Here is a 244569-nt window from a genome sequence, read left to right on the forward strand (position 1 = left end):
TTATTAGTACTGCTTAGGTCTAATTTCACATATTGCATTTTTTTTTTTTTAAATGATTAGCCCAACAGTGGATGATCCACCGCTGGGCTAATAATATTAAAAAAAAATTGATTTAGTTGATTTTTGGGATGTTGGGGTGGAGAGCAAAATTGCATGGGGTGGGGGTGGGGGGGCCCAAGAAAATTTTTGCCCAGGGTCCAATCAATATTAAAGACGGCCCTGACGGTGAGTAGGGAATAGGGTGGATTGTGAGAGGCCGAAGGAGTTAGTGAGTGAGAGAAGTTTAGAGGCAGCAGGGGTAGATGGGTTATCAATGGGGATGTTTAAGTCCCCTAAGATTAGAGCAGGTGTATTTGTAGAGAGAAAGTGAGAAAGCCAGGCAGCAAAGTTGTCGAGGTGTGTGTATATATGTGTTTATTATATATATATAGAGGTGTGCGTGTATATATGTGTTTATTACATATATATATATAGGTGTGTGTATATATATGTGTTTATTATATATATATATATATATATATATATATATATATATATATATATATATATATATATATATATATATAGCATACCCCCCAACTGTCCCGATTTTCGCGGGACAGTCCCGATTTTAGGGGTCTGTCCCTCTGTCCCGAGTTGCTAGCCATCTGTCCCGATTTTCCCCAGGCATTTTAAAAAAAAAAATTTTTTTTTTTTTTTTTTTAAATTCTATTGGGCCCATACTCAGAAGCAGCTGGCTTTGCTCTCACATGGTTAGATACCTGTTATATTCCCTGTGGAAAAGGAATGGTGTGTGGGTTAAGCTGGAGTAAGAAGGCTGTATACACTGTGACCACGGGTAATGGTGACCTCTCTAACCTACCTCTGGTAATGATGATATCTAACCCCTGGTGATAATACTAGCATGCCTTCAGTTTTATACAATGAGCAGTGCTAATACCAGGGTAACGAACAGTGTAACGAACAGTGGCAGCCGCAGACTGACAGCTAATGTGCTTGCCAACCCCAGGACCCCATACAATGAATTACAGATACCCATATATGATGTAGTGTGTGTGTCTATCTGTATCCATAACTGTGTGTGTGTATCTGTATGTATAAGTTTATGCTATGTAGTGTGTGTGTCTGCATGTATAAATGTAAGCTATGTAGTGTGTGTATGTGTATCTGCATGTATAAGTGTGTATCTGCATGTATAAGTGTATGCTATGTAGTGTGTGTGTGTGTGTGTCTGCATGTATAAGTGTATACTATGTAGTGTCTGTGTATCTGCATGTATAAGTGTATGCTGCATGTATAAGTGTATGCTATGTAGTGTGTGTGTATCTGCATGTGTAAGTGTATGCTATGTAGTGTGTATGTATCTGCATGTATAAGTGTATGCTATGTAGTGTATGTGTATCTGCATGTATAAGTGTGTATCTGCATGTATAAGTGTATACTATGTAGTGTGTGTGTGTGTGTGTGTCTGCATGTATAAGTGTATACTATGTAGTGTCTGTGTATCTGCATGTATAAGTGTATGCTATGTAGTGTGTGTGTATCTGCATGTGTGAGTGTATGCTATGTAGTGTGTGTATCTGCATGTATAAGTGTATGCTATGTAGTGTGTGTGTATCTGCATGTATAAGTGTATGCTATGTAGTGTGTGTGTGTGTGTATCTGCATGTGTAAGTGTATGCTATGTAGTGTGTGTATCTGCATGTATAAGTGTATGCTATGTAGTGTGTGTGTATCTGCATGTATAAGTGTATGCTATGTAGTGTGTGTGTGTGTATCTGCATGTGTAAGTGTATGCTATGTAGTGTGTGTATCTGCATGTATAAGTGTATGCTATGTAGTGTGTGTATCTGCATGTATAAGTGTAAGCTATGTAGTGTGTGTATCTGCATGTATAAGTGTATGCTATGTAGTGTGTGTATCTGCATGTATAAGTGTATGCTATGTAGTGTGTGTGTATCTGCATGTATAAGTGTATGCTATGTAGTGTGTGTGTATCTGCATGTGTAAGTGTATGCTATGTAGTGTGTGTATCTGCATGTATAAGTGTATGCTATGTAGTGTGTGCGTATCTGCATGCATAAGTGTATGCTATGTAGTGTGTGTGTATCTGCATGTATAAGTGTATACTATGTAGTGTGCTACTGTGCATTTTTGCTGACTTTAAAGGCCAGAATCTAGAATATTAATGGGGAATGCAGAGAGTAGTTTTAAAGAATTTATTAATAAATGTGCAATTAAGATAAAAACATTTAGCAATGTCTTTGCAAAGGCTAATTAAATACAGCGCTCACATAGCCATACCAGTGGTTTGAGCTTGTGTTTGATTTGCTGCCTAAGTGTATTAAAATATATGACTTTATTTAGAATTTTATTTTTATTACTTTGGTCTTATGATTTTTTAAGCCCCGCCCACCACATTTCAATTTTTTTGCGGGGGGGGGGGGTGTGTCCCTCTTTTGAATTTTGAAATGTTGGGAGGTATGATATAGGTGTGTGTGTATATATGTGTTTATTATATATATAGGTGTGTGTGTTTATATGTGTTTATTATATATACTGTATAGGTGTGTGTGTTTATATGTGTTTATTATATATATATATATATATATATATGTGTGTGTAGGTGCGTGTTTTTGTATTTATAAAATAGGAACTAATCAGGTTATGTGTATCTGCATTTATAATAAAAAACAATACATATATACTCTCTCATATATAAACTCTCATTATACCTTAGCTGTAAAAAAACATTTCAAAGGCTCAGGCAAACAACTCTTCCTTTGTTATAAAATGCCAATGCATCTGGGTCCTATCTTTATCTATATGCAGTGTATTATTAATAACACAGATATATATGTGTGTTTTTATTTATGTCAAGACTGTACTGTAACCTACTGTACTTTGGCAGCTCTTTGTGGAATATTTTTTAAGCACATGTATTTATTTAATGACAAAAATAACAAAACCAAACGACCACGTGTGTTCCCCCCCAGCCCGGGTCTGTGCGGGGCAGAAAAGTCACGGAACGTCATGTAGACGGGGGCGTTACAACAGTGTGTGGGCGTGACCAGTGATAGAACGTAAAGCTTCCCACGTGGGAGTGATTGTGGGCGTGGCTACTAGCGATAGGGGTGATTGACACTGAAGGTTCTGTATGTTGGTGGGCGTGGTTAGTGGATGGGCGGGGCTATCAGACAGCAGGATTTCTGTATCTTCCTCAGGCAGGGTGTTGTGGTGCGTGAGTCTAAGCACAGAGCACACTGCTGGTCTCCATGCTCTCTGTCTCTGAGCACACAGTACAGCTGCTTTTGTAGGGAGTCTTCATCTGTGTAAGGTAAGTCAGATCCATCCCTGAGCTGATCTCCTTATTCAGTGCAAAACCTCCCTTTATCTGTATCCTGTGCAGTACAAGTATTCATATGCACTGCAAGCTTTATGTGTGTGTATAAATAAATATATATATATACACACAGCAGCTACCCATTAGCTATCTGTCTTTATGTATCTTTATTTATAGGAAGTTCAGTACAGTGTTGTGCAGGCCAGAGTCAGCAGTGGTGCCACCATATGTGTATGTCAATAATAATGCCTTTTATGGAATTATGATCATTACACTATTGTGGAGATCCTTTTTTTTATTATGTTATTTAAGAGCAAGTAGCTAATCACTGTATCCTTATTAAATAAATAATGTAGATTTAGATTTAGAGTATGGGTTATTTCTATTTCATACAATTTGTATTAGAGCAAGGTCTGAAATCTAATAATGTGGTCATGTAAATGACAAGCTAACAAGTACACTGCAGGATGAGGTATGTGTGATGTTTTTTTGTTTTGCATTTTGCAAGGTCTGATAGTGTTTTCTCTCCCTCTAGGATTGGTCATGATTTTTAAATGCACAATAACAAAGCAGAAGGCAGCAGACTGCATATTCTTTAACTCATTCACAGCCAGAAAACACTTCAAGGGACATTAGGTGTTTTAAAATGCCATCTTAGACATTGTGCAAATAAATACATGAGAAGAATACTGTGACATAATGCACAGAACCACTAAAATAATGTGGTTTTAGTAACATTTGCACCAGAATAAATATTACTGATCTGTGGAACATTGTATCAATATATCTGACATACAGTTGTCAACATTCCATAACATTAAACCTCTGATTGGCTGGACACAAATATTATTTAGCTGTTTTACATAATATTCCAACCCTCTTTCATTTGTAGTTTTAAACATCGTGAATTGTTTTAATAGATTTGTAGATTATATAAAAAAAAAATTTCTTTCCTAATTATTTTAACTGTATCTTCTTTTGTGTTAATTGTGGAAACAGCCACAAAAGGGAAAAATAAATAAATACATAAATAAAATATGATACATAACACAGTGACTTAATATACAATACAGGATGAAACAATATGCATCTTAATATTTTTGTGCTATATTATTGAAAGTATTTAAAGGTACACAAGAAAACAATTTTTTCGAAAAGTGTGTAAATATATATATATATATATATATATATATATATATATATATATATATATATATATAGTAGTTTCTCATAGATTCTAGAATGTCTGGTACTGGCTGGGGCTGACACAGCTAAATATGAGGTTTGTTTTTTGTGAAATTGCAGTCTGAGAATCCTCTTCTGTGCATCTCTACAAGTGGGACAGTGTACAGCAGTGATTTTTAACCTTTTTTTTTGCCGTGGCACACTTTTTTACATTAAAAAATCCTGTGGCACACCACCATCCCAAAATTTTAAAAAAATCACACATTGTAGCCTAATACAGCATATATATATATATATATACACAAACAAACACACAAACACACAAACACACACATACTGTATGTATTGTGCTGTTATGCCATGCCTCCTACAAACTACCCCTGCACTGGGAGTAAAAAACAAGCAAAGTTTAAAAAATATGTCACACTGTTGTCAGTCTGCCGTGGCACACCTGAGGATCTCTCACGGCACACTAGTGTGCCACGGCACACTGGTTGAAAAACACTGGTGTACAGTATAACACCAAGTATAATCTCTGGGGGATTAGGGGTAATGAAACCTATTACCACAAAAGCATCCTGATTGGCTGATTAGGACAGTTACCACAGTTCTATTGGTAGAAAGAATTACCCCTTCCCAAGCTTGGCAATAAAATATTCCCTTTAGCTGAGTATCATCCGGTTATTAAAAAAAGGTGTTAATGCATTTCAAAATATTATATATATATGTATAATATAAAATATAGACTTCAGTGTCCCTTTAAGGAAAACCTTTTTGATCAGCAAACTAGGAAGTAAGCGAATGATTAATACTGAAACTACACACCCACATATTTGATCACAGTGTAAACTTGTAATGTCCCTGTTTTTTGAAGAATAATTTACAAAATATTTTGGGAGGTATTTTAAAGGGGCTAATCACTGTTAATGTTCTGATTTAAAAAAAAAAAAAAAAATCTCCAAAGATTCTAAACGTCTTTTTAGTACTGCGGAATCTGTTGGCGCTCTACAAATAACCGATAATAATAATAAATATAGCACATCAGGCAAATTAAAGTCAATAATAATGTTTAACTCTTGCAAAGGTGTTACAGACACTAAACACTTGAGATTGTAATGGAAAATAATTAATTATAGATACTAAACCAACTTTTCAATATAGTTTCATTATGTATTCACCCCCTTTGGCAAGTCCTATCTTATCTAGACACAAGTATGGATTGGATCCTCTAAATAAGGCAAATGGTGGAGTTTGACGATTGAAAAACAAATGCAGCAAACAAGGTGTTAATCTGTTCTAGTATAGTTCAGATTCTGTTGATATGTTAATTTAGTGAAAGAGTGCAAAACAATGTTGTATTTACAAGGTGTTTACTGTCCATGCATTTTTAAAGTCAGTTCTGGATTCAGCCAATTCAGAGCTGAATATGACCAACCAGCCAATCAGGGACAGCATATGTGCTGTGTTCAGTTTAGGATTGGTTATGTGCTGCTGGTCTGGACTTTAACAATGTATTTAACCACTACAAAGTTGTGCAAAGCCATGGGCATGCAATAGTGCAATTAGAGCAACTTTCTGTCCCTTTAAATGACAAGTAGCGCATGTTTTGTAGCAGAAGTGACCATATAATAAGCTTTCTTGACCTGTGTTATTTGTTCTTTAGCTTCAGGTTATTTGGCCATAGGTTTTAGCTCAGCAGCTCCAGCTAAAATAAACTCAAATAGTGCTCCATAAAGGGACATTAACCTCAATTTAAAGGGACATGAAACCCAAAATGAATGATCTCATTTACAGCTATTATCACGTTTTCTCCATTCTCTTGGTTATCTTTGTTGAAAAGCAAGGACATAAGCTCAGGGGCGTGCACATGTCTAGAGCACTATATGGCAGCAGTTTTGTTTATTCAGTTCAAGAGCACTAGAGGGCAGCGCTATTTCCTGCAATGTAGTGCTCCAGATGCCTACCTAGGTATCTATCTAATTTATTGGTCAGTCAGTCCGGCTTTCTAATCATATTTAAAGGGACACACTAATGCAAAAATAAAGTGCATTTATATTTGCACAAATACTCCCCCCTTAACTATGTGTTTAACTGTGGAAAAACAGTGCCAGTCCTGAGTAGAAGTTTGTTGGTAATTGGTCACTGTATGTATATGTTGATTCAAATTGCTTCAAGAGCTGTGTCCTGCTCAATAGCAATATGTTGCAGGAGTTAAACACATAAATAAGGTAAATAACTTGTTCCAACGTATTAAATCATTTTATTTTTGCACTAGTTATGTCCCTTTAATGGAAAATATGAAAATTGCTCTTTCTTTCTATGATTCAACCTACAGCCCAGCCCTAGCTGAATTTGGCACATTATCTAAACTTTTTCAGCCAAGTTAGGTCATATCTAGTGACACTTGTCATGAGCACTATATGGCAGTAGTGTCTACAACAATGTTTGTAACAATGTTATACATTTAGTGCTTAAAGGAACACTAAAGTCAAAATTAACCACTTTAAGGACCGGGCATTTCAGACTAAATCTTCCCCAAAGACCAGAGCATTTTTTACATCACTACATTTAAACAGAAATAGGGCATTGCTTTTTAATATTTACCTATCCAAACTATATATATATTTATTTAGTAGACAACCCAAAGTATTAATCTAGGCCCATTTTGGTATATTTCATGCCACCATTTCACCTCCAAATGCAATCAATTCAAAAAAGGTTCACTTTTTCACAAACTTTAGGTTTCTCACCGAAATTATTAACAAACAGCTTGTGCAGTCAGGACACAAATGGTTGTAAAAGCTTATCTGGGATCCCCTTTTTTCAAAAACAGCAGACATATATGGCTTTGCCATTGCTTTTTGGTAATTAGAAGGCCGCTAATTGCAGCTGCGCACCACACTTTTATTATTCCTAGAAGTGAAGGGGTTAATCAGGTAGCTTGTAAGGTTAATTTTAGCTTTAATGTAGAGATTACCCTCCAACCTGACACTTCCCACCCCCTGATCCCTACCTGATTCCTCTCAAACAGCTCTCTTCCCTCCCCCACCCCCCAATGGTCACCCCAATCTTAAGTACTGTCAGAAAGTCTGCTAGTATGAAAATATAAGGCTTTTTTTTACATAAAATATATATATATATATATATATATATATATATATATATATATATATATTCTGTTGTCTATACTGTAGGATCCCCCCTTACCCCCCCTAACCTCCCTGATCGCCCCCAAAACAGTTCTCTAAACCTTCCCCATCTAACTGATTTCTGCCATCTTAGGTATTGGCAGCTGTCTGCCAGTACCCAGTTTGCTATAATTTTTTTTTTTTTTTATAAATAAAAACAAAAACATGTTTTTTCTGTAGTGTAGCTGCCCCCTCCCTCATTTACCCCTCCCCCTCCAAGATCATACCTCTACCCTCTAATCCCCCCTCCACCATAGAATTACCCTCTACCTACTTTCCCCTTCTCCCCCCCCTGCTGCTGTTAGTTTACCGCCCCCCTCCCGCTATGGGCTGCCCACCCGCCTCCGTCCTAACCCTCCCACACCACCAACAATCTGCACTACCACTGTCCGATGCAGAGAGTGGCCCTCTATGCATCAGTAACTCTGCCTGTCTATTTCTGCACTGCCCCACTTGCTACGAGATTGCATCAGAGAGAGGCCCAGGACAGCAGCGTCGTACAGGGTACGGCGCTTGTCCTTATTGGGTTAAAGGGACACTAAACCCAGTTTTTTCCTTTAATGATTCAGGTAGTGCAGCAGTTTTAAGCAACTTTCTAATTGACTCCTATTATCAATTTTTCTTTGTTCTCTTGCTATGTTTTTTTTTAAAAGCAGGAATGTAAAGTTTAGGAGCCACCCATTTTGGTTCAGCACCTGGGTAGTGCTTGCTGATTAGTGGCTAAATATAGTGCTTTACATACCGGCTTTTCAAATAAAGATAAATCAAATAAAGAGAATGAAGACAAAGCATACCATTTTAAACAACTTTTCTATTTGTTCTAGTATCAATATATTCTCAGTCTTTTTATATACAAACTTTCTGAGGCAGCAGCTCCTACAGAGCATGTGCAAGAGTTCAGCGTATATGAGTCTGTAATTGGCTGATGGCTGTCACATGATACAGTGGACAGGAAAATTAAGCAATCAAGCAATCTTTGAAATTTATCAGAAGAAAATCTACTGATCATTTGAAATTGCTAATGCATTGTCTTTTTATTGTGCATTTCTGGATTATACAATTGTACAGTACAGGTGGCCCTCGTTTTACAACGGTTCAATTTACACCGTTTCAGAATAACAACCTGTTTTTCCAGTCATGTGACTGCTATTGAAAAGCAGTGCATTTATTAAAATAGCCAGTAGGGGGAGCTGTCCGCTTGTGTTGCAGCAAAGCTAAGCAAGCTGAAATTAATCAGTTTAACCAGACCTGAGCTATCGAGCAGATTTCAAAGGAACAAGATCTTACTGTCTTTAAATCAGTCTAGATTGGAATGCATAGAAAGAACTGTTTGCAGAAACATGCAAGAGAAGTCTGTATTGTGTGATTAGTTTATTAGGTTTATAACGCTGTTTAGCAAATGTTTTTGTTCATTTAACTTAGTTTAATTATATATTCTGTGTTGCGTGATTATTTTATTAGGTTTATAATGCTGTTTAGCATTTAAAGTCTTCATTTCAAAGCTGTAAAAATAATGTATTAGGTGTTACTTATGACAATTTTGAGAGGCGTCTGGAACCTATCTCCCTCACTTCCCATTGACTTACATTATAAACTGGGTTTCAATTTACAACGGTTTCGATTTACAACCATTCCTTCTGGAACCTAACCCCGGCGTAAACTGAGGGCTACCTGTATTTTATTAAAGGGACACTATAGACTAGATTTTTCTTTGCATAAATGTTTTGTAGATGATCCATTGATATAGCCCACCTGGCAGTGTTTTTGTAACAATGTATAGTTTTGCTGATTTTTTTATAATATTGTGCTGATTTTCAGACTCCTAACCAAGCCCCAAAAGGGCTCGATTTATCAAAGCTGAGGTGGACAGGGGCGCATATAAGCACCCCTGTCCACCTCAGCTCGCCTCTGGTGGGGCGAATTTCCCCGGAGAAAATTACCATTGCACACGAGCGCTATTTTGTGATCGCGTGCAATTCCCCCCCTGCCCGCGCACAGCCAATCACGCGCGGGCAGGAGCTGTCAATCTCCTCGGTCGGACTAGACCACAGAGATTGAATTTTGCCATCTTAGAGGTGGCGAAGAGGTTAGGAAATCAGCGGTCTGATGACCGCTGCTTGTTAAATACGGCAAGCAGGTTCTTGTGACAACTTGCAGCTGTAGGGGCTTTGATAAATCGAGCCCAAAGTGTCAGATGTAGACTGAAGTCTACAGATTCCTGTTGCTCCTGTATGTGTAATCTGTCTTTTCATATGTGGGGGAGGGGGGGGGGGAAGTATCTGCTCTTTCTGTTTTTTCGGCCCCTTTCACAGGTTGTCCCAGCCTAACCCTCATTAGTGCTAAACTGGGAGCTTCAAAGTAAGTTTTTTTAAAAGGTTTTATACTGGATTTTTATATCAGTATCTGTGCATATTCTTCTTTATAGTAGTGTCTATTACATGCATTTATATGAACATTGGTGTATACTGTCCACATGCATTCTCCTTAGCCTACCCATGTATGCTCTAATGAAAAGGAGTTGAAAGCGACATGAAAACCAAAATGGTTTTGTTCGCTATCTACATAGAGCATACAATTAAAAAAAATCTTTCCAATTTACTTTTAGTATCAAATTGACCTTGTTTTTTGGTATCCTTTTTTGAAAAGCAGGAAAGTAGGCTTAGGGGAATGCACGTATCTGGAGCTCTATAGGGCAGCCGTTTTGCAAGAATACTTTTAACAGTGTAATACCTTTGCAAGATTACTTAATGAGACACATTCACTCTGTCTACCTAGGTATGTTCTTCAACAAAGGATACAATGCGAATGAAGCAAATTTGATAATAGAACTAAATTATTTTTTAAATTGCACTCTCTGCCTAAATCATTAAAGAAAAGTTTTCTATTTAGTTTCCTTTTGATTACCTTTTGATTACCATGTGCCAGTAAAGAAGGCTATAATGAGCTGCATATTTTCAGTCATTGCACATATGTTTGAACTCAGACACCCTTGTGTGGCTTCTAGAAAAGTGTTAGCTTTGCTGTTTAATATCTCTGCGGACTCCTAAATATGAAATAAACTTGTCAGACCCTGGTTTAATCTTTTAAACTCAGTTGTTATTCTTTAAAGCGTTGGATTTCCTCTCTGTAAAACTGGCTCTCTCAATTCTATTGTTCATATCAGGCTTTCTATCATATGTTCCTCGTCTACTTATTTTTGCAGTCTTTTTTTTTTTTTTAAATCAGCCTTCATGTAGGGTGTGAGCTTTATATTTTATGCTGTTAATCTTTTTTTTTTTTTTTTTTTTTTTTAGTAGAAACTTAAAAAAAGAAGCCAAGATAATTAAACAGAATGGTTTAACAGAATGTTTAACTAAAAACTAAATAAATGTTACAAACTGTATTTGTTTTAAGGATTTAAGTATTGACTTTTGTGTTTGTGTAATATGACCACACTCAGTAATATCACATCTATTCTCTTAAACTTCTGCTGGGTGTCTTTTGTGGTCACATGAGGTCAAAACTCATAAATTTGCCAAGGGGGACGGCACTGATATCTGATACTTGCTGTAGGAGTTTATTGACTTGTTTCTTAACATAGAAACTCTGTCTAGGTTTACATTGTTGGTGTTTACAACTGGCTGACGACCGTTAAAGAGATATGAAACCCAAAAAACGTATTTTCTGACTCAGACAAAGCATACAATTTAAAAGAAAGTTTCCAATTTACTTCTATTATCCAATTTATCCCATGAAATTCTGTGTTAAAGAGATACCTAGGTAGGTGTTTTTAGCACTATATGGCAGGAAATAGTGCTGCCATCTAGTGCTCTTGCTAATGAATAACATTCTTGCAAAATTGTTGCCATCTAGTGCTTCAGAATTGGGCCAGCTCCTTTAATTCACTCTCTTGGTATCTTTTGTTGAAAAGCAGGGAGGTAAGCTCAGGAGCGTGCACGTGTCTAGAGTACCATATGACAGCAGTTTTGACATTGTTGCAAACCTTCTGCCATATAATGTGATTTGAGGGGAAAAGGTTGAGTCAGGCAGTCAGTGGGCAGTTATAGGCAGTACCTGTTTATTAAACTAGAAACTGGGTGATTTATCCTGAGGGACAGTGGGTCAGCGCTCCCAAACTGTTACAAACCCAGTATACACAACTGTATTTATCTCTGTACTCAGGCAGTCACACAGGTCTTCAAGCTGTCTAGAAGTGCAGTTCCTGTGTTTAGGAACTATAAGTCTCAGCATTCCACAACTAGAAGAGACTGCAGTTCTGTTTAATGGCAGTACTTGATTGTTGTGTTTTCTTCACTGTGGAGTAAACTTTAGAAAGAAAGATCACAAAAAATAAATAGTCACTACTTGTAGATCTTGATAATATACATGTACTTAGGTCAATACAGATTTAAAGGGACAGTCAGCACTAAAATTGCTATACAGAAAAAGAAAATTATTAACCTGTTAAAACACGAAAAAATATAAATCAAACAAAAAACAATGTGTTAGTGCAAAAAGGATATGTCCAAAAAAGTCAATTGGAGACTAAGTCCCAACTCCAAATGTTCATAAGTGATCCCACGGATTACTTCTCAGTGGAAATTAATACTGCAGTCGAACTCCAAGGGTTAACCACAAATAAAACAGATCAATGCTGCCAATGGTAAAGTCCTGTGAGACTACAGGGTTAATTCACATGTAAGTTGTATACTCACATACTGCAGAGCTTCACATCAAGCACTAGATATAAAAGCAATGGGAGACTCCAGCAGGAGCAGATAGAAGTGAAGTCAAATGAATGTAAAAACAATTTATTAAAACATGTGTTAAAATCACAGGGGTTTAAAGAGAACCACAGCTAGAACATCTGTATATTACACGGACTGTATATTGTTAACAATGTCTATGATTACGGTTTGCAGTTTGGAAGATTGGACTCCGCCCACAACGTGACATCACACCCTCAAATCCCGATCAATTGTTGCAGCTCTAAAATTGTTATTGTTTAACCCCTTAATGACCGAGGACGTGCAGGGTACGTCCTCAGAAAAAAGGCAGTTAACGCCTGAGAACGTACCCTGCACGTCCTCGGTGTGGAAAGCAGCTGGAAGCGATCCTGCTCGCTTCCAGCTGCTTTCTGGTTATTGCAGTGATGCCTCGATATGGAGGCATCCTGCAATAACCTTCTACGGCCATCCGATGCAGAGAGAGCCACTCTGTGGCCCTCTCTGCACCGGACATCGATGGCCGGTATCGTTGGTGGGTGGGAGCCGGTGTGGGAGGTGGGTGGCGGCCATCAATGGTCCTGGTCATGTGGAGGGGGGCGGGATCGTGGGCGGGGGAGTCCGAGGGGGCGGGCGCGTGCACGGGGAGGGAGCGGGTGGGAACCGCTACACTACAGAAAAATGTGTCCCAAAACAAAATAAAAGTGGGACCTAGAATGTAAAAAAAAACCTTTAGGTGTCATTTATGTGGGGGGTGGGGGGGGGAAGCTACACTACAGAAAAAGATAAAAAAAAATAAAAAATAAACACTTGTTTGTGTGCAAACTGGGTACTGGCAGACAGCTGCCAGTACCCAAGATGGCCCCCAATAAGGCAGAGGGGGAGGCTTAGAGAGCTGTTTTGGGGGGATCAGGGAGGTTGGGGGCTAAGGGGGGATCCTAAACACAGCATATGTAAATATGCTTCTTTTTTTTTTCTTGTACTGGCAGACTTTCTGCCAGTACTTAAGATGGCAGGGACAATTGTGTGGTGGGGGAGGGAAGGGAGCTGTTTGGGAGGGATCAGGGGGTGGGATGTGTCAGGTGGGAGGCTGATATCTACACTAAAGCTAAAATTAACCCTGCAAGCTCCCTACAAACTACCTAATTAACCCCTTCGCTGCTAGCCATAATACACGTGTGATGCGCAGCAGCATTTAGCGACTTTCTAATTACCAAAAAGCAACGCCAAAGTCATATATGTCTGCTATTTCTGAACAAAGGACATCACAGAGAAGCATTTACAACCATTTGTGCCATAATTGCACAAGCTGTTTGTAAATAATTTCAGTGAGAAACCTAAAATTGTGAAAAAATTAACGTTTTTTTTTTAATTTGATCGCATTTGGCGATGAAATAGTGGCATGAAATATACCAAAATGGGCCTAGATCAATACTTGGGGTTGTCTACTACACTACACTAAAGCTAAAATTAACCCTAGAAGCTCCCTACATGCTCCCTAATTAACCCCTTCACTGCTGGGCATAATACACGTATGGTGCGCAGTGGCATTTAGTGGCATTCTAATTACCAAAAAGCAACGCCAAAGCCATATATGTCTGCTATTTCTGAACAAAGGGGATCCCAGAGAAGCATTTACAACCATTTATGCTATAATTGCATAAGTTGTTTGTAAATAATTTCAGTGAGAAACCTAAAGTTTGTGAAAAAGTGAAATGGTGGCATGAAATATACCAAAATGGGCCTAGATCAATACTTTGGGATGTCTTCTAAAAAAAAATATATACATGTCAATGGATATTCAGGGATTCCTGAAAGATATTAGTGTTCCAATGTAACTAGCGCTAATTTTGAAAAAAAGTGGTTTTGAAATAGCAAAGTGCTACTTGTATTTATGGCCCTATAACTTGCAAAAAAAGCAAAGAACATGTAAACATTGGGTATTTCTAAACTCAGGACAAAATTTAGAAACTATTTAGCATGGGTGTTTTTTGGTGGTTGTAGATGTGTAACAGATTTTGGGGGTCAAAGTTAGAAAAAGTGTGTTTTTTTCCATTTTTTCCTCATATTTTATAATGTTTTTTATAGTAAATTATAAGATATGATGAAAATAATGGTAGCTTTAGAAAGTCCATTTAATGGTGAGAAAAACGGTATATAATATGTGTGGGTACAGTAAATGAGTAAGAGGAAAATTACAGCTAAACACAAACACCGCAAAAATGTAAAAATAGCCTTGGTCCCAAACGGACAGAAAATGGAAAAGTGCTGCGGTCATTAAGGGGTTAAAATGAAAGACAATGCCTTTCTGCCCATTCCTCAGCTTTGCACAGACGACATTGTTATATTTATATACCTTATAACATTTAAACCTCTAAATTTCTGCCTGTTTCTAGGCCACTACAGACAGCCTCTTACCTGAATGCTTTTTTTTATTAGCTTTTCACAACAGGAGACTGCTAGTTCATGTGGGCCATATAGATATCATTGTGCTCATGCCTGTGGAGTTATTTAAGAGTCAGTGCAACACCGCAATAATAAATAAAAAGTCATGTGATCAGGGGGCTGTCAAACGATGCTTAGATACAAGGTAATCACAGAGGTAAAAAGTGTATTAATATAACTGTGCTGGTTATACAAAACTGGGGAATGGGTAATAAAGGGATTATCTATATTTTTAAACAATAACAATTCTGGTGTAGACTGTCCCTTTAAGCATTATTAATATATTAACTCACATAGTTAACTCAATGAATAGTTATACTAAAAAAATGGTTTTTGGCACAAATAGAGGGACATAGTAATCCCATATGTGTATGCTCTCTAATTAGTATAAAATATTTATTTTATTCTGTATGTCAATAAAAGACCTCAAAACAAGGTTACATTTTTGCTGCCCAACTAAACAATTTAAAGTGAATGTAAATTTTGATGCTAAAGAGCGAATTTTTAAATTTTTTATTAAAAACAGGGGCACTTTAATTCATCAAAATTTACATTTCACTCCTGTTGTGAAAAAAAAACTTACCTTTTAATCTTGACAGCCGCTCCAGCTTCCTCTGGTCGTTGCAAGCCATTTCTGATGTCAGAATAGATGGATAGGTCATCCTCCAATCACGGCTTCCCCCGGGGGAATCAGTGTCTGATTCACTGCTGTGATTGGAGGAAGCCGGATTCCTCATTTTAGACCCAGGAAGAGGCTTTGTGACGGGTGGAGGAAACTGGAGCGGCTGTCAAGATTAAAAGGTAAGTTTTCTTTTCACAACAGGAGTGAAATGTAAATTTTGATGAATTAAAGTGCCCCTGTTTTTAATCAAATTCTTAAGCTTACATTTCTGCTTTTCAAATAAAGATAGCATGAGAATGAAGAAAAAATGATAATAGGAGTAAATTAGAAAGTTACGTAAAATTGTTGCTCTATCTGAATCATGAAAGAAAAAAAATGGTTTTAGTATTCCTTTAAAGGGACAGTCTACACCAGAATTTTTATTGTTTAAAAAGACAGATTATCCCTTTATTACCCAGTCCCCAGTTTTGCACAGCTAACACGGTTATATTAATATACTTTTTACTTCTGTGATTACCTTGTATCTAAGCCTCTGCAAATTGACCCTTATCTCGGTTCTTTTGACAGACTTGCATTTTAGCCAATCAGTGCTGATTCCAAGGTAACTTCACGGGCCTAAACGCAATGTTATCGATATGGCACACATGAACTAACGCCCTCTAGTTGTGAAACACTTTTAAAATGCATACAGAGAAGAGGCAGCCTTCAAGGGCTAAGAAATTAGCATATGAGCCTACCTAGGGTTAGTTTTCAACTAAAAATATCAAGAAAACAAAGCAAAATTGATGATAAAAGTAAATTGGAAAGTTGTTGACAATTGTGGAGATATTTGTTGAGTTTAAGATATTATTTCAAAAGTATTTTTATTAGTTAAGCAAACGGCGAGCAAGTTAAATTAACACGTGGCCCCTGATGCAGTTGCGTGATGCAGTTGCGTTTCACAGCACGCTTCCTCAGAGGGGTGCGCAGGGCTGCAAAATGGATATTTTTATAGTGATTCATAACACTGTGGCGACCCAGAGATCTGTGCTGCCGCTTCTGCTTTGTTTATACTTCCCGGCCTTGCTTGTGTCTCGGTTATATTCCGCGCATCTGTATTGTTCCTGCAGTATCCGTTTGTTTTCAACATAACTAAAGTTATCTGTTGTATGCCATATAGGGTTGCCACCTTTTTTATTAAAATAAACTGACAGCCATGTTAATTAGCTTAAAGGGACAGGAAACCCCAACATTTTCTTTCATGATTTGGACAAACCATAGAATTTTAAACAACTTTGCAATTTACTTCTATTATTAAATTTGCTTCATTATCTTGTTATCCTTTGCTGAAAGAACAGCATTTCACTAGTGACAGCTAGCTGAGCACATCTAGTTAGCCAATCACAGGAGACAAATGATTCACAGGAGACAAATGTGTGCAGGCACCAATCAGCAGCAGCTCCCACTAGTGTAGGATATGCGTGTATTCATTTTCAACAAGGGATACCAAAAGAACAAAGTACATTTGAAAATAGAAGTGAATTTAAAAGTGTCTTAAAAGGGCATGCTCTATCTGAATCATGCGAGTTTAATTTTGACTTGCCTATCTCTTTAAAGAATTGTACAGCATAACTCTGAAACTTGATGGGATATAATACTCTTTTTTTTTCTATTATGAATCTGAACAGTAAGTACCTGAATGTAAAAACAGCTTGGTTATGGGACTATAAATTTATTAGCTGATAGTTGGTTTATCACAGGATAATGTTTTTTTTTTTTTTTTTTTTTTAAAAAACACATTTTAAAACATTCTATTTTAGACTTGTTTTGAAATACTTATCTATTTAAAATTAGATTCTAACACACTTAGAACCCTTATTTCTATATTTATTTTTCATTATGTATATTGACCAAAACCTTTTAAAGGACCTTTTGGGTGGCAACCTTAATGCAAGATGAGATTAAAGGGACAGTCTAGGCCAAAATAAACTTTCATGATTCAGATAGAGCATGTAATTTTAAACAATTTTCCAATTTTCTTTTATCACCAATTTTGCTTTGTTCTCTTGGTATTCTTAGTTGAAAGCTTAACCTAGGAGGTTCATATTCTAATTTTTTAGACCTTGAAGCCCACCTCTTTCAGATTGCATTTTAACAGTTTTTCACCACTAGAGGGTGTTAGTTCACGTATTTCATATAGATAACACTGTGCTCGTGCACGAGAAGTTATCTGGGAGCAGGCACTGATTGGCTAAACTGCAAGTCTGTCAAAAGAACTGAAAAAAGGGGGAGTTTGCAGAGGCTTAGATACAAAATAATCACAGAGGTTAAAAGTATATTATTATAACTGTGTTGGTTATGCAAAACTGGGAAATGGGTAATAAAGGGATTATCTATCTTTTAAAACAATAAAAATTCTGGTGTAGATTGTCCCTTTAAAGATCTGCTTGGGCTATCCAGGGATTAAGGAAACATGATACGGTCAGTAATGTGAATGAAAGACTTCCTGATCTGCAGTATTTTTTTTTATGGTAAACTAATGTGTGACTCAGTCACAGAGCTGGTTTACATGTGTCACCTATTAATGACTGTTATTAAAGTTTATGGAACGAAGGTGATCTGGTATTATTAACAGATTAAGGAATGTTTATTTGATGGTAGGATCATTTCAGAACCATGCTGTTTTAGATGACCCTTATTGGAGTTACTTATAGAGGTTTTATATATATTATGCTGAATAAACCCATATTTAGTTGTGGAAATTGATCTAATGATCCCACTGCACCAGTTTTTATGTCCGCTGGGAAAAAGCTGAATTAAAAATGTGCGCCATATTTTTCATGGTCCCTTTAAAAAGTGAAGTAAAAATGTGTACTTTGGAGACTCCTGGTGGGTGGGCTAACATGGTGTCCATAACACAAAAGGAGAGGGTAACAGCAGGCATTGGGTATTCTGCAACCTTACCCTAAGGGCTAGATTTATCAAAGGCTAGGCGAACACCGTATGTGCTTCGCCTGTAACTGCGCCCCAGCTCGCCTCCGGAGAAGCGCACATGTGCGCCTGAATTATCACACAAACAAATTAGGCGAGCTATGGCGTAATAATGATACATTTTGCCTGTCGGAAAAAGCATATACTCCCTATTTATCACAGTACATCCCTATAAATATCTACGCCGCCATGTCTTGATAATTAAAAAGTGGTTTTAGGTATATATTTTGCGCATATTTATGTTATATAATGTTTTCGTGCTGTTTTTGCCATATGTTGGTAATTTAAGATTGCAAAAATCAATATATAAATATATCGATATATATATATAAAACTCCTGGTACCCGTATGCGCCTGTGGAAGCTCAAATTTCTGGCTATAACAGTCTCTTCTTGGCGCGGAGCCTTTGAAAAATGAGTTAAAAAAAGAAAGTACTGCATCACAAGACGTAAAACCATGTATGATAATGGTGTTCGCCTCAGTCTGTATGGCGAAATATAGAACACACAATTTAAGGAGAAATTTCAATTAGCTATCGGCGCAGAGCAATGATAAATAAGACACTGGGCATATTTGTAGGTCGGGCTGTGAAATTACGCTTATTACCAATGTATATTGGTGCACTCGGGAGCGCGTCCATGCGCCTAGGCGGATGCAAGTGGAGTGCGAAGACGTTTCTTTCAGATTTGTGCAATTATAGGTGCAGATTGCTTTCATACATATGGTGATTGTTGGGTATGCGTTATTTTGCCCGCAAGGCAAATTACTTTGATAAATCTGGCCCCATGCCACTGAACAGTTGTAGAAAATATATAATTATTTGTGTGTTTAATAGCAATATATTGATTTGTGACTATTAAAGGGACAGTCTAGTCAAAATTAAACTTTCATGATACAGTTAGGGCAGCAATTTTAAACAACTTTCCAATTTACTTGTATCATCAAATTTGCTTTGTTCTCTTGGTATTCTTTGTCATAAGCTAAATCTAGGTAGGCTCATATGCAAATTTCTAAGCCCTTGAAGGACGTCTCTTATCTCAGAGTATTTTGACAGTGTTTCACAGTTAGACAGTGCTAGTTCACGTGTGCCATATAGAGAACATTTCGCTCACGCCCGTGGAGTTATTTATGAGTCAACACTGATTGGCTAAAATGCTAGTCTGTCAAAATAATAAGATAAGATGCAGTCTCCAGGGCCTTAGATACAAGGTAATCACACAGGTAAATAGTGTATTAATATAACTGTGTTGATTATGCAAAACTGGGGAATGGGTAATAAAGGGATTATCTATCTTTTTAAACCATAACAATTCTGGAGTAGACTGTCCCTTTAAAGGGACAGTCAACACTAGTAAACATAGAATCAATTATAAATTAATGTATAATTTCAATCTCAATGCAGCCTGCCATCCTTATGTGTTATCGATCAAACTTTTCACAGTTAGTCGTCTTTTTTCAAATACAAATGGCCTCCAAACGTATCCCCCCTCTTCCTTCATTCAAATATATATTTTCTTTGTTCATCTTGAGTCCGTGCACGATATTGAGATAGATGTCATTATGCCGGTCGCTTTTAAATGCGCATGCGCATTATCGCTATACTCACAGCTTGAAAGCGGAAGTGCAGGGGAAAGTTTTAGGAAGCGCAATGCTATTATATTGTAGTACTTTCCGATCTGCACAGTGCTGTATAAAACTAGAATTATTATATAAAAAAAAAGGTTCCGGGTAAAGAAATTGGCTATGGAGAAAAAGCGCATGCACAATCTTCGGACGCGCATGCACAATCTGCGACCGCGTTTACATCAATTTTACCGTGGAGGCGGATTTGATCAAATCCTAAGATTGGAGAAGAATTGATGGGGAGGAGATTCGCGGCCATTTTAAATGGTCAGAATACACTTTGGATTGCAGGATAAGTCACACAAGACGGAGTCTAAATTGCGAAGCAGTGATACGCTTCGTTTCGTATGGGGCAATTAAATTGTTTAGGTAAATATTATATTCAGTGTTGACTGTCCCTTTAAGTTTAAGGCTTCTAACATTTGGATCTGTGTTCCCCGTAGGACATTGGACATCACTTTTATGCACCAATCATAAACTCCTGTTAGTTTCACTTAAAATGTATACAACTTTTACTTAAAGTGAATGTAAATTTTTCCGGTTTGGATGATATAGTTATGTAGACAATCATCCTATTAAGCATACCGCCACAATAATTTTTTACTAAAAGTAATCATTTATTTCTAATTTCATATCGTAAATATGCTTCATTTACTGTACCCGCTCCTCCCACTCACTGTTTCCTGATTTTCCTCCATATTACGTAAACAGCGGTCCCACCCGCTGTTTACGTATCAGCAATGCGCGCTCCCATTTACTATTGCCATTGCGCATGCGTTACTCCGGTTTCTGCTGTCAAAAAACATAGTATTCATTGAATGAGTCCATTCAATGAAAACTATCCTTGCGAAGCGGACAGTATCTCCTAACACCCCAGCCTGTTATACCGCCAATTAGCAGAGAAATACATATCGAGTGTAACTGTGTAAGTCACTTTCTATAATATAAAATAAATTACTTTTCTCAAGCCATCTAACTGTATTTCAAAGTACTTATTTACAATGTACAATGTACTTATATACGGAGCCCTTTCACATCAACTTACCGAGTGCTGAAATAGTGAGGAAATGACAGGATTCCGTATACTGTTCTATTGCGCATGCGCGAAATGTGCACGAGCTGACTATAAATTAGCTTTCAACCAGAATCGAACGCATGCGCAAAAAGGACTTCTTACGTCATTCTAAGGGGGTGGGTCCCCCTGTGGTTAGAGACGTTATTGGCTAGTAAGACGTCTGTTATAAACAACAGGAACGGAGCGCGAATGCCGGGTGGAGGATGATAACAACGAGAAACAGGATAAATTAGTGAAAATAAAGGTAATGATTGAAAAAATTAGCAATTGATGAATGAAAGTCCACTTTTTTATTAACATTTGTTACACATATGTTTAGACAGGAAGCTGACTTTACATTCATTTTAAGGGTCATAAATGTGCCGAAAGGAAGTGTTCCTTTATGTTAGAGCATGTTATTATCACACTATTGCTCTCATATATTATGTGATTAACCAATGACAATAGGCATATATGTATAGCCACCAATGAGCAGCTAGCTCCCAGTAATGCATTGCTGCTGAGGATATGAAGATATACTTTTCAACAAGGGATACCAAGGGAACGGTTTTATAATAGAAGCAAGTTTAAATTAAAAGTATCTGAAAATGGCGGGCTCTATCTAAATTGTTATCGTTTACTTGAGTTTTGTGATTCTTTATACTTTTTAAATCAAAAGTATGTAATATGTTTAGCTGCTGCTGCGTCTTAAAGTACATTATAGAAACATTTTGCTAACAAGGCCTTTTTAAGAGTAGGTGTGTTGGTTATGGCGGAAGCTCCCGTTTATTACACACACAGAAAATTGTCAGGAACTGTGGCTCATAAATTAGAAATGTCTGAGCTGGTAAGAATTTAAAATACTTCTTAATAAAATTATTAGGATTTGCTTTAATGACATAAAGATGTAGATAGAATCACTTAATAGTGTTAACCTCTGGTCTGCCACATACATACAGTACATAGATATATAGTTATATACATACATACACACATACACACATACACACATACATACACACACACACACACACATACATACACATACATAAACACACACACATAAACATATACAAACACATACACATACAAACACACACACATACATATACATATACATACATACATACATATACACACACATACATACACACACATATACATACATATACATACACACACACACACACACACACACACATACATACATACACATACATAGATATATATACATACAAAGATATATGTGTATATATATATATATATATATATATATATACACATACACACACATACATTCTAGATACATACTATGTACATATATGCACACATACATACTACATACATATATATACACATACATATATACATTCTACATACATACTACATACATATATATACACACATACATACTACATACATACTACACACACATACTACATACATACATACTATATACACACACACACACACACACACAAATACATACATACTATATACACACACACACACACAAATGCATATACATACATTCTACATACATACATACATACAAAATTCTCACTAGTCCCAGAAATTGCAGTGGACATTTTTTCCCTATCTTTAACATGAATGAACTAGTAACTGTTTGTTTTGTTTTTTTGCTACTTTTAATTGCTGACTAGTAAACTATAGTGATATTTCCCAGATATTTACTTATAATTGTAGATTGGTAATTTGAAATGTGTTTCATGCTGAGAATAATAGAAAGCTAATAAATAATATATATTATACACAATTGCCTACAATACAAGTGGAGTCCAAACGTTTTAGTGCTGTTGTGTGTTAACATCGCTTGAGCGCAGTCAGTAGCGATTCTATTTTCATAGAAAAAGGCGTCCATGTTGGATAGCGCAGGTGCACTAAATCCCTCACATAATAGACTGCTATAGGGGCGCGTAGTAAAATTCTTGTCTGATATTGCTCGAGCACATAGCCAATGTCGCTAAACTGAGGGTGCAATGTAACTAACTGTAACTAGCATCTGTTCACACAGTACTTACTATTATGAGCTGAGGAAATTTTGAGGTAGGGGTCGATTTGGGTTGATTCAGTCATGTTTATTGGCTGTTTTTCAGTTCCTGATATGTATTTTTGACATTAGAACGATCACAATGCAAACAATAATACCATTCTTGTATTTGAAAAATATCAGATCGGATATCTGAAAAAGACACCCATAGATGTATGTACAAGACACCCATAGATGTATGTACAAGACACCCATAGATGTATGTACAAGACACCCATAGATGTATGAACAAGACACCCATAGATGTATGAACAAGACACCCATAGATGTATGAACAAGACACCCATAGATGTATGAACAAGACACCCATAGATGTATGAACAAGACACCCATAGATGTATGTACAAGACACCCATAGATGTATGTACAAGACACCCATAGATGTATGTACAAGACACCCATAGATGTATGTACAGGACACCCATAGATGTATGTACAGGACACCCATAGATGTATGTACAAGACACCCATAGATGTATGTACAAGACACCCATAGATGTATGAAAAAGACACCCATAGATGTATGAACAAGACACCCATAGATGTATGTACAAGGCACCCATAGATGTATGTACAAGACACCCATAGATGTATGAACAAGACACCCATAGATGTATGTACAAGACACCCATAGATGTATGTACAAGACACCCATAGATGTATGTACAAGACACCCATAGATGTATGTACAAGACACCCATAGATGTATGTACAAGACACCCATAGATGTATGTACAAGACACCCATAGATGTATGTACAAGACACCCATAGATGTATGTACAAGACACCCATAGATGTATGTACAAGACACCCATAGATGTATGTACAAGACACCCATAGATGTATGAACAAGACACCCATAGATGTATGTACAAGACACCCATAGATGTATGAACAAGACACCCATAGATGTATGTACAAGGCACCCATAGATGTATGTACAAGACACCCATAGATGTATGAACAAGACACCCATAGATGTATGAACAAGACACCCATAGATGTATGTACAAGACACCCATAGATGTATGAACAAGACACCCATAGATGTATGTACAAGACACCCATAGATGTATGAACAAGACACCCATAGATGTATGAACAAGACACCCATAGATGTATGTACAAGACACCCATAGATGTATGTACAAGACACCCATAGATGTATGTACAAGACACCCATAGATGTATGTACAGGACACCCATAGATGTATGTACAGGACACCCATAGATGTATGTACAAGGCACCCATAGATGTATGAACAAGACACCCATAGATGTATGAACAAGACACCCATAGATGTATGAACAAGACACCCATAGATGTATGAACAAGACACCCATAGATGTATGTACAAGACACCCATAGATGTATGTACAAGACACCCATAGATGTATGTACAAGACACCCATAGATGTATGTACAGGACACCCATAGATGTATGTACAGGACACCCATAGATGTATGTACAGGACACCCATAGATGTATGTACAAGACACCCATAGATGTATGTACAAGACACCCATAGATGTATGTACAAGACACCCATAGATGTATGTACAAGACACCCATAGATGTATGTACAAGACACCCATAGATGTATGAAAAAGACACCCATAGATGTATGAACAAGACACCCATAGATGTATGTACAAGGCACCCATAGATGTATGTACAAGACACCCATAGATGTATGAACAAGACACCCATAGATGTATGTACAAGACACCCATAGATGTATGTACAAGACACCCATAGATGTATGTACAAGACACCCATAGATGTATGTACAAGACACCCATAGATGTATGTACAGGACACCCATAGATGTATGTACAGGACACCCATAGATGTATGAAAAAGACACCCATAGATGTATGAACAAGACACCCATAGATGTATGAACAAGACACCCATAGATGTATGTACAAGACACCCATAGATGTATGTACAAGGCACCCATAGATGTATGTACAAGACACCCATAGATGTATGTACAAGGCACCCATAGATGTATGTACAAGACACCCATAGATGTATGAACAAGACACCCATAGATGTATGTACAAGACACCCATAGATGTATGTACAAGACACCCATAGATGTATGTACAAGACACCCATAGATGTATGTACAAGACACCCATAGATGTATGTACAAGACACCCATAGATGTATGTACAAGACACCCATAGATGTATGTACAAGACACCCATAGATGTATGTACAAGACACCCATAGATGTATGTACAAGGCACCCATAGATGTATGAACAAGACACCCATAGATGTATGTACAAGACACCCATAGATGTATGTACAAGACACCCATAGATGTATGTACAAGACACCCATAGATGTATGTACAAGACACCCATAGATGTATGTACAAGACACCCATAGATGTATGTATAGCACTGACTTCAGCCATCACAGTCTACACGACCACAAGTTGTCAACTAAATATCGACAACAAAATAGTTGCAACTAATTCAACAGCTAACGGCACTTGATAAGTGTGTTATCCGTTAAACATATGACCGTGTCATCACCATCAATTAAATGTAAAAGCACAAAAAGAGAACATATCTAAACACAAGCTTTATCCAATGTGAGACCTTACTAATTCCTGGCAAATTAAAAAGCCTCAATTTAGTGAATAGGCTTCTTATTCTAACTTACAAAAATACATGCGTTTACATTGCAGTGCTCTTTGCCTTTATCTTGTTAAATTTAGGTTTAAATAATTGTAACCACCATGCAGTCTGTCTGCTTAGAACATTCTCAGTCAGAAGCAGTTTTTGTCTATGTTGCATCTAGTATCACTTTAGACAAGGCACAGGAACTGCTGTTGATAGCATGATAAACTGATAAGTGTTCAGGGTAGGCTGTCATTTAATATGCCTGAGAATAAGGGTTTAGTTATTTGTTGCACAAAATAATCTTACAAGCTTTAGTGTGGCGATCAAGTAGGGGGTTAAAGAATTCCTTAAAGGGACAGTAAACACCTCGTAATTACAAAACATTTCTGTTGTGTGGCTATAGAATAACATAACATAAACAATAATGTTTTTAATACATATTAACATCCTTTTTATTGCAATTATTTGCAATTGCTAAACTCCACCTAGCATTTGCCTTATTTGGATGAGCTAATCTGGGCTTTGGTCAGCAGACTGCCAGGCTAGACTTAGTCATAAAGTTGATATAAAGTACTCTATTTTGCAGTTGTTATCAGTAAAAGCCAATTAGGTGAATATTAATAACAGCATTAGCCTTGAGAAGCCAGCAAGGCAACGTTTTCATGTTCTGAGAATTAGAAATGGCTCAATTTTCAGAACTAAATTACATGAAAAGGGGGCACAATAAAGGGGGCACAATAAATAACAAACATATATTGCAAAGTTGTTTCATTACTAATAACTAAACATTTTATATAAAAATCTCAGGGGCTCACATATTCAGATATCTACTGGATCCATTTTACTTATAGCTGTTGGGTTTATTCTCTTTCTCTCTCTCTCTCTTTCTTTTCCTCTATTTCTTTCTTCCTATCTTTTTTTTTCTCTCTCTCTCTCTGCCACTCTCTCTTTCTCTCCCTCTCTTCCTCTCTCTTTCTCTCTCTCTCTCTCTCACTCGCTCCCTATCTCTCTCTCTCTCTCTCTCTCTCTCTTTCTCTCTCTCTCACTCGCTCCCTCTCTCTCTCTTTATCGCTCTCTCTGTCTTTCTCTCTCTCACTCGCTCCCTTTCTCTTTTTCTCTCCCCCCCCTCCCGGCTAATAAATGTGTTGCTATTTCGTCACAAATATCAGTTTGCTAGCCCTTGTCTTATCACTCAAGTCATGCCTGTCTCATCTTGATACATCCTGTCTCCTTTCCCATCTCTAGTGCCTACCGAGCCGTGCACACACAAATCTCACCGATTGCGCAACAGTATATACGTATCTCACTCTACCTGAAATTCTTCCCTGTTTACCTTGTGTGTGTGACTATTTACTGTTACAGAATAACATTCACATGGTAGGTTCCAAAACTGCTTATTTTTGTTTTTATTTTCTTTCGTTTGTAAGTCAGATAGAAGATACAATTTCATACAACTTTGACATGTTTTATCTGAATCATAATAGTGTCATTTTCACTTCACTGTCCCTTAAAGTGACGGTAAACTTTCACGAAGGAGTGCCCGGTTTTTAAAAATAATATTAAATCCGACTTCCTCCAATCACGGTGTGGCCTCAGGCAATGTTTGTTCTGAGGGGGAAGCCAGATTTGTCATTGCTGACGTAAGAATAGACGACCTGCAGGCGAGGGAATCGCTGTTCCGGCTTGAAAGAAGAAAACCGCTGAAATGCAAACTTTCGTGAATAAAAATGCCCCTGTTTTTAATATTATTTTTAAAAACCGGGCACTCATTCATGAAAGTTTACCGTCACTTTAATGACCAACAACATGTAAAGATTAGGGATGGGTGAATGTTTTGCAACATTCGAAAAATGAAACTAATTTTAACACATTTGTTTGTTCGTTTGCACAACATTCTAACATTTGGTTTAATATTCGTTTTTCTAATGTTACACTTGTTTATTCGGGCAGAATTTTTTAGCCTTGCCAATGTAAGGACCCACTTCACTATACCCCAGACACACACATAATTTGCTAGCTACATCTTACTATGGACAAAGCTTTCCCAACCTGTATTTGCTATTGCTAGTTGTGGCTCAGATTGTTCTTGGCTTGAGGGTGTTTTGCTGTAAAATGTTCTTACATCAGTGGTGCCGATCTTATAGCAATCTTATGCCTCAGGGTATACTGACAGTACATGTGACGCCATTCTTTCTTTCCCTGCTTTCTTACAGAAAACGTATTGATTAAAGAAGCGTTAGGTTGTTTTTTATTTGTGCCCAATATATATCAGCAACGGATTACTGTTTTTATATATGCCAAGTATATATCAGCAACTGGTTTTATATATGTCCAATATAAATTAGCAACTGTTTTTGTATATGTCCAATATATATCAGCAATTAATTACTGTTTTTATTTACTGTACTGCAGCAGATTTGACACAAAATAAAAGTTTAGAAGCATTTACACTTTTATTGTATGATAAAAATGAGTATTAGCATTATTTGTTAAGTGCTGCACGTTCTGTATAATTGGGTTCAAGAGCAGAAGCGCACAATGACACTGATTCATGATAAAAATGTAACAGATAGAAGAGGACTTCTCTCTGTAGGGCTTACAATCCACTGGTTGGAGAATTAGCAAATACATTGTTGTGAAGTCCAGAGACACACCCCTTAACCCTGTCGCTGCTAAGCCTTTTTTACACCGAAGTGCTGAGCCCCAATTTTTTTTTTTGCTACCTGGATTCTGCAAGGGCAGTGAAAAAAAACAAAACTATTTTCGGAAGAAATTAACGTGGAAAGTAGGTAAAATAAATAATGAAAGTATGTTAGAAAAAAAAAAAATTCTATGCAAAATTAACATGACGCTGTAATGTATTCCCAATGACTTGTGGTACCAGCTGCATTGTTTTAAATGCTTGAAAGAAATAACTATTAAGTTTATTCTTGCAATAGAAATAGCTGGTTTTGCTCACTGAAACCACCACCAGTAATGAAAATCAGCAGCTAGCTCCCAGTAGTGCATTGCAGCGCCTGAGCTTACCTATTTATGATTTTTGACAAAGGATAGCAAGAGAACATAGCAAATTAGATAATAGAAGAAAAAACTGCATGCTCTATCTGAATCATGAATGATTAATTTTGGCTTTACTGATAGGTTAGAGAAATAGTAATATTTGTTTACTGTGTTAGAAGGGGTTAAATACATACTTAAATGTCTGTTTTGTTGACACTTCAGTTGTAAAGGCAATCAGCAACAGGCATACACGTGTATGCTCCAATCATATCCTCGTCTGGAGCAGATTAGAGGTTTTACCCGTTCTCAAGGAGTTAAAGGGACACTAAACCCAAATTATTTATTTCATGATTCAGATAGAGCAACAATTTTAAGCAACTTTCTAATTTACTCCTATTATCAATTTTCTTTGTTCTTAGGAGCTTTTATACTAAAAGGAAAGATTATTTAAATAAAAATGAAACAAAATGTTCCAACAAAGCACTGCATTTTGTTTTTGTAACAAGAATGTTCCTTTTATCATTGTGCTATATCCCTCTCTGGCAGACGAGGGGTTAAGTGTCCGTACTCGTTCTACAAAAGGTCGGTTTATGAGAGATCTTTTTATAATCCATTTTAGTGAGGATTAGTTTGATATTTACAGCTGCACTTTCACCGAGCAAGTTTCTGCGCCTCTGACTGTAATTTCAGACATTGGTTGGCGAATAATCACCTCTCTCTGGGAATTAATATTTTTTTGTTCAGGGCTGAGCTCTGGAATGAAAACGGAAATAAAAGAGAGAAAAGCTTTGTCTGATCCCGATGCTTTCGTTGCTAGGATGTGTCAGCTGACACGTTGGATGAGTGCCAAGATTAAAGCTGCAGATATTGCTTAATCATTTGTGACCTGCTGAGCAACCAGCTCTCCTTGTGTTCAGCAGTTTACATGATTACATCAAAGTCATTATTTAACATATGCACAGCACATAGCTGCAATTAAAGGGACGTGAAAGTCAAAACTTTAGAATTTCATGGTTTAGATAGAGCGTGCAAATTAAAAAAATAACAAAAGTCCCAATTTTCTTCTGTTATCACATTTTCTTTGTTCTCTTGGTATCTGTTGTTGAAAAGCAGGGATGTAAGCTTAGGAGTCGGCCTATTTCTGGATCACTATATGGCAGCAGTTTTGCAAGATGTTATCCATTTGCAAGAGCACTAGATGGCAGCAGTTTTACAAGAATGTTATACATTTGCAAGAGCACTAGATGGCAGCAGTTTTACAAGAATGTTATCCATATGCAAGAGCACTAGATGGCAGCAGTTTTACAAGAATGCTATCCATTTGCAAGAGCGCTAGATGGCAGCAGTTTTACAAGAATGTTATCCATTTGCAAGAGCGCTAGATGGCAGCAGTTTTACAAGAATGTTATCCATTTGCAAGAACACTAGATGGCAGCAGTTTTACAAGAATGTTATTCATTAGCAAGAACACTAGATGGCAGCAGTTTTACAAGAATGTTATCCATGTGCAAGAACACTAGAGGGCAGCAGTTTTACAAGAATGTTATTCATTTGCAAGAACACTAGATGGCAGCAGTTTTACAAGAATGCTATCCATTTGCAAGAGCGCTAGATGGCAGCAGTTTTACAAGAATGTTATCCATTTGCAAGAGCACTAGATGGCAGCAGTTCTGCAAGATGTTATCAATTTGCAAGAGCACTAGATGGCAGCAGTTTTACAAGAATGTAATCCATTTGCAAGAGCACTAGATGGCAGCAGTTATACAAGAATGTTATCCATTTGCAAGAGCACTAGATGGCAGCAGTTTTACAAGAATGTTATCCATTTGCAAGAGCACTAGATGGCAGAAGTTTTACAAGAATGTTATCCATTTGCAAGAGCACTAGATGGCAGCAGTTTTACAAGAATGTTATCCATTTGCAAGAACACTAGATGGCAGCAGTTATACAAGAATGTTATCCATTTGCAAGAGCACTAGATGGCAGCAGTTTTACAAGAATGTTACCCATTTGCAAGAACACTAGAGGGCAGCAGTTTTACAAGAATGTAATCCATTTGCAAGAGCACTAGATGGCAGCAGTTTTACAAGAATGTTATCCATTTGCAAGAGCACTAGATGGCAGCAGTTTTACAAGAATGTTATCCATTTGCAAGAGCACTAGAGGGCAGCAGTTCTGCAAGATGTTATCAATTTGCAAGAGCACTAGATGGCAGCAGTTTTACTAGAATGTTATCCATTTGCAAGAGCACTAGAGGGCAGCAGTTTTGCAAGATGTTATCCATTTGCAAGAGCACTAGATGGCAGCAGTTTTACAAGAATGTTATCCATTTGCAAGAGCACTAGAGGGCAGCAGTTTTACAAGAATGTTATCCATTTGCAAGAGCACTAGAGGGCAGCAGTTTTACAAGAATGTTATCCATTTGAAAGAGCACTAGAGGGCAGCAGTTTTACAAGAATGTTATCCATTTGCAAGAGCACTAGAGGGCAGCAGTTTTACAAGAATGTTATCCATTTGCAAGAGCACTAGATGGCAGCAGTTTTACAAGAATGTTATCCATTTGAAAGAGCACTAGATGGCAGCAGTTTTACAAGAATGTTATCCATTTGCAAGAGCACTAGATGGCAGCAGTTTTACAAGAATGTTATCCATTTGCAAGAGCACTAGATGGCAGCAGTTTTACAAGAATGTTATCCATTTGAAAGAGCACTAGATGGCAGCAGTTTTACAAGAATGTTATCCATTTGCAAGAGCACTAGATGGCAGCAGTCAAGAATGTTATCCATTTGCAAGAGCACTAGATGGCAGCAGTTTTACAAGAATGTTATCCATTTGCAAGAGCACTAGATGGCAGCAGTTTTACAAGAATGTTACCCATTTGCAAGAACACTAGATGGCAGCACTATTTCCTGCCGTGTAGTGCTTTAAACGTTGTATATGCTCCTGAGCTTACCTCCCTGCTTTTCAACAAAAGATACCAGGAGAACAAAGCAAATTTGATAATAGAACTAAATTGAAAAAAACATTTTTTTAATTTTTATGTTCTGTCTGCATCACAAAAGAACATTTTGGGGTTTCATATCCCTTGAAGACAGGGGTTCTCAACCTTGGCACTCCAGAGATTTTTTTAAATACATTTCCCATGATGCTCAGGCAACTTAAAGTATCTGAACATAATGGGAAATGCTGTCGGAGTATCACGAGAAATGTAGTTCAAAAACCCCTGGAGAACTAAGGTTAAGCACACCTGCTTTAAGATATATGTACAAAAATCCCCCAATGTTTGTAAAAGTGGTTAAGCACATAGATAAATTCCCCCTCAGAAGTTGAACGCTTTGCAGTGATTGCCATTTTTGGTTCAGAACCCTGAATAGGGCTTTCTGATTGGTGGTTACATTTAGGCACCAAATTGGCAAGCTCAACCCAGGTGCTCAACCAAAAATGGGCCGGCTCCTTAGCTTAGATTCCTGCTTTTTCAAATACAGATAGCAAGTGAACAAAGAAAAATTTATAATAGGAGTAAATTAGAAAGTTGCATAAAATTACATGCTCTATCTGAATGATGATAGAAAAAATTGGGTTTAGTATCCCTTTTACAGAAAATGATTTTGTTTTGGAAAACCCAGTGCTTGTCAAATCCATGACCAACAGTTCTCTTCAGATCTTAAGTGGTACTTTTATCTATGTGTTTAACCCCTTTGCACCGGTTATTCACATAGAGTTGCAGAGTCGCTCTAACCAATTATACAATGTAATTATTTTCCCTATAATGGTTGTTATATTTCTATTTGGCTATGAAAACAACAATTTCTGTACTGTTACTTGTTTCTGCGTGGCACAATAGATTGCACAGATACTTGTCTGTTTTGATACCATTTCTGTGCTGTTACTTGTTTCTGCGCTGCACAATAGATTGCACAGATACTTATCTGTTTTGATACCATTTCTGTTCTGTTACTTGTTTCTGCGCGGCACAATAGATTGCACAGATACTTGTCTGTTTTGAGACCATTTCTGTTCTGTTACTTGTTTCAACGCGGCACAATAGATTGCACAGATACTTGTCTGTTTTGAGACCATTTCTGTGCTGTTACTTGTTTCTGCGCTGCACAATAGATTGCACAGATACTTGTCTGTTTTGAGACCATTTCTGTGCTGTTACTTGTTTCTGCGCTGCACAATAGATTGCACAGATACTTGTCTGTTTTGATACCATTTCTGTGCTGTTACTTATTTCTGCTCGGCACAATAGATTGCACAGATACTTGTCTGCTTTGAGACCATTTCTGTTCTGTTACTTGTTTCTGCGCGGCACAATAGATTGCACAGATACTTGTCTGTTTTGAGACCATTTCTGTGCTGTTACTTGTTTCTGCGCGGCACAATAGATTGCACAGATACTTGTCTGTTTTTGATACCATTAACTGGTAATTACAAAAGGGCAAATGTGTGTCTGTGTATGCTTCAAGCAATGAACGCTAGAGGCTTTTGTCTGTTCTAATTCAATCTCAGATTTTTTTTCTGAACATTCAGACGTTCATTGTTTCACGACTGTTAATTTTCCAAATGTTGTTTGATTTGTTGCAAAACACTTCAATGCAAAATTAAAATATTGACTTATGAAGATCAATAGTTAGATGTTCATTTTGCTTTTTTTATTTTTTTTCCCTAAAATAGACATGACTTTCAATTGAATTCTCTTATCTAATTTGCTTCCTTCTTTTGGTATCCTTTGTTAAAAAACATAAAAAGATAAGCTCATAAGCATCAATGCAATACTGGGAGCTAGTTGCTGTTTGGTGTCTGCAAATATATGCCTCTCGTCATTTTCTCACCCAGTGTGTTCAGCTAGCTCCCAGTAGTGCAAAGCTGCACCTTTAACAAAGGGTTCCAAGAGAGTGAAGCAAACTTGGTAAAATTAGTAAATTGAAAAGTTGTTTAAAATGTTATGTTCTGTTTGAATCATGAATGAACAATTGTGGGTGTCCTGTCCCTTTAATATAAATTAAATAACATTCCAAATAACAAGATTAAAGGGACAGTCTTAAGCAAAAACTGACTCTGCTCTAAATTGTTTGAGCAAGTAATGTTACTGATCTAAACTTACTGTGTGTTTAAGGCTGGGGAGGCGCAAGCCGAAAAGTCAATAGCCACCAGCCAGTGGTAGTTTCCTGCTTGGGCACTGCTACGTTTGTGGCTCCCGGGTGGGATTTTACCTATGTGCTTAACCCTTTTGCTGGGGATCTTGATTTTAAGTCAAGCGCAAATGTTATTTTGCCCTTGGCCTTACGCAAACAATAATGAATGCATTGTAACCTCATTAACATGTTTAACAAAAGCATTTTAAACGCACCTGATACATAGAGAGCTGTATCCTTTTAATGGAAATCTTATTGTGTTCGTATTATAAATCAATGGTTTAGTGTTGCACTCATACACAATTCAAAACACCTTAGTGCTTTTAAAAAAACATATATTAACTTTTAGTGCTTTTTGTTGTGCATTCAGAACATGGAACATTTATAATTAAGACAGTAACCAAAAACGTCACTATTATAATAAATATATAGGGCGAGATTATGAGTGGAGCGCAAAATTGTGCTTTCGCGAACGCAATTTTTGCGCTTCACTCATAATACCAGCACACGCAATTGTGCGTTGGTATTTTGAGGGACCCGCAATGCGAATGCGTCCTTACGTTCGCATTGCATGGAAACTTTGCGCTCAAAAGAACGTGCTTTCATAGACATGGCATAAGAACTAGCGCAGCAAAGGGGGTAAGTCAAACAGCAATGGACAGCAGATTGTAAATATATATGTATATGAATATGTACATATATATTTATGTGTTTTTATGTGTGTATAAATATATATATATATATATATATGTATATATTTATGTGTTTATATGTGTATATATATGTATATATTTATGTGTTTATATGTGTGTATATATTTATGTGTTTATATGTGTATATATATGTATATATTTATGTGTTTATATGTGTGTATATATATGTATATATTTATGTGTTTATATGTGTGTATATATGTATATATTTATGTGTTTATATGTGTGTATATATATATGTATATATTTATGTGTTTTATATGTGTATATACATATATTAACACATAAATATTTACAGTATATAAGCATATATTTACAGGGAACACGCAGTTCCATAGACTGCTCCGTAAAGGCACTTTTCAGTGACGTTTTTTTTTCTAACACCCCACACCCGCCTCTTTTAACATCTTATAACTGCTTAGTGCAGTTTAAAAAAAAACAAAAAAAAAACACTACTACTTGTTATTTTTAAAACATCACTACACACTCTATTTTTAAAAAATGTATCAAAGGTTGAATGCTAATTGGTACCGCAAGCTCACGGTACTAATAACTAGCCACCTATAATGGCTGGTTTATTTATCCCGCACCCGTAAATTTGCCTATTTGCTGGTGTGCGATATATTAGCGCTTCACTTAATCTAGCCCATAATAAACAATATATATATATATATACTAATTAATGTTTGTGTTATAATGTCCCTTTCACACTGGTTTTATAGAAACATTCAGTAGTAGCGACAAATGTATTGTGCCCTTTGAATGTAATTTTATAGCCAATCGTCCATCTCTATTGGTTGTTCCTTTTTTGACCAAACATAAACTTCTAAAACTAAAGAAGAAAAAAAGAACCAGTTAATACAGTAGATTTGCATAAACAACAAATACATGATACAAAGACAATACAATAGCACTTAGCCTGAATGTCAAATGAGTAGATTTTTTTCCTGACTTATTTCAAAGTTATGTCTATTTCCACTCCCCCCTGTATCATGTGACAGCCATCAGCCAATCACAAATGCATATACATATATTCTGTGAATTCTTGCTCATGCTCAGTAGGAGCTAGTGACTCAAAAAGTGTAAATATAAAAAGACTGTGCACAGTTAGTTAATGGAAGTAAATTGGAATGTTGTTTAAAATGTTGTGCTCTATCTGAATCATGAAAGTTTAATTTTGACTTGAGTGTCCCGTTAAAAAGCTCATTATTTTTATCACAAAATTTTGAGATTTTAAACAAATTTGTAGGTTGGTTATGTGAAAACCTTCATACTTGGCTGTCAAAGTTCCACCAACTTTATTTTCTCTAGCACTTAATATTTTAATTAATGATTTATTTCATTGTGTTGGTTTGCAGGTCCTATTCTGAATGCAAATTACCATCAGCAATCTGGATATTAAAACCATCCAACGGGTTCTACCTAACTCCAAATCAACATGGCAGACGAAGACCTTATGTTTAGGATGGAAGAGCTTGATAATGCTCGACCACTGAAGGTACAGTGCTCGGCTTACCACAAGGCTGAAAGTGATGATGAAGATAATTTCTTTATTTGCCCCATAACTGAGGACCCAGACTTGCACCATGAAAAGAACAAGAAAAATGCTCGCTTTCACAGCAAACTGGTGAAACAAGTGGATTATGGGTCCAGCTCATCTCCAAGAAATTCTTTCAAGGTTTGTTACCTAATTCAAAGATCTCCCAATCATGACCTAACTTGACCAACAGGTTTAATAAATAAAATGTGCTATTGAGTCTGATATGATCATGTCAGGTTTTAAGAATATCTATTTCTGGTTGTAGATTAAATCATTTGTTTTACCACCTCACTGGTTCACCTAGTCTCAACTCCATAAATTATATACAAAAATACGACTGATTTCAGTTCAAAAGGGGCTAAAACAGGGTCAGATGGAAAATTAGGAAGACAAAAACATTATTTATGAGGCAAGCAAATTTGTTCTATAGATATATTTAGAATAATCAAAGAAATTAGGATTTGGGGATAAAATTTTTGGAGCCCTGGAATTGGTCAAGCACCGGCTACAGTTATGTAGTGCTACTTAATACAATGGTTGCCACATTATAATCCTCTACAACTGAGAGCAGTTGTTTGTTCTTGCATGTGAAAAGCCCTCTTGTGATATATTGCAATTACTGATATATATGAATGTCACAGCTTCATTGTGAGGTTTTTTTTTTATGGTCCCTGCGCATGTTTAATATTATTTTTATACTTATATCTTTTACTTATGGAAATCCTTGTGCTGTATTGTTTACGGCAACGATACATGCACTTTGCTCCCAAGTTCTTCCGAAAATTAAACTCTTTGTTTTACTGCAAGAGCTAAGCCCAGTTTTGTTTTTTATTCTCAGATGGGGAAAAGAGCTCTCATGTCTCACGAGACCAGGGTTACAATTAGAAGCCTGAGGCAACAAATAAATTAACCCCTGTGCTGTCTGAGAGCTGCAATGCATTGTGGCACTGTATTCTGGCAGCCAATGCGTTAAATATCAAGTTCATCAAAGGGGACATTACATTTTGTGCACAATTCAAATGTTAAAAAAAAAAAAATTGCATGAAAAATGGGTGAAGGTTAAAGTGTTTTATTTTGAAAGTGTATGATTGTTCATGACTGGTTTTTGGTATAGAAGCTTACTGGCTGAAAAACAAAATTCCCACTGCCCTATTGGTGGGCTCAGCCCGCTAGCATAACACAAAAAAGTGTTTGTTTTTGTTATCAATACAACAACATCTATTTTATAAAATAAAAAAACACTAAAACTTTATTACATTTTAAAATGTCATTTTTTAAAACCAAAGCAAAACCTGGAGTTGTTGGTCCTTTAATATTTCAGTTTTTTCTTACAACAATTCTTTTGAACTTGAACACGCCTCTTTAATTACAGCGTCTCCTCTAACGAGCAGTGGTTTCTAAGCTTAGTAGTCAATATTAGTAATGAATCATCTGTCATTTGTAAAGTAAAACAGTCTCACAACCAGACAATGATGTTAACTGATTAAATCCTCAGACATTCTTCAAGTTAAAAGGGGCCAGAACAGTGGTGGGATTTAGCTGGTTCTTACCAGTTCTTGCAAACCTCTTCCTAAAATTTCCCAGGTACTCAATAACCGGTGGTTGGGTGATGCCATCTTCCTTAAAGGGACAGTATACTATAACATTGTTTTTCCCTTAACGTGTTTCCAGTTTCTTGTTTTACCAGCAGAAGAGTATACAATATATGATAATTTATAAGGAGTTAAACCAGTGAGGCTGAAAGTGTTATGGTTCTAACATCACAGCACAAATTTCCTAACGTGGTATTATAGAGAAGATAGAGAACATGCTGCTAAAATTTCTGAATCCCACCACTGGGCCAGAATTATATTAATATGTCATATTGAGTCTACAGAATCTATTAGTAAAGTTCAGTCTGAGTAGTGGGAAGAGCAGTGGATTTCCTAATACAGAATAACCAGGTGCACAGTATAAGATTTACCATGAAGAAAATCTCCCACAGTTCCTTTATTTAAAATAAAATCCAAGGGTACTGTATGAAGTAGAAACAATGAGTATTGCTGCAGGGGCGTGACAATAGCTAAGGACAGGGCCTCCAGCTGATCTCTTAACAACTACTGGACAATCAGCAGATGACCTGATAGACAGAGGTAGATGGAACCATGATCACTTACCAGAACATATCATGTGGCACTGTCCCTGTCCGTGATATGTTCACATCAGATCTTAAATCACACCTCATGCTTTTCTGATCAATCTCATGACACCTAAGCCTGTCAGCCATATGCCCACATCAAACCTCAAATCATACACTTGGCCCTGCAGCCCCTGTCAGCCATATTCCCACATCAGACCTTAAAGTATACACTTGACCCTGCAGGCCCTGTCAGCCATATGCCCACATCAGACCTTAAAGCATACACTTGACCCTGCAGGCCCTGTCAGCCATATGCCCACATCAGACCTTAAAGCATACACTTGACCCTGCAGGCCCTGTCAGCCATATGCCCACATACAACCTCAATTCAGGTACATGGTTCTGCAACTCCTGTCAATCATAAGCCCAAATCAGATCCATGGCCCTGCAGCTCCTTTCAGTCATAAGCCCAAATCAGACCACAAACAAGGCCCCTGGCCTTGCAGCTCCTTTCAGTCATAAGCCCAAATCAGACCACAAATCAGATCCATGGCCCTGCAGCTCCTTTCAGTCATAAGCCCAAATCAGACCACAAATCAGATCCATGGCCCTGCAGCTCCTTTCAGTCATAAGCCCAATTCAGACCACAAATCAGATCCATGGCCCTGCAGCTCCTTTCAGTCATAAGCCCAAATCAGACCACAAAACAGGCCCCTGGCCCTGCAGCTCCTTTCAGTCATAAGCCCAAATCAGACCACAAACCAGGTTCATGGCCCTGCAGCTCCTTTCAGTCATAAGCCCAATTCAGACCACAAATCAGATCTATGGCCCTGCAGCTCCTTTCAGTCATAAGCCCAAATCAGACCACAAACCAGACCCCTGGCCCTGCAGCTCCTTTCAGTCATAAGCCCAAATCAGACCACAAATCAGATCCATGGCCCTGCAGCTCCTTTCAGTCATAAGCCCAAATCAGATCCATGGCCCTGCAGCTCCTTTCAGTCATAAGCCCAAATCAGACCACAAACAAGGCCCCTGGCCTTGCAGCTCCTTTCAGTCATAAGCCCAAATCAGACCACAAACCAGGTCCATGGCCCTGCAGCTCTTTTCAGTCATAAGCCCAAATCAGACCACAAACCAGGTCCATGGCCCTGCAGCTCTTTTCAGTCATAAGCCTAAATCAGACCACAAACCAGGTTCATGGCCCTGCAGCTCCTGTCAATCATAAGCCCAAATCAGACCTAAGATCAGACCCTGAGCCCTGAAGCCCCTGTTATATGCCCATATTAGACATCAGATCAGACCATGGCACTGAAGTTCCTGTTCCGCACCAGACCTCAGATCAATCTCATGACACCAAAGCCCCTCTCAGCTATATGTCTATATATATAACATGCTTGCATGATCTCGTCCTGCAACATTACATTTATTATATTTAATACCCCTTAGGGCTTGACAAACCCAGGGGGCCACTGGCTCCTAAAATTTTACCCCTAGCTCCTACCTTTTTGGGTTATTCACCAAATATCTATATATAAATACTACAGTCTGGCTCCTAAATTATAAACATATTTGTCGACCCCTGCGCCCTTGTTTTGTAATGTAAAAAACATTAAAATGTTACTGAAATAGTTAAATAGCCTTACAAGTTCTCGAATTTATGAAAAGTAATCATATACTGAAATACTGTATTTTGGAAAATCAGATGATTTGAAAATGAGACATACATTATTAAAACTACATTAAATTAATATTATCTTTGTAATATTTAATGACATATCAGTTACAATAGATTTCAGTTTTCACTCAGAGACTTTGCAAAAAACTTTCTAAAACAAAAATTGTTGCTACAAATGTTTATTTATTAGGAAAAGTATTTTAGATGTGAAATGCTTCCTTTATGACTTAAATGCACATGAAAAGTGTCCAATCTTATACCTTCCAACAGTCCCGGATTTTACAGGATTGGCACAGGTGAAGAGATATGCCTCTCGTCTCTTCCGCAGATTCCATGGTCAGGGCAAATGTCACAGTTTTCATTGACTTCCTTAGCTCCGCCCATAACATGCTGCGACCCAGTTTAGGTACACAAATAATAAAAAGGATCATTACATTATTACAGCTCTTTTTAGTAAATCATCCTAAAGATACTTATTTGCACAAAAATAATTATTTATATTTGCGCATTTGGTGCCTTTTCTACTGTATATGAGATTTGAAAAGCAGACAGAGTCTGTTTCTCTTAAAGGGACTTGAAACTCAAAACATATTCTCACAGCTTTATTGATCAGTAGGGCCTAGTTTTTTATATTTATCTGTTTATTTTTTATATTTTTTAAATATATTCAGGCACAGGTGACAAAAGAATGTTCAATGTTCAGACGTCAAAACAAATCAAATGACATCTCCAAGCTGCACAAATTCAAGCTCAGTTTTTTTATGACAGTTGTTTTGAATGAAGGGTAACAAAGTGTGATCAATCTGAAATCCTATATCATTCCAATTTGTAGCTAATTATTTATGACTTGCAATAACCTTCCCGGTAACACAAGTGTTAAGTGAGGGGGCAGATTATTTGTGATCATAACTGGTTAAAACCAGTATTGCTCAGACATCCCCATCACTTCTTAAGGAGGTCAGAGATCACAAACAACATCTGACTGCATGCAGTGCTCACAAACACACACATATACAGTTGTGCTCATAAGTTTACATACCCTGGCAGAATTTATGATTTCTTGGCCATTTTTCAGAGAATATGAATGATAACACAAAAACTGTTCTTTCACTCATGGTTAGTGTTTGGCTGAAGCCATTTATTATCAATCAACTGTGTTTACTCTTTTTAAATCATAATGACAACAGAAACTACCCAAATGACCCTGATCAAAAGTTTACATACCCTGGTGATTTTGGCCTTATAACATGCACACAAGTTGATAAAAAAGGGGTTTTAATGGCTTTTAAAGGTAACCATCCTCACCTGTGATCTGTTTTCTTGTAATTAGTGTGTGTGTATAAAAGGTCAATGAGTTTCTGGACTCCTGACAGACCCTTGCATCTTTAATCCAGTACACTGACGATTCTGGATTCTGAGTCATGGGGAAAGCAAAAGAATTGTCAAAGGATCTGCGGGAAAAGGTAATTGAACTGTATAAAACAGGAAAGGGATATAAAAAGATATCCAAGGAAATGAGAATGCAAATCAGCGGTGTTCAAACTCTAATAAATGGCCAAGAAATCATAATTTCTGCCAGGGTATGTAAACTTATGAGCACAACTGTACATGAATTATACTCATAGACATAAGTACGCACATATATATATATATATATATATATATATATATATATATATATATATATACATATACACAGTATATATAACATATTCACAAACAACATCTGATTGCATGCAGTGCTCACAAACATACACATACATGAATTATACTCAAACATAAGTACACACACACACACACACATATATATATATATATATATATATATATATATATATATATAGAGAGAGAGAGAGAGACAGTATCCATTCGGAGCTTGATAAATAGACCCCCATGTATTCACAAACATACACACACACATATATATATATATATATATATATATATATATATATATATACACACACAAGATACATACATACACACAGACACATATATGTAACCTATTCACAAACATACACACGCACATATATATACAACATACATACACACAGACACATATATGTAACATATATACAACATATTCACAAACATACACACGTACATATATATATATATATATATATATATATAATATACACACGCACATACATATATATATATATATATAAAAATATACACACACACACATATATACAATATACACAGGCACACATATATACATTATATTCACAAACATACACACGCACACATACAGTATATACAATATGCACACATACACACATATATACAACATATTCACAAACATACACACGCACACATATATACAATATACAGACATATATACAACATACACACATATATACAAACATTCACTCATATGCACATACATACAGACAAACTAACACAAATAAACACAAACACACTTACAGACATACTAATACATACATACACACATCTACAACATACTCACACACAAATATATATATATATATACATACACACACATTCATAGATAGCAGTGAGAATTCTTCCTATCAACCAAAAAAAAACATTTACTGAGGTGTATGATGTGCACACATGTATTTACTAAATATTACAAATTATAAACCTTTTTGTGATTATTTATTTTTCCACGTACAAAAATGGGGGGGTTAGTATTAAAGGAAAACTCTCTATTTCCCTATTTTTAAATGAATGTACTTTTCTACACGTGCATTTAACCCTTGAGGAGGCAGTTCTCTTAGGGTGTTTGTTTTAAAAAAAGAAACAAAGGAGAATAAAAACGAGCATTATCCCTAATATTCGGATGTCCCTGAAAATAAACTAAGTAATTAAAGTGGCGTGTACATTTGTTCCTGTGCGTATGATACTGTATATTTCACTTTGCTGTTGGCAACTGTCGCAATTAATGTTTCTTGTGCATTTGACAGACTGAAAAACTGCAATATACTAAGCATGGCTGCTTGACTGAACGAGGTCGGGTATGTGTTATCACAAATCTAGATCTTTTAACACTTTTCATTAACATATTCTAAGAATATATTTAAGGTTCCAGTTTTTCTGCAATCTCCTAAGAATCTTGTTTTAGAATAAAATATACTAATACTATATACAGTACTACTAAAGGAAGAAGTATATGGTATTAGTATACTCCATATAGTGTAGTAATTAAAGGGACAGTATACACCAATTTTCATTTAACTGCATGTAATAGACACAACTATAAAGAATAATATGCACAGATACTGATATAAAAATCCAATATAAAACCGTTTAAAAACTTACTTAGAAGCTCCCAGTTTAGCTCTGTTTAAAAGGTTACTGGAACACCCACTGTAAGTGGGTAACAGCAGACACTCCCTCCTCCCCCTTCATCTGCATATGAAAAGACCCTTTACACAAACGGGAGCAAGCTGGAGTAGGTATACATCAGTATTCTCCTAAAACTTTGGGGCTTGGTTAGGAGTCTAAAAATCAGCGCAATGTTATTTAAAAAATAAGCAAAACTATTTTAAAAAAATGAAAAAAAGCTGTATAGGCTTTATAAATGGATCATCTACAAAACATTTATGCAAAGAAAAATCTAGTGTACAATGTCCCTTTACGCTTTTAAATCAGCATGTGATATAAATGCCATTTTATTTGCTTGTTTTATCAAATATCTTAAAATCACTATATTATATTCCATAATAGAGATCAAGAAAGCATTTTAAAAAGGAAATGTTATTTTATCAGAAATAAATAATTTTCCATGTTTTATTTTACCATAATTTTTTTTTAAAAAAACCTTTCTGCAGTGGCTGTTCATAATCTGGTCTCCTCACTCATGTTCCCTTCGGCCAATCAGTGGCTGAATCAACTGATAAGTGCAGCCCTATTCCCAGTTTGATTGGCTCTAAAAAGGGTGCGTGTGAGGGTGCAAGAATAAGGAGAAATAAAAGTGCAAAAAAAATAAAAATGTGTTTGAGCATTTAATTATGGCACTTTTGCTTGCATACCAATGACAAGAGAGGTGTGTATCAACCAGTGACCAGCTAGCTCCCAGGATACAGGATGTACTGTTGAAGGTTTATCTATGAAATAGCACATCCCATGAATTAGGTGATTAACCTCTGTTGGAGTTAAATACATAGTAAAAATGTAATTTGCTTAAAAAGCAAAATGTTCTAATCAAAACCAGCATGTTATTTTGACACTAGAAAGTCATTTTAAATAGTAATTTCCATGTATACACCCTTGCCTGCTTCCTACAGATGTCCGTTATAGTCTCACTATCAGTACAAACAAACACGTTTGTATTTTTTTTTTACAAATGGTACAAAAATAAACTAATACTTTTAATGATCAAAGTAGGTAAAAAGTGAAGTTTTTTTTAAAGCCACTTTTTTTCTAGAATGTGATATAGGTGATTTATCAGAGGAAGCCTAATAATGTCATTGTAAAATGCTGTTGAAAATATAGTTTTAGCACAAAAAAATATTTTATATATATATATATATATATATATATATATATATATATATATATATATATATATATATATACTGTATATATACACACACAGCTCTGGAAAAAATAAGAGACCACTGCAAAATGAGTTTCTCTGGTTTTATTACTATACTACTCGAATAATGCAAAGAAAACTACCGGTAGTTCTTATTCATTTTTAAACAACACAATACTATTTAGCAAGAGTTCAGAAATCAATATTTTTTGGAATAACCCTGATAATCAATCACAGCTTTTATTCGTCTTGGCTGCTCTTCCCCAGTCTATCACATTGCTGTTGGGCGACTTTATGCCACTCTTGGTGCAAAAATTCAAGCAGCTCTGCTTTGTTTGTTAGTTTGTCACCATCCATCTTCATCTTGATCACAGTCCAGAGGTTTTTAACGTGGTTCAGGTCTGAAGATTGGGCTGGCCATGACAGAGTCTTGATCGTGTGGTCCTCCATCCACACCTGTTTGACCTGGCTGTGTGGTATGGAGCATTGTCCTGCTGGAATAAACAATCTTCAGAGTTGGGGAACATTGTCAGAGCAGAAGGAAGCAAATTGTCTTCCAGGATAACCTTGTACGTGGCTTGATTCATACGTACTTCACAAAGATAAAGCTGCATGATTCCAGTCTGGCTGAAAAACCCTCAGATCATCACCAATCCTTCCAAATTTCACAGTGGGTGTGGCTTGTAGGCCTCTCCAGGTCTCTATCTACCCATTAGATGACTAGGTGTTGGGCAAAGCTGAAAATTGCCCTGGCTTCAGCCAGGCTGCAATTGTGCAGCTTTATCTTTGTGAAGGACGCATGAATCAAGCCACGTTCAAGGTTATCCTGGAAGAAAACATGCTTCCTTCTGCACTGAAAATGTTTCCCAACTCTGAGGATTGTTTTTTTCCAGTAGAACAATGCTCCATGCCACACAGCCCGGTCAATAAAGGTGTAGATGGAGGACCACCAAATCAAGACCCTGTCATGGCCAGCACAATCTTCAGACCTGAACCCCACTGAAAAACTCTGGAATGCGATCAAGAAAAAGATGGATGGTGACAAACCATCAAACAAAGCAGAGTATTGTGTTGTTTAAAAATGAATATGAACTTGTTTTCTCTGCATTATTCAAGGTCTGAAAACACTGCATCTTGTTTGTTATTTTGACATTTCCAAATAAATGCTCTAAATGACAATATTTTTATTTGGAATTCGGGAGAAATGTTGCTAGTTTATTTTATTTTACTCAAACACATACCTATAAATAGTAAAACCAGACAAACTGATAATATAGATTTATATGTGTATGTCTGATACCCTCCTGATTTGCTTGAAAATATAACATTGAATAGACTTTTGTGACTAAGCTGTGATAATACATTATAGAGAACTGGAACCTTACCTATATTTCTCTCATGTTTTCTCTGCGTTGGCGATTTTCGGATGCATTGCTCCTTCATACAATGCATTTTACATACAATCCTGTGATAAAGGTTTCCCATGCTGTATCATATGATTATTGTTTTTTTTTAAATCTTCGCATTGTACATTTTGTGAATGAAAACGACATAATACTGTGTTGTTGTTGTTTTAATAAATCAGCAGTTTTTCCTACTTGGTTCGCATCCATAGAAACGTAAAGAACAAAAAAGAAAATAAGTAGGTGCATGGAATGCGCCTTTCCAAGGGAGGTGTTCATTTTAGTACGGAAAACACTTTAAAGGGACATTAAACACAAATTACAATTTATAAGCACAGTAGTGAGGTTTTTTTGCCCAGCCTCCCTCTAGTGTTGGGTGCTGCCATCTTGAAATCTAGTTTTTACTGCATTTTAGAGCCAACTTGTTTTGCATTCTCTTTCACATACCTGAAGCATAACCTAGGTTACAAAATGGCGGCACACATAATTAGATTAAATGTATTTTGTGTTTAATGTCCACTTTAGTGTAAGAAATACTGCATTCTGGGGTATGATATAAAATAAACATACTTTGTTCTTGCTTATTTTTTAAATTAAACTCACCCTATTTCTTTAGTTTGCATCGTGCCCTCCGCACTGCAGCTTTTTTATTTTATTTTAAATTAGGCATCTAATTAATACAGTCAATCAGAACTGCAACTTCTGAGCTATTATCAGAATGAATGGATATATAAGAGAATGAATAAAAGAATGAATGAGATCACACTGCTGGGTACTTACTTTGGGGGAAGGGGGAAGAGACTTAAGGACTGTGTATATGTGCAGTAATGTTTTAACTCCGTTCCCAGAGACAAGTAGCATGCTCCATTTGAAGATAATGGCTCAGAAAATACAGTCTCTGATTGGCTGTGTCACCAACAGCCTAATTTAAAAAAAAAGAAAAAGACCCAAAGTGTATTATCAAGTGAATGTAGGTATTACTGCTGGTTTTCACATCCTTTGTGCTAACATTCTTCATGATATAAAACGATTTCTCAATATTGTGTTCATCTATTCTTTAAAGGGACAGTCAACTCTAGAAATGTTATTGTTTAAAAAGATAGATAATCCCTTTATTGCCCATTCCCCAGTTTTGCATAACCAACACAGTTATATTAATATACTTTTTACCTCTGTGATTACTTTGTATCTAAGCCTCTTTTGACAGCCCCTGATCACATGACTTTTTATTTATTATATATTGACTTGCATTTAGTACTGTGTTATGCTAACTCTTAAATAATTTCTTGGGCGTCAACACAATGTTATCTATATGGTCCACATGAACTAGCAGTCTCTTGTTGTGAAAAGTTAATAAAAAAGCATGTGATTATGAGGCTGTCTGTAGTGTCTTAGAAACAGGCAGAAATATAGAGGTTTAAATATAAAGTATATTAATACAGTATCTCACAAAAGTAAGTACACCCCTCACATTATTGTAAATATTTTATTATATCTTTTCATGTGACAACAGTGAAGAAATGACACTTTGCTACAATGTAAAGTAGTGAGTGTACAGCCTATATAACAGTGTAAATTTGCTCTCCCCTCAAAATAACTCAACACACAGCCATTAATGTCTAAACTGTTGGCAACAAATGTGAGTACACCCCTAAGTGGAAATGTCCAAATTGGGCCCAATTAGGCATTTTCTCTCCCCGGTGTCATGTGACTTGTTAGTGTTACAAGGTCTCAGGTGTGAATGGTGAGCAGGTGTGTTAAATTTGGTGTTTATCGCTCTCACACTCTCTCATACCGGTCACTGGAAGTTCAACATGGCACTTCATGGCAAAGAACTCTCTGAGGATCTGAAAAAAATAATTGTTGCTCTACATAAAGATGGCCTAGGCTATAAGAAGATTGGCAAGACCCTGAAACTGAGTTGCAGCATGGTGGCAAGACCATACAGCGGTTTCACAGGACAGGTTCTACTCAGAACAGGTCTCGCCATGGTCGACCAAAGAAGTTGAGTGCACGTGCTCAGCGTCATATTCAGAGTTGTCTTTGGGAAATAGACGTATGAGTGCTGCCAACATTGCTGCAGAGGTTTTAAGGGGTGGGGGGTCAGCCTGTCAGTGCTCAAACCATACGCAGCACACTGCATCAAATTGGTCGGCATGGCTGTCGTCCCAGAAGGAAGCCTCTTCTAAAGATGATGCACAAGAAAGCCTGCAAAAAGTTTGCTGAAGACAAGCAGACTAAGGACATGGATTACTGGAACCATGTCCTGTGGTCCGATGAGACCAAGATGAACTTATTTGGTTCAGATGGTGTCAAGCGTGTGTGACGGCAACCAGGTGAGGAGTACAAAGACAAGTGTGTCTTGCCTACAGTCAAGCATGGTGGTGGGAGTGTCATGGTCTGGGCCTGCATGAGTGCTGCCGGCACTAGGGAGCTATAGTTCATTGAGGGAACCATGAATGCCAACATGTACTGTGACATACTTAAGCAGAGCATGATCCCCTCCCTCCGGAGACTGGGCCGCAAGGCAGTATTCCAACATGATAACGACCCCAAACACACCTCCACTGCCTTGCTAAAGAAGCTGAGGGTAAAGGTGATGGACTGGCCAAGCATGTCTCCAGACCTAAACCCTATTGAGCATCTGTGGGGCATCCTCAAAGCGCAAGGTCTCTAGCATCCACCAGCTCTGTGTTGTCGTCATGGAGGAGTGGAAGAGGACTCCAGTGGCAACCTGTGAAGCTCTGGTAAACTCTATGCCCAAGAGGGTTAAGGCAGTGCTGGAAAATAATGGTGGCCACATGAAATATTGACGCTTTGGGCCCAATTTGTACATTTCCACTTAGGGGTGTACTCACTTTTGTTGCCAACGGTTTAGACATTAATGGCTGTGTGTTGAGTTATTTTGAGGGGACAGCAAATTTGCACTGTTATACAAGCTGTACACTCACTACTTTACATTGTAGCAAAGCGTCATTTCTTCAGTGTTGTCACATGAATAGATATAATAAAATAATTACAAAAATGTGAGTTTTGTGAGATACTGTATAACAATGTTGGTTGTGCAAACCTGGGGAATGGGTAATAAAGGCATTATCTATCTTTTTAAACAATAACAATTTTGGTGTTGACTGTCCCTTTATGGTTTATTGAATAATTTACTGATGTTTTCCACAGTTTGTTGTTTGCTAAATGTTCTATATCAACCTTCTATAATTTTGTACCATCCACTTATGGGAACGTAACCCTTTAATGTTTTATTCAGTGTTTTTAAACTCACCATTTAAACCAGGGCTTGACGAGATTAAATCAAAATTAGGAGCCAGATAGAAAATCGGGAGCCTGTTACACATTTTTAGTAGCCAAGCACTTTCTTGTTTAAATTTAGGTTAAAGAATCTAAAAAAAAAATGCTCCCAATTAATTTCTAGGAGCCTTGGCTTCTTGCTCACCATGAATATTCAAGCCCTGATTTAAACATTACAAATGAATTATGTTACATAATAAATAAGTCAAAAATGTTTACTTCCTTAGCAAAAATAACTTTTGAAAATCTCAAGACTTTTTTCTGACAAACTAAGTTGTGAGTGTGTAAGTCCATCCAAAAAGTGCCACCTGCCCATTGTTTTTATGTAGTGCGTTTTTTACTAGCAGACCAACAAGAGAGATAAAGGAGGGACATAGCTGAAAATGTATCTCACCAGTACCTCCTGCCCCCTTGATAGTTAGCTTTGTGGTCCAGCACCAGATTTTACGGTCTAGAACCACCGTTGTTGACAACCACAGACTGACCAGTCAACATTTGCATTCTGAACTAAAACAAATTCTTCTGTAATTCATCCACAAGGATAATATAGGCAGACACATATTCTGTAAAGAGTTGAGGATTTGAGGCTATTATTGAATAAGCAGTTAGGTTGAAGTTTGTAGTAAATAAGGTTAGGTTAGAGCTAATCCCCATAGTAATGCATTGCAGATATCTCTATAATCCAATGGGTTTTCTACCCCCCAGTAGCAGTTATGTCGTCTGCATAGGGAACATTTCTGTCACTTATTTTGTCCATGGTGACATTGACACTGTCATAAAATCCTGATCCTAGTCTTTTAGTCGAGTTGCCTTCATCTTCAAGACTAGGGCAGGGTTCCCCCTCCATAACAATTCACTGACTGGCACATACTTTGTTTGGCTGGAATTAAACACTCAAACTTCACTTTAACTAATTGCAATGATTCAAAGTTCATTTTGATTGGCTGAAATGACAAACACAAAGTTGACTTTCTTAGAAGTTCTTCAAATTATTCTGCTTTGATTATGGATTAAATAATGTTGTTTTTCTTTTTTCTTTTTTTTAAAGAATTTGGGGTCGATCACAAACTTTAAGGAAAACGTGTGCAAATATATCTCAATGCAGCACTTAAAGGGACAGTCTACTTGCAAATTGTTATTTAAAAAGATACTGTAGATAATCCCTTTATTACCCATTCCCCAGTTTTGCACAGCCAACACTGTTTTATTAATATACTTTCTCCAACATAGGTGTGTCCGGTCCACGGCGTCATCCTTACTTGTGGGATATTCTCTTCCCCAACAGGAAATGGCAAAGAGCCCAGCAAAGCTGGTCACATGATCCCTCCTAGGCTCCGCCTACCCCAGTCATTCTCTTTGCCGTTGTACAGGCAACATCTCCACGGAGATGGCTTAGAGTTTTTTAGTGTTTAACTGTAGTTTTTATTATTCAATCAAGAGTTTGTTATTTTGAAATAGTGCTGGTATGTACTATTTACTCAGAAACAGAAAAGAGATGAAGATTTCTGTTTGTATGAGGAAAATGATTTTAGCAACCGTAACTAAAATCCATGGCTGTTCCACACAGGACTGTTGAGAGCAATTAACTTCAGTTGGGGGAACAGTGTGCAGTCTCTTGCTGCTTGAGGTATGACACATTCTAACAAGACGATGTAATGCTGGAAGCTGTCATTTTCCCTATGGGATCCGGTAAGCCATGTTTATTACGATCGTAAATAAGGGCTTCACAAGGGCTTATTAAGACTTTAGACTTTTCTGGGCTAAATCGATTCATTATTAACACATATTTAGCCTTGAGGAATCATTTTATCTGGGTATTTTGATATAATAATATCGGCAGGCACTGTATTAGACACCTTATTTCTTAGGGGCTTTCCCAAAGCATAAGCAGAGCCTCATTTTCGCGCCGGTGTGGCGCACTTGTTTTTGAGAGGCATGGCATGCAGTCGCATGTGAGAGGAGCTCTGATACTTAGAAAAGACTTTCTGAAGGCGTCATTTGGTATCGTATTCCCCTTTGGGTTTGGTTGGGTCTCAGCAAAGCAGATACCAGGGACTGTAAAGGGGTTAAAGTTTTAAAACGGCTCCGGTTCCGTTATTTTAAGGGTTAAAGCTTCCAAATTTGGTGTGCAATACTTTTAAGGCTTTAAGACACTGTGGTGAAAATTTGGTGAATTTTGAACAATTCCTTCATGTTTTTTCGCAATTGCAGTAATAAAGTGTGTTCAGTTTAAAATTTAAAGTGACAGTAACGGTTTTATTTTAAAACGTTTTTTGTACTTTCTTATCAAGTTTATGCCTGTTTAACATGTCTGAACTACCAGATAGACTGTGTTCTGAATGTGGGGAAGCCAGAATTCCTATTCATTTAAATAAATGTGATTTATGTGATAATGACAATGATGCCCAAGATGATTCCTCAAGTGAGGGGAGTAAGCATGGTACTGCATCATTCCCTCCTTCGTCTACACGAGTCTTGCCCACTCAGGAGGCCCCTAGTACATCTAGCGCGCCAATACTCCTTACTATGCAACAATTAACGGCTGTAATGGATAATTCTGTCAAAAACATTTTAGCCAAAATGAACCCTTGTCAGCGTAAGCGTGGCTGCTCTGTTTTAGTTACTGAAGAGCATGACGACGCTGATATTAATATCTCTGAAGGGCCCCTAACCCAATCTGAGGGGGCCAGGGAGGTTTTGTCTGAGGGAGAAATTACTGATTCAGGGAACATTTCTCAACAGGCTGAACCTGAGGTGATTGCATTTAAATTTAAGTTGGAACATCTCCGCATTTTGCTTAAGGAGGTATTATCCACTCTGGATGATTGTGAAAAGTTGGTCATCCCAGAGAAACTATGTAAAATGGACAAGTTCCTAGAGGTGCCGGGGCTCCCAGAAGCTTTTCCTATACCCAAGCGGGTGGCGGACATTGTTAATAAAGAATGGGAAAGGCCCGGTATTCCTTTCGTCCCTCCCCCCATATTTAAAAAATTGTTTCCTATGATCGACCCCAGAAAGGACTTATGGCAGACAGTCCCCAAGGTCGAGGGAGCGGTTTCTACTTTAAACAAACGCACCACTATACCCATAGAGGATAGTTGTGCTTTCAAAGATCCTATGGATAAAAAATTAGAAGGTTTGCTTAAAAAGATGTTTGTTCAGCAGGGTTACCTTCTACAACCAATTTCATGCATTGTCCCTGTCACTACAGCCGCATGTTTCTGGTTTGATGAACTGATAAAGGCGCTCGATAGTGATTCTCCTCCTTATGAGGAGATTATGGACAGAATCAATGCTCTCAAATTGGCTAATTCTTTCACCCTAGACGCCACTTTGCAATTGGCTAGGTTAGCGGCTAAGAATTCTGGGTTTGCTATTGTGGCGCGCAGAGCGCTTTGGTTGAAATCTTGGTCGGCTGATGCGTCTTCCAAGAACAAGCTACTAAACATTCCTTTCAAGGGGAAAACGCTGTTTGGCCCTGACTTGAAAGAGATTATCTCTGATATCACTGGGGGTAAGGGCCACGCCCTTCCTCAGGATCGGCCTTTCAAGGCAAAAAATAGACCTAATTTTCGTCCCTTTCGTAAAAACGGACCAGCCCAAAGTGCTACGTCCTCTAAGCAAGAGGGTAATACTTCTCAAGCCAAGCCAGCTTGGAGACCAATGCAAGGCTGGAACAAGGGAAAGCAGGCCAAGAAACCTGCCACTGCTACCAAGACAGCATGAAATATTGGCCCCCGATCCGGGACCGGATCTGGTGGGGGGCAGACTCTCTCTCTTCGCTCAGGCTTGGGCAAGAGATGTTCTGGATCCTTGGGCGCTAGAAATAGTCTCCCAGGGTTATCTTCTGGAATTCAAGGGACTTCCCCCAAGGGGGAGGTTCCACAGGTCTCAGTTGTCTTCAGACCACATAAAAAGACAGGCGTTCTTACATTGTGTAGAAGACCTGTTAAAAATGGGAGTGATTCATCCTGTTCCATTAAGAGAACAAGGGATGGGGTTCTACTCCAATCTGTTCATAGTTCCCAAAAAAGAGGGAACGTTCAGACCAATCTTAGATCTCAAGATCTTAAACAAGTTTCTCAAGGTTCCATCGTTCAAGATGGAAACCATTCGAACTATTCTTCCTTCCATCCAGGAAGGTCAATTCATGACCACGGTGGATTTAAAGGATGCGTATCTACATATTCCTATCCACAAGGAACATCATCGGTTCCTAAGGTTCGCATTCCTGGACAAACATTACCAGTTCGTGGCGCTTCCTTTCGGATTAGCCACTGCTCCAAGGATTTTCACAAAGGTACTAGGGTCCCTTCTAGCGGTGCTAAGACCAAGGGGCATTGCAGTAGTACCTTACCTGGACGACATTCTGATTCAAGCGTCGTCCCTTCCTCAAGCAAAGGCTCACACGGACATCGTCCTGGCCTTTCTCAGATCTCACGGCTGGAAAGTGAACGTGGAAAAGAGTTCTCTATCCCCGTCAACAAGGGTTCCCTTCTTGGGAACAATTATAGACTCCTTAGAAATGAGGATTTTTCTAACAGAGGACCAGAGACTCACTCCGTTGGTGGCTGTCCCTGGACAACCTGTCACAAGGGATGACATTCCGCAGACCAGAGTGGGTCATTGTCACGACCGACGCCAGTCTGATGGGCTGGGGCGCGGTCTGGGGATCCCTGAAAGCTCAGGGTCTTTGGTCTCGGGAAGAATCTCTTCTACCGATAAATATTCTGGAACTGAGAGCGATATTCAATGCTCTCAAGGCTTGGCCTCAGCTAGCGAGGACCAAGTTCATACGGTTTCAATCAGACAACATGACGACTGTTGCGTACATCAACCATCAGGGGGGAACAAGGAGTTCCCTAGCGATGGAAGAAGTGACCAAAATCATTCTATGGGCGGAGTCTCACTCCTGCCACCTGTCTGCTATCCACATCCCAGGAGTGGAAAATTGGGAAGCGGATTTTCTGAGTCGTCAGACATTGCATCCGGGGGAGTGGGAACTCCATCCGGAAATCTTTGCCCAAGTCACTCAGCTGTGGGGCATTCCAGACATGGATCTAATGGCCTCTCGTCAGAACTTCAAAGTTCCTTGCTACGGGTCCAGATCCAGGGATCCCAAGGCGGCTCTAGTGGATGCACTAGTAGCACCTTGGACCTTCAAACTAGCTTATGTGTTCCCGCCGTTTCCTCTCATCCCCAGGCTGGTAGCCAGGATCAATCAGGAGAGGGCGTCGGTGATCTTGATAGCTCCTGCGTGGCCACGCAGGACTTGGTATGCAGATCTGGTGAATATGTCATCGGCTCCACCTTGGAAGCTACCTTTGAGACGAGACCTTCTTGTTCAGGGTCCGTTCGAACATCCGAATCTGGTTTCACTCCAGCTGACTGCTTGGAGATTGAACGCTTGATTTTATCGAAGCGAGGATTCTCAGATTCTGTTATCGATACTCTTGTTCAGGCCAGAAAGCCTGTAACTAGAAAGATTTACCACAAGATTTGGAAAAAATATATCTGTTGGTGTGAATCTAAAGGATTCCCTTGGGACAAGGTTAAGATTCCTAGGATTCTATCCTTCCTTCAAGAAGGATTGGAAAAAGGATTATCTGCAAGTTCCCTGAAGGGACAGATTTCCGCCTTGTCGGTGTTACTTCACAAAAAGCTGGCAGCTGTGCCAGATATTCAAGCCTTTGTTCAGGCTCTGGTTAGAATCAAGCCTGTTTACAAACCTTTGACTCCTCCTTGGAGTCTCAATTTAGTTCTTTCAGTTCTTCAGGGGGTTCCGTTTGAACCCTTGCATTCCGTTGATATTAAATTATTATCTTGGAAAGTTTTGTTTTTGGTTGCAATTTCTTCTGCTAGAAGAGTTTCAGAATTATCTGCTCTGCAGTGTTCTCCTCCTTATCTGGTGTTCCATGCAGATAAGGTGGTTTTGCGTACTAAACCTGGTTTTCTTCCGAAAGTTGTTTCTAACAAAAACATTAACCAGGAGATTATCGTACCTTCTCTGTGTCCGAAACCAGTTTCAAAGAAGGAACGTTTGTTGCACAATTTGGATGTTGTTCGCGCTCTAAAATTCTATTTAGATGCTACAAAGGATTTTAGACAAACATCTTCCTTGTTTGTTGTTTATTCCGGTAAAAGGAGAGGTCAAAAAGCAACTTCTACCTCTCTCTCTTTTTGGATTAAAAGCATCATCAGATTGGCTTACGAGACTGCCGGACGGCAGCCTCCCGAAAGAATCACAGCTCATTCCACTAGGGCTGTGGCTTCCACATGGACCTTCAAGAACGAGGCTTCTGTTGATCAGTTATGTAGGGCAGCGACTTGGTCTTCACTGCACACTTTTACCAAATTTTACAAGTTTGATACTTTTGCTTCTTCTGAGGCTATTTTTGGGAGAAAGGTTTTGCAAGCCGTGGTGCCTTCCATTTAGGTGACCTGATTTGCTCCCTCCCTTCATCCGTGTCCTAAAGCTTTGGTATTGGTTCCCACAAGTAAGGATGACGCCGTGGACCGGACACACCTATGTTGGAGAAAACAGAATTTATGTTTACCTGATAAATTACTTTCTCCAACGGTGTGTCCGGTCCACGGCCCGCCCTGGTTTTTTTAATCAGGTCTGATATTTTATTTTCTTTAACTACAGTCACCACGGTACCATATGGTTTCTCCTATGCAAATATTCCTCCTTAACGTCGGTCGAATGACTGGGGTAGGCGGAGCCTAGGAGGGATCATGTGACCAGCTTTGCTGGGCTCTTTGCCATTTCCTGTTGGGGAAGAGAATATCCCACAAGTAAGGATGACGCCGTGGACCGGACACACCGTTGGAGAAAGTAATTTATCAGGTAAACATAAATTCTGTTTTTCACCTCTGTGATTACCTTGTATCTAAACCTCTGCAGACTGACCCTTATCTCAGTGCTTTTTACAATCTTGCATATTAGCCACTCAGTGCTGGTTTTTGCATAGCCATTATCATTGTCCACGGGAGTGAGCACAATGTTGCCTATATGGCACTCATGAACTAGCACTGTCTGGCTGTTGTGCAAGATTTTAAAAGCTAATAAAAAGCACTGGGATAAGAGGCGGCCTGCTTTAGAAACAGGCAAACAGAGGTTATGAAGTATATTAATATAACAATGTTGGCTACGAAAAGCTGAAGAGTGGGTAGCGAAGGTGTTATCTATCTTTTTAAACAATAAACAAAATCAAGAAGACTGTCCCTTTAAAGATGAAATTGTGATTATACAGAAACTAGATTTATAAAGCATACAGCTCACTTGATATTCGGTTGAAACATATTTTCTGTGCTTTAAAAAAAAATTCTATATGACAAACTTCCAAATGTTATTTCTTGTAATGTAGTAACCAGGTAATATGTTCATTCTTTTTATTTATGCAAATGATTTAGAACCGCAAACAGGAACACCCTTATGGTCTGACAATAAAAATGGTGCTATATATTAATTGGCTTTAATTTTATTAAGCGAACAGGTGACAATATTTTAAACCCTGTTTTAATAATGTTGTATTCTGTGTAGCAAAAACTTGGCTACCAATCAGAATCTGTACTAGCATATATGTGTAGGCCAAGTAAAGGGCAACTAACTGTAAAGCGCTGTATTATACTATACCCATAGTTTGTTTAAATTATCTATGCAGGGAGAGTGTGAATTATTGGAGTCATTTTGTGGGCAAAATAGAGATCTGTGTTTTTTGGGGTTAAACTCAGGATTTTTATACTTCTTTGTGCCATCAACCCATTTGGCTACCTGGTGAAGCCTATGGACCCCTTACTGGCATACACTCATAGCCTGCTAAGCAGTGTAGATGTCTGGGTCACTAGTGGGCTTCATCATTTGCTGGCTGAATGACTACTAGTTGCACAGTTGTTAAATGCTTGGTCATATACGTCACACAAGCTTCTGTAGACAGGAAAAATGTAATAGTGTAAAGTCTGGTGGCGGGTCTAATAAATACTATAGTTTTGAAGTAGTGATGAGCTTTTGCAGTATTGACTTTAGTGAAATATGTGTTTAACCCACACAAAAGGTTAAACCCATAGGTAAAGCCTCACATGGGAGCTGCAAGCATTGCAACTTCCTAGTAGAAAATGGAGAGTGAGCCAATTGTGGGTGGCAGTCCCACATATCTACTAATCATTGGCTGTGTTCTGCATGGGAAATACAATCCTTTTAGCTCCCTAGCAGGACTTTACCTATGTGTTTATCACCTTTGCAGAATTAGGGCATGCAATTTTTTCATCAAAGTGTCCCTTTCCCTTTAAAAAAATTATGTTAATGTATTGTTCTTGATTACCCCGGAGATATAACTCCTGCTCTTAACATAAGAAAAACAACTATTGCAGAGTGATTGTCAGATGATTATTTATAAAGCGCAGGAACTAATGTTTAATTAAATACAAATTAATTGTATTATTTATAACTTGTATTTTGACTGATGTTACCTGTGAGTGTTTATTTGCAGGGGACTTAGTATTTTTTAAGGTAAAAGAGCTGTTTAACTTAGGGCAATGCCCTACAAAAGACCCTACAAAAGGGCTATTGGTAGTTTAGTATTAGATTATTATGATTTTATTTTGGGGGGGCTTTTTTATTTTCATAGGGATTAGGTTTAATTTTTTTATTTTTGATCATTTGGTTTATTATTTTATGTACTGTTAGACTTTTTTTATTTGTTGTAATCTTAGATTAATTTAATTTTATTTATTTTTTATTTTTAAAGGGACACTGAACCCAAGTTTTTTCTTTTGTGATTCAGATAGAGCATGGAATTTTAAGCAACTTTCTATTTTACTCCTATTATCAATTTTTCTTCGTTCTCTTGGTATCTTTATTTGAAAAAGAAGGCATCTAAGCTTTTTTTTCATTCAGAACTCTGGACAGCACTTTTTTATTGGTGGATTAATTTATCCACCAATCAGCAAGAACAACCCAGGTTGTTCACCAAAAATGGGCCGGCATCTAAACTTACATTCTTGCATTTCAAATAAAGATACCAAGAGAATGAAGAAAATTTGATAATAGGAGTAAATTAGAAAGTTGCTTAAAATTTCATGCTCTATCTGATTCACAAAAGAAAACATTTAAGTAATGTTAGCTTTTTTATTTTAATTGTAACTTAGTATTTTTTAATTTAGGTAATTGGGGTTAATTTAGGGGGTGTTAGGTTCCGGGGCTTAGTAATTTAATTAGTTATTTGGGTTGTGGGGGTTTGGCGGATTAGGGGTTAATAGATTTATTAGGGTTATTGCGATGTGGGTTTGGCGGATTAGGGGTTAATAGATTTATGAGGTTTGTTGCGATGTGGGTTATTGGCGGATTGGGGGTAATTAATTTTAATAGGTACTTTGCGTTGTGGGGGGTTGGCAGATTAGGGGTTAATACTTTTATTAGGTAGATTGCGATGTGGGTGAATGGCAGATTAGGGGTTAATACATTTATTAGGTAGATCCCAAAGTGGGAGAATGGCGGATTAGGGGTCAATACATGTATTAGGTAGATCACGATGTGGGTGAATGGCAGATTAGGGGTTAATACATTTATTAGGTAGATTGCGATGTGGGTGAATGGCGAATTAGGGGTTAACTTAATACATGTTTGCGATGTTGGGGTTGGCGGATTTAGGGGTTAATACATTTATTATTAGTTCTGATATGGGGGTGATGACAGATATAGGGGTTTTGACGTGTCGGGTTTATTTTTAGGAGGCGTGTTAGACTTTTACGGGAGATTTAAAAAAAAAAAATTCTTAGGCGCCGGCAGTTTCTAACATGCTTTATTTACGCACATTTCTGGACATCACTAGTTTATCCGACTTACGGCACTTTATGAACTGCCGGCGCCGTATATGTGATTCCCCGATGTGCAAGGTGAAATTATGGGCGACGTGGGTTTCAGCAGTTACGCTGAAGACTGCGCTGCATATGTAATCTCGCCCTTTGAGTTTAACCCCTTTAGACTGGTTAAAATGGACACTAAGCACATTTCATGCACCTCTCTCTAATTATGAGTGCTGCCATTATGGAACCTAGGTTCAACTGCATGTATCTGAAGGAGAGTTACTGCATATGTGCAAACAGGTCAGCATTGGAATATAATGACAGCTAGATTTCAAAATGGCGGTATCTATGACTAGTGGGAGGCGGGGAGTAACCTCAATACTATACTTATAGAATGTATTTAGTGTTCAATGCCCTTTTTAAGTCCTGCTCGGAGGTGTAAAATATTAACGTTCCTGGGCATGATGCTGCTGGTTATATGCCATTCTTTATTGGCTTATCTGCTATGTCCTGCTCACATGCTACAATGTGTCGTAGCTAAATTTATCTATGTGTTTAATCCCTTTGCAGGGGGTTAAACACATGGTTTGCCAGGGACACTAGTGTTTAAAATAAAATGCTTTAACAAATTTGAGAATTACTTTTTCCTTTAGAATATCTCTTTAAACCCTCACTTTCCCTGTAATCTCTATTAGCGTTTTGTGATGATCTGAGCTCTGCTGCTAACACACACGTCCCTGCCATTCACAGGAAGCTTGGAAACATGCAATACTAAAGGCCAAACAGATGCCGGACCCCTGGGCCGAGTTTCACTTGGAAGACATTGAGACGGAGCATGCTATCCGACACAGGTCAGTACTGGCTCTCAGACATATTAAGTTGCAGTAGGTCAGATTCATCTTTTTATGACACATCTCCAGTTTACAAGTTTTACTATGTTTTATACTAGTGAAATGAGTCTCATTAAAAGTAGGAATCATTATTGTAGATAATATTCTATATCGTATTTATGCCCTATTGACTGCATATAACTATGTTTTTAAAGGGACGCTCAAGTCAATATTAAACGTTCATGATTGAGATAGAGCACACTATTTTAAACAACTTTTCAATTTACTTCCATTAACAAAATGTGCACAGTATTTTTAAATTTACACTTTTTGTGTGACCAGCTCCTACTGAGCATGTGCAAGAATTCACAGAATATACTTTTTTATATGCATTTGTGATTGGCTGATGCCTGACACATGACAGAGGAGGAGTAGAAATAGAAATAGACTCATTTCAAGTTCAGACTAACTGCTATTGCATTGTCTTTTTATCATGTATTTGTTGATTATGCAAATTTCCTGTATTTACTGGTCCTTTAACCCCTGCCAAGGGGTTAACACATAGTTAAAGTCCGCTCCAGAGCAGTATTGCCCTACTGGTAGCTAGCTGAGCACATCTGGTGAGCCAGTAACAAGAGGCATATATGTGTGAACGCTTTGCTGCTCCTGAGCCTACCTAGGCATGCTTTTCAACAAAGGACACATAAGGAACAAAGTTAGTTTGATCATAGACGTAAATTAAAAAAATCTCTTTAAACTGCACTCTCTATCTGAACCATGAAAGTTTAGTTTTGACTTTCATGTTTATCACTCTCTGACTTTGTATAACATTCAAATGTATCTTCTAAAACTGTTATTTAAAATGATTCATATAATAATAGTAGACACTTACATTATTTCCAGTCCCATGTACTTTGGATCACAATAAAGCGTTAGAGATTTACTTGCATACCTAGGTATGGCCCTCTTCCTGCCCGAAGCCCCTCAGTGTCCTAGTTTTAAAGATTTTTATTTATATATCACAGATGTTATGGTTAATATTTTGTTTATTTGTACACACAGTAAGCTCTTATTAATGAAGCCGTAAATGCAGCTTCTTAACCATTGCGGTGCATGCTCCCTGCTTTTTGTGCCGCCTAACCCCTCAGAGGTGGTGGATTTAAATAATCCTGCATGACTGACAAGTTCTGCTCTCTTACAGTTACATAACAGCTGGGGGAGGGGCTACACAAGTTTTTGCTTGAGCAATGATACATTCGGGCAACAGATGCTAGACCAGAATGTGGGCAAACAGGTTGCCTTGCTGGGGACATTGTCTGCTTGAACATTAATAATTTGGGAACATTGAGTGCATGCTTAGAGTGACTGGATGATGTCACTGGTCCTTCTGGTCACATGCCCACCATGTATTTTGAGGTGGATGTCATTTTAAATGCAGATATTTTTCAATACAAGAGGCAGATTAATAGTGGTCTGAATTGGAATATTTAACAAATCTATAGATAGACATCAGTTTATAATCAGTCAGAGTATATTCCTAGCCCGTGTCCATTATGCAGACTCTGTATTCAGTGGGGCAACAGCTGGCAGGGTTCGTTGCTACTTAGTATTCTGCTAATAAACCTTTTGTCTGTCATATCATATTGAGTTGAATATATCAAATAAAAATCATTGTGAAGTTAATAAGTAGACACCTAGCATTCTCTATATTAAGGTGAAAACAATTAGCTGTGAAAATCGTTAACTTGAGTTCCCTGTAAACATCTAACATCTATTCTGCGCTGCGTGGAGTCTTGGTGTTTTGTTCCGCTAATAGACAATGCTACCTATTCTAATACTAGTGAAATCCTGCACACTGCCTTTACATGCCAGCATTTTAAGTAGCTGCTTGGCTTACCCGACTGGTAGTGTGCCAGGAATGTTCCCAAATAAAATTGGAAAGGTTCTCAGTGACACGTAGACATACAGTTTGCAGAAACAAGTTCAGTTAAATGTAGGCTTGTGATTTATCAGCATGTGACCAACAATTATTATAAAGTCACAATCAAGTCAAAATTAAACTTTATTGATTGGAAGAAAAAAAAACTTATTTTACCTGATCTCTCTTTTGTGACAGCATACTTGTCTCAGAGGTTGGGCTCTCTGATTTAGAGTAAAATGAGTACTTAAAAACATTACCAGGAATCATCTACAAAACATTTATGCAAAGAAAAATCTAGTGTACAATGTCCCTTTAAATTGGAAGATTTGTTGCTCCTGCGCCTACCTAGATTTGCTCTTTAACAAAGGATACCAAGAAAAAAAAGCAACTTTGATAATAGAAATGTAATAGAAAGTTCCCTTTGAATCATGAAAGTTTCATTTTGGCTTTACTGTTCCCTTAATATTCTGCAGCTGTTACAACAAGTAATTAGACGCAAATTAACTGCTTAACAACGTTCACACACCCTCTTATGAGGCCTCTGAAATAGCACAGGTCTTGCCCATGACGGCAAGATCGTGTTATATCTACAGGTAATTTTATCTCTATCGACCCTGCAGCTCTATGGGTTAAACACATAGTTAAAGCACTGTTTGGGAGTCGCAGAGAACTGCAAGGTGCTGAGAGGAAACTGCTGCTGACCCAATCAAATTATTGGCTCAGCAGCAGTTTCAGGAGTTAAGCACAAAGAACTGTAATGATAAAATGACATGCTGTAAGATATTAGAGCATGTAATTTGCTTCAAATATAATGACCCTTTAAGGGGGAAAGAAATTACAGTACAATGTCCCTTTAACATCTGAAAAACAAGGGTTTATTTTACATTCACGTGCTATGTATACAGTTGTACAACCAGAGTGTAAGATACAGTAACTCTTCTGCTTTGTGACAGTGTGACTTACTTTTGCTTCATCGCATAAATCATGTGCTAAATATAGCTCTGCGCTTACTGTGCTTATGTGAAACTGAGCATTAACATCTGATTCCTTAAAAGGGTCAGAACAAAAAGAGACAGTGGTTTAACCAGCTGTGACATAAGAATTATTCTGCTGTTTACAGGGAGAGAGCAAAAAAAAAATAATTTTGTAAACTGAGAAACTGCAATTGCTAAATTATGTTTTTCTGAGAGATTGATACCAGGGACAGGCTGAGCATGGGAGTTAGGGGTCATTTGTCCCCCTTGCTAGTTTCTATATCCACAAAAATAAAAAATAAACTTGTATCAGAGGTATGTGCAATATGATAACCTCCTCACACGTTGTCTCTAGAAAGACATGCTGAGTTTGTTAAATGTAGCCACCAATCAGCAAGCGCTACCCAGGTGCTGAACCGAAAATGGGCCGGCTCCTAACCTTACATTCCTGTCTTTTCAAATAAAGATAGCAAGAGAATGAAGAAAAAATTATAGTAGGAGTAAATTAAAAAGTTGCTTAAATTTGCTTGCTCTATCTGAATCATGGAGGAAAAAATGTGGGTTTAGTGTCCCTTTAAAAAACAAATTTAGGTTTAGTGTCCCTTTAAAAAACAAATTTAGGTTTAGTATCCCTTTAAAAAAAAAAAATGTTTACAATTTACTTATTTTATTAAACGTGCTTTGTTGCCATGGTATTCTGTGTTAAAGATACCCAGGTAGGTGTCTGGAGCACTACAAGGCGAGAAATAGTGCTTCCATCTATTGCAAAACTGCTGCCATATAGTGCTCCCAGACACATGCACGCTCCTGAGCTTTACCTCCCTGTATTTCAACAAAAGATACCAAGAGAAAGAAAAAAAATTTGATAATAGAAGTAGATTAGAAAGTTGTTTAAAATGGCATGCTGTGTCTGAATCATGAAAGAGACAATTTGGGTTTCCTGTCCCTTTAATTTTATGATAAAAAGCAACCCTAGATAACATTGGTATTTGTATACATACAGTATATGAGTTTATCTTTGTGTGCAAAGTCCTGGCCAGAAGCTTTGAGAATGACACAAATATTATTAATTTTCACAAAGTCTGCGGCTTTAGTGTTTTTAGATCTTTTTGTCAGATGTTACTATGGTATACTGAAGTATAATTACACGCATCTCATAAGTGTCAGATGTTACAATGGTATACTGAAGTATAATTACACGCATCTCATAAGTGTCAGATGTTACTATGGTATACTGAAGTATAATTACACGCATCTCATAAGTGTCAGATGTTACTATGGTATACTGAAGTATAATTACACGCATCTCATAAGTGTCAGATGTTACTATGGTGTACTGAAGTATAATTACACGCATCTCATAAGTGTCAGATGTTACTATGGTATACTGAAGTATAATTACACGCATCTCATAAGTGTCAGACGTTACTATGGTATACTGAAGTATAATTACACGCATCTCATAAGTGTCAGAGGTTACTATGGTATACTGAAGTATAATTGCACGCATCTCATAAGTGTCAGATGTTACTATGGTATACTGAAGTATAATTACACGCATCTCATAAGTGTCAGATGTTACTATGGTATACTGAAGTATAATTACACGCATCTCATAAGTGTCAGATGTTACTAAGGTATACTGAAGTATAATTACACGCATCTCATAAGTGTCATATGTCACCATGGTATAGTATACTGAAGTATAATTACACGCATCTCATAAGTGTCAGATGTTACTAAGGTATACTGAAGTATAATTACACGCATCTCATAAGTGTCATATGTCACCATGGTATAGTATACTGAAGTATAATTACACACATCTCATAAGTGTCATATGTCACCATGGTATAGTATACTGAAGTATAATTACACGCATCTCATAAGTGTCATATGTCACCATGGTATAGTATACTGAAGTATAATTACACGCATCTCATAAGTGTCAGATGTTACTATGGTATACTGAAGTATAATTACACGCATCTCATAAGTGTCAGATGTTACTATGGTATACTGAAGTATAATTACACGCATCTCATAAGTGTCAGATGTTACTATGGTATACTGAAGTATAATTACACGCATCTCATAAGTGTCAGATGTTACTATGGTATACTGAAGTATAATTACACGCATCTCATAAGTGTCAGATGTTACTATGGTATACTGAAGTATAATTACACGCATCTCATAAGTGTCAGATGTTACTATGGTATACTGAAGTATAATTACACGCATCTCATAAGTGTCAGATGTTACTATGGTATACTGAAGTATAATTACACGCATCTCATAAGTGTCAGATGTTACTATGGTATACTGAAGTATAATTACACGCATCTCATAAGTGTCAGATGTTACTATGGTATACTGAAGTATAATTACACGCATCTCATAAGTGTCAGATGTTACTATAGTATACTGAAGTATAATTACACGCATCTCATAAGTGTCAGATGTTACTATGGTATACTGAAGTATAATTACACGCATCTCATAAGTGTCAGATGTTACTAAGGTATACTGAAGTATAATTACATGCATCTCATAAGTGTCAGATGTTACTAAGGTATACTGAAGTATAATTACACGCATCTCATAAGTGTCAGATGTCACCATGGTATACTGAAGTATAATTACACGCATCTCATAAGTGTCAGATGTCACCATGGTATACTGAAGTATAATTACACGCATCTCATAAGTGTCAGATGTTACTATGGTATACTGAAGTATAATTACACGCATCTCATAAGTGTCAGATGTTATTAAGGTATACTGAAGTATAATTACACGCATCTCATAAGTGTCAGATGTTATTAAGGTATACTGAAGTATAATTACACACATCTCATAAGTGTCAGATGTTACTATGGTATACTGAAGTATAATTACACGCATCTCATAAGTGTCAGATGTTACTATGGTATACTGAAGTATAATTACACGCATCTCATAAGTGTCAGATGTTACTATGGTATACTGAAGTATAATTACACACATCTCATAAGTGTCAGATGTTACTATGGTATACTGAAGTATAATTACACGCATCTCATAAGTGTCAGATGTTTCTATGGTATACTGAAGTATAATTACACGCATCTCATAAGTGTCAGATGTTACTATGGTATACTGAAGTATAATTACACGCATCTCATAAGTGTCAGATGTTACTATGGTATACTGAAGTATAATTACACGCATCTCATAAGTGTCAGACGTTACTATGGTATACTGAAGTATAATTACACGCATCTCATAAGTGTCAGATGTTACTATGGTATACTGAAGTATAATTACACGCATCTCATAAGTGTCAGATGTTACTATGGTATACTGAAGTATAATTACACGCATCTCATAAGTGTCAGATGTTACTAAGGTATACTGAAGTATAATTACACGCATCTCATAAGTGTCAGATGTTACTAAGGTATACTGAAGTATAATTACACGCATCTCATAAGTGTCAGATGTTACTAAGGTATACTGAAGTATAATTACACGCATCTCATAAGTGTCAGATGTTACTATGGTATACTGAAGTATAATTACACGCATCTCATAAGTGTCAGATGTTACTATGGTATACTGAAGTATAATTACACGCATCTCATAAGTGTCAGATGTTACTATGGTATACTGAAGTATAATTACACGTATCTCATAAGTGTCAGATGTTACTATGGTATACTGAAGTATAATTACACGCATCTCATAAGTGTCAGATGTTACTAAGGTATACTGAAGTATAATTACACGCATCTCATAAGTGTCATATGTCACCATGGTATAGTATACTGAAGTATAATTACACGCATCTCATAAGTGTCAGATGTTACTATGGTATACTGAAGTATAATTACACGTATCTCATAAGTGTCAGATGTTACTATGGTATACTGAAGTATAATTACACGCATCTCATAAGTGTCAGATGTTACTATGGTATACTGAAGTATAATTACACGCATCTCATAAGTGTCAGATGTTACTATAGTATACTGAAGTATAATTACACGCATCTCATAAGTGTCAGATGTTACTATAGTATACTGAAGTATAATTACACGCATCTCATAAGTGTCAGATGTTACTATGGTATACTGAAGTATAATTACACGTATCTCATAAGTGTCAGATGTTACTATAGTATACTGAAGTATAATTACACGCATCTCATAAGTGTCAGATGTTACTATGGTATACTGAAGTATAATTACACGCATCTCATAAGTGTCAGATGTTACTATGGTATAGTATACTGAAGTATAATTACACGCATCTCATAAGTGTCAGATGTTACTATAGTATACTGAAGTATAATTACACGCATCTCATAAGTGTCAGATGTTACTAAGGTATACTGAAGTATAATTACACGCATCTCATAAGTGTCAGATGTTACTATGGTATACTGAAGTATAATTACACGCATCTCATAAGTGTCAGATGTTACTAAGGTATACTGAAGTATAATTACACGCATCTCATAAGTGTCAGATGTTACTATGGTATACTGAAGTATAATTACACGCATCTCATAAGTGTCAGATGTTACTAAGGTATACTGAAGTATAATTAGACGCATCTCATAAGTGTCAGATGTTACTATGGTATACTGAAGTATAATTACACGCATTTCATAAGTGTCAGATGTTACTATGGTGTACTGAAGTATAATTACACGCATCTCATAAGTGTCAGATGTTACTATGGTATACTGAAGTATAATTACACGCATCTCATAAGTGTCAGATGTTACTATGGTATACTGAAGTATAATTACACGCATCTCATAAGTGTCAGATGTTACTATGGTATACTGAAATATAATTACACGCATCTCATAAGTGTCAGATGTTACTATGGTATACTGAAGTATAATTACACGCATCTCATAAGTGTCAGATGTTACTAAGGTATACTGAAGTATAATTACACGCATCTCATAAGTGTCAGAGGCTTTTATTGGCAATTACATTAAGTTTATGCAAAGAGTCAGTAGTTGCAGTGTTGACCCTTCTTTTTAAAGACCTCTACAATTCGCCCTGGCAAGCTGTCAATCAACTTCTGGGCCACATCCTGACTGATGGCAGCCCATTCTAGCATAATCAATGCTTGGAGTTTGTCAAAATATGTGGGGGGGGGGCGGGGTTTGTTCACAAGTTCTCAATGGGATCAAGGTCTGGGGAGTTTCCTGGCCATGGACCCAAAATGTTGATGTTTTGTTCCCCAAGCAACTTAGTTATCACTTTTGCCTTATGGCAAGGTTCTCCATCATGCTGGAAAAGGCACTGTTCCTCACCAAACTGTTCTTGGATGGTTGGGAGAAGTTTCTCTTGGAGGATGTTTTTGTACCATTCTTTATTCATGGCTGTGTTCTTAAGGAAAATTGTGAGTGAGCCCACTCCTTTGGCTGAGAAGCAACCTGACACATGAATGGTCTCAGGATGCTTTACTGTTGGCATGACACAGGACTGGTGGTAGCGCTCACCTTTTTCTTCTCCGGACAAGATTTATTACGAATGCCCCAAACAATCGGAAAGGGAATTTATCTGAGAAAATTACTTTACCCCAGTCCTCAGCAGTCCAATCCCTGTACCTTTTGCAGAATATCAGTCTGTCCCTGATGTTGTTCCTGGAGAGAAGTTTTTTTTTTGCTGCCCTTCTTGACACCAGGACATCCTCCAAAAGTCTTTGCCTCACTGTGCGTGCAGATGCACTCACACCTGCCTGCTGCCATTCCTGAGCAAGCTCTGCACTGGTGGTGCCTGATCCTGGCGCTTGCTGGACTTTCTTAGGCACCCTGAAGCCTTCTTCACAACAATTTAACCTCTCTCCTTGAAGTTCTTGATGATCCAATAAATGATTGATTTAGGTGCAATCTTAGTAGCGGCAATATCCTTGCCTGTGAATCCCTTTTTGTGCAAAGCAATGATGACTGCACGTGTTTCCTTGCAGGTAACCATGGTTAACAGAGGAAGAACAATGATTTAAAGCAACACCCTCCTTTTAAAGCTTCCAGTCTGTTATTCTAACTCAATCAGCATAACAGAGTGGTCTCCAGCCTTGTCCTTGTTAACACTGACACGTGTGTTAACGAGAGTATCACTGACATGATATCAGCTTATCCTTTAATGACAGAGCTGAAATGCAGTGGAAATGTTTTTTGGGGGGATTAAGTTCATTTTCATGGCAAAGAGGGGCTTTGCAATTAATTGCAATTGATCTGATCACTCTTCATAACATTCTGGAGTCTACGCAAATTGCCATCATAAAAACTGGGGCAGCAGACTTTAGGAAAATTAATATTTGTGTCATTCTCAGAAATTTTCGACAGGACTGTAGATAGACATCAATATAAATATATAGGTAGGGAGATAGAGAGAGAAATAGATATCGATAGATAGAAAAAATATTACACGCTTATTTATTTATTTTTATTTATTTTTTTCAGGTACAGTGCTGTGTCTGGCCGGTGGGTACAAGATGAAGTACATATTAAAATGGCTTCTCAGGTATCTTTTTTATTATTATTGTTTAAAAGTCTTTAATTTATTTTATATTTTTTGTAACACACTCTGTAGCAAGCAAAACAAATATTGTCCTAAAGGGACAGCCAAATATAGATAATCCCTTTATTGCCCATTCCCCAGTTTTGCATAAACAACACAGTTATATTAATATACTTTTTACCTCTATGATTACCTTGTATTTAAGCCTCTGCAGACTGCCCACTTATCTCAGTGCTTTTTACAAACTTGCATTTTAGCCAATTAGTGCTGTCTTATGCGCAACTCTACCGGAGTGAACGTATGTCATGTATATGGCACACATGAACTAGCGCTGTCTAGCTGTGAAAAGCTGATATAATGCACTGAGATAACAAGCGGCCTGCAGGGGCTTAGAAACAGGCAGAGATTTAGAAGTTATAAAGTATATTAATATAACAATGTTGGTTAAAAAAAAATTAAAGTAGACTGTCCCTTTAACTGCCATTAGAGTAATATATTTAGAAAACAATATGTGTATTTATTTATTGCAAGTGTATATAGCGTGATTATTCACCAGTTTTATTATGTATTATGTTTTTAATTAGGCATTCGGTCGTGGTGCCATGCGAGAGTGTTACAGAACGTAAGTACATACAATATGAATACTAAAGTAAATCTTTGCACGTTCTATATAATAATGTGCTGTAATTATCTAGTTACTGCATTAACAGCAAGGATTATTTTTTTTTATGAAAACATCACAAGATAGCACTTGCACAGTTTCATTTACTGAATCTAAAATGTCACATTAATAGAATGTTCTTTGGAGTCATTAATTATTTAGGATTTGTGGAAAAGGAGTGAGGTGCTTGGAAATGTAGATCCAAGAAAGTGCTGGCGTTTCCCAGTAACACTGGGCTATTTTCACCCATGTAGTAATGTTATCTTCTTTATATCCTGAGACTGGTGATGTGAAGAGCAGTGTATATACAGTATGTATAAATCTGCTGAGATGGTCTGTAAGTGTGCACAAGGCTGAGAGCGAGTGAGGTGATCGCAGGACATAGTTTCCCCTAGGCCAGAATGGAATGTTGGAGCATTTGGTTTTATTATTTTGTGCAGTAGTCTGAGAAGTTTAATTTAGTGACATCCCTGCAGCCAATAAAAGGGAGTGGGATTTTTATATATACCACAACATCCTACTTGTCAGCAGTAATGACTGCAAAGCATGCTGGGAATTGTTTGTTTTTTTTAAAACAACCCTTGTAGTGTGGCAGGTAAGGGAGGTCAGTTATAGGGTTATTGTTGCTGAGTCTAGCCAGGTGAGGGTTTAATGTTGCCATCTATATAAGGCCATTGAATATGCTGTATTCTGTGTGCCTGTCTTGCAGTTGTTAACCCCTTAATGACCACAATGTACCCTGTATGTCACTGGTCGTTAAGGGTTTTTTCAGGACATAATAGCACAAGTCTAGCAAGAACACACTATTAATGCCCTTCCTCCAGCAGGCTTTGTGGAATAGAGCAGTCTCAACGCTGGTGGCAAGACCGCGCTATAAAACAATCAAGTCCCAAAAAAAGGCCAGTGACATACAGGGTACGTTGCTGGTCCTTAAGGGGTTAATCACTGCTCTTTATGTATTTGACAGGGAGGGGCTAATAACTGCTCTGCCTTGTGATAAATACATGAGACAAATGTGTTATAAATTGATAAAGGTGGGAAGCACCAAGTAGCATGTATTTAGCTGGTTGTTGGTGGCAGCTAAGAGGTTAATCACTGTGAAAACAGAAAATGTCTACGTCATATTTTTTTTCTAACTTGTTTTAAACATATTTGTTGACCCAATGCTTTTTAGACTGCTTTAAACTAAACAATATACATTTACAGTGTGTATATATAGATATATATTCAGTATATTTACAGTAATGCTTACTGTTAATAGTAAAACTTAATCATGTATTGTTTATAAGACAAAAAACAGAGCTGTCTAATAATAACAGTGCTGTGGTTATCGTGTGCATTGACATCACTGTAGTCTACATGCCAGAAAATGATTATTATCATGAATAGAAACAAACTGTACAAACCTCATGTCATAAAAAAAGTTATACTTATCATATGAGCTACTATTTTTGTCCAGGTTGTGTTTTTTTACTATTATTTAAATACGTTTTGGTAGCTGGTAACTGCACAAAAAAACACTTTAGAGAACAAACATCTTGTTCAGCTATTTTTGTGAATATCACATTTTCTCCCATGGAAATTGAATGTGATTCGTATTACTTGTGGTAGGAATGCATTCACTTAGATATAATCTAACGGTTATATAAATAAAGATTTACTATTGAAATGTAATCAGTAACATCACATTTAAATTGTTGTGCACAGCTTTGACATGTTGTTGCTGCTGCAGACTAGAAATATTATTGACCAAAAAGTGCCGGGGCTGGGGGAGCTACCTATTAACCCCTTGGCTTACAGAGAGGACTTGAAGGCAATGCATTGAAGGGTTAACCCTAAACCTTAAAGGGACACAAGTTTTTTATGTTTTATCTGAAAGCTGAAAAATTATTTTTTATACTGATATTGATATTTGTGTGCTGTAATATTTCTCCCGTGCTCACAGCGATGCATTTTATCTGCTGTAGTATATTAACCTTTAAGGACCGGGAATTTCAGGGAAAAACTTTCCAAAAGATCGGAGAAAACAGAAATAGAGCCTTGTTTTTTTTGTTTACCTATCAAAACTATATATATATATATATATATTAAAGTAGACAACCCAAGGTATTGATCTAGGCCCGGTTCAGTATATTTCATGCGACCATTTTGCCGCCAAATGGGATTATATTAAGAAAATTGTTAACTTTTTCACAAACTTTGGGATTCTCACTGAAGATATTTACATACCACTTTTACAATCATAACATAATTGGTTGTAAAAGCTTCTCTAGGATCCCCTTTGTTCAGAAACGGAAGACATGCACGGCTTTGCCATTGCTTTTTGGTAACTAGAAGGCCACTAATTGCAGCGTGGGCACCACAATTCTGAAATTCCCGGCAGTAAAGGGGTTAATCGGGTAGCTTATAAGGTTAAGTTTAGCTGTAGTGTAGAGATTACCCTCCCACCCTCTGATTCCTACCTGATCTCTCCCAAACATCTCTACTCCCTTCCTTACCCCCACTGGTCACCCCTATCTTAGGTACTAGCCCCTACCCCCCCTTACTCTTCCACCTCCCTGATTCCTCCCAAACAGCATTCTAACCCTGCTCCCTCTAATTAGTATCCACCATCTTGGGTACTGACAACTGTCTGCCAGTACCCAGTACATATGTACAGTATTTATATAACTTTTTAATTTATTCATAAAATGTAGTGTAGCTACAGACACACCAGAAGAAATCCACCTCTCACTGGGGTGTGGGAGGGAGAAAATCCCTTTTCAAAGGGTTTCCTACAACAGCTTTAAATACAATAAACTCGTATCTTGTCTGAGTAAAATTACAATATTTTTTTTCATTGATATTTGTAGGAAAAAGCTCTCTAACTTTACACATAAACAGCAGTGGAAACATGCATATAACTATGTAGCCAAACGATACCTGGAGACAGTAGACCGAGAAGTATATTTTGAGGATGTTCGGCTTCAAATGGAAGCCAAGTTATGGGGAGAAGAATATAACAGACACAAACCACCTAAACAGGTAAGCATTACTGGCATCTCACACTGTGACATATGTTTGTGTGTTTGTATAAATGGCTCAGCTGTAGGGTTGCCACCCGACCCGTCCCTTAAAATACAGAACTTATAAGTTACACATACTGCAGGGTGTGCAGGGAGGAATATGAATAGTGCTGTCCAGAAACACAATACATGTTCCTCCCTGCACACCCTGCAGCATGTGTAACTCATAAGTGTCCAGGTAAACATGGCTGAGGTGGCAACCCTACTCAGCTGGGATGTATCAGTGTTTTTTTTTATTTGTTTTTTTTCTCTTTTTTTTTTTTTTTTTTTTGGTTTTCAAAGCTTTATTTAAATTCCATAATAACAGTACAAGGAAAGGATAAGGATACAAATACAAAAAGTAAACAAAACTTCCTTGAAATTCCCAGTAACAAAACCTTATTGAGAAATGTTTATTTTGTGTGGTGTAATAGTGCACACCAATCTTTATACTCCTATCCTGGCATGCTCCGAGTCCTCAGAGCATGACAGTCAATGACGTCCAAAGTACGAAAAAAGAAGAAAGAAGAGGATAGAGGAAAATGAAATGGCTAGTATAACTAGCCAAGGAGAGAAAGGAGAAAATGGGAGAGAGAAAAAAAAAAGGGGGGGGAGGAAGGGGTAAATTTGCAGCTATCATGCTGGGCTTCATACCAGCCTGCAGAAGACACTGCATTTACACCTCAAGTACTCGTAGGGTTCCAGAGCTCTAACATGTATTCATGAAGCTCTATTTTATCATCTCTCAGATATCTAAAGCGCTTGAGTTGCAAGTGTTTTTTTAACCCAAACATTCACACTAAAGGGACGTTGCAGTTAACGTTTTTGATTAATTTAAAAGAGGATATTTCAAAATATATGATGACGTATCTGGGTCAGGACACTGTAATACTTTGCAATATTATAACATTTTCTGTTATTTATAAATGTACTGAAGCTATTTAAAGTACAAATTAATTGCATAATTTAACATAATTTAATGACATTTTGGGCAGCAAACATTGAAATCAGTCTGCCTGCACCTTCTTAAATTTTGGTTGAAATATAACCCCCTATTAGCCAAAATAACACAATGGGCTTGATTTATCAAGCTGTTCGCCCCCTTACGACGGCAGGTTCTCACAAGAGAACCTGCAATCAGTATTTATCAAGCAGCAGTCATCAGACCGCTACTTCCCTAACCTCTTCTCGACCTCTTAGGAGATTGACAGCTCCTGCCCGCGTGTGATTGTGTTTGTGCGGGCAGAGGGTGGTGGTGTACACACTACACAAGCTCAAATAGCACTCTTATGCAATGCTGAATTCCGGCAGCGGATTGCTGCCCGCCAGAGGCGAGCTGGGGCAGACAGGGGCGAATATGTACGCCCCTGTCTGCCCTAGCTTGATAAATTGAGCCCACAGTGCACCTACACCATTGGCCCTGACATCTTAGTACTGTGCAATATTCCACCAATGTGATCATGGTCTGTGCACTTGTGTTTGGGAAAATGTGCACTCAAAGGGGTACAATTCTTAGTTACTAGTTTAAAAAACAAATCATTGGGACCCACAAGTCAGTAACAGCCAAATTTCAACTGAATATGTTGAATACTATAGATTGTGCTTTGGGAAAGTAGGATATGGTATTTATTCGGTATACGTAGCTCTGCTTTAGATAAAGGGTCTTTTAAGAAAATAGGACTTTCTATAACCAGATGTGCATCTCCCAGCAGATTTGTGTATGCAAAACTGTAGGATGCACTGAAAAATAAATCTATATTTGTTCAAGCAGGAAAATTAATTTGTTTGCTCAAGAAGTGGCAGGTGAGATATACAGGGACTCACGACCTTGGGTGTAAAAGTTCACAGTCCTTTAACCTGATGTGTTTTTCATTATCACAAATTTGTCACGCTGATATAATAATTTCTTGGATACAACGGAATTTTATTTTATGGTTTTGCAATTTTTGGTTTGCTCCATTTTTCCCCTTTTAGTTATATGTGAAATAAATTAAACTATTTTCTACAAAATAAACAATGACAATTAAGCAATTTAAATTATTATTATTTGTTTATAAATCTGAATTCTATTGCAAAAATTGTATTCCCTTAAAGGGACAATCCAGCCAAAATTGGAATCCACATGGATGCGTTTCAGTTTTGAATAGAAGCATTTTTGTAATATATATGCATTAGCAAAACTGCTTCTAATAAAAGCTATAACTGTTTCAAAAGTGTATTTAAGTATGCACCGTGCACCAGCATTTTAAACACAGCACTAGCTTAGAGAGCCTGAACCATCTGGTAATGACTCAGTTTTTTAATTGCTGACATGATACAGTCCCCACTGGCTCTCTGAGCAGCTACATTATTTTAAATACTGGTGCACTGAGAATATCTAGCTATGCTTCACATGCAAGTGCAGTGAAAAATGTTAACACTAAAACAGTGATATCTCTTACAAGAAGCATTTTTGCCAATACATGTATATTGCAAATATGTTTCTACTCAAAGATGTAATTCATCTATGTGCATTTAAATTTTTACCAGAATGTCCCTTTAATTGTAACAGCATGTAATGCAAAAGCTTTACTGGCGCAAGCTGTCTGTTTAACCCCTTTTAAGGGGTTAAATACATAGGTATATTCTCAACCAGGAGCGAAAAGCTCCTGACCAGAAAACCACAGGTGGTTTTTGGATGTGTGCTACCTCCTGATTGTCTCACCACCTAGGTTCTGTATGAGATCTAATTGCGGATTATAAATAAGAATTTCCCTATGCTTTAATCTCCTTTGAGGGGGTCAAAACATAGTAAGGTAAGATCAGTAATTAAAAAAATGATATGTTCTAATGTCCATTTATCATTTTTTCAAGGGAGTATATTCCTGGACTGCAAAACAGTGCAACTTTTGTTAACAAAATGACAGTTTTAAATGCCTTTTTAAACATGTATTTTATGTGTGGATCTTTTGCAATGTAATTTTTTATTTCTGATATACTGTATAATATGCATATATACAAATTACCCTTATAAAAATATACTGTATGATTTTTACTATAGATACTACTTAATGCATATATAAAAATTACCCTTATAAAATATAGTGTATGATTTTTAATATAGATACTACTTAATAAGTGAATACTAAGGAACATTCTGGCGATTAGTGGCTACGCAAATGTCTTTTGTCATTGCTCCCAAAAGTGCATTGCTGCTCTGAAACTGGTTTTAACTATATGTTTAATCCTTTTGCTGTGGTTAAACACAGTTATATGCAAGCAATGGTGCAATAATAAAATACTCTACACATTGCAGCATTTCCTTTTTTCAATTGTATATCCCTTTAAGAGAATATTGCTATGCTAATATATACAAATACCGACTCTGAAAGGTGTTTCCCATATATGTGAACTGACAACCACAATGTCAATATCACATGCCTGTCAAGGGAAAACAGCATGTTTAGTTTCTATCTATATGTCATTGTATACCCTAGGAATCCAGCCCTTCTCTATTTAAAGCGTCTAATATAAGCAAGCGCGTACTGAGAGCTGGAGCTTTTATATGCGTGGTACACAATGTGCAGAGCAGGGTTAGTTTATAAACAGTTCCTGATCTGCTGAGACGTGTTATACGTGAGGGACTGTATTGTGCCCAGACTTGTTTACATTCTCTGTGATGTGAAACTGCATGAGAAGCGTGCCCCACGTGACTGGTTCTCATATCCCACATTCATCAAATCAATGAAAAGAGGCTGTTAACAGTCTGTTATTTAATCACTCTTGTTATGCCACAGAGAAAATAGCTCCTCTTCAAAACAAACCGCTTAAGTGTATGGGTGACATATATATACACACATATGAGAAATTCCTGCATACCTAACATTAAAAATATAAATAAAAGTACAGCTATGCATAAATATATTTTAAAATGTTTAAAAATATTACATTACATGGAAAGCATAACTATTTAACGTTATCAAAGCAATAACAAGAACCTCTTATCCGTCCGCTATCTAATCTTGTTATGTCATAGATAAAACAGCTGAACTTCAAAGTAGACCTCTTAGTGTAGAAAAAAAACCCATATTGTTTTAGTTTCTTTTTTTCTTTATTTTGTCATTCTAATATATATATATATATATATATATATATATATATATATATATATATACACACATACATGTATTTGTTTTCTATATTTAGTTTTGTTACCAAGATTTTTTTTGCATACCTAAAAAATATAAATAAGGATACAAATATATATAAATTTGTTTTAAAAAAATTGATTTAAAAGCACAAGTATGTAAAAAACGACAAACAATCTAAAATTAGGAAAAGCAATTCGATGAGTGGGTTATTTTATATAATACTTTGTAACTATTAATGTGGTAATATTTCATATTCTTTTATATGGTATTCATACAATTATATTGTAACCTTATTTGTTTTTATTATTAATTTGTCATTACTTTTTAAAATAGAAATTAGTCATGAAATGTATGACACTAACACATAAATGTGCATTTGTTGTAGACAAATATGAATAAATAAATAAATAACGTTACCTTTAATGTTCAAAAAGTTTAAATTTACACTATTCAATAACGATTTAGCAATGTTCTTTTCAATTGAATGATTACCGTGGCAGCCAATAAGTATGAATGCTTTTTTGTTGTTGCTGTAAATAAAGTAGATTCGCATAATCAAGAAATGCATGATAAAAAGACAATGCAATAGCACTTTAAATGAGTAGTAAATTTGTTTCGGAAAAAATTCAGTTATATCTATTACCTCTCCCCCTGTATCATGTGACAGTCACCAGCCAATCACAAATGCATAAATGTATATATTGTGTTAATTCTTGCACATGCTCAGTAGGAGCTGGTGTCTCAAGAAGTGTAAATATAAAAAGACTGTGCACATATTGTTAATGAAAGTAAATTGCAAAGTTGTTTAAAATTGCTGCTCTATCTGTATCATTAAAGTTTAATTTTGACTGGAGTGTTCCTTTAAATACATTCAAAATTGTCATTTTGACCACACACATAAATATATACATATATATTTTTAAATAAACATAAACCTTATTTTCGTGATGTATGTGGCTGCGAACCAATAGAACTGATTGTCTCTATCAGCCCTAAACAGTCTGCCATCAGGATAAACTGAGTATTCTTACAATTCGTTTAATATCAAATTAAATAGCTTTGATAGTATTTCATTTAAAATCATAATTTTAACATTTTAAATAGTTCTCTTTGATCTGCACGATATATTGTTTTAGTTTTACGCTCATTTAAATGTGACATTTTTCACCTAAAACTTAATCTAAATTCGTGCAGAAATCTTCCTTTTGTTACCTATCACTTTTAGTTTTCTAATTATAGTTTGTTTTTTGGAAAAGTGATGATCCAAATATTAGCCCTATGATTAGCCTTTTCCGTTACATAATATTCACTTTAAGTGTCTTGTCAGGTGGATATAATGCAGATGTGTATTCTGGAAATGAAAGACAGGCCCGGTAAACCCTTGTTTCACTTGGAACATTACATAGAGGGGAAATACATTAAATATAACTCAAATTCTGGATTTGTACGAGATGACAACATCCGCCTCACTCCACAGGTATGTTTTGTCCCAACATAAAACCGTCTTAGAAATCATTTATTTTCAGTATTCACATTTTACATTCATATAAGTATTATTTGTTTTATTGTAAATAATCAACTCTGATCATATTTTTTTTTTTTTAATTTATTTAGATTTTGATGTATTTGAGATGATATATTGTAAATATTTTACTATTCAAAGTCTTGATACTGCATATAAGACCATTTTGTAACATATTATTTAATGTTTTTGGATATCAGTATGAGGGTAATATCCTTTATTAAAGCATTAAACCGCAAATAAAATAATATAGTACTTTTTATATTACATGTCTAAGTATAGCATAAATTACTACCTACTCAGTTAAAAAAAAACACAAAACCCAAACAAACTATGGCCCTAGATCACATGCAAGCTGCTTTCAGCCAATCAGGAGCGGCAGTCACACAACCTGTCAATGGCCGACTGTTTTCTGTTTGGGAGTAGCAAAGCATATGGCTCCCAATGTACCTATGTGTTTAAGCCATTTGCACAAATAAGCCAAGGTCAGTAATGCAAAAATGGCATTCTGTAATCATGATTTAGATGGCCTCTTTAACCATAAACACCACCCACTCCACATGGTCCTCCTGTTTGTAACAGTCCATACTAACGCTAACTCTTCCTGTGCACCCCTATTACAAGCCACAGTCTGCCAGGTGTAAAACCAATGGTACACCTTCTGTTTCCCCATTGCATGTACCACCAACTAAATATAAACCCCTTCACTTCCACCATTAGAAACTCTTCTCCATGATCCCCTGCTCTTTACAAATACCTCCTGCCATATATACCTACCTACCACCCCCCTCTCTTCTGTGAAATACCTCCTGCCATATATACACACCACACATCCCCTCTCTTCTGTGAAATACCTCCTGCCATATATACCCACAAGACATACCCTCTCCTCTGCAAAATACCTTCTGCCCTATATACCGACCACACATACCCTCTCCTCTGTGAAATACCTCCTGCCATATATACCCACCACACATCCACTCTCTTCTGTGAAATACCTCCTTCCCTATATACACATACCCTCTCCTCTGTGAAATACCTCCTGCCATATATACACACCACACATCCCCTCTCTTCTGTGAAATACCTCCTGCCATATATACCCACAAGACATACCCTCTCCTCTGCAAAATACCTTCTGCCCTATATACCGACCACACATACCCTCTCCTCTGTGAAATACCTCCTGCCATATATACCCACCACACATCCCCTCTCTTCTGTGAAATACCTCCTTCCCTATATACACATACCCTCTCCTCTGTGAAATACCTCCTGCCATATATACCCACCACACATACCCTCTCCTCTGTGAAATACCTCCTGCCCTATATACCCACCACACATCTTTTCTCCTCTGTAAAATACCTTCTGCCCTATATACCCACCACACATACCCTGTCCTCTGTGAAATACCTCCTGCCCTATATACCCACCACACATCCCCTCTCTTCTGTAAAATACCTCCTGCCCTATATATCCACCACACATACCCTCTCCTCTGTGAAATACCCCCTGCCATATATACCCACCACACATTCCCTCTCCTCTGTGAAATACATCCTGCCCTATATACCCACCACACATACCCTCTCTTCTGTGAAATACCTCCTGCCCTATATACCGACCACACATACCCTCTCCTCTGTGAAATACCTCCTGCCCTATATACCCACCACACATCCACTCTCTTCTGTGAAATACCTCCTACCCTATATACGCACCACGCATCCCCTCTCCTCTGTAAAATACCTCCTGCTATATATACCCACCACACAACCCCTCTCCTCTGTAAAATACCTCCTGCCATATATACCTACCACACATCCCCTCTCCTCTGTGAAATACCTCCTGCCCTATATACCCACCACATATCCCCTCTCCTCTGTGAAATACCTCCTACCCTATATACGCACCACGCATCCCCTCTCCTCTGTAAAATACCTCTTGCCATATATACCCACCACACAACCCCTCTCCTCTGTAAAATACCTCCTGCCATATATACCCACCACACATCCCTTCTCCTCTGTGAAATAACTCCTACCCTATATACGCACCACACATCCCCTCTCCTCTGTAAAATACCTCCTGCCATATATACCTACCACACATACCCTCTCCTCTGTGAAATACCGCCTGCTCTATATACCCACCACACATCCCCTCTCCTCTGTGAAATGCCTCCTGCCCTATATACCCACCACACATACCCTCTCCTCTGTGAAATACCTCCTGCCATATATACCCACCACATATCCCCTCTCCTCTGTGAAATACCTCCTGCCCTATATACCCACCACACATCCCCTCTCCTCTGTGAAATACTTCCTGCTCTATATACCCACCACACATCCCCTCTCCTCTGTGAAATTCCTCCTGCCCTATATACCCACCACACATACCCTCTCCTCTGTGAAATACTTCCTGCCATATATACCCACCACATATCCCCTCTCCTCTGTGAAATACCTCCTGCTCTGTATACCCACCACACATCCCCTCTCCTCTGTGAAATACTTCCTGCCCTATATACCCACCGCACATCCCCTCTCCTCTGTGAAATACCTCCTACCCTATATACCCACCACACATCCCCTCTCCTCTGTGACATACCTACTGCCATATATACCCACCACACATCCCCTCTCCTCTGTAAAATACCTCCTGCCCTATATACCCACCACACATACCCTCATCTCTGTGAAATACCTCCTGCCATATATACCCACCACACATCCCCTCTCCTCTGTAAAATAACTCCTGCCGTATATACCCACCACACTTCGCCTCTCCTCTGTGAAATAACTCCGCCATATATACCCACCACACATCCCCTCTCCTCTGTGAAATACTTCCTACCCTATATACGTACCACGCATCCCCTCTCCTCTGTAAAATACCTCCTGCCATATATACCCACCACACATCCCCTCTCCTCTGTAAAATAACTCCTGCCGTATATACCCACCACACTTCGCCTCTCCTCTGTGAAATACCTCCGCCAAATATACCCACCACACATCCCCTCTCCTCTGTGAAATACCTCCTGCCATATATACCCACCACACATCCCCTCTCCTCTGTGAAATACCTCCTACCCTATATACCCACCACACAACCCCTCTCCTCTGTAAAATACCTCCTACCCTATATACCCACCACACAACCCCTCTCCTCTGTAAAATACCTCCTGCTATATATACCCACCACACAACCCCTCTCCTCTGTAAAATACCTCCTGCCATATATACCCACCACACATCCCCTCTCCTCTGTGAAATACCTCCTACCCTATATACCCACCACACAACCCCTCTCCTCTGTAAAATACCTCCTGCCATATATACCCACCACACAACCCCTCTCCTCTGTAAAATACCTCCTACCCTATATACCCACCACACAACCCCTCTCCTCTGTAAAATACCTCCTGCTATATATACCCACCACACAACCCCTCTCCTCTGTAAAATACCTCCTGCCATATATACCCACCACACATCCCCTCTCCTCTGTGAAATACCTCCTACCCTATATACCCACCACACAACCCCTCTCCTCTGTAAAATACCTCCTGCTATATATACCCACCACACTACCCCTCTCCTCTGTAAAATACCTCCTGCCATATATACCCACCACACATCCCCTCTCCTCTGTGAAATACCTCCTACCCTATATACCCACCACACAACCCCTCTCCTCTGTAAAATACCTCCTGCCATATATACCCACCACACAACCCCTCTCCTCTGTAAAATACCTCCTACCCTATATACCCACCACACAACCCCTCTCCTCTGTAAAACACCTCCTGCTATATATACCCACCACACAACCCCTCTCCTCTGTAAAATACCTCCTGCCATATATACCCACCACACAACCCCTCTCCTCTGTAAAATACCTCCTGCCATATATACCCACCACACAACCCCTCTCCTCTGTAAAATACCTCCTACCCTATATACCCACCACACAACCCCTCTCCTCTGTAAAACACCTCCTGCTATATATACCCACCACACAACCCCTCTCCTCTGTAAAATACCTCCTGCCATATATACCCACCACACATCCCCTCTCCTCTGTAAAATACCTTCTGCCGTATACCTACAACACATCCCCTCTCCTCTGTAAAATACCTCCTGCTATATATACCCACCACAAATTATTATTATTATTATTATTATTATTATTATTATTATACTTAATTTATGAAGCGCCAACATATTCTGCAGCTCTGTCCATGGGTACAATTTACTTTAAAAAAAACCCCAATGATATAAAACTTGTAAGAGACAGGACAAAATTTGATGAGCAAATACAGGAGGAATTGAGGGCCCTATTCCCATGGGAATTTACAATCTAGAAGGGTAGGAGGTTGGGAAACAGGAGGTGGGGAATGCAAGAGTGAGAAAGATGTTAATGAGGGAATATTAGGTAAGTGGAAGCAATTTATTACTGAGTTGGGTGGTAGACTTCTCTGGACAAAAAAAGTCTTCAGGGAGCATTTAAAAGAAGAAAGATTAGGGGAAAGCCTGACAGCCCAAGGGAGAGTGTTCCAGAGGGTAGGTACTGCACGACAGAAGTCCTGCAGTCTAGCATAAGAAGAGGTGATTGACGAAGATGCAAGGAGCAGGTTATTGTTGGATCTTAGTGGGTGGGCTGGAGTATATTTGTTGATTAGAAAGATAGGTCGTGGGGAGCGGCGTTAGTGAGGGCTTTGTAGGTCAGGGTGAGGATTTTGAATTTAATTCTGTTGTGAATGGGGAGCCAGTGAAGGGACTCGCAGAGAGGTGCAGCAGATACAGAGCGACGGGAAAGGTGGAATAGCCTGGCAGAGGCATTTAGGGTGGATTGAAGGAGGAGAGGCGGGAAAGAGGAAGGCCAGTAAGTAGGTTATTGCAGTAGTCAAGTCGGGATATAACAAGGGAGTAGATTATTTGTTTTGTGGTGTTAGCACTCAGAAAAGGGCGAATCTTGGAAATATTGCATAGGTGGTTGCGACAGGATGAAGAAAGCGAAATGGATGTGGGGGGATGAAGGATAGATTTGAGTCAAGTGTAACTCTGAGGCAGCGGACTTGGGGCGATGGGGAAATGGTGACGCCGTCAACAGGGATAGAAAAGTCAGCAGTCGGCGTAGAGCTAGAGGGGGGGGGGATTAGAAGGAGCTTATTCTGTTATAAAAAATAAAGGGCTAGAATATAAGTGGAGAGCTAATTTATCACACTCCTGTAAATGGGCAAATTCGCCAATTTACAGGCGCATGATAAATAACCAGCCATTACAAGTGGCTGGTTAAAGCTACCGCAAGTTTGCGGTAGCAATTAGCACTCCAAAAATTAACCAGAGGTCAAACCTCTGGTTAATTTTAAAAATATCCTCCAAATGCCCCCAAAATTAAGTAAGTGATGTTTTTTTTTTTTTTTTTTAAATGGATGGCCTCCCACAACCCAGGAAGAAATACCAGATAAGCAGTCACTGACGTGAGAAAGGACAGAGGGAGAGAGAGGATGGGTAAAGAGGTAGATCTGGGTGTCGTCAGCATAGAGGTGATATTTGAAGCCATAACAGTTGATAAGTTTACCCAGTAATACTAAACCCACATTTTTTCTTTCATTTTTTGAATAGATCATGCAATTTTAAGCAATTTTCTAATTTACTCCTATTGTCAAATTTTCTTTGTTCTCTTGCTATCTTTATTTGAAAAATCAGGAATCTACGCTAAGGAGACAGCCCATTTTTGGTTCAGCACCATGGATAGTGCTTGCTTATTGGTGGCTACATTTAGCCACCAATCAGCAAGTGCAACCCAAGTCCAGAACTAAAAATGGGACGGCTCCTAAATTTACAGTCTTGCTTTTCAAATAAAGATAGCAAGAGAACAAATAAAAAATTGAGATTAGGAGTAAATTAGAAAGTTTCTTAAAATTGCTGCTCTATCTAAATCATGAAAGAAAATAATGGGGTTTATTATCCCTTTAATGTGAAGAAACAAACTAGAAAACCACTTCACTTCAAACACATGACTGTCCACCAAGATAAGATTGTACACTCTTTACTGGCCCTGGGCTTTATTTGCTTATTTCTGTTCTTTTCATACAGTTTTTTTTCCCTATGTTATTTATTCATTTATTTATTGTTTGGAAAAAAAATACAACGTTACTATTGTTATGCTATAGTAGATACCAATTTGAAGCATTATCGGTTGTGTGATTTTAGTGATAAGATTTTTTTAATACAATATCCCCTTAAAGGGACATGAAACCCAATTTTTTTCCATGAATCAGCTAGAACATACAATTTTAAAGAGGTTTCCAATTTACCTCTATTATCAAATTTGCTTTATTCTCTTGTTATCCTTTACTGAAGGAGTACCAATGCACTACTGTCAGCTAGCTGAACACATCTAGATAGCCAATCACAAGAGACAAATGTGTGCAGGCTCCAATCGCCAGCTAGCTACCGCTAGTGTAGGCTATGTGCATATTCTTTTTCATCAACAGATATCAAGAGAACAAAGTAGATTTGAAAATAGAAATTAATTTAAAAGTGTCTTCAAAGGACATGCTCTATCTATCATGCAAGTTTCATTTTTACTCTTCTATCACTTTAATATTAAAAAATAAACAAATACAATATATTTGTATGTGTATCTGGTCTTGTGTAAAAATATACACAGACACCTCGTGATTTGATATCGAGTGTTGTATTTTTTACAGGCTTTCAGTCACTTTACATTTGAGCGTTCAGGTCACCAGCTTATAGTTGTTGATATTCAGGGTGTTGGAGATCTATACACAGACCCTCAGATTCACACAGAGAACGGGACGGATTTTGGTGATGGCAATTTAGGTAATTATTATTTATCATTTTTTTCTAACAGCACAATCGTTTTATTGGACACTTTAATAAAAGAAACATTATATTATAAAAAATAAAGGGCTAGATTATAAGTGGAGAGCTAATTTATCGCACTCCCCTAAATGGGCAGATTTGCCAATTTACAGGTGCACGATAAATAACCAGCCATTACAAGTGACTGGTTAAAGCTACCGGAAGCTTGCGGTAGCAATTAGCTCTCCAAAAATTAAAGTGTCAGTAAACCTCAAAAATAATGTTATATAATTCTGCACATAGTGCAGAATTATATAACATTATATTAGCGCAAACTTTATAAAACATAATATTCCCTTTGAGTTTTTTAAAACAACGGCTGTTTTTCAGACCCGCTCTCTGTGCTCTTCTGAGCGGGTCTGTTTTTTTCACACAGCGCATCGGGCCAGCTGTATAGTCACAGCCCGGCCCGACCGCACCATAACACTAAGTGCAGCTCACTCCTGCTCTGTCAGACAGAGCGGGAGCGAGCTGCACTTAGTGCTATGGCGAGGTCGGGCCGGGCTGTGACTATACAGCTGGCCCGATGCGCTGTGTGAAAAAAACATGAAAAACATGAAAAATAACTGCATGAAGCAGTTTTTAGGGCTTAAAGTGAGCGGGTCTGGGGTGCTAGGAAAAAAAAGGTCACTGAAAAGTGCCTCTACATTGTGGTCTATGGGGACTGTGTAATCACTATAAATATATGCTTATATACATATATATTTATGTGTTTATATGTGTGTATGTACACAAAAATATATATTCATATACATATATATTTTAAATTTGCTGCCCATCGCTGCACAACTGACCCCCTTTGCTGCGCTAGGTTTTCAGCTGTGTATGACAGCATCAGAACGAGGCTCTCATTGGAGCCTATAGAGCACAAAGCTTACCTACAATGTGAACTTGTAATACCAGCGCACATTTGCGTGCACTGGTATTACTGAGTGGAGCGCAAATATCACGCTGGCATAAGCGTTATTTTGCGAACCACTCGTTATCTGGCCCAAATCTTTCATTAAAGCATTTTATTTTTTTAGCACACTCCCTCCCTTACTATGTTTAAATCTTTAAAAAGGTTAAATACATAGTTAAAGTTGCTCTACTGGAACACCCCTATTCTGCTCCAGAAGAGGATACAGCCAGTGATTGCAGCATATGCATGTAGTCCTGCTCCTGATTGGCTGCCCTGCTTTATCTTCATCTGAAATGTCACAGGAAACACAGTTCTTACAATTTATTTAACCCTTTTCAAGTTAAATCAATTTTATTATCTGTTGCAAAATGTGAGAAAATATTATGCTGGGACAATATAAACCATTTGTATTTAATGTCCCTTTAAAATCTTCTGCCGATTATAGTCAAAATACATGCTGATTAGTGTTCACTGTCTGTGCATCTTATATTCCAAACGCATGAGGGTAAGTAGTAACCAGCCTGTGCATCTTATATTGCAAATGCATGATGGTTAATGTTTACCATGTTGTGCAACGTATATTCCAAAATGAAATATGGTTAGTATTGACCATGCACGATGGTTACTGGTGACCAGACTGCGACTCATATGACATAAAATTCTATGGGGTTTGTAGAACTGCGTCTCTTTTTTACACTGCTAATTTTATTTATTATTTAATACCGTAAAACGTGTGTCTGAGCAATCCCTCACCAAGTTAATTGTTTTCTGATTTTTTTGTGTTTAAATATTTGTAGGGGTGCGAGGAATGGCTTTATTCTTCCATTCTCATGCTTGTAACAAGATTTGCAACAGCATGAGACTGACACCATTTGACCATTCACCTCAAGAAAGGGCCGTTCTGGACAATTCTGCCAAGATGCTTGTAAGTAATTAAAAGCATTTAATTACTTGCCTAAAATACAGGAGAATTTTAGCATTTTTGCTATCACTTCAATCAGAAAAAGATACTTGTTTTTTTGTTTTGTTATTTACCTATCAAAACTATATATTTTTTTGAAGTAGACAACCCAATGTATTGATCTAGGTCCATTTTGGTATATTTTATGCCACCATTTCACCACCAAATGCGATCATATAAAAATGTTTTAAATTTTTTCACAAACGTTGGGTTTCTCACTGAAATTATTTACATACCGCTTGTGTAATCATGGCAAATGATTGGCACAAATGATTGTAAAAGCTTCTCTGGGATCCCCTTTGTTCAGAAATAGCAGACATATATGGCTTTGCCATTGTTTTTTGGTAATTAGAAGGCCGCAAATTGCAGCTGAGCACCACACTTCTATTATTCCCGGCAGTGAAGGGGTTAATCAGGTAGATTACCCTCCCACCTGACACCTCCCACCCCCTGATCCCTCCAAACAGCTCTGTCCCTCCCACTGGTCACCACCATCTCTTAGGTATTGGCAGACAGTCTGCCAGTATGCAGTTTTATTATTATTATTTATATATATATATATATATAATTTCTGCAATGTAGTGATCCTCCTCAACCCTCCCACCTCCCTGATTCTCACCAAAAAGCTCTCTAACCGTCCCACTACTTGCGGCCATCTTTAGTACTGCCTGCTGTCTGCCAGTGCCTATAAAATACATACAGTATATTGTTTTTAGTTATTTTTTTTTAAATCATTTTCTGTAGTGTAGTGGCCCCCCCACCTCCCCCCCTCTTGAAATTGGTAGTAAGGGAATCCCCACCCCACCTTTATTCTGTAGTGTAGCTCCCTCTCCCTCCCTTTATTTTTTTTTCTGCAGTGTAGAGCCATCCCACTCCCTCCCCCCTCTGCTGCTAGACCGCCCACCCGCTTCCCGGTTTCCCTCCCACACCTTCCACTGGCACCTTCCTCCGGCACTGTACTCAAACATTTTCTGTCATCCAAGGAGCAGAATCCAACACTGTTGATTTATTTATTAATTTTGCTTGAGAGAAAAAAATGTGACGTAAAAGCTGCTTTAATGGGAATATAGATGTATCAGTTGTGTACTTCCTACTCATAACTACTTCCTGCTTATGCTCATTGGCTGATGACCACATCCTGCTTATGCTCATTGGCTGATGACCACATCCTGCTTGTGCTCATTGGCTGATGACCACATCCTGCTTATGTTCATTGGCTGATATACACTTCCTGTTTATGGTGCTTTTAGGAGTATTGTAGTAAGTGTGCAACTGATACTGGTAAGTTTAAAGGGACAGTATACACCAATGTTCATCTAACTGCATGTAATAGACACTACTATAAAGAATAATATGCACAGATACGGATATAAAAATCCAGTATAAAACCATTTAAAAACTTACTTAGAAGCTCCCAGTTTAGCTCTGTTAAAAAAGGTTAGCTGGAACACCCACTGATAGTGGTTCTATAGCAAAACAGCAGACACTCCCCTTCCTCTGCATATGAAAAGACCCTTTACACAAACAGGAGCAAGCTGGAGTAGGTATACATCAGTATTCTCCTAAAACATTGGGGCTTGGTTAGGAATCTGAAAATCAGCGCAATATTATTTAAAAATAAGCAAAACTATACATTTAAAAAAAAAAACACAAAAAAACAAAACAAATTTATACAAAGAAAAATCTAGTGTATAATGTCTCTTTATATTTAAACATTACAATAATTATTATCTTTTTACGAAACCTTAAAGTGCCGTTACAGTGAGAAACATTACATGCTCTAATTATTTATATTGTAACTAGTCCTAAAGCCCGTTCACACGGGCCGTGTGGTTTATTTTTATTTTTATATTCTCTCTCTCTCTGTGCCCTATCTCTCTCTCTCCCCTCTTTCTCCCCCCTGTCTCTCTCACTCTCTCCCCCCTGTCTCTCTCACTCTATCCCCCCTGTCTCTCTCACTCTCACTCCCCTGTCTCTCTCTCACTCCCCTGCCTCTCTCTCCTCCCCCCTGTCTCTCTCTCTCTCCCCTGTCTGTCTCTCTCTCTCCCCCCTGTCTCTCTCCCCCCCCTGTCTCTCTCTCTCCCCCCCTGTCTCTCTCACCCTCTCCCCTGTCTCCCTCTCCCCTGTCTCTCTCACCCTCTCCCCTGTCTCCCTCTCCCCTGTCTCTCTCACCCTCTCCCCTGTCTCCCTCTCCCCTGTCTCTCTCTCCCTCTCCCCTGTCTCCCTCTCCCCTGTCTCCCTCTCCCCTGTCTCCCTCTCCCCTGTCTCTCTCTCCCTCTCCCCTGTCTCTCTCTCCCTCTCCCTTGTCCCCCTGTCTCCCTCTCCCCTGTCTCCCTCTCCCCTGTCTCCCTCTCCCCTGTCTTCCTCTCCCCTGTCTCCCTCTCCCCTGTCTCCCTCTCCCCTCTCTCCCTCTCCCCTCTCTCCCTCTCCCCTCTCTCCCTCTCCCCTGTCTCCCTCTCCCCTGTCTCCCTCTCCCCTCTCTCCCTCTCCCCTCTCTCCCTCTCCCCTCTCTCCCTCTCCCCTGTCTCCCTCTCCCCTGTCTCCCTCTCCCCTGTCTCCCTCTCCCCTGTCTCCCTCTCCCCTCTCACCCTCTCCCCTGTCTCCCTCTCCCCTGTCTCCCTCTCTCCCTCTCCCCTGTCTCCCTCTCCCCTGTCTCCCTCTCCCCCTCTCCCCTCTCTCCCTCTCCCCTGTCTCCCTCTCCCCTGTCTCTCTCACCCTCTCCCCTGTCTCTCTCTCCCTCTCCCCTGTCTCCCTCTCCCCTGTCTCCCTCTCTCCCTCTCTCCCTCTCCCCTGTCTCTGATCAGCTGCTTTCAGTTTTGTGAGTGTGCGTGCGCAGCAAGGGGGGTCAAAGGGCTAACAAACATGCTAAGTGGGTTGCGCGTGCGATCAACAGCTGGCCAAGGGTGCGCGTGCGATCAGCGGCAAGAGTTTGTCTGAACTGCGCATGACGGCTTCAGACAAACTCTTGTCTTTTATAATATAGGATTTTATCACTAGCAACACTGCAATTCTACGAGTTTGAATCCTGCAAATTGGGTCAAACATAGTTAAATTACTGTTTGTTAGATGCAGACAACTGCTGGTCCAGAGTGGAAACTGCTACTGACTCACTGCTCAGGACCTCCCAAACGGTACTACAACTATTTATTTAATCCCTTTGTGGAGTCAAACACAAAGACTTGCAGCATCACTAGGGATAACATTTGTTGGAGCATGTCATTTATTTTCACTATAATGGCATTTTAAAAGGGACATGAATCTCCCCCCCCCCAATTTTTTTTAGATAGAGCATGCGATTTTAAATAACTTTCCAATTTACTACTATTATCTAATTTTTGTTCTCCTGATATCCTTTGTTGAAAAGGTTACCTAGGTAGACTCAGGAGCTTCTGATTGGCGGCTGCACATACATGCCTAATCTTATTTGCTCACCCAGTGCATACAGCTGGCTCCCAGTAGTGCATTGCTGCTTCTTCAACAAAGGATACCCAGAAAAGGAAGCACATTAGATAATAGAAGTACATTGGTACTATCTGAATCGTGAAAGAAAAAAAATGTGGGTTTCATGTCCCTTTAAGTATCTTGATTTGCTGACCCTAGGTACTGGGGTCTATACCCTTTTAACAGACCTTGTGCACCCAATCAGATTGTGATTAATTACCTTTAGTTGTATTTTCTAACATCTGTTGCGGTGTTTGAACAGCAATCTGCTAAAACGGTTGTCCGCGGTACAGAGGAGAAGTGTGGCAGCACTCGGGTCAGAACCGTGTCTGGCAGCCGACCTCCCCTGCTCTCGCGGCTGTCTGAAACCTCCGGAGATGAACATATGAGCGACATGGCGTTCGACTCTTTGCCCAGCTCACCCTCCCCAGTTACTCCTCAAGGCCACAGATTTGATGCGCACGGTAAGAAAAAAAAACCTCATAGAAGCAGCATCACTGACCAGACAGACATTAAATAGATTATTGAGTGTTAATTGCAGTGTGTTGACTGTTTACTAGTATATAATTTGATTTTCTTTATCGCCAGACAGCTTTAAGCAAATGTTACAATTAACGTTGTTCTAAAAGGGATATTGTACTGATTGTTTGAACCTAAAAGAAGGTATTGCCACGGGACCTATTTGTAGTGTTTTGTGATTATGCACTGACAGCTGTTATTTATATTATTACAATTTGTTTCATTTTCTTGGTTTCCTTTATTGACTTATTTTTTGTATAAGACCATACTGAGGTATGCTAAGGAGCGCTCACATGTCTTGAGCACTATAAGTATAACATTGTTACATACACTTCTGCCACATCGTGCTCAAGACACATGATCCTGAGCATACCCCGTGATCCTGAGCATACCCCGTGATCCTGAGCATACCCTGTGATCTTGAGTATACCCCGTGATCTTGAGTATACCCCGTGATCCTGAGCATACCCCGTGATCCTGAGCATACCCTGTGATCTTGAGTATACCCTGTGATCTTGAGTATACCCCGTGATCCTGAGCATACCCCGTGATCCTGAGCATACCCTGTGATCTTGAGCATACCCTGTGATCTTGAGTATACCCTGTGATCTTGAGCATACCCCGTGATCCTGTGTATACCCTGTGATCCTGTGTATACCCTGTGATCCTGTGCATACCCCGTGATCCTGAGCATACCCCGTGATCCTGAGCATACCCCGTGATCCTGTGTATACCATGTGATCCTGAGCATACCCCATGATCCTGAGCATACCCCGTGATCCTGTGTATACCACGTGATCCTGAGCATACCCCGTGATCCTGAGCATACCCCGTGATCCTGTGTATACCCTGTGATCCTGAGCATACCCTGTGATCCTGTGTATACCCCGTGATTCTGAGCATACCCTGTGATCTTGTGTATACCCCATGATCCTGTGTATACCACGTGATCCTCAGCATACCACGTGATCCTGTGTATACCACATGATCCTGAGCATACCACGTGATCCTGTGTATACCCCAGGATAATTTTTCACCCTCTTCCTAAGCACAATAAGGGTGCAGTCTAAAAGATAGTGGTGCTTTTGTACCCCATATAACAGTCACTAGATGTAAGATATACATTGTAGGAGATCCTGTATGCATGTTTTTGTCTGTATGATAACTAGGTATGTGCATTCATTGATTAGTTTCACAAACAAGTGCCGAATATGGCAGCAGGTACCAACATTTGGCTATTTTGTGCTTATTTATTCGTGTGCAACTCCAGATCTTTGTGTGCTTTACTTTCATACTAATAAATCTGGCACTGAAAATAGCAACACATGGACCATACTTGAATTGCGCTACAAAGGAAAAGCCAAACGATATAAATTATTGATCATTTGAAGTTTGTTTATATAAAAGTATTATATATATTTGTACAGATTAATAATATTTCAGCAATATCAGCAATATGAGTGGAATTAAATCCAGGTGCAGATGTATTTTAGAGAAAGAACTGATCATCCTATGAAACTAAAGGGTGTCATACAACAATGTGAGAAAAAATTGGAGTGTATATGTGGCACAGTCTCCCAGTAGATGTGGTAGACATTAAAAGATTCATAATCTTAATGAATATAATGTTATTTTATGCAATGGAGATAAAACAACCTGAATTGTTTAGCTGTTTTTCTCTCTGCGCAGGTTGGCCTTTGTTTAACGAAGTTGACAACTTGAATGAAGACAATAATAATAGTGAAAACCGCAGGGTATGTTTTTTTTGTATTTTGTTTTGTCATTTTTACTCTTCATTTACTCTATATGGTTTACAACGCTGTACACTTGATTCATGTTACTGTCATTTTTAAGGATTCTGAAAATGGCGGAGACAGTGGATGTCCCAGTGAAAAGAGAAGTGAATCAGATGAAATAGAATCTCGAGTGAGTGTTTCAGGTTTCATTTTTTCTTATTATTATAATATCTATTTTCTCTTAAAGTACCATTAAACTTGACATTTCAACAACGCATAAAATGTTTAATTATTGCAAGTGAAACATTATTGCAATAGACATCATTATTTATTTTGCAGCCTTTTGTTGTAAAATATATTTAAAAATTGTGGTTGTTTCACTTTCTCCCATGGAAGCTTGGGTTAATACTTTTAAGTAGGGTTGCACCGATACCGATACTAGTATCGGTATCGGTGCCGATACCAAGTATTTGCATGAGTACTTGTACTCGTGCAAATGCACCGATACTTAAACCGATACCTCCACTTCCTACCGATACACCATCTTGTGACATTTTTCAAACTGCATGTTCCAATTTCATTTTAAGCTGGAGTAAAGATTTAACTAAAATGTGTTCACTTCTGTTCTACCAATACAAATTGCTGTTATTTGTATTATTGTACGTCAGAGCAGTGCTCCAAAAGCCACTACTATACAGCTGGAAGCCTACCTGGGAGAGACCTCTGTACCTCGTTCAGGCAAACCCCTGAAGTACTGGGCAGTTAATAAACTGAGATTTTCAGCTCTGGCTAAAATGGCCCAAAAATATCTTTCTGCCCCATGCAGTAGTGTGAAAAGTGAAAGACTGTCCAGCTTAGTGGCAAATGTCCTTACTGATAGCAAAAACAGACTTATAGAAAATGCAGAGATGCTTCTGTTTCTTAAAAAGAACTTGCCACTAACTTTTGAAAAAATATTCTATTATCTAGATTGCGTGTTATACTGCTGCTAGTTCTCATCTTGAACAATTGTGCTCAAAACATACTGTACTCTGAGGAACATCCTTAGCCAGGGCTGGACTGGGAATAAAAAACAGCCCTGGAAAAATATGAAGACCAGCCCTATTTTCTGTTGAGTCAATAGAATGCAAATGCCACATTTTTCTCAAAGGGGATTACTGGGACACTCCTTCCTCAATATTATTTTCAGAATTAAATTATATTACTTTGTATTAAATACAAATGTCAGATTGATGTTATATAGGCACCCTACAACCCAATGGCATCCAGTAATTTTAAATTGTAGCTTTCAAGCCCCAGCTGCTGCAGCTGTTATTTATTGTTGTCATTAATTATTAATATATTTTATTGCAATATTTTTATTCATAAACATGTTCTGTGAACTTTGTGACAGCAATCAAATAAAACTGTTTTATTATTTTAAAACGTCTTTTGAGTTACAGTTCATAATTATAAAGAAGCTATCTTAAATCATTAGTCTGTATTGTGCTTGGTAAACTGTCATATGACATTAAAAAAGAAGTATCGATAATTGGTATCGGTGAGTATTTGAAAAAAAGTATCGGTACTTGTACTCGGTCTTAAAAAAATGGTATCAGTGCAACCCTACTTTTAAGCAATTTATGTGAGCTTTTGGTTACTTTACCTTCTCTCCCTAAGCTTCTATGGTGTCACATGCTTTTAAAAGGTGAATTATCAGTTTTGCCTCAACAATCACAATAGGAAAATCATTCTTTACAATAGTAACTAAGTTGAATCAGTGCTAAACCTCCTTAAGGGAATACAAGAGGGCGGGCTATCCCAGTCTGTGGGCTACCCCAGTCTGCGGGCTACCCCAGTCTGCGCATGTGCAAACAGAGTTTGTGCTATATCTGAATATTAGTTAGCAGGGGTTCCTTTGTTTTGAGGGACAGGGGAATCAGTTAAAATAATAAACATAAAACAATATACTCATTTGACAAAACAAAGCTGTAGTTTTCATTGCAAATGTATTCTTAATGGGACATGAAACCCAATCATTTTCTTTCATGATTTAGGTAGAACATGCCATTTGAAACAATTTTCCAGTTAAATTTTATTATCAAATTCACTTCATTCTTTTGGTATCATTTGTTGAATGAGCAGCAATGCACTACTGTTTTCTAACTGAACACATGGGTGAGCCAATCACAATCAATATACATGTGCAGCCACCAACCAGCCACCCTGAAAGCTGCTCACCCCCCCCCTCAAATTAGCATCAGAGGGGTACAGCCATTTTTAAAGGCTACCATTCATGCCATTGTCTTTTTATTAGGAACGCTCTGCAATCAGTCTGACTGCCCCAAACAGACATCTAGGGCAAGATTACATATGTGGTGTCGCCCGCAAAAGCCGGCGACGCAGGTGTTTAGTCCGGTTTTGCTATCACATATACGGCGCCGCATATAAATGCGGTGCATATATTTCACCCGTCGCCTGGAAGAGGACCTTCTCCGCCAGACTTCAGGAACAGTGAGTACCTATTTGGGGATTAGAGTAAGGATTTTTTTTATTTTTTAGATTAGGAATTTTGGGCACTGAAAAAGAGCTGAATTCCCTTTTAAGGGCAGTAAAAGAGCTGAATGCCCTTTTAAGGGCAATGCCCATACAAATGCCCCTTTAGGGGCAATGGGTTGTTTAGGATTTTTTAGTGTTAGTTTTTTTTTTTATTGTGCGGGTTTTATTATTAGAGGGGCGACTTAGTATTTTGTAAGGTAAAAGAGCTGATTAACTTAGGGCAATGCCTTACAAAAGGCCCTTTTAAGGGCTATTGGTAGTTTAGATTAGGGGGTGTTTTTATTTGGGGGGGGTTATTTTCATAGGGATTAGGGTTCATTTTTATATATTTGATAATATGGTTTATTATTTTATGTAATGTTAGACTTTTTTATTTTTTGTAATTTTAGATTAATTTAGACTTAGTTTCCTTCCTAAGATAGGGAGAGTCCACGGCTTCATTCCTTACTGTTGGGAAATACAACACCTGGCCACCAGGAAGAGGCAAAGACACCCCAGCCAAAGGCTTAAATATTCCTCTCACTTCCTCATTACCCCAGTCATTCTTTGCCTTTCGTCACGTTAGGAGGTGGGAGAGAAGTGGCAGAAGATTAGGAGAGTCCTGAAAAAGGGTATCTGCCCTTCAATATAGGACTGGAGTTTTAAGTAGTAATGTCAACCTCTCAGTGAGAGTATTGATGAAAGTTAGTTAGTTTCTGGAGATGCAGGGAACGTTTTCCTGGAAACCATCCAGACTACTGCTAACAGCTCCTAAGCAATCAGTGTTGACGAGTTTCACTGCCTGCTTTTTCTCACTCAAGTACATGTCAGGAGCGCTGCTGTAAGACTGTCACACTTGAGAGGCTGTGTTCTGTTCCACAGCATGGATCCTGGAGGTAAGATTTTTTAAATTTTTATACATAAAACGCTATAACAGGGTCACAGTGTGGCTCCTTTATACCTTGATAGCATCCAGGGTTAATATCCTCTGAAGGGGGTTTATTGAACTGTTGGGGTTAATTAATCAGTGTATTATTATTTACATGCAGCTTTGTGTGATTTTTTCCTGGGCTGATAGACTGTGTGTTTTTGGCTGGAACAAACAGGCTTCACTTTTAAGTTTCACTTTCGTTTTTCAAAGTGTTGCACAGCTCCTATTACTTGCTGTACTTGTAATAAGGTCTATGTTCATTTCCTTCATTCTCGCCAAGACTTGAACCTGAGTAGAGCGTTTCATCTGTTAACTGTCTGTGTCTAGGAGGTGGTGAGGGCCCAGCCATTGGGAGTATAAAGGTGCAGTTTTCTATAATAAAAAATGTTTTTATTTGTGTCCTTCTGTGGGTATAACCTGAGCTATGGAGGACTTGGACAGTCTTCTTCAATCACATGGATGGAAGATAAACTTGGAAAAGAGTTCTCTTATCCCAAGTACCAGGGTGGAATTCCTGGGTGCTATGATAAACTCCATATCCATGAGGATATTTCTAACAGACCAGAGACGTTGCAAGCTAACTTTGGTATGTCTTGTCCTCCGGACGTCCTTGCGTTCCTCTGTGGCTCAGTGTATGGAGGTGATTGGTCTCATGGTGTCCTGCATGGACATCATTCCTTTTGCCAGGTTCCGTCTCAGACCTTTACAACTGTGCATGCTGAGGCAGTGGAACGGCGACTATTCAGATCTGTCTCAACAGATTGTTTTAGACATTGGGTCGATAGAATCACTCTCTTGGTGGCTCTGTTCAGGTCATCTGTCCAAGGGACATGCTTCTTAACACCATCCTGGGAGATTGTGACTACGGACGCAAGCCTATCCTGGTGGGGAGCTGTTTGGGCTGCCAGGAAGGCACAGGGTTTGTGGACTCAGGATGAGTCCTCCTTCCCGATCAATATTTTGGAACTACTGGCAATCTTCAAGGCCTTGAAGGCTTGGCCACTTCTGGGCTTCGTCCCAGTTTATCAAATTTTAATCAGACAATATAACCTCGGTGGCTTGCATCAACCATCAGGGGGGGAACGAGAAGTTCCTTGGCGATGAAGGAAGTATATCAGATTCTGGAGTGGGCGGAGGTCCACAGCTGTTTGCTGTCAGCGACCTACATTCTGGGTGTGGATAACTGGGAGGCGGATTTTCTCAGCAGGCAATCCTTCCATCCAGAGGAATGGTCTCTCCATCCCGAGGTATTTGCAGAGATATGCAGCAAGTGGGGGATGCCAGAGATAGATCTCATGGCGTCCTGTCTCAATACCAAGCTTCCCAAGTATGGGTCAAGGTCAAGGGATCCCCAAGCGGATCTAATAGATGCACTAGCAGTGCCCTGGAGGTTCAAACTGATATATCTTTTTCCTCCATTACCACTTCTTCCTTGAGTAGTGGCCCGCATCAAGCAGGAGCGGGTATCAGTAATCCTGATTGCTCCATCGTGGCCGAGAAGGACGTGGTTCACTTCCTCATCTCCTCCGTGGAATTATCTTGTCACAGAGACCTGCTGATACAATGTCCATTTGTTCATCAAAATCTAGATTTTCTGAGGCTGACTGCGTGGGGATTGAACGCTTAGTCTTAGCCAAGAGAGGTTTCTCTGAGAGTGTCATTGACACTCTTATTCAAACTCGTAAACCAGTTACTCGTATCTACCACAAGGTGTGGAGGACCTACTTATTCTGGTGTGAAGAGCGTGGTTTTTCCTGGCACAGAGTTAAGGTTGCCAGGATCTGGCTGAAGAAGGGCCTTTCTGCTAGTTCCCTGAGGGGACAGATTTAGGCCCTTTTGGTTTTATTGAACAAGAGACTGGCTGAGCTTCAAGACATGCAGTCCTTTGTTAAGGCTCTGATTAGGGTCAGACCTGTGTTTAGATCTGGGGCTCCTCCTTGGAGCCTAAATCTTGTTCTTCGGGTTTTGCAACAGGTTCCGTTTGAGCCTCTTCATTCCGTTGACATTAAATTGTTATCTTGGAAGGTTCTCTTTTTTTATTGGCTATTGCCTCTGCACGCAGAGTTTCTGAGATCTCTACTTTGCAATGTTAGCCCCCTTATCTGATTATTTTTATGCAGATAAGGCAGTTTTACGTACTAAATTAGGTTTTCTTCCTAAGGTTGTGTCAGATCGCAGCATCAATCGGGAGATTGTGGTTCATTCCTTGTGTCCTAATCCTTCTTCATCGAAGCAACGCTTACTTCATAATTTGGATGTGGTTCGTGCCTTGAAGTTCTATCTTCAGGCTACTAAGGAGTTTAGACAATCTTCCTCTTTGTTTGTTGTCTATTCGGGGGAAGCGTAAGCGGCAGAAGGCTACTTCGACTTCCCTATCTTTTTGGTTAAGGAGTGTCATCCGCTTAGCTTACGAGACAGCGGGACATCGTCCTCCTGAGAGGATAACGTCTCATTCCACTAGAGCAGTTGCTTCCTCTTGGGCCTTTAAGAACGAGGCCTCTATGGATCAGATTTCTAAGGCGGCTACCTGGTCCTCCTTAAAAACTTTTTCAAAATTTTACAAGTTTGATAATTTTGCTTTGGCTAAAGTAGCTTTCGGGAGTAAAGTTTTGCAGGCTGTGGTGCCATAAGAATTGGATCCGCCTCTTCCTTTTTGTTCCTTCACGTTATTCATTCAGTGTCCTCTGGATCTTGGGTATAGTTTATCCAACAGTAAGGAATGAAGCCGTGGATTCCCCCTATCTTAGGAAGGAAAGCATAATTTATGCTTACCAGATAAATTCCTTTCCTTTCGGATATGGAGAGTCCACGGCCTCTGCACGTTTTTTCTTGTCTATGGGTGGTCCCCTATTTATTTTATTCTTCTACTTTTCCTTGTTCCCTCGGCAGAATGACTGGGGTAATGAGGAAGTGGGAGGGATAGTTAAGCCTTTGGCTGGGGTGTCTTTGCCTCCTCCTGGTGGCCAGGTGTTGTATTTTCCAACAGTAAGGAATGAAGCCGTGGACTCTCCCTATCCGGAAGGAAAGAAATTTATCTGGTAAGCATAAATTATGTTTTTTTTATTTTGAAAGTAATGTTAGGTTTTTTATTTTAATTGCAACTTATTATTTTTTAATTTAGGTAATTGAGGTTAATTTAGGGGGTGTTCGGTTAGGGGGCTTGGTAATTGTATTAGTTATTTGCGTTGTGGGTTAATGGCGGATTAGGGGTTAATAGTTTTATTAGGTAGATTGTGATGTGGGCGTTTGGCAGTTTAGGGGTTAATAAGTTAATTAGTTACTTTGCGATGTGGGGGTTTGGCAGTTTAGAGGTTAATAATTTTATTAGGTAGATTGCAATGTGGGTGAATGGTGGATTAGGGGTCAATTGTTTAATTGGGCATGTTGTGTTGTGGGGGGTTATCGGTTTAGGGGTTAATACATTTATTATTAGTTGAGATGTGGGGGGATTGCGGATAAAGGGTTTTTTCCGTGTCGGGTTTATTTTTGGGAGGCGGGTTAGACTTTTACGGGAGATTTCACATATTTTTTTATTTTCTTAGGCACCGGCAGTTTCTAAAGTGCCGTAAGTCACTGGCTACTTCAGGAAATGTGTATTTACGCACATTTCTGGACATTGCTAGTTTATCTGACTTACGGCAGTTTATGAACTGCCGACGGGGTTCATGTGATTCCCCAATGTGCGAGGTAAAATTACGGGCAGCGCAGGTTTCAGCAGTTGCGCTGAAGCCTGCGCCGCATATGTAATCACGCCCCTAGAGCTTGCGCAGTGTTGTTTTTTCAACCTGACACTCCAGTTTAAACAGAAGGAGGGCAGGTGGGAGCCTTATTATTGGTTCTACCAACTACTACTAAATTACAAGAGAAAACATGCAATTATGGGGCTGCTAGTAGAGATTTACAAAGGTACTTTATTGCTGTTAAAGGTACAATTTTATTTTATAACTACATTTTATCTGTAGTGCACACACTGTGCGAACTATGCTTATTTTATTTAACGTTCATTATCCCTTTTAATATGCCATTATCTGTTTCTATAGTATTAAAGGGACCGTAAAAATTAAATAAAAAAAAAAAAATACTTCTGAGAGACTTCAGGTAACAGTGACTAAATAGCTATGGAGTTAATTGACCCCTTGCTATTTTACTTACATACTAGTTTTACTTATTTAGGTATTTTCATGTTATATAGCATAGAAACTCACTTTTCATACAAAAGTCCTAAGTCCTTCAAGATGAGAGAGAATAATATGCACAACCCTGATATAAACTACGTATGACTTGTACCATTATATAGAATTTATACCAGTTATAAACAGAGCACTTTATAATCGTTGAATATTTTTTTCCCACAAAGCACCATTCGAACTACAACAGGAGACGTTTGGAATCCGAGTCAGAAGATAGCTTTGGAAAGGTTAGTAATATCAACATTATTTCTTTTTGCTGTTTTATTATCTCCAGTTAATTGTTTCACAGAGGATAAATCATTAGTTCTAGTTAAAATGCAGTTTTAATTCAATTTGCAACTTCTATTAAAGTGACTCTCTACTCAATTTTGTATCCTTTATATAAAAGAGCATCATTTAAACATGGTGATCTTTTTTTCTAAACACGTGAGGTAAAACTTGGTTAAATGAAATGTGGAACTAATACAGCAGTGCCAGATGTTTACGTCCTCCTAAGGATTATTAGATGTTAGGTACAAATGCTTATGGGGAGCCAAATGAGTTTTAGCAGGAAGTAACTATTAACCAATAAGCATTAGCAGGAAGTACCTGTCAGCCAATGAGCTTTAGCAGGAAGTACCTATCAGCCAATGAGCTATTAGCAGGAAGTAATTAGCTGATACAGCTGTATTAGTTTTATTTCTTCATTTTGTTTCTTTCAAATCATCTGCTCATTTTATTTAATTTTTTTCCCTTTATTAGAACAAAGGTGTTATAAATAAAGCTCATGTGATCCTTAAAAACAGCCCTCGGAGTAAACTGGTGATTCTGCATGGCCTCCTGTCAGAGTTTTCCCATGAGTCCTTGCTTCTGTTAGTTTGTTTCCCAGCATACATTTGTGTTGCACATATTTGGATGGCATAGGCAGCATTACATAATTGGTCGATACCATTTTTAGTAATCTGAGGCTTTCCACTTGAATAATATTCTTAAATAAAAATGATCCACAAAATAAAATGAAATCCTGAGAAATTATTAATATGATTTAAAAAAATCAAATATGACCTTAAAAATATATTTTTTTGATTGGCGCACAACTTATATATTACAGGCATAGCTGATAAACACAGGAGAAAATGCCCCGTTATGGTGGAAGTTCTTGTACATATAACAGAATCTATTTTGAAAAACATGGCCATTTTTAATCAACAATAACAATTTTACCAGGAAAGAACACCATTTAAAACAATTCAAAATGGTTAAAGGGACAGTCTACTCCAGAATCGTTATTGTTTAAAAAGATAGATAAATCCCTTTTATTACCTATTCCCCTGTTTTGCATAACCAACACTGTTATTTTAATATATTTTTTTACCTCTGTGATAACCTTGTATCCAAGCCTCTGCAAACTGCCCCCTTACTTCAGTTCTTTTGACAGACTTGCATTTTTGCCAATCAGTGCTCACTCATAAATAACTCCATGAGAGTGAGCACAATGTTATCAAAAATTAACTAGTGAAAAACTCAAAATGCATCATTTTTTGATTCTCCAGTACACATCCTTTTATTAAATCATTCTCTAATTGCTTAAAAAAATATGTACAGCTAGATGCAGTGGTAAGAATGTGTGGGAAGTTTTACAAATAATTTCCAATCCCTTTACAGGGTTATTTTTCTTTTGATAAATAAGCTATTTAAAAAATATAGTATGTTGTGTTGCCTATCCAAATATGGAGCTGGAAAGATGAAAGATCATTGTTTTTTTTTCCTTATTGTTATATGTCCATTTGAGGGGAAAAATAAAATATATTTTATTGTTAAAAGAGCATGGATTTGTGCTAAGCTAATTTATGTATGTTTTTGGGAATTACAAGAAACACTATGTGGTTATGATAAGCATTTTTGCTTCTGAATTTTGACAAATGTTCTGAATTTTATGATACTGAGTGAAATGTTATGATATTGCCACAATTTCCTCCTCTAATATCTAAGGTGGGGTTTCACCTATTTTTATTATTCGTTAATTGCTTCTTAGCATGGACAAATGTGCATTTTTATGTGTGTGAGATTAAAAAGTATGGTGTTTTTTTAATTATTTAAACATTCATTCAACAATAGTTATATGAAGTGTACAAAGTTGCTTTTTTAACTGCCACTTTGCCATGTGACACTGTTTTTGTTTATATATTGTAGGTCACCGTAGAGAGATGGAACCAGTTCCACGCAGATCGCGTTCACATTCACCGATCCTCCTGCGTGGCAGTTGAAGTACAGAGGTTAAATGCGCTTGAACTAGAAAAGAAAATTGGGAAATCTATTCTTGGAAAGGTACAAACTATTTTAGTCTATACTCCAGGAGCTACTGTTTACAGTTTGAGCTACCGTTTGTAATTTGATCTAGTTTATACAATTGCTTTAGTTTATTAAAGGGATACTTAACCCAATTTTTTTCCTTTCATGATTCAGATAGAGCATGAGATTTTAAGCAACTTTCTAATTTACTCCTTTAATCAATTTTTCTTTGTTCTCGTGCTATCTTGATTTGAAAAAGCAGTACTGTAAAGCTTTAGAGCTGGCCCATTTTTTGTTCAGCACCTGGGTAGCACTTGCTGATTTGTGGCTAAATGTAGCAAACCAATCAGCAAGTGCTAACCAGGTGCTGAACTAAAAATGGGCCGGCTCCAAATTTTTCATTACTGCTTTTTCAAATCAAGATAGCATGAGAACATAGAAAAATTGATTAAAGGAGTAATTTAGAAAGTTGCTTAAAATCTCATGCTCTGTCTGAATCACGAAAGAAAAACATTTGGGGTTAGTATCCCTTTAATTTTAACTTGCAAACATGTTGTGGCTGAAATGCAAATTGCCCTCATAATTTGTTTTTGCATCTAGAATTACTCGGAAGGCTGTGTTAGTGCCACCCCACTGTCAGTATCGGATGGTGAACCCTAGAGTTTTCAACTAAATTAAATTAAACACGGCCTTCAATCATGGCCACAAACCTATATCTCATAACTAGGGATGGGTGAATGTGCTGAAAGGGTTATTTGTTTGGTAGAACGAATAGTCATGTGGACATTCGTTTGAAAAAATTGAATGTTGATAAGAATGAAAATCCATTAAAATTTGGTAATCGAGTGTTATTTCCGGTTTTTAAATGTTACTTTTGTTTTCGAATGTTCATAATTAGATTGAATGTCCACAATTAAAATTTTGAATGTAACATTCGAGTTAACAAATACTATTCAGAAGCTCAATAGCTCATGTGGTAGGGAATTTAGTAATTTTATACATAATAGATACAAATATATAAAATTTAAAGTTTCTATTTAGAATATTTCATAATTCGAATATTACATTAGAGCATTAGAATTATTATTACAAATATACTGATTCAAATTTTTCGAATTCAAATGTTGCATAATTCAAATCGAATTATTAGAAAAATTCAAATTGATTATTACATTTAAAGAAAGCATTAGAAATACTATTACATTAAATGAATGTTAGAATTTTGTACAAACATTCAAAATTCAAAAACAAATGTGTTAAAATTAGTTTCATTTTTCGAATGTTGCGAAACATTTGCCAATCCCTACTCATAACAAGAAGCAATATGTCTGCCCCAGCCTGCCTCATAAAAAGTAAAAAAAAAAATTCAATTTGATTATGTTTCTTGCCAGGACAGATTAGGGTTAATATTGGTGTAGATTAATTATGAAGTTGGATTTGGCAACTATAACATTTGATTGATAGAATTAATGTAATGCATTAACATGTTTTACCATTTCAGTATTTCTGCATTTCAAATATTCTAACATGGCATTTGAATATTGCGTTTAAAATGTTGATTCCCAAAGACTTGCTGAATTTTGGAATATATAAGTGATGCTAAACTTAACATATTTTAAAATCAGGTCCGGAATCTAAGCAATAATTTAATTGATCATTTCTAATGAAGATGCACTGTAACTTACTTTTAAATCTAGCCGTACCTTTCTTATAATTTGTTTGGTGAGTTAACGGTTTGAATTGTTCTCCAATCAGCGATTTAACCGAACAGCACTTTTTTTTAGCTAGAGCGCCAATTGAAGAACAGCTCAAACAGTTTACTCCAAAATAATTATGAGTTTTGATGTGGGCGTCCGGAGTGTAGGGTATAAGAATGGCACGACTAGATTAAAAAAATTATAGCGCATCTTCATTAGAAGTGATCAATTAAAGTCCCTGTAAAATATCGGACAATAGGGACAGTAATCTTTCATTTGTAAAACAAAAAATACAAAAATGTTGAACATATGAGAACTGTTTAAAACTAACAAATGTGACTTACATTTGTTTTCTTTTTATATGTGTCAAAACATTTGACTATCCATAGATGTAAAACATTTTAAATGATTATTTCCTGATTTTTTATTTATTTATCTATCAGATTGCTGTGTTTTAATTCCAATCATAGTAAAGTCAGTATGTGTATATGTAATAGAGAGAGTAATTATGTGTATATGTAATAGAGATAATAATTATGTGTATATGTAATAGAGAGAGTAATTATGTGTATATGTAATAGAGAGAGTAATTATGTGTATATGTAATAGAGAGAGTAATTATGTGTATATGTAATAGAGAGAATAATTATGTGTATATGTAATAGAGCAAGTAATTATGTGTATATGTAATAGAGAGAGTAATTATGTGTATATGTAATAGAGAGAATAATTATGTGTATATGTAATAGAGCAAGTAATTATGTGTATATGTAATAGAGATAGTAATTATGTGTATATGTAATAGAGAGAGTAATTATGTGTATATGTAATAGAGAGAGTAATTCTGTGTATATGTAACAGAGAGAGTAATTATGTGTATATGTAATAGAGATAATAATTATGTGTATATGTAATAGAGAGAGTAATTATGTGTATATGTAATAGAGAGAATAATTATGTGTATATGTAATAGAGCAAGTAATTATGTGTATATGCAATAGAGAGAGTAATTATGTGTATATGTAATAGAGAGAGTAATTATGTGTATATGTAATAGAGAGAGTAATTCTGTGTATATGTAATAGAGAGAGTAATTCTGTGTATATGTAACAGAGAGAGTAATTCTGTGTATATGTAACAGAGAGAGTAATTCTTTGTATATGTAACAGAGAGAGTAATTTTGTGTTGCAATAAATGTTTTTCCCCCTAATATGCTTTAGGTTCATTTGGCAATGGTACGTTATCATGAAGCTGGCAGATTCTGTGAAAAAGATCAGGAGTGGGATCAAAAATCTGCAATTTTTCACCTGGAACATGCAGCCCACTGTGGGGAACTGGAGGCTATTATTGGGCTCGGACTTATGTACTCACAGTTACCCCATCATATCCTGACAGAGGTGTCTATTGAGGTAAAGTATAGTCTGAAATCAAGCTTTTTTTTTTTACCATTTTTATTTTTAAATAATATTTTTTCCTGTGAGATATATATGTGTGTGTGTGAGTGTATCTGTGTGAATATATGAGTACAGTGGGTATTGAAAAGAATCACCCCCTTTGAAAATAATCAAATTTTGTTGCTTTGCAGCCTGAAATAAAGACAGACACAGTTTTTGTTTATCCAGTTGTAATTACTCAGTGCAACTTATAGCATCCAAGCGAAAGATATAACACAACATGTCAGGCACAAATAAAGACAAGTCAAAAACAGAATCACTGAGTTGGAAAAAGGATCACTCCCTTGTGCCAGTATTTTGTTGAACCACCTTTTGCTTTAATTACAGCCTTTAGTCTGTTGGGATTTGTCTCTACTAACTTTGCACATCTAGACTGTGCAATATTTGCCCACTCTTTGCAGAACTTCCCCAGTTCCGTTACATTTGATGGTGACTGTTTGTGGACTGCAGTCTTTAAGTCAATGCCACAGATATTCAATGGGATATTCAATGGGGTTCAAGTCTGGGCTCTGACTAGGCCATGCAAGGACATTCACCTTTTTCTCCTTCAAACACTGTGTGGTAATTTTTGCTGTGTGCTTTGGGTCATTGTCATGTTGGAAGATAAACCTTCTTCCCATTGACAACTTCCTTGCAGAGGACAGCAGATTTTCTCAAGAATTTGACGGTATTTTGTCCCATCCATTATTCCTTCTATCCTGACAAGTGCTCCAGTTACTGCTCCAGAGAAACACCACAATAACAGGATATTACCACCTCTATGCTTTACTGTAGGTATGGTGTTATTTGGATGGTGAGCTGTATTGGATTTCCTCCAGTCATATGGTTTGTTGTTGAGGACAAATAATTTAATTTTAGTCTCATCTGACCATAACACCTTTTTCCATGTTGCCTCAGAATCTCCTAGGTGTGTTATGGCAAAGCTGAGTCGTGACTGCATGTGGCCTTTCTTCAGGAGTGGCTTTTTTTCTTGCAACCCTCCCATACAAGCCACATTTGTGGAGAATTTGCGATATTGTTGTCACATGCACACAATGACCACACTTTGTCATAAATTTCTGCAACTGCTTCAGAGTTGCTGTGGGCCTCTTGGTAGCTTTTCTGACCAGTTTCCTCCTGACTCTTTCATCCAGTTTGGAGCGACGTCCTGATCCAGAGAGGGTCTGTGTTGTACCAAATACCTCCCACTTCTTAATAATAGACTTCACTGTGCTTCTAGGCATTGATAAAGCCTTTGTTATTTTCTTGTATCCATCTCATGACTTGTGCCTGTCCACAACATTATCCCGGAGATATTTTGACAGTGCCTTGCCACCCATAGTTGATTGTTTGCTTCAGTTGCACAACTAGGGACTCAGATGCTCCAGGAAAGCTCTTTTCATGCCCACAGCTGATCACAGTTGAAGGTCAAATGGCTTTGTGTGTGCCGTTGAGAAGGTGATAAGCTACACCTGATTGAGTTTACAAGTAATTTTAGGAAGGGTGGTCCTTTTTGCAACTCGGGGATTCTGTTTTTTGAATTGTCTTTATTTTTGCCTGACATGTTGGTGTTATATCTTTAACTTGGATGTTATAAGTTGTACTGAGTAATTACAACTGGATAAACAAAAAATGTGTCTATCTTTATTTCAGGCTGCAAAGCAACAAACTGTGATTATTTTCAAGGGGGTGATTCTTTTCAATACCCACTGTATGTATGTATGTATGTATGTATGTATGTATGTATGTATATATATATATATATATATATATATATATATATAAAAAAAATGTGTGTGTGCATGTGTGTGTGTGTATGTATGAGCATGTGTGTGTATGAGTATGTGTTTATGTATGTATGTGTTTGTTTGTGTGTATGTATGAGTATATGGGTGTATATGTGTAAGTTTGAGTGTGTAAATGTGTATATATTAGTATGTGCATATGTATATGCATGTAAGTGTGTGTGTGTATATGTATATGAGTGTGTGTATATAGGTGTATATGTATGTATTTATATGTATGTGTGTGTGTATATGTATGTATGTGTATACATATATATATATGTGTGTGTGTGTGACCTCTGCAAAGTTTTTAAATGTATTTCCTGTTTTTTTGTTTTGCCTTAAAGGACACAGAAGATAACAGAGTTAAAGGATTTAACTATTTGTTGATGGCAGCAGAAGCTGGTGATCGTCCTTCCATGATTCATGTTGCACGGGCATTTGACACAGGCTATAATCTTGGGTCAGACAGGTAATATCTTCTAGTGCAATTAATATGTACCTCTCATTTCTAATTAATCAGCCCTATATACGGTGAAAAATTAGGGATGTTTGGAAGATAATTTGCCTGTGTAAATAACGTCAGCATTTGTATATTTGTCTTGTCCAATAAGGGCACATTTTTGTGTGCAGGTATATACTGTTGGAGATTCAAACCAATATTGTTGGAAAATCATATTGTTTTCAAATTTAAATGCTGCTTTACGACTATGAAATATGTCCCATTTCTCCTGTTAAGTGTGGTCAGTCCACGGGTCATCATTACTTCTGGGATATTAACTCCTCCCCAACAGGAAGTGCAAGAGGATCACCCAGCAGAGCTGCTATATAGCTCCTCCCCTCTACGTCACACCCAGTCATTCTCTTGCACCCAACTAATAGATAGGATGTGTGAGAGGACTGTGGTGATTTTACTTAGTTTTTATAACTTCAATCAAAAGTTTGTTATTTTAAAACAGCACCGGAGTGTGTTGTTCCTTCTCAGGGAGAATTTGAAGAAGAATCTACCTGAGTTTCTGTATGATTTTAACCGGAGTAGTTAAGATCATGTTGCTGTTCTCGGCCATCTGAGGGGTGAGGTAAACTTCAGATCAGGGGACAGCGGGCAGGTTCACCTGCAAAGAGGTATGTAGCAGCATATTATTTTCTGAGAATGGAATTGACTAGAAAATATTGCAAATACCTATATAAAGTAAGTTCAGCCTTAAATGCAATAGTAGCAACTGGTATCAGGCTGTCATGTATGTATATTTTCACTTCAGTATTCTGGGGAATGGCACTTCACTGGAATGATACTGTATGAATAAAACCTTAGCCTATATTGCAGTGAGAACGGCTAGCAGTAGGTTTTCTGTGACAATTTATTTATTTGATGTTAAACGTTTTGCTGGCATGTTAAATCGTTTAATTTTCTGAGGTACTGGGTGAAAAATTGTGTTGGGCGCTAATTATCCACTTGGCGGGCATTTTATTTAATTTATGACAGTTTACTGATCTCCCTCACTGTTGTGTGTGAGGGGGAGGGGCTTAATTTGGCGCTTTTACTACGCATCAGAAATTCAGTCACAAGTCTGTTTTTCTTCCCTGCATGATCCGGTTCGTCTCTCCAGAGCTCAAGGGTCTTCAAAAGTTATTTTGAGGGAGGTAATCACTCACAGCAGACCTGTGAGATTGTGCTTTGACTGTGATAAAAAACGTTATATTCTGTACATTTTTTCTGCTATTTAAGGGTTAGTTATCCATTGCTAATGGGGGCAATCCTTTGCTAAATTTGTATTTTTACCGGAAAGAATTTGATTTTATAGTTTATCCGTTTTATTGTTACTCAACTGTCATAACTTTCTGTGCTTCTTAAAGGCACAGTTCGTTTTTTTCATACTATTTGAAAATTAAATTGAAAAGTATTTCCAAGTTGCTGGTTTAATTGCTAGTGTGTTTAACATGTCTGACTCAGAGGAATATCTCTGTGCTATATGTGCTAAAGCCAAAGTGGAGCCCAATAGAAATTTATGTACTAATTGCATTGATGCTACTTTAAATAAAAGTCAATCTGTACAAATTGAACATCATTCACCAGACAACGAGAGGAAAGTTATGCCGACTAACTCCCCTCACGTGTCAGTACCTGCATCTCCCGCTCGGGAGGTGCGTGATATGGTAACGCCGAGTACTTCAGGGCGGCCATTACAAATCACATTGCAGGACATGGCTAATGTTATGACTGAAGTTTTGTCGAAATTACCAGAACTTAGAGGGAAGCGTGACCACTCTGGGGTGAGAACAGAGTGCGCTGATAATACTAGGGCCATGTCAGATACTGGGTCACAGTATGCGGAACATGAGGACGGAGAGCTTCAATCTGCAGGTGACGGTTCTGATCCCAATAGAGTGGACTCAGACATTTCTAATTTTAAGTTTAAGCTTGAAAACCTCCGCGTTCTACTAGGGGAGGTATTAGCGGCTCTGAATGATTGTAACACCGTTGCAATCCCAGAGAAATTATGTAGGCTGGATAGATACTATGCGGTACCGGCGAGTACTGACGTATTTCCTATACCTAAGAGGCTTACAGAGCTAATTACTAAGGAGTGGGATAGGCCCGGTGTACCCTTTTCCCCCCCTCCTGTATTTAGAAAAATGTTCCCAATAGACGCCACCACACGGGACTTATGGCAGACGATCCCTAAGGTGGAGGGAGCGGTTTCTACTCTGGCTAAGCGTACCACTATCCCGGTGGAGGATAGCTGTGCCTTTTCAGATCCAATGGATAAAAAATTAGAGGGTTACCTTAAGAAAATGTTTGTTCAACAAGGTTTTATATTGCAACCCCTTGCATGTATTGCGTCTGTCACGGCCGCGGCCGCTTTTTGGTCCGAGTCCCTAGAAGAGACTCTTGACTCAATTACTATCGAAGAGATTTCAAACAGGCTTAAAACACTTAAGCTAGCTAATTCATTTGTTTCAGATGCCGTAGTACATTTAACTAAACTTACGGCTAAGAATTCCGGATTCGCCATTCAAGCACGCAGAGCACTGTGGCTAAAATCCTGGTCAGCTGACGTTACTTCTAAATCTAAATTACTTAACATACCTTTCAAAGGGCAGACCTTATTCGGGCCCGGTTTGAAAGAAATTATCGCTGACATTACAGGAGGTAAAGGCCATGCCCTGCCTCAAGACAGAGCCAAACCTAGGGCTAGACAATCTAATTTTCGTTCCTTTCGTAATTTCAAGGCAGGAGCAGCATCAACTTCCTCTGCACCAAAACAGGAAGGAGCTGTTGCTCGTTACAGACAAGGCTGGAGACCTAACCAGTCCTGGAACAAGGGCAAGCAGGCCAGAAAACCTGCTGCTGCCCCTAAGACAGCATGAATTGAGGGCCCCCGATCCGGGAACGGATCTAGTGGGGGCAGACTTTCTCTCTTCGCCCAGGCTTGGGCAAGAGATGTCCAGGATCCCTGGGCGTTAGAGATCATATCTCAGGGATATCTTCTGGACTTCAAATCCTCTCCCCCAAAGGGGAGATTCCATCTGTCAAGGTTGTCAACAAACCAAATAAAGAAGGAGGCGTTTCTACGCTGCGTACAAGATCTGTTACTAATGGGAGTGATCCATCCGGTTCCGCGGTCGGAACACGGACAGGGATTTTACTCAAATCTGTTTGTGGTTCCCAAGAAAGAAGGAACCTTCAGACCAATCTTGGATTTAAAGATCCTAAACAAATTCCTAAGAGTTCCATCGTTCAAAATGGAAACTATTCGGACAATTCTACCCATGATCCAAAAGGGTCAGTACATGACCACAGTGGATTTAAAGGATGCTTACCTTCACATACCGATTCACAGAGATCATTACCGGTACCTAAGGTTTGCCTTCCTAGACAGGCATTACCAGTTTGTAGCTCTTCCATTCGGGTTGGCTACGGCTCCAAGAATCTTCACAAAGGTTCTGGGGGCTCTTCTGGCGGTGCTAAGACCGCAAGGAATTTCGGTAGCTCCATACCTAGATGACATTCTGATACAAGCTTCAAGCTTTCAAACTGCCAAGTCTCATACAGAGTTAGTACTGGCATTTCTAAGATCGCATGGGTGGAAGGTAAACGAAAAGAAGAGTTCTCTTTTTCCACTCACAAGAGTTCCCTTCTTGGGGACTCTTATAGATTCTGTAGAAATGAAGATCTACCTAACAGAAGACAGGTTAACAAAACTTCAAAACGCTTGCCGTGTCCTTCATTCCATTCAACACCCGTCAGTGGCTCAATGCATGGAGGTGATCGGCTTAATGGTAGCGGCAATGGACATAGTACCTTTTGCACGCCTTCACCTCAGACCGCTGCAATTGTGCATGCTAAGTCAGTGGAATGGGGATTACTCAGATTTGTCCCCTACTCTGAATCTGGATCAAGAGACCAGAAATTCTCTTCTGTGGTGGCTTTCTCGGCCACATCTGTCCAGGGGGATGCCATTCAGCAGGCCAGATTGGACGATTGTAACAACAGACGCCAGCCTGCTAGGTTGGGGCGCTGTCTGGAATTCCCTGAAGACTCAGGGATCATGGACTCAGGAGGAGAGTCTCCTGCCAATAAACATTCTGGAATTGAGAGCAGTTCTCAATGCCCTTCTGGCTTGGCCCCAGTTAACAACGCGGGGGTTCATCAGATTTCAGTCGGACAACATCACGACTGTAGCTTACATCAACCATCAAGGAGGGACAAGAAGCTCCCTAGCGATGATGGAAGTATCAAAGATAATTCGCTGGGCAGAGTCTCACTCTTGCCACCTATCAGCAATCCACATTCCGGGAGTGGAGAACTGGGAGGCGGATTTCCTAAGTCGTCAGACTTTTCATCCGGGGGAGTGGGAACTTCATCCGGAGGTCTTTGCCCAAATACTTTGTCATTGGGGCAAACCAGAAATAGATCTCATGGCGTCTCGACAGAACGCCAAGCTTCCTCGTTACGGGTCCAGATCCAGGGATCCGGGAGCGGCCCTGGTAGATGCTTTGACAGCACCTTGGACCTTCGGGAAGGCTTATGTGTTTCCACCCTTCCCGATGCTTCCTCGATTGATTGCCAGGATCAAACAGGAGAAAGCATCAGTGATTCTAATAGCGCCTGCGTGGCCACGCAGGACCTGGTATGCAGATCTAGTGGACATGTCATCCTGTCCACCTTGGTCTCTGCCTCTGAGACAGGACCTTCTGATTCAGGGTCCCTTCAAACATCAAAATCTAATTTCTCTGAAGCTGACTGCCTGGAAATTGAACGCTTGATTTTATCAAAACGTGGATTTTCTGAGTCAGTAATTGATACCTTAATACAGGCTAGGAAGCCTGTTACCAGAAGGATTTACCATAAAATATGGCGTAAATACCTATATTGGTGCGAATCCAAAGGTTACTCTTGGAGTAAGGTTAGGATTCCTAGGATATTGTCTTTTCTACAAGAAGGTTTAGAAAAGGGTTTATCCGCTAGTTCCTTAAAGGGACAGATATCAGCTCTGTCCATTCTGTTACACAAACGTCTGTCAGAAGTTCCAGACGTTCAGGCTTTTTGTCAGGCTTTGGCCAGGATTAAGCCTGTGTTTAAAACTGTTGCTCCGCCATGGAGTTTAAACCTTGTTCTTAACGTTTTACAGGGCGTTCCGTTTGAACCCCTTCATTCCATTGATATAAAATTGTTATCTTGGAAAGTTCTGTTTTTAATGGCTATTTCCTCGGCTCGAAGAGTCTCTGAGTTATCAGCCTTACATTGTGATTCTCCTTATCTGATTTTTCACTCGGATAAGGTAGTTCTGCGTACTAAACCTGGGTTCTTACCTAAGGTAGTCACTAACAGGAATATCAATCAAGAGATTGTTGTTCCATCCTTGTGTCCAAATCCTTCTTCAAAGAAGGAACGACTTCTGCACAATCTGGATGTAGTTCGTGCCCTAAAATTTTATTTACAGGCAACTAAAGACTTTCGACAAACGTCTTCCCTGTTTGTCGTTTATTCTGGTCAGAGGAGAGGTCAAAAAGCTTATGCTACCTCTCTCTCTTTTTGGCTTCGTAGCATAATACGTTTAGCTTATGAGACTCCTGGACAGCAGCCTCCTGAAAGAATTACAGCTCATTCCACTAGAGCTGTGGCTTCCACTTGGGCCTTTAAGAATGAGGCCTCTGTTGAACAGATTTGCAAGGCTGCAACTTGTTCTACAAATTTGACACTTTTGCTTCTTCTGAGGCTATTTTTGGGAGAAAGGTTCTTCAGGCAGTGGTTCCTTCCGTATAAAGATCCTGCCTGTCCCTCCCGTCATCCGTGTACTTTTGCTTTGGTATTGGTATCCCAGAAGTAATGATGACCCGTGGACTGACCACACTTAACAGGAGAAAACATAATTTATGCTTACCTGATAAATTCCTTTCTCCTGTAGTGTGGTCAGTCCACGGCCCGCCCTGTTTTTTATGGCAGGTCTAAATTTTTAAATTATACTCCAGTTACCACTGCACCCTTTAGCTTCTCCTTTCTCGTTGGTTCTTGGTCGAATGACTGGGTGTGACGTAGAGGGGAGGAGCTATATAGCAGCTCTGCTGGGTGATCCTCTTGCACTTCCTGTTGGGGAGGAGTTAATATCCCAGAAGTAATGATGACCCGTGGACTGACCACACTACAGGAGAAAGGAATTTATCAGGTAAGCATAAATTATGTTATTTATCTATTCTCTAAAAAAAGTAATTAGTGAAGTCACCAATCGCATCAGCTTTGCCAGAAAAGCAGCTGTATTACTAGTTCCAATAGTCTGTGATTTCAGGTTGTATGGTCTTCATCACCAACTTGCAATATTTAGGTCTCAAGAACAGAAATATAAATACAGGTGTAATTTATGGACATAGGGGTGTGCAACATACTGTATTAGGGTGTATATATAATCTAAATATACAATATTGTACAGCCTGCGCTGGTCACCTACCGCAATGAACCCCACACAGCCCTGGGAAGGGGACGCTGTGTGACATGGGGCTGGTTAGGGTAGATTTTTGACCTCCCTACCAGTCCTTTGAAACGCTACAGCGCTCCTTTAGCTCTGTGATCAAATCCTGTGCGCACGCCTATGTTTATGAATAGTGAGAGCCAATTCGATAAAATTATTGCTGATTAAATATTGGTATTAAATTTAAATGTAAAGCCTATGTTTATGAATAGTGAGAGCCAATTCGATAAAATTATTGCTGATTAAATATTGGTATTAAATGTAAATGTAATAATATTGAATTTAAAATTAAATACAATAGTTATACTAAATTTAACATTTTTTAATATAATATGATTAAATTAAATAAAAAATGTACGGCCATTTCAGTTGTGTGCTGCCTATGAAGTTTGCACGTTGGTAGATTTTCTATTTTTTTTTTTTTTTAAATGTTGCCTCTTTGTGGATATAGCAAAAAAAGGTTATATATTGTTATTTTTATGATTTTGAGTAAATTGTTTTCAAATATAACATATATTCAAATTTTTATTTTTTTATATCTCATATTAGCTTGATAACCAATTCTTTGGTTTTCGTAGCGCTCTCCTAGATTGTTTTGTTGTTTCAAAAAGTCCAATTGTTTTAAGAAGTTATTTTATTTGTTCTCTTGGTATCTTTATTTGAAAAGCAGGAATGAAAGTGTAGGAGCCCAGCTCATTTTAGGTTCAGGACCTGGGTACTGGTTGCTGATTGGTGGCTAAATGTAGTCACCAATCAGCAAGTGCTATCCAGGGATCTGAACCAAAATGGGCCAGCTCCTAAATATTCATTCCTGCTTTTTTAAATAAAGATATCAAGAGAACAAAGAAAAAGTGATAAAAGGAGTCAATTAGAAATTTGCTTAAAATTGCTGCTTTACCTGAATCATTAAAGAAAAAAATTGGGTTTCGTATCCCTTTAACCCTTGCTTACTAAGGTGTTGATCACAATCCCTCACTTGTTTTCGACAAGTAACGATTTCTAAACGTTGGCCGTTATTGTCAGTCTGTTTTCCAGGGATTACAATCCCAAAATGCTTCTGCCGTTAATACCCTGTAAGCTCAGAATTTTTACCTACCGAAGAAAATTAAAAAAATATCATCTGCCTTGTTTATATCTCAATTTCATAATCCAAGAATCAAATGTGCATGCGATTAGTGAATAAACTTTTTGGGGTGTCTAAGTGGAAAAGTATTGTCTGGGGGGTTATCAAGTCATTTTAGCTGTGGAATTTGACAATGTGTATTGTGATCACCTAAACAGGACTGGCATTTGTTAAATATATGGCCATTTTTCACTAAACCAATAATGTAAAATTTGGAAACGAAAATTGCTGATTGAGATTTTGTCAACATTGAAAGAGGGGGATAAACACATGAATAAAGTGCTGCTCTCCTGAGCAGAACATGGACCATGATTGGAAGCTACATGTGACTGCCTCTTCTGATTGGCTCACGTGTCATACTCAGGAATACCTATGTAGTAACATTGTTGCAGCGGTTAAAGAGATGGCTACAGTCAGTACTGCAAAATGACCTGCTCTATCTAACTAGAACAAGTACGTTTTTGTATTGAAATGTCCCTCTAAAATCATCAATTTAAATACATAAGTAAAAACTTGTATACCTTTTCTTCCATTAGTAGTGATATCGTTTGGTTTACTCCCTGCGCGTGGGTCTGATTGATGCCCGCTGTTCTGTGTTCCTGTACAGGCTTCAGGACTGGCAGGAGGCCTTGTTCTGGTATAATTCTGCCCTGAACATGACAGATTATGATGAGGGTGGCGAATACGATGGGACACAAGATGAACCAAAGTACCTGCTGCTGGCCCGAGAGGCTGAAATGCTGCTATGTGGAGGTCACAACCTGGAGAAGGACCCACAAAGATCAGGTACTGACCAATCTGCACATTACTGTGTTCACTGCAGCAACATATGTATTATACTGTACCGTACTGACCGATATGCACATTACTGTGTCACTGCAGCAACATATGTATTATACTGTACCGTACTGACCGATACGCACATTACTGTGTCACTGCAGCAACATATGTATTATACTGTACCGTACTGACCGATACGCACATTACTGTGTCACTGCAGCAACATATGTATTATACTGTACCGTACTGACCGATACGCACATTACTGTGTCACTGCAGTAACATATGTATTATACTGTACCGTACTGACCGATACGCACATTACTGTGTCACTGCAGCAACATATGTATTATACTGTACCGTACTGACCGATACGCACATTACTGTGTCACTGCAGCAACATATGTATTATACTGTACCGTACTGACCGATACGCACATTACTGTGTCACTGCAGCAACATATTATACTGTACCGTACTGACCGATACGCACATTACTACGCACATTACTGTGTCACTGCAGCAACATAGATATTACATTGTACCGTACTGACCGATACGCACATTACTGTGTCACTGCAGCAACATATGTATTATACTGTACCGTACTGACCGATATGCACATTACTGTGTCACTGCAGCAACATATATTACATTGTACCGTACTGACCGATACCCACATTACTGTGTCACTGCAGCAACATATGTATTATACTGTACCGTACTGACCGATACGCACATTACTGTGTCACTGCAGCAACATATATTACATTGTACCGTACTGACCGATATGCACATTATTGTGTCACTGCAGCAACATATATATTACATTGTACCATACTGACCGATACGCACATTACTATGTCACTGCAGCAACATATGTATTATACTGTACCGTACTGACCGATACACACATTACTGTGTCACTACAGCAACATATGTATTATACTGTACCGTACTGACCGATATGCACATTACTGTGTCACTGCAGCAAAATATATATTACATTGTACCGTTCTGACTGATATGCACATTACTGTGTCACTGCAGCAAAATATATATTACATTGTACCATACTGACCAATACGCACATTACTGTGTCACTGCAGCAAAATATATATTACATTGTACCGTACTGACCGATACGCACATTACTGTGTCACTGCAGCAACATGTGTATTATACTGTACCGTACTGACCGATACGCACATTACTGTGTCACTGCAGCAAAATATATATTACATTGTACCATACTGACCGATACGCACATTACTGTGTCACTCTAGCAACATATGTATTATACTGTACCGTACTGACTGATACGCACATTACTGTGTCACTGCAGAAAAATATATATTACATTGTACCGTACTGACAGATACGCACATTACTGTGTCACTGCAGCAACATATATATTATACTGTACCGTACTGACTGATACGCACATTACTGTGTTCATTGCTGCAACATATGTATTATACTGTACCATACTGACCGATACGCACATTACTGTGTCACTGCAGCAACATATATATTACATTGTACTGTACTGACCGATACGCACATTACTGTGTCACTGCAGCAACATATATATTACATTGTACCATACTGACCGATACGCACATTACTGTGTCACTGCAGCAACATATGTATTATACTGTACCGTACTGACCGATACGCACATTACTGTGTCACTGCAGCAAAATATATATTACATTGTACCGTACTGACCGATACGCACATTACTGTGTCACTGCAGCAACATATGTATTATACTGTACCGTACTGACCGATACACACATTACTGTGTCACTGCAGCAACATATGTATTATACTGTACCATACTGACCGATATGCACATTACTGTGTCACTGCAGCAACATATGTATTATACTGTACCGTACTGACCGATACGCACATTACTACGCACATTACTGTGTCACTGCAGCAACATAGATATTACATTGTACCGTACTGACCGATACGCACATTACTGTGTCACTGCAGCAACATAGATATTACATTGTACCCTACTGACCTATACGCACATTACTGTGTCACTGCAGCAACATATGTATTATACTGTACCGTACTGACCGATACGCACATTACTGTGTCACTGCAGCAACATATATATTACATTGTACAGTACTGACCGATACGCACATTACTGTGTCACTGCAGCAAGATACGTATTATACTGTACCATACTGACCGATACACACATTACTGTGTCACTGCAGCAACATAGATATTACATTGTACCGTACTGACCGATACGCACATTACTGTGTCACTGCAGCAACATAGATATTACATTGTACCCTACTGACCTATACGCACATTACTGTGTCACTGCAGCAACATATGTATTATACTGTACCATACTGACCGATACGCACATTACTGTGTCACTGCAGCAACATATATATTACATTGTACAGTACTGACCGATACGCACATTACTGTGTCACTGCAGCAAGATACGTATTATACTGTACCATACTGACCGATACACACATTACTGTGTCACTGCAGCAACATATGTATTATACTGTACCGTACTGACCGATACGCACATTACTACGCACATTACTGTGTCACTGCAGCAACATAGATATTACATTGTACCGTACTGACCGATACGCACATTACTGTGTCACTGCAGCAACATATGTATTATACTGTACCGTACTGACCGATATGCACATTACTGTGTCACTGCAGCAACATATGTATTATACTGTACCGTACTGACCGATACGCACATTACTACGCACATTACTGTGTCACTGCAGCAACATAGATATTACATTGTACCGTACTGACCGATACGCACATTACTGTGTCACTGCAGCAACATAGATATTACATTGTACCCTACTGACCTATACGCACATTACTGTGTCACTGCAGCAACATATGTATTATACTGTACCGTACTGACCGATACGCACATTAATACGCACATTACTGTGTCACTGCAGCAACATATGTATTATACTGTACCGTACTGACCGATACGCATATTACTGTGTCACTGCAGCAACATAGATATTACATTGTACCGTACTGACCGATACGCACATTACTGTGTCACTGCAGTAACATATGTATTATACTGTACCGTACTGACCAATACGCACATTACTGTGTCACTGCAGCAACATAGATATTACATTGTACCGTACTGACCGATAAGCACATTACTGTGTCACTGCAGCAACATAGATATTACATTGTACCGTACTGACCGATATGCACATTACTGTGTCACTACAGCAACATATGTATTATACTGTACCGTACTGACCGATACGCACATTACTGTGTCACTGCAGCAACATATGTATTATATGGTACCGTACTGACCGATACGCACATTACTGTGTCACTGCAGCAACATATATTACATTGTACCGTACTGACCGATACGCACAATACTGTGTCACTCTAGCAACATATGTTTTATACTGTACCGTACTGACCGATACGCACATTACTGTGTCATTGCTGCAACATATGAATTATACTGTACCGTACTGACCGATACACACATTATTGTGTCACTGCAGCAACATAGATATTACATTGTACCATACTGACCGATACGCACATTACTGTGTCACTGCAGCAACATATATATTACATTGTACAGTACTGACCGATACGCACATTACTGTGTCACTGCAGCAAGATACGTATTATACTGTACCATACTGACCGATACACACATTACTGTGTCACTGCAGCAACATATGTATTATACTGTACCATACTGACCGATACGCACATTACTGTGTCACTGCAGCAACATATATATTGCATTGTACCGTACTGACCGATACGCACATTACTGTGTCACTGCAACAACATATGTATTTTAATGTACCGTACTGACCGATACGCACATTACTGTGTCACAGCAGCAAAATATATATTATATTGTACCGTACTGACCGATACGCACATTACTGTGTCACTGCAGCAACATATATATTATATTGTACCGTACTGACCGATACGCACATTACTGTGTCACTGCAGCAACATATATATTGCATTGTACCGTACTGACCGATACGACTGCTGCTCATTTCAAATTCAAAGCATGTGCTAATACATTGTCTTTCTTCTGTTAAGTGTGATCAGTCCACGGGTCATCATTACTTCTGGGATATTACTCCTCCCCAACAGGAAGTGCAAGAGGATTCACCCAGCAGAGCTGCATATAGCTCCTCCCCTCTACGTCACTCCCAGTCATTCTCTTGCACCCAACGACTAGATAGGATGTGTGAGAGGACTATGGTGATTTTATTTAGTTTTATTTCTTCAATCAAAAGTTTGTTATTTTTAATAGCACCGGAGTGTGTTATTCCTTCTCTGGTAGAGTTTGAAGAAGAATCTACCAGAGTTTTTTCTATGATTTTAGCCGGAGTAGTTAAGATCATATTGCTGTTTCTCGGCCATCTGAGGTGAGGTAAACTTCAGATCAGGGGACAGCGGGCAGATTAATCTGCAAAGAGGTATGTAGCAGCTTTTATTTTCTGACAATGGAATTGATGAGAAAATCCTGCCATACCAATATAATATCATGTATGTATATTTTACATTTGAGTATTCTGGGGAATGGTACTTCACTGGAATTACGCTGTGTATATAAGACTTTAGCCTATTTGCAAGCAACAGGCTTTTTAATAACTCTTAATTTATGTTAAACGTTTTTGCTGGAATGTAAAATCGTTTTCATTTTCTGAGGTACTGGGTGAATAAAATGTTTGGGCACTATTTTTCCACTTGGCAGTTGCTTGATCTAATTCTGACAGTTTACTGATCTCTCTCACTGTTGTGTGTGAGGGGGAGGGGCCTTTTTTTGGCGCTTTTGCTACGCATCAAAAATTTCAGTCAGAAGCTCATTGTTTTTTCCTGCATGTTCCGGTTCATCTTACAGAACTCAGGGGTCTTCAAAGCTTGTTTGAGGGAAGTAATCTTCACAACAGAGCTGTGAGATTGTAGTTGACTGTGATAAAAAAAAAAAAAAAAAAAAAAACGTTTATTCTTTAACTTTTTTATGCCATCAGGGTTAGTTATTCTTTGCTAATGGGAACAAGCCTTTGCTAAAATTGTGTTTTGTTTTTACAAAGTTTGATGCTGTAACCTTTTCAGTTTATTGATTTCAACTGTCATATATCTTTCTGTGCTTCTTAGACACAGTACGTTTTTCATTGTATTTTACTTGAATAATATTTCCAAGTTGCAAGTTTAGTTGCTAGTGTGTTAAACATGTCTGATTCAGAGGATGAGACCTGTACTATTTGTGCTAACGCCAAAGTGGAGCCTAATAGAAATTTATGTACTAACTGTATTGATGCTACTTTAAATAAAAGTCAATCTGTACAAATTGAACAAATTTCACCAAACAACGAGGGGAGAGTTATGCCGACTAACTCGCCTCACGTGACAGTACCTGCATCTCCCGCTCGGGAGGTGCGCGATATTGTGGCGCCCAGTACATCCGGGCGGCCATTACAAATAACATTACAAGATATGGCTACTGTTATGACTGAGGTTTTGGCTAAATTACCAGAGCTAAGAGGCAAGCGTGATCACTCTGGGGTGAGAACAGAGTGCACTGATAATGCTAGGGCCATGTCAGATACTGCGTCACAACTTGCAGAACATGAGGACGGAGAGCTTCATTCTGCGGCTGACGGTTCTGATCCAAACAGATTGGATTCAGATATTTCAAATTTTAAATTTAAGCTGGAAAACCTCCGTGTATTACTAGGGGAGGTGTTAGCGGCTCTGAATGATTGTAACACAGTTGCAATACCAGAGAAAATGTGTAGGTTGGATAAATATTTTGCCGTACCAACAAGTACTGACGTTTTTCCTATACCTAAGAGACTAACTGAAATTATTACTAAGGAGTGGGATAGACCCGGTGTGCCGTTCTCACCCCCTCCGATATTTAGAAAGATGTTTCCAATAGACACCACCACACGGGACTTATGGCAAACGGTCCCTAAGGTGGAGGGAGCAGTTTCTACTTTAGCTAAGAGTACTACTATCCCGGTGGAGGATAGCTGTGCCTTTTCAGATCCAATGGATAAAAAGTTAGAGGGTTACCTTAAGAAAATGTTTGTTCAACAAGGTTTTATATTGCAACCCCTTGCATGCATTGCGCCGGTCACGGCTGCAGCGGCATTCTGGATTGAGTCTCTGGAAGACAACCTTAGTTCAGCTACTCTGGACGACATTACGGACAGGCTTAGAATCCTTAAGCTAGCTAATTCATTCATTTCGGAAGCCGTAGTACATTTAACTAAACTTACGGCTAAGAATTCCGGATTCGCCATTCAGGCGCGCAGAGCACTGTGGCTAAAATCCTGGTCAGCTGATGTAACTTCTAAGTCCAAATTACTTAATATACCTTTCAAAGGGCAGACCTTATTTGGGCCCGGTTTGAAAGAAATTATCGCTGACATTACAGGAGGTAAGGGCCACGCCCTGCCTCAAGACAGAGCCAAACCTAAGGCTAGACAGTCTAATTTTCGTTCCTTTCGGAATTTCAAAGCAGGAGCAGCATCAACTTCCACTGCTCCAAAACAAGAAGGATCTGTTGCTCGCTACAGACAAAGCTGGAGACCTAACCAGTCTTGGAACAAGGGCAAGCAGGCCAGGAAACCTGCTGCTGCCCCTAAAACAGCATGAATTGAGGGCCCCCGATCCGGGATCGGATCTAGTGGGGGGCAGACTTTCTCTCTTCGCCCAGGCTTGGGCAAGAGATGTCCAGGACCCCTGGGCGCTAGAGATAATATCTCAGGGATACCTTCTGGACTTCAAATTCTCTCCTCCAAGAGAGAGATTTCATCTGTCAAGGTTGTCAACAAACCAAACAAAGAAAGAGGCGTTTCTACGCTGCGTACAAGAACTTTTGTTAATGGGAGTAATCCATCCAGTTCCACGGTCGGAACAGGGACAAGGGTTTTACTCAAATCTGTTTGTGGTTCCCAAAAAAGAGGGAACTTTCAGACCAATCCTGGATTTAAAGATCCTAAACAAATTCCTAAGAGTTCCATCGTTCAAAATGGAGACTATTCGGACAATTTTACCCATGATCCAAAAGGGTCAGTACATGACCACAGTGGATTTAAAGGATGCTTACCTTCACATACCGATTCACAAAGATCATTACCGGTATCTAAGGTTTGCCTTCCTAGACAGGCATTACCAGTTTGTAGCTCTTCCATTCGGATTGGCTACAGCTCCAAGAATCTTCACAAAGGTTCTGGGTGCTCTTCTGGCGGTACTAAGACCGCGGGGAATCTCGGTAGCTCCGTACCTAGACGACATTCTGATACAAGCTTCAAGCTTTCAAACTGCCAAGTCTCATACAGAGTTAGTACTGGCTTTTCTAAGGTCACATGGATGGAAGGTGAACGAAAAGAAAAGTTCACTCGTTCCACTCACAAGAGTTCCCTTCCTGGGGACTCTTATAGATTCTGTAGAAATGAAGATTTACCTGACAGAGGACAGGTTAACAAGACTTCAAAGTGCTTGCCGCACCCTTCATTCCATTCAACACCCGTCAGTGGCTCAATGCATGGAGGTAATCGGCTTAATGGTAGCGGCAATGGACATAGTTCCCTTTGCTCGCTTACACCTCAGACCACTGCAACTGTGCATGCTAAGTCAGTGGAATGGGGATTACTCAGATTTGTCCCCTCCTCTGAATCTGGATCAAGAGACCAGAAATTCTCTTCTATGGTGGCTTTCTCAGCCACATCTGTCCAGGGGGATGCCATTCAGCAGACCAGACTGGACAATTGTAACAACAGACGCCAGCCTTCTAGGTTGGGGTGCCGTCTGGAATTCTCTGAAAGCTCAGGGACAATGGAGTCAGGAGGAGAGTCTCCTGCCAATAAACATTCTGGAATTGAGAGCAGTTCTCAATGCCCTCCTGGCTTGGCCCCAGTTGACAACTCGGGGGTTCATCAGGTTTCAGTCGGACAACATCACGACGGTAGCTTACATCAACCATCAGGGAGGGACAAGAAGCTCCCTAGCAATGATGGAAGTATCAAAGATAATTCGCTGGGCAGAGTCTCACTCTTGCCACCTGTCAGCAATCCACATTCCGGGAGTGGAGAACTGGGAGGCGGATTTCTTAAGTCGTCAGACTTTTCATCCGGGGGAGTGGGAGCTTCATCCGGAGGTCTTTGCCCAAATACTTCGACGTTGGGGCAAACCAGAGATAGATCTCATGGCGTCTCGACAGAACGCCAAGCTTCCTCGTTACGGGTCCAGATCCAGGGATCCAGGAGCAGTCCTGATAGATGCCCTGACAGCACCTTGGGACTTCAGGATGGCTTACGTGTTTCCACCCTTCCCGATGCTTCCTCGATTGATTGCCAGAATCAAACAGGAGAGAGCATCAGTGATTCTAATAGCACCTGCATGGCCACGCAGGACTTGGTATGCAGACCTGGTGGACATGTCATCCTGTCCACCTTGGTCTCTACCTCTGAAACAGGATCTCCTGATACAGGGTCCTTTCAAACATCAAAATCTAACTTCTCTGAAGCTGACTGCTTGGAAATTGAACGCTTGATTTTATCAAGACGTGGGTTTTCTGAGTCAGTTATTGATACCTTAATACAGGCTTGGAAGCCTGTTACCAGAAGGATTTACCATAAGATATGGCGTAAATACCTATATTGGTGTGAATCCAAAGGTTACTCTTGGAGTAAGGTTAGGATTCCTAGGATATTGTCTTTTCTACAAGAAGGTTTAGAAAAGGGTTTATCTGCTAGTTCATTAAAGGGACAGATCTCAGCTCTGTCCATTCTGTTACACAAACGTCTGTCAGAAGTTCCAGACGTTCAGGCTTTTTGTCAGGCTTTGGCCAGGATTAAGCCTGTGTTTAAAACTGTTGCTCCGCCATGGAGCTTAAACCTTGTTCTTAACGTTTTACAGGGCGTTCCGTTTGAACCCCTTCATTCCATTGATATAAAGTTGTTATCTTGGAAAGTTCTATTTTTAATGGCTATTTCCTCGGCTCGAAGAGTCTCTGAGTTATCAGCCTTACATTGTGATTCTCCTTATTTGATTTTTCATTCGGATAAGGTAGTTCTGCGTACTAAACCTGGGTTCTTACCTAAGGTAGTCACTAACAGGAATATCAATCAAGAGATTGTTGTTCCTTCTTTGTGTCCAAATCCTTCTTCGAAGAAGGAACGTCTACTGCACAATCTGGACGTAGTTCGTGCCCTAACATTTTACTTACAGGCAACTAAGGAATTTCGACAAACGTCTTCTCTGTTTGTCGTTTACTCTGGTCAGAGGAGAGGTCAAAAGGCTTCTGCTACCTCTCTTTCCTTTTGGCTTCGTAGCATAATACGTTTAGCTTATGAGACTGCTGGACAGCAGCCTCCTGAAAGAATTTCAGCTCATTCTACTAGAGCTGTGGCTTCCACTTGGGCCTTCAAGAATGAGGCCTCTGTTGAACAGATTTGCAAGGCTGCAACTTGGTCTTCGCTTCATACTTTTTCCAAATTTTACAAATTTGACACTTTTGCTTCCTCGGAGGCTATTTTTGGGAGAAAGGTTCTTCAGGCAGTGGTTCCTTCTGTATAAAGAGCCTGCCTATCCCTCCCGTCATCCGTGTACTTTTGCTTTGGTATTGGTGTCCCAGAAGTAATGATGACCCGTGGACTGATCACACTTAACAGAAGAAAACATAATTTATGCTTACCTGATAAATTCCTTTCTTCTGTAGTGTGATCAGTCCACGGCCCGCCCTGTTTTTTTTAAGGCAGGTAAATATTTTTTAAATTATACTCCAGTCACCACTACACCCTTGGCTTCTCCTTTCTCGTTGGTCCTTGGTCGAATGACTGGGAGTGACGTAGAGGGGAGGAGCTATATGCAGCTCTGCTGGGTGAATCCTCTTGCACTTCCTGTTGGGGAGGAGTAATATCCCAGAAGTAATGATGACCCGTGGACTGATCACACTACAGAAGAAAGGAATTTATCAGGTAAGCATAAATTATGTTTTTTACTGTGCGTTTGTCAATTGTTTTTTTTTTTGCGCGCAACAAAAATAGTGCTCGTATTACAAGTTAAAAGTAAACGTGATTGTGAGAGCAACATTGCGATTTACGCTAGTCGGGTTTGCGAGACTGACAACATTGAGCAAGGGGTAGTACGTTAATAAAAGGTTGCACTAAAAAAAGCATAAATACATTTAAAATTACAGTTACACTCATATAAACACCATCTGATAAAAATTGGTTGTATAAATATATATAAAAAAAGCTATTAGGGTTAAAAGGTATATGGTATATCACAAGGTGTTTGTCTGCAAAGGGCTATATTGTATATATACATACATATACATGTCTAAATATGTGTATGTATGTATATGTGTGTACATATGTAATTTTGTTTTACTGTATATTTACTTTACATATGTCACATTCCAATGTTCTTAACTTAAAGAAATTTTTATTTTTATTGTTAATACATATTTCTATAACATGATTCGTGTTTTGCACTTAAGGTCTAATGCGGTGTCTTGTTAGCACACATGAAGAATTACCAACCTCAAAGCATGTTTTTGAAATATTAAATATAAAAAAATCTCTAAATAATAATTATGTAAAATTATTATACATACATTTCTTCACATGCGCTAACCCGACACCACATTAGACCTAAAGTGCAAAAGACGAATTGCGTTATGCATATTTTGCATTCCTATGTTCTTCACATAGATTTTTTTATTTTTTTTTATTATTCAATGTATTTTTATATATATATATATATATATATATAGTTAATGTAAAATAGATATCTAAACCTATATATCTTTATAAATAGAAACATTGGTATAGGTAAATACATATATATATATATATATATATATATATATATATATATATAAATATGTATTTACAATTAAAATAAAATTGTTCTGGGGGCGGAGCCAACTGCAGAGGAGACAGGACGTTTACATTTTGAGCTCCTCCAAAATCTTTAAGTATCCAGTATATGGGACATTTAATATATGTTCTTTTCAACTCAACACTAGACTCCCTTTATCATAAGGGGGAAAGCAACTTTCTTACAACCTTATTTAATGCAATTTCAAGCATTTACTTTGACTCTGGAGCGGCGACAATCTACAGGATAGCTCCATGTGGCAGCGGTGATTACCTGATATATAGCCACAACACATACCTCTTTAGTTCCTAACCTACAGCATCGAGCATGGCAGACTTTATTGAATTAGTGAGAGAGTCACTAGAGAAATTGACACGGAAGCTGGACGTTAACTTCCAGGATCTCACACTCGTAATCAGAGGACAGTGTGATGCAGCGGCTAATCCCTTATCTAAAATGGCGGCTCCTGCCAATCCTGACAAGAGAGATGGGACCGCGCAGATCAATAACAGAGCAACAATCCCAGCACTGGAACTGCCGTGGACATACATGAGCTCTTCTGTACAGGAGACACAGCTCGGCGCAGAGGGGGGCTCTGCAGCTGAGAGGAGACCAATCTCATCTGAGCCGGTTAAAGATCAGCTATGTGTTGGTGACAGGCCGTCACGAATAACCACTATTCCACTGCAAGCGGACGGCATGTATCTCTTACCGGAGAACTGGATCCCAGTCCTCAACGAAGCTCTGGATATCATACATGCCAATGGGTTTCAGAGACTCACGGAGTCATTACAGGTTGATCACCATATAGCTTCATGGTTACAAGATCGCAGGCATGCGATCTCTAATTTTCAATCCAGGTGCCCAGAGTTGCTGAACACTTACAAACTGATCTACTCACTCCCTAATGCATCTGGTGTGGGACATTCTCAGAAAAGGGGTATCGGCTGACATTTCTAACCGTTCCAATACATGGGAATGTGCACTTGTGACAACAAGTTTATTGTTTATTGCCCAAGCTTTAATGTTGTCTGGTGATGCACTTTAGCCCCATTATTATATTAAGTTAGCTTACCATTAAACCTTACTATCTGAGGGAAGATAGAGTAATAACTGGAACTATAATTTAAATGTTCTATCTCCCTCCAAACTATAACTATAAATATGTTTAGCCCTGATGCTATTAATGGAGGTGTAGTTACAGTGATTTTATGTTTCTACTGTGTCTTGCTTCCATAGAACTTCACTTTATTTTATTTTCTTATAGGATTTAGGAGGGGTAATCAGTGCTCTTTATAACAATTCACATTTCCTACCAATGTCTCCCATATGAGTGCATAGAACTGCTTTTTTTTTTTTTATATATATTGTTTAGGATCTGTAATTTAAAGTTTCAGGACCACATTATATGTTTTATAAAACTCTTTTTACAGGTACTGTTTCTACTTAGATTGAGACTCTGTGTAAGCCTGTGCAGCTTCTCTAGCACAGCCACAATGGATATAACTACCAGCACACTGGGCATTATTTTTTTTTTATTTCAGGACATATAGGCTTGCTAAGCAGAGATTGTCTGTTTGTTGCATTTATTTACATACGTTTAAATATCTCCATACACAGCTAACCAGAGAATGTATAACGGACACAGGAGTCGCATTAACTGTTGTAAGCGCTAATTACTCTTATATTAGAACTGGTCTCTAGCACACTTTATAGAGACACATAAAGAAAGAATAGTACTGTTCTTATACTAGATCACATCAGTATGTCTATACCTCTGGGTAGATTTTGCATAATATTAGTGGCCCTGGCCAGGCCACAGATATTTAGAGGTTTAGCCTTTTTATGTTTATAAAGCTATATGCTTCAGAGGCTGTGCGTAATAGGAAATATTTGATCATAGGTCTGAAGTCAAACAGATAATCCTAGTTATGTATTCATATTTAACTTTGCCTGGTGGGATATACCCAGATAACCTGAATCTTTAACTATGTACCCTGTACTTGTTGTGCTCCTGTTACTATTTCATCTTTTTTTTTTTTTTTTTTTTTTTCCTGTCATAGCACTTGTTTATACCCTTCTACTTAGCTGCAAATCTTTAACAAGGATACCCTAATCCATACTGTGCCCAAGAGTTTCTTGTTGTTTTTTTTTTTTTTTTTTTTTTTTTTTAAATATTGCTGTTTAAGGGGCTCTAACTACAATTTGTCGGTTTATCAGATTTATGATTATTTGACTCATATGTTTAAGTTTTTTCTCCGTAAGATACGTAAACTGCAACTAGAGGTACATGCCCTCCCCACGTCTCTGCTGACTGCTGGGCTCCTCTTCTTCCTTTCCCGCCGGTACTGGTTGCCTGCGGGTCATACCCCCTTTCCTTTTTCCCACATCGTCTACAGCTGACACCTCCCCAGGAGAGGGGCTCACTCAATATAACTTATGGCTCCTCCCCCCACCCTCACTTTTAGCTACTTCATAGCTATAATCCACTCTTATATTAGGTGGATAAATAAGCGGTATTAATCCGCTACAACCATCATTTTGCCATAAGTTGCTCTTAGTCTTTTGTTTACCATGAAGATGAGGCTTTTTGCCCCCTGTTCACGTGTATCTAATAGGAGCAACTTGTTTTGATTCCCTATAATTTGTCAATCCTTCAAAAATAAATACACCTCTATTATAATAAACGTATCACCCTATAGGAAGTATAATTTACCAGGGTTGTTTAAATTCTTTCATTATTATTATCTTTATGTTATGACATAGGAAACGAAATAGAAAAGAGGTAAACTCAGAATGTAAAAGCTGTACTTCGCATTCACAGCCAATGTCTTGTTAATAACATATGTTATATCTTATAGCAAGCTGCTAATTGTATACTGTCTGATGTTTTGTATCCTTGATATTGCCTCAATAAAAAACCTTGATTACTAAAAAAAAAAAAAAAAATTGTTCTATGGGTGAAGAACATTGGAATGTGAAATATTCATAACTCCTGTCGGGTTAGCGCAAGAGCGATAGGTGTAAGGTTTTTTCTTCTGCGCTCTCTCCATTAGCGTCTCGGGGGAGAATATGTAAACGCAGTTACGATATTGCAAAGTCTGAAAGTTAGTGCACAACAGGTTTCATTCGTGCACAAACTGCTTTCTTTCAGCTTGCACGCAAAAAAGATTACTTATAGTGAAGTTTATGCTCGAGCGGGAGCACTAAATGCAGTTCCACTTGTAATCTAGCCCTATATGGGGAATTCAATTTTAAGTTTAACTGACACATTTGTAGAAAAAAAATTAATAAGTTTTTCAAGTAGAATAAAATCTAGTCCTACCTTTGAGTAGTTCCTCTTATGTGTGTTGCTTTTGTTCGTAGGTGACTTGTACACAGAAGCTGCGGAAGCTGCTATAGAGGCGATGAAGGGACGGTTGGCAAACCAATACTACCAGAAGGCAGAGGAAGCATGGGCCCAGATGGAGGAGTAGAAAGTCCAGGTTTCTGCAAAGGATGGCGGCAGCTGAAGAATTGTACTAGACTAAAAGAGACTATGATATAAGTTTGTTACAAAATGGTTTCTTTGTCTCTGGATAACCCTTTTGCTTGTTTACATTGAGACAAAATGAAATACTATATTTTTATTAGATGTTGTAGAGTTGGTGAGAATGTCCACCCAAACTCCTGCAGCAGTAACCCCTTTTTATAACTAGTTCCTTTGTAAATATGTGCACTTTGTTTTGCGTTCCCCACTCTTTCCCCGTTGCAAGACTATATGCAGGCAACTGTATCCCTGTAAGCCGCATGCATCCATGTGAACCCCTTTCTTTTCTTTGAAGAAAAGATTCCGTTTTTACTGCTAGAAAAAAAGCATATTTTTTATTTCATTTCACATCATTCTTCAACAGTAGCCAGCAGGAATCTGTAGACATCAGTATACATCTGACACTGTGGGGCTTGGTTAGGAGTCTGAAAATCAGCACAATGTATTTAAAAATAAACAAAACTATACATTGTTACAAACACACTCCCAGGTGGGCTGTATAAATAGATTGTCTACATCATCAAACATAAAAGGTGCTTGCCCAGTACTTTATACAAAACAAGGGGATAGGCAAAAGAGTATGAAGGGTAATTAAAACAAAATATAAAGTTAGAGGATAAGGATCTGTGATATTTAGCTTTTTGTACCCTGAGTATTCTGGTTTAGAACTAACCTGTTGCTCCCTCTCTAGACGTTCAGTATGGTCTCTTTTGAGAGCCTATATGGAACTCCTTGCCTCATTGATTACAGGTTGTTTTAAGAAGGTTTTACTGGGACTGCGTATTGCTCAGTTTGATGTTAATTTAGAAATATCTACAGATATAAAAACACTATCAAATGATTTCTGTGTTTTTTAGAGATAAGTTCAAGTCTTTAAATTTATTTAATGTGTAAGATACTGTAATCCAGGGTTTTAATGTAGGGACATTAAAGGGCCATAATACCCAAATGTTTAAACACTTGAAAGTGATGCAGTATAGCTGTAAAAAGCTGACTAGAAAATATCTCCTGAACATCTCTATGTAAATAAGAAAGATATTTTACCTCAAAAGTTTCTCAGTAGCCACCTCCCATTGTAAAGGATTTCTAAGCAGCATATTAGTGTGTCTGTCCTGGGACAGTTTAGGGGATGAGCCTCGTGAACTCTCATATTATTTCCCTATTCAGCTTACTATGAAATCTCATGAGAGTTAAGTGAAATTTCATGAGATCACAGTAAAAGAGTTCATGACCTCAGCACTGCTGATGCTGATTGGCTGCTGTTCATTTCTTCATTTTTTTATTTTTTTTTACCTGCAGCTGGGAGCAGCTGAGTATAACTTTTTACACAGAACTTACTCTGCTGAGCTGAGGAGATTGTGAGGTAAAATATCTTCCTTTTTTACATAGAGATGCTCAGGTGATATTTTCCTGTCAGCTTTTTACAGTTATACTGCATCAGTTTCAAGTGATTTAGCATATGAGTATTATGTCCCTTTAAGTTGTAGTTACATGCCCTTTAAATCAAATCTCTCCAGCAAGCTTGTGAATTAATACCAAAATATTCTTATGCATTTAAAAGCATGACATGATATTTTACATAAATACGTATGAAGCACAATTTTCAATTAGTTGCCTAGGTGCACCCAAAGAAGCTAAGGAGTGACACCTTGTGAGTGACACCTTGTGATTGACACCTTTTCACCTTTTTCAGAATTCAGCTTCAAACTATGCACACATTTCTTTTTGTTCTCCCTTAAAGGGACAGTCTACTCAAAAATGTTTATTGTTTATAAAGATAGATACTACCCATACCCCAACTTTGCACAACCAACATTCAGGGACAGTTTACCCAAAAAATGTCTCCCTTTTAAATTGTTCCTAATGATCCATTTGACCTGTTGGAGTGTATTAAATTGTTTACAAGTAGCTCCTTTACCCCTATTTTGTCCTTAAAAATAGCTGATTTAGCTTGTGGTTTCCCAACCTATACTGAAAGTTTTGATACTGGAGTCTCTGCTATTGAATACGCTAAGTAAATACAGCCAGTAGAAGAAATGACACTCCCAGTGGGGTGCAGGTTAGTTAAGTAATAACATGATAATTTTACATTGTTCTATCTATGTATAAAGCTTTAGTTTTCCAGACAAATATAAGATAAGGAAGCAAGTGTGTGTACACAAAGTGATAACATAATGAGATCTGATATTACCTACAAGCTCAACCCATTGTATTAGGCTGTGCTTTCAAAGCACAAAACCAGATACTTCATATACACAAATAAACCTGAAAATGCAATTTCTCAAAAATGTTATACTCTGCAGCTGGTATAACAAGTCATTGAAAATACATTCATATAAAAACAATTTTATAGTGTACTGTCCTTTTAAACCTCTAAATTTCTGCCTGTTTCTAAGCCCCTGCAGACCGCCTTTTATCTCAGAGCATTTTTATAGCTTTTCACAGCAAGACACTCCTAGTTCATGTGTGCCATATAGATAACATTGTGCTCACTTCCCTGGACTTATTCATGAGTCAGCACTAAAATGCATGTCTGTAAATAGCATTGAGATAAGGAGGCCGACTGCAGAGGCTTAGATACAAGGTAATTACAGAGGTAAAAATATAAAAGTGTTGGTTATGTAAAACTGGGGAATGGGTAATAAAGAGATTATTGTCTTTTTAAGCAATAAACATTTTGGAGTAAACCGTCCCTTTAAAATGGATTGCAAGTGTTGCTGCTCGTGACAAACAAAATCCTTGTTAAAGCAGTGTGGATACTAGATGGTTTAGGTCACTGTGAATTACTCAAAGATAGGGATGGGCGAATGTGCAAATTTTCGAATTTCGAATGTAGAACGAATGTTATTACCGAAATTCGAATTCTAAATTCGAATGTCGATAAGAATGAATATTCTTAAAAATTCGAAAATCGAATGTTATTTACAGTTTTCGAATGTCACTTTCGAATTCGAATGTTTATAATTATATCGAATGTCTACATTCGAAATTCGAATTTTTCGAATTCGAATATAAATTCGAATTTTTCGAATTCGAATATAAATTCGAATTTTTCGAATTCGAATATAAATTCGAATTTTTCGAATTCGAATATAAATTCGAATTTTTCGAATTCGAATATTGCGTAATTCGAATATTACATTTAAAAGCATTAGAAATACTATTACAATCTAAATTCGAATTTTTCGAATTCGAATACACGTATTGCATAATTCAAATATTACATTTAAAGAAAAAGCATTAGAAATACTATTACAACCTAAATTCGAATTTTTCGAATTCGAATACACGTATTGCATAATTCGAATATTACATTTAAAGAAAAAGCATTAGAAATACTATTACAATCTAAATTCGAATTTTTCGAATTCGAATATTGCATAATTCGAATATTACATTTAAAGAAAAAGCATTAGAAATACTATTACAATCTAAATTCGAATTTTTCGAATTCGAATACACGTATTGCATAATTCGAATATTACATTTAAAGAAAAAGCATTAGAAATTCTATTACAATCTAAATTCGAATTTTTTGAATTCGAATATTTTCGAATGTAATCGTAAAATTCGAAACCGAATATTCGAAAATCGAATGTTAGAATGTTATGTAAACATTCGAAATTCGATTCGAACGAACGAATGTGTTAAAATTCGTGCCGTTTTTCGAATGTTGCGAAACATTCGCCCATCCCTACTCAAAGATAGTATGCTGCCTGTTAGCACTTATGAACTGTGAGCTTGAAAGCATATAAATTTGTCATAACCATATATTTATATTTTGGGAAGATAAAAAAATAATAATGTGGGTCTATTTTAAAAAAAACAAACCTGCTTAATAAATCATAATTAGTTAACTGAGTAGAATCAATGCTATTCCATCTTAAGGGAAGAAAAGAATGGAGAGTTTTGCAATATGGGAGTTGTTATATTTCTCCTATTGGGTGTGTAAATCACAGTCACATTCATACCTCATCCATATGGACAGATTGGTAAACAAGGGTTAGTATGTTCTGGGGGACATGAAAATGTGTGAAAGAAAAAGGCTAAACAAAAATACTGATATGACAAAACAATAATGCATTTATCATTGCCAAATGCTTTCAAATATGAAGCTGCAATTCTATGCAGTTTCCAGTTTGTATTTAATTGCCCTTTAAATGTGTATAAGCATCTATAAGTAAGTTTCATAGTTCCTCTTTTGTATAATTTATACAAAGATATTTATCTGCAGCAGTTCTGATCTTTCATCTCAGGAAACAGAAAAACAGGAGATCGGTTTTGTCACAACTCACATTCGGGAGACAAAAGCTTTATGATTAAGGCTTTTAGGTCACAGCATGTGATTGCTGGATAGATTTCATTTAAATGTTACAGGAAATCCTGTTTCATTAGCATAATAAGGACGTATGTCATGTCATCCAAGATCAAGATGAAAAACTGTACCACTAAGTAAGTTTAAACCAAAAATACACATCTGATTCAATACAGACCCAATGCATATTCAGGTAACAGTATTAGATTTCTATCATTAAAATATACTACTTGGAAATACATTTTCTAAAGTAATACTTTTTGGTACAAATAATTAACTGACTAATTTCCATTCTAAAGTCATAAGGGCTTCAAAAGTAGTATAAGCTTTATATGCAACTCCTGTACAGTTAAGATACAACTGTCAATAAACACTGAGTTGTTTATTATGGAAGTGTTGACCTGTATAATTTTTTTTTATAAATCCTTAGATTACCATTGTTTTATCTGAAATGTATTTCTCCTTTGTGTTTTGTTAAACATTTATGCACTCTAAAAACTAGTTAAAGGGACAGTCCCCTACAATTGTTATTGTTTAAAAATATAGATAATGCCTTTATTACCCATTCCCCAGATTTGCACAACCAACACAGTTATATTAATATACTTTATAACATTTGAACCTCTAAATTTCTTCCTGTTTCTAAGCCACTACAGACAGCCTCTTAACACATGTTTTTTTATTAGCTTTCACAGCAGGGGAGTGCTAGTCCATATGAACCATATAGATAACATTGTGCTCACGTCTGTGGGTTGTGCACAACACAGCTAAAATGCAAGTCAGTAAATAATAAATAAAAAGTCATGTGATCAGGGGGGCTGTTAAAAGATGCTTAGATACAAGGTAATCACAGAGGTAAAAGGTATATTAATATAACCGTGTTAGCTGTGCAAAACTGGAGAATGGGTAATAAAGGGATTATCTATCTTTTTAAACAATAAAACAGCGGTCGCCAACCAGTGGTCCTTGACACCATCAAGCAAGAATTAATCTCCTCTGATGGTGTCACCCCAGTTGCGCCGATGGAGAAGTTAAATTACAATCTCCCTACGCACGTTGCGTAGTACTGCGCAACTTGTGTAGCTAGATTGTATTTTTAACTCCTCCCGCCCGGGACGCTGCTCAGAGGAAGATACTTCCATTCTAAAGCCAGCAGAGGTTGGTATAGTCTTGGCTTGAAATAGTGGAATTAAAGTATATAAAAAAAAAAGAAGAAAATTAAAAAAAAAAATTCTCTCTTATATTTCATTCATTCCAAAAAAATAATTCTTACAAATGTGTAAATATATACATAATGTAAAACTTAGCTATGGTTATACTAGTTATGTACAGTATGTGTGTATATATATATATATATATATATATATATACTATGCAAAAAAGGCAGCACTCACTGGTCATTTGTAAGTAAAATTTAGCTTTTAATAATACAAAAAGTTAAAATCTTGGGAAAAACATGACGTTTCGATGCCTAACTGGCATCTTTTTCAAATGTCCCAAAAAAAAAATCATGTTAGTGGTCCACAGGATTGAGCATTGTGAGTTTAGTGGTCCCTGAGGTCCGAAAGGTTGGCGACCCCTGCAATAAAACATTTGGAGTTGACTTTCCCTTTAAATATCATCACACTCAACTCTCTAAACCAGTGTTTTTCAACCAGTGTGCCGTGCCATTTTCCAAAGTACAGACCTTAGTGAAGGACACCAAGGTACATTTTAAATTAAAAACATTATTTTATAGTGCTGGGTGTTATTATACTGATGCAGATACCACTGATTCTATAACCAGCCCTCCTCTGGCTATACCCATGTGCCAGTGTCACTACTGTGTCATTATATAGTGCTGGGTGTTATTATACTGATGCAGATACCACTGATCCTATAACCAGCCCTCCTCTGGCTATACCCATGTGCCAGTGTCACTACTGTGTCATTATATAGTGCTGGGTGTTATTATACTGATGCAGACACCACTGATCCTATAACCAGCCCTCCTCTGTCTATACCCATGAGCCAGTGTCACTACTGTGTCATTATATAGTGCTGGGTGTTATTATACTGATGCAGATACCACTGATCCTATAACCAGCCCTCCTCTGGCTATACCCATGTGCCAGTGTCACTACTGTGTCATTATATAGTGCTGGGTGTTATTATACTGATGCAGATACCACTGATCCTATAACCAGCCCTCCTCTGGCTATACCCATGTGCCAGTGTCACTACTGTGTCATTATATAGTGCTGGGTGTTATTATACTGATGCAGATACCACTGATCCTATAACCAGCCCTCCTCTGGCTATACCCATGTGCCAGTGTCACTACTGTGTCATTATATAGTGCTGGGTGTTATTATACTGATGCAGATAACACTGATCTTATAACCAGCCCTTGTCTGGCTATACCCATGTGCCAGTGTCACTACTGTGTCATTATATAGTGCTGGGTGTTATTATACTGATGCAGATACCACTGGTCCTATAACCAGCCCTCCTCTGGCTATACCCATGTGCCAGTGTCACTACTGTGTCATTATATAGTGCTGGGTGTTATTATACTGATGCAGATACCCCTGATCCTATAACCAGCCCTCCTCTGGCTATACCCATGTGCCAGTGTCACTACTGTGTCATTATATAGTGCTGGGTGTTATTATACTGATGCAGATACCCCTGATCCTATAACCAGCCCTCCTCTGGCTATACCCATGAGCCAGTGTCACTACTGTGTCATTATATAGTGCTGGGTGTTATTATACTGATGCAGATACCACTGATCCTATAACCAGCCCTCCTCTGGCTATACCCATGTGCCAGTGTCACTACTGTGTCATTATATAGTGCTGGGTGTTAATATACTGATGCAGATACCACTGATCCTATAACCAGCCCTCCTCTGGCTATACGCATGTGCCAGTGTCACTACTGTGTCTTTGTATAGAGCTGGGTGTTATTATACTGATGCAGATACCACTGACCCTATAACCAGCCCTTCTCTGGCTATACCCATGAGCCAGTGTCACTATTGTGTCATAATATAGTGCTGGGTGTTATTATACTGATGCAGATACCACTGACCCTATAACCAGCCCTCCTCTGGCTATACCCATGTGCCAGTGTCACTACTGTGTCATTATATAGTGCTGGGTGTTAATATACTGATGCAGATACCACTGATCATATAACCAGCCCTCCTCTGGCTATACCCATGTGCCAGTGTCACTACTGTGTCATTATATAGTGCTGGGTGTTAATATACTGATGCAGATACCACTGATCATATAACCAGCCCACCTCTGGCTATACCCATGTGCCAGTGTCACTACTGTGTCATTATATAGTGCTGGGTGTTAATATACTGATGCAGATACCACTGATCCTATAACCAGCCCTCCTCTGGCTATACGCATGTGCCAGTGTCACTACTGTGTCTTTGTATAGAGCTGGGTGTTATTATACTGATGCAGATACCACTGACCCTATAACCAGCCCTTCTCTGGCTATACCCATGAGCCAGTGTCACTATTGTGTCATAATATAGTGCTGGGTGTTATTATACTGATGCAGATACCACTGACCCTATAACCAGCCCTCCTCTGGCTATACCCATGTGCCAGTGTCACTACTGTGTCATTATATAGCGCTGGGTGTTATTATACTGATGCAGATACCACTGATCCTATAACCAGCCCTCCTCTGGCTATACCCATGAGCCAGTGTCACTACTGTGTCATTATATAGTGCTGGGTGTTATTATACTGATGCAGATACCACTGACCCTATAACCAGCCCTCCTCTGGCTATACCCATGTACCAGTGTCACTACTGTGTCATTATATAGCGCTGGGTGTTATTATACTCATGCAGATACCACTGATCCTATAACCAGCCCTCATCTGGCTATACCCATGTACCAGTGTCACTACTGTGTCATTATATAGCGCTGGGTGTTATTATACTGATGCAGATACCACTGATCCTATAACCAGCCCTCCTCTGGCTATACGCATGTGCCAGTGTCACTACTGTGTCATTATATAGCGCTGGGTGTTATTATACTGATGCAGATACCACTGACCCTATAACCAGCCCTCCTCTGGCTATACCCATGAGCCAGTGTCACTACTGTGTCATTATATAGAGCTGGGTGTTATTATACTGATGCAGATACCACTGATCCTATAACCAGCCCTCCTCTGGCTATACCCATGAGCCAGTGTCACTACTGTGTCATTATATAGAGCTGGGTGTTATTATACTGATGCAGATACCATTGACCCTATAACCATCCCTTGTCTGGCTATACCCATGTGCCAGTGTCACTACTGTGTCATTATATAGCGCTGGGTGTTATTATACTGATGCAGATACCATTGACCCTATAACCATCCCTTGTCTGGCTATACGCATGTGCCAGTGTCACTACTGTGTCATTATATAGTGCTGGGTGTTATTATACTGATGCAGATACCACTGACCCATTATATAGTGCTTGGTGTTATTATACAGATGCAGATACCACTGATCCTATAACCAGCCCTTGTCTGGCTATACCCATGTGCCAGTGTCACTACTGTGTCATTATATAGTGCTGGGTGTTATTATACTGATGCATATACCCCTGACCCTATAACCAGCCCTTGTCTGGCTATACCCATGAGCCAGTGTCACTACTGTGTCATTATATAGTGCTGGGTGTTATTATACTGATGCAGATACCACTGACCCTATAACCAGCCCTCCTCTGGCTATACGCATGTGCCAGTGTCACTACTGTGTCATTATATAGCGCTGGGTGTTATTATACTGATGCAGATACCACTGACCCTATAACCAACTCTTGTCTGGCTATACGCATGTGCCAGTGTCACTACTGTGTCTTTGTATATAGTTGGGTGTTATTATACAGATGCAGATACACATCCAGTATTTCACTCAGGCTTTAGTTATTCCATAACTTATCACCCAATATCGCTAGCAGTCTCTTGACAAGCCACTAATTTTATTCACAATACATATTTTTTTTTATTCCTATTATTCAATCAAAACATATACTAAGGTTGTGGCGGACACAGCAAGGGCTAATCACGGACACCAGTGTCCGTGTACGGACACTTTGCCTATCCCTGCACACTAGTGTGCCGTGAGAGATCCTCAGGTGTGCCACGGCAGACTGACAACAGTGTGACATATTTTAAACTTTGCTTGTTTTTTACTCCCAGTGCAGGGGTAGTTTGCAGGAGGCATGGCATAACAGCACATACATACAGTATGTGTGTGTTTGTGTGTAGTATGCTGTATTAGGCTACAATGTGTGATTTTTTTTTAAATTTTGGGATGGTGGTGTGCCACAGGACTTATTAATGTAAAAAAGTGTGCCACGGCAAAAAAAAGGTTAAAAATCACTGCTCTAAACTATGCATAATACAAAGACAGTAACGATTCTGGAGTATTTTGTGAGTGTTTTACAATTCTTGTGAAATAATGCTGTGAATAATATACAACATATGAAAACAATTTATTCTCTGTTTAGACATTGTAAAACTAAAGCAGTCAGTTTCAATTCTGCTTTTAGATATATTAAAATATCTTATACACACATACATATTATATATATTTTTATATATATATATATGTGTGTGTGTGTGTGTTAGTATAGTATATTAAAGCAATTCATTATTGAAATGCAAAATTATCTGGAAGGAAAATACATGAAAGTTGTGTTAAATTTACAATGTTTTAAAGTCCAGGGACATAACCCTTGAAAAGCCTTCATAGTTTTGTTAATCATAACCTTTAGAATGCACTCCAGCCTCTGTGTGAGCATTAGAAGAAATCATACTTTATAGCTGAAATAAAGGAAAGCGGACAAATGCATAGTGAAAGCCACTTAAACATTAATTTATTATCATTACTAATCATTATATATTTTTTTAAATGTTGAGTATATTGTCCCTATTAAACATCATGCAGAAAACTGTTAATCCATTAGTCTAATACATGATTAATCGGTATTGAGAACTGCATACAATGTAATGTAAATGTAGGTACCTAGGATATATTTGCACTCAAAGGAGCGCCTGGCTTGCTGATCAGGTTAAACGGCAGTACAATCCTTTAGCCATTGTCTCCATTTTTTTTTTTTAAACTTAAGTGACAGCATAGGCCTTACCTGAAGATTTTACAACTTGTTTACATGTTTGTTCAGGATATAGGGTGCGAGTGAAGCAAAGTACATGACTTTAAAATCTCTTGCACCCGTAGGAACAGGTTGGTAATCTGCCCCTACTACATAACCCAATCACAGCTGCACCAGAAAACAATAAAGAGAATATCTGATGTTATAATATGTAGAGATAGTCATTAATTAAAGAATCAGGCATTTATCAAAGTCACATACTGCTTTTCTGAATTAAAGAGACAGTAAAGTCAAAATTAAACTTCCATGATTCAGATATGCATGCAATTTTAAACCACTTTGTAATTTACTTCTGTTATCAAATTTGCTTTGTTCTCTTGGTATCTTTTATTGAAGAGTAAAACTAGGTAGGCTCATAAGAGCTCAGGAGTGTGCACAAGTCTCTATGGCAGCAGTGTTTTGCAACATTATTTGTAGCTTTGTTATACAATGTTGCAAAACACTGCTGCCATAGAGACTCGTGCACACTCCTGAGTTCTTATGAGCCTACCTAGTTTTATTCTACAATAAAAGATACCAGGATCTGAGCAGATGTATTGATCTACTATTAGAGTACTGGCAGATTGCGACCTACCGTTTGGGTGCTCCTATCATGTCCATTTTAGACAAAAATGACTCAGTTTACTATTTAAATTTCATTGATCTTTTAAGGTATTGTGTAAACATAATAAGTGATAAAAATTACTACTAACTATAATTTTATCTGCATGCACAAAATAGAAATTTCTTTTAAAGGGACAGTAAAGTCCAAAAAAAATCTTTCTTGATTTAATGAGGACATGTATTTTTAAACAACTTCCCAATTTACTTTTATAACCATTTTTGCTTTGTTCTCTTAGTATTGTTAGTTGAAAGCTAAACTTAAGGGACACTGAACCCACATTTTTTCTTTCATGATTTAGATAGAGCATGCAATTTTAAGCAACTTTCTAATTTACTTCTATTATCAATTTATCTTCATTCTCTTGCTATCTTTATTTGAAAAAGAAGGCATCTATGCTAAGGAGCCAGCAAATTTCCGAACCATGGACAGCACTTGTTTATTAGTGCTGTCCAATCAGCAAGGACAACCCAGGTTGTTCAACAAAAATGGGCCAGCATCTAAACTTACATTCTTGCTTTTCAAATAAACATACCAATAGAATGAAGAAAATTTGATAATAGGAGTAAATTAGAAAGTTGCTTACAATTGCATGTTCTATCTGAATCACGAAAGAAAACATTTGAGTTCAGCGTCCCTTTAGAAGGTTCATATGCTCATTTATTAAACCTTGAAGACTGCCTCTAATCTGAATACATTTTGACCACTAGAGGGCATTAGTTCATGTGTTTCATATAGATGACATTGAGCTCATGCAAGTGAAGTGACCTAGGAGTGAGCGCTGATTGGCTAAAATGCAAGTCTGTCAAAAGTACTGAAATAAGGGGACAGTTATCAGTAAAATGTGTATTATGATAACTGTGTTGGCAAAACTGGGGAATGGGTAATAAAGGGATTTTCTTTCTTTTAAAACAACAAAAATGCTGGTGTTGACTGTCCCTTTATTTGAATCTGTTGAAAAATAATTATTTTCTTACTGTGTTAATGTAAAGATATTGAATATGCCCTGGATTTACATTTGACATTGACACATATTAAAACAATGTGATTCCCTAATGCTAAGCGTCCACTTAGAAAGGAACTATCTTACAGACTTACGGCAGACTATATCAATCAACTTAAGAGGAGTTATTGAGTATTTGTGTCTTACCACTGTAAGGTTCAATATGTGATTAGAAAATGACTGCTTCACAGTAGATAAACCGTGAGTCCTTTCTTTTTCCCTGTATATTAGCTAACATATGACCCCCTTACCGAGACATCAAAATCCCTGTGCTACAAACAGTGAAGGCCGATGATTTTTTATTTGCTTGTTTTATTGAAACCAATTAATTAAAAGAGAACTGCTTGAATTAGTAACTGCAATCAAATTACTAAATCATATAACGGCAACATTGTGTTAAAGGGATAATAAACACTAAAAATGTTATTGTTTAAAAAGATAAATAATCTCTTTATTACCCATTCCCCAGTTTTGCATAAGGTTATAGAAATATACTTTTTACCTCTGTAATTACCTTGTATCTAAGCCTTTGCAGACTGCCCCCTTATCTCAGTTCTTTTGACAGACTTGCGTTTCAGGCAATTAGTGCTGACTCTTAAATAACTTCACGTGCATGAGCACAGTGTTATCTATATGAAACATATGAACTAACGCCCTCTAGCTGTCAAAAACTGTCAAATGCATTCAGATCAGAAGCAGCCTTCAAGGGCTTAGAAATTAGCATATGACCCAACCTAGATTTAGCTTTCAACTAAGAATAACACTAGAACAAAGCAACTTTGATGATAAAAGTAAATTAGAAAGTTGTTTAAAATGACATGCCCTATCTGAATCATGAAAGTTTAATTTGGACTTTGCTATCCCTTTAAATATACAAAAACTATAATAAACAGATGCATTATACATTGTTCAAGGTGAGGGAGGTTGCAAGGAATTTCACAGATCTTCATAGAAGCAAAAGATACAATGTCAAAGCATATATCAGCTAATTTAGTATTAGACTGATGCATAATAAAAAGACAATGCAAAAGAACTTAGTTTAAATTTCACAAGTAGTAGATTTTTTTCTGACCAATTTCAAAGTTAGTTTTATTTTCTTTCCCACTACATCATGTGACAGCCATCAGCCAATCAAAAAATGCATATACATATGTGAATGCTTGCACATGCTCGGTAGGAGGTGGTGCCTCAGAAAGTGTGCATATATAAATACTTTGCATATTTAGATAATGGTTGTGAATTGGAAAGTTGTTTAAAATTGTGTGTTCTATCTGAACCATGAAAGTTTACTTTTGACTTTAGTGTTCCTTTAATTATTACTGTGATGTAATACAGCTGTCAAATTGTCCCCATGCAAAGTATAGGAGTCTAAATGCACACAAATTGCACGTGAGTAGCTTGTGATCAATAAGTGATTTCATAGTTTAAATGTAAATCTAATCTTCTTTTAAAGCATGTGAAAGCAAACAAAGCTTAGTTTTAAAAGGAAAGAAAAAAAAAAATCAATGTTTCTATCTTTAAAAAAATAATATAATAGGTACAAGGCCTTAGCATATTAAAAGGACAGTGTGGCCTACATTTTCTCCCCTTTAATTTGTTTTCAATTTTACCTGCTGGTGTTGTTAAATTGTTTACAAATAGCTCCTTTATTTGAGTATTTGAAATAGCTGATGTTGCCTGTGGTATCCTCACCTATACTGAAAGTTTCTATACTTAAGTATTAGCCATGAAAAAGCTGTGTAAACATAGTCAGCAGAAGACAATACACTCCCAGTGGGGGTTAGGAGAGATAAGTAATAACACGTTCATTTTCAATTATTCTCTCTAGGTATTGGGCTTTGTTATACAGACAAATAAATATAAAGACAGATGTGCGTGTACAGAGAGTGATAAAGAGATGATGGGTTGTGGTTTTAAAGAACAAATCTGATATTTCATATACAAAAACAAACCTAAAGAAGCTATTTCTTATACATTTTATACTCTGTAGCTGGTATAACAAGTCATTGGAAACACGTCAGGAAAAAAATATTTTACAGTACACTGTCCCTTTAAATGTTATATAAATCATTTAAAACTAATTTTGTTACACAAATATGCATTGTTTTGCAGTCCAAGGACACATCCCATGAAAAGCCTGTTGACTTCTTATTTCCTTCTATACCAATTAGAGACAGATATAAACATATATCAGCCAAACACTGTGCAGCATGAGGAGGGGACAAGGTTCTGCATTCAACTACGGATTTCAGAGTTAAATTACAGTAAAAGTAGGCAAAATAAATAATGGATGTGCATTGCACTTTTTTTATTTTAATTATGCATAATTAAATATTTTATGCAGAATGACATTGAATTGAATTCCCCTTTGATGTAGGTTATTTAGTTAATAAACTTGATCATCTGCAAACGGTAAATGACAGTTAAAAAATGTTTTCCTATTGTTGCTTGTCTTTTTTTATACAAATAATTCAGTTAATATTTGTAGTTAAATGCAAAGTGCCACAACAGCAAAATATAAATATTTTATTTAAATAAAAATAAAAATACCTGCTTGGCAGCTAATTTAAAAAATGTATTTAGTATTGCAATTTGTTTTTTAAATATACAATAAATCTTAAATTATCTGCAAGTGCTAATTATTATTTTTTTCCCACCAGTACAGAAAATAGTTGCATACTATTGAAAATGTATTGTTATTTGTTTTGTATTAAACAATTATACCAATAATTATAATGTAGCTTTTTCAAGTATTTTGTTTCTTGCTTACAGAACAAGGGGGCAGTATGACCAGAGAATGCTAGATAATTCTTTATTAAAGGGACACTGAACCCAAATTTTTCTATCATGATTCAGATAGAGCATGCAATTTTAAGCAACTTTCTAATTTACTCCTATTATTACATTTTCTTCATTCTCTTGCTACCTTTATTTAAAAAGCAAGGATGTAAGTTTAGAAGCCGACCCATTTTTGGTTCACAACCTGGGTTGTCTTTGCTGATTGGACAGCATCAATAAACAAGTGCTGTCCAGTAAATAAGTGCTGTCCAGGGGCTGAACCAAAATTGGCTGGCTCCTTAGCTTAGATGCCTTCTATTTCAAATAAAGATAGAAAGAGAACGAAGAAAAATTGATAATAATAGGAGTAAATTAGAAAGTTGCTTAAAATTACATGTTCTAACTGGATCATGAAAGAAAAAATTTTGGGTTTAGTGTCCCTTTAACATTTTTATGCAAATTACGCTTTTTGAAAATGTACATTTCAAAAGAAAAAATAAACTTTCAGGCTAGTTGATTTACTATCCCAAAAGATTTATCAGGGAATATTTTTGTTAATCCAAAATGTGAAACACACACAAAAAAAAAATTCATTTGAAATGTTTTATGTTTACAGAATTATATGCAATATTTTATTTTAAATCCATTAGGGATTACTCTTGTAACAAAACTCAATAAGTTTAGCGAATACGTTGATTTGTTTACTTACCATTGCGTACAGTATGTTTTCCGCAAGAACCTCTTGGCTGCTAAACAAAAAAAAAAATGCTGCAGCAACACATTACAATATTTTGCAGCACCTCTTTGGCAGTCCAGGGGTAAAAATTGCTGAGCGGCTTGGTTAAACTAATGATGAAATTATTTTTATGTATGGAATGCATGTGCAACTGTAGTGTTTTTTTATTCAATGTTTTGTTCCTTTGTCATATTTCTGACAAATAAAACAGCTTGTTCTGTTTAATAATTCTAAGAAACTCAATCTCTAATTTATCACTTAATTTCTTGAGATCATTTGTAGTATTCGGTTGCAACATATTCAATTCTGTATTGGATACATTTAGCGTGACAATCTAATTGACAGGAGTTTACAATATATCTTAGTCCCACTTTCTCAGGTCGGTCCAGAAGATAAAATAGAGGAGCCACTATGAGGCCAAAGATGATCATTCTTAATTTTCTTTCAATCCTGTGCCGCGGTCAACTCTTCTTGCAAACACACATCAAATTAACTGAAACAATACGAAAAAGGAAGGCGCTCCAATGGCAAAATATCTCTACTATTCACAATCCCTTCCTAAGTAATTCTTCCAAAGGAAGGATACTAGGAAAGCTTCCCAGCAATAATGCAGCAGGTGTGCCAGTGCAGACTGAGGTTTTCTGCCAGAACCTCACAAAAATCCAAAAGTCTTTATAGAATGTCCACAGCACCTTACTCTTAAAACAATTCCTTTATTAAGACAAGATGAAATACATGCAACGTTTCAGGCCTTTCAGCCCTTAATCATGCATGATGTTTTAAGAGTAGTGATGTCGCGAACCTAAAAATTTGAGTTTGCGAACTTCCGCAAAAGTTCGCGAACCAGGCGAACTGCCATAGACTTCAATAGGCAGGCGAATTTTAAAACCCACAGGGACTCTTTCTGGCCACAATAGTGATGGAAAAGTTGTTTCAAGGGGACTAACACCTGGACTGTGGCATGCCGGAGGGGGATCCATGGCAAAACTCCCATGGAAAATTACATAGTTGATGCAGAGTCTGGTTTTAATCCATAAAGGGCATAAATCACCTAACATTCCTAAATTGTTTGGAATAACGTGCTTTAAAACATCAGGTATGATGTTGTATCGATCAGGTAGTGTAAGGGTTACACCCGCTTCACAGTGCGCAGTGTAGGTGATATACCTGCCCTGACCATGCTTTGCAGACCAGGTATCAGTGGTCAGATGGACCCTTGCCCCAAGACTGTGTGCCAGACATGCCATTATAGCAGACTTATATGGCTTTGGCGTTGCTTTTTGGTAATTAGAAGGCTGCTAAATGCCACTGCGCACCACACGTGTTTTATGCCCAGCAGTGAATGGGGTTAATTAGGGAGCATGTAGGGAGCTTGTAGAGTTAATTTTAGCTTAAGTGTAGTGTAGTAGACAACCCAAAGTATTGATCTAGGCCAATTTTGGTATATTTCATGCCACCATTTCACCGCCAAATGCGATCAAATAAAAAAAAAATTGTTCACTTTTTCACAAACTTTAGGTTTCTCACAGAAATTATTTACAAACAACTTATGCAATTATGGCATAAAAAGTTGTAAATGCTTCTCTGGGATCCCCTTTGTTCAGAAATAGCAGACTTATATGGCTTTGCTTTTTGGTAATTAGAAGGCTGCTAAATACCACTGCGCACCACACGTGTTTTATGCCCAGCAATGAAGGGGTTAATTAGGGAGCATGTAGGCAGCTTGTAGAGTTAATTTTAGCTTAATTGTAGTGTAGTAGACAACCCAAAGTATTGATCTAGGCCCATTTTGGTATATTTAATGCCACCATTTTACCGCCAAATGCGATAAAATTTTAAAAAATATTAATTTTTTCCGCAATTTTAGGTTTCTCACTGAAATTATTTACAAACAGCTTGCAATTATGGCACAAATGGTTGTAAATGCTTCTCTGGGATCCCCTTTGTTCAAAAATAGCAGACATATATGACTTTGGCGTTGATTTCTGGTAATTAGAAGGCCGCTAAATGCTGCTGCGCATCACACGTGTATTATGGCTAGCAGTGAAGGGGTTAATTAGGTAGTTTGTAGGGAGCTTGCAGGGTTAATTTTAGCTTTAGTGTAGAGATCAGCCTCCCACCTGACACATCAGACCCCCTGATCCCTCCCAAACAGCTCCCTTCCCTCCCCCACCCCACAATTGTCCCCGCCATCTTAAGTACTGGCAGAAAGTCTGCCAGTACTAAAATAAAAGTTTTTTTTAATAGCATATTTACATATGCTGTGGTGTAGCATCCCCCCTTAGCCCCCAACCTCCCTGATCCCCCCCAAAACAGCTCTCTATCCCTCCCCATCTGCCTTATTGGCGGCCATCTTGGGTACTGGCAGCTGTCTGTTATTATTTCACAGTCAAAAAAGTGTTGTTTTTTTTTAAATGTACACTACTGTTACACCAGATATGAGTGGTGGCACTGGGCAAGTGGGCACAGTATACGCTGTGAGCCTGACACACACGCTGGCAGGCAGGCAACTGCAATTAGATTACACAGGGAAAAAAAAATCAGACTGATGTTCTAGCCCTAAAAAGGGCTTTTTGGGGTGCTGTCCTTACAGCAGAGATCAGATGAGTCCTTCAGGACTGTAGTGGACACTTAATACAGTAGCCTAGCTATCGATTTCCCTATTAAATCAGCAGCAGCTACACTGTCCCTCCTCTCACTAAGAATGCAGCTTCCAAATAAATCTAAAATGGATGCTGTCCAGGAAGTGGGAGGGTCTGCTGCTGATTGGCTGTAATGTGTCTTCTGACTGTGAGGTACAGGGTCAAAGTTTACTCAATGATGACGAATAGGGGGTGGATCGAACATCGCATATGCTATGTTCGCCGGCGAACTATTCGCGACATCACTATTTAAGAGTAAGGTGCTGTCGACATTCTATAACTAAAGGAAGGATACTCACAAGTGGAATGCACTTATTACAAAGTGAAAATCGAACAGTCTGGGCGATTCTAGAGCTCCCCAACTAGCTCACCTCCGGGTTTCTGATAATCAGGATCCTTGTGACCACCGGCACTAAACCATATCGTGTCCCACAGTGATATGTTGAAACAAAACACCATCCAGGACTCACATTCACAGTTTAAAAACCCTTCCAAACCACTTGGGGGTTATTTATTAAAAGTATTTGACTTAAGATATTGTTAACATACACTTTTTGTCGTACTTAAGGGGTTTGTTTTTCAAAAATGGTGGACACCAGCACAAATCTGATTGTAAATTCATGATCATCAATGTATTAAAAATTGGTCTAGAAATGTATTTCTGATGATTAAAAGAAGTTGTTTTTATTTTGTAGGCCTGTGCTATTAGACATAGGCATTAATGTAAAAAAAAAAGAATGTAGAAAACTGGTTGTTTTCCATATTTATTGCATTTATCCGAAAACAACTCATAAATGTCTCTTTAATTAAATAAAAACCAAACAAATGCATGTGAGAAAAACAATGAAACAGTTGTTTCTTTTACGTGGTTAAAACGGTTGCCCCAAAGGGCTATAAAGACTTTTTTTTTTACAGACAGGAAAGGCTTGAGATAGAGAGAGGACACAATTTATCAAACAAATACAGGAAGAATTGTGGGCCCTATTCCCGAGGGAACTTACAATCTAAAAGGGTAGTAGGGTGAAGAACAGGAGGTGAGGAATGAAAGGGTGAGAATGTTGTTAATACAGAGTTAGATGAGGGCAATTATTAGGTGGAAGTGGAATTTGTTTTTTTTTAGTTGGGTGGTAGGCTCCCTGAACAAAAATGTCTTTAGCGAGGACAGATTATGGGAAAGTCGGACAGTGCGAGGAAGTGCTTTCCAGAGGGTTGGTGCCGCATAAGAGAAGTCCTGCTGTCTAGCATGGGAGGAGGTGATGGTAGAAGATGCAAGGAGCAGGTCATTGTTGGACCTTAGGGGTTGTATTATATTTGTTGTTTAGTGAGACGTAGTCAGAACTCGGAGTACAGCTAGAGGGGGGATTAGAAGGAGCTCAGTATTGTACATGTTACTCTTTAGGCGTGAGAGGCAATCCATGAAGAAATACCAGATAAGCAGTCGCTGACATGAGGAAGGACAGAGATAGGTTTAACTTCCGACACATTTTGGACATCTGAGGTTGTGAGATCATCTGACGAAATACAAAAGCAAGATTAGGATTAACCCCTTTTTGTTTAACCCCCTAAAAGGGAAACTGCTGTTGATTGGTAGGTATGGATAACGTCTGTTCCTTATTGGTTCCCTGATGGCTTCCTGCTGAGGAGCTGCAATGCTTTAGGCATCTAAGCAGGACTTTGTGGGGGTTAAAGGGACGTAAACCCCTAATTTTTCTTCACGCTTCAGATAGCACATGTCATTTAAAACAACTTTTCAATTTACTTCTACGTTGTTCTCTTGGTATCCTTTGCTGAAAGTATATATAAGTATGCTCAAGAGCAGCAATGCACTACCATGAGCTAGCTGCTGATTGGTGGTTGCACATATATATCATCGGTTCATCAGATGTGCTCAGCTAGCTCCCAAAAGGTGGAAACGTCACCTCACAGCAAAATAGCGTTCTGCCATGGGCTGCCTGAGGAGCTCAGTGTGGTGAACGCTTCAAACAAATAAAGGAACTTCAGCATGAAGTATTTTGTAGTTCATGACTGAAAGTCCCCTTTATTTGTTCAATTCGTAAATCCTAGTGTTTCATAAACGCTGGGATTTACCATCACTTTAAGGTACTGCATTTCAAAAGCAACAAAAAAGTCAGAATTTAATATATCACATAACATAGATATGCACAAACGCAAATGTGTACACGTGCACACACATGTGAAAAAGAAAGGAAAATATGCGCCCTAGAATATATGTGGGATCCTGCTACTAATAAAAATATCCCCTCCAAGATATACCAGATTAGAAAGTAGACAAAAACATTGATAAAGTAGCAGCGCTAGTCGAGCATGGACCTTATAGTAATTGAATAAACCATATAGAAATATTTAAATGTTAATATAATATTTTATTCTATTTTATTTTTTGTCTACACTTGCGCACACACACACACATGCAAGTTCACAAGCACAAGAGCTCCCATACAAATACACAAATACATACACACACACACACACATACAAGGGCAAACGCTCCAATACACACACACAGACATACATACACAAGCACATAGACACACATGCACATACACAGACATAGACACACAAATACACACTCACAAACACATAGACACACATACATACACACACAGACAAACATAGACACACAAACATACATAGACACACACACAGACAGACATACATAGACACACATACACACACATACATAGACACACATACACACACACACACACACAAGACAGACATAGACACACATACAGAGGAAAGGGGCAAAATAATGACAATATATAGCTTTTTTCTAATACACCTAATTAAACACATAATATTGAAGACTTAAATTGTTTTAATTTCCTTATGCTTTAATGTGTCTAGCTTCAGCTTTATTTCATCATGCAGGAGTGACTCTTGTAGCTAAAACCTTCTCTATGGGCACCAGGTACTGTTTGTGTTGAAGTGAGGGTTACATTAGAAACTGCTTGAAAATAAACCAAACCAAGGAGGTTTATACGAACTAAGAAACAAAAAAATCATACCTCATACTTTATATATAAAATCTATAGAACAAAATGTTGTCTATAAGGTAGCGTGGCCGAGCGGTCTAAGGCGCTGGATTAAGGCTCCAGTCTCTTCGGGGGCGTGGGTTCGAATCCCACCGCTGCCATAATATTTTTAGAACTGAGTGTTTACATTTTGCTGTTTTGTATGGTTGCAGCGCCATCTGCTGTCCCCCTGCAAGCTCAAACTCAATGCATTCTGGGTAAGAGGAGCCGCTCCCCACGTGTCTATGGTACTGGCAGTATGGCTGCTTCCTGAGAGCTGGATAGGTGGCTGCAAGCCGGGAAGACACTGAACTGGAGAAGACTGTCAGGTAGGCGGTTAAAGCGGTGTTATAAGCTTCACGCGGAGGGAGGTCTGGTTGTATGTGGTGATGGGTCTCTGTGCGCTTGGCCCGGTAGGGACTATAGGGCCTGTGATGTGGCATTATGTCACTCTGAAGTATCATATAATTCTCAGGTAATCTGCCCCTGAAACTATGTATTCCTTTCAACTCACCTGAGAATAATGCCCGTTACACCAAGAGATCGAGAGTGCTGCCTGGCAGCCTGTACCTCACATATTGCCCCTGAATCTAAGGAAGCGCACTCCTGACTCTGAGGGGTAATTCTCCTGGTTTTAAGTGACTGTCCCTCACCCTGAGATATAATACCCCTGGTGCTAAGTGACCCTATCCCTCACCCTGAGGTATAATACCCCTGGTGCTAAGTGACCCTATCCCTCACCCTGAGGTATAATACCCCTGGTACTAAGTGACCCTGTCCCTCACTCTGAGATATAATACCCCTGGTACTAAGTGACCCTGTCCCTCATTCTGAGGTATAATACCCCTGGTACTAAGTGACCCTATCCCTCACCCTGAGGTATAATACCTCTGGTACTAAGTGACCCTGTCCCTCACCCTGAGGTATAATACCCCTGGTACTAAGTGACCCTGTCCCTCACCCTGAGGTATAATACCCCTGGTACTAAGTGACCCTGTCCCTCACCCTGAGGTATAATACCCCTGGTGCTAAGTGACCCTATCCCTCACCCTTAGGAATAATACCCCTGGTACTAAGTGACAATGTCCCTCACCCTGAGGTATAATACCCCTGGTACTAAGTGACCCTATCCCTCACCCTGAGGTATAATACCCCTGGTACTAAGTGACCCTGTCCCTCACCCTGAGGTATAATACCCCTGGTGCTAAGTGACCCTATCCCTCACCCTTAGGAATAATACCCCTGGTGCTAAGTGACCCTATCCCTCACCCTTAGGAATAATACCCCTGGTACTTAGTGGCAATGTCCCCTAACCCCAAGGTATAGTGCCCCGGGGGCTAAATCATTCTGCCACTGGGGCTGTCTCCTCAGGATATAATACCCCTGTGGTTAGGCCACCCTGTCCCTCACCCTGAGGTGTAATACCCCTGGTACTTAGTGACCCTATCCCTCACCCTGAGGTATAATACCCCTGCTGCTAAGTGACAATGTCCCCTAACCCCAAGGTATAGTTCCCCTAGGGCTAAATCATTCTGCCACTGGGGCTGTCTCCCCAGGATATAATACCCCTGTGGTTAGGTCACCCTGTCCCTCACCCTGAGGTATAATGCCCCTGGGGATGTGACCCTGTTCCCTAACCCAAGGTATAATGGTCTTAGAGTTACGTCACCCTGTCCCTCACACTGATGGATAATGCCCCTGGGGCTGTTACCCTGTCCTTCACCCTGAGGTATAATGCCCATAGTGCTACGTCACCCTGAGGTTTAATGCCTAGGGCTAAATCACTCTGACCCTCACCCCGATACATAATGCCCCTGGGGATGTGACCCTGTCCACTTACCCTAAGATATAATGCCCCTGGGGCTAATTTACCCTGTCTTTTGTGCCATGCTGTACAATAAAATACCCCTAGGACTTAGTCACCCAATCCCCTCACCCTAAAGTATAATGCCAGTTGGGAATCTGCCCCCTCACCCTGATATAATACTGATACACCTGGAGCTGGGTAATCTGCTCCTTCACCCCAAAGTATAATGTTCCTGACAGCTGGAGGATCCTGCCCCTCACTATTAACGTCTAGATGGTTTTGCCCTCCCTCCCCTTTTATCCAACCCCCAATTAGAAATCATCCCTCCTCCTGTCTTTCTTGTTAACCCTACATCTTAAAGGGACATTATACACTGATTTTTTCTTTGCATAAATGTTTTGTAGATGATCTATCTATATAGCCCATAAAGTTTTTTTTTTAAAAAATAAATGTATAGTTTTGCTTATTTTTAAGTAACATTGCTCTGATTTTCAGACTCCTAACCAAGCCCCAAAGTTTAATGAGAATACCGTCAGCTACCTTCTCCAGCTTGCTCCTGTTTGTGTAAAGGGTCTTTTCATATGCAAAAGAAGGGGGAGGGGGAGTGTCTTATTTTCCACTTGCAGTGGGCTTTCCAGCCACCCTTTCAACAGAGCTAAACTTAGAACTTCTAAGTAAGTTTTTAAACAGTTTTATACTGGATTTTTATATCAGTATCTGTGCATCTTATTCTTTATAGTAGTGTCTATTACATGCAGTTATATGAAAATGAGTGTATACTGTCCCTTTAAGCTGCACTAATATTTGTTTCATCTACCACATATGTATTCAGCCTTCATCCTTATTCATCTAAAAGGAGATAGCTTTCATCAATTCCTTTATAGACTGGGAGTGATGTTTAGACTGATGTAATAAATCATTTTACTAGACTAATACCAAGGGCGTGTCAGCAAACCAGTTGTTTGGTGTTCAGACATGAACTTTTACAATATACCTTTTTAAACTGTGCTTCATTCTAAGCTGTGATTGTATAGAGTTTGCACATTGCTAGTCAGTAATAGATAGGACTGGAAATTTCCACTAATCCGAGATAAATAAAACAAAAGAAAATCCATCAGAACAAGAAATGATTTGTCCCTGTTTATAATATTAAAAGAACAGTACACTGTTAAATTGTTTTCCCCTTATAGTATTTCTAAAGACTTGTTATACCAGCTGCAGAATATAAAATGAGAAAATGAATTTTCTGTTTTATTTACGTATATAAATTAGCTGGTTTTGTGCTTTTAAACCACAACCTATTAAAGTAGGTTGAGCTTGCAGGTAATATCATCTCATTATGTTATCGCTTTGCGTGCACAGATTTGCTTCCTTATCTTATTTGTTTGGACACCAAAGCTCAATCCTTAGAGAGGACAATGAAATATTAATGTTTTATTATTTAACTCCTGCACCCCACTGGGAGTGTAATTTCTTCTGCTGGAAGTAATTACATAAGTTTGTCAATAGCCTGAACGTAAGACCAGAAACTTTTAGTATAGGTGGGGATACCATAGGCTAAATCAGATATTTTAAATGCTGAAGTAAGGATGAAGGATCTACTTGTAAACCATCTAATACACTCTAGCAGGTAAAAGTGATAATTGGGAACAACCTAAAAATGGCAATAATGGATCATTTAACCAATTATTTTCTTTCATGATTCAGAAAGAGCATGTGACTTTAAACAACTTTCTAATTTACTGCTGTTATCTAATTTGTTATCTTGGTATTTTTTGTTGAAAAATGATACATGGCTTGTAAGCTGCCGATTGGTGGCTGCACATATATATGCCTCATGTTATTGGCTCACTTAATGCATTCAGCTAGCTCCCAGTAGTGCATCGCTGCTTCTTCAACAAAAGATACCAAGAGAATGAAGCAAATTAGATAATAGAAGTACATTTGAAAGTTGTTTAAAACTGTATGCTCTATCTGAATCATGAACGAAAATGTTTGGGTTTCATGTCCCTTTAAATAGAATATTGAGCATTTTTAATTTTAATGCATTTCAGCTGGTTATAAACATATACAAAGAAATGAAAAATTATCCAGTCATCTGTCTTCCATTGTTTCTTAAATTATTATCAGGTATTTGTAGAGTGCCAACAGGTTCCGCAGCGCTATGAACATGGGTGGTATATAAAAATGATTACAGGGATCAAATGGGGAGAGAGGGTCCTGCTGAGAGTTGCACTTTTGTAGTCGGCTCTTATGAAGGTGAACTACAAACAGCTGGGCTCATAGGCTTACATGCTGTGGGGTTTTAGGGGATAGCAGTGGAGATAGGAAGGTTAGTGTAGGTTGTAAGCGTCCCTGAATAGTAGAGTCTTCAGTTGCACTTGAAGCTTTTAAATCTAGGGGAGATTCTTGTGGAGCGAGGCAGAGAGTTCCATAAGATGGGAGAGACGGGAATGTGAGGAGGTTACAAGAGAGGAGGAGAGTAGGAGATCATGAGCGGAGCGAAGGGGATGGGAGGTAGAGTATCTGGAGACAAGGTCTGAGATGTAGGGGGAGCAGTGCAATTGAGGGCTTTGTGTGTCAGAGTGAGAATTTTGTGTTTAATCCTGGAGGCAAGAGGAAGCCAATGAAGGGACTGGCAGAGAGGTGCGGCAGATGAAAAGCGACGTGCAAGGAAGATGAGCCTGGCAGAGGCATTCGTTATGGATTGTAAAGGAGCTAGGGAGACCAGAGAGGATAGAGTTGCAGTAGTCAAGGCGGGAAAGGATGAGAGAGTGAATTAAAATCTTTGTGTCTTGTGTAAGGAAATGTCTAATTTTAGCGATGTTTTTAAGGTGGAAGCGGCAGGCTTTAGACAAGGCCTGAATGTGAGGAGTGAAAGAAAGAGATCTGAATCAAATGTGACCCCAAGACATCGGGCATGTGAGGTTGGGGCAATGATGGAGTTGTCAACAGTTATAGAGATATGGGGGGTGGAGATTTTGGAAGAAGGGGGAAAAATAAGGAGCTCAGTTTTGGAGAGATTTAGCTTGAGGTAGTGAGAGGACATCCAAGATGATATGAGGGACACAGTTAATGACACGGGTTAGCAAGGAAGGAGATAGTTCTGGTGCAGAGAGGTAGATTTGGGTATCGTCGGCATACAAATGATAATGAAAACCCGTGGGACTTTATTAAGGAACCTAGTGAGGACGTGTAGATTGAGAAGGGGACAGAGGACAGAGCCTTTCAGTACCCCAACTGAAAGAGGCAACGGGGCAGAGGATACCCCGGAGAAGGCTACACTAAAGGTACGGTTAGACAGATAAGAGAACCAAGAGAGAGCTGTGTCACAGATGCCAAGGCCCAAAGGATTGGAGGGTATGTAGCAAAAGAGGGTGGTCGATAGTTTCAAAGGCTGCAGACAGATCAAGGAGGATAAGTAGAGAGAAGTGGCCTTTTGATTTTGCTATAAGTAGGTAGTTGGTAACCTTAACAATTGCTGTCTCTGTTGAGTGAAGGGGGTGAAATCCAGATTGCAGTGGGTCAAGGAGGGAGTTTAGTGTAAGGAAATGGGATAGACGTACATATACTAGCTTTTCAAGAAGCTTTGAGGCAAGAGGTAATAGGGAAATAGGGCGGTAGTTAGATGGGGAGGTTGGATTGAGAGAGAAGATTTTTTGAGGATAGGTGTGACTAATGCATATTTAAGAGATGTGGGAACTATACCAGTGCTGAGGGAGAGGTTGAAGATGTGTGTGAGTATAGGGTTAAGGGTAGAAGAGGGAGGGGAGTAGTTGTGAGGGGATGGGGTCAAGGGGACAGGTAGTGAGGTGAGAGGATAGTATAAGGGCAGAAACTTCATCCTCTGTAACGGGCAAAAGAGCTAAATTTATGGCTATGTGGGTTTTGGATGATTGTGAGCTTTTGAGGGGGTGGGAGACCGGTAGTATGTTGAGAGCTGATTTCATTTCTGATGGAGTTGATTTTGTTGTTGAAGTAGCTGGCAAAATCTTGGACTGAGAGAAAAGTTGTGGTGGGGGTGGGCGGAGAAGAGTATTGAATGTGGAGAACAGACGTTTTGGGTTTGAAGAAAGAGTAGAGATAATAGTAGAGAAGTAGTGTTGCTTATATAGATTAAGGGCAGAATAGTAAGAGTTCAAGGTGAAGAAAGTCAGCAGAACTCCGAGATTTCCTCCAGTGTCATTCAGCAGTACAGGAACATCTGCGTAGGTACTGTGTCAGAGGAGTATGCCAGGGCTGAGGATGAGTGTATGTTTTTCGAGCTATGGTAGTTGGGGGCCAGGTTATCAAGGACCGATGTAAGGGTGGAGTTATAGTGGCAGATGGATTCATCAGGACAGGAAAAGGAGGGGATGGAAGAGAGAAGAGGTTCGAGAGAGCTAGCGAGCTGTTGCTGTTCTAATGACTTGATTTTTCTGTGAAGTTTAGTGTGAGGGGTAGAAGGAGGGAGGAGATGGTACAAATGAGGAGGTGGTGGTCAGAAAGAGGAAAAGGTGAGTTTGTGAAGTTTAAGAGAGTGCATCGATAACTGAAAATCAGATCAAGGGAGTGACTATCTTTGTGAGTGGGAGAGTTAGTCCATTGTGACAGGCCGAAAGAGGAAGTGAATTGCAGAAGTTGTTTTGCAGAGGAGGCAGAGGGATTATCAACAGGGAGGTTGAAGTCACCGGCATGATGATCTAGAACAGTGTTTTTCAACTAGTGTGCCGTGAGAGATCCTCAAGTGTGCCGCGGCAGACTGACAACAGTGTGACATATTTATTAAATTTTGCTTGTTTTTTATTCTGGACCGTTTTTTTATTTTGAGTGAGATGATGACTGAGGGTAACAGCGCAGCGGAAGCTCACTTCCCCGACCCGTGTTCACACTTGGAAGGAACCCCCACCCACCACAACACGTGTCTAGTGCCGCTCTACACGCCGCAACACTTCAACCCCCCATGCATGCTGGCGCAGCTTTACTCCTCCTCCAGAATAGTTCCAGCCAGCGGGGGTGTCCCTCTTTCAAATTTTGAAATATTGGGAGGTATGTGACAGGCATCATTTACAACCAGACAATCATTATGATTAATTGTGAATGAATGTAAATATGTCATGTATAGTTTGTAGGAGGCATGGCATGACAGCACAGTACAGTGTGTGTGTGTGTGTGTATGTATATATATATATATATATATATATATATATATATATATATATATATATATATATATATATATATATACTGTATTAGGCTACAATGTGTGATTTTGTAACATTTTGGGATGGTGGTGTGCCGCGGGATTTTTTTTATGTAAAAAAGTGTGCCACGGCAAAAAAAAGGTTGAAAATCACTGATCTAGAAATAGTTGCAGAGTCAGGGAGGCGGCATATGACTGCAACGCGTATAGAGAGGGGAGAGAATAAGCAAATCGTGTGTTTCGAATGCATTTTAAACTATTGGTCACGCAGGACCGTGTTATCTATATGTCCTACTTCTTTCTCCAGCAAAGGAGTTCTTACATCCCTTTTTCGCTTCATATTTGTAAACATACCTCATTAGGAGGTTAGAAAATTTACAAATAAAATAAATATAAATAACCATAACTTTAAAAACGGTGTCCTCAATTTGTGTACAGAGTTGTCCACAACGTCTTGTTTACTTATTTGCTATATAGAACAATAGAGCAAGTTTTTTTAACAACTTCCGATGAATATAAGTTTCTTATACTCAACAAAGATTTACCTTTAATTGCTTTGCCACCAACACACCGCAAAAGCCCCTATCCCTCAACCATGGTATAGCAAATCAATATTTAAAGGAACAGATTAAAATACAATAATACAATTCTGTTTTTATCGTTGCATTAACGTGTTCCTGTAAGAATATTTCTACCTTTTTGTACCGGTTGGCAATAAGAGGCTAAAGCATAAAAATCCTAAGAACTCTAAACACCGGTTTCACCACCCCAAGAATGATCTTACTCAATATTAACACCATCTATGGTGGGTGCTCTAAATGATAGGTTTAAGTCTTGCATATTTATTTATTACTGCTAATGTCTCCAATCTTTTCTGTAACCTTGTATATCTAACTCAGATAATGTGACTTTCTAGTAACATCATGTTCAGCAATTTGAAACTAATTACCTGTGTTTACCTGGTTGCTAGGAATTATGTGACAAGACTGTTGGTAATGTCTGACATTAGCAAAATAATTCTGAAGTCTGTAAAATGCCTATTGTGACTATTAATGTAAATTAAATTGTAATCCTTATTTCAGATTTAATTCTATATATTTTTTTTTTTTTAGGTAAAACAAATTGCCCCTTTGTAAGGGGAATAGTGTCTTGGTGTCTTCCACGATAGTATGGAAAATGAAGACGACGATCCAATTATACAGGAGGTAAAAATATTAGCCTTTATTTTTATCATTAGTCTTTTTTTTATGTATGCTTACATCAGGAATTAAACACTGCTTTGCAAAATACATTTATAAAAAAACACAAAAGTAATTGGGTTTTTTTAAAAAAAAAAAAAAAAGTTTCTTGAGTATATTTATTTAGTCATCTTTGTTGTGGTCAAGTAGGGACCGATATAAATTAGGTATTACATTTGAGTGTACTTTTGCGTGTATTGAAGAAAAGTTCCAGATGTTTTACTGTATAATCATGATGATTTCTACAAATAAAATTACTATAATTCACTGTTTATTGCCGTCTCGTGAAAACACATTTTCTTTCTATTGTCACTTACTTCTAAACTTCACTGAGTGATCTAATTCTCTTTTTTTCATTTTTTTTTAGCTTGATGTGTTCCTGGCGAAAAGTCTCGCAGAGAAACTCTATTTATTCCAGGTATGATTGTATTTTTATTTATAATTAGACATTCTAGCTCAAAAATGTCATGTTTTAATTCATTTATTAATTAATGTGCTATAATTTATTTTTTGCATTAAAATGTACATTTTATTTCAATATGCAAGTAGAATTCACTTTTGCTTTTATCTTCAAGTCTCCATAAGGAAAATTGTAAATAATTGTGTAGCTTAAAGGAAATGTAAATTTTCATGAATCAGTGCACAATTTTTTAAAATACTATTAAAAACAGGGGCACTTTGATTCATAAAAGTTTACATTGCAGCGTATTTTAGAAATACCTTTCTCTTCACCAAAGCTGGATCGCCGATATCCCCCGCCCGCTTCTTCCTGCTGTAATTAAACCGCAATGATGATGAAACCGACTTTCTCCAATCATGGCGTGTCCTCATGAGATGGACGCTCTGGGGGGCAAGCCATGATTGGAGAAAGCCTGTTTCGTCATTGTTGACGTAAAGACAGAGGAACTGCGGGCGGGGGATCGGCGATCTGGCTTTACTGAAGAATAAGGTATGTATTTGTAAAATGTAAATTTCGTGAATGAAAGTGCCCCTGTTTTTAAAAGTATTTAAAAACTGGGCACTGATTCATGAAAGTTTACATTCATTTTAACATTGCTCTTTGTAAAGGGTCATAATTGGGGGGGGGGGGAAATATATATAAAAAACAGTAAAAAATGTATTTGAGTATATCCACTAAGCAACCATACTATGCCAATAAAACCTAAAAAAATTGGCAATAATGGGATAATTTGGGAGATGTAGTTAGTATGGTTGCGCCTTAAATGTTAGCCAAAAAAAGCTTTAAAAAAAGTCCAAAAATGGTCATAATCACCAAGTGCATAAATAAGCTTTTCATTAATTTTTTTTTGATAGTGTATAAAATAAAATTCAAATTTGTTATCCACTGTTTATTTTGCATGAGCAAACCTGCAATAATAAATTTAAGAAGCAGTTCCTGCTTCTTATCCTCTCTGCCACTTCTCTGCCACTTCTCTGCCACCTCAGAGGGGGTAGAGATAAATCACCCTGTACTCTTCTTGGTGGGAATTGACAGGCCCTGCTCTTGTGTGTGATTGGTTGCATCGGAGCATGGGGCGGGACATCCGCATGCAGCTTGATACATTTTCCTGTTTGGATTACATGCAGTTAAAACATTTATTGCGCTCTTTTAAATATGAATATGCAGACCCCCTTTTGTTGTTGCCAAATAGAGACCAAATGTAAATGAGATTGTGTTCTGTTCTAAACAGTCCCTACGTAACATGTTGCAGGCAAACTGTAGCATACTGAAAAAGTACACTGTTATTCAAAATGTATGTTCGTTATCACTACGGAAAGCAGCATATAAGCATGAAAAGTGTAAATGATGTTTCATTGTAGCTAATACAGCTGTATCAGCTGTGTGTTTCCTGTTACTTGGATAGAAAGGTCAAAAATGAAAAAGTGCAAGTGTGCGTTTCAGTTTTAAATAGAAGCATTTTTGCAAGTTGCTTCCATTACCAAAAATGCTTCTAGTAAGTTTTTATTCCTCCCCCCCCCCTGCATACGCACATATGCTGTGAAGGCCTGCGCACCAGTATTCAAACGCCACACTGTCTCAGAGTCAGCAGTGGCTTAAGTGACATAAATTACATCTGCGCAGAAGCAATACACATCCCTGTCGGCTCTCTGAGCAAGCATGGTGTTTTGTATACTGGTGCATGGACCCTCACAGGATATGTGCGTATGCTGCTGAAAAAAAGATTTTACTTTGACACATTTTTGCTAATAAAAGTATATTGCAGAAATGCTTCTATATCATATTGAAATGCATCCTTGCATATTTAACTTTGGACCTTTCTATCCTTTTTAATAATAATTGGCTGAGAGACACTTCCTACTAATGGTGATACTCCCTACTAGTGTTCATTGGCTTAGAGGCACTTTCTGCTAATGCTGATACTCCCTACTCGTGTTCGTTGGCTGAGAGACACTTTCTACTAATGCTGATACTCCCTACTTGTGTTTATTGGCTGAGAGGCACTTTCTGCTAATGCTGATACTCCCTACTTGTGTTTATTGGCTGAGAGGCACTTTCTACTAATGCTGATACTCCCTACTTGTGTTTATTGGCTGAGAGGCACTTTCTGCTAATGCTGATACTCCCTACTCGTGTTCATTGGCTGAGAGGCACTTTCTGCTAATGCTGATACTCCCTACTCGTGTTCATTGGCTGACAGGCACTTTCTGCTAATGCTGATACTCCCTACTCGTGTTCATTGGCTGACAGGCACTTTCTGCTAATGCTGATACTCCCTACTCGTGTTCATTGGCTGAGAGGCACTTTCTGCTAATGCTGATACTCCCTACTCGTGTTCATTGGCTGAGAGACACTTTCTACTAATGCTGATACTCCCTACTCGTGTTCGTTGGCTGAGAGACACTTTCTACTAATGCTGATTCTCCCTACTAGTGTTCGTTGGCTGAGAGACACTTTCTACTAATGCTGATACTCCCTACTAGTGTTCATTGGCTTAGAGGCACTTTCTGCTAATGCTGATACTCCCTACTCGTGTTCATTGGCTGAGAGGCACTTTCTGCTAATGCTGATACTCCCTACTCGTGTTCATTGGCTGAGAGGCACTTCCTGCTAATACTTATATTGAGCATTAGTAGTCAGTTCTGAGCATTGGTAGGATGGGCACGACTTATTATGTTAGGCTTAATGTAAACACATTTTACTTTATATTTATTCAGACAATAAAAATGTCAACACGTTTAAATGCTGCTGTTTCATACCCATTAAATAACATTTTTGCGTAATATGTCAATGTGCTCAAATCAATTTAGTGAAAAACAACCCAAGCACAATAATTAATGTACTTTTTTACCATGATTAATTAAACATTTTATTGGTTTTTTTTTTACTATAATATCCGTTTAAAGGGACACTGAACCCAAATGTTTTCTTTTGTGATTCAGATAGAGCAGGCAATTTTAAGCGACTTTCTAATCTACTCCTATTGTCAATTTTTCTTTGTTCTCTTGCTATCTTTATTTGAAAAAGAAGGTATCTAAGCTTTTTTTTTGTTTAGAACTCTGGACAGCACTTTTTTTTTTTTTTTTTTTTTAATAATAATATTTATTTTATTTTCATAATAAAGTAAGCTTGACAATGACAAATATAGAGTAATCAACTCACTTTGTACATACAGATGTAACAGAAGTCATAATAAAAGTATCTCCATGAACAGTTGTAAGTAATATCAGGTATATAACATATTTCTCCAGGATATGAAGGGAAACAGAATGAACAAGCAGTTTTAGCAACACCTGACTGTTTTGATTGGTGCAACACCATATTTCAAATGTGAACACAGTAGCATAGTAACGTCGACCAATCAACTGAATGAGATCCTTCACCATATTAGTCTTAACGACCTAAAAGGCCATTCGCGACACATGTCTCCGAGTGAGGTAGAGAACCTCTAAGAAAGAGAAAGCAAAAAATGGAGGGGGGTATTAAAGGTAGAAAGGGGAGAAAGGGAGAGAGGGAAGGGGGGGGGAAGTGAGTGCGGAAGGGTAGGGAAAGCTGGACAGCACTTTTTTATTGGTGGATGAATTTATCTACCAATCAGCAAGAACAACCCAGGTTGTTTACCAAAAGTGGGCCGGCATCTAAACTTACATTCTTGCATTTCAAATAAAGATACCAAGAGAACAAAGAAAATTTGATAATAGGAGTAAATTAGAAAGTTGCTTAAAATGTCATGCTTTATCTGAATCACGAAAGAAAAATTTTGGGTTCAGTGTCCCTTTAAGCTATGCAGTAGACATTCTGTTTGGGTAATGCATTTCAGTCTGTAACAATCCTTTGGATTTTCCCCTTCAGTACCCGATCCGTCCATCCTTGATGACTTATGACAATGTCGCACACTTATCAGCAAGGATTAAACCAAAGCTACAGAAGGTAAGTTAGATTTTGTCGTCCTCATCAGACCTAATACTTGTCTCACCTGCTGTAAAATTAAGTTGTTTTTTTCAAAATGCTGCAAAAACATAGCACTGAATATGGACAGCGAGAACTCTAGAGGCTAACTGGATGCCAGTAATGCGGTACAGACGGCAAAGAGAGATGAGTCATGTATTTTCCATATAATATTTCCGTACTGTGGATAACTAAAACTGCGGACACCGACTCAACGGATAAGGGGGTTCTAATGTATATGAAATATTTTGATCATGTTTTTCAGCACCTCTGAGTTTATTTTTTCTTTTACTCTTAAATAAAACATGTTCTTGATTAATGCAGCTTAGAAAACATTTTATCTTCATTGCCTTCCAGGTCGAAGTTGACATGGCCGTTAATACACTTAGCCCAAATTACTCTCGAAGTAAAGGAGAGCAGATTGCACTTAATGTTGATGGCACAAGTAATGATGAAACAAGCACCTACTCAACGTAAGTATTTACTTTTCCGCCTCTTCAAAAAGATGACATATATTTCCATTGGTAGATATCTTGCACCATTTGTATAAAGCCTTGCCGGAGCTGGGATGGTTTTTGTCATTGGAGAGAAAGCTCTTCCAGTGTAAATCCAGCTCTGTGAGTTTTCTCTAAAGCGTAGGTCTTACTGTTACTATTATAAATGCATTTCCAAACGCTCAGAAGGCTGCGTGGTTAATCTGGGTGTACCAAGGACTACTTTAGTAAGTGCTAATTTAGTACAAAGGTTGTATCTCGCTTATCATGGGTTTTCTAATTCTGAAACTAGGAAGTACACACTGCAGACTTCACAAGCATAACCCTGCTACATATCTATCCATAAAGGCACACAAAACAAATATTTTCTTTCATGATTCATACAGAGAATGTGATTTTATATAAGTTCCCAATTTACTTCTATTATCTAGTTTGTTTTGTTCTTTTGGTATCCTTTTTTGAAAATGATCCCTAGGTAAGCTGCTGATTGGTGGCTGCAGATGTATGCCTCATGTTATTGGCTCACGCTATCTCTCAGTAGTGCATAGGAGTTTATTTTACAAATTATATTAATAGAATGAAACAAATTAAATAATAGCAGTAAACTGGAATGTTGTTTAAAATTGTATTCTCCATCTGAATCATAAAAGAGAAAAAATATGTGGGTTTCATGTCCCTTTAACTGGCTTTAGTAGAAGTGCTCAGATACTGCCCAATAAGGTAAGATTTACTAGCAGAATGACTGTTACAAATCCTTTTGTGCACCAATAACCGGGTACGTTTTGCTTCCTCCAGATAAGGCTGGAGAGAGCATTGTTTTCACACTCTTCGGATATGTTACAAAAAAAGAAAAGTCTAATAATTACAAATTATTTGATGTCCCTTTAAGAGAGACTGAATTTTCCCAAAAAAATATTTCTTAAAAATCATAACATTTATAAATAATAGAAAATGTTATAATATTGTAAAGTATTTCTCTGCCCTCCCCTGGTTACCGACTGGCAACATTTTCTGCTTTTTATTTTAAAAGGTATCTCTCTATCTCTCTCTCTCTCTCTCTCTCTCTCTCTCTCTCTCTCTCTCTCTCTCTCTCTCTCTCTCTCTCTCTTTCTCCTCTCATGATTATTATTATAACCTACTGAGGTAGGCTCAGGAATGTGCACATGTTTAAAACATGCCCTATATAACAGCAATGTTTAGATTAGTCTTCTATATACAGTGCTCAGTACACGTGCATGCTTCTGAGCCTACCTCAGTATGCTGTCATGGAATAAAGCTAAGTGTTCAACAAAGCAGACAAGGAAATGATACAATTGGCAATAAAAGTAAATGGTAGAGTTTTTATAAAGTTGTACACCCTGTGTCTCCTTTACATGCACAATACATAGCCAGCTGTATTTGTCTTTTTAAAGGACCAGTAAATACCGGAGATTTGCATGATAAAAAGCCCTTAGTCAGAAAAACAAATCTACTACTCATTTGAAGTTCAGAAATTTTTTAAAGTTATGACCATTTCCACTCCTCCTGTACCATGTGACAGCCATCAGCCAATCACAAATGCATAAACGTTTATTCTGTAAATTCTTGCACATGCTCAGTAGGAGCTGATGACTCAAAGTGTAAATATATATTGGAAGTAAATTGGAAAGTTGATTTAAAATTGCTGCTCTCAATACTGAAAGTTTAATTTTGACTTGAGTGTCCCTTTAACATGTGTTATTGTGTTAGTTTTTTGTGGTTCAATCCATTTTTTTTAATAATTTTTTATTTTATTTTCATACCCCTTTTATTACTTTTTTTTTTTTTTTTTTTTTTTTTTTTAATATTATTTGTTTACTGTGACATGTTCTGTTTTGTCTGAAAAATAAACTGTATTTGTTTCCAGGAAAATGATGGACAAGCAAACATTTTCTTCCATACAAGCGGCAAGCAACACTTCCCGCTATGCTGCTGCTGTCTATAGAAAAGGTCTGTGGGTATTTTACCTTTTTGCTTTGCATGTAGTGGCTGGGAATACCATTTTCATCATAGTGTTTAGATCTTTGTCACTGTCACCCAGTAATAGAACTCATCCTACACATCCTACTCATCCTACATCCTTTGTCTTTTTTTTAAATATATTTTCCTTCGCTTATTGCTAATAGTTTTGCTAGAAATTTCAATGTATTTTAGTTTTGATTTAAGTGTCTCTGTGATGCACCCTTATGCAAAAATACCTCTATTAATCCCTTTCTTGCCGGGACTTATTTGTCTACATCGGAACAAAGTTCCAATGTAAACAAATAAGTAAAAATGTAAATCACGCCATCGTTCATGTGATCACGTGATTTAAATAAAGGGATCGGGTCAGAGGGGAGTGCCTATGACGCTAGGCACGCCCTCCAGCCCACAATCCCATTTACCAAGCCACTATGGCTTCAGGTCAGCCAAACGGCTAGGACTTTCAATGCTGTCTTAACGGCGCTAAAGCCCAGCGCTGTTAGAGCAGCATGGAATGTCCTGTCACTGTTTTAGGTCATATGTGCTGATATTCACAACTTGCAGCAGTGAAGTGTCACTGGGGTCATAACTGAGATATTATGTTGTTAAAATGCTTTACATTAAATTTAAATGCACAAATATGCAGTTTTTTTTCTACTAGAATGCCACAATAGTTTAGAAAATGTAAAGCTTTTTTTTTACAAAATTCTCCATTAAAGTCTGCGGGAATTTTTGTATAGAACTCATTTGATAAGCTTTTCTAGAGTATTGTGATCGACCTCCTAGAATTGATGATAGAAGTAGTAAACTGAAAAACATGAGATATGAAACAGTTTAATTTTAACTTGAATATGCCTTTAATTGTAAGTATATATACAGCTTCTTAAACACTGCTTCTAACATTTTTATTATTTTATGCAGGCGAACTTCACCTTACGCCTCTGCATGGAATTTTACAAATGCGTCCTAGTTTCACATACCTGGATAAGGCCGACACCAAGTATCGGGAAAGAGAAGCTGCAAACGAAGGTAATTTTGTGCACCAGAATCTGATATTTATAAGCTGAGCAGGTCTTTATAGATATAAAAACAAATGCTGAATATGGCTGCTCTTTTCGAAGTCAGATTGCTTCTTGTTACACACACAGATCAAAAGACTAAAAATTGGAAGGTATCCTGTGTTTGGGTCAGATACATTAATGCTTTACATTGCTAGGCACATATATACGCGCTTGAGCCAAGACTGTGACATGCAGGAATGTGTTGTTGTTTTTTTAAATTTCTTAGTATTTTTTAATTTTCCTCTGAAGGGAAATTTTAACATTTTTGATATACATCCTTTAATGTATCCGTTTTATTTTTCTGGCTGTCCTAGCTGGTGATTCCTCTCAGGATGAGGGCGAGGAAGATGTAAAGCAAGTTACAGTAAGTCTCACATATTTACCATGAGCGTGTTTTTTCTATTTATGGGGTTTTTTGTATGTTATTTAAAACTTTAGTTATTCACTCACTATTTATTTGCTGTCTAAAAATGACACTTAGTCTGTGCAAAAAAATTAACATACCAGCTGAATATGAAAAGGTTATTAATACATTAATACCTTGTTTGCTGCAATTGTTTTTCAGTAGTCCAACTTCCCCACCACCTCCCTTATTTGGAGGAGCCACTCTGAATCTTGCAACTGTCATTTTGTTGATAAAACTTGCATCTTATTTTATCACTGAGGCCAGCTAGGGACTGATAGTCTGCAGTACATTCTTTAAGTATTCATAATTGTAAAACCCATCATTCCCAAAGTTTAAAGGGACATAAAAAAGCCTTATAATTACAAGATTTGTTTTAAGTTAATTAACATAATAGACAAGTGTAACCACTTTATGAATATATTTACACTTGTTTTTTCAACTGAAGACTTTGTACAGCAGATATTTGCTTTTGACTCGCCTCCTCGTATACCACCAATAGTTGCATGTTTGAGTATCTCCATTTCAACCATTTTGAAAGTAAGTTTGTTTTGTATTTTAATAAAAGCCACCTAAACATCACATAAGCAAACTACTAATATTGATTTAGACACAAAAAAGCTCCTAAATAAAACACAAATTAAATTAATATTAAACAGGATTGCAATATACGTTATTTTGTTTGCTTTCGTTGTAAAATCTGTATCGCTTTATGTAAAAATCCAACGTTACCTAGAGAGGCCATAAAAGCAAGTTCTGTAAAGCGGCTATCTAGGTACTAGGCAGTGATTTCTTACAGCAATGCACAAACTCATTTTACAGACGGCTCTAATTTTGTCACGGTCAAGGGAGATGAGAGAAACATTCTTTCCACGATTTTCTTGTAGTTTTGTTAGCACAGAGCTTTAAGAATCGCTAATAAAGTGAAATTTTAAAATAGTTTTTAAACATTTATTTTGTATGTAGGTAGTTTTTTTTTTTCTCCCAATAACTGATGCCAATAAAAAGCAGGATATTAATTATAATTTTTTAGTTATTTCAAATGTGTTTTTTTTAATGCATTCTTTTGATAGTGATAGCTCCAAGTTTAGCACTGTTGATGAGGTTAGGCTGGGACACCCGGTGAAAGGAGCTGGGATAACAACACTCCCCCCCCCCTGCATATGAAAAGACACATAACATAAACATATACATCGGACACTATGGAGCTTGGTTAGGAGTTTGAAAATTAGCACAATGTTATTAAAAATAATTAAGCAAAACTAAACATTGTTACAAAAACACTCCCAGATGGGCTGTATAAATGGATCATCTACAAAACATTTATGCAAAGATCAATCTAGTGCACTATATCCCTTTAAAGAAAACCTTTTTATTTAGAAAGGACCCAATTGTATATTTTGATAAATGCTAAAAAAATATTTAGGCACCTCAACACAGATGTCGTTGCAATAAAAATAAGAGAAACTAAAGTTATTTTTTAAAAACCACTGCTATGTATTTGGGCCAGAGTATTTGCAATATGTAAGTTAAATTGTGAACAATAAATATATTTACAAAAAAAACAATTGTATAGTTTAGAAAACAACAAATCGTATTTAAAATGATGCACCCAATTCGTATATCAGAGATTTTAGTGTGATAAAGTTAACATTTTGTTCCACAGTATAATCTAAAAATAATGCCCAAAGACGAGGAAACAGCAACTAAATAGTGGTTATATTCACTGCCATCCGTGACTCATAGGGAGTGTTACAAACTGTTGAGTAACCTTTATATGCTATTTTTTTATATATGTGTTCTCAATAAAGTAGCTTTAATAATTTTGGTGTTCCAGCTGTCTGAGTGGTTCCTGTTGCCTGATAGTGTTATTCTGATGTATTGTTTAAATAAACCGCGTATCTAGCTCTCTTCCACATGAGTAGCCACTTGGCTGTAATTTATTTCAGTATATAATATTTAATTATTTATTAGGATTATGTTGGATAATACATTTTTACAAGAATTATTTTTGCACTTCTGCATATATTTGAGCATTATTGGTATATATTGTTATTGCGTACAGATACAGAAGTAAATTACAGAAACTGAACTGTGCTTTATTAACACGTGTGTGTCTCCTGCAGGTGCGCTTCTCCCGCCCAGAATCGGAACAGGCAAGACAAAGGAGGGTTCAGTCCTATGAATTCTTGCAGAGGAAGCAGGCAGAGGAGTCCTGGGTTCATCTTCACTATTCTAGTGTTAAGGTAAGCTAGTCTTTACTTTACATGAATGATTATCTCAACTATTTTTACGTACGTGCTTGTAAGATCATTTTGTAAATTTTTATTTTCTCATAATGCAAGTGATTTCCCCCCCCCACATAGTGAGTTAAATCACATATAAACTTAGTGCTTGTAAAGTTAAGATATACGTTCAACAATATTTGTTATTAAAAAGTAAATGAAGGGCACTTTCATTGCATAAAATGATTGTAGACGCTAAAATATAAATAATCGCCCTTTAATTTTCTTATACATTCCGCCGTTCCTCCACCTGCATCACAAAAAATATTTCAGTGTAAAATGATGAATTACACTGTAGCCAATCGTGCGCCCAGCAAAGGGGGCATGTTAAGATTTGGCTATAGCATGATTCGTCATTTTACACTGAAATAGACTTTGCAGGCGGAGGAATGGCGGATTGTATAAGAAAATGAATGGATGGTTATTTATATTTTAGCAAGTACAATGATTTTAATCAATGAAAGTGCCGGCACCTTCATTTTAATTTTTTTAGAACAAATATTGTTGAGCGTATAACTTAACTTTACAATCACTTTAATGTGATAGAAAGGTAAAAATTGAAATGTGCATTTCAGTTGTAAATAGAAGTGTTGTTGCAATATTCTTCAATTAGCAAAAATTATTTAGTAACAGCTACTATTTTTCAGTAGCATACACACATATGCTTTAAGTGCACTTCACCAGTATTTAGGCTCAGAGAGCTGGCGGCAATGTGTATTGTCAGTAAAGACTTCATTTTTGCCATGCAAGCCACTGCTGAGACTCTGAAAGGGGTTGGTGGTTGGATACTGGTGCATGGGCCCTCACAGCATATGTGCGTATGCAGCAGAAAAACATTAACTTTTACAAGAAGCATTTTTGTTCATTTTGTTAATAAGTATACTGCAAAAATGATGCTATATAAAACTTAAATGCATCCATGCACATCTCAATTATGACCTTTCTATTCCTTTTAACTGTTAGTTTTATTTCTTGCATGCAAAAATAGGACATGGAAGTCTGATTTAGCCTTAGTTTTATTTATAAAGAAGAATACAAAAATCAGCGGCTCATGCCTATTTTTTGCACACCAATTGGTTTGTATGCTCTAAACGGTATTTACTAGTGAGTGCCTGAGTTAGTCTTGGTGCCGTATGGCTAGGATTGACAATCACTTTAAAATGGCTTTTTATGTTTGAAAAGGATTACAAAGTATTTAAGTTACAGGATAATCTGTGTATATTCTAGAATAGTACATGTCTACAGAGTGTCATCTGTGTAAATCAGTCAAGTCCAAAATTCCCCTTGAAAGGTTACATAGATTTTTATTTTATTTTTTTGTCTAATCAAAAGGGAGGAGGGAACAGTCTTAAGAATTCCAAATAATTTAAAAATGATCTACTTCCATGCAAAGAGAGTGAAAATTAGCAATTATTTATAATGTTTTTGTTCCAAACTTGCATGCAGAGTCGAGTATATGTGTTATAAATAGGGAGGAGTAGAGAAGTGCTGTATAATGGTGAAAATGACACCAGATAAAAAGCGATGGCGTCCCTACTGCTTTAAGTTTGACAACCCAGATGTAACTGAATACATTTCAGAATTGACTTAGTAATTAAATTTAATTTACACTATAAATATCCTTTATATAGCAAACTAGGTTCACCTATAATTCCTGCAAATACTTTGTGCCTTTCTAGGATAGCCGGTCCGAGCATGAGCGCCAGTATTTGCTATGCCAGAATACTAGCATGACGGAGAATACAGAGCTGCTGAAATCCCCCAGGTATAACTTCTCTTTCGTTGGGCTATGTTACAGACAGCAGAGATGCACTGTGGGATATTTGTTGCACGGTTAAAGCAGTAGTTGTCCTTTATTTTTATTTAAGACAAAATACTGGTCTTCAGAATTGTTTTTTAAACTGTTTGTATACAAGAAATTATAAAGTCCTTTAGGGAGTCACTTATCGAAGTTGCAGCTGCCTGTCGACCGCCTTAACCATATAATTAACAATACAAGACTACAAGTTGCTTTATAAACATTTTGTATACGCTTTTTGCTAACTTATTTGCAATCAATTTAATTGAATTTAAAACGAACAAAAAAAAGTGGATTTTATTTATAGACATACATGCAAATTTGAATGCACAGTAATTTCAGAATTTTTTTTGTCTACGTCATATGAAGTAGCAATCTGCACACTACATGGTGATTTATTTTAAAAAATCTGCTTAGTTTTACAAATATGTAAAAAAACAAGAAAAAAAAAACAGTTGTCACTAACGAACTTATTTTACCAAAGACAAATAAAGCAAGCTCTGATTTAGGGAATTTCACCAATCGGATATTTACAACTATCTCCCTCCTCCTTAAAGTGAAAGTATATCCTAGCGTTTCACAAACGCTAGGATTTACTATTGAAACAAATAAAGGGCACTTTCACTCATGAAGTATAAGATACTTCATGTAGAAAGCTCCTTTATTTGATTCAATCGATCGCCATTTTTAGCTGCTACAGCAGCCCAAGGCTAAAAATATTTTTGGTTAAGAGGTGACGTTTTCACCTCTTAGCCAATAGCCGTACGGTAAATCCGGCTTGGCGCCCATGGGAGCTGGATTTACCACACTGCTATTGGCTAAGAGGTGAAAACGTCACCTCTTAGCCAAAAATTTTTTTAGCCGTGCTCTGCTGTAGGAGCTAAGAGCGGCGATCGATTGAATCAAATAAAGGAGCTTTCTACATGAAGTATCTTATACTTCATGAATGAAAGTGCCCTTTATTTGTTTCAATAGTAAATCCTTGCGTTTATAAAACGCTAGGATTTACTTTCACTTTAAAGTGAAGGTAAACTTTGATGAATGAAAGCTCGTTTTTTAAAAATACTATTAAAAACAGGGGCACTTTAATTCATCAAAGTTTACAAAGCAGCCATTTTGATTAAAAACTTACCTTTTTTTTTCTTTTCACAGCCAGAGCAGCTTCCCCCTCCTGGAAATCCTCTCTTCACACGTCAGCAATGACTAATCCGGCTTCCTCCAATCACAGCATGGCCTCAGGCAATGACTCCCCTGGGGGGAAAGCCGTGGTTGGAGGAAGCCGGATTAGTCATTGCTGACGTGTGAAGAGAGGATTTCCAGGAGGGGGAAGCTACTCTGGCTGTGAAAAGAAAAAAAGGTAAGTTTTTAATCAAAATGGCTGCTTTGTAAACTTTGATGAATGAAAGTGCCCCTGTTTTTAATCAGAATTTTTAAAAAACGGACTTTCATTCACCAAAATTTACCTTCACTTTAATGGCATAGTCTAGTCAAAATTAAAGTTTCATGATTTAGATTGAGCAGCGATTTTAAGCAACTTTCTAATTTACTCCTATTAGAAATTTTCTTCGTTCTCTTGGTATCTTTATTTGAATGATTAGGAGACGGACCATTTTTGTTTCAGCACCTGGGTAGCACTAGTTGATTGGTGGCTACATTTAGACACCAATCAAAATGTGTTACCTAGGTGCTGAACCAAAAATGGGCCGTATCCTATGCTTACATTCCTGCTTTTTGAAATAAAGATACCAAGAGAATGAAGAAAAATTGATAATAGGAGTAAATTAGAAAGTTGCATGTTCTATCTGACTCATGAAAGTTTAATTTTGCCTTTTTAAGGCCAATAAAAATAGCAACATAAATTATTTATACAGGAGCTTCAAGACCCTCCTATGGACATCGGTCAATACAACCTAAATAATTATAACATAATTTACAAAACTTAAGTTTTTATTCACTGACTTTTTTGAAAAATGTTTTAGTTTAAAAATATATTTTATGGTGTTTTTATCACATAAAAGGGAAAGCCTTAATACATTTTATTAGTCACAGACAATTGCCAACAGCAAAATTTAAAAGGGATATTGTGGTCAACTTTTTTCTTTCAATTTAAAGAGGACATTTGGGGATATTTCCCTTAATATTAATAAGATGTATGCTCCTGTCTTGAATACGTGTTTTCTTGACACTCTTAAAGAGGTGCATCCCTACCAGTAAGTCTTGAAGCAGTTGTCTTTATCAGATAGTGAGGATTAATAAGAAATACAGAACGGACACTGCAGTGTTAGTTTCAAGTTTAAATGTAATCGGCTTTTACTTAATATTTTTCTGTCCAAAAAGGTGGTTTTTTTTTTTTTTTTAGCATATTCTCTTCCATGTGCATGGATAACAAAAAGTGGGTACAACGCCTTAAGAGAAATAAAAATAAAATCTTTATTTACTGTTTGTGTTAAACAATGCATGTGGCTTTTCAACTTTCATTGAGTGTAGTATGTTTGCTTTTGTGACAAGAATTGTTCTTTAGTAAATGTGTAAATACCCATAAATTCACCAATGTACTCTTTCATTTTTTTATTTTATTAGTGAATATCTGGATATGTTAATGCCTCCAAATATCGAGGAAGAAACGTAAGAACATTTTTTTTTATTTTTTTTTCCGTCTTTTACATTAAAAAGTTTTCAAGACATTTCATAAGAAATTAAAATGACTAAAATTTTAAACAGTTATTTTACAAATAAATTAATGTTGCAATTTTAGATAGTAAATTATTAGAGAGGTGTATTTGAATCCTTCATGAGGATCCGAATGTGGAAGTAGGCAGCGACTTGTGCCGTTTCGGATCTTTTCAAGGGTTGGATTGATTCTAGTGAAAGATCCACACAGTAAGATCTGTGCAAATCAAGATCTTAGTGTGGGGATCTTTTACTAGAATCAATCCATCTATAAAAAGATCGTACGGCACGAGCAGCCGCCTACTGCCACATTGGAGTCCTCACAAAGGATCTGAATGCACTATCCTAATTATTATGTATTGCAGTTGTCCTTTTCTGAATCTGAAAAATTAGACGTACAAGCCATAATTAAAATTATATATTTTTATGATTTTTTAAACATGCAAAGAAACATCTATGAAATTTTATTGTAATACATATGTTTTTTGTTTTTTATACAGAGAGAAACCAGTTGCCCCCAGCAATGTTCTGTCTATGTCACAGTTGAGAACCCTGCCATTAGCTGACCAGATAAGGATCCTTATGAAAAATGGTAGGTTCTGTAACATAAGACCTTGTTTTTAAAAAAAAAACATAAAAAAAACAAAAGTATTTTCTTATATTTCCAAAGTGCAGAACATTTTAAAGTACTGTATTTATAGAACATATTTTTAAAGACTCTCTACATTTTATTACCTTCATAAAGAAAAATAAATTAAAATAAAAAACAAACTAATTTGCAGTGTAAAGTAATAATTTTCTTTTGTGCAGTGAAAGTTATACCTTTTGCAAACCTCATGGGTTTAATGGCAGCCGGCACAGAGCAAATCAATGTTCTGCGGTGTATCCAGCAGGTGGCAATGCTGGTCCAAGGAAACTGGGTGGTAAAAAGGTAAGCGCGATGACGGATACCTCAGATAACAAAAATAACTTGCTGTTTACCTTAAATGTGCTTTAGCATTTCCTGACCAGCCAGTGTATGTAGGTCCTTGGTTGGAATAAATGCTATTAAATATTATATCCACAAGGGGGCTTTGTGGGGATTAAACACACCGTAGTGCTGGGTTGGTAGTCTTAAAATTACATTTATTATTTTAAGGATTTTCACACTGTGTTGGTGAGATCTTGACATACTCAATCTCACGGTTGAGATGTTACAGGTGAATACAGTTTATATACTTTGTATTCTACTTCGGCTTGTTTATCCACAACTGATAAATTGAGCATTTTTGCTTCCCAGCATGCACCATATGTGCCCTTTTGCTAATATTTACCTTACTAAATGCCTGTGATGAAGCCTTGACATGTCAGGATGCCAGTGTAAAATAGATATAAATGGGCTACTTGATCAAATTCATAAACAAGTGGGTTTTCAGTGATGGTTCAGATCTACATAGAGCCAGCAAACTGTTTACAACCTATTTACTATTTTTTTTACAGTTTGTACACTAATGTAATTTACATCTGTAGGAGGGCATAGTGATGATTCTTTTTTCCCTTTAAAGGGATATAAGCACCTGTAACAAATTAGCTTCTATAACCAGCTGATGGTGTTTTTGTTGATAGTCAGAATGTTACTAACAATGATCTATATTATGTACCTGTATATTTACTTGTAGTTGTGTGTCATGTACAGTTTTCATTACTATGGCTGAGCTATAGTACTGTGCACGTTTACGGTTGGTTATAGGATACCAGGAGACTTCGGTCCAATGTTCCAGGGCATAGCAGCACCCTAGGGGAGTCCGTTTAAGGGACATAAAACCCCAAAATATTTTCTTTAACAATTCAAAGACAGCATGAAATTCTAAACAACTTTCTAATTTACTTATATTATCAAATTTCCTTCATTCTCTTGGTATCTTTTGTTGAAAAACAGGGACGTAAGCTCAGGAGCTTGCACGTGTCTGGAGAGAGCTATATGGCAGTAGTTTTGTAAGAATATCAGGTAGTGCTCCAGACACCTACCTAGGTATCTCTTCATCAAAGAATACCATGAGAATGATGCAAATTTGATAATGACAGTAAATTGGAAACTTTTTTTAAAACTGTATTCTCTGAATCACAAACTATTATTTTTTTTTTGTGTTTCACATCCCTGTAGGGTCAGTTAATTTGATTATTTATTAAGAGGGCAGGGAAATCTATAATAGAGCTCTTCCATATACAGTACAAGGTAGAAATGATTAAACCTACAAATAGTTTTTGCTTGGGAGATAAAGATTGCTAAAACTTTATTTTGATGCTAACAGGAAATGCAGCTAGATTTTAAAGGGACACCAAACCCAAGGTTTTTTTTTCCATGATTCAGATAGAGCAGCAACTTTTTATTTACTCCTATTATAATTTTTTCTTTGTTCTCTTGCTATCTTTATTTAAAAAGCAGGAATATAATCTTAGGAGCTGGCCCATTTTTTTGTTTAGAACCTGGGTTACACTTGCTTATTGGTGGCTAAATGTAGTCACCAATAAGCAAAACGCTATCCAGGGTACTGAACCTCAAATGGGCCAGCTCCTAAGCTTTATATTTCTGCTTTTTTAATAAAGATAGCAAGAGAACAAAGAAAAAATGATAATAGAAGTAAATTAGAAAGTTGCTTAAAATTTCATGCTCTATCTGAATCATGAAAGAAAAAATTTGGGTTTAGTGTCGCTTTTTAGAACTGGTTGCTCATGACTGATGAGCAGATCACTACTATGAAGCATTAAAGGGACACTCAATAAAAATTAAACTTTCATTATTCAGATAAAGCAGCAATTTTAAACAACTTTCCAATTTGCTTCCATTAACAAAATGTGCACAGTCTTTTTATATTTAAACTTTGGGTCACCAGCTCCTACTGAGCATGTGCAAGAATAAGCGTGTATGCATTTGTGAATGGCTGATTGCTGTCACATCACATGGTACATGTATGCATTTGTGATTGGCTGATGGCTGTCACATGGTATGTGTATGCATTTGTGATTGGCTGATGGCTGTCACATGGTGCAGTGGGAGTGGAAATAGACATAACTTAAAATTGTCAGAAAAAAAATCTACTACTCATTTGAAGTTCAGACTAAGTGCTATTGCATTGTCTTGTTATTTTGCATTTGTTGATTATGCAAATCAACTGTGTTGACTGGTCCTTTAAGCAAAGAAACTGTTTAAAAAAAATTGACTGCATTCTAAACATGCGCTCTTTTACGTGGCACAAATACAGATCAGACAAATCCATAAACCTGGCCTGTAGATTTTAGAAACTTTAAGTGATTTTTTGCGTTTTAGTAAATTCTTACCAGTAGTCTCTAAATGTAAGATGTGAACGTGTTTATTAAATGCAGATAATGTAGATTGCTTCCTGCACATATTTTATATATTTTTTTTTTTTATGTATAGATTTTATTTAGTTTGTCTGTTTCATTTTTGCACAGTGACATCATTTATCCTAAAGACTCCTCCAGTCCGCATAGCGGAGTGTCTGCTGAGGTGCTTTGTCGTGGTAGAGACTTTGTTGTAAGTAAACGTGCTAGAAGAATGAATTCAGTTTTTGAGTTGCGTGTTTTTGTTATTTTGTTACATTTAAACATATTACAGTGAATAGCCTACATAAGTTATATGGGGGATTTTTTTGGGGGGGTTGAGGGGCTTGGTGCTTTCCATAAACAGGCTGTTCTCTTAAGTTAGGAGTCTTGGGGTTCTGTGGTTACTAAGGGAGCTGGGAATTGAGGGTTTTGAGCAACACTTCCTTCATCCAGCGCTCTCTTCACTGACGGCCACTTCCAGGACCCTGTGCTGTCATGGCACTTCTATTAAGGCTTGGGAGTGCCCTCAACTATACACCAGTGATTATCTGCCTGCTGGGGAGCGCAGAAAACTGAATTGGTTTGTCCTACTTACACAGATAATGTGCACGACTGCTCCCCATGCACATCAATACGGGTAAAGGGACATCCTGGTACACAGACGACAGCTTCTCATTTGTTAGACCCGTCATTTGTGCGTTACTAAACATGCCTAACGGCGTTACAGCTTCGGAAGAATATTTTATAAAAAAAATACCCAACAATAGTTTGAGAACAAAGGCAAAAAAATAGATAACATTAATTTCTATGAGATTGTATTTTACATGAATTAATGTAAACCTTTGTAATATGCTATTTGACATTTTCTTTCTGTTCGTGTTTATCGGATTTCCACTGTCTGCAGCATGGTGCCCATATTAAAGGGATGTTACACATCTCTCGCTTTTGTGTCAAATTTTGCTTTGTCCTATGCAAAGTGCTACAAAATTGCACAAACCAGAAATTAGATTTGCAGCATAATAAATGTGTTTTTTGGCTTTGCTAGGAATGTTGGGGCAAACATTTTATTTTACACAAGTTTTCTGTTTTCCTGTCCTGCAAGTTGCCACTTATGCTAACTAAATACTAAATCATGTATTGGGGCTTGGGATAATATACCCCTTATAGCTGGAGAATAGAAATTCTGCATCTCTTAATCACATTCTACATCACTGTGTGTTTTTTTTTTTTTTTCCTCTTGTAGATGTGGAAATTTACACAGGATCGCTGGGTGGTGCGTAAAGACGTAGCTGCTGTGACAAAAGTAAGATATTTGCATTCTCACAAGCACTAGTTTCTCAGTTATAGACCTTGAAATGCTCTACAAATGAATATGATTAAAGGGACATAACCTTTTTTCTTTAAAGGTTCAGACAGAGCGTGTCATTTTAATCAACTTGCTGATTTACTTCTGTTATCTAATTTGCTTTGCTGCGTTAAAAAGTATAACTAGATAGGCCCAGGAGCAGCAACGCATTTCTGGGAGTTGGCTACTGATTGGTGGCTGCACATATTTGCCTCTTGTGATTGGCTCACCTGTTTTGTTCAGCTAGCTCCCAGTAGTGCATTGCTGCTCCTTCAACCAAAGGATACCAAGAGACTGAAGCAAAATTGATACTAGACGTGAATTGGAAAGTTGTTTGTAATTATGTGCTCTATCTGAATCATGAAATAAGTTTTGTGTTTTATGTCTCTTTTTAAAGTACTGAAGAAATAAGTGTAATGTTTAGTCTCCACGGGCACAGCCGTGGCTATTCTCGGTTTAAAAGTCTTATCTTATCTGCTCTGCTGGCACCATTTGTGGGCAGGTAAAATGCTCTATTAATGTGATTATCTCTGTTTTTTAAGTCCCATTAAAACAAATGTCACCCCGGATCATTCCTTAACATTTGTCTGTAGGATCTGGTCTCTGTGGGGTGATGATATTTACAGATACACAGAACTCACTATTTATTCCTCTCCCTAGAGCCTTCTATATGGTTTATATTAGTGTCTATCTTTTTCGGTGTTATCTTAAATACCTGGTATGCACATCCTGTACCCAGCATACCATTCTGCTTTTATTTAATATTTGGTACATCTGTTTCATGTGATACTATTGCAGGTTTGTTTACTTCGTTATGGATTTTTTGTGTGAAAAGTTTTATCCTTAGGATTTCACATAACATTCTTATAACTAAAATTTTTATTTTTTTCACAAATCAAAGTGAGCCCATAGATCAGTTTGGTGTAACAAATTTAGATTTTTTTTTTTACAATATCTGTCTCTGCTTTGTGAATAAACTTACCGATAACCACCATATTAGTGACACAAGGTGTCCTCTATGAACAGGATCCAAGGTGGGTCTAAACAAAGATATATATATATATATATATATATATATATATATATATATATATATATATATATATATATATATATATATATGTGTTTAATATTCAAATAAGAGAGAGCAACTAAGTACATATTGCTGAATTTTGTCTGTCCCCCCCCAGCTTTGTCAGGAAGATGTGAAGGATTTCCTCGAGCAGATGGCGATTGCAAGGATTAACAAAGGTTGGGAGTTCATGTTGTCTTACGATGAAGAATTTGTGAAGAAGCATCCTGATGTGATCCAAAGACAGAACATGTTATGGAAAGGAATGCAGTCCAAGTAAATAGTCAATCATTGGATAGAAAAAATATTGCAAAATCATGTTTTGAATACTTTATAATTTATTCAAGTTTTGAGCTTGAAACAAGGGTGACAAACCTATTGCATGAGCACCCAACGTGTCACTCAGAGCTTGAAACAAGGGTGACAAACCTATTGCATGAGCACCCAACGTGTCACTCAGAGCTTGAAACAAGGGTGACAAACCGATTGCATGAGCACCCAACGTGTCACTCAGAGCTTGAAACAAGGGTGACAAACCTATTGCATGAGCACCCAACGTGTCACTCAGCTTGAATCAAGGGTGACAAACCTATTGCATGAGCACCCAACGTGTCACTCAGAGCTTGAAACAAGGGTGACAAACCTATTGCATGAGCACCCAACGTGTCACTCAGAGCTTGAAACAAGGGTGACAAACCTATTGCATGAGCACCCAACGTGTCACTCAGAGCTTGAAACAAGGGTGACAAACCTATTGCATGAGCACCCAACGTGTCACTCAGAGCTTGAAACAAGGGTGACAAACCTATTGCATGAGCACCCAACGTGTCACTCGGAGCTTGAAATAAGGGTGACAAACCTATTGCATGAGCACCCAACGTGTCACTCAGAGCTTGAAACAAGGGTGACAAACCTATTGCATGAGCACCCAACGTGTCACTCAGAGCTTGAAACAAGGGTGACAAACCTATTGCATGAGCACCCAACGTGTCACTCAGAGCTTGAAACAAGGGTGACAAACCTATTGCATGAGCACCCAACGTGTCACTCAGAGCTTGAAACAAGGGTGACAAACCTATTGCATGAGCACCCAACGTGTCACTCAGAGCTTGAAACAAGGGTGACAAACCTATTGCATGAGCACCCAACGTGTCACTCAGAGCTTGAAACAAGGGTGACAAACCTATTGCATGAGCACCCAACGTGTCACTCAGAGCTTGAAACAAGGGTGACAAACCTATTGCATGAGCACCCAACGTGTCGCTCAAAACATTTGCTCCACCCCTGAGCAACCACTGCTTGGTTTAATTGGCTGCAACTGTGGTACTTAAGGTGATACCAAATCCTAGCTTTTCTGAAACTCTTGGATTTACCAATGCAGAAAAACATAATTTATGTAAGAACTTACCTGATAAATTCATTTCTTTCATATTAGCAAGAGTCCATGAGCTAGTGACGTATGGGATATACATTCCTACCAGGAGGGGCAAAGTTTCCCAAACCTCAAAATGCCTATAAATACACCCCTCACCACACCCACAATTCAGTTTAACGAATAGCCAAGAAGTGGGGTGATAAAAAAGTGCGAAAGCATATAAAATAAGGAATTGGAATAATTTTGCTTTATACAAAATCATAACCACCACAAAAAAAGGGCGGGCCTCATGGACTCTTGCTAATATGAAAGAAATGAATTTATCAGGTAAGTTCTTACATAAATTATGTTTTCTTTCATGTAATTAGCAAGAGTCCATGAGCTAGTGACGTATGGGATAATGATTACCCAAGATGTGGATCTTTCCACACAAGAGTCACTAGAGAGGGAGGGATAAAATAAAGACAGCCAATTCCTGCTGAAAATAATCCACACCCAAAATAAAGTTTAACGAAAAACATAAGCAGAAGATTCAAACTGAAACCGCTGCCTGAAGTACTTTTCTACCAAAAACTGCTTCAGAAGAAGAAAATACATCAAAATGGTAGAATTTAGTAAAAGTATGCAAAGAGGACCAAGTTGCTGCTTTGCAAATCTGATCAACCGAAGCTTCATTCCTAAACGCCCAGGAAGTAGAAACTGACCTAGTAGAATGAACTGTAATTCTCTGAGGCGGAGTTTTACCCGACTCAACATAGGCAAGATGAATTAAAGATTTCAACCAAGATGCCAAAGAAATGGCAGAAGCTTTCTGGCCTTTTCTAGAACCGGAAAAGATAACAAATAGACTAGAAGTCTTTCTGAAAGATTTCGTAGCTTCAACATAATATTTCAAAGCTCTAACAACATCCAAAGAATGCAACGATTTCTCCTTAGAATTCTTAGGATTAGGACATAATGAAGGAACCACAATTTCTCTACTAATGTTGTTGGAATTCACAACTTTAGGTAAAAATTCAAAAGAAGTTCGCAACACCGCCTTATCCTGATGAAAAATCAGAAAAGGAGACTCACAAGAAAGAGCAGATAATTCAGAAACTCTTCTGGCAGAAGAGATGGCCAAAAGGAACAAAACTTTCCAAGAAAGTAATTTAATGTCCAATGAATGCATAGGTTCAAACGGAGGAGCTTGAAGAGCCCCCAGAACCAAATTCAAACTCCAAGGAGGAGAAATTGACTTAATGACAGGTTTTATACGAACCAAAGCTTGTACAAAACAATGAATATCAGGAAGAATAGCAATCTTTCTGTGAAAAAGAACAGAAAGAGCAGAGATTTGTCCTTTCAAGGAACTTGCGGACAAACCTTTATCTAAACCATCCTGAAGAAACTGTAAAATTCTCGGAATTCTGAAAGAATGCCAAGAAAAATGATGAGAAATACACCAAGAAATATAAGTCTTCCAGACTCTATAATATATCTCTCTAGATACAGATTTACAAGCCTGTAACATAGTATTAATCACAGCGTCAGAGAAACCTCTTTGACGAAGAATCAAGCGTTCAATCTCCATACCTTTAAATTTAAGGATTTCAGATCCTGATGGAAAAAAGGACCTTGTGACAGAAGGTCTGGTCTTAACGGAAGAGTCCACGGTTGGCAAGAGGCCATCCGGACAAGATCCGCATACCAAAACCTGTGAGGCCATGCCGGAGCTACCAGCAGAACAAACGAGCATTCCTTCAGAATCTTGGAGATTACTCTTGGAAGAAGAACTAGGGGCGGAAAGATATAGGCAGGATGATACTTCCAAGGAAGTGATAATGCATCCACTGCCTCCGCCTGAGGATCCCGGGATCTGGACAGATACCTGGGAAGTTTCTTGTTTAGATGGGACGCCATCAAATCTATTTCTGGAAGTTCCCACATTTGAACGATCTGAAGAAATACCTCTGGGTGAAGAGACCATTCGCCCTGATGCAACGTTTGGCGACTGAGATAATCCGCTTCCCAATTGTCTACACCTGGGATATGAACCGCAGAGATTAGACAGGAGCTGGATTCCGCCCAAACCAAAATTCGAGATACTTCTTTCATAGCCAGAGGACTGTGAGTTCCTCCTTGATGATTGATGTATGCCACAGTTGTGACATTGTCTGTCTGAAAACAAATGAACGATTCTCTCTTCAGAAGAGGCCAAAACTGAAGAGCTCTGAAAATTGCACGGAGTTCCAAAATATTGATCGGTAATCTCACCTCCTGAGATTCCCAAACTCCTTGTGCCGTCAGAGATCCCCACACAGCTCCCCAACCTGTGAGACTTGCATCTGTTGAAATTACAGTCCAGGTCGGAAGCACAAAAGAAGCCCCCTGAATTAAAAGATGGTGATCTGTCCACCACGTTAGAGAGTGTCGAACAATCGGTTTTAAAGATATTAATTGAGATATCTTTGTGTAATCCTTGCACCATTGATTCAGCATACAAAGCTGAAGAGGTCGCATGTGAAAACGAGCAAAGGGGATCGCGTCCGATGCAGCAGTCAATAAGACCTAGAATTTCCATGCATAAGGCTACCGAAGGGAATGATTGTGACTGAAGGTTTCGACAAGCTGCCATCAGTTTTAGACGCCTCTTGTCTGTTAAAGACAGAGTCATGGACACTGAATCTATTTGGAAACCCAGAAAGGTTACCCTTGTCTGAGGAATCAATGAACTTTTTGGTAAATTGATCCTCCAACCATGATCTTGAAGAAACACAAGTCGATTCGTATGAAATTCTGCTAAATGTAAAGACTGAGCAAGTACCAAGATATCGTCCAAATAAGGAAATACCACAATACCCTGTTCTCTGATTACAGAGAGAAGGGCACCGAGAACCTTTGTAAAAATTCTTGGCGCTGTAGCAAGGCCAAACGGCAGAGCCACAAACTGGTAATGCTTGTCCAAAAAAGAGAATCTCAGGAACCGATAATGATCCGGATGAATCGGAATATGCAGATATGCATCCTGTAAATCTATTGTGGACATATAATTCCCTTGCTGAACAAAAGGCAAAATAGTCCTTACAGTTACCATCTTGAACGTTGGTATCCTTACATAACGATTCAATATTTTTAGATCCAGAACTGGTTTGAAGGAATTCTCCTTCTTTGGTACAATGAAGAGATTTGAATAAAACCCCATCCCCTGTTCCTGAACTGGAACTGGCATAATTACTCTAGTCAACTCTAGATCTGAAACACAATTCAGAAATGCTTGAGCTTTTACTGGATTTACTGGGACACGGGAAAGAAAAAATCTCTTTGCAGGAGGTCTCATCTTGAAACCAATTCTGTACCCTTCTGAAACAATGTTCTGAATCCAAAGATTGTGAACAGAATTGATCCAAATTTCTTTGAAAAAACGTAACCTGCCCCCTACCAGCTGAGCTGGAATGAGGGCCGCACCTTCATGTGGACTTAGAAGCAGGCTTTGCCTTTCTGGCTGGCTTGGATTTATTCCAGATTGGAGATGGTTTCCAAACTGAAACTGCTCCTGAGGATGAAGGATCAGGTTTTTGTTCTTTGTTGAAACGAAAGGAACGAAAACGATTATTAGCTCTGTTTTTACCCTTAGATTTTTTATCCTGTGGTAAAAATGTTCCTTTCCCACCAGTAACAGTTGAAATAATAGAATCCAACTGAGAACCAAATAATTTGTTACCCTGGAAAGAAATGGAAAGTAGAGTTGATTTAGAAGCCATATCAGCATTCCAAGTCTTAAGCCATAAAGCTCTTCTAGCTAAAATAGCTAGAGACATAAACCTGACATCAACTCTGATAATATCAAAGATGGCATCACAGATAAAATTATTAGCATGCTGAAGAAGAATAATAATATCATGAGAATCATGATGTGTTACTTGTTGCGCTAAGGTTTCCAACCAAAAAGTTGAAGCTGCAGCAACATCAGCCAAAGATATAGCAGGTCTAAGAAGATTACCTGAACACAGATAAGCTTTTCTTAGAAAGGACTCAATTTTCCTATCTAAAGGATCCTTAAACGAAGCTGACGTAGGCATAGTAGTACGTTTAGCAAGGGTAGAAATAGCCCCATCAACTTTAGGGATTTTGTCCCAAAAGTCTAATCTGTCAGACGGCACAGGATATAATTGCTTAAAACGTTTAGAGGGAGTAAATGAATTGCCCAATTTATCCCATTCTTTGGAAATTACTGCAGAAATAGCATTAGGAACAGGAAAAACTTCTGGAATAACCACAGGAGATTTAAATACCTTATCCAAACGTTTAGAATTAGTATCAAGAGGACCAGAATCCTCTATTTCTAAAGCAATTAAGACTTCTTTAAGTAAAGAACGAATAAATTCCATTTTAAATAAATATGAAGATTTATCAGCATCAACCTCTGAGACAGAATCCTCTGAACCAGAGGAATCATCAGAATCAGAATGATGATGTTCATTTAAAAATTCATCTGTAGGGAGAGAAGTTTTAAAAGATTTTTTACGTTTACTAGAAGGAGAAATAACAGACATAGCCTTCTTTATGGATTCAGAAACAAAATCTCTTATGTTATCAGGAACATTCTGCACCTTAGATGTTGAAGGAACTGCAACAGGCAATGGTACTTTACTAAAGGAAATATTATCTGCTTTAACAAGTTTGTCATGACAATCAATACAAACAACAGCTGGAGGAATAGCTACCAAAAGTTTACAGCAGATACACTTAGCTTTGGTAGATCCAGCACTAGACAGCGATTTTCCTGTAGTATCTTCTGACTCAGATGCAACGTGAGACATCTTGCAATATGTAAGAGAAAAAACAACAACATATAAAGCAAAATTGATCAAATTCCTTAAATGACAGTTTCAGGAATGGGAAAAAATGCCAAAAAAACAAGCTTCTAGCAACCAGAAGCAATGAAAAATGAGACTTAAATAATGTGGAGACAAAAGCGACGCCCATATTTTTTAGCGCCAATAAGACGCCCACATTATTTGGCGCCAAAATGACGCCACATCCGGAACGCCGACATTTTTGGCGCAAAATAACGTCCAAAAAATGACGCAACTTCCGGCGACACGTATGACGCCGGAAACGGAAAAGAATTTTTGCGCCAAAAAAGTCCGCGCCAAGAATGACGCAATAAAATGAAGCATTTTCAGCCCCCGCGAGCCTAACAGCCCACAGGGAAAAAAGTCAAATTTTTGAAGGTAAGAAAAAATGATTAAATCAAATGCATTATCCCAAATATGAAACTGACTGTCTGAAAATAAGGAAAGTTGAACATTCTGAGTCAAGGCAAATAAATGTTTGAATACATATATTTAGAACTTTATAAATAAAGTGCCCAACCATAGCTTAGAGTGTCACAGAAAATAAGACTTACTTACCCCAGGACACTCATCTACATGTTTGTAGAAAGCCAAACCAGTACTGAAACGAGAATCAGCAGAGGTAATGGTATATATATAAGAGTATATCGTCGATCTGAAAAGGGAGGTAAGAGATGAATCTCTACGACCGATAACAGAGAACCTATGAAATAGACCCCGTAGAAGGAGATCACTGCATTTAAATAGGCAATACTCTCCTCACATCCCTCTGACATTCACTGCACGCTGAGAGGAAAACCGGGCTCCAACTTGCTGCGGAGCGCATATCAACGTAGAATCTAGCACAAACTTACTTCACCACCTCCATAGGAGGCAAAGTTTGTAAAACTGAATTGTGGGTGTGGTGAGGGGTGTATTTATAGGCATTTTGAGGTTTGGGAAACTTTGCCCCTCCTGGTAGGAATGTATATCCCATACGTCACTAGCTCATGGACTCTTGCTAATTACATGAAAGAAATAAAGGGGACTTTCAGTCATGAAGTATAAAATACTTCATACTGAAAGTTCCTTTTGTCTGTAGCATTCGCAGCGCTGAGCACCTCGCGCTGCCCACGGAAGAACGCTATTTATGACTGAAATCTCCTCATTGATAAAATAGCGTTTTGCCATGGGCTGCCTGAGGCACTTAGTGCGCAAACGCTACAGAGAAATAAGGAGCTTTCAGCATGAAGTATTTTATACTTCATGACTAAAAGTCCTGTTTATTTGTTGCGCTTCAGAAACACTAGGATTTACTATCACTTTAAAGGGGTACTAAAGCCAAAATTTTAAACTTTCATCATTCAGATACAACATGCAGGTAGAACAACTTTCTAATCTGCTCCCATAATTTAAATGTGTGCAGATTTATATGCACACTTCCTGAAGCACCAGCTCCTAGTGAGCATGTGCAAGTGGTCACAGTATATACCTATATGCATTTGGTGATAGGCTGATGGCTGTCACATGATAGAGTGGACAGGAAAGATGGAAGTAACTGAAATGTTTAGAAAAAAAACTCTAGCTCTACTACAAGAATTCAGTGTTTTTTTGATGGTTATGCGATTCTATGGTATTTAAAGGGACAGTAAAGTAAAAAGTAAACTTTCACAATTCAGATAGAACATGTCATTTTAAACATGCATGCTGTATCTGAACCATGAAAGCTTATTTTTTACTTTACTGTCCCTTTAATGGTTAATGACATAATGTGTGAAACAAAAATGCATGAATGTAGGGTAGATAGAGGGTAGGATATAGATAGGATAGATAGAGGGTAGATAGATATAGATATTGGATAGATATTGGATAGATAGCTATAGATATTGGATAGATAGCTATAGATATTGGATAGATAGCTATAGATATTGGATAGATAGCTATAGATATTGGATAGATAGATATAGATATTGGATAGATAGATATAGATATTGGATAGATAGATATAGATATTGGATAGATAGATATAGATATTGGAAAGATGGATAGATATAGATATTGGAAAGATGGATAGATATAGATATTGGAAAGATGGATAGATATAGATATTGGAAAGATGGATAGATATAGATATTGGAAAGATGGATAGATATAGATATTGGAAAGATGGATAGATATAGATATTGGAAAGATGGATAGATATAGATATTGGAAAGATGGATAGATATAGATATTGGAAAGATGGATAGATATAGATATTGGAAAGATGGATAGATATAGATATTGGAAAGATGGATAGATAGATAGATTAGATAGATGTAGATATATAATGGATTTCTAAGAAACAAAATAACTTGTTTCTTTGCACTTTAAATAAGATGCCATTAGCTCTTTGAACTAGGATATAGACGTTGCAATTTCAAAAAATACTGACCAGGCAAAAATAAAAAAAATAGATTATATTAACCTCTTGAGAGCCTTAAATTCAACTGACAATAAAAAGGTACATTTCATGAAAATAAATAATTGAGATTTAAAAAAAAAATAATAAAAAATTGAATTTACATGAAAATAAAAAAATATTCCATAGAGTAAAAAAGTTTAAATTTTATTAGCACAGTTACTTTTTTCTGTTGGTATCCTTTGTTGAAAAGCATTCGTATAAAGCCCCAACAGCATCAAATGCACTACTGTGAGCTAATTGGTGGCTACAGATATTGGATCACCAGATATGTTCAGCTTGCTCCCAGTAATGCAGTGCTACTCTGATAACTGACTTTAGCTATGTGTTTAATCTCTTTGCAGGGGTTAAATTCTATTTTATACACAAGCAATAGTGCAATAATATATATTAGATATATTTTATTTTTTTCACGTGTATTCCTCTTAAACAAGTAAAGTTCAGAGGCGCCCGGCTAAATAAAACGGCATTTATCCAAATTCAATCCTTAAAACATGAAGGAACACAGCATGACGATCATAAAACATAAAAGGTCAACACACAGCACATTGTCGCACATTACTACGTATAATCTGTACTGTGTCTGATTTAACCTTATGATTTTATATCTGGTAGGCAAACTGACATGGACATATTTTATTTGCACACATTTGCTTTTAACAAAGTGAAATAGCTGCATTTTTTTACTGTCCAAAGAGTTAATATTTGTTTTAATTTCAGATTAGAGAAAGTGTTTAATTTACCAAAAGAAGATCTGAATCATAGGAAGCAAGAATTGTCATCAGGTAAAGCAAATACGCAGCGCCGGGATACCTCCATATTGACTTTGCTTTTGACTTTCACTGCAAGTACTAATAAAATGTAAATCCGGAGAGATTGCGGGGTGATTATCATATAGCCTGAATAAAATGTGTATTTTCTGTTGCACTACTAATTTAACTGCAGGGAATATTTAGAGCAGTGTTTCTTAGTTCCATTTCTGAGGACACAGAACAGGGCAGGATTTGGGAAATGTATAAATGAGACCGAATGAGAAACGGTGAGATCATGAAATCCCAGCCTGTTCGGGTTTCCCCAGGACAGGAGTGAGAAACACTGACCTAAAACAAACGCCATATTTTATATTCATATTATTTTTTTAATGTAACTTAACATGTATATTTAAAACACCACACCTTTTGAAAGCACCACCCATTTTTGTGCTCATATAGTCTGCATTTTAGCAGTCTGATCCACCAGAAGGTGCCCCAAGCTTACTGGTTTGTATGTCGTGACCACACTTGTGGCTGGGCTCCATATGCCTTGCTGCCCCGTGCAGTTTAGTGACGTTGTTTAAGAACAAGGAGCCTTTATCCTAGAAAGGTGAGGAGCAGTGAGTGTCTCCCAGCCAAAGTGTTACTCTAGATTAACCTGAAAGAAGGTCCACATTGGTTTATAAAAACCAGCTCCTATTTTATCTAACCTCTGGTAGAAAAGGCTCTTCTAGAATTTGGGACTTGGTTAAATTCCCAAATCACAAGTTCATAGTATGGCAGCTATCAGCATCTATTTAAAAAACAAACAAAAAACATCTATCATACATATGAAAAAGTGCAAAAAATATTTTAGAATATTTTTTGCAGAAAAAAAGTTAAACTAAAATGAACAGGAATTATGTCCTACTAGTCCATGGGGCAGATTGTTGACTTGCTGATAAGAACATGCTGCTTTGGTGGGCAGTTAAACACCTCTCAAGCATAATCGGAAAAAGCAAACTAACATCAGTTTCACAATAAACAAAATAATTGTGCTAAAAAATAAATAAAAGATGAATGTGCCTTTATAGGAAGGACAATAGAGGTTTTGCAGTTGCCTAGAAAATCCTGGTCCTCTGTTTATTTTCTGACCTTTTTGGTTGGCAGCTCATCAAGTGGTGATTCCTGGAGACCAGGTGCTGAATATTGCCCGGGCGAAGGCCAAAGAGAACCAAGCGCGGCTGGAAAAAGACCTGCAGAGGAAGAAAGACCAGAGCCGGCACAGTGCTGCTTCAAATGCTTTGGTTCCAGGTATCCAGATCAAAGAGGAACCTACTAGTGATGAGGAACCGATGGACACCTCTAGTGTTGACAGACTGAACAATGGGATTGTTAATGGCATTCACATGGATGAAAGCTCACGGGAATCTGTGAACGGTCACAATGCAAAGGGAGATGGTGAATTAGTAGTGCAGGAACTGGAAGCATTTGTTTCAGCAACGTTGAACAGACTGTATGTGATCACACTGAGTGAACTGAAACGTTTATTTAACCTGCATCTAGCCAGCCTACCCCCTGGACACATTTTATTTAGTGGCATCTCGGACAAAATGCTGCAAGAAACGGTTCTAGGTTCTGGCTGTAAACAGATTCCTGTGCCTGTAAGTATCTACATATAGTAGATGTAACTATGTACATATATATGTAACTGCAAACATACCAGTGCTTTCCACGGTGGGTGGCATTGTTAAAGGGATAGTAAAGTCCAAATTAAACTTGCATGATTTAGATGGGGCATGTCATTTTAAAATTCCTAATTTACTTTTATCAATAAATTTGCCTTGTTCTTTTTGTATTCTTAGTTGAAAGCTAAACCTAGCTAATTTCTAAGCCTTTGAGGTTGCCTCTTATCTGAATGCATTGACATGTTTTCACTGCTAGAGGGTGTTAGTTCATGTGTTTAATATAAATAACATTGTGCTCACGTACGTGGAGTTATTTAAGAGTCCGCACTAATTGGCTAAAATACAAGTCTGTCAAAAGATCTGAGATAAGGGGGCAGTTTGCAGAGGCTTAGATACAAGGTAATCACAGAGGTAAAAAGTATATTAATATAACAGTGTTGGTTATGCAAAACTGGGAATGGTAAATAGAGGGATTATCTATCTTTTTAAACAATAACATATTTGTTGTTTACAATCCCTTTAAGTAGCCGTGAGGGGCAGTGTAATATTTTCTAATATGTAATTTTCTGCTATCCAAAGTACATATTAATTGCATAATTAAACATGTATTTTGTGATAATTTGTCCAATAAAATTAACATTTTTAATATTAGCTAATTTTAGCTTAAAGGGAAACTAAACCCATTTTTTTAATTTCATGATTCAGATAGAGCAGTAATTTTAAGCACCTTTCTAATTTACTCCTATTATCAATTTTTCTTTGTTCTCATGTTATCTTGATTTGAAAAAGCAGCACTGTAAGCTTTAGAGCCGGACTATTTTTTGTTTAGCACCTGGGTAGCACTTGCTGATTTGTGGCTAAATGTAGCAAACCAATCAGCAAGTGCTACCCAGGTGCTGAACTAAAAATGGGCTGGCTCCTAACCTTTTATTACTGCTTTTTAAAATAAAGATAGCAAGAGAACAAAGAAAAATTGATAATAGGAGTAAATTAGAAAGTTGCTTAAAATTGCTGCTCTATCTGAATCATGAAAGAAAAAATGAGGGGTTAGTATCCCTTTAAAGGAACAGGACAACCCAAGTTGTTTTCTTTCATGATTCAGTTGAAAAGCTAGGAAGGCTCAGTACCTGGGTGCTACTTTCTGATTAGTGGCTGCATATTCTATATGTGCACCCACCAGTCAACAAATAGCACCCAGGTGCTAAGCCTACCTAGCTATGCTTTTCAAAAAAGGATACCTAAATAATTATGCAAATTAGATAAGAGGTAAATTGGAAAGTAGTTTTAAAATTGTATGCTCTATCATGAAAGAAAACATTTGGGTTTCCTGTCCCTTTAAAGGGACACTGAACCCATATTTTTTATCTTTCATGATTCAGAGAGAGCAGCAATTTTAAGCAAATTACTAATTTAATCCTATTATCAATTTTTCTTCATTCTCTTGCTATCTTTATTTGAAAAAGAAGGCATCTATGCTAAGGAGCCAGATAATTTTTGGTTCAGAACGCAGGACAGCAGTTGTTTAATGGTGTGTGAATTTATCCACCAATCAGCAAGAACAACCCAGGTTGTTCACCAAAAATGGGCCGGCATCTAAACTTACATTCTTGTTTTTCAAATAAAGATACCAAGAAAATGAAGAAAATTTGATAATAGGAGTAAATTAGAAAATTGCTTAAAACTGCATGCTCTATCAAAATCGCAAAAGAAAAATTTTGGGTTCATTGTCCCTTTGTATTATTGGCTACAATTTTACCTGGGTGGTGCACCCAGCTATAAAGGTCTTGGGGAGAACACTGCATACATACTCTCCCATGTGTACCTTCATACATACATTTAGCATTTAATTCAGTTTAAAGTTGGAAAGTCTCATATTTTTCTTAAAGCGACAGTCTAAAGTGCATGTGATTCCTGCAGTTTGCAAAGGGCTTAATCACATAGGTAAACGCAAGTAGAACATATAGTTGACAATCGCGGTCTGTTTTTTGCTTGGGAGTTGCAATGCTTGCAGCTGCTGAGCAGATTTTTAGCTTCCCACCAACCCCTTTCCAAATATTAAACACCTAGCAAAAGAATCAGTGGTGAAATAATTGTATTCTGTAAACGAATAAGAACAAGGTATTTTTGTATTTGAATGTCCCTTTAAGTCTTAAGGAATTATAAAGCTTCTGAAACAGCATGGAGTCTCTGATGAACTTTGGCCTGTGAATTCTTTTGTGCCAATTCAATTTGGGGATTAAATATTAATTTGAAAGCTTTTATTCTCTGGATGGGTAAATAAACACATTCCTGCAGCTGGCAGAGCCCTTTCACAAGACATTAGTGTGTTTTATTTTATTAACCTGTTAAGTATGTTTATTTTATTAACCCCTTTTTTGGTGCCAATTTGCTTGACACAGTGTCAGCTATGTAACTAATTAGTTTGGGTGCATTACAGACATTTGTCAGTTGCTAATTATTCCTTTTAGTTATCAGAACGGGGGCATACACCCCAAGGCAGAACATGCTGTGATCTGAGATGAAAATGAACCATGTCTGCAGAAAGAACGGGGCACATGCAGGAACTGTTAGCGCTTTGCAGTGCTGTTGTCTTCAAATAGTGCAGTGCTCTGGCTGCACTGTGTAAATTTCCTTAATACACTGCAGCCAGAGTGAAGCACTGTTTGAAGAGAAAAGTCAAATACGGAGGAGCACTGCAAAGCGGTAGCGTATTTATTGATGACTGGCTCTCAGGGATTTTTCTTCTACAAGATACGACGAGTCCACAGATTTCTTCCTTACTTGTGGGATATTAACCTCCTGCTAACAGGAAGTGGCAAAGAGTTCCACAGCAGAGCTGTATATATAGCTCCTCCCTTCCCTCCACCCCCAGTCATTCTCTTTGCCTTTGTTAGACTAGGAAGAGGTAAAGTGAGGTGTTAGTATTAGATTCTTCAATCAAGAAGTTTTTTATTTTAAATGGTACCGGTGTGTACTATTTTCCTCAGGGAGATATGGAATGAAGAAGATTTCTGCCCTGAGGTTGATGATCTTAGCAGATGTAACTAAGATCCATTTTGGTTCCCACAGAGCTTCTGAAGGTAGTGCAAGAGAAGTCTTCAGTGTGGAGACCGGTGTCATGCTACAAGCAGCATTGAGGTATGTTCAGTCTTTATTTCTGAGCAGACATGCTATATCAGAACTGGCTGACATTTTTCCCTGTAAGGGAAGGGGTAAGCAGTAGACCTGGATGGCATTGGGTGTTACTGACATTACTAGTTAACTATATTGATTACAATGATTAGAGGGGCTTGACACTGGGGAAGGCATCTGTGACACTTTATATGTTTGTGTATGGCATACAGTGTGTGCGATAGCATCAGGGGACCACATGGCTTATCAGTACCGCTTACCATGTGGTTAAGGAGACATTTTATTATGGCATATATTTGTTTGGGGTGAAAATGTTAGAAAGACCTCATGTTTTTTTTTTTAAACCGCTTCCCATGCGGTTATGAGAGATTATGCAACGCCCACGGTGGGTGGGGCCTAATTTGCACGCTCAGACACGCAGTTTCTCCTGACTAGCAGGCACTAGCACCGGTTGAGATTCAGTCACCGGATCGTTGTTGAATACATTTTGTGTACCCAGGGGGCAGGTAGGCGCCGCAGCAGAGCTGTGTTATCATTGTTTAAAGTTTATTTTAGATAATATTTTAGATAATAAGTTTATTTTAGATAATAATTTTACAGGATGAGTTAGTTTATTGCTCAACTAGTGCAATAATTTTTGGAGTATGGAGGTAATTGGATTAATGGTAGCGGCAATGGACACCATTCCGTTTGCTCTTTTTCATCTCAGACCACTGCAGCTGTGCATGCTCGGACAGTGGAATGGGGACTATGCAAATTTATCTCCTCAGATAAATCTGGATCAAGAGACCAGAGACTCTCTTCTTTGGTGGTTGTCACTGGATCATCTGTCCCAGGGGACGTGTTTCCGCAGACCCTCATGGGTGATAGTGACAACGGACGCCAGCCTACTGTCTGGAATTCCCTGAAAGCTCAGGGTGTATGGACTCAGGTGGAGTCTCTACTTCCAATCAATATTCTGGAATTGAGAGCAATATTCAATGCACTTCAGGCGTGGCCTCAGTTGGCTTCGGCCAAATTCATCAGATTCCAGTCGGACATTATTACTGCTGTGGCTTATATAAATCATCAGGGGGGGGGGCGAGGAGTTCCTTGGCGATGATAGAAGTATCCCAGATAATTCGATGGGCGGAGGCCCACTCTTATCTGTCGACAATATACATCCCAGGAGTAGAGAACTGGGAAGCGGATTTTCTAAGTTGAGACTTTTCATCCGGGGGAGTGGGAACTCCACCCGGAGGTTTTTGCCTCACTGATTCTCCGATGGGGCAGACCGGAATTGGATCTGATGGCATTTCGGCAGAATGCCAAGCTTCCAAGATACGGATTCAGGTCCAGGGATCCTCAGGCCGAACTGATAGATACCTTGGCAGTGCCTTGGTTGTTCAGCCTAGCTTATGTTTTCACCGTTTCCTCTCCTTCCACGCGTGATTGCTCGGATCAAACAGGAGAGAGCTTCAGTAATTCCGATTGCGCCTGCATGGCCACGCAGGACTTGGTATGCGGATCTAGTGGACATGTCTTCTCTGCCACCGTGAAAACTTCCATTGAGACAGGACCTTCTCATTCAAGGGCCTTTCCAACATCCAAATCTAATTTCTCGGCAGCTGACTGCTTGGAGTTTGAACGCTTGATTTTATCTCAGATTCGGTCATTGATACTTTGATACAGGCACGTAAGCCTGTCACTAGAAGGATCTATCATAAGATATGGCATAAATATCTTTTTTGGTGTGAATCCAAGGGCTACTCATGGAGTAAAGTTAGGATTACCAGGGTTCTGTCTTTTCTCCAAGAAGGATTGGAGAAAGTGTTATCAGCGAGTTCCTTACGTTTGGCAGATGTTCCAGATGTTCAGTCTTTTTGTCAGGCTCTAACCAGAATTAAGCCTGTATTTAGACCAATTGCTCCGCCCTGGAGTTTGAATTTAGTTCTTAATGATCTTCAAAGGGTTCCGTTTGAACCTTTGCATTCCATAGATATTAAGCTATTATCTTAGAAGAAATTAATTTACTTTTTTTTAACTCCACACCCTTCCTTGCCTCTCCCGGTCTGCAAAGCTGTGACTCCTGAATGTAAGATGTTCTTGTGAACAATGCACTTTTTTATTACTACATTTTTATCTTATAATTATGTGATGCTAATTTGCAATGCAATTTTCAACTGGTGCAACATATTCTAAAACTTAAAAATTTGCTTTATTCTCCAGTTGATCAACACATTGCAATTGAGCTGGTACTTTAGTGTAACTGCCTAATTTAAAATTTCATTTCAATATGGCCTGCAGAACAATTTTCACAAAAAAATGTGAAAAAAATGGCAGCTGGGAGTCCTGCAGCACATTGATTGGCAACTCAGGCAGCCAACTTTGTATCCATATTATAAAATTTCACCTTGACCACAGCACTTTTTACATTTCTGCGGTGTTTGTGTTTAGCTGTAATCTTTCTCTTACTCATTTGCTGTACCCACACATATTATATACCGTTTTTCCTGCCATTAAATGGACTTTCTAAAGATACCATTATTTTTATCATATCTTATAATTTACTATAAAAAAACTAATAAAATATGATGGAAAAATGGAAAAAACACACACTTTTCTTCTATAAGGTATGACGAGTCCACGGATTCATCCTTTACTTGTGGGATATTCTCCTGCTAACAGGAAGTAGCAAAGAGCACCACAGCAGAGCTGTCTATATAGCTCCTCCCTTAGCTCCACCCCCCCACCCCCAGTCATTCTCTTTGCCTACTCTAAGTACTAGGAAGGGTAAAGTGAAAGAGGTGATAAAATATTCGTTTTTAATTTCTTCAAGCAAGAGTTTTTTTTTGTTTTAAATGGTACCGGTGTGTACTATTTACTCTCAGGCAGCAGATGGATGAAGACTTCTGCCTGGAGGATGATGATCTTAGCATTTGTCACTAAGATCCAGTGCAGTTCCCACAGAACCTGAGGGGTACAAGAAACTTCAGTGTGAGGAACGTTTTCATGCTATATAGCAGTGAGGTATGTTCAGTCATTTTTTCTGGAGAGACTGTGTATTTCAGAAAGGCTGACAGTATCCCCATGAGGGTAAGGGTAAGCAGTAATCCTAAGAGCTATAGAAAGGGCATTACTAAGCTTGCATAAGGGGCTAATTAAAAAATGGTTGACACTGGTTTTTGAATGTTTGTGGGCAAACGTTTTATGAACTGTTAACGTTTTGTGGGCAATAACGTTTTTTTTTTTTGGCATCTTTATTGAGGGTACACTTGGCTTAATTTTTGGGTCTCAGAACCCACATGGTGCGGTTCTTTGAGGCTGTAGAGACATCAAGTGAGATGGGCGGGGCCTATTTTCGCGCCTCAGATGCTCAGTTGTTTTCCCTTAGCAAGCAGCAAGCTCCAACTCCTGAGGGCCCTTGTGGAAGTTTTGGGCCAAATTGAAGCTTTAACCCCATTTTACTATCCCTGAGGGCAGGTAGGCGCCACAGCAGGGCTGTGGCGAGGTGCTGGGTTTTTTTTTTTTTCCGGATTTAGGCCTTATTTCAATCCGGTTTGCACATTAAAGGGTTAAATGTTTTATTTTCTTGTGGGGCAAATTTAACTACACAAATTGAGTCTGCTATCAAACATTTGGAAAGTTTGGGGTATTTTAAAGCAGTTTTGCAGAACGTTTATGCTTTTTTTCTCTTAAAGGCGCAGTACCGTTTTTAAGATTATTTTTTCACTAAATAAAGTGTTTTCAAGTTTGTTTGTAGTCATTACTAGCCTCTTCAACATGTCTGACATTGAGCAAAGTCAATGTTCAATATGTTTAGAAGCCATTGTGGAACCCCCACTTAGAATGTGTCCCTCATGCACTGAAAGGTCAATAAATTGCAAAGAACATATTTTAGCTAATAAAAGTATGTCGCAGGATGATTCTCAGTCAGAAGGGAATCAGGTTATGCCATCTAATTCTCCCCAAGTGTCAAAACCATTAACGCCCGCACAAGCGACGCCAAGTACTTCTTGTGCGTCTAATTCTTTCACCCTGCAAGATATGGCAGCAGTTATGAATACTACCTTCACAGAGGCTTTATCTAAGCTGCCTGGGTTGCTTTATTAGCCATATCCGATGTACCCTCACAATGTTCTGAGTTGGGGGTGAGGGATTTGCTGTCTGAGGGAGAGATTTCCGATTCAGGAAAGATGTTCCCTCAGACAGACTCAGATATGACGGCTTTTAAATTTAAACTAGAACACCTCCGCTTGTTGCTCAGGGAGGTTTTAGCGATTCTGGATGATTGTGACCCTATTGTAGTTCCAGAGAAATTGTGTAAAATGGACAGATTTCTAGAGGTTCCGGTCTACACTGATGTTTTTCCGGTCCCTAAGAAGATTTCGGACATTGTTACTAAGGAGTGGGATAGACCAGGTATTCCGTTCGCTCCCCCTCCTACTTTTAAGAAAATGTTTCCCATATCAGACACCATGCAGGACTCGTGGCAGACGGTCCCTTCGGTGGAGGGAGCTATTTCTACCCTGGCTAAGCGTACAACTATACCTATTGAGGACAGTTGTGCTTTCAAAGATCCTATGGATAAAAAAATTAGAGGGTCTCCTAAAGAAAATATTTGTTCATCAGGGTTTTCTTCTCCAACCTATAGCGTGCATTGTTCCTGTAACTATTGCAGCTGCTTTTTGGTTCGAGGCTCTGGAGGAGGCTCTTCAGGTTGAGACCCCATTAGATGATATTCTGGATAGAATTAGGGCTCTCAAGCTAGCTAATTCTTTCATTACAGATGCCGCTTTTCAACTGCTAAATTAGCGGCAAAGAATTCAGGTTTTGCCATTTTAGCGCAAAGAGCGTTATGGCTTAAGTCCTGGTCTGCTGACGTGTAATCAAAATCTAAACTTTTAGCCATCCCTTTCAAAGGTAAGACCCTATTCGGGCCTGAACTGAAAGAGATCATTTCAGACATCACTGGAGGAAAAGGCCATGCCCTTCCTCAGGATAAGACAAATAAGATGAGGACCAAACAAAATAAATTTTCGTTCCTTTCGAAACTTCAAAGGTGGTCCCTCTTCCTCTTCCCTTGCTGCAAAACTAGAGGGGAATTTTGCTCAATCCAAGTCAGTCTGGAGACCTAACCAGACTTGGAACAAAGGTAAACGGGCCAAGAAGCCCACTGCTGCCACCAAGACAGCATGAAGGGGTAGCCCCCGATCCGGGACCGGATCTAGTAGGGGGCAGACTCTCTCTCTTTGCTCAGGCTTGTGCAAGAGACGTTCAGGACTCCTGGGCGTTAGAAATCGTAACCCAGGGGTATCTTCTAGATTTCAAAGATTCTCCTCCAAGGGGGAGATTCCATCTTTCTCAACTGTCTGCAAACCAGACAAAAAGAGAGGCGTTACGCTGTGTAGAAGACCTATATACCATGGGAGTGATCCGCCCAGTTCCGAAAGCAGAACAGGGGCATGGGTTTTACTCCAATCTGTTTGTGGTTCCCAAAAAAGAGGGAACCTTCAGACCAATTTTAGATCTCAAGATCCTAAACAAATTCCTTGGAGTCCCATCTTTCAAGATGGAGACCATTCAGACTATTTTACCAATGATCCAGAAGGGTCAATATATAACCACCGTGGACTTAAAGGATGCGTATCTACACATCCCTATCCACAAAGATCATCACCAGTTCCTCAGGTTCGCCTTTCTGGACAAGCATTACCAGTTTGTGGCTCTTCCCTTCGGGTTGGCCACAACTCCCAGAATTTTCACAAAGGTGCTAGGGTCCCTTCTGGCGGTTCAAAGGCCACGGGGCATAGCAGTGGCGCCTTATCTGGACGATATCTTAATTCAGGCGTCGACTTACCAACTAGCCAAGTCTCACACGGACATCGCGTTGACTTTTCTAAGATCTCACAGGTGGAAGGTGAACGTAAAAAAGAGTTCACTTATCCCTCTCACAAGAGTTCCATTCCTGGGAACTCAGATTCGGTGGACATGAAAATTTTGCTGACGGAGGTCAGGAAATCAAAGATTTTAACCACCTGCCTAGCTCTTCATTCCATTCCTCGGCCGTCAGTGGCTCAGTGTATGGAGGTAATCGGACATAGTTCCGTTTGCTCGCTTGCATCTCAGACCACTGCAACTATGCATGCTCAAGCAGTGGAATGGGGATTATGCAGACTTATCTCCTCAGATAAATCTGGATCAAGAGACCAGAGACTCTCTCTTCTTTGGTGGTTGTCACAGGATCATCTGTCCCAGGGAATGTGTTTCCGCAGGCCAGCGTGGGTCATAGTGACGATGGACGCCAGCCTATTGGGCTGGGGTGCAGTCTGGAATTCCCTGAAGGCACAGGGTTTGTGGACTCAGGAGGAGGCTCTCCTCCTGATAAATATTCTAGAACTGAGAGCGATATTCAACGTGCTTCAGGCGTGGCCTCAGCTGGCTTCGGCCAGATTCAAAAGTTTCCGGTCGGACAATATTACGACTAGCATATATCAATCATCAGGGGGGAACAAAGAGTTCTCTAGTGATGATAGAGGTTACCAAAATAATTTGATGGGAAGAGACTCACTCTTGCCATCTATCCGCAATCTATATCCCAGGAGTGGGGAACTTCTTCTCACGTTTATGCTCTGATATTTCCATATTTTCCTCTTTTTTGGATTATATTTGCCATTTATACACTTGAAAAACGCCTTAAAGTTTGTCTTGTACACTTTTTGGAATTCCTTCTCCGTGCTCTATTTTAGCTACAAGCCTTTATATTTCTTATTTCTCCTACAATGAGCCACGTTGGTTTGGTTTTATTTATCTTTTATTTCCACATGGGATGTGTTGATATTTGTTTTAACAAAGCTTTAAATGTTCCCCATTTAACCTGTGTGTTTTATATGAGAACACGTTTCCCTATTTTATGTATTTTAAATATATTTGAATTTATTCTTGTTATAGCATTTGTGTTATTGACTTTATATCTTATACTGGTTCTGATACTTTATTAAAAATGTGTCTAGAGCCTTGTGAATAGTGGCACATTTTACCAGCTAAGTGATCTGCATAACACACACACTTGATTAATTACTACAGAATTGCATCTGTTTCTGAAAACCGCTTTAGTCCTGATTGAACTTAAAGGGATAGAAAGGTCAAAAATGAAATGTGTATGGTTGCATGTCAGTTATAAATATAATCATTTTTGCCATATTCTTTCCTTAGCTTTCTAGTAACGTTTATTACTGTTTTTTTCTCCAACATAGGTGTGTCCGGTCCACGGCGTCATCCTTACTTGTGGGATATTCTCTTCCCCAACAGGAAATGGCAAAGAGCCCAGCAAAGCTGGTCACATGATCCCTCCTAGGCTCCGCCTACCCCAGTCATTCTCTTTGCCGTTGTACAGGCAACATCTCCACGGAGATGGCTTAGAGTTTTTTAGTGTTTAACTGTAGTTTTTATTATTCAATCAAGAGTTTGTTATTTTGAAATAGTGCTGGTATGTACTATTTACTCAGAAACAGAAAAGAGATGAAGATTTCTGTTTGTATGAGGAAAATGATTTTAGCAACTGTCACTAAAATCCATGGCTGTTCCACACAGGACTGTTGAGAGCAATTAACTTCAGTTGGGGGAACAGTGAGCAGTCTCTTGCTGCTTGAGGTATGACACATTCTAACAAGACGATGTAATGCTGGAAGCTGTCATTTTCCCTATGGGATCCGGTAAGCCATGTTTATTACGATCGTAAATAAGGGCTTCAAAAAGGGCTTATTAAGACTGTAGACTTTTTCTGGGCTAAATCGATTCATTATTAACACATATTTAGCCTTGAGGAATCATTTTATCTGGGTATTTTGATATAATAATATCGGCAGGCACTGTTTTAGACACCTTATTCTTTAGGGGCTTTCCCAAAGCATAGGCAGAGCCTCATTTTCGCGCCGGTGTTGCGCACTTGTTTTTGAGAGGCATGGCATGCAGTCGCATGTGAGAGGAGCTCTGATACTTAGAAAAGACTTTCTGAAGGCGTCATTTGGTATCGTATTCCCCTTGGGGCTTGGTTGGGTCTCAGCAAAGCAGATACCAGGGACTGTAAAGGGGTTAAAGTTCAAAACGGCTCCGGTTCCGTTATTTTAAGGGTTAAAGCTTCAAAATTTGGTGTGCAATACTTTTAAGGCTTTAAGACACTGTGGTGAAAATTTGGTGAATTTTGAACAATTCCTTCATGTTTTTTCGCATTTGCAGTAATAAAGTGTGTTCAGTTTAAAATTTAAAGTGACAGTAACGGTTTTATTTTAAAACGTTTTTTGTACTTTGTTATCAAGTTTATGCCTGTTTAACATGTCTGAACTACCAGATAGACTGTGTTCTGAATGTGGGGAAGCCAGAATTCCTATTCATTTAAATAAATGTGATTTATGTGACAATGACAATGATGCCCAAGATGATTCCTCAAGTGAGGGGAGTAAGCATGGTACTGCATCATTCCCTCCTTCGTCTACACGAGTCTTGCCCACTCAGGAGGCCCCTAGTACATCTAGCGCGCCAATACTCCTTACTATGCAACAATTAACGGCTGTAATGGATAATTCTGTCAAAAACATTTTAGCCAAAATGAACACTTATCAGCGTAAGCGCGACTGCTCTGTTTTAGATACTGAAGAGCATGACGACGCTGATAATAATATTTCTGAAGGGCCCCTAACCCAGTCTGATGGGGCCAGGGAGGTTTTGTCTGAGGGAGAAATTACTGATTCAGGGAACATTTCTCAACTAGCTGAACCTGATGTGATTGCATTTAAATTTAAGTTGGAACATCTCCGCATTCTGCTTAAGGAGGTATTATCCACTCTGGATGATTGTGACAAGTTGGTCATCCCAGAGAAACTATGTAAAATGGACAAGTTCCTAGAGGTGCTGGGGCTCCCAGAAGCTTTTCCTATACCCAAGCGGGTGGCGGACATTGTTAATAAAGAATGGGAAAGGCCCGGTATTCCTTTCGTCCCTCCCCCCATATTTAAAAAATTGTTTCCTATGGTCGACCCCAGAAAGGACTTATGGCAGACAGTCCCCAAGGTCGAGGGAGCGGTTTCCACTTTAAACAAACGCACCACTATACCCATAGAGGATAGTTGTGCTTTCAAAGATCCTATGGATAAAAAATTAGAAGGTTTGCTTAAAAAGATGTTTGTTCAGCAGGGTTACCTTCTACAACCAATTTCATGCATTGTCCCTGTCGCTACAGCCGCATGTTTCTGGTTCGATGAGCTGCTAAAGGCGGTCGATAGTGATTCTCCTCCTTATGAGGAGATTATGGACAGAATCAATGCTCTCAAATTGGCTAATTCTTTCACCCTAGACACCACTTTGCAATTGGCTAGGTTAGCGGCTAAGAATTCTGGGTTTGCTATTGTGGCGCGCAGAGCGCTTTGGTTGAAATCTTGGTCGGCTGATGCGTCTTCCAAGAACAAGCTACTTAACATTCCTTTCAAGGGGAAAACGCTGTTTGGCCCTGACTTGAAAGAGATTATCTCTGATATCACTGGGGGTAAGGGCCACGCCCTTCCTCAGGATCGGCCTTTCAAGGCAAAAAATAAACCTAATTTTCGTCCCTTTCGTAGAAACGGACCAGCCCAAAGTGCTACGTCCTCTAAGCAAGAGGGTAATACTTCTCAAGCCAAGCCAGCTTGGAGACCAATGCAAGGCTGGCACAAGGGAAAGCAGGCCAAGAAACCTGCCACTGCTACCAAGACAGCATGAAATGTTGGCCCCCGATCCGGGACCGGATCTGGTGGGGGGCAGACTCTCTCTCTTCGCTCAGGCTTGGGCAAGAGATGTTCTGGATCCTTGGGCGCTAGAAATAGTCTCCCAAGGTTATCTTCTGGAATTCAAGGGACTTCCCCCAAGGGGAAGGTTCCACAGTTCTCAGTTGTCTTCAGACCACATAAAAAGACAGGCATTCTTACATTGTGTAGAAGACCTGTTAAAAATGGGAGTGATTCATCCTGTTCCATTAAGAGAACAAGGGATGGGGTTCTACTCCAATCTGTTTATAGTTCCCAAAAAAGAGGGAACGTTCAGACCAATCTTAGATCTCAAGATCTTAAACAAGTTTCTCAAGGTTCCATCGTTCAAGATGGAAACCATTCGAACTATTCTTCCTTCCATCCAGGAAGGTCAATTCATGACCACGGTGGATTTAAAGGATGCGTATCTACATATTCCTATCCACAAGGAACATCATCGGTTCCTGAGGTTCGCATTCCTGGACAAACATTACCAGTTCGTGGCGCTTCCTTTCGGATTAGCCACTGCTCCAAGGATTTTCACAAAGGTACTAGGGTCCCTTCTAGCTGTGCTAAGACCAAGGGGCATTGCTGTAGTACCTTACTTGGACGACATTCTGATTCAAGCGCCGTCCCTTCCTCAAGCAAAGGCTCACACGGACATTGTCCTGGCCTTTCTCAGATCTCACGGATGGAAAGTGAACGTGGAAAAGAGTTCTCTATCTCCGTCAACAAGGGTTCCCTTCTTGGGAACAATAATAGACTCCTTAGAAATGAGGATTTTTCTGACAGAGGCCAGAAAAACGAAACTTCTAGACTCTTGTCGGATACTTCATTCCGTTCCTCTTCCTTCCATAGCTCAGTGCATGGAAGTGATCGGGTTGATGGTAGCGGCAATGGACATAGTTCCTTTTGCACGCATTCATCTAAGACCATTACAACTGTGCATGCTCAGTCAGTGGAATGGGGACTATACAGACTTGTCTCCGAAGATACAAGTAAATCAGAGGACCAGAGACTCACTCCGTTGGTGGCTGTCCCTGGACAACCTGTCACGAGGGATGACATTCCGCAGACCAGAGTGGGTCATTGTCACGACCGACGCCAGTCTGATGGGCTGGGGCGCGGTCTGGGGATCCCTGAAAGCTCAGGGTCTTTGGTCTCGGGAAGAATCTCTTCTACCGATAAATATTCTGGAACTGAGAGCGATATTCAATGCTCTCAAGGCTTGGCCTCAGCTAGCGAGGGCCAAGTTCATACGGTTTCAATCAGACAACATGACAACTGTTGCGTACATCAACCATCAGGGGGGAACAAGGAGTTCCCTGGCGATGGAAGAAGTGACCAAAATCATTCTATGGGCAGAGTCTCACTCCTGCCACCTGTCTGCTATCCACATCCCAGGAGTGGAAAATTGGGAAGCGGATTTTCTGAGTCGTCAGACATTGCATCCGGGGGAGTGGGAACTCCATCCGGAAATCTTTGCCCAAGTCACTCAGCTGTGGGGCATTCCAGACATGGATCTGATGGCCTCTCGTCAGAACTTCAAAGTTCCTTGCTACGGGTCCAGATCCAGGGATCCCAAGGCGGCTCTAGTGGATGCACTAGTAGCACCTTGGACCTTCAAACTAGCTTATGTGTTCCCGCCGTTTCCTCTCATCCCCAGGCTGGTAGCCAGGATCAATCAGGAGAGGGCGTCGGTGATCTTGATAGCTCCTGCGTGGCCACGCAGGACTTGGTATGCAGATCTGGTGAATATGTCATCGGCTCCATCTTGGAAGCTACCTTTGAGACGAGACCTTCTTGTTCAGGGTCCGTTCGAACATCCGAATCTGGTTTCACTCCAGCTGACTGCTTGGAGATTGAACGCTTGATCTTATCGAAGCGAGGGTTCTCAGATTCTGTTATCGATACTCTTGTTCAGGCCAGAAAGCCTGTAACTAGAAAGATTTACCACAAAATTTGGAAAAAATATATCTGTTGGTGTGAATCTAAAGGATTCCCTTGGGACAAGGTTAAGATTCCTAGGATTCTATCCTTCCTTCAAGAAGGATTGGAAAAAGGATTATCTGCAAGTTCCCTGAAGGGACAGATTTCTGCCTTGTCTGTGTTACTTCACAAAAAGCTGGCCGCTGTGCCAGATGTTCAAGCCTTTGTTCAGGCTCTGGTTAGAATTAAGCCTGTTTACAAACCTTTGACTCCTCCTTGGAGTCTCAATTTAGTTCTTTCAGTTCTTCAGGGGGTTCCGTTTGAACCCTTGCATTCCGTTGATATTAAGTTATTATCTTGGAAAGTTTTGTTTTTAGTTGCAATTTCTTCTGCTAGAAGAGTTTCAGAATTATCTGCTCTGCAGTGTTCTCCTCCTTATCTGGTGTTCCATGCAGATAAGGTGGTTTTACGTACTAAACCTGGTTTTCTTCCAAAAGTTGTTTCTAACAAAAACATTAACCAGGAGATTATCGTACCTTCTCTGTGTCCGAAACCAGTTTCAAAGAAGGAACGTTTGTTGCACAATTTGGATGTTGTTCGCGCTCTAAAATTCTATTTAGATGCTACAAAGGATTTTAGACAAACATCTTCCTTGTTTGTTGTTTATTCCGGTAAAAGGAGAGGTCAAAAAGCAACTTCTACCTCTCTCTCTTTTTGGATTAAAAGCATCATCAGATTGGCTTACGAGACTGCCGGACGGCAGCCTCCCGAAAGAATCACAGCTCATTCCACTAGGGCTGTGGCTTCCACATGGGCCTTCAAGAACGAGGCTTCTGTTGATCAGATATGTAGGGCAGCGACTTGGTCTTCACTGCACACTTTTACCAAATTTTACAAGTTTGATACTTTTGCTTCTTCTGAGGCTATTTTTGGGAGAAAGGTTTTGCAAGCCGTGGTGCCTTCCATTTAGGTGACCTGATTTGCTCCCTCCCTTCATCCGTGTCCTAAAGCTTTGGTATTGGTTCCCACAAGTAAGGATGACGCCGTGGACCGGACACACCTATGTTGGAGAAAACAGAATTTATGTTTACCTGATAAATTACTTTCTCCAACGGTGTGTCCGGTCCACGGCCCGCCCTGGTTTTTTTAATCAGGTCTGATAATTTATTTTCTTTAACTACAGTCACCACGGTACCATATGGTTTCTCCTATACAAATATTCCTCCTTAACGTTGGTCGAATGACTGGGGTAGGCGGAGCCTAGGAGGGATCATGTGACCAGCTTTGCTGGGCTCTTTGCCATTTCCTGTTGGGGAAGAGAATATCCCACAAGTAAGGATGACGCCGTGGACCGGACACACCGTTGGAGAAAGTAATTTATCAGGTAAACATAAATTCTGTTTTTGTGGCATATGCACATATCCTGTGAGGGCATGTGCACCAGTATTCAAACATCACACCTTCTCAGAGAGAGAGCAGTAACTTGTTTGACACAAATTAAATCTTCTGAAGCAATACACACCACAGCCGCAAGGTCTCTGAGAAAGTCTGGTGTTTGAATACTGGTGCACAGACCCTCACAATGCAAACACAATTAGGGCTAGATTTATCAACGCTGAGGCGTACAGGGGCGCATATATGCGCCCCTGTATGCCTCAGCTCGCCTATGGCGGGGCGAAAATTCCCTGCAGGTAATTAATATTGCACACGAGCGCAATTTTGCGCTCGCGTGCAATCCCGCCCCCTGCCCGCGCACAGCCAATCACGTGCTGGCAGGAGCTGTCAATCTCCTCGGTCGGACTCGACCGAGGAGATTGAATTTCGCCTCAATAGAGGTGGCGTAGATGTTAGGGAAGCAGCGCTGCTTGATAAATCCCGGCGAGCAAGTTCTTGAGAGAACTTGCTGCCGTAGGGGCTTAATAAATCTAGCCCTTAGTAGTAATGTCAGTTACATTTTCCTTCCTAATACATCATGTAACAGCCATCAGCCAATCACAAAATACATATACACATACCCTGTGAATCTTGCACATGCTCAGTAGGAGCTGGTGCCTTAAAGTGTAAATAAAAAGATTGTGCTCATTTAGATTATCCCTTTTATTTACCGTTCCCCCGTTTTGCATAACCAACACTGTTATATTAAAATACTTTTTTTTTTTTTTTTTATTGAGGAAAATGAAAGCATGCACAATATTAAGTGAGAATAATATATCAGATATTCACATCTTGTCTGTGCTATTTTATACATTAGGAGTAGTATTCCTAATTCGTTATAGTAGATCTCTTTTGGACCTTGTTCGTTGGTAAAGTCTGAGTCCAGGGGTAAATGTTGAACAGAGAATGAGATAAACATATAATAAAAAAAAAAAGTTGCATCCATAAGAAAAAATAACATTTCAAAAGCATAATCAATTGAGGTATATAGATGCATAGGCTAGAGCCAGGCATTTTCTAATTTGTATAGGCTAACAACTTGAGTATATAAACTGAAAAAAGTGAATAGAGAAAGTGAGTGAACTGCCGCCTGTTAGGATGCCGCCGCAACAGGCCTCAATAGTCCAATTCTGACTCCTGGTTCATAAATACAGCAAGCTGAGTGCTGAGAAGTAGTTGTATATATTGTTAATTATGAAGCCAGTCACAATTTATTATCGATGCTGTAGAATAACAGTTGTAACTTGCGGAATATTGCTATGTCTCCCAGAGAAATGCGACTGCTCAGAGCTGCATGGACACGCCCCCCCCCCCCATATTAAAGGGACTGTCTACACCAAAAAATTTCTTATTTAAAAAGATAGATAATCCCTTTATTACCCATTCCCCGTTTTTGCATAACCAACACAGTTATATTAATATACGTTTTACCTCTGTGATTACCTTGTAGCAAGGCTTTTGTAGACAGCCTCCTTATCCAAGTGCTTTTGACAGACATACAGTGTAGTCAATCAGTGAAGACTCCTAAATAACTTCACGGGAGTGAGCACAATGTTATCTATATGCCACACATGAACTAACACTGTCTAACTGAAAAACTTTCAAAATGCTCTGAGCTAAGAGGCGGTTTTCAACTATTTCGAAATCAGTTTGAGCTTAGCTTGGTTTAGCTTTTCAAAAATACCACCAAGGGAACAAAGCAAATTTGATGATAAAAGTAAATTGGAAAGTTGTTTAAAATTGCTTACCCTATCTGACTCATGAAAGTTTAGTTTTGACTTTACTGTCCCTTTATTACACTTTTTACCTCTGTGATTACCTTGTATCTAAGCTTCTGCAGACTGCCCGTTCTTTCGATAACTCCAATTCATCGAGAACTCCAATATGACATCACTTCCGGCTGCAGATTACACTAATTGCCTCCATTGCGTATTCGAGCGCGCACCTGAGATTATTCATCTGAAAAGAGGCGTACCCTGGGGAAGACTCGTCTAATTCGCCAATAAAAGCCATTGCGCATGCATATTTTTTTATGACGCAAAAAACCCAGACCCTTAAGAAGAACTTATCGAGTGCTACAAGAACTGCTGTTGCGCATGCGCGCTTTACGTATAGTTAAACACTGTGCCCGTCTGTTGCTCAATAGCTTTACCCTCAGGCCGAGATAAGTTTTCGCTTGTTGGCCTGAGGGTAAAGCTATTGAACACAGACGGGCCCGGTGGTTACACGTAATGCGCGCATGCGCAACAGCAGTTCTTGTAGCACTCAATAAGTTCTTCTCAAGGGTCTGTTTTTTTGCCTCATAAAAAAAAATACGCATGTGCAATGGATTTTATTGGAGAATTCGATGAGTTTTCCCCAAGGGTATGCCTCTTTTCAGATGAATAATCTCGGGTGCATGCTCGCATGCGCAATGGAGGCAACTAGTGTAATCTGCAGCCGAAAGGGACGTCATATTGGAGTTCTCAATGAATTGGAGTTATCGACAGAACACCCCCTTATCTCAGATCTTTTGACAGACTTGCATTTTAGCCAATCAGTGCTGACTTTTAAAACTCCACTGGAGTAAGCACAGTGTTATCTATATGGTACACATGAACAGACAGTTGATGTTGTTAGCTATTCACAGCCAGACAGTGAGATAAGAGGTGGACTACAGAGTCTTAGAAATCAGCCTATGAGCCTACCTAGGTTTATCCTTTAACAAAATATACCAAGGAAAAAAAAAGCAAATTTAATAATTAAAGTAAAATTGTAAAGTTGTTGTAAATTACATGACCTGTCTAAATCATGAAAGTTTAATTTGGACTTTACTGCCCCTTTAAAAAAAAAAAACACTATAAACAAGGTACAGTGTTTCAAAACCCTAAACGTTTTATCTTTTAAACATAAACCTTTGTTCTATATTTTGTCAAGAAAAATCCTAGTCCCCTAAGATTTTAGACTCATATTAATTAGGATATTGAACTCAAATTATCTTTCGTCCATATAAAAGCGCAACATTTAAAGCTGCTGAATTTCTGCATTTTCATGACATTTCCCTTTGCAATTAATACACTTGTCAGATGTAGCACAGGAGAATATAGGGAGATGTAATGCTGACAACAACCACACTGATGTATATGTTTGTGTTTAGTTCCCTCCGCAGAGTTCTGCTACACTTGAGGAACGGAAAGTCTTTGCACTCTGGACAAGTGGAGACACCAACGACAAGGTATGGCCTATTAAATTAATCAGTATAGGACCATTACATACAGTAGAACTGCATAATAAAATGCATAATGAAAAGACAATGCAATAGCATTTGCTGTGAAGTTTAAGTGAGTAGTAGATTTGTTCCATTTCCCTGCCCCTATATCATATGACAGCCATTAGCCAATCAGACTGATATGTATACACTGTGAACTCTTGCACATGCTCAGTAGGGGCAGGTGCCTTTAGAAATAAATATACTGTATACAATTGCATGCTTTATCTTAATCATTACAGTTTAATTTTGAATTTATTGCCTCTAATAATGTTTGTTTAAATTCTGTGAAGCTGTTATGTCGTATTGTAAACGTGGGGCATCTTTTATTTTAGTTTTGTGCATCTGGTAACTTGACGTGGTTATCCTGGGGTCCCATGTAGATGGGATAGGTGCGCTGACTAAATGTCACCCTTCACTCTGATTTCTGTTCTAATATATCAGTGTCATTACATAAAAAAACTACTGTGACGCACATTGTTTCCATTGATGCTATTGCTTGCACACGTTCTGTCCCTAATTGTCTTCAGAAGAAACAATTAGAAATCTAGGTTTCAATATGGTGGCATCATAACGTTATAGAAACTTGAGTGAATGGGAAAGCCTATCACTATCATACATTACATGAAAAGGGGACAAAATTAACAGTATATGGCAAAGGTTGTTGTTTGTTTTTTTTTTTTTTTTTTTTTTTAAACTGCATATCATTTAACATTTTATATTGCAGTCTTAAACACCAATTGGAAACTACATGGTTATGAACCTTCATATATAATAATAATTTTGCAATGAAAACTGCAGCTTTATTTTAACAAATGAGTATATTGTTTTATGTTTATTCTTTTCACTGATTTCCCTGTCCCACAGAACAAAAGAACCCCTGCTAACCAATTGCAAACTAATATTCAGATATAGCACAGACTCTGTTTGCACATGTGCAGACTGGGGTAGCCTGCCCTATTAGTACTAATTCGATTTACTTTTGCAAAGAATGAGTTTCTTATCATGATTGTTGATGTAAAACTGATAATCCACCTTTTTAAAGCATGTGACACCACAGAAGCTTAGGGAGGGAGGAGTAAGCAAAAGCTCACATAAATTGCCTAAAAGTATTAACCTTAGCCTTCCTGGGAGAAAGTGAAACAAACACAATTTTTAGATGTATTTTACAGCAAATGGCTACAAAATAATGTATACTGCAATGATATTTTACTTGCAATAATGAAACATTTTATGCATTGTTGAAATGTCAAGTTTAAAGTGAATGTTTAAATTTTCACGAATGCAAGCCCTGTTTTTAAAAATATAATTAAAAACGGGTACTTTCATTCATGAAAGTTTACATTGCAGCCGTTTTTTTTTTTTAAAATACTTACCTTTTCTTACTTGCAAGCGTGGAACACCGGATCAGCGATTTCCCTCGCCCCCAGGTCATCTCTTCTTTTGTCAGAAGTGACGAATCCGGATTCCTCCAATCACTGTGTGGCCTCAGGCAATGTTTGCTCTGGGGGGAAAAGCCGTTATTGGAGGAAGCCGCATTCGTCATTTCTGACGTAAGAGACGGCCTGGGGGCAAGGGAATCGCTGCTTCTGTGTTTAACGCTTGCAAGGAAGAAAAGGTAAGTATTTTTTTTTTTTTTTTTTAAACGGCTGCAATGTAAACTTTCATGAATGAAAGTGCCCCTGTTTTTAAAAGTGTTTTTAAAAACAGGGCTTTCTCAAACATTGGTGTGTCCGGTCCACGGCGTCATCCTTACTTGTGGGAATATCTCTTCCCCAACAGGAAATGGCAAAGAGTCCCAGCAAAGCTGGCCATATAGTCCCTCCTAGGCTCCGCCCACCCCAGTCATTCTCTTTGCCGTTGCATAGGCAACATCTCCACGGAGATGGTTAAGAGTATGTGGTGTTTAGTTGTAGTTTTTTTATTCTACTATCGAGTTTATTTTAAAATAGTGCTGGTATGTACTATTTACTCTGAAACAGAAAAAGATGAAGATTTCTGTTTGTGAGAGGAAGATGATTTTAGCAGACAGTAACTAAAATCGATTGCTGTTTCCACATAGGACTGTTGAGATGCAGTAACTTTCGTTTGGGGTAAACAGTTAGCAGACTTTTCTGCTTAAGGTATGACTAGCCATATTTCTAACAAGACTGTGTAATGCTGGAAGGCTGTCATTTCCCCCTCATGGGGACCGGTAAGCCATTTTCTTAGTCTCAAACAGAATAAAGGGCTTAATATGGGCTATAAAACTGGTAGACACTTTTATGGGCTAAATCGATTGCTTTATTTGGACATTTTATACATGTTTATGCTGATAATTCACACTTATAAACTTGGGGAACGTTTTTTAACGTCAGGTACTATGTTAGACACCTTTTCCAGTCAGGAAGGGCCTTCCCAGTTGTAGGCTGAGCCTCATTTTCGCGCCATTACTGCGCAGTTGTTTTTGAGAGCAAGACATGCAGATGCATGTGTGAGGACCTGAAAGTAGTTGGAAAAGTTCCTAGAAGGCGTCATTTGGTATCGTATTCCCCTCTGGGCTTGGTAAAGTCACAGCAAAGGCTGTAGCTGGGACTGTATAGGGGTTAAATCTGTAACCGGCTCATGTTTCGTTATTTTAAGGGTTAAAGCTGAAAATTGGTGTGCAATACTTTTAATGCTTTAAGACACTGTGGTGAAATTTTGGTAAATTTTGAACAATTCCTTCATATTTTTTCACATATTCAGTGATAAAGTGTGCTCTGTTTAAAATTTAAAGAGACCGTAACGGTTTTGTTTTAAAACGGTTTTTGTGCTTTATTGACAAGTTTAAGCCTGTTTAACATGTCTGTGCCTTCAGATAACCTATGTTCTATATGTATGATAGTCAATGTGTCTCCCCTTTCAAAATTGTGTGATAATTGTGCCATAGCGTCCAAACAATGTAAGGACAATACTGTCACAGATAATGAAGTTGCCCAAGATGATTCATCAGATGAAGGGAGTAGACATGGTTCTACATCATCTCCTTCTGTGTCTATACCAGTTTTGCCCATGCAGGAGGCCCCTAGTACTTCTAGCGCGCCAATGCTTATTACCATGCAACAATTGACGGCTGTAATGGATAACTCCATAGCAAATATTTTATCCAAAATGCCTGCATATCAGAGAAAGCGCGATTGCTCTGTTTTAAAAACTGAAGAGCAGAAGGGCGCTGATGATAATTGTTCTGTCATACCCTCACACCAATCTGAAGGGGCCATGAGGGAGGTTTTGTCAGATGGGGAAATTTCAGATTCAGGAAAAATTTCTGAACAGGCTGAACCTGATGTTGTGACATTTAAATTTAAATTAGAACATCTCCGCGCACTGCTTAAGGAGGTGTTATCTACTCTGGATGATTGTGACAACTTGGTCATTCCAGAAAAATTATGCAAGATGGACAAGTTCCTAGAGGTTCCGGTGCACCCCGACGCTTTTCCTATACCCAAGCGGGTGGCGGACATAGTGAATAAGGAGTGGGAGAAGCCCGGCATACCTTTTGTTCCCCCTCCTATATTTAAGAAATTATTTCCTATGGTCGACCCCAGAAAGGACTTATGGCAGACAGTCCCTAAGGTCGAGGGGGCAGTTTCTACTCTAAACAAGCGCACTACTATTCCTATCGAGGATAGTTGTGCTTTCAAAGATCCTATGGATTAAAAATTGGAGGGTTTGCTTAAAAAGATTTTTGTACAGCAAGGTTACCTTCTACAACCCATTTCGTGCATTGTTCCTGTCACTACAGCAGCGTGGTTCTGGTTCGAGGAACTAGAAAAGTCGCTCAGTAGAGAGACTCCATATGAGGAGGTTATGGACAGAGTTCACGCACTTAAGTTGGCTAACTCTTTTATTTTAGATGCCGCTTTGCAATTAGCTAGATTAGCGGCGAAAAATTCAGGGTTTGCAATTGTGGCGCGCAGAGCGCTTTGGCTAAAGTCTTGGTCAGCGGATGTATCATCCAAGACAAAATTGCTTAACATCCCCTTCAAGGGTAAAACTCTCTTTGGACCAGAATTGAAAGAGATTATCTCAGACATCACTGGGGGAAAGGGCCACGCCCTCCCACAAGATAAGCCTTTCAAGGCCAAGAATAAGTCTAATTTTCGTTCCTTTCTTAATTTCAGGAACGGACCGGCCTCTAATTCTGCATCCTCTAAGCAAGAGGGTAATGCCTCACAGTCCAAACCAGCCTGGAAACCGATGCAAGGCTGGAACAAGGGTAAGAAGCCTGCTACCGCTAACAAAACAGCATGAAGGAGTAGCCCCCGATCCGGGACCGGATCTAGTGGGGGGCAGACTCTCTCTCTTTGCTCAGGCTTGGGCAAGAGATGTTCAGGATCCCTGGACGCTAGAAATAGTTTCTCAGGGTTATCTTCTGGAATTCAAGGAACTACCCCCAAGGGGAAGGTTCTACATGTCTCACTTATCCTCAAACCAAATAAAGAGACAGGCGTTCTTACATTGTGTAGAAGACCTGTTAAAGATGGGAGTGATACACCCAGTTCCAATGACGGAACAAGGAATGGGATTTTACTCAAATCTGTTCGTAGTTCCCAAAAAAGAGGGAACCTTCAGACCAATTCTTTTTTTTTTTTTTTTTTTTTTTTTTTTTTTAAATATTTCATTGGTGAAGTACATCATTTCGTACATGAAAGAAAAAACATAACATTCATCATTATATCTGATTGTATATGTAGCAATATGAAAACATCTTTTATGAAATTAAATGTGGAAAAAAAAAAAAAAGAAGAAAAAAATATTCATTTATCTAAAGACAACTTTCATATTCTGCCTTCTAGTACTTCACAATTTATATTATTTCAGGAAAAAAAAGGGAAATCATATAACCAAATGGGGATGAGACAAAACACACACACAAAAAAAAAAAAAAAAAAAAATGAAAGGGGAAACACTGGTATATTAACCCCTGCCATTCCCCCGGAACCCCCTCCCAGCCCTGCTGGCCATTCGCACTTCACCTGTTTTAATCTTCTATCCACTGCTGTGGGAGAATCTCCCCCGCGATCAGTGAAAGGAATGCTGCAGAATTTATCAGAGGGGTGATGAATTGTTTCTGTGATGCCAATGGCCACTTTTGAATTGGCTTTAACCATTTCCCGAAATATCTCTTGAGATATTTCTCTGATGCTAATTTTTTGTCGTATAGTTCTATCCTCATTTGCAATCTAATTGCACTTGCGAGTTCAGCTATACTCGGGGCACTTACTAACTTCCATTTCTTAAAAACTAACATTCGGGCCGCTAAGATAACGGTATTGATCAGCTGTTGATCCCCGTAACATGTCTGATCATGGCACAAGAAAAAAATCTTTCTGGGGGTGAGTTCACAGCCATGCTGCAAATGTCTATTCAACCAAAAATTGACTTTCCCCCAGAATTGTCTAATCTTGGGGCATGACCAGAGGCAGTGCAACATATCTGCCTTATCAGCACAGCATTTGAAGCACCTATAACTTGGCTCGTCACGTACCCATTTATTCATCCTTTCTGGAGTTAAATAAAAATTATTTAATAATTTCATGTGAGCTTCCCTCCAACCCGTCTTGGTTGTAGTTGCCTCACATAGACTTAGACTTTTCTTTATATCAGGTTCTTGTAAATTGGTGAAATATCTTTGAAAGGTCTCTTTAATTTGAGATAAATGTATATCCCCCAATTTAGAATATAAGGCCTCATACCAAAAAGTAATTGATCTAACACCAGCTTTATATAGTTTGAGACCTGGCTCTATCTCGTGTAAACTCCAATCTTGTATATCTGAACCCATTAATGATGTTATAAAACTTCTGGCCTGGAGGTAGGCAAAGAAATTATTTGAAGGAAGATTATATTTGTCTGATATCACGCTATACATTTGAATTATATTACTATCCAACCTAAGAAGCTGCGAGAAATATGTAATACCTTTAGTATGCCATTCTTTAAATATCCCATTATGTATACCTGGAGAAAATGCGGGGGTCCCAATAATGGGTAGAAACCGGGATTTCTGGTAGTCTACTCCCATCATCTTGCAGTATTTCTGCCAAGCTAATACAATATTTGAAAATGTAATTAATTGTTTAATATTAGAAGGTAGTTTGGCATGTACATGGTGCAGAGCTGCTTTCAAACTAAAGGGTGCGATTAAATCAGACTCCATGTCGAAATATGTGACATACTGTGCTTCCGTCAGCCAGTCTGCACCATATTTGGCCAACGTAACCCAATTGTAGTATCTTAAATTTGGTAACGCCATGCCACCAAATTTTTTAGGAATAGACAATTTCTCAATTGACAGGCGTGGTTTCTTATTACCCCAGATAAATGATGTGCATGCTCGGTTATATAGAACTATATCCTTTTTAAGAATAACCAGAGGTAAATTTTGTAGTAGAAATAGGATCCGAGGGAACAGGATTGTTTTAATCAACATAATTTTTCCTGAGAGAGATAGAAAAAGTATGTTCCACTTTTGGAATTCAACCTCTAGATTCGCAAACATTTTAGTATAATTTAGGCCATACCATTCCCCTGGGTCTCTGCCTATGAATACCCCGAGATAATTTATACTATCTACCTCCCTGAAAGGGTGAAGAGTATAGCTATATTTATTTTTGTTAATCCATAAGATCTCAGATTTCTGAGCATTAATCTTGTATCCAGTGAACTTACTAAAATGCATGATTATCTCCATACTTTTCGGAATATTTATACTGGAGTCCTTGATAAAAAGCATAATATCATCAGCATATAATGTTATGACTATATTCTGCTTGCCCAACTTAATACCCTCCATTTCTTTCCTGAGAAGTACAGCCAGTGGTTCAAGCGCGAGGTTAAAAAGTAAGGGGGATAGTGGACACCCCTGCCGGGTTCCTCTCTGCAGAGTTATATATGACGATAGTTCACCGTTAACTAAAAGTTGTGACCTAGGTTCCTTATATATTTAATTTAATTGTATCAACAAAATTACCCTGGAATCCAAATTGGGCAAGAGCAGTCAGCATATGGTCCCATATAATGGAATCAAACGCCTTTTCTGCGTCTATCGTTATCAAGGCCATGTCTGGCAAAGAATGAGAGCCTAAACTGTGGATTTTATTATAATAGTAATCAAGTAGAGTAAGGACTCTACGCATATTTTTTGCTGGGTTCCTCGACGGCATAAAACCTGTCTGGTCCGGGCTGATTAAATCTCCGATAACCAACTTCAATCTATTAGCTATGATGGACATGAATATTTTATAGTCTTGGTTAAGAAGGGATATGGGTCTATATGAACCCATATCCTCTGGAGGTTTCCCTTTCTTGTGGATTAATGAAACTATTGAATCTGTAAAATATAATGAATGTTTATTATTCTGTATATAGTACTTGTTGAACAAGCTACTTAACGTTTCTGCCACTTCCAATTTCATTATTTTATAATACTCTGCAGAGAGTCCGTCCGGACCTGGGGCTTTCCCTGCTTTAGTCTTCTCTATGGCCGTAATTATATCCACTGTAGTTATTTCTAAGTTTAGTTTGTCCAATGCGTCTTTATTAATTTTCGGTAATTTAACTTTCTTCCAAAAGTTCTGTTTTGCCATATTGTCTATTGTTCCCTGAGAGTAAATAGTCTGGTAATACTTAAAAAATGCTTCTCTAATTTCTGAGGCTTTTGTATAGGTCTCATTCTTATATTTTATTAAAGGGATCATGTTCCTACTCTTCCTAAATTTTCTAATTTTAACCAAATGTTTGGCCGAGATTCCTTGAAACCCCTGGAAATAGCTTCTAGATTTAATGTCTTCCAGTGCCCATTTATTGTTTAAAAAGGCCTCTCGTTCTGCTTTAGCCTGTGTATACTTATTCCATGTGTTATTGCAGGGGTTGTTTATATAGTTTCTATATGTATTTCACAGCTGATTAGATAGTTGGGTCTCTCTAGCTAGCTGTTTCCTCTTGAGATTTACCATTTATTTCTTAATATCCCCTCTTAAGACCGCTTTCCCTGCTTCCCAGAATATTTCTATCTTATGACTGTATGTATTATTCAAATTTTGATATTCTCTCCATCTCCCTCTTAACCAATTGCAGAAATAACTATTATTTATCATATATCCTGGGAAGCTAAATGTATTCGCATGCGGCCCTTCCTGCACATTCAATTTAAAGTTGATACTAATAATTGCATGATCTGATAACGTGAAATCATATATCTGAGATATAATATCTATCTTCAATAAATGCTCCTCTATTAAAAAGAGATCGATTCTAGAGAAGTTCCTATGTGATTTCGATTCACAGGAATATTCTCTCATGTCTGGATGTTGTGTTCTCCAGATGTCCTTTAATTTTAGTGATGCACAAAATTCTCTAAAAAATTTAGCCTCCTTCCTATATTTTGAAGCACTCTTTTGTCGAAACCTGTCTATTTCAGGATGTAGGACCATGTTGAAGTCTCCTGCTAATATTATGTTCTGCCCTAAGTAAGGAATTAATTTTTGCTTGATACTGCCCCAGAATTCCCTATCAAATTCGTTAGGCCCATAGACGTTGCAGATTGTCCATATTTTATGTGCTACTTCGATTTGAACAATCAAAAATCTGCCGGCTGTATCAATTTCTTTGCGTATTATGTTATATGTGATTTTTTTACTGAATATAATTGCGACCCCCCGCTTTCTACGTGTGCATGGTGTTGCTATTATTTCATTTACCCAATTCGCTCTAAGTTTTACTATCTCGTCTTCCTTTAGGTGTAGTTCCTGTAAAAGTATTATATCTGGATCTATTTTCTTAATTGATTTTAAAATACCTTTGCGCTTTGCTGGAGATGACACACCTCCAACATTCCAATAGATAAAATTTAAATTTCTACTCATCTTAGAATTATGATTATCTTACTTCTAAGCCAGCCCGCCTCAAGAGGGGTACCCGGGGGCGGGCGGGGAGAGAAAAAAAAAAAAAAAAAAAAAAAACCAAAAGGGAGGGAGGAGAGGAAAAGGAACGGGAAAAAAGGGGAACACCACAACATATAACAAATAAAACCTGCATCCATTCACTACCCAAGCTGACTCTATCTATGCAAGCTGGTAGTTTTCCTTCACTGCCACTCATTATATATCTCTTTGCTATCTTGATCCTTTGCTATCGTGATCCTATATTTACCTAGTTACACCTTAATATTCTTTGTTTTACAGTAAGTCTTAGCTTCTTCTGGGGTATTTAACAGATTTTGCCCTTCTTGCTCTTCTATAACTATCCTTGCCGGATACCTGAGGCTAGCCTTTATACCTGCTTTAATAAGGGCAGAGCAATATGGTGACATTTCTCTTCTTCTAGCTGTCGTATCGGTAGAAAAGTCCTGGAATAATAGAACTTGTGTACCTTCAATACTGAGTGATTTAATCTTTCGGTACTGCTGCATAACCCTGATTTTATCTTGGAAACACAGGTATTTGATAACTATCATTCTAGGGCGTTTTTTATTATCTGCATCTGACCTACTTGGGCCGACCCTATGTGCTCTTTCTACCGCAAGTTTATCTCCCTGTAATTCCACGCCTAATAGCGTGGGTAACCTGGTGGAGGCAAATTGTATCAGATCTGTAAATTCACTATTTTCTGGCAAGCCCACCACCCTCACATTGTTTCGGCGCGATCTATCTTCGAGATCGTCAACTTTATTTTGCAAAGTTTTAATGGTATCTGTGAGTTTTAGGTTATTTGTTTCCTGTACAGTATATAGATCTTCTAACTCTGATATTCGAGTCTCTGCCTCTGTCAGTCTACTGGAGAACTGTCTGATTTCCACCGTCAACCCAGCCAAATCTTTTTTCAATGACTCAAGTTGTGGTACAATCAGCTCTGTTAACTGATTATTCGTAATCTGTATGTCTGTGCTGGCGGTGGCCATCATGGACGTCTCCAGCAGGCTATCTGCTACTGCATCGTTCAAAGGCTTGTTGCCTTTCTTATCTCTCTTGACGGGCATAATTGGGGATCTTTGTTTCATATTAGTCATATATCTTTCCATGAAGTGTCGTGAGTAAAACGAAATTGCTACAAATGGTGAATCTTATATTTGCCTATATACCTATAAGCATGTATGTGCCCAAAATGTGGGTGAAAAGTGAGAGTGAGAGAGAGAAAAAAAAAAAAAAAAAATTCTTTTTTTTTTCCAAAAAAATATTGGAGGTTATGTGACCTCTATCTCAGAGTGCAAATTCAAAACGGCTCCTCCCCACGAAGCCGATACAATTTTAGACAATCTAGTGTGTATGTGTAAAAAAACAAAAACAGAAGTGCTTTACTTTTTAAGGGAATTATATGTTTTCACACCCCCATACCTATTATGCTAATTGTATTTATGCTTGTATCGTCAGATTGATATATTACTCTTTCAGAAACGAAAAACCAACAAACACAAAACCTCAACAGATCTGCTTTTGCAGTAGCATTTTCTAGTGAAAATCAGTAGTTGCCTACTCACACCTGGCGCTAGAATTAGGTATGACAGCTAATGCAGACAGCCACATATATGTAAAATCAATGGCAGAAACACAAAGCAGAAATATACAGGTAAACAAAAACAAATATATAACAGCAAGTCAGCTGGGTCAAAGTCCCCTGCCTCCTTGCATACACAATAAGGGAATATTCTGTGCTCAGACTGTGCCAATCTGCTCTTTGTCACTGCAGAACGATGCTCTCTTTCTCCAAGTGTCTTATTGCCTCTTGCTAGGGACCAAGAGGCAGATTTGCAGTAATCAAGGTATAGATAGATATAAATGGTTAGCGTCTCATGATATTTTTGGCAATATAGTCCTTTGACCCTTTATTTAAATCACAGATAGAGATGAAACCTATGTGTCCACCAGGTAGATTTTAAATCTGCACGCCTTTGCCTTTGCTGAATGGAGCTAACTAGGGTGTACCAGCAGCCAGACAAACAGAATAACAAGCCTTCAAAAATGTTAGAAGAAACAGTTGTTTGGCTTCCTTTAGCTTCTATAGGCCTCCCAGCTGCATTCTCAGTGGACCCTTAGTGTATGCACAACTTTCAGTTAGTTATACTGTAACTTTTGGGAGATATATAATAAAACCTTCTGAGATTGACAAGACGTAACAAAGTGTTCCCAGAGGCAAAGAAAACTTTATTCAAACAGCTGACAGTTAAAGTTGCCTTACTGCATATAGGCCTCCTCACCCATCGGTTAAACACCAGATCTTCGAATATGCCATTGCTTGTGTGCAAACAAAGATTGATCTTTAAATCATATATAGAGCCACAATATCTGTTATAGTCTTAGTACATCATATGTCTCCATATGTCTCCTTATGCCTCTCGGCTTGCGTGTGGCTTACAGTATACAGTGCTGGCTTCTATGCTGTTTTATAGTAAAATTGTACTTGCGGTTTTTCTGCCTCAGGGCATGCAGCTCATGTGTTCCGTCACCCTCACATGGACGTCGATCCAAACGAGACACCTCCCGTTCGCGCCAACCTCCCGTGGGGCCGACAATGAGTCAGATCCTGTTGAATTTCCCGCACTTGTCTCGCTTACGTTTTAGTAAGGACCTGGGCTGGAACCGGCACCTTCCTCCTCTAATGCTGCACCGCGTCAGCTGAAGGGGTTCCTCCACCAGCTTTTCCTCTGCCCGCAAGAGTAAGTGACTGGATGCGGTCAGTACCACCTGACCTTGGCGGTAAACGCTGCCTTCCATAGCGCTCCGTGAACTCTGTCACCCCTAGGCATCCACAATCATAGAGAAAGAGAGAGGCGCCTCATGGGACAGTATCGAAACAACCAAATCAGGTGTACAAAGGGACAGCCCGTAATGGGGTATACTCACAAGGAGAGCGGCATATAAGGATGCCTAGTAGAGCGGGACGGGACTACAAGTCGCCCGACAGACGTGCACAACAGTGCGTGGAGACGTCGGGTCACGGGGTCGGTTCAGCCAATCAGCGGCCAAGGAGAACCAGCATCGAACGTCACAGCTGTTCAAGGAGTAACCTATGCAAGGCTTGACGTATGATCGGCAGGTCATCAAACCAATCCGGATAATGAATCAGGATAATGAAGAGCAAGGAGTGATATGAATAAAAAAACTCGTATTTATTGAGTTAGTTAAAAACAATTAGCATACAGCAACGCGTTTCTCGACCTACGGGTCGTTTCATCAGGCTGATCACACACAATCATAGCTGCCAATGGGGACCAGGAGCTGGGGTGATGCAAAAACTCTCTGCTGCTTGGTGCGCAGAGCTCAGAGCGCGCGTGTGTTCTCTCACGCTCCTCCCCGGAAGTTTCAACCTTCAGACCAATTCTGGATTTAAAGATCCTAAACAAATTTCTCAGGGTACCATCGTTCAAAATGGAAACCATTCGAACGATTCTACCCACTATCCAGGAAGGTCAATTTATGACTACCGAGGATCTAAAGGATGCGTACCTACATATTCCTATCCACAAAGAACATCATCAGTTCCTGAGGTTCGCCTTTCTGGACAAACATTACCAGTTTGTGGCCCTCTCATTCGGATTAGCCACTGCTCCAAGGATTTTCACAAAGGTACTCTGGTCCCTTCTAGCGGTTCTAAGACCGAGGGGCATTGCAGTAGCACCATACTTGGACGACATTCTAATACAAGCGTCGTCCCTTTCAAAAGCAAAGGCTCATACAGACATCGTTCTGGCCTTTCTCAGATCTCACGGATGGAAGGTGAACATAGAAAAAAGTTCTCTGTCTCCGTCAACAAGAGTTCCCTTCTTGGGAACAATAATAGATTCCTTAGAAATGAGGATTTTTCTGACAGATGTCAGAAAGTCAAAACTTCTAAGCGCTTGTCAAGTTCTTCATTCTGTTCCACGTCCTTCCATAGCTCAGTGCATGGAAGTAGTAGGGTTGATGGTTGCAGCAATGGACATAGTTCCTTTTGTGCGAATTCATCTAAGACCATTACAACTGTGCATGCTGAAACAGTGGAATGGGGACTATACAGACTTGTCTCCAGTGATTCAAGTTGATCAGAAGACCAGAGATTCACTCCGTTGGTGGCTAACCCTGGGCCACCTGTCCCAGGGAATGAGCTTCCGCAGACCAGAGTGGGTCATTGTCACGACCGACGCCTGTCTAGTGGGCTGGGGCGCGGTCTGGGAATCCCTGAAAGCTCAGGGACTATGGTCTCGGGAAGAGTCTCTTCTCCCGATAAACATTCTGGAACTAAGAGCGATATTCAATGCTCTCAGGGCTTGGCCTCAGCTTGCAAAGGCCAGATTCATAAGATTCCAATCAGACAACATGACGACTGTTGAGTATATCAATCATCAGGGGGGAACAAGGAGTTCCCTGACGATGAAAGAAGTGACCAAAATAATACAATGGGCGGAGGATCACTCCTGCCATCTATCTGCGATCCACATCCCAGGTGTGGAAAACTGGAAAGCGGATTATCTGAGTCGTCAGACATTCCATCCGGGGGAGTGGGAACTCCACCCGGAGATCTTTGCCCAGTTGACTCACTTATGGGGCATTCCAGACATGGATCTGATGGCGTCTCGTCAGAACTTCAAGGTTCCTTGCTACGGGTCCAGATCCAGGGATCCCAAGGCGACTCTAGTGGATGCACTAGTAGCACCTTGGACCTTCAACCTAGCTTATGTGTTTCCACCGTTTCCTCTCATTCCCAGGCTGGTAGCCAGGATCAAACAGGAGAGGGCCTCGGTGATCTTGATAGCTCCTGCGGGGCCACGCAGGACTTGGTATGCAGACCTGCTGAATATGTCATCGGTTCCACCATGGAAGCTACCTTTGAGACAGGACCTTCTTGTTCAGGGTCCATTCGAACATCCAAATCTGGTCTCCCTCCAGCTGACAGCTTGGAGATTGATCACTTGATTCTATCAAAGCGTGGGTTTTCAGATTCTGTGATAGATACTCTGGTTCAGGCCAGAAAACCGGTAACTAGAAAGATTTACCATAAAATATGGAAAAGATATATCTGCTGGTGTGAATCCAAGGGATTCCCATGGAATAAGATAAGAATTCCTAAGATTCTTTCCTTTCTGCAAGAAGGTTTGGATAAAGGATTATCTGCGAGTTCTCTAAAGGGACAGATTTCTGCTTTATCTGTCTTACTACACAAACGACTGGCAGCTGTGCCAGATGTTCAAGCATTTGTTCAGGCTCTGGTTAGGATCAAGCTTGTTTACAGATCTTTGGATCCTCCCTGGAGTTTAAATCTAGTTCTTTCAGTTCTTCAAGGGGTTCCGTTTGAACCTCTACATTCCATAGATATTAAGTTGTTATCTTGGAAAGTTTTTGTTTTTGGTTGCTATTTCTTCTGCTAGAAGAGTTTCAGAGTTATCTGCTCTGCAGTGTTCTCCGCCCTATCTGGTGTTCCATGCAGATAAGGTGGTTTTGCGTACTAAGCCTGGTTTTCTTCCAAAGGTTGTTTCTAACAAAAATATTAACCAGGAGATAGTTGTACCTTCTTTGTGTCCGAATCCAGTTTCAAAGAAGGAACGTTTGTTACACAATTTGGACATAGTCCGTGCTCTAAAATTCTATTTAGAAGCTACAAAAGATTTCAGACAAACATCTTCTCTGTTTGTCGTCTATTCTGGTAAAAGGAGAGGTCAAAAAGCGACTTCTACCTCTTTCTTTTTGGCTTAAAAGCATTATCCGATTGGCTTACGAGACTGCCGGACGGCAGCCTCCTGAAAGAATCACAGCTCACTCCACTAGGGCTGTGGCTTCCACATGGGCCTTCAAGAACGAGGCTTCTGTTGATCAGATATGTAAGGCAGCGACTTGGTCTTCACTGCACACTTTTGCCAAATTTTACAAATTTGATACTTTTGCTTCTTCGGAGGCTATTTTTGGGAGAAAGGTTTTGCAAGCCGTGGTGCCTTCTGTTTAGGTAATCTGATTTGCTCCCTCCCTTCATCAGTGTCCTAAAGCTTTGGTATTGGTTCCCACAAGTAAGGATGACGCCGTGGACTGGACACACCAATGTTGGAGAAAACAGAATTTATGCTTACCTGATAAATTACTTTCTCCAACGGTGTGTCCGGTCCACGGCCCGCCCTGGTTTTTTAATCAGGTCTGATGAATTATTTTCTCTAACTACAGTCACCACGGTACCATATGGTTTCTCCGATTTTTTCCTCCTGTCCGTCGGTCGAATGACTGGGGTGGGCGGAGCCTAGGAGGGACTATATGGCCAGCTTTGCTGGGACTCTTTGCCATTTCCTGTTGGGGAAGAGATATTCCCACAAGTAAGGATGACGCCGTGGACCGGACACACCGTTGGAGAAAGTAATTTATCAGGTAAGCATAAATTCTGTTTTCATTCGTGAAAACTTACATTCACTTTAACCCTTTAAGGACACAGCTTTCAGTTTGCTTAATTGTTTTATGACGGAAAAATTCCGTCATATGTCCTTAAGAGGTTAAATATCGTTTAAAGTGTAATTCCTTTTCTACAGTACCGTCAGACACTGGTTCAGATGTTCTCTAAAGGCCACCGATTGCGCAGAAACATTATCCAGGCACGGATGAATCAGGAGCTTGGAGAGAATATTAGTAAACAGCAGCTGGACAAGGTGTTAAAGGTATGGAGCAAATAGAATGAAATCCCTTCTGTAAATACACACCTGACAAAACGTTTAATTAGCTTAACAGCTCAGTGAGGTGTTTACCACAGACCTGCTTTACAGGCTGTTAGTCATGTTGTGGGTGTGTTTCTATATAATAAGCAGTTAAACAGTTACCACATTTTTATAAGCAAATTTTGGAATGTTTTGCAGTCCAGGGACACAACCCTTAAAACTCTTGAGTATATTTATCCCCTTCACTTTTGCTAGTAAAGGACAGACGTAAATGAGCTGCTGTACTGGTCACTTCTGATAAATGCAGGATACATTTGGCCAACCAATAAGCAAGCGTAACCCAGGTTCTGAACCAAAAATGGACTGGGTCCTAAGCTTTACATTCCTGCTTTTTAAATAAAGATAGCAAGAGAATGAAGAAATTGATAATAGGATTAAATTAGAAAGTTGCTTAAAATTGCTGCGCTATCTAAATCATTAAAGACAATTTTTGGATTTAGTGTCACTTTAAACAAGGATATTTTTTTACTGTAGCTTTTAATGACTATATTGACAAATATATATATATATATATATATATATATATATATATATATATATATATATATATATATATATATATATATATATATATATATATATATATATATATATATATATATATATATATTTATATATATATTTTTTTTACACAAGAGCATACTTAGGTAGGTGCAGTAGAGTGTACTTAAATACACTCGCGCATATGCACAAATACACACAACACATTGTTACTGAGCCTACCTTAGTATGCTCTCATGGAAATGAGACAAAATTCAATAAAGTATGCCGAGAGAGGTAAATTCAAAAGTTGTTTTTTTATTGCATGCTCTAAGTTATGAAACTTTGAAGGGACATCATTAATCTGGTTTCTCTAAGATTTAAGAATCAAACCTTACTTACATTTAATTTCATACTTTATAAGTTGTTTCCTAAAACCAAACCCTCTGATACCGTCATTAAACCTTAGTGTCCAGCCCACTAACAGATTTTTTTTTTTTTTCTTTTCTTCTTCCTGCAGAGGTTGGGTGCTTCAGCCAATCAAAAGCTGAAACGATGTGCTAGTTGGGGTAAAGATGTGGGCTCACTGTACCTATACTAAAGGGGCGATTTATCAAGCTGAGGCGGACAGGGGCACACATACGTGCCCCCGTCCGCCGCAGCTTGCTCCTGGCGGGCTGAATTTCCCTGGCGGAATTCAGCATTGCACACGAGTGCTATTTTGCGCTCGCGTGCAATCCCACCCCCTGCCTGCGCACAGCCAATCACGTGAGGGCAGGAGCTGTCAATCTCCCCAGTCTGACTATACTAGGGAGATTTAAATTCACCATTTTAGAGGTGGTGAAAGGTTAGGAAAGCAGTGGTCTGATTACCGCTGCTTTTTAAATACGGTGTGCAGGTTCTCTTGTGAGAACCTGCAGTCGTATGGGGTGAAAGGCTTCCAAAGCCTTTGATAAATGGACCCCTAAGCCCCAGCACAAGTGACCAAATGATGTGCAGATATGGATTGAAAGGAGAATGAACTTGCATCTCTAGTCTCAGCCCGGCAGGACGTTACAGCTTCTGATTGGCTGTAAGAATCAGCTTCTGCAAGAGCAGAAAAAGAGGTTGCGGAGTGGGGAGACGCATAAAATGATGGTAAAGGGGGTTAGTTTTAGAAAATATTCCATTAAAGGGACAGTAAACCTTAAAAATAATGTTATATAATTCTGCACATAGTGCAGAATTATATAACATTATTTAGATGCTATAGCCATAAAAGCATTTTTTCCTTTTATATTTTGCTAAAATACGGCGCTTTTACAGACCCGCTCTCTGCTGAGCGGGTCTGTAATATTCAGTCAGCGCATCGGGCCAGCTGTATAGTCACAGCCTGGCCCGACCGCGCCATAAGACTAAGTGCAGCTCGCTCCTGTCACAGGAGCGAGCTGCACTTAGTGCTATGGCGCGGTCGGGCCAGGCTGTGACTATACAGCTGGCCCGATGCGCTGACTGAATATTACAGACCCGCTCAGCAGAGAGCGGGTCTGTAAAAGCGCCGTATTTTAGCAAAATATAAAAGGAAAAATGCTTTTATGGCTATAGCACCTAAATAATGTTATATAATTCTGCACTATGTGCAGAATTATATAACATTATTTTTAAGGTTTACTTACTGTCCCTTTAACATAACTTATTTTCTACAGGACAGAAAAGGCAAATTTATTTAAAGTTTATATTTTTTAAAGGGACAGACTTTGTGTCCCTTTTAATCTTGACGAGTTTTTAAGGAATCAATATACTGTATATAGACTCTATATGGCCTTTCCTTGGTTAAATAAGATTTTATTATTTCCTAGGACTGTTGTGTGTGTTACGGTGGAATGTGGTATCTTAAAGGAACAGTACAGTCTTGATAATACAGGAAAACTAGCAGAATGTCAAGAACACAGTGGTCTGTGTATGGACTGGCCAATGCCCGCGCAGGATTGTGAAGTACCAGCCCCGAGCACGATCACTTAACTCTATCAAGGTCACGGAACACGCGCACGTCTGCATGTGACGTTCCACTGCTCAGAGTTGCTCTATCAAGAAGATAATGTATTTTTGTTTTTAAATACTATATATTTTCTGTAGCCCTAATAATAATAAAAAAAATCTGTACACCCAGCAAGAGACAAGGGGGTGACAATTGTGCCAACAAGTCAGCAACACTATCACTTGTCCTTACTAGGTTTGGGGGGGAAGGGGGGTGGTGAGTTTATAGGATTCTATTAAAAAAAATATAATTTTACCAAGAATGCCCCATTTATCTACATCAAATATGATTTTCTAAAGCATATGAGGTAAATCCATATAATGGTCTATGTAGTGAACGAATTGTTTGAAAAGTATTTGTGTAGCGCAGTTTTATTTGACAGTTTTGTTTGCATTTAAAGGGACAGTCTACACCTTAGTCATCTTTAAAGTCTTACTTTAGAGTAAGCTGCAAACATCATCATACAGCCGTAACAGTAAAAACGTTGTTTTAAAATAATTGTTTCTGGCCACTTTAAAATGTCTCCCAAGCTCCGCCCATTGATGACATCATGATATGGGTTGCATCTATGCACTCTGCTGAATAGCATTGCCAGTCTGTTGAGCCCAGTTAGTGAGTCTTTTGTAACTAGTGAAGCCTTTAATGCATCCCAGATCGTGATGTCATCAGTAGGCGGAGCTTTGCAGCCATTGGCCAGAAACAATAGTCATTTTAAAATAACTTTTTTACTGTTCCTGCTGCATGATGTAGAGAGGGGTGCAAGAGGATATTTGCAGCTTAATCTAAAGTAAGACTTTAAGATGACTACGGTGTAGACTGTTCCTTTAACTCTGAGGGTGGGTATAAAAAAGTCCTTTAACACCTTATGTATGGATACTATATCAAATTTGAGTTCTGCTTTAAAATGCTCAGTAATAACACGTTTTTCTGCAACAGCCACTTTCAAAATGTGTTGTTTTTTTATATCCTTCTAGAGCGACTTTAACATGTTTAACATTTTGTTTATGGTGAAAAAAAAAGAAAAACTTGTCCTGATCAATTCTCAGTCTCCTATATAAAACTAAATGGCCTTTAGGAATGTTCCAATACGTAATTGCTGTTGATGGGCAAGTATAGTTGTCTAATTCATTTTGCATAAAGATGTACGTTACCAATACATACCAACATAAAGTCTAATCACAATATATATTTTAATTAAATGTGTAAAATATTACTGTTCTATTATGAATAACAATTCAGAATTCATTTTATATTATAAAGGATTGTTCATCTACCATGGATGAATTTTGTGGGTACCTAATATAAAGAGTTCATTTTATAGGTCTTCCACAGCTTTTTCCATTCATGTGTCTCTTTAAAAGAATTATACCAGAGAATACAGGACTGTTTTCAGCATCATGGGATATAAAATAACAAAATTCAGCATACATTAAATCTGATCCTATATAATTCTATAGCTGCTCTCGTATAGGAGAGGAATGTAAAATGTATAGAGTAGGAGCATCGTCTTCCGCGTGTTGTGACAGTCTGTTTTGAGGACCAATGCTTAAGAGAATTATCGCACAAAGGGGCTGTGTTTGGTTCACAAGACCTGCGCAAGACCAGGGTTGTACCACAAAAAGGTTTACAAAAGTATCATGGCTATAAAACTGCTTATTTTCCACCTTTTGGGTTTTGATATATTTTTGTGTTTTTTGCTTTGTTTTTTAGCCTTGAAATATAAGTGTTAGGGACTGGTGAGATTATACTTACTTGAATAAATAAATGTCACAGTAAATGGAAATTTGATAGAAATTTTATAGGACTGATATTATCCCCTCCCATTTAACCCTTTGTGTGCCATAAATAAATGAAAGGCAGGTGTTCAGCCTATTCAGAACATCGTCGTAATTTCCACCTAACCCAAACTAGGCACGTTATTTATTACCGGTTGAGGCCTTTACAGTATTGGGTATTGTCATAAAGAACTTTTGCAAAATAACGTTCCGCTCATTTATTTTCGCGTGTAATTTTCAAACTTTGTAAACTTTTTTTTTTTAATACCAGAAATAAACCGTTTCAATTAATATTTTGTTCTATACGTTTAAACCATCTTTAACATAATTTATAAACTGGAGAAACCTAATTTATGATAATGTATATACAATAAATAAATTTCTCTGAATTCTGATTGACCAAACTTGTTTTACTGTGAACTCTTTCTCAACAGACTTATTACAAATCTACAAGCTTAAATAATAAAATGTAGTGTATCTTGTCTTTACAGGGTCTAAGGATTCCTGCAGTGTGAAAACTGTAACAATATATTATATTGGTAACCTTTTTTTTATATAAAAAAAATTAATTATATTTTTAAACAATATTTATTGTCATCTTAGTATTTTTTTCTCTCTGAATAATAAAGGGATGGAAAGGTAAACACTGAAATGTGCATGAATGCATTTCATATTTAAATAGAAGCAGTTTTGCAATATACTTTCTTTCATAAAGGTGGAGAGAGTCCACAATCCATTACTCCTGGGAATATACTCTCCCACCACTAGGAGGAGGCAAAGATTCCCAAACCAAGAGCTCTAAATAACTCCTCCCACCTCTGGTAGTTAGTCTTATCTTTGCCTAAGCTGTAGGAAGGTGAAGATGTTCAGATTTAATTATTCATTGACAGCGGTTCTCAGATTGAAACAAGACCTCTTCCCCCTTACAGTACAGTAATTGTCAGAGGGAAGTTAAGGCGTACAGGTTGTGGCTCATTTTTTCTTTCCCATAAGATAATTTCTCTTTTCTTTTTAATGACACGATGAGTCTTAATTACTATTGGGAATACCACTCCTGCCCTGCAGGAGGCGGCAAAGAGCACCACAGCAAAGCTGTTAAATATTACTTCCCAACCCAGTCATTCTCTTTGCCTACGTTAGTGCTAGGTAGTGGTAAAGTTAGGTGTTGTGATTCTTCAATAAAGAGTTGATTATTTTTAAAGTGGTGCAAGATTGTGCTGCTTTGTCCTAGGGTGTAGCCGTAGTCCATATCAGTCTCTTCAGTAGAGCAGTGGTGGCTTTAGAGCAATGGGAACTTGTGGGACATAATTCTTACTGCGCCTCCCATGTTTTATGCTGCCCTAACTCCTAAAGCCTGAGTGACATTACTCAGTCTTTTATTTCTCCACAGGTCGATGTGAGGGAGAGGACCTCTCATACCTGGTGAGCTGCCTTGCTGTCAGGCAGAAGTACGAGGTAAGTGCTACTTTATTATTTTTGGGGCTGCAGGACACTCATAAACAAGTGAGCACGCTATTACAAACCTAATAGACAACATTAAGAGCTCAGAACTACAAAGGGGCACTTTATTGTTGGTGGGGCACTGTAAACTCTCCAAGACTGGAGAGGACTTTTGACAGCCTTAAAATGCAGGCACTGGGGCTGGGAGAGAAGCTTTACAAATGGCTCTGGTGGTTAAAATCTCCCGGCGGGTTAACTTAAGCAAGATGCCGACCGGGAGATTGTTTCTTTATGGTGACGCCCACAATGGGCGGATCATAACTGAGTTACGTGCCACTTGCATTGCGCCTCAGTGTGGGACACATTTATGATGAGAGATCATCAAGGTCTACCTAGAAACGCATGATCCGTGTCAAGCATGCATTTCTAGGACCGGACAACGACTGAATTCCTCTCCTGCTGAGTTCCGGATTGTCTTCTGAATTAATAGTGGGAAGATTAGCTCCAGTTTAGCGAGTCAGGTAGGCACCTCATCAAAGTTTCTGAGGTGTAGAGGTACTATATTGCTTTCAACTTGTTGATTTACTAATTTGACAGTAACGTTTTTTCACTTAAAATTTTTTCTTATAAATATGAGGTTTTTATTTGATAATTAAACCATTGTGAACCAGTATGGACCAAGGGGCCTTACAAAATGTAACTTGCTTCTTGTGTTTTGATGCCCATGTGGAACCACCAATCCCTTTCTGTTCCTCATGTATTGAGAGGACGTTAAGTTATAGGGATAAAATCTTTTCTGAGCCAACTTTTTCTAAATCGGATGTTGTCTAGGAGTCTGACGAGATTCAATATATGCCGCAGCTTTCTCCTCAAGCGTCCCAAATTTTACCGCCCTCACGTGCAGTGCCCTGCGCTTCCTCTCTAACTCCCGCTAGAGTTACTTTAAGGGACATCGCTTCTCTCATGTCTTCTACAATTTCAGATGCGTTGTTTGCTTTTCCAATGTTGCAGGGAAAGCGTAAGAGAAAAATCAGACATTTAGTAAGCGAGGTTTCTGACGCAGTTGTTGCTATTTCAGCTAAACCTTTGTGGAGACCCAATCAGTCTTGGAATAAAGGAAAACAATCCAAGAAGCCTGCTATTGAGTCGAAGACTGCATGAAGGGTCTGTCCCCGATCCGGGACCGGATCTTGTGGGGGGCAGACTTTCCTTTTTCGCTCAGGCTTTGGTTTGAGATGTCCAGGATCCCTGGGCAGTAAACATAGTGTCCCAGGGATACAAACTAGAGTTCAAAGGTTTTCCTCCCAGAGGCAGGTTTCTGCTTTCAAGATTATCTGTAGACCAGACAAAAAGAGAGGCATTCTTACATTGTGTAAGAGACCTCTCCGACCTGGGAGTGATAGTTCCTGTTCCGATACAGGAATAGGGTCAGGGTTTTTATTCCAATCTGTGGTTCCCAAAAAAGAAGGGAACCTTCAGGCAAATTTTAGATCTCAAGAGTCTAAACAAATTTCTCAGAGTACCGTCCTTCAAGATGGAAACTATTCGTTCCATTCTCCTATTGATCCAAGAGGGTCAATTTATGACAACAGTGGATTTAAAGGATGCGTACCTGCATGTTCCCATTCACAGGGATCATCACAAGTTCCTAAGGTTTGCTTTTCTAGACAAACACTTTCAATTTGTGGCTCTTCCCTTCGGTCTTGCCACAGCTCCCAGAATTGTCTTAAAGGTTCTGGGATCTCTGTTGGCGGTGCTTCGGTTATGGGGCATTGCAGTGGCGCCCTATCTTGACGATATCCTGGTCCAGGCACCATCCTTACAACAAGCAAGATCCCACACGGAAATGTTGTTATCCTTCCTGCGATCTCACGCAAGGCCGCAACTAGAAATTATGGGGCCCCTGACTTAACCATTGATTAGCCCCAACCCCCCCCCCCCCCCCTTTGACATGTGCAATTTTTGACCAAGTGACTAAAACGTATATGCACTTTATTCTTAAGTGTCTATTTAAACTTGGAAATGTTGTAAAGGTAGTAACATACAAACACACAGACACACTCATACACTGAAACACTCACACATAAGGAATCACATATAGACACTCTAGCAGACATGCAAAGAAACACACTCAGACAAAAACAGACACTCAGCACTTGTTTACATTGACCTGACAAGTAATGAGGTAAACTACAGTTTTGTAAAAAAAAAAAGAGATTTAGAAAACAAAATATGGGGTTCTGATGATCTTTTTGTAAAGGAAGATGCCAACTAAATGATGACAACAGCATCCAGTGGCTGAAAGGAAGGGCCCTGAACTGCCTAAACAATAATTTAAAGGTTAAATGGTGGATTGGTGACTTCCGGAAAGGTCTCAGTCTCAAAGTCTGTAAAAAGATGTGAATAATCAGTAGTAAGGTCAAAATGTCCTAAAAAGGAACAGACAATGGACACACACACACACACACACACACACACAAACTCAAACTTGCACATACACCCAAGGAAGCACTGACAGAGACAGCCTCAGAAAACACACAGAGACATCCATAGAAAACACACAAAGACATACACACACAGAGAGACAAACACATAAAACACACAAAGACATACATACACACACCCTCACTGAAACATCCACAGAAAACACACACCCTCACAAAGACATCCACAGAAAACACACACCCTCACAAAGACATCCACAGAAAACACATACATATACACACACACACACCCTCACAGATACATCCACAGAAACAGACATACACACCTACCCTCACAGAGGCATCCAGAGAAAATACACAAATACAAACATACACGCACCCTCACAGAGACACCCATAGAAAAAGCTCAGACATAGGCACACACCCTCACAGACATCCACAGAAAATGCACAAAGACATACACACCCACCCTCACAGAGAGACCCACAGGAAAAAAAAATACATACACACTCATAGAGACACAAACCAAAGCACAAAGACCAAACGCAGGCACCCACAAAAACACTCACAGGAGGAAACATTTATGCACCTTGCATCCCCTAAATCAACAGTGTGTGTGTGACATGCATGATAAAAAAAAATTGCAGAAATTAAGAGATCACTTTTTAAATAATCATATTTGTAAATGTGCAAACAAAAATAATTCTGTAAATTCAAAATTGTACATTAATGATCTGGGTAGATGGCTAGATGAATAAAAGTACTTTTAAAAGGTTGACATATGTTTGTTTGATTTTTCCGCAACCAAGAGCACCACTTCAAATATAGTGTACAAATGTTCCCATCTGTCAGCTGTACTTATGGATTTTGAAAATGCTGTACTCTATATGGTCTTGGTGGAACCATAAGCTGTGGTACTCATACCATTAGATCTGGTTAAATGCAGGATTTAGGTTTGTTGGTATGTATTTCAAAATTAAGTCAGCTGTAGTGTAAACTGAACAGTTTTAAGTTAAACTGTCTCATTTCAAACACTGAGCAATCTTAGTCTGAGAGTATAACATGTTATGCAGATGTAAAAATCTTAGATAAAATGCTTCCTTGCATCTGGAAAATCCTTGCATAAAGGGGCAGTAAACTGGAATGTGAGATTATATATATATATATGATTATATATATATATATATATATATATATATATATATATATATATATACATACATATCTGCCAAAAGAGCACCTACCATTTGTGTATTGAGGAGGAAACATTTCTGCATGGTTTTAAATATAGAATTTCTATAGCATTGTCAAATAATCATAAATACACTGCTGCAAAAAAGTGTTTTTATGGACCCCTGGCCCCACCATACAACTACTACCACACTGAAGTTACAATCCAAAATTGCACAAAGAAATAAAAAACATTTGCTAAGTAAGTCCTACCTCCTCTGCAAATTAAAGTGATCTGCCGTCTGACTCAGGCACACACTGCACAAACAAAGTGCCAAGTCTGTCTCTTACTGTGCATAGTGGTTTAGTGCACACTCAGAAATCCTCTCAAATGCTAATACTTTAGTCCTTGTAATAACATTTCCCATTATCAATTAGCACTCTGTTGTAGTACCCACTGGTGGCTGCCAAAATTTAAAAAAAAATAAAAAATTTTTTGTTGTTGTTCTTGCCTAATGGGGCCCCCTGGCAAGAGTCACCCCTGTCACCCCCTGATGACGGCCCTGAGATTCTCACGGGTGGAAGGTAAATTTGGAAAAGAGTTCCTTTGTCCCAAATACAAGGGTAACCTTCTTTGGAACAATAATAGATTCCCTATCAATGAAGATTTTTCTGACAGAAGTCAGGAAATCAAAGATTTTCGATACTTGTCTAGCCCTTCAGTGCACTCCTCGGCCATCAGTGGCTCAGTGCATGGAGGTAATCGGGCTGATGGTAGCGGCAATGGACATCATCCCTTTTGCTCGGTTCCATCTCAGACCTCTGCAGTTATCCATGCTCAGGCAATGGAACGGAGATTATGCCGATTTGTCTCAAATACTTCTGGAGCAGGAGACAAGGGATTCTCTTCCATGGTGGTTGTCTCGGGATCATCTCTCTCAGGGGACCTGCTTTCGCAGACCATCTTGGGTGATTGTGACAACAGACGCCAACCTTCTAGGTTGGGGAGCAGTCTGGGGCTCGCTCAGGGAGTTTGGACTCAGTCAGAGTCAGCTCTTCCTATAAACATTCTGGAACTGAGAGCGATCGTCAATGCTCTTCTGGCCTGGCCCCAGTTAGCCTCGGTCCAGTTTATCAGGTTCCAGTCGGACAACATAACTTCAGTGGCTTTCATCAATCAGGGAGGAACGAGGAGTTCCTTAGCGATGACACAGGTAACGAAGATAATCCAGTGGGCGGAAACCCACTCTTGCTTTCTGTTGGCGATCCACATCCCAGGGATGGACAACTTGGAGGCGGACTTCCTGAGCAGGCGCACCTTTCATCCAGGGGGGGTGGGCACTCCATCCGGAAGTGTTTTCCAGCCTGATTCTCAAATGGGGTCAGCCGGAATTGGATCTCATGGTATCTCGACAGAATGCCAAGCTTCTGAGGTACGGGTTGAGGTCCAGGGACCCTCAGGCGGTACTAATAGACACCCTAGTGGTACCTTGGAACTTCAGTCTAGCATACCCATTTCCTCTGTTTGCTCTTCTTCCTCGGGTTATTGCTTGAATCAAGCAGGAGAGGGCCTCGGTGATCCTCATTGCACCGGCCTGGCCTCGCAGAATTTGGTATGCAGATCTGGTGGACATGTCATCTCTGCCACCTTGGAGGCTTCCGTTAAGGAAGGAGCTTCTAATTCAAGGGCCCTTCCTCCACCCAAATCTAGTTTCTCTGAAGCTGACTGCTTGGAGATTGAACGCTTAATCTTATCCAAGTGGGGGTTTTCTGATTCGGTCATAGAGACCATGATTCAGGCTCGTAAGCCTGTAACTAGAAAGATTTACCATATGATATGGTGTAAATATCTCTATTGGTGTGAATCCAAGGGCTACTCATGGAGTAGAGTTAGGATTCCCAGAATTTTATCTTTTCTTTAAGGTTTGGAGAAGTGTTTATCGACAAGTTCCCTAAAGGGTCAAATTTCTGCCTTATCTATTTTGTTACATAAACGTCTGGCAGATATTCCAGATGTGCAATCTTTTTGTCAGGCATTGGTCCGGATCAGGCCTGTGTTCAAGCTAGTTACTTCTCCATGGAGTCTTAATTTGGTTCTCAAGGGGCTGTTTCAGCCTATGCATTCCTTAGATATTAAGTTGTTATCTTGGAAAGTTTTATTTCTTGTTGCTATTTCTTCTGCTCGTAGAGTGTCGGAGCTCTCGGCGTTGCAGTATGAGTCCCCTTACCTTATTTTTCATTCTGATTAGGAAGAAAACCTAATTTAGTACGTAAAACTACCTTAAGTTGTTTCTGATCGGAACATTAATTAGGAGATTGTTGTTCCTTCCTTTTGCCCTAATCCTACTTCTCAGAAGGAACGGCTTCTGCACAATTTGGACGTGGTTCGTGCTTTAAAGTTTTACCTGCAGGCGATTAAAGGGACAGTCAAGTAAAAAAAAAAACTTTCATTTTTCAAATAGGGCATGCAATTTTAAACAACTTTCCAATTTACTTTTATCAACTATTTTGCTTTGTTCTCTTGGTATTCTAGTTGAAAGCAAACCTAGGAAGGCACATATGATAATTTATAAACCCTTGAAGGCAGCCTCTATTTTATTTACTTTTCACAACAGGGGAGAGCAAGCTCATGTAGGCCATATAGATAGCATTGTGATCACGCCCGTGGCTAGTGGCAGACACTGCACTAATTGGCTAAAATACAAGTCAATAGATAATAACTAAAAGTCATGTGATTAGGGGCGGTCAGAAGATGCTTAGATACAAGTTAGTCACAGAAGTAAAAAGTGTATTAATATAACAGTGTTGGTTTTGCAAAACTGGGGAATGGGTAATAAAGGGATTATCTATCTTTTAAAACAATAACAATTCTGGTGTTGACTGTCCCTTTAAGGATTTTCGTCAGTCTTCTGCTTTGTTTGTGTTTTTCTCAGGAAAACGTAAGGGACATAAAGCTATGTCTGCTTCTCTTTCTTTTTGGTTGAAGAGTATAATAAGTTTTGCATATGAGACTGCTGGACAGCAGCCTCCAGAGAGGGTTACGGCTCATTCCACGAGGGGAGTTGCTTCCTCATGGGCATTCAAAAATGAAGCTTCTGTGAAACAGATTTGCAAAGCTGCAACTTGGTCCTCTCTTCACACTTTTTCCAAATTCGATACTTTTGCCTTGGCTGAGGCCGCTTTTGGGAGAAAGGTTCTTCAAGCAGTGGTGCCTTCCGTTTAGGTTCCCTGTCTTGTCCCTCCCGTATCATCTGTGTACTCTAGTTTGGGTATTGATTCCCAATAGTAATTAAGATGATCTGTGGACTCACAGTGGCATTAAAAATAAAATGTATGCTTACCTGATAAATGTATTTATTTTTTGACACGAGTCCATGGCTCGCCCTGTTTTTAAAAGACAGGTTATTGGTTATTATAAACTTCAGACACCTCTGCACCTTGTTACTTCCTTTCTCTCCTTGACTTTGGTCGAATGACTGAGTTGGGAGGGAAGGGAGGTGATATTTAACAGCGTTGCTGTGGTGCTCTTTGCCGCCTCCTGCAGGGCAGGAGAGGTATTCCCAATAGTAATTAAAGGGCCACTGTAAGTAAATATTTTCTATGCCTGTTACTAACTAACTACCCCAAATACGCTTTTTATCAATAGCATTTCATTAACATATCTCTACCGTATATCAGAAATCTTGTCTGCAAATTTAATTGTTTTCCAAACCCACTCCGTGGGTATCCTTTGCTCTGTACCAATCCGTTTACAATACCTAGGTTTCAAAATGGCGCTTTAAACACAAAGTTATTGGTTTAAGTATTTTGAACATGCAGTGCTGAAAATAGTGGGCAGGATAACGTGACATCATCGGCGAATAAAAGATATAACTTTTAGAACGTTATGAAACTTCGTTTGGAGAAAATATAGGTCAGTAGGTTTTAATTAATGTTTATTAACTTTAATATGTTAGTTGTTTAGCTTAAAAATTATAACAGAAAGTAATCCTTTAAGATGATCCGTGGACTCATTGTGTCAAAAAAGAAATAAATTTATCAGGTAAGCATACATTTTCTTTTTCAGCAGCATACACCCATATCCTGTTAGTGCCCCGTGCACCGGTATTCAAACATATAACCTCAGAGAGTTAGCATTGGCTTGTATGACACAAATTGAGTCTTCACACCACCACTAGTTTTCTGATCTTAAACACTGGTGTACGGGCCGTCATAGCATATCTGGGTATGCCGCTGAAAAACAGGAATGGCTGTTACTAGAAGCATTTTTGCTGATGGAATTATTGTAATGCATCATGCACATTTCAATTTGATCTTTCCTATCCCTTTTTTTTTTTTTAAAAAGGCAATAAAATAAAGTGTATAATTAGACCTCATTTGTACAGTTCACCTGAGTTGTTCAGTTATATATTATGTACTTATATTTCTTAAACCCCGGAGGGAATCCCATCTGGCTCTGTCACTTAGGAAGATATTTATTTTGTCATATAAATGTGTCAGTCTATTTGCTGATAGTGATCACACTACCACAGTAAATAAATGTACTAAATGTCTTCCTTCTGTGTCAAATAAAATATTAATTCTCTTTCTATAGACTGTGTATATTTGTCCGTTTTCTTAAGGTTACGTTTCTCACAGAATTCAAATTAAAATGGCATTAAAGGACCAGTAAACACAGTAGATTTGCATAATCAACAAATGCAAGATAAGACAATACAACAGCATTTACTCTAAATTTCAAATGAGTAGTAGATTTTTTTCTAACACATTTCAAAGTTATGTATATTTCCACTCCCCCTGTACCATGTGATAGCAATCAGCCAATCACAAATGCATATACGTATAGTCTGAGTTCTTGCACATGCTCAGTAGGAGCTGGTGACTCAAAAAAAATGTAAATATAAAAGACTGTGCACATTTTTTTTAATGGAAGTAAATTGGAAAGTTGTTTAAAATTACATGCTGTATCTGAATCATGAAAATGTAATAAAACCTGAGTGTCCCTTTAAGCACTAAATAAATACTAGCTATATTAAAGGGACAGTAAAGTCAAAATTAAACTTGAATGATTCAGACAGAACATTCAATTTTAAACCACTTTCCAATTGACTTACATGATCAAATTTGCTTCATTCTCTTGGTATCCTTTGTTGAAAAGCATACATAGGTAAGCTTGGGAGCAAGCTGCAATTGGTGGCTGCACATGTCTTGCTCTTGACTCACCTGATGCAGCTAGCTCCATGTACTGCATTGCAGCTCCTTTAACAAAGGATGCCAAGAGAATTAAGATAAATTAGTAAGTTATTTAAAATTGTATGTTCTTTCTGAATCATAAATACATTTTGTTTCATGTCCCTTTAAGGTATTCAAAAAGCAAAGATTAGTCTAATAATTATATGCAGATGCATTTTTTTTTAAATTAGTTTAAATATTGATGATATTACATGTAACGTTTTAGCTCCCATAAGGCAATGGTTGCTGCCATATTGCAACCTAGGTTTCTTTTTGTGTTCAGCGCAGTTATAAATGAGGCCCTAGAATGTGCAACCGACAACTGTGCAGAATATAGTATTATCTATCTTTTTAAAAAAAAAAATCAAGTATAACGCCTTTACTACCCATTTCCCAGCTTTGCACAACCAACATTGTAATATTAAAGGGACAGTCTAGTCAAAATTAAACTTTCAGATAGAACAAGTCATTTTAAACAACTTCTTTCCAATTTACTTTTATCATCAAATTTGCTTTGTTCTCTTGGTATTCTTAGTTGAAAGCTAAACCTAGGTAGACTCGTGCTAATTTCTAAGTTGTTGAAGGCAACCTTATCTGAATGCATTTGACAGTTTTTCACAGCGTTCACATGTGCCATATTGATAACATTGTGCTCGCCCCCATGAAGTTACCTAGGAGTTGGCACTGATTGACTAAAATACAAGTCTGACAAAAGAACTGAAATAAGGGGGCAGTCAGAAGATGCTTAGATACAAGGTAATCACAGAGGTAAAACGTGTATAAATATAACGGTGTTGGTTATGCAAACCCTAGGGAATGGCTAATACAAGGATTATCTATTTTATTAACAATACCGATTCTGGAGTAGACTGTCTCTCTTAATATACTTTATAAGCTAATCTCTGCCTGTTTCTAAGCACTTGCAAGCTGCCTCTTATCTCAGTGCATTTTATTAGCTTTTCCCAGCCAGTGCTAGTTCATGTGTGCCATATAACCTTCTGTACTGTTGTGCAGGAACTTGCACTAATTGGCTAAAATGCAAGTTTGGAAAAAGCACTGAGATAAGGGGGCAGTCTGCAGAGACTTAGATCATAGAGGTAAAAAGTATATTAGTATAACAGTGTTGGTTGTACAAAACTGGGGGGGGGGGGTAATAAAGGGACAGTCTACTTTAAAAATGTTTGTTTAAAAAGATGGTGCACTTCCACTTTTAAGAAGATTTGGAAAGCTCACAATAAATATAATGCATTTTTTAATTATTTGCAATTAAACATTTTAAATTACAATCTGAGAGTGTTTAATTTAGCCAATATGTTCAAAATATCTAGGGTTTGTTTATGGCTGTAATGAACTTTAGGAGTTTTTCCAGATTCATGCTGACATCAGTAATCCGTGCACAGATATGTATCAGTGTATGATATATTAAGTTCTCAGAGGTGCCTTAAAGGGACAGTGTACTGCAAAATCTATCCTGTTTAATGTTACCAGTTTCAATTTCACCTGTTGGAGTGTATTATATTGTTTACAAATAGTTTACCTTTATTGTGTTGTTTGAAATATCCACTTTTCCCTGTTGTATCTCCACCTACAATGGAAATGTCTGTACTGCAGTAATGGCTACAGAAAAAAAAATATATGTAAACAAGAAGCTATTGGAGACGTTACACTCCCATTGGGGGTGGGAGAGAGAGGTACTAAAATGGAAATTGCTTTCTCTGAGTACTGTCTTGTGTATCCAGAGATAAGGAGCCCAATGTGTACAGAGAATATAACATGATAGAAACCAATCAGCAAGCGCTACCCAGTGTGTTGAACCAAAAATGGTCTGTCTCCTAAGCTTACATTTGTTCTTTTGTTACCTTTATTCGAAAAAGCAGGAAGAAATGTGATAATAGGAGTAAATTGGAAAGTTGCTTAAAATGGAAGGCTCTGACTCATGAAAGAAAAAAAAATGGGTTTCATATCCGTTAACAACAAACAAGTTACATTTAATGTTTAGTATACATAAAGTGTTCATTGGTAGCAGTGAAATCAAGAATTTTTGCTTACTATGGATGACATTTTAATCACTAGAAAG

At 38.4% G+C, this 244569-nt stretch overlaps 2 protein-coding genes and 1 non-coding gene across 8 annotated transcripts; all 3 read left to right on the top strand.

The window, feature by feature from the left end:
- The first annotated feature begins 3201 nt into the window (after positions 1 to 3201).
- EEF2K (eukaryotic elongation factor 2 kinase) lies at positions 3202 to 136009 on the top strand. Of its 5 annotated transcripts, XM_053694784.1 has the most exons (21): positions 3309 to 3337; positions 27094 to 27225; positions 36058 to 36377; positions 42967 to 43017; positions 59807 to 59907; positions 69251 to 69311; positions 69893 to 69930; positions 72822 to 72993; positions 78471 to 78620; positions 85396 to 85528; positions 87269 to 87396; positions 91136 to 91337; positions 93082 to 93146; positions 93247 to 93318; positions 100934 to 100993; positions 101508 to 101567; positions 102939 to 103073; positions 105955 to 106143; positions 108299 to 108423; positions 116653 to 116831; positions 131139 to 136009. In XM_053694784.1, exons 3-21 carry the CDS (start codon positions 36138 to 36140, stop codon positions 131246 to 131248), a joined length of 2271 nt encoding a protein of 756 aa, XP_053550759.1. In that variant the 5' UTR covers positions 3309 to 3337; positions 27094 to 27225; positions 36058 to 36137; the 3' UTR covers positions 131249 to 136009. The 5 variants fall into 5 exon arrangements, with proteins under 5 accessions (XP_053550760.1, XP_053550759.1, XP_053550762.1 ...); XM_053694785.1 differs by lacking the exon at positions 27094 to 27225 and having other exon boundaries at positions 3202 to 3337; XM_053694787.1 differs by lacking the exon at positions 101508 to 101567 and having other exon boundaries at positions 3314 to 3337.
- Positions 136010 to 152647: 16638 nt separating this feature from the next.
- Positions 152648 to 152729, top strand: TRNAL-AAG (transfer RNA leucine (anticodon AAG)). The gene has a single exon. It is a non-coding gene; the product is annotated as a tRNA-Leu (tRNA).
- Positions 152730 to 152830: 101 nt separating this feature from the next.
- POLR3E (RNA polymerase III subunit E) lies at positions 152831 to 241853 on the top strand. 2 transcript variants are annotated; one of them, XM_053694676.1, is made up of 22 exons: positions 152844 to 152936; positions 159225 to 159442; positions 160709 to 160801; positions 161202 to 161252; positions 165147 to 165224; positions 165600 to 165715; positions 167622 to 167704; positions 168638 to 168745; positions 169092 to 169141; positions 171307 to 171426; positions 173145 to 173230; positions 175844 to 175888; positions 176434 to 176525; positions 176744 to 176864; positions 179387 to 179468; positions 180501 to 180560; positions 181793 to 181950; positions 191048 to 191112; positions 192229 to 192722; positions 212136 to 212213; positions 227752 to 227877; positions 230253 to 241853. In XM_053694676.1, exons 3-22 carry the CDS (start codon positions 160766 to 160768, stop codon positions 230307 to 230309), a joined length of 2106 nt encoding a protein of 701 aa, XP_053550651.1. In that variant the 5' UTR covers positions 152844 to 152936; positions 159225 to 159442; positions 160709 to 160765; the 3' UTR covers positions 230310 to 241853. The 2 variants fall into 2 exon arrangements, with proteins under 2 accessions (XP_053550650.1, XP_053550651.1); XM_053694675.1 differs by lacking the exon at positions 159225 to 159442 and having other exon boundaries at positions 152831 to 152936.
- The last annotated feature ends 2716 nt before the right edge of the window (positions 241854 to 244569 follow it).

Source organism: Bombina bombina, chromosome 11, assembly GCF_027579735.1.
Source record: "Bombina bombina isolate aBomBom1 chromosome 11, aBomBom1.pri, whole genome shotgun sequence".
Classification (NCBI taxonomy): Eukaryota; Metazoa; Chordata; class Amphibia; order Anura; family Bombinatoridae; genus Bombina; species Bombina bombina.

Bases quoted from the DNA above. Each gene is read 5' to 3' on its own strand.
- EEF2K (XM_053694785.1), top strand. From the start codon at position 36,138: ATGGCAGACGAAGACCTTATGTTTAGGATGGAAGAGCTTGATAATGCT. The intron at 69,312-69,892 runs GTATCTTTTTTA...GTTTTTAATTAG, and splicing joins ATATTAAAATGGCTTCTCAG to GCATTCGGTCGTGGTGCCAT. The intron at 91,338-93,081 runs GTAAGAAAAAAA...CTCTCTGCGCAG, and splicing joins CCACAGATTTGATGCGCACG to GTTGGCCTTTGTTTAACGAA.
- POLR3E (XM_053694675.1), top strand. From the start codon at position 160,766: ATGGAAAATGAAGACGACGATCCAATTATACAGGAG. The intron at 160,802-161,201 runs GTAAAAATATTA...ATTTTTTTTTAG, and splicing joins ACGATCCAATTATACAGGAG to CTTGATGTGTTCCTGGCGAA. The intron at 176,526-176,743 runs GTAGGTTCTGTA...TCTTTTGTGCAG, and splicing joins AAGGATCCTTATGAAAAATG to TGAAAGTTATACCTTTTGCA.